General features: G+C 40.0%; 6 protein-coding genes across 21 annotated transcripts in view; 3 read left to right on the plus strand and 3 right to left on the minus strand.

Moving 5' to 3' along the window:
- The window catches only part of BCAS3 (BCAS3 microtubule associated cell migration factor), a 373,866-nt gene extending 330,556 nt beyond the window's left edge, over window positions 1-43,310 (minus strand). For 4 of the 5 annotated variants that reach the window (XM_082328353.1, XM_082328351.1, XM_082328354.1 and 1 more), the window contains exons 1-7: window positions 43,122-43,310; window positions 41,626-41,713; window positions 38,721-38,775; window positions 36,631-36,706; window positions 34,566-34,672; window positions 24,953-25,034; window positions 15,606-15,678 (exon numbers count right to left, since the gene is read on the minus strand). In XM_082328353.1, the coding sequence (XP_082184479.1) occupies window positions 15,606-15,678; window positions 24,953-25,034; window positions 34,566-34,672; window positions 36,631-36,706; window positions 38,721-38,775; window positions 41,626-41,696 (464 nt within the window). In that variant the 5' untranslated portion in view covers window positions 41,697-41,713; window positions 43,122-43,310. The remainder of the gene's footprint in view (window positions 1-15,605; window positions 15,679-24,952; window positions 25,035-34,565; window positions 34,673-36,630; window positions 36,707-38,720; window positions 38,776-41,625; window positions 41,714-43,121) is intronic. The other variant, XM_082328352.1, reaches the window with a different exon arrangement.
- Window positions 43,311-45,489: 2,179 nt separating this feature from the next.
- PPM1D (protein phosphatase, Mg2+/Mn2+ dependent 1D) lies at window positions 45,490-74,327 on the minus strand. Its single transcript, XM_082328492.1, has 6 exons — window positions 73,796-74,327; window positions 66,108-66,336; window positions 63,510-63,634; window positions 52,846-53,036; window positions 51,794-52,036; window positions 45,490-46,917 (listed from the first exon to the last, which is right to left on the minus strand). The coding sequence occupies exons 1-6, from the start codon at window positions 74,244-74,246 to the stop codon at window positions 46,363-46,365; spliced, it is 1,794 nt and encodes a 597-aa protein (XP_082184618.1). The 5' UTR covers window positions 74,247-74,327; the 3' UTR covers window positions 45,490-46,362.
- An 8,532-nt stretch (window positions 74,328-82,859) lies between these two features.
- On the plus strand, window positions 82,860-104,742 carry APPBP2 (amyloid beta precursor protein binding protein 2; the record flags this gene model as incomplete). The annotated part of the gene is made up of 13 exons (XM_082328405.1): window positions 82,860-83,019; window positions 93,255-93,343; window positions 94,505-94,656; window positions 95,383-95,506; window positions 99,804-99,972; window positions 100,784-100,873; window positions 101,361-101,428; window positions 101,508-101,613; window positions 101,999-102,123; window positions 102,314-102,399; window positions 102,823-103,013; window positions 103,446-103,611; window positions 104,489-104,742. Exons 1-13 carry the CDS (start codon window positions 82,879-82,881, stop codon window positions 104,740-104,742), a joined length of 1,761 nt encoding a protein of 586 aa, XP_082184531.1. The 5' UTR covers window positions 82,860-82,878.
- A 422-nt stretch (window positions 104,743-105,164) lies between these two features.
- USP32 (ubiquitin specific peptidase 32) lies at window positions 105,165-222,112 on the plus strand (the record flags this gene model as incomplete). Of its 12 annotated transcripts, none has more annotated exons than XM_082328395.1 (35): window positions 121,856-121,870; window positions 139,141-139,246; window positions 163,223-163,350; window positions 171,588-171,693; window positions 172,290-172,408; window positions 175,689-175,848; window positions 187,408-187,539; window positions 188,955-189,062; window positions 189,841-189,956; window positions 190,338-190,400; window positions 192,276-192,359; window positions 195,136-195,197; window positions 195,315-195,417; window positions 197,188-197,380; window positions 198,566-198,741; window positions 199,186-199,326; window positions 202,533-202,692; window positions 205,017-205,171; window positions 205,909-205,990; window positions 207,787-207,861; window positions 208,483-208,621; window positions 208,906-209,011; window positions 209,648-209,821; window positions 210,361-210,535; window positions 211,183-211,334; window positions 212,083-212,194; window positions 212,764-212,975; window positions 214,403-214,587; window positions 215,157-215,243; window positions 216,133-216,253; window positions 216,922-217,113; window positions 217,719-218,010; window positions 218,396-218,829; window positions 219,179-219,271; window positions 219,811-222,112. In XM_082328395.1, the coding sequence occupies 33 exons, from the start codon at window positions 163,288-163,290 to the stop codon at window positions 219,982-219,984; spliced, it is 4,746 nt and encodes a 1,581-aa protein (XP_082184521.1). In that variant the 3' UTR covers window positions 219,985-222,112. The 12 variants fall into 12 exon arrangements, with proteins under 12 accessions (XP_082184519.1, XP_082184523.1, XP_082184528.1 ...); XM_082328404.1 differs by lacking the exon at window positions 121,856-121,870 and adding an exon at window positions 138,991-139,039; XM_082328393.1 differs by lacking the exons at window positions 121,856-121,870; window positions 139,141-139,246 and adding an exon at window positions 105,165-105,294.
- An 18,547-nt stretch (window positions 222,113-240,659) lies between these two features.
- CA4 (carbonic anhydrase 4) lies at window positions 240,660-259,475 on the minus strand. Its single transcript, XM_082328039.1, has 8 exons — window positions 259,350-259,475; window positions 248,042-248,095; window positions 247,059-247,229; window positions 244,419-244,576; window positions 243,960-244,052; window positions 243,626-243,689; window positions 243,355-243,518; window positions 240,660-242,284 (listed from the first exon to the last, which is right to left on the minus strand). Exons 1-8 carry the CDS (start codon window positions 259,405-259,407, stop codon window positions 242,093-242,095), a joined length of 954 nt encoding a protein of 317 aa, XP_082184165.1. The 5' UTR covers window positions 259,408-259,475; the 3' UTR covers window positions 240,660-242,092.
- Window positions 259,476-270,259: 10,784 nt separating this feature from the next.
- Window positions 270,260-271,228, plus strand: LOC309598236 (lysophosphatidic acid receptor 1-like; the record flags this gene model as incomplete). The annotated part of the gene is made up of 1 exon (XM_082328602.1): window positions 270,260-271,228. The coding sequence occupies one exon, from the start codon at window positions 270,260-270,262 to the stop codon at window positions 271,226-271,228; it is 969 nt and encodes a 322-aa protein (XP_082184728.1).
- Window positions 271,229-272,387: the final 1,159 nt, after the last annotated feature.

Below are 272,387 nucleotides of genomic sequence, written 5' to 3' on the forward strand. Positions count from 1 at the left end.
TCTGCAGCGACATAAACCCCTATCCTCAGGTGAAAACAACTATCTTTTACTGCAAGGTGTGGTACTGGATAAACCTTCCCTGCTTACAGCCAAATTTATATTACCATAATTAGCTGCCCAGGTATAAATTATAGATGACAAATGTGTCAAGCAACCATGTTATGTCATACCTACTTAAGACAAAGTTATGTCCTTTTTATCTTTAGCAAAAATGATTCTTAAAGAAATTAAACTTCATTAAAAGGCAAAACTTGTACCTAAATAAATTACATTGTCATATGATTACAGGTTTTGTAACACTGTTCAAAGAATACGTAATGGTACGGCACATTTTAATAGCTATTTTGATAAGCTACAAAGCAAGCAAATTCTCTGCCTTATTCTTCATGTCTATCCTCACATATATGTTACCATTTTGTAAGCGTCTGTAAAACCTTCTACCCAGTCCTGTACACATTGTCCTTCTCAAGGGCAGTGACATATATTTTTATAACCTATTAACTTTTTATCAATTTAATTAAAGAGCTATGGCAAAAGATATCTACACCTTTAGCAAAACATTTGGCAACAGCGTACTTTTGGAAGAGATTTAAGAACTTATAATAGAAAGCCAGTTTCATGCCAGGGAACTGCTATGCTGTTTACTTCTACACTCTTGGTATGGCTACCTAAGGTAATGAATTAACTTAATATCTGGAATTCACTGATCTTGAGGAGAAAAAATAAGTTGTTCTCTGTCTACACATATTTGAGTCTCTCTTTTACTACAGAAGATTACAGGCCTCAGGTTCTTCCATCACATCCTTTTCTCTTTTTAAAAAAAAAAAAAATTACCCCATTTTCTGTTGGCTTCCAAGCCAGCTTCTTCCCCGCTGCTTTATCCTTACTTATCGGTTCACTAGCTGATGTTTGCTGTCGAGTGTTAGATACACAGACCCCTGTGAAGCTGTTCTAATTACCATCCCATGAATCAGTTGTCAAGTGCTGCTTGTAAGTGGCAAGGCCAGCACTCCCCTCCAGGAGATCAAGTGCATCCACTTATCATAACAATAGAGCCTAATGTACATACTGCACGCATGCACCACAAATGGCATTTATCCCAGTGGCACCAACATACAAAACACTTCACAAAAACACACAGCAAGAAGAGTCCTAATTCAAAAGGTTTATTATCCAAAAAGCACTAGAGGAAGAACATAGGTGGTAGTAGAAAAAAAGGAGACCGTGTTGCCTTAATAATGCAGCAAGCAAGATGCTGGAACGCAGTATTTAATACTGCCTCATCACCGGACAGGACATCGTAACGTCAGGAGACAACACAGAAGTCTCATCCTTGTGAAAAACAGTTGCCAGCCCATTATTTAAAGTTCGGATCTGAGAATTTCAGACACATTTCAAACGCTCAAAGCAAAGTACTATGGGCCAAATCTGCAGTTATGCTGAACTGTATAGTTCCAGATGTTGCTATTTCATTTTAAAAGGTGTCAAAAGAAGCCCTTACTTACAAGCAATATAAATATTTTTAAGGGAAAACTTTCTATAAGAATGTTCCACCTTGTTGATAAGTACAAAATGATCACATACGAGAAGGGGGGGGGGAGGGGAATCTATTATCAGCAAATTCATCCGGAAGAATTTCTGTAATAAAAAAAACTTTATGCTACTCTTCTGCTAGCATAACACACTGCATCTGTTTCTTTAAAGAGATCAGACTACATAAAAATTATCACCAAAGAAATAAGCTTCTAAAACAAAACAGAAAGCATATACCAGATTTTAAACTGTTCTGAGTTTAATCTAAAAGGGCAATACGGCTATACCTACTTATGCTACTAAGAGATAAATGTGGGAAAAGAGAGAAACAGGAACAAAGCTTTAATATAAAATGGGTGTCCACATAAAAGCTACTTAAAGTTTTGGGGTTTTTTGGTTTGCGTTGGGGAGGGGGGCATGTCATTGTGTCAAACAAATGAAGAAAATAACATTAAGAGCAGACCGATGGCTGTAGGGAGATCTACCACTCTATAAATATGCTTTGCACGTTCCTTTAAAAAACCCAAACTAGTACAAAGATTAATTAATTGTTCCTAACATTTTACTTAAAATTGAAAGATCAAAACAAGTATAATTATGCTTAAGACATGTTTCTGTAGACAAAGAGCATTGAGTCTCTCATCAAAAAAATATAAAAAAGTATATCACATGTTTATAGGTGATACAATACAGTTATCCGAGTTGAGTACCTGTTACGCTGAACTTTGCATTCAAGCATTTTCAAGACATCTAGTCATGCGATTTGATGATGTTTTTCTTGTACAATGAATAAAAACGCAGATACGTGGATTCCTGCCATCCCCTCCTATATGGACTCATACTTAACCACGGGTGAAGGCAAGCTATTTCCACTACATTGTTTGTACAGTATCGTACACTAAACTTGCGATTAGCGGGATATTAGCCTCTACAACAAAAATCCTCCTAGTTCCTAAAGTTTACCGTTGCTCCATCAGCAGAAAAGATGCAGCAAAATGCCTGTCATGCAGGGCACAGGAAAAGATCCAGTTATTGAGAGAGCTGACAATTCTACATTAGATAAATGAAGATCAAAACATTAATTTCAATGTAGAAAAAGCCAACCTACTGAAGGGCAATGCAGATAAATACTTCCTCACCAGTTTTGCACATTGCCATCACCTGCAACTTTGGGTGAACACTCAGATGCCATTGCTGATACAATGAAGTTACTCTCAATCACGTACCATAGTTCACAGGACAGGCAAAACCCCTGACTGAATACCGAATGAAAAGTTGTTTCCACTCTTGCGGATGTAAGGAGGAAGAATATGAAAATACAAATTTTCTTGACAATCCTGGAACAGATGTTTTGAACTGATGGAGGTCATGGATTTTTTCTGTTCTGAGTACTTTCGACAACCATTATGTTCACTTTCGTTCAATCAAATCAATAGCCCCTTTGCCTTCTACCTGTAATCGAGCTGTCAGAAAGACTGCGTTGTACATCAACAAGAGGAGGAAAATTTAAGACTAGGTTTTATCAACATATTGGTATTACTGTAACAGATACTACACGAACAGTACCATCAGTTCAAGGAGAAAAGTAAAAGGGAAGGGCAATCCTTCAAAATATTAAATGCTTAGCAACCTCCAAGTTACTCTTCAGTTTTGGCAGCAGATGGCTCTTCCCCCTTTCTGCATTACCAGCAGTACGTAACATGTTTCTTCTATTGTGTTTTCTGCCCATAACAACATTACTCATTCTTGTTATCAGAAGAGACTTTCTAGATTTGGGGTTTTTTTTTCAAATTTCAAAATGCATGAAGCTAAATAAAGCCAGACAACAGCCTACAACCTACCTTTATGTACCGCAGCACGTTGTATTACATTGCTTCATTCTGTGGCATGTGGCATGCCTGTCGCTGAAGTGTAAAATATAGCACAAGCTGGCTTTTCAGCTGTGGCATGCTTTTGCAGAGAGACTAGAGTGTGACACACTTTCCACTTCACTGAGACATACCACATGTTACAAAACATAGCTGTCCCATCATATTTCCAGTTAGTTAATATAGGAAGATTAGCGGCATCTCAAGAGATTTGTTTATCTACAAGGCTTACTTGACCATAGCTATCACCGAGGAAAAGTACATCTGGAGCTCCATTTTTCAGATCGGAATAAATTTTTCTGGTATATTCTGGACTAGATTTTCTTCTTGTGTGCAACCAAAAAGTCCTTTTATATAAACGTATGAAACTGCACTGGCTATCCTGGATCATTTTATGAACATATGCTTAACTGGAAAAATCTCTGTAAATCTTGGAGACCGTAAGCAAAGGCTAACTTCTGAGAAGAATACAACTGCATTTCTGTCATACCTCTATCAAAAATTAGTATCTCTACGATCAGCTGATTAAGCTTATAATCTGATAGATGTGTGTCCTCCAAAAATATAGAATGAAATAAATTTAAGAGTTGTCTCATCCTCCTTCTTACTGTCAAATGAAGCAGAATTCACCACTGAAATAGATTCACGCAATTTGTATTGTAATAAATCCCACACCGATCTTCAAGATCACACAAGATGGACCAAAATAAAAAATGTAGAAACTTTTTGCATATCAAGAGACAGATGCATGTCACAGCTCAATAAAAAAATATCAGATTTCTGGGAGCACAATGCTGAGAGCAAATTGATGCTGAAATATCCCAGTTACAGCCAGATTTCACCAAGAACCCAAACAGAGCATTTTGTGGAGCCACTTACAGCCTTGTAGCCCTAGATTTTACAAATTGCCAATATGTATAAAACTCCAAATCAACACCAAAGTTTTTTTTCTTTATTCTGAGGCATTATTTATTGACAGTACTTTCTGATCAATGGCGTATCAGAAGACAGCATCGTTAACATAGACAGCAGTTGATTATTGCAGCATATGTACACTAATCCCATAGATTTGAAACTTTGTTACATTTAACAAAGCCAGAATTCTACCAAAAGCAAAAAACAATCTAAACTGAGAGGCAACAGAACTCATTGTTCTGAAGCGCGCTACGAAGCTGCTTCAAAAACACAGACCAAATCTTTGCTCAGCTATTGCGAGAGTGGCGTGCTCCTCTGCAACCTGTGCAGGTCAAAGATCCCAGCCTGTGACCGAATACTCAATCATCAGTATTAAAGAGGGGTTTTTACCTAGAACTAGTAACATGGCAAAAGTATTATGAAGGTCCAAATATTTTATTCTGTTGCCTCTTGTAACAAATTTCTTTAGATTTCAGATTTTTTTTTCCTTTTCTGAGCTTTACCTTATGATTCATGGCTCTGACAGGCCTATTGGCATCTTCTCATCTCACATGTAATCACCACCACCAAAGGCCAAAGTAAGCAAGCAGCTCGGCGCCTGCCTGCCCCATCATCCCAACCCCCATGCAAAGCCACTTTTTGGATTCAACATTAAAGACAAAACTCTGTACCAACCTGTTTTATCTGAAATAGGTTTGCCATTGGTGTCATTAACAACATAAGCAGAAACTAACGGGATTGTGCAACACTCCATCACCTCTGTATTAAGTAGCCTCTACCTCAAATTGCATGACAGCAAGACATCTTTCAGTTGCTTACAAGTCTACTAAAACTTAATTGTTTATATGGCTCAAATTACAATTTTTGAGAAGCCTGAAAACAATTCCATTCCCAAGAAAGAATTAGAGGGCTTTAGAGTGCAGATGACTGAAGTTGAGCAGAGATAAGCTTAGATTTTATGGTTAAGGCACTCGAAAAGCGCTGTGAACAACAACAAAGCCTCTATGAGGGTCTGGTCACATCAGGTAGGCCAAAACTTCCACGAGTGCCCATTAATTATATGTTCTTACGTCTTACTTGATTTAATTTATGACTTGACGTAGCAGACCATGATCTTCAGACGTGCAGAGTTTTCACTGTAACTGAACTCACTGAAAGCTGGTTTGAACATGTGAAATAGTACCTGAAAGCCATTACTCTGAACAAGGAGCCCCGTGAATAGCTACACCAATAGTCTGCTTTTCTTTAACCTGGCCTTGAGGTTGAAATTCTATATGAATTGCTTAACATCAAAAAAAGCATTAGCTTACGTTATAGCCTTTCTCCCAGTGAAGCCACCACTTTTCATAAGAATTGGAGGGATTTCATAGTTAAATGCAGCTGATATTTCCAGGAGGAATTACAATTGCTACGGAAAGGCACACAGAAATACTGCATTCTCACCACAGAGATAGTCACCTAATACAGCAGATGCTGAAATGGGAGAGATGGTCCTTCAAATTGTGCAGGCAAAATTGATTAAAACTTTTAGTGTTATTTTATTAATGCCACATCTGTAAAATGAGATAATTATGCTGTACAAATATTCTATTAATAATTTAAATCACAATTTTTAAAAAAAGTTTGTGAGCAACCATCCAAAAATGCGGTAAGGGGTCTTCTCAGGTGATAGTCTGAATATATTACCTAGTCAGAATGTAAAGAAAGAATGGATTAAGCAAGATCTTTTTTTAAGAACATGCCTTACAGCTTTTTCACAAAGAAGGAGCCTTCTAAATCCCTATTTTGAATTACTGAAGAAATGTCTACTGTATTACGCATTTTAAATTATTTATAAATATAAAATTTTAAAGCTAACAGGATATATTTATTCTCTGTCAAAAATAGATCAGAACTAGAGAAAAAGAATAATTATATCAGATTTTTTTTTTAATGGATTCTACTTATTGTGTTTTAATTGTCTTTTTCCTCACTTCAGAGATTTAAAAGTATCTAATCCATATGCGAATGCTTGAGCTCAGTCAACTCCCTTGACTTTTCCTCTGTGTATGAAATATGATTGAAGGAAAGGAAAGAAAAGAAAAGAAAAAGGACAAGAAGGACTCCAGAGAGACCTCTAAGACAGAAAATGGCATTTAGTAACAGATGCAAAGTTCAAATACCGTCAAGTTGTAGTGAATTGCACAAGTGGCAGCAATTGTGTAACAATACAGACACAAGGGCTGTAAGTTAATGCAGTTTGTAATTAGCTGCTCAAACTATGAGCATGGAACGACAGTCGTTATTTAGGAAAAAACGTTAAATAGCATCTTCTTTGAACTGATTGAGAACTCAGTACCTGGTGGTGTTAGTATCCTCAGAAAAAAAAGAACTTAAATCATCCTGAAATTTCTAACTACTTTGCAATGTCCTTTAATTCCTTCTTACAGCATATAACATAGAAATAACACTAAAATATATAAGAAAAGAAAATCTAATCCTGAACTGTTCTCTGGGTCTATGTCACTTTGATTTATAACAGTTATTTCTAAGACAGACAAAAACACACAGATGCAAACAATTACTCTATTTTTGTAGGCAACAAGTGAGGTGGGTGGTAACTGAGAAATTTTGAAAAATCCTGTCACAATATTCCGTTTTTTCTTAAGTAACCCTCATCACACAACAAACGCTCGCCACATCAGAGACTTTCCAGGGCCTGAAGGGCCGCTTTGATTCCAGACCGCTGCAGGCATTAGCGGGGACGTAATTAGGGTAAAAAGTTCAACCACAGTTCCATGTCTAGAGTGCTGCCAGAAATAAATTTCCTCTCATTCACTGGTTTCTACTGTACCCTCCCTGAGAAACATATTGAAAACACATTTATCTTTGTAGAGTTTGTTCCTCTTCTAATTAACTTTATAGCGTTTACAGTATTTAATAATTTAAAGTGGAATTTAAAGTGGCCCTGGAACCAGCAGCTTTGCCTGTAATGGCGCTGTGCATTATCTTCTCCCTGTAGTGCTTCTTCTGACAAGTTCCTCACGGAAGGTATGTGCTCCAGCTGGTTTTATCTGGCTGTGCATTTAGCAAACGGCTACTTCCTTCCCTCCATCTCCTCCCCGTACCATTACATGCACGGGGGGTTGGAACAGCAGTAAAATGAAACTATGCCTCAGCTCGGAAATCTGCTCTCCCAAACCTCCACGCTATCCCAAGGACCGCTTAGAAAAGGTTTATCTTTTTACAGCTTCATAAATCAAAGCTTTAGAAGGTCAAAACTACCCATAGTTCTCACCAACTGGTCAAAGTTTGACCCCAAATACTCATTTTCTTCCTTCCAGTTTTGATCCAAGATTAAGTTTACTATAGTTCAAAGGTTATTTCTTACCATAGTGCACTCAGACAAACATTTGGTAGATCAGAAGAACACCAGATCTTTCCTACCCTTGGTATTTACAAATGGAAATACCACCTTATTCCATTAAAGCTGTATCTCCAAGCATTCTACTATGGGAGAAAATTCACAGAGTTACCAGTAAACATTACTTCAACATTGCGAAAATAGTTGAAGTGCATTAGTGTAATTATAGATACAAGTTACAAGAAAAAATTCTGGGATGTGAAGAGCTCTTTTTAAGATTAAGAACGTTGCTATCTTTAGCACATAACAGAACAATCAAATCCAACATTGCTAAAAGGAATTTAAACTACTTTATTCAGGGGGTTGCGTCTCTCAGGATCTTAAAAGCTACCACACAACCTGTTAAGACTAAACTGATTTTTCCTACAATACCAGAGAGGATAATGCTTTTCAGCTGCTAGAACGGAAGGAAATCTTTGCAAGGCAGTTGATAGGACAGCACACTTTGCAGTTAATGATGCTTTACAGTTTTTCAACAGTACAAGAGCCTTTGGGACTCAATCCCTCAAAGATAACAGAAACGAGAGAGCTTTACCCAACTTAAAAGGTTCTACTATACTTTTTAGAACAAAACCAATTAAATTAAGTTTGCTCTCTAGAAATTTAAACTTATACATCCTTGACAGTCTTCAAGAAATAAGGCTGGGGAAAAAAATATGACCGAATTTTGCATACTCTTCAATAACAGACCACAAATATTTAACTAACTTCATGAAATCTATTTCATGGTGTCCAATACAATTGAAAATCATAACCATCTGTCCAAGCCATTTTTATGTGTGATTTGAAAATAACACGCTGCATTTTATCTTGAGTGGATACACCCTCTACAGACTCAATTGCACGATTCAGTCTCTGGCATAGCCAGGTGAGTCCACGGCGTAACCACTGAATTTGCAATGGCATTCCAGTAAAAATATTCCAGGGAGAGTTACTCTGAGCAGTGTGAGAACTGGGAACAAGAACTTCATTCATCATAGCTCATTTCCTTCTCTTGGGTGATCCTTCCAGAAAGCTTTGCTGTTTATCTCTGACAAATCATTTCACAGCTAGCTAATTTTAAACATTATAAGCCACGGACACTTCGAACTGGACACTGGATTTTAGCATTAACTAGTCACTTTGCCAGATAAGGAACGGGGTCATGTGATTTTAAAATATTAATGGGAGAAAATATTAACACTTTAATTGCATTGTTTCTATTCTTACTCGTGTAAAGCTGCTTTCTACCTAAACCTTAACACTCCCATAAACACATCCCTGAGTTAAACTTGCATTCAGGTTAGTAAGTTTTCATTACAGTAGCCATGTCAATGAAGCATGCCTGCTGAAAATCTGCTGCCCATTGATTCGCCGTGTAAACTGACCAGCAGGGGAAAAAAATGCTGGCTGGCCAAAGTTATACATTTTGTTTGCTCCAACTACTCCTCCTCCTTTAACTTGCCCTTATTTCCTTTCTCCTCCCATGATTAAAAAAGATTACCTCTTGCTTCTCATGCCCTTAAATGACCTCCATCCAATTCTTCAAGTCATCCAAATTTTCCATCACTTGATGGCATTAAATTAATATATCTTTCTAAAAATATATGCTAGAAACCTAACACATGCTATGGGCTGGCTGCATAGGTTACTGACTGAGGTCCTTTACTCTCCGTAATGTGGAAGGCTGGAAAGCCTACTGGCCTCAAACTGTTACTTTTTAATCTTCTATAACTGATCTTTCACTTTGCTATACTCTTATAGTTACCTGATTATCATACGTGCCTACATAAGATTTTGGCATGAATTCCTATTCTTTTATGCATCTATATTTCGCTATTTGGACAAAGGACAAGTGCACCAAAGTGTGAAATACCTTTTATAAGGATGGCTTAGCAATCTGGGTTGCATTTCAAGGAGATCTGCAAGATTCCCCCCCCCCATATCCTGCTGAATGAGTCATTAACAGAAGATTAAATATTGCTATCCAGAAACATGGCTGTTGGGACAAATCACTTATAGGATTTCTACCTTCTTTGTTTTGCTCTGTTAAAAGAGGGATGGGCAACAGAATAAAGCATTACAGCAAGCGAGTGAGACCACAGTTCATGGCTAACCAGCTTCAGCAGCAAAGCTAACCTAAGAAATTCCTTCTTCTGTGCTCATTCCCACCTTCTTGCTACAACTGACTACATTCTCAGTTGCACCTTGCAATTTTACAAACAATTGCATGCAAACCAGGTGACTGAAATAATCCGTATCATTAAAAAATAAAATTGGAGCATTATTTTTTACTTGGATTATTTCTGTCATCTCCTTTACTGTATGGTTCTACAACCAGCTGAAATGACACAGCCCAGGGATGCAGAAAGCAGCAGCACAAGCAGGCAAGGTGAGTAGGAATTTTAAGTTGTCTTTGCTGCCAGTCAGTGAATCACAGAACTATGGTCTAAAACCTACCCTGCTGTAAGCCCACAGTTGTACTAATACAATCCTTTAGCTAGACTGCTCTGCATTTCATTACAAGAATTTTGTCCCTTATGTATGATAAACTGCTCAGCTAATAAGGACAACAAAAACCAAAGAAAAAATCTTTAGAGTAGAAACAAAGTTTGGTAACTCATAATTAAGCATCATGGGGTAAACACTGAGTCATCAGAACACCTGGTGTTTGAGGAAAGGTAGATACTAGGGTTTTAAGTATTTAAAATGTTCTGTACTCAGGAGAGGCATTGCATATGTAAGGCAGTGCAATTACTCATCTCTGTCTTGCCTGTCCCCTTCTCCCTCTCCCTGCACCTACATGCACTTTTTTTTTTCCTCCTGGCATGGTCACCTCTGTTTTGTTAGCTGTCTTCTTACCTAGATTGTCTACTGAAGGGCAGATTTGCAATCACTCTCAAACCATGATTTCTTTCTTAATAATCTAAAATAAAACAAATTATACTGGTCAATTTCCCCTTAAACATCTCCATTAGCTAAAATGAAGCATTTACTTAAATTAAAGCTATCTGTATATTTACATTTGACCAGAGCAAAAAGCATGTCTAGTGTATTTTGGACCTCTCTGATATATTTGAAGGTGTTCTACAGATCCAGTATGTTCAAAACTAGGGTTTCAACAACCCATATGGGGAAAACAGGCATATATTTCCATTTAACATAATTGGTCTCATCTAGTTTATCTTCAGAACTGAGCAGCTCCGAACAGCACACATTGACTAACTAGTTCTGCCATGCAGTTCTGCAGCCACCACTATTTTTTTTTTTAGGGGGGGGGCGGGGGGTGGGGGGATGATTGTCTGTTCACTTCACAGGTTACTAATCTTGATGTTTCACCACCTAGAAAATTCATTAATATGTACCCAAAATCATCAATTCGTTTTGTGTGTGTATAAAGATTTGTTTATCTTATCACCAAGAACAAAGTAAGCATGCCTCTACAAAACTCCACAAAAACAAAATTTATGCAGATATTCTTCCCTTTTTGGTTTTCCTTTAATTTGCAAATCTTGTAATCTAAGACTGAAGTTGACTGAACCAACATCTAAACCAGCACAGTAGTATCAGCCAAAAAACACAATCTGTTTCCCATTTATGTGTCAAGACTGCATCCTTTTTGGGGCTGCGAAAACTATTGTTTTGAAAAGATTATATAGTGAAACCATCCTAGACATTTCAGTCATTTTACTAGATGGAAAATTTGACTTCTAAAATACAAAAATGTGTGTACCAAAAGCTAGTCAGAAACTCAGATACAAGACAAAAGTTGAGAAAACAAATTTCACCTTCCCTGGTAAAATCCTCACTGTGAGGAATACAAGGATTGAGACGAGTGGCAAATCTCTCTCTACAGAATTTTTACATAAAGCAGGTGCCAGAAATTAATTTCAAAGTGCAAAGTTTAAAATTTTAGATACACTAAAATAAATCTTTTTAAAGCAGGTTCTCAACCATGACTCTCACAAAGAAATTAAGAAATACTAAACTGAAGGTTAAGACCTTAATATTCAAAGGAATGTAAGTTTTATCAGCATATATATCAATGACTACTGTATTAGGTTACATTACAAAAGAGATGCAATCCACATGCCAAGTTATCCAGAAGTCGATTTCTAAGTTAATACATTGTTAAATCTGTAGGAGACATACTAAAATTTAACAAGATATTTTTAGACCTGTCAAAAATCTGTAATTCTGTAAAATATTAGAGGATCTCCAGGGTAAACTATTGTATTTCTAAGTTACCGAAGAGATCTTTCACGGTGTGAGTGACAATGAAAAAAAGTTTCGGGAGTGAAACATAAATCTAAACATTGATTTTAGGCAAACGTTATTTTGCATAAAGTAATTTTATACCCATCTTTGTTTCATAATGAAGGAAAGAAGTCCTAGCATATTATCACAGACAAAATTATTCATTAATTTCCTTCCATTAAAGTACATGTAGTATTAGAGGGATAACAAAAAGTACTGAAGTGATATTTTTGAAGTGATTAATTCATCACTACTTGAAAATTCTTTGGATTCCAGATTGACAAATGTTCTACATTAAGAAGAATATCTTTTTATCATATTTCCCTCATTATAGTGTATTTACTTTACAGCTAAAGGAAAAGAAGAATTTCCTGATGGTAACCACTAATGCAGACTAGTGGTCAGAACCAGGAAATCCCAGCTCCTAACTTGAACGTGTCAATATCTCATTGATATAGTCTTAAAAGATAAAATACTATTAAATGACAGTGCAGTGGATCTAGATAAAAAACTATATTCTATCAGATTCGTATTACTTTAATGGTTTAGCATCTTCAACACTTAAAACTTGCTCGTGAAGCTTTCATACATGCTCTTAAAGATTGTTATGCATTTGAATATATGTACTAGTCCATAAAAACACAAAAACATATCAACACCTTTGTAAGTATGATCACTCATCTATCGTGCAGAACTCTTTACACACAGTATTAATAGCTCTTTAACACATATGTTTTCTTAAGGTCAAGAATAGCATGTGATAATTTACAGCAACTCCTAAACTGTAATGAAGAGTCGATAACCTACTGAGGTTTTATCACGTCAGGCGTAAAATTCATTTATTCTTCACCTTCCATCCAAAAAATTAACAACTTCAAAGCACTTTCCAGAAGAGCTACTGAAAATGGATTCTATATAAAGGACTGTCATGGAAAAGAATTTAAATTAGAGTATTGCCTCCAGATATAACAAGGTCCAAAAATATTCTTCAACAATAAGTCATGGTGCCAGCCACCAGCTCTTCCAAAATGTTAACCATGTCCCTTATTTATCAATAACAGATAACACCAAAAACTTATTTGGAAATGTCAGAATTACCAGAGGTGTTCCAGGAAAAGAGTAACGATAGCTGCAAATTTGAGCAGAGCAACCAGAAGTCAGAAATTTTGAAAACCTGCTAGGAAAATCCAAACAATGAGCAAGGCTGAAGTAGTCAAATTTTTTTTTCCCCCAGAATCATTCTCCTTGGTAAATGATTCTGACAGATTTTAGACAATAACCTGTGTAAAATTTGAAGGGAAGCAAGCCAGAGGACTGTTGGAATTAGCAGAATCATTACAGGAGGTCACACGTTTCTCCTTTAACAAAGTGACAACCTGGTGGCCTAGTGAAGAAGAGGGTAAGGGCAGGGGGGCTGTGCTGGCAGAATTGTTTCGGACATTGGCCCCATTGTCATAACCAGGTCCAATCTCATTCATATTAAAGGAAGACAATGTAGTTTAATGTATCAGCATCACAGATTGTGTGCTGGAAGACTTGGATTTCACTTCTGGATCTGCTTTGGACTAGTTGCCTTTGAGAAAATCATTCAGTCTTTTAGAGACTCCGTTTACCTTTCTGTTAAATGGGAAATATTTTAGTGTCAGTGCTACATCATTTCACTGATTATTTTACCTGCCATTGCAGGAGACAGAATAGGCCTCCTATTCCCTGCACAGTTTCAGTAGTGTGCTGACAGCTGCAGTATTTCATGCCATAGCCAGCATAATCTCCAAAGTAGGTGAGGAGATGACTGTAGTGAAAATATCAAGTGCTTTGGAATAAATCCTCTAGAATAAATGTAGTGTTTTCTTCAGATATATGATTAAACAAGGTGTTTTATCTGTCCACAACCATTAAGAGATACAGGAAACGATGTTAAGCACAAAACCTCAAGGTAAGAACAGAACTAAAATTGTGATTCAGGTTCAGAGGCCGTACGTGACACACCTATTTTAATGTGCTACACAAATTCTTCTTTATGCATAAAGATCATTATAGAAATGTAATCAAATGATCTATGAATGTAACAGAAGAAAAATCAAGTGCAACACTTGAGGCAATTTAAAAGGAGTGTGACTCCAGTTGAGGGCAAACTACCAAAGTCCTCTTAATCTGAAAGCTATTGACAAAATAGGTAATTTGCAAGGACTCTTACAAAAATAACTTGCAATGAACAGTAAATGTAGAAAAGTGTTTCAGAATTTTCTGTTGAAGGTTTACCACCAGGAACAAATGGGTAAACAAGAGCCTGTAGCAGTCTCCTTTTTTTAATGATGTGCTAGTCTTCTGGTCACAGCAGAAAGCTGATTTAAAATCTTCTATTTGCAGATATTTAACTACTGATAAGTAGTAACACAAAACTATCCATTCGTTTTGAAAACGTATGTGCTTTTTTTTTTTTGTAGAAAAGCAGAAACTACCAATAATCTTTGAAGTATCTCCCATTAACCAGGGAATACAACAACACAGTGAAAATAACGATCCTTATAGTTTGTTTCTCAGATATCTCAGCTTCTAAAGCAAAGGTATGAAGGAATGTTTCTTCCATCCAACATATCCTTTATGTATATAAATACACTGTTTGGATTAAGACAAAGTCCTACAAGAGCAGTATTTGCATTACCGGTTACACGGAGTCTTATTTAGAAAAAGTTACTCACGAGATGACATACACTTACGGGAGGGGGAAGGAGAAGAGGCACTATAAGCAGTTTTGCGAGTTGTAAACACATCAATAGAAAGACATTTCACTTCTCTACCTTAGGTAGTTTTTGTTTTAAACATTTCAGACAGGTAACATTAATATTGTAGTTTAACACAGTAGTAACACATACAGAGAAATTTACAGAGACTTGTCTTCCTCCACACCCACAGTGATTAAATTCTTAATTGAAAAAGGTGTGGCACAGAATTACTCTTACTACTGAAAGATTTTCTTCAACTGTTTAGCCTTTGAATCGCTGTGTAGAGGATTACCCTTGAAAAGCAAATATTTTCCTGTAGGTATAGATATAAATCCTTTGCATCGTCTGAATCAACATATCAGACAGACATAAAATATCTTAAGGCCCCCTTTTATAAGAGGGGTGATACAACAATACTGTCCAGAGAGCACAAGACAAGACTGTTAACTTATTTTTCTAACTCACAGAAGTAGATTTAATACGTATTTTGCTAATAAACAGTGAGAAGCTGTAACAATGACATTCCTTGGTGCTTATAATTCATTTGGTACATGACTGTTGCTTGAAAGCATCTTTTAATTACTTTTTAAGACAGAGATTGCTTTAGACACTTCTCAATAACAATTCTGACCAGGATTAATATCAGAAAAGGCTAATCAAAAAACTGCAATTACACTGAGGACAAAATAAACTTAAAATACCTCTTCATCTATTTTCTATCAAAAGTCTCTATTTTTTACTCCTTTTAAAAAGCTTGTCATAGGCAAATGTGTGCTGACACATTGAAAAAAACTTTAAAAGCACTTCACAGTGTTATCCCATGAGCAGAAAGGGAATAGAGCTTTAAAGATGTAATCTACTGCAGTTTTTTTAGATGACATTACAATTTATATGTAAGACTTTATTTACAAAAAATATTCTTACCCAGAAGATCCAATGCTTTTGCACACACCAAGAAGAGGCCGCTTCTCAGAAAAATTATCACATTTCTGAGCACCTAATAAAAGGGAAAACGAAAAAAGAAAAAGCAGATGACTACGTAGCGTTTGTGTTACCTTTCAAAGTACAAGGGTGCAGGTTGTGGGGGCCCAATATACTGAAAGGATATTGAATATAGAATACAAAACTCACAGCCTGTAAAAGATTACTGATAGAAATACAAATAACAGGCAGAGTCATGAATGCTGGAAGAACTGTTCTTGAAAGAGACGGCAACGAGTAACAAAACAAGTAGCAAAATCTGGCCAGGATTTTGGAGTTATTTTCTGTTCATTTCAGTTGGGGTTAAGGATTCTGTAACTGTAACAAGTAACACTTGCTCACTTTTCATTGTTTTATAAAAGTTGTCTGTAATAAGGCTGTCACCAACTCTGCGTGGGTTTCACACATTGGTTTCCGATTTATCCTACTGAGGTATAAGTGGAGTATAAGAGCGTTAACCATGAGAGCGCAGCGCAAGAGCAGCCACTCTCTTCAGCACATGACAAGCTGGGCTGCTAGTGTTTGCCCAAAGCACAGCCATGCTTGCAGCCCACGCTCCGTGCCTAAGAAAATACAAGATTAAATTCAAAACAGTCTTCAATAAGTTCTGCCACCAAGCGATTTAAGCCTTTAAGAAAGCAACCTCCAACAGCTTCCAGTGAGACTCGGGCTATGCCTGTTTTTCACTCAAAGTGAAAACACAACTCTAACAACATATCCAACCTACTTTTAGCATTGGCTTCACCAGGTAACACCAGCATAGCCCCAGCAGCAGAGCTTGGCATGGGCTCCTCCTGTGCTCTCATTCGGCTGCTGAGACAGCGCTGCCTGCCCCGGGATCCGTACATGCCGCCACCGCTGGCTCCAGAGCTCGGCAATTAAAGCCAGCCTTTCGTCTTGCCAAATTGCAGTCACACCTTGACTCCAGAACCATCAAATTGTTAAATGCGCCACACTCCTTAAAATGGGATTTTAAAAGTTTTGAAAACTTTGCCTTATTGCTACGTAAACAGAAACGAAACTAAAATTGAGTCCAAAAAAATCTCTCTTCTGCTTGTGAACAATGTTTTACTAAATTGCAGGGTATGTTTCTACTCAACTTAAAGAACTGAAGAACAACCAACACGACCGCTACTAAATTTCCTCCGTTTTCTTTCAACCTTTGCCTTTTTAATTATCTATCTATCTATATGTATGTACGTGTGTGGTGAATAATGGAATTATTTTTTTTCCTCCATTATATACCAAACCCTTTGATCTATAAAGAATATCAGTGATATAGCCTGTTCAAAATTTAATTCACAAATACTGGTGTAGCTGCACTAAATCAATTCTTCAGAAAGGCACAACAATTAACAATATACATTTTCACATAACAGTCTCTGTTAATTATTAATAACTCAGGTACATGCAATTAATTTGTAACAAAAACTGTTCAGTACTCTCATCTGTACAAGGATAAGTCTTCCCTCCTACACATTTGGGTATTTATAAAGTCAAATGGGTCACATCAATAATTTCACCATCAACAATAGCTTTACAAGTAACCTAAAACAGCCAAATGTATTTTCCTTTTATTTCTATTATTTCAAGGTCTCTTATGAGTCATACCTGTACTGTATGTACTGACCTGTAAATTGATAAATGAAACATATAGTCTTCTAAGAATCTGGCAACCAATTTGTTTTCTTCAATACGAGTAACGGATGAACTCCATTTGTTTCTGTTCACTTAGCTAGTCTCTCGGCATTAAGGGTGAAATGCTGACTACCAGGAGTTCTGACATTGATTTAAGCAGAGCCAGGATTTTACCTTAAGTATTTAACTGTATTTTTTTTCTATTTTTTTTCTTTTCTTTTTTTTTTTTTTTTTTTTTACTAGGATATATTAGAGACATGAATTCATATGTTTCTTTATGGTCTAGTTCTAAGTTTAACAACAAGGAAGGGGGAGCAAAGGGAAGAAAGGTGGTAGGGAGTACAGGGAAAAAAACTGCACAAAATCAAAAGGAATACCAGTTTTTAATATTCACGATACAGATTTGCAAAATTTGTACAATAGGTGCTTAAACTTCTGATTTCAGTCTGTAATGACTGAGGCCTTCATTTTAAAAAAAATCCATTTTCTGCTTCAAACATATACTTTCAGAATGTAAATATTAATACTGTAGAAAAGGATCATTATTTTGAGCACTCTGCAGGCCATTAAATCAGGTTAATAGCGGTCCCATTCATGAGATTGCAAAAAGCGACATGTGTTGTTCTCTGCAATGCTTAATGGAGTCAGCAACCCTTCCTACTTCTGCAGCGGGATTTAATCTTCCAAGTTACGGTGGATTAATTTTTATTTGTAAAATTGTGTTTATTTGCATGTGCGATATACTGACGTTGTACACACCTGCTCCACACACAGTGTTTAACAAAATGCAGCAGGATGATTGAAATGAAAAACAGCTAGCTAAATCCCGCAAATACAAAAAGTATTGAAATCCTGTTGCAAAGTCTTCTTCTTAAACTCCTTTTATTCTAAATCCTTTTAATTCTGTCATATAACACTACAGCATTTATAAAAAGCTGAAAATCCTGACAAATCACACAATTAAAGTAATGAAAACTGTCCTTCCTGCCAACAAGGCACCACCTTATCTACAGCTCCATTTAGCTAAATGATACATGTTTTTTTTAAAAAAAAAAAAAAAAAATCTAACTTCAGTTAGTATACTTAAAACTGAAAAAAATATCTGTGGCTAAATGAAATTTCATACAAATCAACATTTAGAACTTTAGGAAGTCAAAAGGTTATCCACACATAAGCTCAAAGCAGCTTATGTACTGTACTTCTGATGAAACTGTGAATAGATATCTCTTGGGCCTACTAAGGCCTCTCAATAATGCCAATAATAATAGGACCAACATCAACAACAGCAGCAGAACACCTTTTTGAAGAATAAAAATGAAAGCCCAGTGATTTTCACAGGAACTCAAAAGCTACTCAAAACTATGAAAAGTACCCTCATTTCCCTTGAGTAAGAAATGCACTGGATAAAGGCCAAATTCTGACCTATTTAGCAACAGCATATACACGTGAGGGAGTATATTTTTCTGGTATGTAATTCCACTGATCAAGTTCCATCACAGCCATTTAATAACGGCTCCTGTTCCACTAAAGCCCTCTCATTTCTATCTGTTACTTAAAAATTGTGTTGCGTTTGTGGTCCTGGCCCGTGTCAGTGTAGTAGCCCACCAGTATCTGGAAATGCGTTGGACCACATGGCTGGCATTCACTCCATATGGCGGGGAATCTTTCTTCTACCATTTTGTCTCTGCTTTCTTATTGAACACAAATACAAAAAAGCATATGTGCTACTTGAAACAGAAGCGAAGAGGCTCGAGTCAGTCCTAAAAATAGTGAGTGAATTCCTTCCTCAGCTTCAGGGTAGCATCTATAAATGCTCCATTTCCCGCACAGAGAAGCTCTAACTGCATTACTCAATATCGTGCCTGATCAATGGTGCTGCGCCTGCTGTCCTCATCCCAGACCTTCAGGTGCTCCTGTAGGATTAATGTTCTAGACCATAAGCATCTTATTATTCTGTCTCCCTTAACTCCCCGCATCACCCAGACATTTCAAGTTTCAAAGTCTCTCTCCAATACCTGCATCATTGTACCTGTTTAACATCCCCCAAAAGTTATTACCCTAGAACCCCTTCAACCCCAGTTGATTTCCATATCTCCTGCCTCCTCAGCCCATTCCACCCTCCCATTTCCAAGATAAGACAGCGATGTTGCAAGAAGCAACGGTGGCTGGAGAACATTATCTTGGTCGTTCTGTCAAAGAGACAGAGCTATACATGTTTACAGAAAGTTGTTTTTTCTTCTGCACAGCACCGCAGTTTTATTCTCTGATAACTATGTAGCTTCTATAAGGAAAAAAAAAACCAAAAAAAAACCAAAACAAAACAAAAAAACCAAAAAGATGACCTTGAAACCTCTGCTAGATATCAATGTTTCTAGAGTGACACATTAATGGAAGACAGAAATATTTTGTTTTGGTTGAATCTTGTTCAGAAAACTTAAAAGACACGTCAATCTAACATGGTGAAAGTTTAAGGTCTAATAGTCTAAAGCATTGACGCAATGGGGCCAGCGTTGAAACGGTGGCACACAGGTCAGTCCACACAGCTGCAAAGAAATTAGTATTTTAAAATGTCGTCCTCCAAAATTCTTCCCTATAGTATCTATAAAAGGCTTACTTGCTATGCTTGAGAATTCTGTTCTGTAATTTCTACAATCCGCACACGTTAACATTCATTATACCATAACAACCCACATAACAGCTACAAAACACCAAAACTTAAATGCACACCTGCATGACCCACTTACACCAATCCCAGTCCAGCTACCAACTGCTACTGCTTGTTCAGCTTGTAGGGCTCGTTCCTCTACTATGCATACTATGCAATTATTTTGGCCTTCAGGGACTTAAAACCACTAAGCCACCCAAGTGGTTGAATATATACAAAACTCACATCTGCCTTCCTTTAGAAAGCAACCTAAATATTATAGTTCTTTTAAGTATACCTGCACATAAAGCTGACTTAGCTTTTGAGGTTCAAATTTTATTTTACCAAAATCAAAGATGTAAGCAGTAGAGTACAGAGATAAATCTGCTGCAAAATTTAAACTTTCAACAGTTTCAGATTTTCAAATGCAAAACCACTACGTCCCAACTAATTTTAGCTTTTCATGTTAATTCTAGTTTTCAACCCATCACCCACAAGGCTCCCTTGGTTCATAGTTGTTTTAAACATAGTAGCTCTGATTTCTTTCTTTCATTTCCTTTCTTATTTGCCTTTTTTTTTTCCTTATCAGTCAATTTGGCTAAGCAGTAAAATTCGTTGAGAGATGTAGGACTACTAGATCACCTTTTCTGCAAGCAGCATAATCCAGAAAATGGCAATAAATTAATTTAGTTCACTGGAGGAATTTTTGTTCATAATGCTGAGGCACGGATCTAGGTTATACAGACAATGACTGATCTAAACATCAACACGCAAGCCTGCCACCATGCACCCTTTAACCATGAACTACCACACACAACGCTATTCCTGCGGCTTTTCCTAGTTTCTTGATCGACTTTTAAACTATGCAAGCCTACCTTAATAAACAGGATAGCACAAGGCAGAAAGCAGGTATTTGGCCAGGGTTGTGTAAAATGACCTGGGACAAGTGATGACAAATGGGAAACTGTAGCACTAACTCACTTCAGAAAGCAGCAATATTTTTATTTTGTAGGAAAAAGAATAGCAAAGCTATCTGCAGTAAATGTATTATTTCCTTAGTGCTGATTCAGAAGTATGTATGCAATGGACTTCAAAATGAAGTCAAAACACAACAAATTTTTAAAAATACTGTGAGAGTTCTGAATCTGTTTTATTAGTGACTTCACAGGTCAAAGAACATACAACTACTACAGAAAACCTAAGTAAGTAATATTTTTAATGTTTCTATAGATATCACAGAAATGCTAATCCAAAGAGAAAAAGCACAAGACAAATGTAGGAATATCTGAGACCGAATACTTAATAATATACAGAATTCAAACGTGGTATCATTTCAATTCTACAAGTACGTATTCATGCAGCCAGTTACCTCAGAAAAATGAGAAAGACATCATCTAGAGGAAGTGGTGAAAAATTAGAAAACATGTTGAATAAAGAATATGAATGATTAGGTTCATGTGGCTAAGTAAAGCCATTAGGTATTGTGTGAGAGGAAGCCCAATACAGAGTCACTTGAGTAGTAGTGAGGACACCACAAATTTGAATCACATAAAATGGAGGAGGAGGGAGTTAATACACGCTGATTTTTGCTTGGTTCTCTCCCTGTCATTGACTACAATCAAGTTAACTACTGTAGTTTCCTCTTCACAGAGAACAGTAGCTCAATTTAACTGGCAGTGTTCCAGCTTCATTTTGCATCTACCACTTAATATTTTCTCCCTTCTAATAATCATGAAGTCGCATCAATTTGTCTTCAAACACATCCTTGCATGCTTGTTTTATCTGAAGAGACAGAGAAGTCCAGAGCCCAGCAAACCAGGCACCTGAATACATATAAATAAGTACTAAACTCGATCACAGCACACAGATTTGAAAGTGAAGAAGAGCTAGGCGAGTTAAAAAGCCATGCCAAGCAGATGGCTCAGCAGACAATGCAGCATGTGGCACGCAAAGTGCCAGGACTTAGTATTCTTATTTCTAAGACTGACAGCATCCAGACAGAGATGTTCTCATATTCTGAATATTAGCTATGCAACTTTATCTCCTTTCTTAAGCCTGAAACTTGGTCACAGTGTAAACCTTTAGTCTCCAAAAAGGCCATTTATATTGCAAACTGTAGAAAATAATCAAAGCCCTATCTGCTGTTGAAGGCAACAGTAGATATTCTCTATCCACAGAGGAGAGTTAATATGCACATTTTTCGGTGTTATTTACAGAAATCTCTCAATTCTTTCTGGGCACCTTATCCAGGCTGCAGACCAACCATGCCACAGACACAGAGACATCAAAGGGCTGCAGTGCTGGGCCAGGTCAGGTATTACCTGGTTTGTTTGCTCAGACAAAACCCTGCACGGACAGTGCACTATAGCTGCCAGGTCAGAACAGTTCCAGGAGCCATTTAACTGCTCTAGCACGGCACAGAGCCTGAACTAATAAACCTCACCGGATCAGAGCTGGCAGCGTGCAAGGCCAGCTCCAGATACTGCACCACGTTCCTCCTACTAGGACCACTTATAACCTGCTAAATCAGATTTGAGGAGGTCTCCTCTGCAATAAGCCTGCATGAAATAAGCCTGTATGAAATAACTCTTTTGAAACAATGCTTTATTATGCTACGAAGCACATGATGCAGCAGAGGATCTAACATCAAAGGAGTATGGTATTTTAGCAAAATAGTTGACAAACTATTAAGTTCTGCTACTGTAAAGTCACCAAGCTAAAACCACGAGCTTTCCTTTCACACCTGGGAATGAGCTTCTTATCACAAACTAAGATCTGTTTCTAGGAACGTGCCAAATCCATCCACCGAGGGTCCTATTTTCAATAATTCCCTTTTTACAGCTTTACAGTAAAATAGTGTTTGAGCCTACTGATGGTAATCAGCTTCTCCTTTACAAATTCCTTTTATTTTGTTCAGAATCATTAAAGCTCATGTGTTAGTTATCTAAGGCCTCTTATTACAGCTTTACTTTTATCTGATTCCAGATACTGGTCAATGATACATTCATGTACTTTTAATCAAAGATTTATTTAAACCAAGCCATGTAAAAAGAGACCAAAACATGTTTTTAAAAGGCTTACTTAATTTAATGAGCTAATTTGAATAGTTTTCTAATGTAACAACTATCATTGTCAGATGCTGAATATTTGCAATTTAGAAACAAAGAGAATAACTGCTTGAAGGGGTTCATAAGCAGTGTAACTTAGTAGACTGAAAAATCAAAAAGCACTATTTTGCAATCAGAAAAAACAGAACTTATAGGTCCTTCAATTAATTTACTTCACTTTCATTTACACTGCTCTTTCTCCTCTTTTTTCCTTTGAGAAAAGAAAGGGCATAGACACCCATTACTTAGTGACACACGTAACAGCAAAAAAACATAGCTCAACAGGAATTACGCATTGTTCCCATAAACAGAATAAAAGGCACAAAATGCTTGTGAAGTAATTTGCTTGAAACTACTTTAACCTGTAACAGAGTTACAAAACCACATACACTCATACTTTGCATATTCCTCTGCCCAGGAAATCACTGAGACAATATAAAATGTGTCCATTAAGCCTTTAACTTTCTTCATTTACTTTCTTTGAAACACTCAAAATTATTATAATTTACTATTTTTGTAATTAAAATTTAAACAATTAGATTTTAGGCTATTTTTTTAGTTCACCAATTAATTCATAATATACTAGTAAAATCTGTATCCAGCAGAATCCCAAAACCCCTTGGTCATACTAGAAGTACATTCTTTTCATCCGCAAAGCAAAACATGGCAACCAATTTAAACTAGAAATACTAGTCAGCAGCTGTACAGAATACCTTGCCCCGTTGAAGTTACAGGGAGAGTGGATAAGCAAAACGTTGCCAAAACCAAAAATGAGCCAGGACACCAAGAGATCTTAGGCCTTCAAGAAGTCTACAATCAGATTTTGTGTTTAGACTGAACAGTATCATATTTTAAAGGGATTTGCTTGTTTATGCAGAGTTGCTTAAATTTTGCAGCAAGCTCTTCCACGGGGTTAACTCAGAATTTCCAAAACAATCCTGTTTAACAAACTAAGCAGCTTTTCTTAGAACTTGATAAAACAGTATTTAAGCAGTAAAAGAGAGGAGGTGCCTGTCGGTACTTAAGGGATCATGATAAAAGTTCAACCACTAAAAAGGTCAAACTTTTTGAATAAAGCTTACATAAAATAAGCAGAAGGGGAACAAATTATAAGCTAGTACCACCCCAAAAACCAAATTCCATTTTCTTGTTACTTTTATTGGAGTGGAAAAGCAGCCTATTTTAAAAACACCATAAAAAGCTGCAATTGCTAAACTTAATGCATGCACTAGTAGACTCTATAGATCATTTCACAGCTTAGAAAATATCAAATATTTTATTCATAAATATAATGTTTAAATAATCAGGAAAGGATATTTTCTCTTTGTACAAACTATCTTACTTCGATCAACGACTACTTGCATTATCTTATATTGTTTCAGTTTCAGCTCCTGAATGGGTAACAAAAAGACATACTATCCTTCTTCTAAAGATTTTAAGAGTTTAGAAGGGCATCACATTATGAATAGACTTTACAATGCACTATAAGAGGAGTTTTTAATAAACATTAATAATTTCTAGATCTACTGCTATTAGCCACTGCCTTGCTCTAAAAAAGTAATTTCAATATTATTTTATAGCAACAAAATATTGATAATAAATATTTCCAAATATAATCATTAACATCTCTGGATTGATCTCTGAGCACAGATATACCTAGACATCCTCTAAACTACAAAGGCAGCAGCATCAAAGCTAAAATCTGAGGATGAAACTGGAGAAAGCACTGGATTACACAGTAGGAGGAAAAAAGAAGTAATACTTGTAGAAAGCTATTATGAAGGTGACAGTTTAAAATGAATGGAAAAGTCTACCTATCAGGTTACAGCAATGATTTGGACAAAGATCTGTTAAAAAAAAAAAGTTATGCTTAATTATGAACCATATTAATATATACTTACTAATTTGTGGAGCTGGTAAAATCCGTGCAGCTCGAACTGGACCGTGGCGGACAGAAAAGAGCTCCTGAGCTTCACCGCTGATCTGCAAAACATACGGATTATGAACATACAATGCAAAAAATATACATACTTACAAAAATATATATTTACTAGGTAAGAAAGTAGGTAGACATTGTACGAAAGGTAGGTAAGAAAGTAAGTTGGTAAGACACTGCCTTTCTAACCAATCATCCGCAATTTCACTAAATGAGAATATGTTGGAAGTCTCGAATAACACAAATTATAGCAACAAAGATGGCCTGCCTCGTAGAAATGATGCCTTAGACTGTGCGAATGAGATACTAGCACTGTCTACTATTAATAACTACACGTTTTAAAAGAAATGAGACTTGAAAGTTGACTGCTGACCAAAATTAACAAAAATTCAAGGAATCCGAAACACAAGCATTTATTCTACACAGTGCATGTTTCAAAGAAAAACGCTAACTAGCCAATGATCAAGAGTGACAAACATCGGTGGTAAAAGACCAGAGAATTTGATATATTGGTATATTCCATATTCTCCAGGTGTGAAAATTATGTTTAAAAATAGGGGGTCAAACTAATTAAGTTTGTCACTAACGGCAATCTTGAAAAGATTAAACCAGAAGCAGTTAAGAAGAATTTCCAGACTTCCTGTACATGGTCAGTCAGAATGCATTTTCATAACTGCCTGGTAATGGATCCGATATGGAACGTCAAATTTCAGGAAAATGGCAAATATTATGAAGCTCATTTCCAAATAACCAACAACTTAAAACAGATGTAATGAGACTAAGAACATAGCCAACATGTTGGCATAAAGTTTTGCCAAACAAGCAGTTTACAATATCAGAAGTGAACACAATTTGGAACACGGTTCTTATGAATCAATAAACTATAAATCCAAGTTAGCTTTCTGAAATGTCATTTTATAGTTGCTCCCATCTCTTTCCGAACTTCAGATCGCACGATCAAGAAGTTAAAATACTACTACTGTTTGACCAACAAATCGTAAGTATAGTACTTCAGACTCTTAATTTACTTCCAGTCTTAACCCCAAGCCTCATTATTTATCATCACTGTTTTAGACAATGTGGGCAGAATGAAACCTACCCCGCTGAAGCACAAGTCTTTCATACGATTACTTTGACAACACTATTTACAACAGAGGTAGCCCATCATTCTGTAAACAGTAAGTAAACACAGAACGTCGTGAACTAGTGCTTTTCCATATTACGCCTGAATCAACACTCAAGCCACACAAATTTGGGGAAATAACATTCCTAGCCATTTTAGATTTGCAGGCAGCTAGCAGTTCCACATTGGTATGAATCAACATTACTGTCAATGATGTGATCAGAATTATTCCTGATGGACACAAGAGTTTTAAAACTGTAATCAGTATGAGAATTAATCCCTTAGTCTACCCTGCTCTCATTTTATTAGGCAGATGTTCCAACCATAGCGGATTCTCCTCTTCCAGCTAGCAGCATGATGTGAACAACATACAACACTGTAGTACTCCAGCTTTTGCAAAACAAGTTTAATTCTCCCTCCGGGACAGCTAGAGGCCTCTGCTCTGAAGAGCTTGCTGACCAGATTCCATGCAAGACAAAAGAATGAGGATCAGAAATCAACTCAGGAAAGGTTTGCTGATCGTTTTTAACAGATCATGAGTTTGGAGGCCAGTGTGTGTCAGGGGGGAAAGCACATAGATAACATCTGCATCCAGAAAAGACAGCTTGGAAAAAAGCAGAGCGCAGCTAAGCAGAAAATGAGGAAAATACATATGAGAGAGAGAGAGAGAGAGAGAGAAGAGATGAAGACAGCAGCACGTTTTCTATCCATCGGAACACACCAGCTCTATGAAAAGGGAAAGGAGGAAATGGAGAAGAAGAAAAACACAAGGCTTTGGAACTATTATTATTGGCAATTAAAGATTTTTTCCCCCAAATCATGAAAATGCTGTTTCACATGTGTATGCACATCAATGGCTATGAATGAAAACAAGAGGGAAAAGAACTACCATAACAAAAGTATGGAAGAAGTGATTCACATAAAATAATCCAACCCAATTCAGTCACCTCCTTCTACTTTTTAACTATGCCAGCACATCAGCTCTAACTCCAACATACTTCAAATAAAGTTACAGTCCCAAAAGTAAGATACACGAAGAAGGCCAAACCTTCTTAACTCAGTTTCTGCTCTTAAATATACTGAACTCCAGAGAGCGTGTTTATTTAGCCTGTGATGCCAAGACCTGGTAGAGCTTCAAGTTGAGATTTTCAAAGAAAAGCCTAAAACGTACAAATACAAACGAAGTTTATTTGTACTTCAGCACCCAACATGAAAATCCCAGCCCAGCTCTTTTCATGCATGTAATGCTTTTACTTTTTAATTAATATTCATTATTTGAAAGATAACTATTTTATACTGGGGGGAAATTACAGAAAGAAAGGTTAAATGGACTAACCAAAGCCACAGGATCAGCCAGTGACAAAGATGAGATAGGTAGTTAGCTCCTAACTGTTTTGAGACCACTATCACGTGTAATACTGCAGTGTAACATGTCCTTTCCTCTCAGTCTGTGTAGGATTCCCCCCCCCCCCCCCCCCCCAGGAAAGGGGAAACTGTGTAGAACTAAGAAAAAAGCAAGTAAATGTTCAGATAACTTCAGCCATCTGTACAGCTGATGTACTTAGCAAGTTATACGTTGCTGACTCCTGGGAGCCAAAAAGGAGCACATTTTAAGATATACCTCCACTGTAAGGAAAATACAAGATCCCACCCAACCACTGGCATCTCATTTGTAAGGAAAAAGTCAAATTCAGTAAAAAGCACCACAAAGTTTACAAAACATCTGGACATAACACTACAACATGGATCAGATTAAAACACCAATACTTAATTGATCATAGCTCCATAAAACAACAGTTCTCTCAAGGGATTTTTTTTAAGTTGTATGTCCTTAACTGTTCCATAGAAACAGAAAATCATAGAAAGCACTGGACTTTGTTGTATGCCCTGAATCAGTAAGAGCTTGGTTGTTCCTCTGGTTTGCTTGGCATTGAAAAATGCATTAGGGCTTTAGAGTTCAAGATTTTCTTCAACTTATAATTAACACTACCACCAGCAGAAGCTTCTGCTATTAGTAGTCTTATAAAATCCTGAATTAACTGTGGTTGATGCTAATGCCCTTCATTTATCTATATAAAACATAAAACTTTATTACCATTGCTGAGGGCACATGTATCAATTTTGACTGAAAGCACCATCTTCAGAGCAGGGAGATTATATAGTCTGATCTTCCTGCCAGTTCAGGCCTTATCTCACCCCTGAGACAGCCAACATAGACAGCCAATCTTTTCTGTGAATGGGACACTTATTCCACTAGGATCTAAAGTGGGACAAGGAGCTACATTTAACATAAGCCCAGCCCCATCGCTAAATGGCTAACAACTTCGTCGCTGCCAGTTTGGGTGAGATATGGGCTGGCAAGTATAAGTAAAAGGCTCCACATCCCATTACCAGTCCCTTGAGCTACACAGTCTCATAAGCATAGACAAAATATAAATAGATTTCATGAACTAAAAACAGAGCTTTAAATTCTTCAAAAAGCACCTGTGAAGAAACGAGGCCGTGGCTGCCATTTTGGATTTGATCCAGCTAAGTAGCGAGTCCCTGTGGCAGCTTTCAAAGCTCTTAAAAGTTTTTCTTTCCCATTCCAAAAGCCAAGAATATTTCCAAACAGGTTTCAAGAATTGAATATTAAGCTATAAAAGCAGCTTCAGGTACTCGTTCTATGAAAGAGTGGATCCAAAATGACGGCTCCAAGCTGGTCTGATAGAACATTTCAGCTTTCCCAGCGCCTGGTATCAAACCACAAGCCCCAGACCTACATGGAAGGCTGCGAGCAAAGAACACGCCGATTCAAAACCCGGCCCCCAGTGAAGACTTCATCGCTCTCTTCCAATAATAACAGATTGAAAGGGGAAGAAGAACTCTCTCCTCCACTTAGACGTCTCGAGCTACCGCTTAAAATATGACAGACCAGAGATCTGGAGCACTGGTTAATTTTTGATGACAGAGCTTTATTGTTTGGAGCATACCAGTTTGCACCCATAAAAAAACAGAACAAAGGAAGTTTTGTTCACACGAAGGATAACTAATAGTTTCCAACCATAGAAAATGGTTTTCACATGGTAAAAAAAAAAAAAAAAAGTCAAACATACACCAAACTGAAACAAAGTTCAAAACTCAATGTTTAAACTACTGTGCAACTATATAAAAGCAAACTGCTTGTATATTAAAAAACTGTCACAGAGCACAGGGAAGATATCAGGTTGTTTTTTTTTTTTTATATCCTGATATATGTTTTAAACAGGATCTAGACTATCCTGATACGTTATGATACAACAATAGGCAACTGACAGATACCATCACAAAATACTGTTTGATATAATCATGTTGAGTTAAAGACTACTACCAGTAATTTTGCTACTGAGAGAGTAAGGAAAGACTGTAAGCAAAGAGACAATTTTTATCATTTTAGTTTAGAAATTCAAACAGTCCACTTTTTCATTCAAAACAAATCTCTCTAATTATCGAGAGATTATAAGAATTTAGATGCTCAAAGAATGTTACAGGTGTCTACTCTAGTGACAGAATTAAGTATGAAATTGCACCTAGCATTTAAAATTATGACAATACTAACCGAATTTAAAAAACAATGGAAGTTTAGAAATGGTTTTGGTTACAGTTTCCTCAGCGTTCTCACTTTATTTGTCATATGTTTTGAGGAGTTTTAGCATGATTAGGCTGCAGGCTCCCTATAAAATTCTAATTTGGGGGACAATTCTGCATTGTTTTTCATCACTTCATTGCTACAAAGACAAGAATGGCACAGACAATATTGGAAGGAGGCAGAATATGGGTAGAAACACCCTTCATGAGTCCTCATTTCAGCTTTGACCCCATCCAAGGAGGGCCACACGGAACACCACTGGGACTCTTCCGATACCTCCCACCACATCCTTTTCAAAGGTTGTTGCACGTGGTTCTTTTTCCTACTAATGTGGAGTATCATATGAGCTTAAAAAAGCTTCCAACAGTTCTGCAGTCGCTTAATGAGTGTAAAAACAAAGCTTCTTACATACTGCTACATCTGCAGCATAAAAAACCAAAGCCTCAGAAAATGATTTGTATGTTTTGTAAAGTCCTTAGACTTTTTTCAGGGTTACTAGGTCAGGTCATTACTACCTTTTTCCAAGTGGCTAATACAAGCCGTAACAGCGGTACCCTCTATCAGGAGGAGGTCTGGACAGAGGAAGGATTGCAGCTTACTATGTGGGAAGTGACTGGTCCTTTTCCCAGTGCTAAAAGGGGAAGAATTACAAGGGACTAAGACGACCACATCGAAACCCCAGCAGACAGGGCTTTGGATGAACAGCTGAGAAAACAAAATGGAACTGGCGTGTCTGACTTCCCATATACATCCATCCATACATCCACATACACACACCATCTGCTGTACAACTGCAGTTTTAACAACTTAAAAATCATAGTATTATTGACTGCAGCATTTAAAGAAATTTAAGGTCTGTGAGTAGAAAAAGGGCAGTGCCTGATGCCATCTTTGTCCAATGAGTCCTCTGCATTCCAGGTCTCCACGTGGAAGTCACCTACATATGGGCTGACACATCCCGTCAGTCTGTGGCAGCGTCAGTATACCACAGCCTTTAAGTATTTTTTTGCTAAATATACGGCTGTGCTTGTTATTAAAAGGTCCCTTTGGTAGTTCCTACTTTATTCAACTCAAGCTTGATCGTTCTCTTTTAATTGTAATATGAACCATTAAATTAAGATGATTATTCTACTTCTGAAGCTTCCAGTATACAATGAAAAAAATTATCTGCCACAAAACCAGCCAACATGCACTTCCCTGAACAGGAACATCTAGAACAGATACTTGGAAACCACACTAGGCAGAAACCAGTTCCAATTGTATTTGAAACATGAAACGGGGAGCAAGGGAAAAACAAATTCCAAATAAAACACAAAACTACACTGCACAATTATCAAATAGGAACTTCTAGTCATACTTTTGTATATTCCCACATTTCTCCGCACTTAGCAGGGCATATTTTAAGAACACTTTTAACCTTCCCACCCCCATTTCAAAACAAAGATCAAAGAAAAGTCGTTTGGATGGACACCTTCCGCTTCTTATGCAATACAGATTTAGACACTGCACTTCAAAACCCCAGCCGTTACTTCAGCACCCAGCAGTCCAAACATTATTTCAGTCCTTTGAAGCAGCCCTAATGGTATCTTCCATTTGCAAGTAACACTTCTGTAGTCAAAGATCTTACTCCAAGGAGATGTTAATGTGAAACCACTCAGACTGCAGAGAGACACACACTCCTGGAGGCAGACTGCGAAGGTGTTTAGAAGTCAACGCAACACCATTACGGAGAGTGTCAGCTTAGAAGCTGTCATAAACACTTCATAATCACTCAGACACAAACTGGACTGCCTGCAACACATTACTTTATTAAGTGCTGAATAGAGGTTCAATTGTACGAATAAAAAGCACAACGCTACAGATAATAGCCTTACGGGGTAGATTTTCACATAAATGTCAAATTGTTGCTTTTTCAGATTGAAAGGTTTTTAAACTATAGAGATCCGGGTTTTTTTCTTAACTGGAACAACGTTGCTTAATTACAAGCTAAATAATCAGCAAGATCAAGAACAGAGGTTTGTATAATACCAAAGGACACAAAAAAGTGGTGCCAAATAAACTCTAAATATTAAGTCAGTCACCTAACTGCCAGATTTCATTTTAGTCAGACTACAGAAGCAAAAAAATGATATGGAGAAACAACAACATGGGGAAAAAAACCACATTATGTTACCTCCAAATTTGTTGGATATACAAACTCTGCTCTGAAAAGATATTTAAAATTGATGTTAAAGACTATCAATGCGAGAAACTCTCCAAGACTGTCTTACTAACAAAGGAACCATTCCAGCATTGACATTATACTAACCCATACGAATTGCACAGGTCGAAGCTGTACCTCTCTGGATGCGATCTCAGAATTTCACAAAATATACAGATGAAGGGCTGACAAAGCGATGCAATAACTCTACAGTTGACATTCTTGAGATGGATGGTAAAATATTTCCACATTTGGCATTTTTTCCATTTCAATGGACTGCTCCCACCACCCATTAAAAATACCTCTGCAAAAAATGGATGACACCAACAGAAACTGTCCTGCAATTTCATTTTTCTTATTTTTCCTAAAATATTAAATACTATCAAAATTCGGGGATTATGAAGAAGTGAAATACACTGGGGAAAAAGAGACAACCTGGCTGTATTGTCCTACTGAAAAAGAAGGTAGCATCAGGTATCCCGTGGCCTAACTTGTGGCTAATTCAGACACAAGAAGGGAACGGGGGGGGGGGGGGGGGGGGGGGAAGAAAAGAAAAAAAAAGAAAAAAATCCACAAACCCAAACAAAACCCCTCTTTTCCACTAGGAAACACAGATAAGCTACCTCATACTACCTGCCTGACAGTACCAGTAAGCACACTTACTCCACATAAGCCTGGATAAACAAAGTAGTTTAACTCGTCATTTGTTAGTAATCTCCATCAAATTATTTCATGTTTACTGCAGCGTACCATGGGGTAAGAGTTCAAACACAGACAGTTAATGCAGAACAGGTTACACCGAGGTAATCTGTTCACATACCAAAGAACTGAGACTCTCTTCTTTCATTCTTGCTTTCCTCCTACACGTTAAGATCCCACCTCAACGAATTTCTCAAGAGCATTGATACAGATAGCTCTGACAGGGACACTCGCTCGGACACAGAAAGTCACTTAAGAGGGATGCGCAGAACCCTCCCCTAACCACAAAGCAAGGGCATGTTACGTACACACACAGAGGGGAAAAAAGGCCAAAACAATCTCTGCTAGACACAAAGCTCCTCTTACCACAGAGTGGCCAGCACAAGCCCCATGTCAACACAACGTACCTCCATATATTTTTCACAACACATGCGTTCATTTGGATAAGAACATTTCAGCAGGATAAAGTAAGCTGTTTTATAAAAATTCTTTAGCTTAAGTCTATGTGACTGCTCACAGTATCTTAACTAATTGATCAACTTGTGCTATAACCGCTGGTACTGCTGCAGTTGTATTTCCTCTCTTAGCTCAGTATCTTAGTGACACCTAATGTTTGTTTTCTGTAATACACTTTGAAGAACAAAGCAAAGCCTTTCTGAACCATTTTAATAATCTGATTTGTACAGTAATATAAAACTGATCAGTCTTCAAACTAGTGTACAAAACTAATTATATACTGTAAACCCATTTTTTAGTATTCAAAGTCATTCCAGTGTAAGGCAGATTTTAAAAAAAAAGTGGACAAGCTAGCTTTGCTATGTCGTACACACTTCTGCTCTAAAAAGATAGAATACAAAAACAATCCAAAGATATGTTTTGCTCCATTAAAAATAAAGCCGTGAAAGTTCGAATTAGATGCAGTTTCTCAGGACATACAAGCAGATGAAGTTTCCTATATTTTGGTTAAAATGTTCCTAAATTTTGATTAAAGTTCCTAAATTTTAATAAGAAGTTTCTAAATACCGAAATTTAGTAAAGTATACTAGGTCATATTTCATTTCTATTAAACCTTCCTTCAAATGCGAAAGCTCAGCAGTTTTCTCCTTCCTCATCTCCAGCTAACAATACACAATCAAGAGGGTAAAAGCCAGCTCTCCCACACTCCAGTGAAACTCAATTTAACTTAAATTTTGGTGTGCAAATTAACATTATTTTCTATTATACTGTCTAAGCTACTGGTATATAAACACACATCCTACATAGCTAACTGTAAATTAAAAAAAAAAAAAACCAACATATTTCTAAAAAAGAAAAACAATGTATCTTACGAAGGGAAAGAACTCCATCCTCTCTACATTATTTTGAAGGACAAGGTGTTACAAGCAATTTTTTTTTTCAATTTAAGAATTTTATGACCGACCGTATTAAACTTTATTCTATAGTTTCAAGAAATTTGGGGGAAATTCCCCAAATTAAGACCATGTGCTCATAACCCACTCTGAAATACAAACTGCAGGATGTGTGTATGACAGCATGAAATCAAACCCATGTGCACACATAGACTTTAATAAAATTAAAATTGCAAATCATGTACATGACAAACGTGATTGTAAAATACTACTAATACTGTCATACTTGCATTCCTGTGACAAACAAATTCTTTTCATATTTTTCCACCCTTACTCATTTCTGTAGGTTCTTTTTGGCTCTGAAAATTTACTTAACAGAAATCATTTGTAAAAAGCCCTCAAATCTAAAGGTACATGAATTCAAGTGTTTGATCTATACTCAGTATTAATCTTAAGATAAGCATATTACATACAAACCATATGACAGGGATGGAAAATGTTGGATCTTTCCACTTCAATATGAAAAATTACAATATTGAAGTAATAATACAACATTACAAACAAAAAAGCCTCTGGCACAGAAGTGACCTCTGTACTTACAGGTATGCTCCAGACTTGCATTCCATCACTGTATCCGATCATTAGCAGTAACGGTGGCTCATTCCCGGTGCTATGGATTTCATGAAACTCCATATTCCTTGATGTATCTAAATTGGGTTTAAATATCAAAGCCATTATTAACAGGTTAGGATCAACTATGGCTGGTGTCAGTTATACTAGATGGTGTTTTCTCAATGCGTGTTTCCATTGTCATAAGTAAAAGCAAGCAAAGCGGTTTAAAATTTTATGCTGGAACAATACTGAAATATATTCTTTTAGGCAAACATAAGAGACTTGTTAAAGTTTCACAGAGAGGTTACAAAGCATTACAATTTAAAATGATGGAGAAAAAAATTCTGAATTACAATGTGGGTTGTCACTAAATACCCCAAAAACTTCCGTAATTCTTTCTCCAATAATTAATAAAACATGGCAAACTTTTCAAACAGAGAAAAATTTGAAAAGGACCAACAAAATAAACATTAACAAATACAAAAATTACAAATGCACAGATTGATCAAAACTATTTCTAGATACTATGTAATTATTCTTTACATCAACCTTACCAAAAGAAGAAAAACCCCAGGAAGAAAAGTGCTACAGGACATAACAATCAAAATATTAAGCTTTTTTTGAGTAAAGCCCTCTAAAACTACACTTTCAACCATGAGAGAATGAACAAAAGCTCACTGCAAGCATGTAAGCATCAAAGAAAGAGAAGAAATATTTAGGATGGTGAAAGAGGATGTATTCAGGCCCAGTCAGATTATGCTGCATAAAAGTAAATTTAAACTTAAATCCTTCAGAAGGATTCTGAAGAATATTCTAAAGAGTTCTTGCTATACTGTAGAAAAGAGCTTAAAGAAGGAATGCCTGAGATTTTTTAAAAATAAACATACGAGGAAAACAAACCCACAAGCAAGCAAACAAACCTTAACTAGCCTAAAGCTGGACATAATGCCATGTACAGGTTGATAGGTCTTTTCTAGGTCTAATAACCATGAATTTATGAACTGCCAGCCTCTGCGCCATTTCAACAGCTGGAAAACATATAATCTTCCCTATTAACCTCTTGGAAAGGCTGAAAATTCCCCATCACAGCTCTGGCTATGGTTGCTATTATTTCATCCGAGATCAGAAAAGAGCCTTTACCATAGAGCTCTAGACAGGAAAATAAGACAGCAGACAAGAAACAGCAATTTGCCAAAAGACTTAAATCCAGTGTTCTCCAGAAGGCAGATCCCTTAGTTCCCCAGCTATGAGAAGCACACATACCACACACCAAAAGCAGCTCCAAGATGTTCAATTAATTCAAGAAGTAACTACCTGATAGGAGCATTCAACCACCTCTCATTCAGTCCCTAACCTTCCTTATTCAAAGAACAGGTAACTGGGATAGACAGGTAAACCAGCTCAGATCTTAAGTGGGAATCTACTTGATACTCTTAGAAAAAGCTTGTAAAAATCACCATTTTTTCTTAAAAAGGTTGGAGATCCATTGCCTGCACTACATCAGTAGTCTTTGCCGATGATTTATTAAGATACACTGGAAGCGATAAACAAGTTACATTTTAAGAATATTTTGTGGCTTTGCTTTATTATTGCCCTGAAAGACATCATGGAATCTCCTGCTCATTTTCCCTAATAGCTCCTCCTTTCTAGGTTACTATGAATTCTACCACGCCACTGAAAATATATCTGGGACCTGGACTGGATTCACAGTTAAATAATCTGGCTTTAAAATCAAACAGTAGATGAAATAAATTCAGTTCTATGCTTTGTTTTCAACTACCTTAGGGAAAGGAAATGGATTGGGGAGGAGGGGGATGATTTGCCTCACTTCCTAAGAAAGAGGCAGTTTGCCTTTAGATGAAGTTGCAAGGCCTATTTCTTATATTTGGTAGGTATTGAAACAAAAGTGCAGTTATTCACTGAGAATTTAGTTTATCTAGAACACGGAAATGAAATACTTTGAGACAGCAATGCTTACGGATAAAGCTGACTGAAATGATTGTACACGGACCCAAAAAATCACAAAAATAAGTGAGAGAAAATAAAGCCATACCATTTAAATCTGCATTTTCAAATCTGACCCAAATGATCTTCTCCTTTTCTTCTGCTGGTGGGGTACCACTGTAGGCCTGGATAAAAAGCGAGAGAGTTAAAATAAGGAAGTTTAACACCTTTTTTTCCACCCTCCATAGATCATAAAAGGGAATGTGAGTTAAGAAAGCAAGCCAGATACACGTATCTTACTGTCACCAGTATTTCTGTGAGGTTTTGTTTCAAAAATGAATGGCTCCATGATCAATATACACCATACTAAATATAACTCAACAAGCATAGCATCGCTTACTAAGGTAGAAATGACAAAACATATATAACAAGTCTTCTGGAGCAGGTTAGAAAAGCCACGTGACTTACAGCAATTTAGTCAAGCTAAAACAGTGGCTTCCACAACCTTTAACTTTAGCAGTTGTACACTGCTTCTAAAAGCAACATTAGAGGTTCTCACGTGACGCATTTTTACTTTTAAAATTCTCTTTAATTCACTTAAAAGCTTTGTAAGCAAGACTGAGGAAAGAAAGAGACCTTTACACATAGTTTATTTTACTGACGTGTTTTAGTTATATTTGTGACATCTTTAATATAGCCATTTAAAAGAGAATAAACTCTCATTCCAGTAGAACAGATCCATGTTTCAGTTCTGTGTTCTACAGATTCCCATAAAAAGATGAGATACAAAAAGAAACGGTGAAGGAGACGTGCAGTGTTTCCAAACTGCAAGTTTTACAGTTCTCAGGAGAAACTGTGGTAGTAAGAACATGAGCTACAGTAGAAATACCACCACTTCCAAGTGAACTATAACAAAACACTGTGCAGTATTTTGGATTAAATATGAGAAGAGCTTGTATAATCACTTTATACATGCCAGAAAAGCAATAACATGAACTAAAAATACAAATTTAAAAAATAAGTATGGGTATTACTTTTCAAAACAAATCACATTCCATGCTTCCAAGGCAAACTGATTTGTAAAATAAAACACAGACTGTATCCTTTAACTACAGAAGGGAAAAAAGGCAGGGGGTGGGGTGGGTGGAATGCAGCAACCTTTTAAATGAAGTTTGACTATTTTTACTTTTGACCATGAGCCCAAAATGCGTTTCACAAATTAATATTAGTGAGGGGAAATTTTTTTATATTATTCTTGAGGAAATTCATGACTAACTAACCAAGATAATCCTTCAAATAAGAACCAAGATAGTTTCCTGGCGCTACAGACAATTAGCTGCAATGCTTCTCCACTACTGACTAATGCTTTCCCAAAGAGTAACAAAACAAAATTAGTTTCCCTCTGCTACCGAGAGGCCTATGAGCAATAGAGAAGTGACCATTCCAGTTTTGCACTGCTGCTACCTGTGAAAACTATGACCAAGAGCAGACACAAGCATCATAGCTGTTCTCCAGACAGGAATATCCCAGAAATCGGGGGGAAAAAAAAAAACAAAACAAAACAACAAACAAACTTAAAAACACAGAGCGAGGACTCCTGTTTTGCAAAACTCAGCTCACTGGAGAACAACAGGTTAGGCAGAGCCCCACAGTCCCACAGCAGCCAGGACACTCTGAGGCAAGGTTAAGGAAATGAGACAAAAAAGAGGGAGTAAAGGAGGCAAAAGAAACTTCCTCCTTTCAGCCAATGATGAAAATTAAGGTGACAAAGTTTGTCTGCCAAGCTGTTCTAACACCAATCCAGCCAGGGTTCATACATAGGTTTTCAACTACAACCCAGAAAAAACATATTTGTAAGAAGCAGAGCAAGTATCATGCCCAGTCTCTCCTCTCCCCTCCCCAACTATTCTATTGCCAAAATTATTGCAGGAAAAGGCTGCAATCTTCTTCCTGCTATTAATATTGTAATCCTTCAACTTCTGGGTAGCTAAGTTTTTTATTTAATTTATTACTTGTCAGAGGAAATCTATAGGCCCAATCTTCAGATGGTATGCAGTCTACACTTTCAAAACCCTGGTCTCAAGATTCACATTCAAAAAACTAATTTTTTTTTAGTTTTTCAGTGACATTTTGGTCCACCTGACACACACTTCAAGTGCTTTATACGCCAAAAAAATAGTTTTAAACATCTACACATACCTGTGGCACAACATCTTGAAGAAACGTAACAACGCTTTCCATATATGACTGTTCCCTTGAAAACAGAAGGAGAATTTTTAACTACCACTGAATAGTTATGAATATATTAAATAAGACATATCACCAGAGAAAAAACATGCACAATCTTTAGCGCAAAGGAAAATACTAGCGTATGCAATGCAGTTACTTAATATACTGCCCAAAACTCTGGTATTATAAATAGCAGCCTAAAAGTCTGTAAAAAGCTAAGTGATACCTGTTTATGAAATAACTGCTTGGGGAAAACATATAACAGCCAAGAAATAAACCATGTTCTCCACATCAGAGTGGCTGACTAAAGTAGAACAGGCATTTGGAAGTTATTCTTCAGTATTTCTCTACTTGGATCTGGCTATTACAACACAAAGACGAGGACTTAAGCTAAGGGCTGGAGCTCTTCTTGTGGTGCAAGTAAACTTTAAGACCGCATATGCATTACGTACCACGATGAAGTAAGTGGTAGGGCCTGGGGGCAGGAGATGGAACAAAACCCTAACTAAGAATAGTAAGGAGGTATTTTCAGATAAGATTTTATAGCCTGGGAAGCTTACTCCTTCTTGGAAGTTCATTAGGAGCAATGATTTAGAATAGTACATAGCGCAAGATACATTTGTTCTGATAGATTTAAACTAAAGCTTTTGTTAGCTTATCCCTGCATGAGCAGTGAGTCTCTTGTGTAACTGCTGAGCAACGTACAATGTGGGTTGACTCTGACAGACGGTGTTGAAACTACGCAAAAAGTTTGCGCTTTCTGTAACGAGTAATACTGAAACATGCTGGCAACAAGAACTACCTTCATAAAGTCTGAAACTTTTTTTTGTTTTTAAATTAACTCTTTAGGTAACAAGCTTTGGCAGCCATGAATTAATTTTTTTTTATTTGTAGTAATTTTTCCTGTGCTAACTCAAGATTTCTAATAGCAACAAAGAAAAATCGTAAATTAGGAAATCTAGGCTCTTAACGTCCAAAGGTACATACGCTTTCTTCGTGCTTCCTGAAACTGTGCTGTGTAAGATTCTTTTAATAGAAATTGAAGTGTTTAGTATTTAAGAATTAAGAACTCTGCCCTATACACAGCAATACAGAAGATACTTCAAGTCAAATGCTGCAACACCTGGATCAGCTTAACTGGTTGACTCCCCTCTGAAAACAAAGATAAATCTAAAACATAATTTAAAATTTTAGAAAGCTTATTCCAACTCATGACAAAACTAGATTTTGTTCAGCAATCCAAGGATTACTGTATTGAAGTTTGTCTTATTGCTTTAAGCCGAGGCCTTAAAAATGAGCTGTGGTTTCTAGCGCTGATTCTTCTTTGATTTATGTAGGTCACCAAAACTGCCTTTGTATACCTTCAGAGCCCTTTATTACCTAGCAATAATACTTGTCTACAGGTGTAGCATTAAATAGTGTTTGAAATCTCCTGTGAATGCCTACCAGCAAGAGTCATACTGTCTTCATCTTTCAGCTCATGAAATGAGTACTCCTTTTCCCCGCCCCCCCCAAGTATACCTTGAAACAAAGTTGATGCGTGGCAAATGTTTTATTCGGTATATGTACTCTAAATCTCTCCTAAGGTTGAAAAACTTCCAAGAAGATATCTTTAGAATGCTTAAAAACAACCAAAACAACAACAACAAAACCCACAAAACAAAAAACTTCTGTTAGTAAGAATCTAGGAATTTAACATGAGCAGCAGAATGCTGCTGCAGGCTGCTCAACATACATACACAAACTCTTATCAAAAAGACTGAAATTTTTGAGGTGAAAAGATATTCCTCAAGAACAAGCCACCATATTTAACAGAACACAAGAACAGATAATCTTATTCTTACAGTGTTTTTCTGTTATTATATTTTAAAAGTGTACTTTGAGAAAAGGCCATTACAAACAGAAATGCATTTGTTGAGAAATTCAGCAATGTAAAAAAAATGCTTATTCTATCACACGGCTGTAAGACAACCCTCTAACACAACTTTTTGTGTTACAATGATAGGTTTCTTGTGCTCCCTGGTAAAAATAAAGTGAACCTTGATGTTGAAATACACAGCAAACTAATAGCCGCTGAAACTGAGAGTACAAGTGAACATTTCAATACAGCGCCATTTTGCAGCAACAATTCAGCATTATAAACATCGCCAGAAAAAAAGAAAAACTGCTACGAAAAAAATCCTTTAACAGACAAAGACGAGACCATGAATCTTCTGGACTGTCTTACTAAGCTCTTTTGCCATGAAGGTATTTTCACGTGAACACAATGAAAATAAGGACGCCCAAGCAAAAAAATGGTCTTTTATGCGCTCTGACTGGAGAGAGGTAGCTTCTTCCTTTGTTCTTGGTTTTGCTCTCTTAAGCAAAAAAAATTTAGAATCCACGATTCTACTTATTGAAGGAATTTAATGACAGGCTCATATGTTTTAATACATCCACCCCTGTGACAAAGTATTAAACAGAGCAGTGAGAAAGGAACATGCTCCACATGTTCCTCCTAGCCTAAGGAAGAAGTTTGCCATCATTGATCTACAGATAGTGTAGTGTTTGTACAGCAAACAAAATTGTGTAAACAAACAACAAAACATTGCAAGATAAAGCATTCATCTTTAAAATGTACACTTTGAAGGGTTTGGTGTACTAAGCTAAAAGCATCCCATTTAGGGAGACAGTTTGACCTGCAGAGTCCTAGGAGACAGGAATGCAACATCTGTTTACTTTATCTTATTGGAAAATACTCAGTGCAACAAAACCGTGCTGTCAACACAAGCCCTCACAGCTGGCTTTGAAGGAAAATTCAGGCTAGGTTCTTCTTCTGTAAGAAGATAAAAAAAAAAAATTTCAAATAAGGGCTATTCTTCTAGAATGCGCTTACGTGACAGCTTGCGGGCGAACAACCACTCCTCCAGTACATCGACTGGGGCGGCGTGGAGATTCTGTCGCCATTGTTTCTTTGCAGGTACCTGTAAGAAACACATTTCTTTTTAATAATAATTTGTATCAGGATTATTTATTACACTAGTTCTTGAGATAGTCTTCAGGATGACAAAAACCTTTTGAAGAAGGAAATTGGACTTATACAAACCTGTAAGGCACTACGACCCTATACAACACTCTTAAAAAAAAACAAAAAAAAAAACTTCTTTTCTCAGTATCTCAATCACTACAGCTCTGCAATGTATGTGAAAACAAAAAAGAACACAAGCCTACAAGATAAAGTGCAAAAATTTCTTCAAACCGTACATTAAAGATAGAGGTGCAGGTACACAGTCATCAGCAGTTCTATTTGCTAATGAGCTGTTGTCTTAGAAAATAATCATACAAAAATCACGTACAATCACAATTGCAATGTATTGTACTCTTGAAAATCCATAATGGGTTACACTGAAGCTAAGACAAGAAGCGTAATGAAACACATTCTACTTTTTGTATGTCGGCTTTTTATGCCACCTTCAAGTTTTTCTTCACACTTCTGTTCTTCCATGTGAAAATTCAGCATAACATTCCTAAAGGCAAAAAGCACTGGAGGAGCACCACAGATCCCAGCCACCTCTCCAGTCCACCATTCATCCGCTCCACTGTGACCAAGAACCACTACATAAAGTGAGAGGAAAAGCCAAATCCCCAAGGCAATATCGGTTATCAGCATCATTTCATGTTTGGGCGTTTGTTATAAGGGCCATCTCATTAAGTGAGGCAAGGATAAACGCTTAGCCCCATAGAAATTGATAGCAAAACGTTCGGCAATACAACTGAAGTTTGACACATGTGCCAAGCAGCCTCAAAAGAAAACACGGCACGTAAAGGAAGTAATCTCCTCACGGTACGCCCTAACCCAGCGGGACACCCGTGCCAGGCGGTGCCGGCCGCCCGCCCCCGAGCCTGAGCGCTGTCACCTGCACCGCAGCTCCGAGCACCTGAGGAGAAGTTGCCAGAGCCGGGCCGCGCCGGGCGGGAGCCCTCCCACGGGCGGGAGCCCCGGCCCCAGAACGGCGGCGGCCGGCAAACCCCGGCCACCCTCAACCTCCCGCTGTTGAGCAACTCCAGAACAAAACGCTCCAGCCCCACCGGCCTCTCCCCGGACTGCCGCCCCGTGAATCAGGCCGCGGCCAGCCGGGGAGGCGCCGGGACCCGCCGGACGCCCCTCTCCGCACGCCCCGCCATCTCCCGGCCCAACCGCCCGTACCCCCTCAGGCCCCCGCCCGCCGGCCGGCACCTGCCCTGCCCGCCGGCCCCCGCCTTCCCTCAGCGTCCCGGCCCCTGCCCGGCCTCACATCCCCCCCACTCGCCGTCAGGGCCGGCCACAGCGCTCCCCCAGAGCCCGGGCCCGCCCCAGCCCTCGCCCCGCGCTCCCGGTCCCGTCCCCCTCACCCGCCGCCTCTCCCCTCCGCCCGGCTCCTCACTGACAGTGTTTGGGACCCCCACGGGGAATGACACCCAGCGCACCGCGCGCGGCTAGCCAATCAGACGGCTCCGAAGGCGGGCTGCTCCCCTCTGCCGACCAATCCCCGGCCCCGCTTCCCAGAAGTGGGCGGGGCGCGGGGGGACACGGAGGGCGGCTGCGCCCCAAGCTCGGTTGAGACGGCGAAAGGCGGCCGGCGCTGCCCCCCCCGCGGCTTTGTTTACATCGGGATCTCGCGAGAGCCGCCGCGCCTGGCGCGCGCGCGTGGGGGGAGGCGGAGCCGCGGCGGCCGGTGCGTCACGCGCCGAGCCCGCCAATTGGCGGGGAAGGCCCCGCCCGCGCGAGGCGCTGGCGAAGTGTTTACCTTCCGCGCGGCCGTGCGCGGTGACGCACGGCGGGGGCGGGGTCGGCGGCCGGCCCTGAGGCGAGCGGCGGTGCCGCCCCGCGGGCCGTTTGCCCCGGGGTTTGCCTGCGGCGAGCGGGGCGAAGGGAGAGGCCTGGGCCCCGCTCCGCGCCTGGGGCTGGGGCTGGGGGAGGCAGCGGTGGAAACGAGGGAAGGGCCGGCAGGCGGAGGGGCCGCGCCGGGTGAGGGGCCTCGGGGCGGAGGCCGCCCCGCAGCGGGCAGCGCCGGGGAGCGCTCACAGCCGCCGGCTCGCGGGAGGTGGAGCAGGTTTCCCTCAGAGTTTGGTGGTTTTTGGCAGGGCTGCCCCGAGCAGAGGGGTGTTCACAGGCGGCCGGCGCTGCACGGGTTCCCGCGGGTGGGTGATCGCCCTCCAGCCAGCTCTTCGCACCCGGTCAGGTTTCCATCGTGGGAGCCCCTGGCTCCAGGCAGCGGGCACCTAAAAGTCAGGATTGGGTGACCTGTTCTGGGAATCCACCCCGACTTCCGTCACCAAAAGCCATAATCTAAGTATCAAAAAAATTAATTACCAAAGAGCGTAGCGCAGCACGCCTCCTCACAAAGCACCTGTGACCAGAGAACAGTAACCATTCTTTGTTCCTCTCACCCTGAAGAAAATTTCAAGCGGTGGCTTCTCGCCGGTAAGTTGCCCCCCAGGAGAGCTGTCCTCTGGAAAAAAAAAGCAGCGCTACAGGGTTTTTTTGCGTTTGGGAAGTGCGGCAGGGTGATGCAAGTCATGTATGCTTTCAACTTCTTGATGCAGAACTGGGCTCTTGCACATATTGGAGCTTTATTTCACAAGGAAAAAAAAAGTTGGTTTAACTCAGACTTGAGTTTACAAAAAGGAGAGTGAGTGTTCCCATGTTAACTGTAAATTCCCACACTTCCCTCTCAGCTTTGATTATTAATTTCAGAGAAGTCAAACAATATATCATTACCATCATTCAGCAGCTTTCCCAGGGAAAAATGTAAGTTTTTGTCTAGTTTATTAAAAGGAAAAAAGCCAACGCCTGCCCCTCCAGCTGGAGGAGCCCAAGTCCTGAACTGCTGTGAGGAAACATGGGAGAACGAGGCACGCATTTAGGAATGCAGCAGAATTGGATGAAAATTTAAATTTTGCTTCTGCATAAAGCAAATATCCTGGGGAAATTGCTCTCGTCTTTTTTCTTCTGCATATTCACGTTGTAAGCAGCACTACAGATACTCCTCTAACTAACGTGTTATACTTGCATCTTTATCGCGAGCCAGTCTTCTGTGAGAGGTTGACGTCATGAGGTTAAACTGAAAACGGACAATTACTATCTTAGTTTCTTGCAAAGATTGTTGCCAGCTAAGTACACGTAGCTGCTCTCAGCCTCTATACGCTTCCCCCCAGGTAGGGTGTATAATTTCAACATCAGTTGTAGCAAAAGTTTGCTGTTAAGTGTATGTTACATCCCATACACATGGCAATGAATTCTTGAAGGATCCGATTTGGCCAGACCCTTACTTCCGTCTCGTAAGGCAGCGCTGCATTCGCAGGATGGATGAAAGGGAATTATACGTTTTCAGAAAGCGTACGATTCCCTCTAGGATTTCCGTAACCATGGTAACATATATAGATAGCAGGCCTGATTTCAACCCATGTTTTATTGTTGCAGCAGTGAAGAATTAGATCCTGTAAGTACCACCCTAGCTACTGGAATACAATACTGGCCTTTTACTTCCCCATTGAAAAAATGCAGGTTATATTGCTACAGTTTAAGAAACATTCAGCAAAAAGTGCCAAAATCAGTTCTGTAATAAAACTATGCGAGATGTCGTGCTTCACAAGCCCTGTAGCGACAGTGAAGAAGGGGAGAGTACCAGATTTCTGTGAATGCAAAGGGAATATGAATGTGCTCAACAGAACTTAAGCTGGAAATTAAAAAAAGGCACCCCCATCAAATTTTCACGTGTTTTATTTAGGTGAACATACACATGGTCCACGTACTCAATGAAAATAGTCATAAAATAATTTAAGAACTTACGTTGAAAGTATTAGCAGCACCATCAGTATTGGAATAGCAGAAAATTCATGCCTCCGTAGGGCATACATTTATGCCGGGATAAAAATGCCATCATTTATAACAGGGGATGGGAATGAATGGCTTTATAGGATGCTTTTGGGAGTCGGAGTTTTAAAACACACACTTTTTTTGCTAAATACTTTGACGATTAATGTTACAAAAAATACAACTAAATAAGATACTGCATAGTATTTTAATTAACATAAAGAAATCGACATTGAGCTCTCTAAAGCAAGACTCAACATCTCTGCTTCCACGTACATTTCATTTCTGAGTAGAGAAATCTAAAATTTAAAAACAAAATATAGACCTAGTGTATTCTCTAAAAGACACACTTTAGGTGGAACATATAGTACTACGAAAATACATATCTTCCATTCTGTTTAATAATTTACTTTAGTTAAAAAGTTGTGAAATTCTCATCACAAGAAGCGTATACAAATTCATGACTTTAGTAAATTAACAAAAAGGATTTTTTTTTTAAACAAGGTTTAGCCCCGCTGTAACAATTATACAAGGAAGAAAAGAGACTACATTTATATGAAGGAATACAAATTTACACACATTTTACAGTTACTTATACCCTACACATCTACAAAATTCACAGTTATAATACAAGCAAGTACAAGGCTGGGATAAAGCTGTTTGATACCAAAAAAAGTTTCTACTTTAAAAAAAGATAAAACAGGAAGAGTTTCAGACTTCTGCACCAACTTTAAAATTCTAATCAGACCAAAATACACTTCCTTACACAAACGCCCTTCAGCAAACGCAGACTGCTTTCCTGGGCGGGTGGAAGAGTGAATTGCTGAGCTTCTTCTGGCCCCGCAGGCTGCGGCGCATGGCCAGCTTGTTTGAGTTTTTTCGCTGCGGCGTCGTGGAGATGCCTTCTGGTTGCACGCTGATGTTTCGACTCAGGCCACGTCTTGGCTTCTTCAGAGCTGGGCCAGAGTTGGATTCTTCCAATGTCCTTTTAAAGTTTGCTGTGGGTGTCCTCTCTGCATCTTGGGCTTTTGTTTGGCCATTAGGAGACACCTTGAAGCCTTTTTGGTCCGTGCCTGAATTTGCAGAGTTGGAAGGGGAGAGACTGACTGACAAACCATTACTGTAGGATTCGTGTATCCTTAAAGCCAACGCTTTGCTGCACTTCTCCTCCTGTGGGCCTGAATCCTTCAGGGTTGCTCCCGATGAAGGTAAATTGCTTTTGGCAATCTCGTTTGGCAGCTCTAAATATTTTTCTGAGATCGCGTTGCTATGCATGAGGGGAGGAACAGCCTCAGAAGCATTCAGTCGTGGCCACGGATCATCTTCTAAAAGCTGAGGAAAAAAGAAAAAAAAAATATTGAGGCACAAATATAATTATTTCACCCGCATTATCCTTTGAGGGTGGAGACAGCACGGGACAGAACTTCTCTAAACCTTATCAGACAGAAAAATCCTACTCCAAAACAGAGAGGCAGAAACAAATTCAGACTGCGGATCTGAGGTGGGTACTTTGTGTGCACCAACTTCATAAAAGCATTTTTTTCAATCACCCGATCTGCTGGTGTCTCATAAGGGCAGACGTGTCATCTTTTCCTTCAGAGGGCTGCTCAGACTTACTCAGCCTACCTTCCTTTTCGCTGCTGTAAAACGCTGAGGAATCCGCACGCCTCTGCTGTTAATTTAGGAAGCCACGTAGAAAGCAGCGCCTGCAATCTCTGCCCTATGACTTTCATCAGTAGTGTTTTCCAACGCGCAGACGTGACTTCCCTCCAGCAGACACCGTGATATAGGCACCTATCCTGCCTTCTGACGATTTTGCACGTCATCAGATGGCCAAGCGCTATCAGGGCAAGCAGCAGAAAAAGTCTTCTGACCTTTGTCACGCGCAGAATTCTTAGTTACTGCATAACCAGATTATCAGGGAGATCGACAAGCTCTTCATCACAGGTGTCCTGACTGCACACAGAAAGGTGCAGCATCGGACAGGACAATTCTAAAAATAGATTTACTGTTTGCTATGCAAAGTAATGCATTTTATTGCCTAGTTTTATGCTCTACAACTTGAAAAGAAAGCACCTCCATTCCTCACAGCACATCTACCCACTCTCTGTAAAGCACAGTCATTCTGTGCTTTGAAGAGAGGCTGCTCAATACGATGTCCCGAGAACCAGGGACTTTCTAAACTCTAACCCTACCTTCAGCTATCGTCTCTTCTGCAGCCTTTGAGAAGGGCGTTTGCCTCATTCTCAGTTTTACCAACAGGAAAACGGGGACAATACTTGCTTTCGCTACACACAGGGGGATTATGAAAATGACTATTTATGCAGTGCCCTGAAGATACGAATTATGACCTTATTGAAGATTTAATTGTGCAGAAATCCATAGTTACTCAGCAAGTCCTTCAAAAGCAAATTTCAAGGCCACATTACCCTACATACCATCAACGCAAGGCAAGGACAATGCCTTTTAAGAAAATAACATGCCGAAAGCTCAAACGCACACGCAGCTGAATCGGAGTAAGTCACTGTAACATCTCAGATGAACAGACAGATGCTTCTGAAGTCACAACCCAGAACAACTTCAGTTCACCTTCAAGAAGAGATCCATGACTGCTCAGCACTTTCAAAAAATCTCATACTGAGGTTTAATAAAATGCACTCCGAAAGAGAAAATCAGAATTGTTTCTAGCTCTAGGCTTCATTTGCCACTCCCCTTTGCTCCCCATGTGTAGATAAAACCATTTAGATAATATTCTTTTACTACAGACAGCAACACAAGAGGGAACACCTTTATGGATGATAATTTAGAGGTTATTCAACACGGTTCTTTCAGAACCCATAAGAAAGCCAGATGACACACACAGAGCAGCTCTGGCAAGGTTACTTAATCTGCTCAATTTAATTTTTGAAATTGTATCTCTAGCCACGACTTAGGTTTTATGTTTTCATTGTGCAAGACGCTTAACACCGTGGCTTTCATTGCCAACAGCTTTTGCCTGGTACGAATAGCTGAGACTGGATAAGGCTTCGGGAAGCCAAATGAAGTCAGAGGATGGACTGCTAAAGAGTGATGTAACAAAACGAGTAAAATAAAACCTGAATCGCCAACTTCATTTCTCAACAATCTGATCAATCAAATTTTATCACTGGCCTCAGGAATACTTGAATTAATTTGGTATTAGTAATTGTTGCCAGAAGGATATGCAATTAAGAAATACTTCTGTTTAATTGAGAAACTTTGATTTGGTCTCCATCTATTTCCAAATTAATTGTTTTGGAAGGTAGCAGCTGTGAAGAGTCAAGGCTATCCGTGCTTCTTTCAGTTCTCTGAAGATAACAGGCAAATGCCCTTTCCATCACCACCTCTTGTTTTCGCTGACCTGTCCTCTCCGGGCTACAGTCATCCCACAACCGCCAGCAGTTCAGGCTGACCCGGGGAACCACCTCTCGTTTCTTTACGCAAACCGTGATGATGCTGTTTCAGTAAAATTCAACAGTAATTTTGTAAGAAGATTAATTACTGACCTAAATTAGATCATATATTCACCTGCAGCTTTAGGTATAAAGGTATTTATGTACTGTTTTGCAAATGGATATTGTCATCTATGGCCATACTTTCTTTTGTGCAATCAACAAAACGGGGCTTTTCCCTCCTGTGAGGTTGACAGTGTGACTAGGATCACAAAGCATCATGAAGTAAGGGCATCTCCTGAATCTCTCGCAAGTTATCACCATCAGAAAAAAATTCCAAAACGCATATTCTGAAATAGTTGTGTGGCTGTACTTCATAGGGAACCTGGCACCTTGTGATAAGGCTACCTGTTCATGTCTGAGGCGAGGCCTAAGAAACCATGTATTCAACCGGGTTTGGAGAGAGTCCCAAATGCCTCAATTCTGTGTCACATAATTTTAAAGAAAACATTGAGCCAACAGCGCTCCTGCATGCACTGAATTTTACCCAGAAGCCTCCCATGAAGGCTATAGAAATGCAAGGCCTACGGTCCAGCCATTACATAACTGAAGTGTATGGAAATGTTTGTCCTGCCATCGTGGCTCTTATCTGACTGACAAAGCTCTCTGCACTATGAAAAAGATAACATTACGTAGGATGGTGTAGTTACCAAATATACTTACAGATAACTACACAAAGTTCTTGTTTTGCAAAAAACCATACATGGAGACACCACTGCCAAGACATTTCATTTATTATGATCTGCCTGGAGAAATTTTTTTTTTTTCTGAAGTATTTAAAAATTATTCTGACAATCTTTTCTGGTCTTTTTCTGTCTCTTTTCTTGCCAACTTCCTTCTCACATTCCTTTTCTTCTGATAGTTACAGGTACTCTGTGAGGACAGTTGGATGGTTGTTATTAAAGCAAAAACCTATATGACATTAGTACTTTTAATAAAAAACAAGTACTGAGAAAATAGGTTCTATGTTTTTAAACTGGCAACACCGGTTCTACTTTAATCCAAGAGGAGAAAAACTTTTGCATTAAAATAGAACTCATTGATACTTGTATGATCAATGCAAACCTGTAGCCAGTCAAAGTCTTCTTCTGGGTTTTGCACCTAAAGCAAAAAAAATAAGCCCTTATCTATATGGCAACCACCAGAATTGTTAGTTGTCTGAAGTTTTCATCTCTTCACTCTGTAACCTGCTGCAGTTTCACACATCACAGTTCACTGAATCTACTTAGATGGGGAGGGGGAACATTAAGAAATATTTTCATTAAGTCCTTATCCAGAAACGCTACTTCCTGGGTATCTGCAGTCAACGTAGCTCAACATTTATTCAATGAGTACTGATAATAGATCACACACAAAACATATGGTACAACTTAAAAGTTTAGGAGTATTTAGAATTCAAATAATTTTTCTCCACTCAAGATTTTGCTAGATTTTAAGCTCTTTTCGTGTATTTTGCTACACTGGATGGAAGGGAAGGAGACAGAAAAGTTGGGCTTGCCATTTCATTAGCAGCTTGTTTCTACCAAGGGAACGTTAAAGACTCCCTTTATAATTTTTGCTTTCTTTTTACTTTGCCCAAAGGACAGTTATCCAAAGATACTGCAGAACATCAAAGGACAGTTGCTTAAATCAGGAGCAGCTGGTAATTACTGAAACAAACATCCACTCATAACTACACTCTAGTTCTTAGAGAAAGAAAAAAAAAAAAGCTTCTGAACAGCTCTGCTTTATGTTAATGGTTAAAACTTCTAAAACAAGGTCTTTCTTCAGGTTAGAATGTCTTTTCCTCTAACAAAGAGCATTAAATCAACCAGAAGATCATAAGATCTCCCAATCCAGAAAGAAAACATTCTTTACAAAAATGTGTGTTTGAATACATTAACCCATGGGTTACCTTAAAAAAAAACCCACCCAAACCAAAAAAACCCCACCAAACAAAACACAACCAAAGACAAACCAAACCAGACCAAGATTAAGAACACATCCCCAGGCAGTCCGCAATTCATCAGCTGTGCAAGCTATACAAGTACACGGCAAGGTAAGAAGAGCAACTGTAGCCCAACCTTACTCTCCACGGCGATATGTCGGGTTTTCTTCCTTTTTAAACTTCTGATCCCCACAGTCTGATTCCTGTCTTTCAATAGCCTACTTCTGATTTTTGTGGGATCTTGGAAAACTTACTTATAAGAAACAGTGCCTTTAAAGTTGTGTGAACTATATGCGTGAAGTTACAGTAATCAGTTCTTCTACATTAAGGAGGGAATACAGATCAACAACTACTAATAAATGATCAGGCTTTTACGAGTTACAAAAATATTGTATCCTTAAATTCAGCAGTTCTGAGAAGTTAATACTTTAATACTCTGCCTTGGTGTTAAAAGTTCGTCTATTTCTCCAAAGCTTTGTACATGGAAGTATTGAGGATATGGCTGTCAAGTTACTGTCCTACAACTGAAATACATTATCTACCCATACATACTGCCTAGTCCACTGCAGTTAAAAAAAAATAAACGAAACAGAGCAACATTAAATAATGTTTCAGTTGACAGGCCAGTAGTTTCTAAAAGTATTCCTTCAATCACCAGCAATGGTCTGACTACACCATTGCCCCAATCCTGCATAAAAAGCTGCATAAAAACAAATTACTACTCGGGGAAGAAAAGGGAGATTGATACGTATTTAGTGGGCTCCACACTCCGAAGTGGAACCCTTAAAACACTAAAAAGACCCCACATTACCTTGACGGGGGGGGTACAGCAGCGGGAGGGTGTCATGACATTCATATCAGGGCTGCTATAGCAGGGGCTCTCTGCCAAGTTGAGATACAATTCTTCTTCATTTTCCAAGTTGCTTTTGCTATCCTGCAATGGCGAGATGCAGATGACGATGGCACTGGTGTTATCTGCACGAAGCATGCGTTGCCTCCACCGGCCTAGCGCTCTGTTCACCAGCATTTTGGCACAAGACTGTCGGTGCTCTCCCTTTATGTTAGAAGAGAGGGACAGACAGAGAAAGCGATCAGGTCCACTTTACTTTATAAATGGAAGATGGAGAGTTTATGTGGCACAGCCTGAAATACATACATATTCCTATGTATCATGTGCTAAAGTAGCTTGATTCAGAAACACAAGAGGAAATATTAATTGAAACGTATCTTTCTTAGTGAAATATAACCTTAAAATCAGTTTATAGTAGAATCCACGTATATATGAGCGCTTTAAACCATAAAACTGATGCAATGACTTGCATAAATAGCCTGGTTGTAACACATCCTGTGGTCTTTCTTAAAGTCTCTCAAGGGGTTTACAGACTGGGGTTTACAGACTATTTACTATCTGATGCTCAGATGTGCCATTATATAAGTTCTCAACTGTTTTGTAAAATAAACCAGAGAAGAATTTATTTCAGACTTTGTACAAATCACGTAAAAACCAATAAACAATTGTCTGCATGCATCTTAATGTGAAATAATTTGCATTTTCAGACAATATTTTGTATAACTTCCGTAGAGGAGGAACACGTTATCTTCATTATTACTCACAGATACCATCCTGGTAGTCAAATTTCCCCAAAACCAAATAATTTAAACAACCTTAACATGCGTGGTATTTGACAGTATAAGGAAGCACAGTATCAGCCACATCGCAACAACTTATATGTTGTGGCAAAACTATGAATATGCCCGAACAACAGTGCCATTGTTAGGTACTTTTCATACATGTCAGACTAAGGAATTTTTAGAGGAAAAAAGTATTAAATTTCCACAATGACTTATAGCCACTGCTCTCACCATGAAGTATTTTTTCTCCTCGTGATCCTGGCACATGGAGATAGCATCTTGAGGTGGGATCATGTTCCACAGCCCATCGCTGCCAAGGATAATATATTTGTGCTTCTGGGGATCAATTGTGTGCACACTAGTGTCAGGTTCAGGAGACACAACAAATTCACCGCTGTAGAAGTCGTAGCTCCAAAGATCGCCTAGCAAAGAAGAAAATGTTTTTGAATTATTACACATGAAAATATGGATCTTGGAAACTACAGAAAAACATTCCCATGAAAACAATTACCACCAGTCTCAAGTCACCGATAGTAACACAAAGTAATTTCAGCACAATTACTGTTCTGCTGCTGTCACTTTCCAATTATAGTTGTTAATATGTAGCAATTTAAATAAAAACACATTCAAACCAACCTATGTTTACAGGAAGCCTTCTACTCTCTTAAAACTAACATTTTCAGAAAAAGGGGAAATAGATTAATACCTAGAAAACAGCGAAACCTCAATATTCAAACTAAAAGCTATCTGAACAACTAAAGTTCTGCTTAAACAGAAGTAAAGCCTTACTTTGAACCCACACCAAACTTGCAAACATCTGCCTTTCCAGTTATTGGTACAGTTTAAATACTGGAGCCAAAATCCTTACCTTACAGGGAATCATGGCACGGTTTATAGAACTAGGCTGGGGTTTGGAGGGGGGAATCATATAATACCCTTTTCTCCCCAACATCACATATAGTATATACAGCATTAGACTTCAATCTGCATCTGATGGTGCCTGCACACCCTAACAAGTCCTGCTTGTAGAAGAAGAAAAAAAAAAAAAAAAAAGAAAAGAAAAAAAAGAAAAAAACCACAACCACCCCCCACTACCACCCCCCAAACTAAAACCCCCACCTTTTCACACTCAAGGTGCTAAATTGTCCCCCCCCTTTTTTTCTTAAAACCTGAGATCCTCCACAGCCACCTGAGCCATACAGAAACACACAGTTACGTCTTGCTGTGGATGTATTTGTGCACGCAGGTGCCACAGAGAAGGAACAAAAGGAAGAGGACAACGGAAGAGAGACTGAAGCCTTTCCCCTATTAATTTCTTTTTCCCATTCCTCCTCCTTCCACAGCATTAGCATCACTTTCAAAGCCGCGCAGCGCTGCGTTAGAGCCTCCTTCCAGCTGAACACCATGTGCCAAATTTTGGCGTTGGAAAGAAGCCACAGGAACACACGTAGTGCCTGGGTTCCAGCAGGAAAGCAGAAAACGAGAGCTAAAGCCTCTCCCTTGGAAGGCCTCATGCAGTGAACCTTTCTATTTTTAAATCTTGCTATGCGAATGAGTTTGGGGTCACCTCACCAGTAACGATGGCCTGAACTGTATCTGAATAACACATTTGAATCAAAACCTCTATTGCTTCGAGTGCTTCCTCCAAACCACCCTCAAGTAAAAACCACTCCAACAGAAAAATGCATTTCCATATCCATTTATTTCCATTTCATTTATCAGGTACACTTAAAAAAGTAAAAACTTTTTCTAAGGTTGGGCCTTTAAATCAAGAATGGTATTATGTTGTACTAACACCTTCTCTTCCTTTTTTTTTTTTTTTTTAATGCTCACAAATAGCTTCCTATAGTGATAAGTAACAAAAAGTAACATTATTATTTGCCAGCGCTGGCTAGATCTTTCTGTGCAGAACACATGGCTTTAAAAGTAGAAACCAATTAAAATGTCAGAGTTGAAAAGCATACAGAAGCTTAAGAACTCCAGTTGCAAAGTAAGGTTTTGTCCGCTTTTTTCTTTGCTTTTTGCTGGCCTCAGAAAGCATGCCTGCAGCCTTCTTCCGCATCCATCACCACCCTTTTAAAGATAATAAGCAAGCTTTTTGTCTTCCTACTTCCTTCCATTAGCTTTGCCTTAAGCTATCAACCAGTTGAAAAGACTTTTCCAGAATCAGGAAAGGGAATGCTTCAACTCAATTACTCCACTTCACCATAGCAAGCATGGATGGTCCATCCTCATTAAAGCACCAATTCACCTTCACTGCAGCAGCAGCAGACAGAAACACATGCTTCTAATAAGTGCTAATTAAAAGCCAAGCCTGCTTGTATAGAAGTGCACTCTCCCTCCGCAGACTCACAACAAAGCAAGCCAGCTGGCAACAAGATCAAAATAAATACTGTGACAGAAGAGCCAAGCTCCAGCACAGCAATTATTGTATATGAATTGCCACGAAAAGTCTTCCTGCACTGAGAGTTCCTCCCATCACGTCTGGCATAGACACAGCAGGTAAAATAAACAAGAGCTCGGGATCTTACAACAACCAGGCCTTGGAATCAGTGGCAGCATCAATTTCCAACATGCGTAATATTTTCATGCTTTTATTTGCTAGTTTGTTCATACTCGTTTAGGAGAAATGACAAATGTTATTAGCTGAATCAGGTTTTTTTTTTTAATTAAAAATACTGTGCTGTATGATAAAAATAACCTGATTCTATTTAATTGTGCTTCATCTACATACATGTCATCATGCCCATCTGCTGCTCTTCCTGAGAAGACAGCTGAGTAACAATCACACTGATTTCAGAGAATCTTCCTCCAAAGGGAAGGCAGCTCCTCATGGGGATAATTGGGAATATCGCATTGGTTACACAGGCAACTCCAAGGATTATAAACTTGCTGAAGGGCACACAGAGATTCCGGGAACACACACAACGAATCCACGCCTCACAAATCACAGGCCAACCCCCTGACCAGGAGCCCAGCGTTCCTAGTTGCCACTGAAAGCCTTCCAGCCTCAGTGCCTCTCCTCCGCAATGCGCTGCCCTTCTGAAGGCCATGGTGGAACTGTACACCGAGGCGTGGGCTTGACGCAGGAATTAATAGCGGGCAGGCCATGATTTGTGTTAGAACGGCTGCCAGGCTACCTGATAATAGTAGTCCACATCTTTGGCCAAATCCAGGTGCAAACCTGCAACTAAGCCACATTTCTACACCACTATTACCATCCTTAACTGGGGAGGGGGCAAGCAGAGAGAAAATTAGATACCACAAGAGGAAAGTCATTTTTCCTGAAAGCAAACAGTGAAGAGGAGCTAGACTAGTTCAAGGACTCACAGCCTCAAAGACTAAGTTTATTAAACACACATTTTTTGGCAAAATGCATTCTTTCAAATAATATCCTGTAGCATCGCCTCTGTCAAAGCAGCATTCGAAGTTTGCTGTAAACGTACAGCGAGAACTGAATCTCCATGAGTTTTAAATTCCACTGTATTCATCTATTTAAGCTCAAGAATCTCTAGGAAATACACAATACCTTATTTACAAAGTTGTATGATGGAACAGCATTAAAGCACAATCAGGTATTAACTGACCAACTCCAGACAAGTCTGGAGCTACTGAAAGCTAAATGGAGCTCTAGATGTCACAAGCTGAAAAAAAAACGCTTTTGCTCTTTGACCCAGGAAAAACTCCACAAAGTAGATTTGAAGCTTGAGACATATAGAAAAATCCAGATTCTTCCTTCCTCAGCCTAGAAGGAAACAAGCAGTACTTGCAATTGTTTGTCCTAAAGAACAGGGAAAATTGCCTTCAGTGTCAATCTTTCATCAGTCTACTCCCATAAACCCACAAACTCAGACTGATCAAGCAGGCAAGTGATCCTTGGTAGAACAGTGCTGCATAAAGACTACTTAAAGAATAATTCTCACAGATCCTTCAACTCCAAGCCAGCAAAGGCCAACCCATGTCACTCGGGTGAGGTACTATTTTTTTAATTTTTTCCCCCTGAAGGGCAGAGCACCGCAGATGAAGTCAATGCTTTTTAGAGCGGCTGCATTGCTAGAATACTCGTGTCAGCTGTATATCTTTCTCTGGCCAGCTGGAGAGCACAGCATCCACAGCGGCTGAGGAATATACGACAAACTTAGGAAGAGCCACTTTACATCGCACACTCTGTTACAATTCTGGGAAGGAAAAAGGGAGAGAAAAGTAAGCCAGAGAGCAGAGTACACTTTTCCCTAGGCTTTTCAAAGTGCTCCGAAATCTTTAATTCTGTCCCAAAGCAAGTAGACAAGTGACCCTTTAGCAGACGGGGAAGCCAAGAAAGCAAGATGATGTGATATGCCAGAGGCTACTATTACAGAACTGGAATGCGAGGTTCTCAGACTTCACTTTGTGAGCCATACTATTTTTGTTCTGAATTAAAAACAAAACATTTACAAAACTTAACAACCTTGTTCGCTAAAAACTTATGGACCAGGAATATTTCTGTTGGCATGAGGCTTGCATATGTCTTTTCCAAACAAAAACACCAAAACAAAACAAAAAAGGTATTAAAGTAGTTCCTTCCATATTTTCCAGAAAAGTCATACCTGTTTCCTAGCCATGACTCAAACCAGAATAATATACAGAGATCTACACAAAAATTACACTGCATCTTACAAAATGAAAAATAGATGTTTGAAATCATATACTAAAGGAGCAGGAAACTAATTTAGCTACCTACGAAAATATCAAAATATGTAGTCTATCTTATCTGCTTACTATTACCTTTTAAAATACAGTGGGGGAAAAAAAAAAACCTACTTGTAACTCAGCTGCTGCCAGGAAAGTAATTGAAGTTACAAACAAAAACACCCATCGTATAAGTAGACTGGATTGGATTAAGACCAAAGCCTTCTTATAGCAAAAGTATGTCCAGAAGTCACATAAATCAAGTCTTTCATTTATGTTTCTGGAGCATGCTGTTTTGAATACAAAAATATCTTTTGGTTTTAATAGAGGAAAGAAAAGTTTACTTTTATAAGTCAGTCCAAAACAAAAACCCAGTTTGATTAATCCCAGATCTTTTTAAATCAAAGGTTTATCTAAAAAGTCTGTTAGTACAAAGAGAAGACTTGCAGAACTTTCTTTTTTCATTGTTAATGAGGCAGCGCTGCTAGGAAGTGAGACAAATCTCAGCAAGGATACAGACAGTAATCACTTAAAACCGTTCAGGCTAAGCTGGGGTGGAAAACGTTTTCACCAAAACCCACGGCAACCCAGTCCTATAGCCACAAGAGGGCATCTCTACAGCAGTCTAAAGAGGACTGCAACGCCATGTCCCGTTCCTATAACCCGGGAATGATTAAAGACAGTTCAGTCTGAGGGATGGGGACAAAATTGAAGGTAGCAGCGAGCAGAAAAGTTACACAGAGGGCACTTGAGGCTTTAAAACTTTCACTACTCTTTTAGGAGTACTTTTCAGGAGCTTCTTTTACATACTATTTCAGTCAAACCCACTGAAAGAATGCCACCCTCAACACTAGGTAGAAAAGGAAAGCACAGGCAAAAGAACAGTATTTCAACAGCAAATTAGACAATTAATTGCATTTAAAATGAATGGTGAATTAAAAGCTGCTCATAAGGCAGTCTTCCCCATGACTGCTCATCTCTGCTTGTATGTGAGCTAAATCACAGGCAAGAGAGAAAAAAAAAAGGTGTCTGTCTAGGGCACACTGCATGAGAAAGGCCTGCAAGAACTAGCGTGCAAAAGTAGAGGTGAAGAGCTACAACGGCACGCAGAAAGCTACTCACAATTTCTGGCCTTGAATTAAATCCTTCAAAGGAACACTAAGGTGGAATTTCAAGATTCAAAAGACAATCCTAGACAGCACGTTGCTTAGCTGAGGACAAGGGGTAAAACAGAACGCCCTGACCAAACCTGGAGAAAGTTCTGCCTTTAGGAGAGAAGTTTTATTGCTTTTCCACATTGTCAGAGAAGAGAGAGCTAAAGAGGCAGGCAGAGAGACCTCCCGTCTGCCACAGGTGGGGGGAGAGCCCCAAACTTTCTCATTTGAGCTACATGGATCCACACATGCCTTCACATGATCATCTGTACAACACACAGATGCGCAAAGTACTCTGCATTTTGTACAAGCATCCACATATATTTTATCTTGGGGGTGAAGAAAATTGTACAAGCTAGAGAAAGACATCCCTAGGACAAGACTAGAATGCCAAATGCACCTCAAGTTTGTCTGGTTTTATATAGATAATATATTAAAAAAAGCAATTATCAGTAAAACCTGGAAAATGCTGTGCAGTACTTCAATATAGCTTAGTAGCTGCAATTCCATGTGACTGATCTTAATGGTAGGGCCTACAAAGGAGCAGGAAAGAAGAACTAGGCAGCAGACACTGTGCAGCAACTGTGCCCATTCTATTTGGGAACTTCTTTTGTTTAAAAGTAGTTAAATGTGTGTAAAAAAAATAAACCCTTATACAGGAATCTACTTAGATCATCTGAGGTCTGCCATACCCTCTTCTCCAGGGTTTCCTGGTATGCACGTTCAGAGAGCTTCACAAAACAATTCTGGCATCCAGTAAGTTGCTCTGGAAAACAGCTTCTGTATCACTGTCAGAGCCAACATTCTTGTAGCAGCTATACACTGAGTGTTCACTGTTCTGGTACATAATTCCTTTTAGGGGTCAGCAGGAAATTCATGTTCTTATCAACAGTCAAACCTGTATGGTGGAGGCCACTCCACCTAAAATACGGGGGTGAGTCTATTATATTTCTACATAAAAAAACAGGGAAAAGATACTTCACGTTGCCACATGAATGAGTGGTTTAACTAACGGGTTCTTGGTTCACATTTCATCATTCATTAATAAACAAACAAACAAACAAAAACCCAACCACACCGAACAGCTACAATACTGCAAGGCAATCCCATACTACATAACCCTTCAGACAGCTGCAGATCTTGGCTCTATATTAGTTTCCAAGAAAAGGGGAGAAGGAGGAGGAGGGAAAAAGTCCATAGAAGATTTACTAGATTTAGACCCGAACTAATTTACCAAAAAGAGAGATCCTATGTGATTTAAAAAACAATCAAGACCCACTTCTGCCATCACACCACACATGTCAACTTCATCAGGCTGGAGGACAGCTGGGGATATGAACTTAAATAGCAACTTAAGAAAACTGCAAGGAGTTTAAGTTACAGTTAGAGTCAACCTACAAAGCTCAGTGATTAATCACACCATTTGTCTACTTGTTTCTACATTCTGTTCTTGTTTCAAGTTATACCATAAGATATTGAGAGCTTAGACTGTAGCTTTTCTCTATTTCCCCCACTTCGTATATCGTCTTTGAAAGTTACAGACACGGCCAGATTTTCCTTCAAAATTGGTTTTCAAAGATCAAAACTCTTTGTTCCATTTTTCCACAACGGGTTCAACACATGGGAACAAAACACACATCATCTTGTACACTTACAGCCTTGCACTCATCATTCCAGAAACAGGTCTAACAATGTATTTAGACAGATGTTATAGCTGAAACATAACCTTTCTGCTAGCATGCATCGGGCTGTTATGTTACACATACACCGAGTGGGTTATTTCCCCAGGACACGCACATGTAAGCATGCTCACGGGAGCCTACAACACCTTCCCGACTGCCACACGGAGTTACTGTCTCCACAGGGAGCCCATAACTAATACACGATGCAACGACACACACGGACTCTTCAAAACACACAAGCAAGTTACACAATGGCTTGGTGCCCTTGAGCATCTGCTCTATGGTATCCAGCAATTTGCACACTCATAGCCTTGCCTTACGCAAGACGATTCAAGTAATTTGAGTTACTTCACACCTGTTTTAGGGACAGGCATATAAAATAGACAGTTACCACGAAATTAGGGTGCCGGGAAACTTAGTCAAATGATTACACTCTAAGGAAACAAAATGCTCTTCTGATCAGAATGGGTAGCAAGTCCTGAGGTGAACAATTCTGAGATTGTGAGGGATTCATAAGTATCTATTACAAGGCAAACTGGTATAAAGAAAGATGTTTTCATTGCCCAGAAAAGGTTAGCAGAAGTAGCTATGCTTAAATGCAGAATACTCTGCTACAGTTTAAAATATTGCATTAGAAGACTTAAAACCTGTATACAGTAAAAGCAGCATACAGATACTTTACAGAGACAGTAGGAAGCCTAAATATTTCTGACTTGTTATTGGGCTATAAATAAATTGAACGTTACTTAAATGCAGTCACTCACTACTGCCATGAGAAGCACTGGTAATAAAAAGTGCATACCACAAATGCTTATTTTAGGGCAGAAAGACACTGTAGGCAGAGCAGCGAAGGGAATATCAACAGAATTAATCTGGCCAGAAGGACTTCTATTGCACCCGTGTCCTTTCTGCTGTCCAAATATTTGACCAATGCAATAATTTTCCACAGTGTTTTATTCCTGCTATTTCTAGTACTCCTTACCATGAGGGCTAGACTTAAGGACTGGATAAGGGATGAGACTACATCAACATATCTTAGAGTGTTGTACGAGAAAGACAAACTTAAAAAAAACCCATATATGTTCTAATATTTAGTGGTTTTTAATCAGATAATCTTCCCACTTTAAAGATAGCAAATTCACAATTCTAGGTTTCTCTCCACGGTGCACAGCAGAGTGTGGAGAGACTCTTGCTCTCCTACTAAAAATTATTGTCCAGTCTGAGATCCGTATGGGATTTCTATTAAGAACAACAACAGAGTTTGGGCTCAGCAAAAAGAATCACTGCGCTAGATCTTAGTGGGATTGACTAGAGTATTGGTAACTGTTACATGTCAACAGTGACGGTTATTACTCCGCCTGGAGATGCTCCAAGGCAGCAGTGCTGTGCCAACCAGGGTAGCAATCTGGGAGCCAGCCAAGAGGTCGAGCGGGCCTCAACAGCATGAATGCAAATGGCTTTAGTCGTGGTAGGCCTTTTGTAAGCAGCGTAAGGGGCATGCTGGCCTCAGAAAGAAGTTAAATCCTGTTTCCAAACTGTGAGCGTCTGTGCACCATCTGGGTCCTACAGAGCGAAGCAGCTGTGTTCCTTTTTCCAGGAGGTTTGTCACACCTCCTCAGAAGGGGATGCGAAGAGGCTACGGAGGCTGCTCGAGCAGGCAAACACCAAAACGTTGTCACGTTGTAAACCTGTTTCTCCATGATTTGGAGATGCCAAAGCCTTCTTTTAAGCTTTCAAATCTGCTAACTTTTGACACCAAGAATTGCTAAAAGATAGGTGTTCTCGTTTCTTGGACCTGAGGCTCTCCAGTAATCCTCTTCATCCACATAACTGGAAAGAATGCAATAGGGGGCTAACAGATGCACCGTTCCTTGAATTCCCATCTGCACACAAAACCCAGCCAAATCCTTTTGTTCAACTTGCTCAGAGGAATCAGATCAAAAGTCATCGAGCTATTTAGACAAACAACAAACTTGCAATCATAGGAATAAAAGATTCATCAAAATTAAGCATATACTTTTTCTAATCTATGAGGAACACGTACCCTTCTGCAGAAAAGGGGAAAAGAGGGACGTGTTGCTCAGTGGATGAAGATCTCCGTTTGCTAGTCATCTACTAACTCCAAAGGATTTCTGAAAGTCGCAAATCAGTTTTACTAACCATAAAATAAGCATCTATCTTGTCTAAAATATGACACATAATAAAGACTTGTAAGATACAGAGAAAAATGTCCATAAAATCAGAATTTTATTTTTATTAAAAGTTCACCATTCAGCCACCTAGCCACCTGTGACTCCTTCCCTGATACACAGCTCTCTTTTACAATGTCAGTTACCACTGCAAAATTCTTTTTAGCACTGGACAAATCCATGTAAAACAGGTATCACTGCCTTTGAAATAAGACACAGTAATGCTATGCAATTATCAAGATGACCACAGTCCCAGGAACAGACTGTCCCCATGACACACTGCCAGCTGATCTCGGAACACTGACAACACTATCACGTAACTGTCAAGCTCGCCAAGAAGAAATTAAGTCACAGGACAGTTTTCACAGGTAAAAATATGACACATTTTGATAAAATTGAACCTATACTAGGTATATCTGGATCGAGAATTCTTCACTGGGGCAAAGGGAGGAAGGAAGGAAACAAAATGAACTGCAGAAGATTGGAATTCTGCAATGAAATTTAAGGAAAAAACCTGACCAGAAAACACTAACACTCACGGGCAAGAGGTATCCAAAGATTAAGTTACGAAGTACTTCCCAAAACCATTCGTAACAAGTTTGCGAGGTACTGTAATATGCATTTTTGTCCTCCGAATAAAGTGTTCCTCCAAGATAGTTTCCCGTTGCTAATACTCTTGCAAAGGCAAGTTACAGATAAAAGACAGACTTGACTTTAGTCACTTCATCCATTCTACGCTAAGTCTTGAAACAAACAGATTCACCACAAAAGGAAGACCAAGGTAATTTGTATACTATGCAGCAAAACTTCCTCTTACCACCACCTAGTCAAAAATTACAGTCCTATTATTTCAGTAAGAAAAAGACAAATGTACTCTCCATCTTGGAGACACATACTGCTTTGTACATTTTCGTTTGCAACAGAAATGAAGTACCATCCTTGTAAGACTGACATTGAAAATCCTGCATGTTGTAGGGCGAGTCCTTCACTCACCAATGACAGCTTTTACAGCTTGATTTGCAAAATGAAATCCATATTGTATTAAAGTTACTTTAAAAAGGCCCAGACTTTCAGAAGGCCTTGTAATCAAGGCAAGCGAGTAAATCCCTCTAAACTATGTGTTTTGGCAAAACAGAGCATAATTCAGTTCTGGTGGCCTGTATGCAGTGGTGTCTCACTTTCCAAACACCAGCACAACTTACCAAGCGCTCTAGCAACTGCCAGGAACGGAATCTGGTCAATGACGGTGCTGCGGCGCACAGGGCCATTGTGAGTCAGACGAGGTCTCTTCCAAACGACGCGATTCACACCAGATTTGTTGATCACACTACAACCATCAAAAAGAGGCAGGGGTTGAAAAGGAATGGAAATGAAAGCATGAAAGTTAGTTTCAATGACACAAAACCAGTTAAATATGCAAATATGGAGTCAATAACAACAGCACCCTCAGGGAAGTCCACAGCACAATTGAATATTTCAAAACACACGGTATCATTTAGATAGTTTCATTCCATATTAAGCCAAAGGGAAAAAGTGAGAGATGAAGGGCAGAAAAAAAAGGAGGGGAATGAAGACCTGGAGGAAATCCTGGCTGGCTGCAACAACCAGATGTAAAAGTATCTTTTTAATCTGTCAGAGACAAAGGAGAACTGAATTTGCTTTCCTCAAATGAGGACCATCAACATCAACTCACTCGGGTGGAAGTATCATGTAGTTCTTCCTTCAGTTTTCTCCATCTGCCAAAGTTTGGCAATAAAGAGCAGCACAGTACAGTTGGAAAAAAACAAAAGAGAAAGGAGCAGCCTTCTGTAGGAATTTCCTTAATGATGCACCAACATGAGGCAGAAATAAAAGAGGAATTGTTCATAGTTGCTGTCTGTTGAAAGCAGGAGATCGGAAGAAACAGCTCTGCATTTGAATGGTAACACCTGCTCTAAGGCACTGAGCACTGGTTTTAGTTCTCACACATGGCATTAGAAGGGTCAAAGGAGAAGCTACAGCGTCAGTAAATGGGGCTCCGGTTATGGGGCGGGGGAGGCAGGGAAAGAAGAAAGAGAGTATGAGCCATCAAGCAAGAAAAGGTAAAGAAGCAAAGAACTAGCAAAGCTTGGTTCCAACCAAGTTAAGAACTAGATACTTAAAAGCTAACTTTTATCCAAGGAACAGCCATTGGTAATTACAAACTGAGCAGCTCTGGAACAGCCTCAAGATTCCTCATACTGAAGCTATTCAAGATGCACTTCCTGAGACTTCAAAGGCCTTAACAACAAGGGCATGTTTAGCTCCATCCTTCTGCACGCACAGCGTGGCAAAGTCACAAACACCACATCCTAAAATCAATTTCATCCATTTGTACAACTATTTGTACAACTAATGATCACACAAAGGTAACTTCAGTCATTATCTGGAAGAATACCTCATCCCACACTTGGAAACTGTTACTAGGAAAATATCATTTTTAATGAAAAATTGAATTATGCTCTCCCATTAACTTTTCCCAATTCGATCTCATGAAAGAGAAGACATTAATAAGCACAGCTGCATAGTTCCACCTCACTCCTACCATTTGCCTCACAATAGCCTGCAACAGCCAGCCTGGGAAAAACAGAAGGAACACCAGTGAAAATAAAGATTTATTTAAAAAAAAAAAAAAAAAAAAAAAAAAAAATTAACCATTCCTGTTGATACAAAGTTCCAGGGAATGCTTCTTTGAAGCTTCAGAGACTTTCAATCTCCAAGATACACAGCCTGGAAATCTATACATTTACAAGTACTAACCTAGCAAAACTGCAAGTTAGCCTTTCTGAAAAGCTACCAATACAGCTAACTGATCAACTTCCACCTGCTAGAGATACAAATATCTGAAGGTGAATGAGCTGACAGGGTTCTCGTACAAATGATGTCAACAGGAAAACCTTCAGTGGTCTCTGCCTCTGAACTGCTAAGAGAAGGAAACTGTGCCCATCCATCTGGTGCGGTACTGTAGAACGAAAGAACAGAGAGCTCCTGCGAAGCCACACCAAATGCGAGCCCTGAGGTTTGTCTCAAAACATTAGCGCCATCTGACAAACCTGCCTGCTTTCCTCCTCAGTCACAGGGAACACGCATCAACCACAATATTGGTTCTAACATCTGCCAGCTCCTGACACTGAAGAAATTACTAACGTAAAGATACGCATTAAAATGTGGTATTCTAACATTTTAAGTGTATATTTAAACACAGCATCTTGTTTCAAATCTAAGATTTTTTTTGTGTTCCTTAAACAGAAGCTTTGAAGAAGCTACTCAGCAGCTGCCATTGTCACCTCAGGAACAATGCAGAATGCATGAGAAATTATAGAGTATTTTGTGTCAAAACTGCTATGTTTCCGCTATTTGACAAAACGGATATTCCAGAACTCATATCACTATCTATATGGAAAGGCATTTTTCCCCCCCTCGGATTTTAGTGAAAAATAGGTCAAATATCAGTATCTCCACTGTCAAAGTTTTCAGTGAACATTTAGAATTGTAACCACACCTCAGCTACATGGGAATACACCAGGAAATTAAAATCTTGTTTATACCATAAACCACTAGCGAAAAGCACAACAGTGTAACAATGGATCACTATAATTTATTCCCCAAGAAGCTAGAAAGAAACCAGAGCATAGATAGGGAAGGAACAGAAATAGGCCATGAGATTTGCCAGCTTGCTTGCCCCCACCGCTAAAACAAGAAAGCTTAAGCCTGGTTTAGTCAGAAAGACACAAATAGCACCCAGAGATCAAACCTGAAGTAAAAAGCACAGAGACAGTTACCTGCCCCCAAGGCCTTCAATTCTCTCCCTTTCTTTGGGAAGTTCTGGCTTGTGGTCCTGTGTCACCTCCACAGCTCTCACAAAGTCATCTTTGGGGTCATCCTGGACTCCCAGCACCACTCCTGAATCGCCAACATGAGCAACGTACATCTTTGAGCCACGGATAATTACCACGCTGGCAGTAGTTCCTGACGTGCTTGGGAGACCTGTCATGGTCTTCGGCCACTCTGCTGCAATGAGAGAAAAAAAGCAAATAAAAACACCTTGTTTTTAATTCTGTGGAACTGGTAATGTTTTGAAGATCAAGATGAAGGGTGTGTCACAGAGGCTTGCGTAACATCGCAATACAGAGTGTACTTAACTATAGCATAGCCAGGCAAACCAGTGCCCTCCAGTCTCCCCCACTTTCATAACATCAATCCCCTAGCTACAGCTTAAATTGACACATATAGACAAAGCCAATATCAAAGCACTGAGATAGAATTCAAAAAACTGTCTCCTCTGGTTTAATATTCCAAGCATCACTAGAAGAATACGGGGAAAGATGCGCTCCTTGAGCGTTGAACAGAATTGATCAAGCGTTCCGTTAAGATCTACTGTTCACTTCCCTGTCTGAAGACGTAGAAACGTCACAAATAAGGTCATTTTGTCTGGACATTTGACTGGCAATCAGGTTGTCTGGATGTTCCTGACCCCCTCGGAAGGAAAGAAAATGCTATTTTACTTTTATATGCTTGTCGTGGTTTAACCCCAGCCAGCAACTAAGCACCACACAGCTGCTCGCTCACTCCCCCCCGGTGGGATGGGGGAGAGAATCGGAACAGTAAAAGTGAGAAAACTCATGGGTTGAGACAAAGACAGTTTAATAGGTAAAGCAAAAGCCGCGCGCACAAGCAAAGCAAAGCAAGGAATTCATTCACTACTTCCCATCGGCAGGCAGGCGCTCAGCCATCCTCAGGAAAGCAGGGCTCCATCACGCGTAACGGTTACTTGGGAAGACAAACGCCATCACGCCCAACGTCCCCCCCTTCCTTCTTTTTCCCCCAGCTTATATACTGAGCATGATGTCATATGGTATGGAATAGCCCTGTGGCCAGTCTGGGCCAGCTGTCCTAGCTATGCTCCCTCGCAGCTTCTTGTGCACCTGGCAGAGCAGGGGAAGCTGAAAAGTCCTTGACTAGTGTAAGCTCTGCTCAGCAAGAACCAAAACATCAGTGCGTTATCAACACTGTTCTCATCCTAAATCCAAAACACAGCACTCTACCAGCTACTAAGAAGAAAACTAACTCTATCCCAGCTGAAACCAGGACAATGCTGAAAAACATTTTAAGTTGAATAACATCTCAACTGTTTTATTCACGTTTCTTTTTAGAGGACTGAATAATGCAGACTATTTAAGTATGCCATTCATAACCCAATATCAAATCTTCTGCAGAAGACATCCCTTGAATTCAGAACAATAAAATACCTATACCAGCATGAACTACATACAGTTCCGGAAATCTTCTTTCAACTGCTTTGCCCTCAAAACACTCAGGTTAGTTTCCTATTACACTACTCTCCCCATTTACGCCCAATCCAAATTTCTTTCATGCCTTTTCTATTTTTGTGCCTACACAGCCAAGTTCAACTTCTTCCAAAACGCCACAAAATGACTGAGACAACATCCCAATTAAGAAAGATTACCCATACCAGTCCTCCTCCCTATTTCAGTACTCTCAGAAAACAGAATTCAAGTTCCCAGTTATCGGTTGATTTCAACTGTCAACAGTAACCTCATGTTTCTTCTTTGCTGCACCCACTCATGTCTTCAGACAAACTCAGGAGGGAGACTCATCTCCTTGTCACATTTTATCTTCTGCACTTCACAAGTCATGCTCACACAGTACAATATAAAAATTCCACTGTGATACACGTTCTGTTTGCAGGAAATACGCAAGCCAGACTGCCAAAGTACTATATTATTTACTTCCCTATGGCACAACAAACACAAGGAAAAAAAAAAAAAACAAAAACAAACAAAAAAACCAACCACAATTAGGCCTTCCCCTCTGTCAAAACAGATATTTTAAACTTCAAAAGTTTTCAGCAGAAGCAAAAGATTAGGAACTTAGTAAGTTCTAGTGCCACTGAACGATGTTCACATGCTCGAGGCAAGAACGAGAAGACACAGAAGACGTGCTGAAGGAGAAGCAGAACTACATAGACAGTCTGATGATAAAAGCTGCATTTCCTCAGTGTTAGCTACCAAGATATCCAGTGTAATTTAAACATTTAAGTTCCAAACAGAGTTCTAGCTTTGTGTTCTAAATACTAAAATACGCTTTCTCCCTAGGAGTAGCTTTATTTGAAGAACGCAAACATTCAATCAGCTTATTGGAAGTACTTTGTCTGGCAATTTTAACTGTGGATATTAAATCTAACACATTCCGAATGGAAAGCAAATGAGGGAGGAAGCCAAGTGGTAATGAGGACTTCAACCATGCACTTAACAGAAAACAAGCTGCAACTAATGAGTTTCTGTCAGCGTAACAACCCCTCAATAGCAACAAAATATATTAGAGAGTCAAATCAGTCTTTATGGGAATGAAAAGCACAGAGAATGAAATCACCCACTTATGAGAAAAAGAATGATACAGCAGCCTCAGATTTTAGGCTCCAACAGAACCAGAAATTAGATCTGCCTGTCATCAAGGGATTTTAGTTTATGCCTCGCTCCTGCTTAGAGATAAGTATTATATATAGCACAGCATAGTCCTTTCTTTAGAGATTGTGTCTCATCAGAAATGAACAAAAGTGTCAAAACTCCTGAGTTTTCTTCTGAGCTTGAGTATTAAAATTGAAGTCACTTACCCGACTCCTCCACATATCAGGAGCATGTATTTATCAATCTGTAACTTAAGTAATAGGACATCTTTCTAAAACAACTTTTCCCTCTCCTTGAAGAGCACTACCCTTCACTCCGTTTCATAACTCTGTTTGTAAACTCAACTAGCTTTGTAGCCGGCATATCAGCCGGTAAACTGAAATCGTCAACTGCTACATAGGACAGGAAGTATAAAGTGTTTTGCTTCATGAAGTTTGACTTGGTTGCATCTTTTCTTTCCCTCTATTCGTTAAAAAAAAATAGAGCAAACTCTATGGAACCCCTAAAAAACAAACATATGCAGGACGCCATCATCAAGAAAGTTTTCTTCCTTGCCAAATTCTTTTCCTACATACTACCATGACGCAGAAAAACTCGCCAAATGCTATTTTTAAAGCCTATTCTTTTCACCTCGTTCTTTTTCTTGTATTTAGATGCAAGATACAAGACAAAATATTATTCTGGCTTAAAAAAAACAAGGCATATATTTCTTTTATAAGATACCACAATAGTCCAAATGATCAGGTATAATCAAAAGGCATTTTCTCCTCTAACAAATTAAATAACTGAGTATATATGCGAATTAACAGTTAAGAGTAAACTCTTCCTTTTGTAGAAACATCAGCTCCAGTTGCCATTCTTCCTTAAATACACACATAATACTTCTTTCCTTACCTGGCCACACCAGCTCCAATAGAAACACAAGCTTTTCCTTAAGCACACAACTGGCATTAGTAACATCCCTTCAAAGTAACAACGTTAAATGCCATCCACTTTTGAGTTCAGAACTTTACAGTAAGTTCGGAGCAAATTATGGCCCATTTTTCATACCAAAACAAGTTGACAGATTAGAAGAAATCCTGAAATTAAAAGAGAGCTCTGAAAAGAAAATTCACGCTTCAAAGAGATACCTGAAGCATCCATGGATGGCATACCACTTTTACAACTTTAGCAACAGAGAAATACCTCTTGGTAGCCCTTTGGGGAAAACAAAGCTAGTCCAAGTTTCCTTGTGGGCCTGTAGCCCTAATTCTGTATCGTCATGAATTATTAAGCTATGTACTAGGAATAGCGATACATCCCAGGACAGATGGGACTCCACTACATCTAGGGGGCTTCAGATCTGAAAATCACATTGCTTATGAAACAGTGCAGTGCACTGAACCAGCTGATGAGGATTGAGAGTAGGAGATAAACCCACATCTGTGTCTAGCAGGGTACTAACAACACTGCCTGTTACAGACTCTCACAATACCTGCCCAGGAAACACCACGTGTTCCAGTTAAACAGATGCTCTTCCCACTGCTCCAAGAAAAAAAAAAAAAAAAAAAGAAAAAATATAGAAGAAAAAAAAATGCATGTTAGGTGTTCAGGCTATCTGAAGCTATCAAATGTATAATCTAGTTTGTTCCTTACAAGAGTAGACAGTTTCAAGAGACAAATCCTTGCAGCTTTCCAGGACTGTAAGTTGTTTATATGCAACTCGCAATTACTTCTTATTTTTTTCACCCTTCTGGTGGAGGGACTGGAGAGAGTGGTAGGAACTGGCTTAAAACAAAAAACCCATGCCAAAGAATATATCTGTTACACCAAAATACACCTGGATACCACATCTGTAACAAAAAAAAAAAAAAAAACAACCACTCTGCCACAGCCTAAAAAGCAAATTCACTTATGATGGTTGGCGTGTGATCTAAAACACACAGACTGCTCCAAAACGTGTTTGTGGAAGTTCTGCTCCTGTTTATTTTTGAGAATGATTCAGTATTATTCTGGGAAACAAAAATTGCTAGAGAATAGATTTCATTTTTATTTCACTGGTTTTATATACATTAAGTCAAACTATAACACCTCACTTCAAATAAGTTTGATTCTAAAATTCTTACTAAACTTTCAAAAAATAAATGCTATATGAACTTCTAATACTGCAATAGACCACAAAAATTTTACGCTATCCTGAAAATCTGCATTGCCTCAAGTGGTCTAGGTCCTTTTCAGATAAGAATACATACATAAACTCTTAAACATTTCTAAGAATAATCCTGAAATTATGACTTTGCAGTGAAAATTACAAAAAAACTCTTGCTATTACACAAGTGATGAAAATATTATTGGACTTTTATTGCTTCAATTAAATTTAATGGGAAGAGTTATAACCAAAGCAGAAGTATGCAACTCTTTCTAAATTGTACCTAGTAATGCTGAAAAACATTTTTAATAGTATCAGCCTAAACACAACATTTAAAAACAAGCTCTTGGATCTACAATGAATTACCAAAGAAACATAAACTTATGCAATCCTCAGTAAAGTCACATCAAAATCTGGGACCTCCCGAGTATGCTTCTTGTAAACACCTTTCCTACCACTGCCAGTTGTAGTAACAGGCTTCAAATAAGAACTTTTACTCCAGAAATTACTCTTTAGCATACAGATAATTTTATTACTACATAATCAACCCAAAAATTATCAGCAATGACAAAGGCGTATTTTTAATTTTTCTGGTACTCTCATCATCAATATGTTTCTTGTCTATCACAGGAGATGGCCACTGGCACGACCCCACAGCTTCTAAGAACTAACGGGGCAGCTGCGTATGAGCTTCTCTTCCAATGGCCGCCAACTGGAAGCAATAAAAAGACTCCATCCTTTACACCAAAAATCCAAACCATTCTCCCGCCCCCACTGCAAGATACCAAAATACCCAGTCTCCCTTTCACATCCACAGTGTCACCAATACAGTTAAAGATCTGCTCTACACATGACGATATGGAAAATTATTTACTATAAGTAAAATTTGCACTGGGATTCCATAACATAGTATGAGGAGTTATAAACTAGATATAGTAATACTTTTGTCCCATAAAACTCTAGCTGTTATGCACATGCAGCAGAAATCAGTACAGACCAAACATGGTACGTAAAAGTTTAATATATAGCCTACCTAAAGCTGTCATCAAATGCTCATAGCCAGAGCTATGTTGTTTCTCACAACAATTTAAATTGGTTCCACAACCCAAGTACTATTTGCTAAACAGTCATTACTAAAACAGCATTTCCTGCATTCTGTCACTTCACTCCACCTCTCTCCATTTTGTATTCACACGTAGTTACAGTGACAAACAACAGATCAGGGATACTACAACTGCAAAACTGAACTCCTTATCTTTCTCTCATACCATTGTGCCCTATTCACACATCCTCCTCCTTATCATGCAAGTCTGCAGCCCAGGAGGTCATGTGCCACTCGCCACTCCTTCCCCAGCATCAAGGCTGTGGTCAAGTTCTGGTGCTTCTACAATTCACACCCTTTCCTTTCTGTCCAGTATCAGTGTGCCCTCAACCTGGCTATTCCTTCCCTCGTATCTTTTCAAGTATCTGACATTTGCACAACTTCTCTATTTTGCTATTCAAGAAAAAGGAAAAAGAAAATGAAACTGCTTTGACAGTATAATCCCCTCTCCATGAATCACTTTGTTGAAACCCCACGGTACTCTAAGTGCAATTCTTGCTTTTTGTTTGCCTCCCAAGCCCAACTGTCAGTATCGCTTTCTGTGGTTTTGATCCAATTTTACCGTGTTCCCCTCCTGCCTGCCTGTCTTCATGTGCTGTTCACTGTTCTCATATTTTCTCTTTCTGGGGCTTCTGAATCCATAAATGCATACACAATACACACAGACTACACGTTATATATCAACAACAACCATACTCTAAGCCATAACCCTCACCTTACAAAGAAGAAAAAAAAAAAAAAATCTCTTTCAGAAACTCAATTCTGGAGTCTCATTAGATCTCAGGGAGAAGGAAGAGTACAAGAATGATTACTGTCACCTGCCTTGTCACTCCTCTCCTCCACCCTTACCTATTTAGGACCCCAACTCCTATCCTACTGCAGTTAAGCAAACAAGCTATATAATCTTCAGGATACTGAGTGTGTTTTCTATTTTGTCAGGTACACTGCATGCTCCCCCATGCTCAAACAATAAAACGAGCGAATGATTTTATGAAACAGCCACATTTCGAATCCTTCCACCAGAACTCAACAGAAACAGCTGGAATCAAGGCACAGTTCGGAAAAAACCACTGTCCCAGCCCATTTAAGTTTGTTAGAATTACTTTTTTTTTTTTCTTTTCACGATACTCTGGACAAGGGAAATCTAAGGGGGGAGTTCCGTACAATTCCCCAAGGCAACGAGATTAAGACCTCCCAAAAAATCGAATTTGGAGATCGGACTTGCAACACCCTGAAAACAAACCGCACCTCTATAAGCACACCACCTTCAGCTACATCGCACAATCGTCCTACGACGTGCCCTCACCCTCCGATTCCACCTTTTCTCCCACAGTTTGCTCTCCGGTTTTTCTTGTTCTACCGAATTACTTGATTCAACACCTCAAGTCACATCCCGCTTCTTCCCCTCCTCCCTGTTCCCTGCACACAGACGGTAGCGATGCTGGCAGCGGCGCGGGTGCCCTGCTCCGAAGCAGAGATGGAGGGAGGCTTTCAGGCACGCAACTCACAATAGTGCGGGGGAGGCGGGCGGGGGCAGAAAAAGGCGGCTAAAAGCGGGACGTCCCACGCTCAGGGGGGACCAGCGTACGGGGGAAAGGGAGCGACCGGCGCAGGGGGATCCGCCGTCCCCTTGGTTCTCACTGCAGGGCCCCGCAGAAAGGAGAAGAGGAACCCGAGGGAGAGGCACGGCCAGGCGCGGCGGCGGCTGGGCGGAAAGGCCGCGGGCTGGCAGCGTTACCTGCTCCCCCGGCGGGGACCGAGGCGGGAGGGGACGGGGGGGCGGCTGGAAGGCGCCAATCGCCTGTAACTTACGCAGCTTTTTCCACATGGCCCGGTGGCAAGCGATGAAGCCCTTGCGCAGGGCCGCGCACACCTCGGCCGGCTCCGCCGAGCCGAAGCCCTTCTGCTTCTTGATGAAGCCCCACAGGTTCTCCCGGGCGAACTGGGCCGCCTCCCGGCCGCCGTGCCCGTCGCACACGGCGAAGAAGGCCACGGAGCGGCGCGGGCACCGGCCGCAGCCGGGGCCGAGCGGCAGCGCTCTCTCCTCCGGCGCCCGCGGGCTCCCTCCCCTCCGCCGGCCGCTCTCGGCGAGGGGCTCGGCGAGGCGCGGGCCTCCGGGCGCCGCTCCGCCTTTGTGCGGGGGGCCGCGCTCCGCCTCGGCCGGCGGCTCGGGCTCCACCACGATCTGGGTCACGTCCTCCATGTATTTCCTGCCGCCCTGGTCGGAGTACACGCTCACCCCCAGCGAGTACGGCCCCTCCATGGGGGGGGGCGGGAGGCTCGGCGCGGCGGCGCTCGCCGCTCCCCGCCCGCGATGGCTCCCCGCCCGCCGCCGCCGCGGACTATTGTTGATGTCAGCGGCGCGGCTCGGGCACGTCCGCGGCACCGCGCCGCCCGCCCGCCCTCCGCAGCCGCCGCTGGAACGGCGGCGCTCGGCGTCCCGCGCCGCAGCGCCCCCTGCCGCCTCCGCGCCCGCCGCCGCGCCAGGCCCCCCGCCGCGGCGGAAGGGGCGGCCGGGCGCGGGCGCGGCCGCCACGGCGCCCCCTGCCGGCGGCCGGCGGGCACGCAGGCAGCTCCCGCCGCAGGGGCCGAGCCGGGGCGGGGGGGGGGGGGCGGGGTGCGTGCGCCCGCGACAGGCGGCCCCGCGACAGGCGGCCCCGCGACAGGCGGCCCCGCGACAGGCGGCCCCGCGACAGGCGGCCCCGCGACAGGCGGCCCCGCGACAGGCGGCCCCGCGCACACTTCACTGGCCCCGCGCACACTTCACTGGCCCCGCGCACACTTCACTGGCCCCGCGCACACTTCACTGGCCCCGCGCACACTTCACTGGCCCCGCGCAAGACGCCAGCTACGAACTGGAAGCAGGGGACTCCCCGCGTTCCTGCAGCAATCCCAGCGCTCACCCCAGCCCCCCCGCGGCTTCCCCTGCGCCCGCCCAAAGCCCCGCTTCCCGCTTGGACAATAAGGATTCCCAGCGGGGATTTCCCTGGAATTCCGCATCCTGCGGGACGTGCTGAGGCAGTGTTTACACTTATGACCGTAAGGCTTTTAAGATGTTCCCTGCGTACTGCAGGGTTCTGTACACTTCATTTTCATAGCTGAAATTCTAGACACCGTTTTATTTGTGATCTACCACCACTGTCAACTCCCAGAGCCCCTTCCCGCTACACGCTTAGGACAGCTAAAACCACTACTGAATTTTGCAAAAATACATTTTACTGACAGTAAAATGGAGATAATTGTTTGGCTCAAGTACTGCAAGCACTTTGGATTTCCTTCCATTAACCACATTAAAGTCAACAGTATTTAAAAATAAGAAATATATCAACAAAGCTTTGAATTTCTAGAGCACCTAGGGATTAGAAAACCTGTTACAACCATTAATTAATCAATCCATCCATGCTAATCCAGCAAGATAACTATCCCTTCCTATTTTCCAGGTGTTTATACCATCAGATCAATCATCAGATCATCAGCCAAATATAGAATTGAGAAATCCTGCTTTAAAAATCTGTCCATTAAGTTTCATAACAGAGTATTTTATACATTTGTGACACATATGATGAAATGTATGCTTTAAAGGTGCATAAAGGAGGCAAGGACTAATTTGAGCTTTATACAATCCAAACCACCACAACATATCCCTATTTCCCTTTTAATTAACATAAAAGCATGGCAAGGTCAGTTGCCAGGCCTGCGGAAGATCCACTGCCATCCACATCACAGCACACATAAAAGGGGGTGAACAGATTTTTTTTTTCAATTACTTTTTAATACAAAGTAGCCAGAACACAAGGAAACTGACTTAAAACTATTGAAAAAAAAAAGACAAAATAATATCGTCAGATCTATGTCTCCATCGGCACAACTAAAGTCTATTACTTCCGAGAAGTACAATATCCCTATTTCAGAGCTGAATAAATGTAGCCAGAGATGTTATTGTGTAAGGATTAGTACCACTCAATATAGGTAATACTTTCCTAAACAACTTCGAGTGGAAAATCATAGGCTACTCCAGAACAGAAACAAACAGATTGACTCCTACGCTTTACATAAAGATATTCTAGGTAGTCTGGTATTTGTAAAGAAGTTAAGGAAACAAAGGGGAAAGAAAGAATTAGTTACGATGGAAGAAACTCCTCTTCAAACTCCAAGGTATTTCTGTCTCTTCTTTTTATGCCCAAGTATTGCTTTTGCCTTTTCAAGTGGAATAAAGTGCCTCATTTGTGTCAATACTAAATTTTACAGTCAAGACAATAGCACCATACATAAATCATGCCTACATTCACAAATTTAATTAAATTAGAATACATTAAAGATGTTTTTGCACACAATAGCTACATTCCCAAAACCACCGTTGGAAAACAAAAGTGCTTCAAGATTTACAGGGCACAAAACCAGCACATCCTCCAGCAACTAAAACCATATTTCCTAATTTTCTCCTGAAGTCCTTTAGTTCACAAGAAACTTCGATTCAACTAAACCAGACGCCTGCCGAAACAGGAACATGTATATAAAAGCCGAAGATGCAGGGAGAAAAACTTTAATAAAGATGAAGTTTGATGGTGAATACCCCTGCAGTTTCCACACTCCAGAACCTAACTAATAGGCAATAACTGAAGGGCAATTTAGCATTTTTTCATGCACCTCTCACTCGTATATAAAAATGGGGAGTTCTTTTCTTGTTTTTACACTTAAAGGAACCAAACACTAAGCAGAAACTGCCCGCGGTCCCCCAGCTATTTTGGAGACAGAAGATTCTGAAGTTAGGTTAAGTGGCTCATCAAAATTAAAAGCTTTTTTTTTTTTATGAGCTATAAACATTTAATGTGAAATGTTTCTAAACCAAATACAATCAGATATTTAGTTGACGATAGCTTATTCTCATTTTGGCTAACAGTTATTGAAATAAATCCACTTCAGAGTGGCTGTACAGGCATTATTATTGCTTGGTCTGGTTCAACTAATTCAAATCATTTATCAAAATTAAAGGCCACAATTTCTTTTGTGGATGAAATTTTTTAGTTTTTCTTTTAACTGTAATTTAAAAAAAATTCTCAAATAGGCTTAAGCAAAATTAAATTAGTTACATTTTGAAAAAAGAATGACCCCATCTTTAGCCAAAATAGATTAAGCAGCTGTAGTTTAAACCCAGATGAATCTGTTAGGTTAGTTAACATCAGCAGTGACATGACATCCATTAATTACTTTACTTTCTAATGTTTGCTAACACATCAATTAGTCTGTTAGATATAACCATCAGCAATCGCACTAGGGTATCTTTGAGAATTACCTATCCACAGGCTCAAAGACTGAAAAAGCAAAAAGAAGAAAAAGAAACAAAGGGGAACAAGATGCATGAGGTCAGGCGCCCCGCGCTCAAACACTGCGGAACAGAGAGGTACGTTGTAGCAGAGAGAGAAGAACTAAGAGAAAGTGTTGTGCACCAATGCACTGCATTTCTCCTCAAATGACACCTCCTGTGAATCTGAAATTAAACATTTTATAGGTCTACACTCACCCAAGTGAATAAACGAGTCTACCTTCTCAGCAGGAGTGGCGAGGAAGAAGGCTCACAAAGGCACTAACATTTTTCACAGCAGTATTCCTTTCCCTCAGCTGCATCAGACAATAAAAAGAACTGAGTACAGGTACATTCAACTTCACCTTAATTCCACATCACAAGCCAGTGCTGGGGGGGAGAGCGACATCCTGCCACCTCTTTTCTAGTAGCATGCTTTATTTAAAGTTACACAAAGTTATATTTGTAAGAGCCATTAATTTTGCCTGACAGACGAAAACTACAAAATGATCAATAGCTCAGATACATAAAAAGCTCATAACCTGGGCACAAACTTATTAATCACAGAACAGCAGAAAGCAGCACTACCCATCTGGCTTTGGCAAACCTACGTTCTTAAAGCCTTCTTAATATGTAAAGCACCTCAGCTGACTTCGGTGACTAACCTTCATGTCTTATTGCTCACAGCCGCATAATAACCCTTCTCCTTCCTCCAGCCCCTATGTAAGCTTCAACAAGCCAAGCTGATAGTGACCAAAGGTTATCGTACCTCTTATGTCTCTTGCGTAGCCTATGCGCAATGTGTCAGTCATCTCAGCAATAGTCTCAGATAAAGCATAAGAAACCCACGTAAAAGAAGAAAAATCAAACTGAACAGTATTCCCATTTTTAAAGGTTTTTCCCTAGCCAATGAAGGAGCGCAGGACCTGACCATGCAAGGAGTTAACAACCTCTGGGTATGATGGATTATAATCTGAGTTTCTTCATGTTCCCTGAGGTACAACCGTAATGGCATTGCTTTAACATTTCATCCACAGTGTGACTACTGAACTGATGTATATGAAGAATACAAAAATGAAAATGTATTTATCTGGGTTGCAGTAAACATGAAAGAAAAAAAAAATACCAGCATTAAAAAAAGATCTGACAAGTTCATGTGAATGCTCTGCATTTAGCTCTTGTTTTAGAGCAACAGTCTGTTATGTTGGCTCCTCTACAGTTTAATGATTTCCTGTTAAGAATTTAAAATTAGAAGCCTCCAACAACTTCCCCATAAACTATTTTCAAGGTTCCTTTAATATCCACATCAAGGAGATATAGTAGGTTCATATGTTATCCATGTCAGTTCACTTCCTTCCCACTTCAAAATAAGCACATTGCAGGAAAATTCAGCAGGTTTTTTATTGTTTTCTTAGAACCTTTTTCCCCACTAAGTATGTCCAGCTATAGCAATTAAAAAAATAAAACTGTTCACATATACAAGCTCGTATTTAAACCGTGACAAAACAAAAACCACTGGTCTAATCAGAAAAGCCAAAACTATGCTAGATTATGATCCAAATTTTCCATTGATGAGTTAACTTGGATCTTCAACTACTTTCATACTGAACTTCATCTATGTTAACACATTGATTTCACAAACACATTTTTGCTCTTTGACAAGTACCTTACCTTTAATGAAAACACACAAACAAGAGTCTTGCACTGGCAGCATATGAAACAGATTCGATCTTTTTCATCCATGCTTTCTAGAACTATATTCCTGCAAACCAGACAAAGTATTTATTTAGCACTTTTCACTTATACATCTCAAACTATATAGCACTGTTTATCCTTTTGGCTCAGAAAAGATATAATAATTGTAGTAGTTATACTATTACACTGCGTTTACAAAATTATTTGAGATAGGCATATAAAAGGCAGAGCATCTGCAGGATCCCATCTCAGTTCCTCACTGGGTCAATGAAAAGACCCACAAACACTAATCACCACCTTTCTGACAAAAATCAACATCTATACCTATCCACCAAAAATGCTCATTATTTGAACACTTTCTAATTAATTTCAGTTAAAAATGAGTCAGGTGAAACTGCAGGTGACTTAGCCTGACCCAAGAATGCACCAGTGAAAAAAATGCAGCAGTAAAAGAGGCAATCCCACTGCTTCTTGCATAAGCTCTAACAAACATACAGCTCCTAATTTGGCTGAAACATAAATCTGCATGCACAACTGGAAAAAAAAAAAAAAAACACCAACAACAAAAAACCCCCCAACCTTTTCAGTTTGCAGCTCAGCCACAGAATAAAAAAAAAAAAAAAAGTGAGGCACAGACAACACTGCTACTTTCTGCAGAAATTTGCAGACCAAATTGCCTTGTTAGTCGTGAAACCATGGTTTCACATACAGGTTTGGAAAAGCTCACGTGAACAACCTCCTCTAGCAGAGACAAACTTCAGCAATTCACTGACGTCCAGAAATAGTAACTTGGTACCAATATCTGGTTTGGATTTTTTTTTTTTTTTTTAAGGGTTTCGAGGAGGTCTTTTGTGGTGCAGAACAACATCAGGCTCCAACCACATTCTATTGAAATTACACAACCATCTTTCTTTGCAGATGTAAAATCTCTTCTATATGAACTCCTTCAACAGAGCGAATTTTGACAACCAAGAGGTTGTTTGATCTCTAAGGGCATTTTTTATAATAGAAGACTATGATTAGATTTTCTTTATACATCTACCCATTATTAGGCTTGTCTGCATCCCCATCCACTCCAATGATACACAGATGTACAGAGCCATTGCACTCCATACGCTTTACATGTGAGTTGTTCAGATACCCAGATGCATCTTCAAAAGCTAAGATTACAGAAGACAGACTGACTGAATGCTTTTGCCTAAACAACATACATTACCATTTTGCTTTCAGACACAGGCAGCATTTGTAAGTGTCCTTTAAATGTTTCTCTATATAAAAAAGACAAAAGAAAAGAGAAAGATACCAACAAAGATAATATCCATCAGAACCTCTGCCAACAAGGACTGGAGTCAGAAAGATCTTCTAACATCTGCAACTATTAATGAGTAATTGCATTAAAATAATTTACCGATGTGAAAAGCACATCATTGAATGGAGCCATTTTGCTAATAAATTCCCAATACAGCTTAAGGAAAAAAATCCATTCAGCAAAGAGGATACCTCTTAAGTTTAAAGGCATTCAGAGAACTACCCAATTATTTAATAAAACAGACTTTAGTAAGTCTGTTTTGCTACTAACTATGTTACTTTGAACGGTTTCCTAGTATTTCCACATTAAACACACATACACTGAATCAAGGACTCTGCCAACTCTCTAATAATGCCTTTAAGAACAAAATATGTATCTACGATAGAAGATCACCAAGTCATTCAACACATAAATATATCGAGCCATACAGCACTAATAAATAACAAATGCTACTATATCTAAATTTTATTTCTACCTAGAGATTAAATCACTTTTGCCATAAAGATTATTCCTCAGGCTCTACCAAAATGAATTACAGACTGAATACATAACATAACATACTCCAGAGAAAGTTTATACCATGTCCTTCTTTCATAGGTATGTTTATTTCTTCTCCTTAAATATACACACTATAGTCTCATCTACAAAAAATTACAAGATGGTAAAAGGTGTAGCCTAGCTAATTTTTCAAGACATAGTAACTTATCAAGAAGATAAAGTTCATTGCCACAGCGCTATCTTGAAAAGTATATTTACCTTAACCATTATTTTCAGAAATCTTATTAGACACTTTATTTTAAAGCAAAATAAAGAACATTATAAGTATAAAAATTACCATTTTTTACATATTATCAATACTTTTTCCTTCACATGCTGGAAAGCTTCCCTCCTAATACAGGCCTCTAACTCTAACCTGAGGGAAATAGGCTCTGCCTCTTGGGGGGCTAATTGCCAATAGAAATCAGCTGTCTTTCCTCAACTGAAAAAACTCAGAAAATAAAAGAAAAACCTGAAGTCACCAATAGGCAAAAGCAAAAGGAAAAAGAGGACGAAGCAATCTTCCATGGTCTGTTTATGTCACATTCCTTTCTTCCCACCCCATAACATTTCTTTCTGCAAGTAAAGGACAAAGAATAATGTCCTCTCACAAAACGGGCGGAGGGAGGAATAGCAACAATTTAGGATTATTAAAAACAGTCCCCAAAGTGAAATGGCAGAAGCTCTGACTCCTATAATTTTTTTAAATAAAAAAGAATAAACAATAAGTCACAGTAGCAGTCCTACATTAGCTAAGAAAACCAAAGTAAGACTCGACAGAAGGAGAAATATTTCCCAGCACAGTTAGTGCATCTAGGGTTTGGGTTTTTTCTATCCATGCGTATGATAAAAAGTTTCAAAAATGCAGAATATTTAACTCTGAGTAAAAGATTTGTTCAAGACCACAGCACAGCAGTCAAACTTGAGTGATATTAACTTAATGCGACATCAAAATCTACACCAAGTAGTAATCTCGGAGTCCTTGCCTGTATTACACTGGGGTGGCTAAATCACTGGCTACGCACAGTGCGAGTCTGTTTTAGACCAAATGAACTTAATTGCCTCTGCCTAAAAATCTACCATCTGTGTCCAAGAACTATCCAATATGTTCCTAGTGGTGTGTGCGAGCCCCACATGGAAAGCAAATTAGGAAGAAAAACAGGCCTCAAACAGCTTGATACAGATAATGAGGTATTGACAAAATATAGCGCCATTTCCACGAGGGGTCACGGGGGTAATTTCCACAGGGAAAAGGGTGTTTTTGCCACATGGCAGCCGAGGAGGAACACCAGACAGGTAGGTACACTTCAGGTATGTTAGTAAACCCCCTCAAATGCCGGGCTCCCAAATAATGCTCACCTTGAGCTGCCAACACACCTGAAAGCCACAGAAGGCCCAGTATTAGCAGTTTGTTACCACAGGTGAAGCTGTAAATACCAACGTTTCCACTCATGAGAGAGGTCTGGGGCTGGCCAGGCCCTGGAGCTCCGTGTGTGAGGGGGACACACTCAAGGCCCTCCTTGAGGCCAGCGGCTGGGGGTGCTCAGCCTGCCCTCCCCGCACAAACAAAGCCCCTGAAGCCACCAAAGCCAGGCGGCCCCGAGGCCCATGTCGGCCATGGGGAGGGTGCCGTGCCTGACCATGGCGGTCACCTGAAGGCCGGGCCGCGATCCCGCCGCAAGTCGCAGTCCTACCCTACCCCAACACCTCGCTTCTCCCTGTCACTGCCAGCAGGGATTCCCCCCGCACCCTCCCCCCCCGTATTTCCTCTCACCCTCTCGATATAACCCCGTAGCCCCGCAGCTCTTCGCTGCCTCGGGCTTTCTCCTCTGCCCTACGTTCGTTCTTCCGCGCCTCCGCATGATTCTCTCCCCTTTCCTTCCCTTCTTCCCCCCTATTATTCCCACATCCCCCCCGCTCCAGCCGCCGCCGCCTCTCCCTCCCCGGGCAGGGCGGCGGGAGCCCCGGGGCGTGAGGCGCGGGAGGTGGAGCGGGCCGGGCAAGCAGGCGGGGGGGCGGTGGGTGGGGGGAAGGCGGCTCCGCACACCCAAGATGGCGGCGGTGGAGCTGGAGTGGGTGCCCGAGACGCTCTATAACACGGCGATCTCGGCCGTGGTGGATAGTTACGGGCGGGCCCGGCGCCGGGACATCCGCTCGCTGCCCGAGAACATCCAGTTCGACGTGTACTACAAGGTACGGGGAGGCGGCGGGGGGCCGAGCGAGGCTGGGCCCAGCCGGGCCTGGGGGAGATGGAAGGAGAAGCGGGCCGGGGGAGGAGGAGGGAGGGAAGGTCCGCTCCCGGCCTGCCCCGGGCCTCTCCCCGGGGGCTCGGAGGTGAGGGGGCGCAGGGCCTCGCCCCCCCGCCGGTGCCTCTTGGCCGCCGGTGTGGGGTAGGGCCCGAAGGACGGGCTGGGGGAGCGAGGGCCTGTGTGGGGCCGCCCGGGCTGCGGCTGAAGGAGAGGAGGCTCCGGGGGCCTGCGGCTTCCCGCCTCCGCCCGTGGGCGCCTGGCCTAGGTGAAACGCCCGGGGGCGGCGGGGAGGGCGGCTGGGGGAGCCCCGTCGCGGAGGACACGGAGAAGGGGCCTGTCCTTGGGGACCGTGGGGTGCGGGCCCGGGGGCGGGGGAAGATGCCTCCTCGCTTTTGGAGCCGGAGAACGGGTAGGGGCAGGATGAGACCAAGCTATCTGTAATGGAATATATGTTTTTGGTTTTTTTTCTCCTTTTCCCGCCCCCCCCTTTTTTTTTAATGTATTGGAGAAGGTGATGTCAGTGGTAGAAGGAGCAGAGTTTGCCATGGTTTTGTATCTTCAGTGATCTGGTAGGAACCAGATGAAAAGAATTGAGACTCTGAATGATACAGTTTATTAGCCTTAAATCATTCTTTCATGAAAGGGCTGTTTCTCATTCAGCTGCCTCTAAAATATCCACAGTTAGAGTAAAAGGTACACTGAGCTGGTCCATTAACTTCTATTGTCCGCTAAATAGGCATTTCATCCATGTACAGGAACGGCTGGAAATGACCATTCATCGGGGGAGAAACAATACCTAAAAAAAAACCTAAGATGGGGGATAACCCTTCTTTCCTCTGCCAGTAAATTTCTAAAAATCTAGGATGTGCTAAATGAAGTAACTCTTTAGACAAATCTTTATGAAACAGGAGTAGCAGCCCATCACTATAAAGAGAGTAATAGTATTTTTAAGGAAGGCTGATCTTCACTAGAGGCAGGGAAGCTGCTTCTACAGCGTTGAAACAGGCATGTACGTCTTCTGTATACTACCCATTACTTGTCTGCCTTATGTGTTGAGAAATATGGAAACCCCTTTTACCACATAGGAGCATGCTCACAGGTAATGATGTGGTTGACTCATGGCAATTGTTGGATGAAGACTAAAGATATGGAACTAACAATGTGGAAGAATATTTTGGGGTTTCTTTTCAACTGTTAATAGGTATGACCATTGACAAATAAGCTTGCTTGGCACTACCTGTCCTGATGTTCATTCAGAGGATGGTACTCTGTGGCTTTTAAAAGTACAAAACCAAAACCTCCTTCTAACGATGGAAATATTCAAGTATGTATTATTCCCAGCTTGTTTAAAAAGTCATCTGTAGGTGAGCTTCATAGATAATTGACGACTTATCCTTTTATTAGCACTCTTCAGTGGTTGCATTGAATCAGATTCATGTGGAGTTGTTCCATAATGAAAAAACAACCAGCCGTATATCTGACTTCTAAAGAGACTTTCTAATCTGTTTGTTCTGCTTGTGTACATTGGTATGTTGTCTTGTTGGGCAGATGATAATAAACATGTTAAGTACCTGTCCTCAAAATAATGTTTCTGTTGTTCTAATCATTAGCCAGTATACCTTTTGTTAATGACAGTATTTTGCGTTGCTTTTCCTGTTATTTCTGTGTTTTGCAGCAGGACAATCTTTGATAATCTGAAATGTGTAAGGTGCACCTACATTCCTCTTACAAATGCACGTCTAGGAGATGTCCATGTACGGAATAAATAAAACTAGGCTGCACAGCGCAGCGAGTGTTTTCCCATTGCTGCCAATGGTAGCCTAGGCTTCCATGTCTTCGCTACTTGTTTTTTTTTTAATCTCTTCTGTGTAGGAGAACCTATCCTCTTTAATAGTCACATTCAAATTAGCTCGTACATAAATGTAACTAAACCTTGGATGGGATGCTGAAGGGAAATCTGCAGCCCTTACTAAATGGTGTTCTATATGCAGAGATGTCTGCCTGCAATGAGTTCCTTGAAGCCTAGCCCAGATTACAAGTCTTTTGGAACAGTGCTTGCATTTTTCTATGCACCTATACAACACTTAGTAACTGGTTCTTGATTTCTGTATTTGGATGGCTACAGCAATACAAATGGCATAGCTGAATTAGGTTAGAATGAGGACAGCATCGCGCCTTTGGACAGTCCTGTGATGTTGTGTGTGGTGCTTGTTTTACTGTTTTGGTTCTGGATACAGTTATTTTCAAAATCATGTGGATATTAAGTACCATTTCAGGTTGGTGAGCTATGTTTAGTACATCCTGAGCATCAAGTTCTTTAAAGCAGAACTAGAATTTCCAAAGTCACTAACAGTCTTTAAAGTAAGACAAACTAGAAGACTTTTAAGTCTTTGTTCTGACTACATGGTGGTGGTTGTTGCTGCTGTGTCGAGGGGGTGTCAGTTAGCTCTAAGTATCATATGGAATAGTACTTTTTAAATACAGCTGAGGAAGTGATGTGTAATTGAGGATTTGCATGAATATACTTGCATTTAGACCTTGAAAAAGGTAGAGAATCACTTTCTTTCTGTGATTATTGAAAGCAATAAAAATGTTTCCAGTCTTTCACATATAACTTGTAAGTAATGCTTTGTTATCCAGGTATTAATCATGATTTGTGATATCGGAGAAACTGCCGCTGATTTTGCAAAAAATATAAGGTAGTATCAGATTTTATTTTGATACACAGATGTTAATTGTCTGTGGCCATACAAAACTTTTTTTATCATATTCATTGGTATGAACACTCGAACTTAACATTTGCCAGTCTTGCACAGTTTACCAACCTGTCCACGTTGATTAAGATACAGGTAGGATACAGTACTATTGCAACAGCGGAGACAGTCAATGTGCTATTATTCAAAAGGGTGGAAAATGCTAGCAGAGCGTCTTGGTCTTTGTTTTTCCCCAGGGTACCCTCTAACCCAGTGTTTGGCTCTGATTATTATCATAATATATTGCCTTTATTTCCCATTCCTTAACAAATCCAATTGCTTTTAATTCTACATATTCCAGAGTTGTTAACTTCTAGGACATGCCTTATCGCCCTGTGCATTTGCAGTTACAAATGAGGAATCAAACCTGGGATAGTTGCAGAATGTTTTTGTTGTGGACTCAGTAAGAAATGGGTTCTGCTGCAAGGCGACAGGTAAATAATGCTTAGTATTAGGAACCTGCCTGCTTGTTTCTGTAGCATTCTTAAACCATGACTAAAGCTTAAAAAATGGCGATATCAGATAATCATGATTGTAGTAAAACAACAAACCTGTACTGGTCCAGCAGGGTGTTACTGGATTTTTTTTTTTTTTCCAAGTGGCATTTGACTTTTCTTTGACACCATTAGAAAAATAATAGAGGCAGAGGATAATGCTTGTAAGGATATCCTGGAAATTTTCAAGTCTACATTTGTGCTAAAAAGTATTTAAATGCCTTATTAATCACAGCTGTATTTTGAAGAGCTTAATAACTGGTATTGTTGCAAGTAACACCTGCATGGGGGGGGGGGGGGGGGGAATATGTGCAAACGTATGATATTTTGTTTCCTTTGTGTATTTGTCAGGTTTATGTATATCCTGGTTGTGTTTTTTCCTAGTAAAACTAGTTAGGTTCTTTTTTGGTTGGGGGGGGGAGGGGGAGAAGAGGGTGTCTAGCTTTTAGAAGCCAAAGAAAGAAATATGCTGGATCTCAGTTAAAATAGGATGTGCCTGGCAGGTAGGCAGCATTTGCAAATGCCAAAATTCTGTGTTAAAAAGTAAATGACAACTGGAATAAACTGTAAGTCCTCAAAAAAAAAAAAAACAACAACAAAAAAAAAAAAACCACCAACCACAAAATGAGGAAAATCAGATTATTATATTTGGTAGTTTGCTGGGGAGAGGATAGTGTTTTGAGGGAGGGAGTTCGTGTAAAGAATCTAGTTTCTGTTGACAGAAATAAGATACTGAACTATCTAGTCTGATGACTGTTCAGTTAGTATCTTATATAGAATTCGGTTCCTTCCCCTGTGCCTCAGCTTTATATTCTATTACGTGTAATTATCTCATTTCTTTGGTTCTCGTGGTGCTTTTGAAGAGGTATTGCTTCATTAGTTTTAGTGTTCTCTATCATAGGTATTGCAGTTACGCACTAGCAAGCTGATCTTGGACATGTATTGGCTCACAAGGAGTTTCATCCAATGTTTATTTTCCTTTTGGAATGTCTTCTGGATTGTGTGTTTTTCTTTTTTTGAATTGATTTTTCTTGAAAATCATTTGGGTCTAATAATGTTCTTTGAATGTTTTCTGATGAGATCATTAACCACATGAACAATTGGAGACGGCATTAATTTATTTTAGTTATTTAGTGCAGACCTGTAACCTTTAGTAATTGCACTATGCTAACTTGTTTTGCATTAAAATTTTTAGGCAAAATCCAGAAGGTTATAATCATGCTTTCTCTTTGAAGTGGTAGATAAGACTTCTGAAGTGCTCCTACCTTGATGTGAATCAAAATACCAGATTTTGACTTTAGATCCTGATAGCTCCAACTTCTACAATAATGAGTGTAGCTGCGATATCAGGTGTCTTCGTTGTATTCTGCTAATCCAAAAAAGACCAAGCACGGCTAATAAAAGCTCTTGTATTGCATCTAGGTATTCTTTGAACCAAACAAAATGAATAAACAGGAATTTGCTGACTGTTCACAACAAGCAATAGAACGTCAATTCTCTGCATTGCAGTAGAGATTGTTTTTACTGATGGAGAATGATTATAAGCATAACTTCTATAAGGTTACAATAAAACTAGCTTGTCCCAAGACTTCAGTCTCCTGGGTATTTGACGAGAGTGAAGAGGATAAACTACCCATGAAATGAAGTGTGGCTGTGCTGCTTTAGTTTTTAGGTTTTCTGACCAGAGGAGTACAAACAAGGTCATAAGCAAGCAATGTATGAGGGAGGCTAAAAAATCCCAGAGCGAATGGGTTATATTTTGTAGGATTTCTGCTGTGACCGACCAGTGTGACTTCAGAAAGACTTAAGTACATTCATGCCGCTCTATTTTGGGGCGTCAGAAATTAAATGTATATGTGGGAAACAACCACGATTTCTGCATGTGTGCACGCACACACGTACAACCATTGTGATCATCTGGTTTGACTTCCAGTAGGACTGGAAGTAGTAGGACTTCACTGAATACTGTTTGAATTAAATCACATCCTTGTATCGCCCCCTTTTTAAATTAAAGCCTCACAGTGAAGGAGAATCATCACGTCATGAGGGTTTTTTCCAATTATTATTACTCTTTATTTTAACATGTGCCTTATTTCTAGAGTCTAAATTTAGACTAGAACTGAACCATCCTTCCTTGTTATGTCTTCACTGGTTTGAAACTTCTTGCTTTTGCTTCTAACTTGTATTACTCAGTTTGCTGCTGCTTTTTTTTTTTTTAACCTCTTAACTATGGGCATGTTTTCTAATCCTGATATGCTCTAGCTTCCGTATTTTTTTCAGTATCCTTGTTTAGTCTTAGACACTAGAACCCATCATAATTCAGATAATGAGGTCACATCATGAACAGAGGTGTTCAGGTCCTGCTGAAACAATAATTCCTATTTCCACCTCATTTCCTTTGTACTGGTTTACCTTCAAAGCAAACTGGTTTTCCCCATTTACTGCTGCGCAGAATCATACGTGTGTGTGACTGTAAGGCTCAGATTTTGTATCCCTTGTGCTGGACTCTGTGTAGATGTGAAACAAAAAACTTGCTGATGTGGTACAGAAAGAGGAGTGAGTGGGAAGATGTGGAGAAGTGTGCTGTGTGTGGAAAGCAGTAAGCTCCAAAAGTTGTCTCTGAAGTTAGGCTTATTCAATAAGGTTGGGGTTTTTTTTCTTTATTATTTATTTATTTGATTGAGGTTCATAAAGATCAGCCTCATAATTGGCAGTATGTTTTCAAAGAAGAGCTGCAAAGTTTGCCATTTTTATGCCCTAAACAATATCCAATAGAACTAGTGCTTGTCCGGAGGCTTTGTAGATGGTTTTGAAATTGATTGAAAAGAATTGAATGTACCTACACTTCTAACTGAGTATTTTCTAGATTGATTCAGTGCAATGTTGACTCTCAAGAAACTTTTACCGTCCTTGTTAAGTGGGTTGTGGTTACAGCCAACCTTTTTTCCCAGATACTGATGTCTGTTGATTAAATATACAGTCCTTCCCAAATTTGGCATAATATTCCACACTACATTATTAGACATTACTAAACATGCCCGGGAGCTCCTTAGAATTCCTTGTATTTTTAATTGTTACTGAAATATCCATATTTTTCAGTTCTCTTCCAAACTGAAGCAATAGGAGCATATTTTTCAAATTGCGTATGCTACAGTTCTTCTAGAGGGTCCTTTTACAACTGGTTAGAATTAATACTCAGCTGCTTTAAAATGTGATTTTTTTTAATTTTTTTTTTTACATTTTAATTATTTTTTCATTAAGTTTAGAAAAATCTTTTCTCTTGTGCTTGTATGTAGTGAAACAGCCCAGAGTGTTGGTGACACAAATACCGTATAGCTTTTTCTCTTACGGCTTTGCTTTTGCTAGCGGTTTAACATTGTCTTTATTTTCAGGGTTTGCTAGGAAGCAGTTAGAGCTCAGCTTAATCTATCCAGAGAGAAATCTGACAAGAACTTTAATAGAATTACATGTGCATGATGATATGATAATAGATAAGTTACAAGTTAATGTTATTAATACGTTTAGTTGAGGACATGACTATAGGCAGCTTTTGAATGTTTAGGTGGATGTGTTAAGAGTTAAATATTAAGCCTTAGATCGTGAACGAGGATCATGGTGATTGTCTCACAGCTATGCAAACCAGTTTGATTGTGCATGTGTGTAATAATACATCTATATATTAAACTTATACCTCGGTTCCTGTCTTCAGTGCCGGAATTAATGTGTCAATGTGAGCTGATGAAGTTGGAGGTCATATTGTAGGCTTTTATTCATTTTTCTACAGTTAAAGAAAAATAAATCTCTGTTAAGCTCCAAATAGGTTAAGTTTGTGTCTAAGACATTTGTTTCTTGAGAAAAGAATAGTTCTTCAGAAGTCCAAACCTCTGCCATTCTTGTCAGGGCATGTTTTTCTTGAATCACTATTTTGTTTTGTTTTTTATGTTATGTAGCAAGGCTTGTGGTCAGGAATTTTGTCTCTCTGGAGCTTTAACAAGAGAACCGTTTCTTCAGTGCTTGCAACTGCTTCTCAATGGGCAAATGAGTGTTACTGAATCTCCTGGAATTGCTTCACAGTTTGACATATACTCACTCACTATTTCCATGTCAAATTTTGTTTGAAAATATTGCTGTAACAGCTACAACAGTTTCGAGAGACTTCAAGCTGAGTTAGTTCCTTAAAAATGTTTCCCAGTATGTTGAGGGAAGGGGTGAATAGTGTGGTAAACGTTCCGAGGATACTGTATTTCTGGTTATACCAGTGAAAAATAGGTTGTTTTTTTCTGCATGCCAGAATGGTACAAGTGTTTACCTTTGACTTGGGTTGAGAGATGCGCAGACAGCAGGCTTGGACCTTTTGGGCTGCAAGCCAAAACTTACGTGTGCCTGAACTAATTGATGTATCAAAACTGAGGGTGTAGTTTGGGACCTCCTCTCTCCCCCCCAACCGGGGCATTTATTTAGTAGGAATTTAAGAATCAGATGTAACAGCAGGCATACTACAACATATGTTTATGTAACTTCATAAATATATTAATTTTTAAAACTCTTACTACAGTTAGTATTTGGTAAACTAGTGTCAGAGTAATCTCTGGGATTTTTAGTTAGCACTGCAAGGTGATAAGGGGAAATGATAATGTACGTAGTTGAAAGCCTAAATGTTGAACATGTGATAGTAATTTTGATTAAGTCCTGGTAAAACAGCTTGGGTATGTGTCTTAGTTTTGTCTAGAAATTTTCTTATCAATTATTGATAAGATGTCCACCTTCAGTTTTGGGCCTAGAATACTAGGCAAGATTTAATCCTCTTTTTTGATTGCGGAAAATATGTTTTAGGTTTTATAGAACAGTTACCATGAGACAGCTGTGTCGAAGAAAATGAGAACGCTTCACCATGACTGTAGTTTTTAAATACACCAGACTGGATGTTCTTTCACTGCCAGGGAGAATATAGCTTCAGAACAAACTCTGATCTCTTTGAAGTGCAGAGACAAGGCACTGTTTGCATGCAAACTTACACTGCTTTTTAAAGGAGTTCCTTTTTTTTTTTTTTTTTTCCCCCATCAGCAAAATAGATGACTAAAAGGAAAACATTCATTTCTGGCAATTGACATTATTAGGTCAAAGTATTTTTGAAGTTTTTTTTGTAGGTTCTGTTGTTAAAATAACAAACTTGCTGTGCTGTAGAATCTCTGTCATGTGCATTTATAATAAGAGTTGACTAAAACTAAATTTCTGGCTGGAGGAGCTGTTCTCACATGCTTTGTTTTGAATACTAATTCATCTGCTTCAAGCGTTTGTGGAGAAAAAGGTGAATCAGACACAAGACACTTATCAATAAAAGTATTTTAAGAAATTATTAAAACTAAGAGGAATATTAAAATTTTCATTAAATCTGTGTTTGTAATTGAGCATCTCTAAATAATGTGTCCTCTTAGCCTTACTTTTGTGTACATGGTGGGGGTAGCTGTGCTCCTCATGTCCAAGTTCCTCATAGCTGTAAAACCTGCTTAGATAGCAGGGAGGACCTTGCTGTAGGTATGAATATGCCCATCTTGGACAGTGTACGTTGGAATGTCTTAACATACGGACTACAAATTAGGGTCTTCTGAATAACTGCTAAGAGTGCGACGTAGCAGTGCTTTGCCTGCGTGCTCATGATGGCGTGAAACTCGAGTATGGCCTGGTTTGCGTCTACTGGTAAACCGTAGTTTTCCGATCCCTGCGTCGCATAGCACAGATACCACAGAAGAACGGTAATGGATCTTGAATGGCCTGCCTTGAAAGATGCAGCTTCTAGAGAGAAGTGCCTGTGAGACACGAGTTACTGGCTTCTCCCTTTTTCCCTATGGAGTTACTGCCTCACAGAAAGATTTTCTTTTTTATTTTCCTTTAAATAAAAAAGGGTGTGTGTGTGTTTTTTCTAGAACACCTAAGATAACAAACAGTTGTACTGCAACAGTCCTGTGTGATCCAGTACTGTGCCTCCAGCAGCGGCTGGTGACGGTACATCTGACTCTGGCAAGTGTACAGTGGTGCTTCCTTCGGTTACGTACCCTGCTTTCCGTCATTTGTGGTTCAGGGGCTTCAAGAGATCAGGAATTAATAGGCTGCGATGGAGTCTTCTGCCGTATATTTTACAGTCACTTTTGTACCTATGTAAATTCTTAGTATTTATAGCATAATGCGGCAGAAAGCTCTGCAACTTAACTATGCATTGCATAAAGAACTGTCTCCGTGGTTTGTTTTTTATGAAGCAGCCAACTGATATATTTGCTTATCTGCGGACACAAATCAGTTTGGGCATAAAACTAGCCATTGCTTTTAATAAATGCATGAACAGATTCACTTGAGTTTTCCCATTTACTCATGCAGGAATTACTTGTGTAAGCTCAGGTATTAATGGGGTCAGGGCTCATGCCTGTCTTGAGCTCTGGGTATTGGTGAGTCACCCGTTGCAGAACTTGTGGGTTTGGCACGCGTTTATATGTATTTATTTATATGTAACATAAAATCTATTTGCATGGCTGTATACTAGATTCTGTGTCATTTAAAAAAAATGTTTTCGAAGCGTTCGGTGTCAAAGCAGCTATTAATTGTATTTTTCGCTGGCTTTAGTTTTTTTTTTGTTTTGCCTTGGCTTTATAGCTTAGGTGTTGCAGTGTTTTGATGATGCAGGTGGGCATAGTAGACACTTGAAAATAAATTTGTGGATAAAAAAAACCTTGAAACCGCCTATGGAGCTCTCATAGCTTGTTTTGAAACACTTAAGTTGTGCTCCTGTGTGGAGATAGTGGAACTATTACTTTTTAGTCTGCTGTATTTCAATACTTTGAAGACTAGATTCCATCATAAATCATCTTTACTATTAAGCTACATTTCCCAGAAGAGCTCCCAGTCTTAAATTTTTAACTATATTTATATTTTTCTTTCAGCTTTACCAACAGGGCCGCTTATGCCAGCTGGGTAGTGAATTTTGTGAATTAGAAGTTTTTGCAAAGGTGCTACGAGCTTTAGATAAAAGGTAAGTATCTTAATATATTGATAATTCTCATTTCAGCTCTTGCCTCTTGATACGGGTTTTGAATTTGGAAGATGTCTCTAATTTTCTTGGTCTTAGTAGCCCATCTATTAACCATAAGAATATTTCTTTAGATTTACAGATGAACTTTTAAGTTACGAAATCTTTCTCTCTCTTTGTCTCAAAAAATAAAACAATCGGAACTTCTGTGTAAATTTATGAAGTCATGTGTGGTACTTGGTCCCCAAAGTGCTTTCTTTGTTCTTGCTGTGCAGTCTGCTGTTGTGGTTTAACCCCGGTAGGCAGTTAAGCACCACGCAGCCGCTCGCTCACTCCCCCACCCAGTGGGATGGAGGAGAGAATTGGAAGGGTAAAAGTGTGAAAACCCGTGGGTTGACATAAAGACAATGTAATCATTAAAAAAAAAAAAAAAAAAAGGGAAAAAGAAAACAACAGAGAGAGGAAAAAAAACACAAACAAGAAAAAGAAGTGATGCAGAACCCCCCAGTTGCTCAGCACCAACTGATCAATGCCTAGCCAGGCCCTGAGTGATGGCAAAGTATCTGTTTCTTGCTCTTGTAGCAAAACGTAAGTGAAGGGCTATCAAACTGATAGGATTGCCCCAGTTTAAAGAGTTTTCCTGTCATTAAATATTCCAATTTGTGGTGTTTTGCTCAGAACTCGGACTTCTTTAGATCAGATTCTTTGTAACCAGAACAAGCTTTGAGTCTTTAGACATAGCTCCCTCCCCTTGTTTGCATGTGTGTGATGTTAATGGGTTTGTCACTGCTCGTTTATCCACAGTTTCTATGGGAGTTGTGGGGTAAGGGTGGATTTGAGCCTTCCTCCCCCTAAGTTTTAGCTGAAAATGTTGTTTTCCAGTTTAAATATTGTGTGGGTAGCTTGTGTTTAGCTTACACTGGAGGGTGTCCTTGTGAAGAACTTTGTGTACACTCACTTTATTTGTTGGATAATCCAACAACTGTAATCCATTAGCCTTGAGATTGACAATTGTGCTTGTATTCATCTGGTTTTAGTTTGAGAGAGGGCTGGAGTTATTTCTCTGAATCACTGCTCATTTGAATTCATGGCACTCAAGAGCCGGCTGACTGCAGTGTTTTAAAAACTTCATGTGTAATCAAATTCTGTTTTCTTTTGTTTCAGACATCTGCTTCATCACTGTTTTCAGGCTTTGATGGACCATGGAGTAAAAGTTGCTTCTGTACTGGCCTATTCTTTCAGTAGACGGTGCTCCTACATAGCAGAATCGGATTCTGCTGTAAAAGAAAAAGCAATCCAGATTGGTTTTGTTTTAGGTAACTGGTGATGATAGGCTGTTTAAAATATGATACTTTCTTTCATGCGAGCTTCAGTTTAGCTAATGCTAATTGTTTTTCATGTTAGTGTCTGTGATTTCTTTTTAAAGAAAGTGTGTGTTTGGGATGTAAATTTTAGAAAACTACTTGATGTCTTAAGAAAAATATATCGGATTTTAATATCTGAGAATATATAGGCTTATCTTTGCTATTTCAAATGTTTTAGGTTTAAGTTTTTTTTGCAGCTGTGATGCTTAATGTTAATGCTGCATAATTTTAATATTGGTAAGTATTTCTTGACAGAAAACTGTAGGAAAACTATGTAATACCAAAAGTAATCCTCAGCTGAAGAAGAATTCTTTTACTCTTATTTCATCCTTTTCAATTCAGGACCGGAGGGTTTAACCTTGACAGGATTCCTGTACGTAGTACGCAGTTCTATGAAATTTTGTCAGAACTGTTTTGTGAAACAGAAAAAGGCTGCCTTTGCTCTCACTTTTTCCTCTTTTTTTTTTTTTTTTTTTTCCCTAAGTTGTTTAGCAATGACTCTCTGTATTTTGGCAGGGGGAATACTGAACTAATGTATTCCTGTCTTTATTTTTATTTGTAGTGAAATACGAGATAAGTAGTTGTCTTACAAGACTTGAGCAAACCCTTTTTCTCTTAAAAAGGTGTTTTGCTGTTCAAATTCTGTTCTTGATTTTTTTTTTTTTTTCCCCTTCCCAGGGGGGTTCCTGTCAGATGCAGGCTGGTACAGTGATGCTGAGAAGGTATTTCTTTCCTGCCTTCAGTTATGCACCCTTCATGATGAAATCCTTCATTGGTTTCGTGCCGTAGAATGTTGTGTAAGGTGAGCTCACCTTTAATTCCTATGTCTTACTGTGAAATACACATTAATGTGTTACCAACTGCCTTGGAGCCATCAAGCTTCAGATGCTCCCTTTAGTATTCTGCTGCACCAAAATACTTTCCTGGCCGGAGCTGAAGATCAGAAGGTGCTTGTTTTTCACAAATTTGCCAAATCCAAACACAAATGATATAAATACAGTTGAGCAGAAATAAAAGGAAGCCATACCTTTCCTGATTCCAGATCCAGTGGGTTCTCTTGCTCCATGCTGAGCTATGTAACTATGTGATTAGGTAAATATCTACATGTCTAATTCTTCTGGACACTTTCAGCCACAGCTTAAACATTCGGAGAAGAACTTTTTCTTTTAGGGCATTTGGGTTTTGTACCTGCCTTGTTTCTCAAGGCCTGTAGTGGGGTCCATTGGGATTCAAATTCCATTCACAGAGGCCTCCAAGATTATGACTTTTAGTTTTTAGTTGTTCTGCTTTTACATCTGTATGTAGATGTGCGCTATGCTGATGTAGTCTGCAGCAAGTAGCCAGGTTGTTTTCATTGGTAACGCCTTGACTGACCTCTTTTGTGTGCTACAGGTATAAACTCGAATATCTGTGTGCTAGTGAGCAGCGTTAAAATGGGGTTTGGTTTTTTTAGCTGTAGTAGTGAACAACAAAGTATGTACTGTATTTATCTGAATATAGGGCAAAACTTGTTTTGGAAAACTGCTCCAAAAAAAACCCTGCATCTTGTTCATGGTTGGACAAATATGAAGAGTAAATAGGCTTTGCCAGTAGCTGCTTATTTTGTGTGCCAACCAGAGGGCCATGGCAACGGCTGCTGCTCTGCCTTGTTCTGCCCTGCTAGCTACCACTGGCTTTCATTCCAGAAATAAGATGATGCCAGGAGAAGACTGGGCACACATACACACCTTCCTAGAACTGGGGAATAATAGATGTAGTACCACTGTTAGTACTTGGTCCTTTCCTTCTAACGAATCTAAAAAAAGTTTCCTAGTTGTATCGGGCTGTTTGGCAAGCTGGAGAAATTGCCTTAAAAATAAACTCCCTCCCCGTCTCCAAATAGAAAAAAAGGTAAAGGAAGGAAAAAAGCTAACTCTTTCTCTGGTGGACAACAGCATACAGCCCACACAGCTGTGGAAAGCAGATTTTCATTTTGTGCTGGAAAAAACCATCCTACGTTAGGATGAACTCTTCTGAACTGGAGATGTTAATTCTGTTTGGGTGGAGACAGCCATCGTTCTTGTAACGAAAGCTGGTGGACATGAAGTGTGTGACATGTGACATGAAGTCCCTCTGGGCAACAGTGAATGAGGAGACACTGCTTTATGTTCAGGCATCTCCCACACAATCAAATAACAGCATCGTTCCGTTGGAAATGTATCAAATAGAAAGCATTTAAAACACTTTCAGAAGTGCTAAGTATGTAAAATCTGAAAACCTTTTTGTGGGAGAGAGCAGTAATTATATTTGGCTTCAAAGTCGTGAGGCAGTAAGATACACTTTTTGTTGTTGCTCTCTAATCCCTACTGTAGAAATCGTTCCTACTGCTGCGCTTGCGCTGGAGTTAGGCGGAGTTTTAAGAGAACAACGTTTAAGTCCAGCTTTTGAAAATATGACACCTTATAAAAAAGTGCCTGCTCTTATTCTAAAAGCTAAAAAATCTAATTTCTGGGAGTTTAATACATTGCATTATTAATAGACTACAGTTTAAAAAAAATGAAGTTTTGTGTTGTTTAGACATAATTTGGTGTTTCTTTGTACTAGCAGTAGTAAATTATATGGAGAAACTTGAGAAAGTTGGAAGACTTGAGATTTCTACAAGCTTGTGTACTACTTTCCTGCATGTGTTGTGCTCCTTTTTGGTTTGCTTTCTCTCACTATTATATGTTAACCAATGCGGCAGAAATACGTATTGCAAATACATGGTTCTCCCACGTCATTGTTTCACATCTTGCTGATTCTTGTTGTTTTTTCTGATGTTTTCAGACTTCCTAAGCTGCTGTGTAACATTGCGTTTGCTACGTGTGTATGCTCTTAGAGAATGATTTTATTTGGTCGGGTGGGGGCAAGTTATTCCCAAGAGCTATTATTGCAGACATCAAAGAAAATTCGTAGCTATTAGCATAAATGTCCTAAGGCATTTATTCTTCCTCTTGGCTTTATCTTCTAAAATTCCTTTGGATTAATAAAGGATTTGTTGTTACTCAAAACTGGATCACACAAACTCCACTTATCCCAGAGGATTGAGTTAGGTTTAGCTTGGGTTTTTGGTTGATTTCTTTGGTTTTGGACACTATCACTGAAGCATCCAGATACTGGATATTATCTTTCCCGGGCGCTTATCTGAATTGCAGTACTATCCCTGCTGGGTTATACCATTACATGGGATTTGAGCTTCCTATTTTTGATGTTGCATAGCAGCTCCCAATTGAATGGTGTAGGCAAAATAGTCTCTTTCTTTAGAGAAACTGTAATTGCTTAGTTTTTCTCTCTAGTTTCTTTAACATTCCTGTCTCTTGCTTCTTGAATGTGAGATAGCTTTCTGCTGCCTGTGACCAAGAACGTGATGCACTTCTACATCATGTTTAGTTCTCAGACCTTATTTAAGGAAAAATGTGGTCATGGCTTTTTTCTTTCTGTTCTTGAGCCATGTTGCTGTGTGTCTCATTGGAAAGCTGCTGTTTGTTTATGTAGCTCATTTCAGGGGTTTTTTGAAGGTTTTTTCTTTTGATCTTCTCTCTGTGTGGCTAATTCACATCTGCTGTGTGCTTGCCTGCCACTCCCTTCTTGTGAAAATGTGAACTTTATTTCTATTCTTGTTTGAGTTTCATGATACGTTTCAATAGGAAAGTACAGGAGGAGGCTGTGTTAGAGGCAGGCTGAATTCATGGGACAAACTTAGATGCATTCCTTTGCTGTTGCGGGAGGCATGGCTACGATAACTTTTCTAAATCTCTGCTCAGATTTAGAGAAGAGAAACATTTGATCAAAAACCTCCCTGTTCCTTCCTCCCCCCTCAACAGTCTATTGGAAGATCTATCATAATGTATCATAAAAGGTATAAAGTGCTGTGCCTATACATTAGCTCACATTTTCAGAGTTTTAGCCTCTCTGCAATACAGCCTTACGTTCTGCTTCGCTTCTCTCCGTATTTCTCTTCCTGTGTTATGTTGTCCTCCTGGTTTGCAAAGGCTTGCCTGATGTTTTTCAGTCTCTATTGCTCATTGTCTACTAACAGATTTCCAGGAGGGACAATGGAAGTTCATTTACCAACATTTCATGTGTGCTAAATGGCAGGCATTTGCAGTAGAGAAGGAACAGCTGTCTTGTCTTAGCCTGCTATGGGTAGGAATATGATTCTGCCCTTTAGGCTTGGAATGTGGTAACACACACATTTCTAATAGATCTCTTTAAAGTAAATAAGCATCAGCTTACACTTACAAAAAAACTTCTTTACTTTTGTTTTAAATAGATGCCAGAAGCCAAAATTCTTGTTTCTCTAGAGAAACAAGAGTGTGTTTCAGTAGCGCTGTGTTCTATAGTTTGTGTTTGGCTGTCGTTTCATGAAGCTCCTGTTAATCCTTCAGACGGAAAGGCAGCGGGTTAGGAGATGGGGCAGGGTGGGGGGAGAGGGGTTTTGGAGTTGTTGTGAACTGGGTCAACAAAGCGGTCTTTGCTGGCGGTGCTAAGTCAGTGCTGGATATCGTAGTCAATGGATGTGATTTGAACCTCTTGTGAAGACACTCCCCTTCTCTACCTGCTTCCCCCAAACAAAAATGCCCACTTGTGAAGCACTGTGCTACTTAAGGTTTGAGGAAAAAGTGCAGAGGAGCATGAAAATCAGCTGTGTCTGTCCTTATTCAGTGTCTATTTCAGTCTACTGTACTTTGGAAAGGAGGTGGAAGGGATTTAATACTGTATATTGCAGGGTTTTGGAATTTTATCAGCGTTGAGAAGAATGGATTTTATGAAAAATAAAACAAAGCCACCACACCAAAGTGGTTCAAGCATTGGATATGTAAAACAGCATCAGTATGTAAAATCATTTGACATCTCCAGCAGTAAAAATTCTTGCCATACAAGAGACAAAGCATGGTGTACTGAAACAGTATTCTGTAAATAGTTCTTCTGTATTACTGAATTCAGACAGTGCAGTGTTGCTGGGATGACAGCCCGGCTCTGTTGTAAGTATAATACCGAATTGTAGATCTGTGGTACTGCTGTATATTGAAATGGTTTGTTCAGACACCGTTTAGAAGAGCTCTTTACATCTTCCTAAGGTTGCTGCACGTTCGAAACGGTAACTGTAAATATCACTTGGGAGAAGAAACATTCAAACTCGCTCAGTCTTACATGGACAAACTTGCAAAACACGGTCAGCAGGCAAACAAAGCAGCGCTCTACGGGGAGCTGTGTGCGCTGCTCTTTGCCAAGAGCCACTATGATGAGGTGAGTGGGATTTTGGTTCTGTTTTTCTTCAGAAAGCTGGTTGTGAAGTCTGCTAGGGCATTCCGTGGCTGGCTCGTTATTCACATTATCTTTTAAGCAAGAGTTGCTGATCTCTTTTGGTACCCATGTGACAGTACCAGAGGAATACTTGATTTATTGACTTTTCTTTCTATGCATTGTTCTGAGTTAGTCTGCAAGCTCGTAATGGTGCTTTGACGAATATTAAGAAATGATGCGTGATAGATAACCAACACATACTACCAATCTGTAAATGGAATATTATAAAAAGCTTATTTTAATAGGTAAAAATGAATAGCAGAAGATAGGTAACACTTCTTTGCACCTGTTTTATAAAAACCTGTGACTTAAGTGTAACCACTGTATAAACTGTTGTTTTCCTTTAGCTCCTAAGTACACTGATCAGGAAGCTGTCCTACACAATACGAATTTTGGGGATTAGAGACTATAAAATACCCTTTTTTGTCTGTAAAAGATAATAGTCATTATAAGTATACATAACTTAGGCCAGTATAAAATACTTACTTTACAGTATTACTTTACAGTATACTGTATATATGTACACACATGTAATATACTTAGTTTACAGTATTAAGCTTAAGAGGGCTTTTTAAGTCTGTCTTTTAAGACTTGGCTGAACAAGTTTCATTACACATAAGCGATTGAACAGAATTTTTAAAATTTTGTAATGTAAATGACCAGTTTATTTTTCAGAGCCAAGTAATATTTTTCTTAATGTTGCAACATAGCGAAGTTCCAGCTTCATTACATTGGCAACTCCTTTCTTCAACAGGCTTATAAATGGTGTATAGAAGCTATGAAGGAGATCACAGTTGGCCTGCCTGTAAAAGTAGTAGTGGATGTTTTACGACAAGCTTCAAAGGTGAATTTAAAATCTTCCATGTTTCTTTTGTAACTAAATTACTACCAACAATGGGTGAGGGTTGGTAGCACCTCCAGAATAACCAGGTCTGTTTCATCAGCCTGATGGCTTCTTGTTTGTGTTTAATTGGTCCACCTCAGTCTCAGACCTGTGGGGATTTTGGTTTTTTCCTTCTTCCCGATGCTGAGTTATAGCCGTTCAAACGAACATCGTGACAAAGTTAGCCTGCGAGCATTCCATAAAGAGGTGGTCTGTTCCCCTGCCTGATCTAGGCTAGGTACAGTACCAGCCCTTCAGGCACTTACGGCAGAATAAAATACAAGTTTATTAATGTTACCTGTGAACCTTTTCTTAAATAACGAGAAGTCCTTTAGTAACCATAATGATATTTTGAAATTAAAAATAGGAGTTAGCAATTGGGCCAGTATCTGGAGGAGAGGAGTTCTGAGTATGCACCTGCTCACATGCTTCATTTCAACCTGTTTAGGCTTGTGTTGTAAAACGTGAATTTAAGAAGGCTGAACAGCTGATAAAACACGCAGTATACCTTGCCCGGTAAGTAGCATTCCAAAAAAACCCCTTGTAAAATTATGCTTAACTTGCCTTGGTTTGTAATGTAAGTATGTTTTTACAGGGAGCATTTCGGAGCCAAGCACCCCAAATATTCTGATACGCTACTAGACTATGGATTTTATTTGCTCAACGTAGACAATATATGCCAGTCTGTTGCAATCTATCAGGTATGCAGCAGGGCTAAATGTCTGCCTTTGGTTTCTCTTGATATTCATAATCTCTCGAATGTTTCTGCTGAAACTCACATACAGTTAACTTGTAGAGATAGATAATAGTTGATTTAATTACTGCAATGTTTGTTGGGGTTTTTTTGTTGTTTTTTAAGAACAAACTAACTATGGGGTTTTGCCCCCCCCCCCCCCTTTTTTTTTTTTTCCCCCCTCCCCCTGACTCTTAACTGGCTTTTATGTATTTACTACCTCAAGCATGTAGGCATAGGCCTACAGCATTTTGGAGATGGTAGATTTACCCCCCCCCTTTTAACAGTGAGAGAGATTCATTAGGGTTTTTTCTGTATTAACTGATGAAATGGTATTCTTGTAACTCTTTCAGACAGCTCTTGATATCCGGCAGTCAGTATTTGGAGGTAAAAACATACATGTAGCTACAGCTCATGAAGACTTGGCTTACTCTTCGTATGTTCACCAGTACAGCTCTGGAAAATTTGATAATGCACTGTAAGTACAATTGTTGGAGGTACTGGCAGCAAGTTCAGTACTGTAAATGGAGAAAAATGTTCTTTAAATGATACGGACTTTCCAATTAGAATTTAAACGCGTCTGTTTATTGCATTAATGTTTCTAATATTTTGTCAGTCAGCTGCTAACTTAAATGTTGATCTTGAATCTTCTATTTAAACTCTTTCAGATTCCATGCTGAACGTGCTATTGGCATTATAACTCATATTCTCCCAGAAGACCATCTTCTCTTGGCATCTTCAAAGAGAGTTAAAGGTAGCACCCTTAATTGCATTACTGGGACAGTGTGAAATCAGCCATTCGGATATGTTTATCTTCTTCCCTAACACAGGCAATGTAACTTGAGGTTTTTTTAAAATGGAGATCGCTCCAATACTCTTTGGAGTCCTCAGTGTTCTCTGTCAACACGCTTGTAAAATAGAAAAAAACTTATTTAAAACCTAGCTGTAAGACTTCTTTTGGGGGGGCAGGAGGGGGGTAGTAAAAATACAGACTATAAAAATATGTGTTGGGAGCTTGACATCTGGTCATACCTGTTTGAAAACAGTTTGTAGTAAACACAAAGCCTGATTAGATGTCTCCCGAGATATCTCGGATAGATGGCTTTCTGCTACCCAGAGTTAACATCTCTTTGCGTTTGGAACACAGTCACGTTGTGTTTTTCTCTCCTATGCTCAGCACTTATCCTGGAGGAGATTGCAATAGACTGTCACAACAAGGAAACTGAGCAGAGGTTACTTCAAGAAGCTCACGACTTACATCTGTCCTCACTCCAGTTAGCGAAAAAAGCCTTCGGGGAGTTCAATGTACAAACAGCAAAACACTATGGCAACCTTGGAAGACTGTATCAGTCCATGAGAAAGTTTAAGGTAAGGTGATATTGATGTAAAGGTCTTGACGTAAAATCAGCAAATCATCTATAAATCTGCCACAACAAATGATGATTTTCAATGTCCACAATTCATAACTTCAGTTGGTAGCTTTATGGTTGGAAAACTTGTGCTTCATAATTCATGTCTCCAAAGCTGTGTGCAAAAACAATCCCTTAAGATGCACGGTGCCTTCAGAGACAGGGTGGCAGCAATTTTGATGACAGAAGAAGTGATACTATTTGCTGATCCACTTAACTAAGAATTTGGAGAACTTGATTTGGTTTTGGCTTTCTTACTTTTTGCCTTTTCTAAAATACTACAGACTACTTAGTCACTACATGGGTATGCTTCTTTAAACCTTCCTTTTTTTTGTCTTTTATGGCATGGTGAATGGTGTCTGACTGACCTATGTGAATTTGATCCTCGTAGGAAGCAGAAGAAATGCACATCAAGGCAATTCAGATTAAGGAGCAGCTTCTGGGTCAAGAAGATTATGAAGTTGCCCTGTCAGTGGGTCATCTAGCTTCTCTCTATAACTATGATATGAATCAATATGAAAATGCCGAAAAGCTTTATTTGAGATCCATAGCAATTGGTAGGTGATTCGTACAACGTGTGACTTTATAGCAGTTTCAATACTACAGGAAACGTTATTAAAAAGCATATTAAAGTTTTTAGTGAAGGACTTAATGGAATGCAAGATGTTTATTGTGCATGTGCTTTCTGTCTACATATAATGCTTTTTCTTGAATGTTCTCCCGGGGACTGAATTCTGCAATTGTATCATTTTCCGTGCTCTATCAGAACTCGCTCTTGAAAGCATCTGGAATCTGACGAATTAAAAGCTGGAGTGTTAGTCTATAGACTACGTTTTGGAGTTGTGGCTACAACTTAAGTGCAGAATGTAGTTAAATTTTGAAAGAAATGGAAAACTATTGTGGCTGTCAGCCTAACTATGCCCTCATTAAATATTTTTCTTGCCCATTATAATCTGCAGTGAACTTATAATTCCAAATCGAATGCCTCTTTGGGAGATGCTATAGCTCAATTTTGAGACAGACAATCTTACGTCATACAGTTATGTACAGTGTGTTAATACGATTTTGAAGTAGAAAACTGAAAAACAACATCACTGTTCAAGTTGAATTTGGAGTGAAATTGCGACACAAAATGACTGCCTTCTTTATACGACTGGTAGATTTTTACGCGTGTAAAGCTATCGTACCGTCAGTGATCTGACTGCGGAGTCCCTGAGGAGGAGTTACAAAACCCTTAAGGGAAAAGGTAGATAGAATTCAAACCATCATCCAGGAAGCTTGCGTGTCGCTTGTGTTCTTGGTTTACCGTAGCAAAAACGTGATGATTTCTCATAACAAAAAGGTTCGTGGTGTTGGTAAAAATGCCACGAGAAGCAAGATGCAACATACGGGTGGGTTACCTTTTTAATTTTGTTTTCTTTTGGATTTCTGTAGGAAAGAAGCTTTTTGGCGAAGGATACAGTGGACTTGAATATGATTACAGAGGTCTCATTAAACTGTACAATTCCATTGGCAATTATGAGAAAGTTTTTGAATACCACAATATTTTGGCCAATTGGAACCGGTTGCGGGATCGGCAGTTCTCGGTTACGGATGCTCTGGAGGACGTAAGCACCAGCCCTCAATCCACTGAAGAAGTGGTCCAGTCTTTTCTGATGTCTCAGAACGTTGACGGACAGAGTAGCTAAGAACTTGGTCAATTAACCAGTTAAGGTTTTTTCCCCCAGGTTACAGGGGGAAAAGTCATACTGTGAAATCTAAACCATGTAGTTCTCTGGGGGCTGGAATTTGCATTGAAACACTGGTCCAGTCTACTGAAGAGTGCCCATACGGACGAATGTGTGTTAAATTCTTATCAGCATGTGTATGGCATGTTTAGTTCAGCTCACATTTTTAACTTGGTATTCCCGAAAACCCCTTCTTTCTCTCTTCTTTCAAAAGAAGCTACTTTGCAGAAAGTCTGCAAGAAAACATTAAATAAAACTGTTTGAGTTCTAAAGAGTTGCATTCTTATTGCGAATGGAAGGTTTCATCAAGAGCTTTCTTCTGAGATATAGAAAGAATAAATGCTGTACTGCAAGAAGTTATACGAGAAAGGTCTTTCTGCTGTATGCATTGTAGCAAAGTTAATCGTAAATACCAAGAAAAGGGAGGAGGCCCTAGCCTTGGCTGCTGCCTTATGAAGAAAAGTGGCAAGGACCCACTTTGGAGAGCAACATACTCTTTGGGAACCACGACAGGTTGTTAAGCAAGTAACCACCGTGTGTTGTTTGTAATATCCTGAACTGGACCAGTGTTCGTCTGTAAGCGATACAAGATCCAGTAGACCAGCAATCTTAGTTTTCTTTGGTACCAACCAAGAGTGCTAATCTTCTGAACAGGACCAGGAAAAGCAAAAGTGGACCAGCCTGCTAGAAACAGTTTTTGGACCAGTGGCTTTAATTTAATATTTCTGCCCCTGCATTCACTTTTACAGTAGAGTTATTTCATTTAGATGTATGATCAGTGCAAAATTATATTCATGTAATAGATACAAAACTAGGAAGTGAACGTTCTTTAGCGGTTGCGATGGCATGTCTTTACCTAGTAAGCTTATACAAATATTAATGTCAATGCCACAAGCAAAAACTAGAAACGCTTAACTATTTGCTGCAGCCATTTTTATTTTTTTTTTTCCTTTTTGAATGGGCTTACTCTAATAATTGAGGCAGTACCTTGTTTATACCAGTTAATAGTTTTGTATTACAATCCAGTTCAATTTTATGTTTCTGGAGAACACAACTCATTGTATAGTTTGCAGGGGTCAGCGGAAAATGCCAAAAAGCACAACAGGTCTTTTTTGTGATGCTTCATTTCTACATTAAACAATAGTACAACCAGAAACCGATTCCTTTATATTAATTTAAAAAGCAGAAGTCAGCTGTAAAGATCCTTTAACAATGCCTATCTCACTAGCTTGTCTTAATTTTTCTTCTGTTGTGGGGGCTGCTTGGTTGTGTGGTTCTTTGGTTTGGGTGGTGTTTTTGGTTTTGTGGGTTTGTTTGGGGTTTTTTGTTTGTTTTTTGTTTTTTTTTTATTTTAATGTTGAGCTAATACTCATTTGAAAGTCTGTGTAACATAGCAAACTAGAAACAACTCACTGCTGTTACCTCAGTTCTTGCAGCGGCACACGCAGTGCCCCTGGCGTTGGGATTCTGTCAGTTCTGGGTTTTCTCCCTCCTCCCCTATTTTCAGGGGTTTGTGGCTCGGCTGGGGAAGGCCGGTCCGAGCGGAGGCTCAGCGAGCACGGTTCCTGCAGGGCTTGGGCTGGATGTTTTGTTCGGGGTCTGGGATTTAATTTATGAAGTTTGGGGCAGGGAAAGCTGCTTGTTGGCCTTCAAGAAAGAGCGCAGAGAAGAAATAGAGAGTTCAGACACGACTGAGCTTACTGGCTCTTCTAAGAACTGAAATTTTACAGGCCAATAGTTCATATACTGGTGCCTTCAAGTATATTTTTGGGGGAAAGGCTGAAGAATACCAACTTTAAAATGCGGTTATGTAATTAGTGAATGCAGATTTAATGATTGCATACTTAAAATATCCTCACTGACGTGGAAAGAAGTATTTGCATAAAAAACCCCTGTGGTATTAAGACTTAAACTGCAGTATATCCTCAACAGTTGTTCAATGAAAATCCAACTTAAAATTACACGTGGATTTAAAGTTTAATTTATTTATAGCAATTTTTGTTTATGACCGCTTTAGGTGCTACAAGCAAATTTAGCTATCTACAAGGCAAAACATTTTTATCCCTGAATGCCCATACAGCAGGGCACTGATGAATTAAAAGTTCTCATTAATTCTTAAGTCCTGTTAAAACTATTTAAATGAAGTATGTAATACTAGTGTCAGAACTTAGGCGGGGAAGGTGTGCTTAACGTTGCCCTAAAGAAGCTGTGTAATTTCTGTACTGCAGAAGTGTTGAAAAGCTTCAAAGTGGGTACGTGGATTTACACTCACGTGATCTGGAGACCATTTATTTGCTCAGGGTTCCCAGTCTTGGGTCTCCATTTCCAGCTTTTGACCGAGGAATCTGGAAGATCTCAAGGCTTTGTGTTTGGGATGAGGAGCATTCTTGGACTGATGCCAGTGAAGGTGGTCTGCGTGAACCGCCGCTGTTACTTCAGCTCTGGTGCGTGTACGTGTTTCGTGGTTTGCCTTCACGTTAGGGCAACCAGGAGAGCTTCCACCGTGGGGCAGGTTAGGGAGGTGTTACGCTTCTGTCTGATGACCAGGTGCGTTAGTTCAGTTTGTTTAATTGGTAGCTTTATTCTCAAATCTTGCTGGGTGGGTGTACTTCCCCTTATTTCCTAAAGCTCCTTCACCAGCATGTTATACACTTTGGTGCATTGCCTTGTCTGGAAGGGATTAAGGTCCTAGATGTCACCCAGAATTCTCCTTCCTGAGGGACTTTGGCCAAGAAACATGACTTGGCCCAGAGTGGCTGCAGTGATCCTTGCGGGACTGCTAGCATGCTTTTCATGTGACAGAATTAAATCCGGACTTGACTCTTGGGTTGAACCTCTCGTTGTAGCGTCTCCGCAGCTCCAGTCGTGCCGAGGCATGTAAATTCTGGAGAAAGGTAGCTGTGGCTGATTGCTGAAGTTGTTAAAGCACAGGAGGTTTGCAGAACAACTTGCAGCTGTCTACAAAATGCTCTGTTGCCTGCTCTGCATGCCGTAGCTTGGAACCTTCGCCTCATGCTGTCCTTGCTGCCGATGTAATATTTATTCTCTGTGTAATAACGTAAAACTGACCTTTCTGGTTTTTGGTTCCGAATCTCCTAAATCGAGTTCTCAGACGATGTCTGTATCGGCGTCTGGAGACTGTTTGAAATGTCATGGTGTTCGTCGTTAATTCCTGTTACTGTCTCTGCTGTTACAGTTTGATATTTTTGAGAAAGTAGGAGTCCAGTTGGATGACTTCAGAGGAAGGTAAATCACTTGTCCCTCCCTGCCAGCGTGGTTGGAGTAGGTCGCGTAGCGTTGCTTCAATATTTCATGAGTTCTGCGGCAGGCAGAGCTAAAGGAGCCGAGGGTGTAGTCCCCCGCGTCCTCCATACGGTGCGGTTTTCCAGTGCAGAACGTGCCAACGCGAGGCCCGCGCCTCCCTCTCCCCCGCAGAGGCAGAACTGGGGAATTCCCCTCCTGTCGCACCCCCAGAGCAGGTTTTCCATACGCATCCGAATGTAAGTACTGGGGGCGGGGGCTGGACCTGAGCCTTGTGCCTCGGGAGGGCTCGCGCCCCCGTGCCTCAGGTAGCCGACTGCGGAACGCTAGATAAGGTTAATTAGTTATTGGCATTTTATAGACGCGCAGCGCACCCAGCGCTCGCTGAGCAGGTGCTGCTTGGTGCTGGCGTTACAGGGGGAGACCTCTGAGTGGCAATCCACTGAAATGCATCTTCGGATTTTTTTTTTTTTTCTTGAAGGTAAGTAATTGAGTCACACCAGAGTAACTGGACACAAGTGGTGAGGACAGGCGTCACCTTAAGGAAAATTATTTTAACTATTGTTTAAATTAAACCCTTAGTATTTTATTTTCAGCATAATGGTGTTTGAATCGGTAATTTCTGTGTCCTGTTTTATGCGAACGCTGCAGTTTTAAAGAGAGGGAGGAAGGTGATGGCAGGCTTCCTCCGCTGTTCCCAGGGCTGGGGCTGTTGGCGTGACTCCTTATGGAAGGGGAAAAGTGCACGGAGATTTTAAGAGCTGACAAAAGGGGAAAGTTGCAGACAGATATTTTAAAATAAACGTATCCCTCAGCTACTTGAGGTACAACCAGTAGTGACTGTTTGGCCCCAAACAGGTGTTGGGTCACTTCTGTAGCATGGTATTAACTCCAGCCAGCGTCTGCCTTGGTATCCTGGGCTTCACGCGCGCTCTCTGCTCCGTATCGATACCGGTTGTTTAAGACTTTTTTTTTCTTTTTGCACACAGTTTTTGTTAAATAATTTTGAAGGGGTTTTGTTGTTGAATTCTAACTTATTAGGACAACGATGTTCTCTTGTAACTTTAAAAATCAAGTTTTTCTTTAAATGTGCTGCAGTCTGAAATTTGCTAAAGGTGCCGTTGTGCTGCTTCTCATGGTACAAAAAAATTCACATTTAACTTGATTTCCTTTTTATAGTCCTATGGTAGAGTACTGAAAGGAAAATGCAGCGTGCCTAAAACATGATTGAAGCTATTGACAGAAACTTTACTGGATTCGTGGGGATGGGATTTGACTCCACAGGCTCGCAGCAAATAGCGGGGGGGAGATGCTGCCATTACCGGTGTTTAAACGGAGATCCTTCCCTCTGCTGCCTGTGCAGAAACCTTATCGCCTCTAAAGGTCATCGTTTCCCTTTTTTCCTGATGTTTTACAATAAGAAAATTACTGGCCAGGCGTTAGTCGCGCATCTGCCTCTTCTTGTGGGCGTTCCCGCCCTCGGCGCGGCTGGCCCGGCGCGCGGTGCGTTTCTTGGCCTTGCGAGGATTTCTGTGAGAAGCGGGGAAGAAATTTCCTTTACCCAGAAATAAATTAACTCCGTACGCAAAATCGGCGGCACTGGTCATGCTTTTGTCCCTACATCTCAGGAATGTTGTAGGCAGCGAGAGAGGTCTCCCTTCGGTGATACACAGGTGCGTGCTCTAGGGTCTTGTTAACAATATTTCCTTGCAATCCTAGGTATCTATAGCATGAGTGGCCTTAGTGGGTTTGTTGAAGTGCACATTTTTTTTTTTTTTTTCCTTCAAAAGTAAATTTTAAGATTAAAAAAATATATACTATATAAATATATAGAGATATTTAGAAACTTGGTTTGTGGTGCACAAGTTCAGTGTTGGATCGCTAAATAATTGTCGCAGGTACCATACGTGTAACTTTTTCTTTTATGTATATTCCTCTATGGGAAGCGATGTTGCCATGGTAACTACAACTTTACAATTTCTTTACTACTTCATGATGTGAATGAACTCTACATTTTATTGAATATTACCAGGTTCAGTACTATTTTTATACTTTATTGAACTACAGGGGATTTTAATTTAATAGCATTTTAAAAAAGATGTTGCTTGAACTGTATAACTGTATAAATCGAACTACTTATACAAAAACCACCTCTAAACCAGAATCTCTGCCTGTAGTGCCACCTTCATTTATATGAGAGTATCTCGAGCATTACTAGACTTGGAAGGCCACCCTACTTGTCGTGTCGACTCACGTTTCGTATCCTACTTCTCACAGACTGCAGCGCCCGACATTATTTGTAACCATCAAACCATACTATGTTTGTAACCAGCATTGTGATATTCTGTAATTGTATTGCTAAAATGAAATATTGACCGAATAAATATAGTGTTCCCGCATTTTCAAGTATCGGCATTGAATTTGGTTAAAACTTTGCTTTCAACAGCCACCCACCTTCTCGTTCCCCCTTGCCTCCCCTTAGCGTCACTGCGTAAAAGGGGGTGTTTGGCTGCGTTTGCTTTTTTTAACGGCGCGTTAGAGCAAGGCTGGAAGTTGAGCGGATCTGAAAGCAGCTTCTGGGGCGCTGAGGCCGGCTCGCAGCGGGTCTGCGTTCGTCCTTTCCTCTGGGCTGCTTTGCTGACGTTGCCTTTATTCTGGCGCGTCGGGGCTGGCTCCCCAGCGGTGGAAGAGACTCGCACGCCTCGGAGCCGGTTAGGGCCCCTTGCTGTCAGCTCGCCCCTCTTCGCCGCTGGCTGCGGTGTGGCCCCCCGGGAGGCGAGGCCAGTCTGTAGTGCTCTTGGTTTAATTAATTAGCGGTAGGGAGAGCAGGTCGTGCAGTCAGTCTGCAGCGTCCGGTTTATCCAGCTAACTTCCAAACCAGAATAAATGTTGCTCGGGTAACTTCTGATACCATTACTGCCATTGGAAGCTGTACAAGGCTGGCCAGCTTGCCTTGAGCGAGGTGCTTTGGTTTCCATACATCTCTGATCCTAGCGCTTTGGGGGTGCTGTCATCGTAGCTGGCCCCTTCCTTTCGTGTTTGATACTCTTTACCGCGTCCCGAGTTGTAAATGTGGCTGCCTTTTCACCGAGGATCTTCTGATACTCCAGCAGTTGAATTAAAAAGCAAAAGCACTTAATGAAACTGGGCTATAGGTTTTGATGGCTTTAGTTTTTCTATTCTATTTATTTAAAGGAGAATCTTTAGACAACGCACTCCCAAAACAGATGAAGTGGTATTTATAGTTCGGTAATTCAGGCTCCACTAATGCCTGTGTGCGGATACCTTTAGCTGTTGGTAGTTGACTGTAATGAGATTTTAAAGCAAACAGAAGAACCCCAGCCCCGCAGGCACCCAGGAGGCAGAATGTGCCCCCCTCCTGAGGGGGGGGTTGTGCTCGGCAGCCATGTGAGCCCACCACCCGTTTTAAGCTGCGGTGTCCTGAGTTGCAAAGAGAGGGCGGTCCTGCCCGCTGCCACGGACCAGACCCAATTGCCAGGCGCGCGCTCTCTAAGAAGAGCGGCTGCGTGGGGAGAGGTGCCATCCTTCATTTTCGGTCTGGTTTTTCCCCTTCTCAACTTGTCTTGTTGATAATTTGATTGACCATTCATGCAGATTTATCTGGAAACTTCCCTAAAAGCTCGCAGCCGATGAAGAGCCGTGCGGCTCCCTCCAATCTCCAGCTACATAAAAGCTGCTGGAAGCGGGCTGTATCCCCGCCGCCGGCGCAGCCTCGGGAGGAGGAGCAGGCGGGGTTGTTCCCTGCGTTCGGGGGGGGGGGGGGATGGTCTTCTGGTCTGTGGAGCGGGTCTGTAACGAGGCTTCAGGTGCGGTGGTGGTTCTTGTGTCTTGTACTGGTGTCCAGGGAAACCCCTTTTTCTCCCAAGCCTCCGCGTTTCACGGGAATGGGGCGGCCTGAGAGCGTTATCAGGAGAAAGCGAAACGGCGTGACGAAGTTGGTTCTGGTTCTTAATGGCGCTCTGAGGGCTTTTACCTCTGATCCCTACCCGTGCCGGTTGCTCCACGTTCCCCTGGGCACTTGCTGTAGTCCTTCATACTCGGGTGCTCTTGTGGGCGCCAAGTGAAGACGTTAATCCCGGCCTCTACGGGCAAATCGCTACAGCTGCTGGTTGTGAGCTGCCGCGGTGAGGGACCGAGCCTGTCGGGTACCTGTGAAGCCTGAACCGCGGGAGGGCGGGAGCCCTCCTTAGCTGTCAGCCGTGGGTCCTCCCCTGCTTGCTGGTCTTTTTTCCCCCTAAAGTAGCCACAGGAACACAAAGTCTCTCATGCAAGTGAGCAGCCACGGCACAAAAGCATCTTGTGTGGCTGCCCTGCGCGTAGGAAAGGCTGGAAATCAGCATTTCTAGGAGCTTTTCTTTTTAAACCCTCAGGTTTCCGAGTCACTTGAGTTTGTCTTCAGTTTGCCTGTAAATGACCTGCAAAGCTGCCGTTGCGCGCTGGGCTCGGGCGGAGGTCTCTCCTCGTTTCACAGGTCTGCGATTTCAGTTTTCAAAGGAAAAACGCCTCCAACCGCTGGGCCGGCTGTTGGGAGGCCGAGTGCCACCGCGAGGTGCCGCACCCTGAGGAGCCCAGGTAAGGTCTCTGTGCCAGGTTCACCTTCTGTAAAACAAGGATGACTGCAGCGGTGCTGAGGCTGAAGTCGTCAGGGCTGTGGCAGCGCCCGTTGCGGTTGTGTACCCGATATGTCATATCCATGCAAATTTAAATGGGGGAAAGATGCAAATGAAATGGGTGAAAGATGCAAGTCCCCGGGTGTCTGCCTGTGTTCCTGCAACTTTCTCAATTCTTTTCCTTCTCCTCAGGGAAACATTGACATTTTGGGCGTGCTGAAGCCAAACTACCAAGCACAAACCAACAACAGGGGACTCAGTAAGAAGTCTGTTCGCTTCAGCTGGTACGAAGGAAGAATTAACAACAATGAAACCTCAAACTGCTCCTGCCCAGGTCAAGGTAACCTGGTGTTGAAAACAGAGGTGTGAGGCTGTATTGCTGATGTTGGGGGAGGTGACAAATCAAGCTGGGTAAAAGCTGCCTCCCAGTAATGACTTTCTTCCCCTGCTGAGCCTGAGCAAAGTCCAAAACCCTGACACCAGCAAGGATGGCACTCTTCCTCGTGCTGGCAAAATGGGAGCACAATTCCCCTAGGACCGGCTTGAGGCGAGCTGCTGGGGGCAGGCTGGCTTGTTTGCGGGTGGTCTGGGGTTTTTTTAAGCATTAAGAGAAATGCTCCCTTGGACGTCCTGAAGCACGGGGAGCTCTTCCTGGCTGGCAGAAGGCGTAGTGGATCTCTGACGGGGGCGGCTCCTGTCCTGGGGGCGTCCGTCCCAGGGTGACTGCCTGCCCGCAGGCATCGCTGCTGCCGAGCCACGGGCAGCGCAACTTCTGCTTATTCCTGACATCTTTTGTTTCCCACTGAACAAAGTTTCTGCTTTGTATGGCACAAAATGTGCGCTTTACTATCCTGAACTTAACTGGCGATAGTGGCCTCTGCTTGCATCTCTTCAGGTTTGTGGGTTTGGGGGTAAATGGGTTTTTGTGTCTTGTCTTTTTTTTTTTTTTTTTTTTTTTTTTTCCTTCTTCTTCGGTTCTACATTATGCACTGACACTTTATAAAATGCATGAAAACCTTACTTTCCTTAAGAGCCCAAGCCAAGGTTGTGCAACACCTCCCTGAATTCCCTGACGCTCCATTTAAATTGAAAAGAGCAAACAGCCCGAGTTAGGAAACGCGCGCAGAGCGCTGCAAGCCGTGCAGTTGTGCAAGTCTGCTGCGGTAGCACCGCTGCCCGCCAGCTTCCACAACTAAACAGCAGGAAAAAGCAATCCCTGTAACGCTGCGTGAGGGGCGCTGATGCACCCCGGAGTTTGTACCAAAGGTTTTCTCATTGTACCTTTAGAGCAGGGACCTCCGAAGGTGAAATCTTTTCTCTTTGCCCACGTCATCTGGTCAGGAAACCGGGAGGTTATTTCTGGCAGAGCTCAGTTTTCCTTGAGAGCTTTCCTGTCACTTCTAAGTCACCTCAAGTCCTACTGGAAAAATTGTAGAATAATCCAAGTCTTGAGCAGGCTTTAATCTTGCTCAGTTCTGTCTTAAACAAGTGTGACATTTTGAGGGCATGCAGTATTTTTCTGATGCAGCTACATGTGCTACTACATTTCGTGTATAGAGCGTGCGCTACGGAGCAAGCTCAAAACCTTTAGCTGAAAGAAATATTCTATTATTCTAAGAAAATTCCTCATGTTCTGCTGCTGAAGCAGGCCTGCACCACGCGAGCCTCTGCTCTTATGCACAATGAAACCCAGTGCGAGAAGCTGAATCTGTTGCCCGGTGCGGGCAACGCGCGACATGCTCCTTCGCAGCCTCTCACCAACAACTTTCGGCGTGCGATTGGCAGCGATGCCCCCGCGGGCAGCACAGCCAGGGACTTTAGTCGCTTGCCAAGGTCTGTGGATGTGATCCAAGATGCCGTTTACAAAAAATCTGTTGTCTTGATTCTAAAAATGGCCTGTGTTATCTGCCCTTCCAAAGGGATCTAGGAGGGATTTTTCTTGCTGGGGTTCAGGTCTGAAGACAATAACTAAGCCCCCTACCCAATCATCTGATTTTTAGCATGTAGGAAGGAAGGATCTTTAGGTTTTTACTGCTCAGACTAGAAGCTTTCCATGCCAAGCTATTGATGTTTCTGATGTTTTCTTAAAACCTGGATTCCACCATAAATCAAATCTAGCCAAGCCTAAAGCACAAACCAGCCGGTTTCGTTGCTATTTTCTCTTCTCTCTATTTCTGTCCTGAAGCATTACATCTCAGATGAGCCTCTTCCTGCAGCAGCAGTCGAACAGGGCTGCAGCCGTCTCGGTCTGGATCGATGGACGGCAGCTGCTGCATCTGCCGAGACCACTGATGTGTGTATGGGCTCACGGCCATTATTTGCCTAAAACAGTTAGAAATGGCAAGTGTATGTGTAAAAGTTATGAAACTTTTTTTTACCAGAATATATTCCGTACACCGGTCTCTCCTCCCCGGTGGGTACGGCTGCTGACCGTGTGGAGGGATTGCGTGTGTGTGTGTGTGTTTGAGTAGAAATGAATGGGCAACAGACCCTGCTCTCGGCAGAAGAGGGTTTCTGCCATAGCGAGGAAAGGAGCAGCTGCCCCTTTCCTTACAGACGCTGCTCCTCCATTATTGGGGCTTATGAAAAAAAGAATGATGTAGTAAAGGTAGGTCTGATACTTACACATCCTTGATCAAGTCTTGCTGCTGGTGCACAGCTGTTAGGAAACTCCAGGATAGTAATAAATAAGGTCACATGGGTTAAAATATAATTTTCATTTTGCTTGGATCGAAGCTTGTTGCTACGATGCTGCAAGTATTTCAGTATTTTGTGGTTTTGGGAAACCATGAAGACTGTCTTTTTATTCCCTGCTTTTTGTTCAGGTGATGATACTGTATTAAGTGATTTCTGTCTTTCTGTTGACCTCTGAAGCTGTCTGTGAGAACCTTTAAAAAAAGAAAAAAACCACACACAAAGTAAATAGAAGGCATCATTCCGCTGAGAAGCTGTATCTGCTACAGGAGCTGATACTGGTATGCCCAAGCTGTCCTCTGGGGGCTTTACTGGGTGGATTCTGCATATGGTTCAATTCCACAAATACACTGTCACCAGAGAGATGGGAACGCCAGGCTGCTCGTGATGGCTTGTCACGCAGGCTCTCAAGCAACCAGCCACCCCAAAGCCTTGCTATGTTCATTATGTTTCGGTTGCACTAATTTTTAGTGGTTCGTGTACTTTGTGTCTCTGGTGCATTTCTCTACGTAAGAATTGGTTGGGTGATATTTTCCCCATCCTTACAGGGCAACAGACAAGCGGAGGAGGACTGCCTGGAGCCGCACAGCCGGCAGGTTAGTGTGGGACTCCTACTCAGCCTCCCAGATCACACTGTCTAGCTAGCTCTTGTTTTTTGACTTTCAGTTTATCCATTTGGATTTTAAGTGCTCCCTCGGAGCTGTTACATACCAGATTGGACTTTTTTAGAGGTAAATAGAGAGGCTGGGGAGAACAGAGATGAAAAGCAAGATGGTTATGAGTGTATGAGAACTCCCACAGGACATGTGATTGCATTTTAGCAGCTTGAAAATAGGCTTATGTGGGACAAATCCTCCTTCCGCAGGCAGACTGTGGCACCTGTCTGTGGCAAAGCCGATCTCATCAGCAACTGCTTCTCACGTCCCTTTTCCATACCTCCTTCGGGGTTTGCGTATGCCAGAGTTCTGGCTGGAGTAAACAGGCTGCCAGTCGCTCTGGTTAGCAAACACGCCTGCTACAGGTTGGTCTGCATTTTTGCTGCAGAAGACAAGTGTGTGTGGCTCTGCGAGGGTGGGCCCAAAGGCAAACCACAAGTATGGTTTGAGCATCCAGATTGCTATGTAAAGACACACTAATTAACGCCAGCTGACGTGGGCCAACAAAGGGTTGTCTTCTCCTTCCTTACTACTGCCTTATGCTATAGTAACTTCTCTTGCTGCTGTTTTTCCTACTCCTATGTCTCTTCCGAGACAGCAGTTCAACCTGCCCAACCCCTCTAGCTCCACCACTGATCACATCTTCACCTGCTGATCCTTTTGCAAAAATACCAAATGTAGACGGCTCTACTTGAGCAAGAAGATGCTTTTCCTGCTTGCTGCCAATATGACGCTGGCTATGCAAGTACCTCTCATGTGTCATTCTTGCTGCTGGGTGGTGACTGTCTCTCTGACCTGGGTGTTCCTGCAGGTCTCTTGGTACCTCTGCAGAGACCCCAACTGATGTAGAGCTGCTTCAGTTTCTTGTCTTCGAGTCCTGGAACTGAATCTGGCTTTTCTGAAGGACAGCATAATTGCTTTAAAAAACAAACAAACAAACAACAACAACAACAAAACTTTTAAAGATATTTATATGAGCAAACAGCACACATTGACTCATGCTTGGGCAATAACTCTTGCTTAACCATGGTCCTGTTGGGTGGCAGCAGCAGTGAGCTGAGAAATGACTGTACCATCTGCACAAATCCTCGCCCTGCGAAGTGTTTGTTCCTCGCAGTTGAGATCCGAGGCTTCATCCCACCCAGTCCTGCTGGCCTCTGCGAAGCCCTGGTTTCTGTGCTGTTTCTGTTCCCCTGCGCTGACGCCCAGCTCGGCTCTTTGTGCAGCCTGGCTCCCCCAGCCCAGTCTACCCAAGCACCCACAGTCTGTGTTTTAAAGCAAGAACCCTTCTCAGCGTGCTCGTGAGAGGACTGTTGTTTTTCAGGTGCTGCGGGGAGATGGTCAGTAGCTGACGGTGCCATTTCGTGGCCACTTGTGAACCAGGGCTCAGGCGTGTGTAATGGGACGTGGGTGCCGCTCAGCCCCACTGCCACGGGTGAGGGGGTGCTGTGGACGGGTGTGCGCTGCCACTGGATGTCACTGTCGCTTTATGGCACTCTGTGCGCTGGGAGGATGGCTGGGGGTGGCGATGGGTCCCTGCGCCGAACACCCGAAGGGCGGTGGGATGGTGTCGCGGAGCCGGATGGAGAGCGGCCGCCTGCGCTGCGCAGCCTTCTAGGCAATCCCAGAGAAAATAACTTTTGTGTTGCCAGTGATCATGATGTTTGACCTTTTTTTTTTTTTTTTCTTTTCTTTTTTTTCCATTTCCAGAGCCTCGGCTAGCCCAGAAAACTTATTTCTTTACTCTCTGACTGAGACGCAGGGCTGCTTTCTACAGCTTTCGGCAGTGTACGGGAGACAGCAGATTGAAAGGAAAATGATGCTCTGTTCTAGCTCTAAGCTGAGCAGTGGCTCTGGTCTGGTATTTTCAGTAAGTCTAACAACAGAGAATTGGGACCAGTGTTTAAATTCAAATGTGGTTGTGTTTGTTTTTTTTTTTTTATAATAATAAAAAAAAAGCCTAAAAGCCCAAATGTGAGAGAAGGGGACACAGATCCCTAATTTTAAGATGACTGGTGAACAAGGCTAGCGGATGGCTGCTCGCTAGCCTCTCTCCTTTAACAAAACTCACAAAATTATCAAATTACCATGCTGACAACCTCAATCGCTTACTAATTACATATTGATTCTGTATTTTTATGCTCGCTCATCTAAACAATGAGGCGTTTCCAAATAATCTATTTCTGTTGTGTGGAGCACGCCGGTCCCCCGTCCCCCCCGGATCCACAGCCTGTTGTTTATGCTCTAGCAGGGAGCCGACTGCTGTTCCCTTCCCACAAAGGGCAAAGATGCTTATTTTTCTCCCACTTGTCTTGCATAACAAAAGGCATTTATCAACCGTTACGTAACAGCAGAATTTGTCGCTGCTTCTGCCGGCCTTTTTGGAGGCAGCCTGGTCCCCAGCGCCGCGCAGCCAAAACCGGCAGGCTCTTGCTGGCTGCAGGCTGGTGCGCGCTCCTCGGCACATGCCGGAGCATCCCCATAGCGCACGACGCAGCGTGACTAATGCTTGTCACCCACCATTCAGGTTTTTTCCTTTTTTTTTTTTTTTCCCCCCTCCTTGGAAAGGAAGATATGGAATTGCGTGCCTTGGTTGTGGTTTTTATGTAGGGGAGCAAGAGGATGGGAAGGTGTTTGGGGGGGTTATTTGCTTTTTAATACTTGTTCCGAGGTGGCAATGGGGAGCTGCCCTTGGCCATGCGCCCTGCAGGAGCAGCGGGGCTTGTCCTTAGCTGGGTCATGTCCTGGGCTCAGCGGAGCCCCTGAGAAGGGCCGTGCTGGAAATGGAGCTCAACTCGCCCTCCGCAGCGCTCGTGAGTTTAAGGGAGCAAGAACGCCTGTCGCCGCCTGCCTCCCGGAGCTGCCAGTTGCTTTTTTTAATGTCTCCCAATTAATCTCGGGTGTCTTATGCCAGCAACAGGAATTTGGTTTGGTTTTTTTTTTCTCTTTTCTTTACAATAACTTTGTTTTCCTCATTGTTGGCGTATCTTTTCAGAGCCTTAAAAATAAATCTTTTGCTTCCCTGTAAACTAAAGCAAAAGCTGCATGGCCAGCTTCCCCCTTTCTCTCTAACTGGAGGAGACAGCTGTTTACCTGTGGCCTCAAACTTATTTATGGCCTTATCACTGCCAGCTATCAGATGACCACAGCTCCCTTTTTAACGAGAAGCAAGCAGCGCTCCAGTAACCCAATGAGGTCTCGCCTGCTGCAGTTTTCTAATTTACTCAAAACATTTTCCTAGTTGACTCCCTTTTTTTTTTTTTTTTTAATTGTAGATCTGGCTTTAATTTCTTCCTAATAAACTTCTTCAAGTATGTGTTTCTTGTGGACTTTTGAACTTCCTGGTGTACTCAGCCTTTGCTCAGGAGATATGTTTATGGTTGGCTATGAGTGTGCCTAAATGGGTTAACCCTTCGGAGTCGGTGTTCTTGGGAAACTGTTCATTACAGTTCCCTTGTGTAGCTGATGCTCAGGCACAGAAATGAGCTTTGGCAAGCACAGGCTTTACCTGAACTCGTTGCTTATTTGAAAGTTTAACTTTTCTATCGTCAGATAAAACTATGGATCAGATTTAGTTTGTAAAGCACGGCTGGAAACATGAGATCAGTGAAGAGCTCTGAAAATTGTAAACTGCAGGGCTGGGGACATCAGCTCAGCATCCCAGAGCCAGCCAGGGAAAGCTACTGGCTGTTGTGACAGCTCAGTGCCTGCGTTATGGTAGGAACTGGCAGTATCTGCAGGATTCATGGCCTTTGGATAAACAGGCTTCTCAGTAGCAGGTTTCTCCTTTGGTATGGATCAGCCTATGTAAGCTGCATGGTATAGTTATACGCTTAAAGTTAGCACAGCAGGAACACCTTGTGGGGTATTAACTTTCCTGTATGCTTACCAGAAACTTATCCATTTGATTGGTCTTGATGTACTCGTACAGCTTCTGCAGCTGCTTTGCATCCATCTCTGAGAAGAGGGAGACGAACTGCCAGAACATCCTTGGGAAAAGAAAGACACGCGGATTGTGCATGTGAGTACGAACTTCATCGTCTTCCTCATTCTGCCCCCTAGTTCTGGCGTGGCGAGCGTAACCACTGATATACCCCTGGCACAGCTTTCTCCCCTGCCCCCCCTTTTTTTCTCCCCAAAGCTTATAAACTTCTAAAGAACTGTTCTTCCCTAAGCATGAGAAGGATTATCTGTTAACTCAGGTGCCCACATAAGAGCCCCTTTACTTGCAAAGGGATGTTGCTGATGAGCAGTACATCAAAAGTGGCCTCACGCTGGGCAGGAGTAAGTGCCGCACGGCCTCTGCTAAAATTACCTGCAAAATCTGTGAGCGTTCAGCAGTTAGAGCAAGCTATACAAGCCTCCTGTTGACACCCAATCTCCTTGCCACTGCCTGGAAATGTAAGGCCAAAGCAGGTGGCTAAATGCCCGCTGGGAGCAGCAGGGGCAGAGCCCATCTCGCTGGGAGCATCGCCGGTGTGGTACCACCGGTGCTGGGTAAGAGGAGACCCTTACTTCTGCCAGTGCTTGACTTCGGAGGCTCTGCAGTACCTCTGGAGAAACAGATCGATGCGGTCCCCGATGACGGTCAAGCTTTCCTTTGTGTACTTCAGTTTTTTCTCTGTGGGGAGGTGCTGGGGCAAATGCAGTTTCCTAAGTGACTTCTTAAAGGGTCTCAAAAGTTCCTTGCACTGTAAAGAAAAAGGGTTGGCATAGGTATTGGCATAGCACTCTAAATCCACATCTCAGGCATTCCTTTTCACTACATAAACTGATTAAATACATGGCTGGGAAAGCACTGAAGGAGCATTGTGTTTTGATGTCTCTGTGTGGACATGGGGGAGCTGGGTCTTCAGCAGGACCTCTGTCGCTCTGCAGGAGTCGCTCCTGCACGTCCCAAGGTTGGTGACACCCTGGGCGAAGCATGTTGAAGGTGACATGAAAAGGGAATTGAGGGGTTTCCAAGACTGGGAATTCCTTTTTAATGTTGTAGGGTGAAAGAGAAAAATTTCAGGCTACAGAAGAGCTGTTGTTGTGCAGGGAGGGGGGAAGGGAACTACTTTACTGCTTTTCTCACCCTGCTTCTTCCTGTGGCCAAACCTGGGATGTGTTGCAAATGTTTGCACATGACGCAGGAGCAAATGCTGCGTCTGGGTTTTTTTGGTCTGTTACATGCACTGGGCCATGACTGGGGCTGTGTGTGGTTATGCCATGATGCACCAGGAACGGGCAGGTCATGTCCCACGGTGGGGAGGATGGTACGAGATGGAGGTTTGTGGCTGTGGCGTAAGTGATTCAGGGGAACCAAACCACTGTAGCCAGGGAGCACGGGGCATCATGTGAAAGGATAACGTAGCAGTACTTGTTTCGAAAACCTGAACAGTGTATGTGAAACGTGATTATTTTGTTGTTGTTGTTTTGGGGTTTTTTTTGTGGTGGTGTTGTGGGTTTGGGTTTTTTGGTTTTTTGGTTTTTTTGTTTTTGTTTTTTTTTAAACTAGAAGTGTGATGTCCAGATGACTTGAAACCAATGATGAGGTAAAAACTTTCAGACGTGCAAGAAAGCTACAGAACAAAGTGTCTTGTCCTGCTTTTTTGCTCCCTCTGCCGAACTCCTAGGTTTTATTTGCTCCCTCTCTCTCAAGACCCTGAGATGCCACTGACTTTTCTATTGCTAATTTCTATTTAATATCTCACAATTTTAAAGGTGTCCTGATCAAGGCCGTCTGCGCAGCAGATGAGTGGGGTCTTGCACGGTGGAGCACTCTCACTGCCCGTCACAAAGGCTGCCTCCTTTGCTGTGCCAGCCAGATCCTTCTCTGTGGTCTACAAATTGCCAAAGCCACAGGTTAGTCTTCCACTTCATTCAAATCTTGCATCCTTTCTTTAAAAAACTGCCAAGGACAAACCCTGTCGTAAGGCTCAGAAACATTTCTCTTCCTGCCAAATCATTTCAGATCGGGTTTTCAGAGGTGCTTAATGAAGCCAGGTATTCAATTATAATTAAAAGTCCGTAAGAATTAGGTGCCTACTTGAAGTCCCTTCTGGAAAGCCTGCCTCTAATAAATTACAAGGTAAACAATGGCCACTCGTTCCTAATGGCATTAATCAAATAAGGGCTGGCAGTCACTTGTTAAGTGGAAATATGTGGTTACACCGGGCTCCTTGTAATGCCACGCTGCTCCATCCGCAGCTTTTATTGATGGCAAAGGTACCATGGCTGACCTACTGCAAAGCCAGATTGAAAACAAAACAAAATCCTCAGGCACTGCACTTGCATCTCTCTGGTCCGGGGAAGGGGATATTTTTCTCTTGCAAAGGGCAATGGCTGTTTTACGTGTCAACATTTGTGTAGGTAACTCCTCCACTCATCTTTTGGAAAGCAACGCTTATATAACTGACTTAAACACAAGCTTATGTTGCCTTTTAAAACATGCTGAAGTGTGTAGGAAGAGAAGTCCTCTCCTCTCTGACATGCTCTGCTCCCTTGGAAGATTACTTCTCTGCAAATTTGATCCCAAACCACATTTCAGAGGTGAAATTGAAGCTCGACTCTGCTTTGTTCTTGCTATGGGCTGATCTCCCTGCCCGTGCTCACCTGGCCGTCTGTGCCGTCCCTTGCCCCAGCTCTGTCCGCTTCATCCTTAAAGCCCATCTCCTCCATAGCACACAGACCCCCTTCCCCTTCCTCGGGGCCTCACTCGCACCAGGTAGGAAGGGAAAACTGCCACAGAGCCGTGTTTGGACCAAAACGTGCTGGGGTGACCAAGGTGACCGGGGGTGCCTGGACACCGGTTCTGAGTTCCGTCAACCACGGAGACTGCTGGGGCCCTCCGGCCCCACAACACTGTGGCCCTCTGGAGCAGAGTCACCTCTCCCCATCAGTTTTGCCATTCATTTGTGGTCCTAAAGAAATAGGCAGAAACCCCTGGACTTTCCCCTTGCTGGTAGTGGTCAAGATGTTCAATGCTGTCAATGGCTCCTGTGGGCAATGGGAGGGAAGGGTCCCTTGCTTTGCTTTGTTTGCACCTGTGGGAGCTTGGTGTGGGGCTCTTGGTTGGTGCTAGGTTTGCACCTGCAGCAATTCCAGCACCTGTAACTGTGCATCAGTCTGGATTATTTTGGCCTCTGAAGGTGGTGCAAAGTGCAGCTCTTCCCAAGTCAGATGTGTGGCTCTGTGCTGCATTGGCTATCTGCAAGCGCGGGTGCAGCAATTGTGATTTTCCTCCACGGCTTGTGCACTGGCAAGTTCAAGACAGGCCTTTCTCCAGCTCTCCCACCACAGCTGCTGAGCCGTGCTGTGGGGAAGCACCGGCCCCGAGGCAGGGGCCAGAGAGCCCGGCTCACATGGGGCCAGGGATGATGTCTGTAACGGAGGCAGTCCCATTTGATGGGAAACAGAGGTGCCACCAGGAAAAGAGACCTTGGGCTGCACCCTAGGTGTTTTTCAGGGAGCTGGTTGGAGTTGAGACCTCAGTTCCGATCACAGTGTGATGGAAATTCAGGGTTACCTCCTTCACAGATGGCGGTGAAAGCCAACAGCAGCGAGATCTCACTCTCCTGGGAAACACCTCTTTTAAAGCTCTCCTTTTTAGAAAGAATAAATTTTGCTTGCCAGGAAGAAGTCTGGAAAGGCTTGGAGTTAAAGGGACTTTATTTTGGAAATTTCCTTCAAGGCAAAACGCTTTCACAAAGAAAAATGTGTCGGGCTCCCGCCATGCCATGACCAGTCAGACAAGTGCAATTGTTTTGTCCCTTGGACAATTAGTGTAATTGCCGCAGCTGTGATTCAGCTGTGCTCCTGTGCCAGGTCGCTTCTGGCACCGGGAGTCATCTCGAGGGCTGTACAAAGGCCCCCTCTCTCTGAGGTTCCCCCGGGCACGGCTGTGCGGAGGGACTGGCACTGCTCTTGGCAGAAGTTCGGATAGTTTTGGTCAAGCATTTCTCTGTGCATCCGGCGATGCTGAGCACCCGCTGAGCCAAATGCCTGGTGCAGGTAGTAGCCTTGGAAAGTACCCATTGATGGGTCTTGAATCAGAGACAGGTTCTTATTTTCAGGCTGTCTTAGGGAAGTTTGGCCTTTACCTATGATTGAATTCAATGGTGACAAAAATCCATTAAGACAACACGTCTCCTTAAGATGTTTGTGGCATTTTCCCTCCTGTGTCTGCGTTCTGCCTCCTCCATGTCTAAAATTCTGCTGTCAGCTCTCTGACACAGGAGCCTTGCACAGGCTGGTGCTGAGCAGACACAAAGACAATTACCTTCTAACACTTTGCAGTTAGGTTTGCTTATGACCATCTGAGGTATGTTACAACTTGTTTAGCCTGCACTACGATTTTACAGTATGTTATATGTTACTTAACACAAGGTAAGCTATGCAGAGTGAAGCAGTGGTGGTAGCGCAGGTAAGTGTACCTATGCTAGCTTCAGCCTGGTTTTTGCAAGGACTATGTTAGAGGTGGTTTGGTTGAAGGGGATGTTGAAAATGCAGCTGGTTTCTCAATGCCTGTTACCAACTGCCCTCTTGCTGTGTTTGCTGCCTGCAGTCATGACATCTGTCCCCAGTGTGGCAGGCAGCTCCTCTCCTTTTCACCTCCAGAGGTTTAAACCAAGCAGTAGCCAGCTTATGCTCTTACCTCTCAAGTCAGGGTATCGAAGGGTAGCATGTTCCTGGCTAACAGGAGCACAAGAGAAATGAAGCTGGTTCAGCACAAGCTTTCACACACATTAGCAGCTAGATTAAAAGCCATTTAGGAGCTCTAGGGACATACGCTGGTTGTTAGCATAGGCATAACCCGTATTTGCATGGCCATATCTGTGTCCTTGTGAGATTACAGCTTCCACAGAGCATGTGACTTACAGCATGGAGCGGCCCTCTTGGCTTATCACGTGTACACTTCACTGTTTCAGAGGATGGAGAAGGCCTTGAGTTCACCTTGAAAATCCTAGTCTTTGTTCTTCTACCTTTCAACATACGCTGCACCCAGAGCTCAGCCAAAGTGATAAATATACAAGCAGGAGGTACCGGTGGACTTCCCTGGCCTGTCTTCATCTGAGGATCTTGCTCTGTTTAGTTGCTGTCCATTAACCTGGTATGCAGGGGAGCAGTCTTGGTAGTCTTCTCTGGCGCTACTCGGTACAGTAGCAGAGCAGGAGACCGGACAGCCGAGGTTGCAAAATGCCTTTTTTCATTGCTGAACCATATAGTAATGTTCAAAGCTGTGCTCTGACCACTGAAGCTATAAACCTTCCCTCTTTTGAATTTTTTTGGTAGCACTGAGTCAGATTTCAGTTCATTTTGTTCATCATGTAAGGTCTTGTGGACAAGTCCGCTCCTGCGAGATCAGGCATGAGACATGCCTTTGAGTCCTCAGAAGTCTGTGGCTGTATCCCTTCCCCCTGCCCCCCTGGAAGACAACATTACTTCTACTTTGAAGCCTGTCACGTTGGAAGATGGCATAACCCAGACCACATTTATGTAAATCTGTCGGATTATATTGCTTACTTAAGGGAAAGAGTCCTTTCAAACAATGTTCTAATTGGATGGAGAAAAGTCAGGAGTACAAACAGATTATGCATCTCGTATTTCTCCCTGTGAAGGAAAAGGAGCCTAAGTGCCAGTCAAACACACTGACTGTAACAGTGCACCTTAGGGAAAACTTTTCCTTTTCCCCGACAGCTCTTTTGTGAATATTAATTTCTACTATTTGAGTGTCTTAGTCTTCCAGGAGCTGTGGAAGTGCAAACATTAACCAACTTCTCTAGTACAGCAGCTCTTCCAGTGCAAGAGTAAGCACGTAGCCAAAAAGGAAACAGCTGTGAAGATGCTCTGTTTATGCTGCTGTTTGCTGTTTTAGGCAGATTTAGCATGAATACCACGTGTGATGTGATGAGTCAGGCTGCATATAACATACGCAGGCATCTGATGCAATATTTATTTACTGGTAGGTCACAGGGAAGGAGAGCTGATAAACGCAGATATGCATATAGGTACTTTACATTATACTTAAACCAACTGCGTGTACACGTGGTTTAGTTAAACATAAAAACCAAACATCGTTGTCAGATGTATTGCAATGTAATACTAAATAGGAATTGTAATGAGGAATGTTTTTCAGTAACTTGTTCCTACCAGGAGGGTGGTGAACGCTTCATTTGATAGAGTGATTAATGATACTTGGCGCAACTGCTCAGACTGTAGGGGCGGAGGCTTTGCTAATTGGATCTGGAAATTCCTGGTGCTTAAGGATGATGAAAACTTTCATAGTCAACTGGAGACCTGTCTTCTCCCTGCAGCTGGATGCCAATAAATACAGCTCAAGTTAATAAATCTTGTATTGGGAGAAGAGATCTGAAAGAGAATTTGGACATAGTTATGTGGCATTATTAAGGCATCTTAATATACCATAGGAGTCCCTGTTTGCTAAGTGTTCGGAGTTGCTCATTTAATCACTTGTTTGAACTAATGTGGTAAAGAACACAAACACAATTTGTGACCAGCGGTGTGTAGAGGCCACAGGTACATCTGCATCAATTTTATCCACTTAATCTCTTCTTGCAAGATCTGATGAGTTGTGGGCCAAGTATTCCCCTACTGGAAGACACAGCTAGCCAAACCTTCCATGGTGCCCAAAGCTGCTAGTGACTAACCTCGCATGCTGGACACCTCCTTGTCAATAGATGTATCTTCAGGTGTTTCTACATTACTTAACACTTCAACAGTTCTGTAGATGTTTGTCTTTACCTTTTCAGCCAGATGTTAGTGAGCTTATTAATGATGTTTGCTAATGTCATATAACTATTTTTTAAGCTGTTTGAAGTCCTCAGGAACTGAAAGAGCATTATCAGCTTCCTCCATACTTTGCAACTTGCAGCCTGTAAGAAACAGGATAGTTAAAGTCTTTCCTTCTTATTGTGCTTCGGAAGTTTTCAAGTTTTTATGTAAACTGAAATAGGCATTGTTAATGAGATGTTAATAAGCCCATCCCTTTGCTGCTGCTTATAAAATCAAATCTGCACAGCCGCAAGCTGCACCAACGGCCTCAAGCTGTGCCAGGGGAAGTTTACGTTGGATATTAGGAAAAACTTCTTCACCGAAAGGGCTGTCAGGCACTGGCACAGGCTGCCCAGGGAAGTGGCTGAGTCTCCATTCCTGGAGGTATTTAAAAGATGGGTAGATGTGGTGCTTGAGGACATGGTTTAGTGGTGGACTTGGCAGTGATAGGTTAACGGTTGGACTTGATGATCTTAAGGGTCTTTTCCAACCTTAATGATTCTGTGATCCTATGATTCTATAAATTGAGTATCTCTTAATATGGAAAATAATTTAACTACTTTTGTTAATCTTTTGGATCGTGTAATAGAAACTGCGGTAGGTGAAATCTGCCTTGTTCCCTTCCCCCTCCCTAACAAATTTACCCACCATCTTAGTAACTAATAGAAGCAGCCTGGAAAATGATGAGACTGGTATGCCTGTGCCAAAAGGTCAGCTCTGCCTGGGGAATGCGGCAGGGGTTTGCATGGGATTAGCAAGATGTGCAGAGAGGCACTGAATGCATAAGCCAAATAGGAGCCGCGATGTAGAGGCAGGGAGTAAAAGAAAGAAATGAGGGAGAAGTGGGAGAACTAAGTACTGCTTGGGAGGGAAGAGAGGCCTTGAAATCGACAGCAAGGGAGAAAGGTGGGCATAACCAGGTGGGAAGCCCAGTTGCTCTGGGAGCCAAGGAAAGAGCTCTCCTAGCCTCAAAATGGAAGAAAACAACCTGAAGCAGAGAGAGAGGGAGACAACCTGGTAGAGAAATGCCCATCAAGACAAGGATGCCTTCAGGGAGGCTGTACAGAACTTGGTGATGCTTTTTTTTCAATTAGATATAAAGAAAATTAACTCTGGGGAAAAACCCCTGCTGGTTCAGAGGGCAAAGTGCCAGCCCCCTCGTGCACAGCTCTGTGCCGGGGAGATGAAGTGAGGAGCTTGCAGATCTCCCTCTGTGCGTGCCCCGTGCCCTATGTTCACAGCTCTGCCCTGGGCATGCCGCGAGCCCTCCTCAGCAAACAGCTGCTCTCCCATGAGATTTCTTCCTCTCTTTGCAATGGAGAGGAATAAAGTAATAAAATAAATCATAAAATAATAAAAACTGGAGAGGAATAAAAAGGGATTTTCCTCTCTCTGCAGTAGAGAAATAAAATGTCAGGCCACCAGGAGGGGTTTTCCTGTCCTGTTTTTTGTTCCCAGTCTTGAGGCTTTTCTCTGAACAACTCAGTGGGGAAAAACTTTTGCCATGTTGTATCTGTGCTTATAAAGAGCATGAAAAATAACAACTAGTCGGAGCAATTGGGGCTCAGAGCCAGGAGACTGTCTGCATTAAGTCTCTCCCCTCTCAGAGTCATGGCACCCTCAATTTCAAAGCCTCCCTTTATGGCAGAGGCTCTCGAATCTGTATCTTCTTTCCCTGCTCCTTTAGAAGATTTTGCTATCTGCCTCCAGTGATCTTGGTCTTTGCACAGGAGTGTCAGGCTGGCTACGATTCCCAGGGCAATCGGTGCCGCTGGGCTGGCTGCCCGCTGGCACGCGGTGTGATGAGGCTTCTGGGCACGTGATGTGTGCCAGGGTTGCAAGGGGTAACGAAGTTCAGTCTCCTGGTAGTGTTCATGTCTCAGCCCTCTGTTGTCACTGCTGCCCTTTTCGGGCACATCCCACCTCACGGATCCTGTCTTTCTCCTGCTCCCATACCTGTGCCTCACATCACGCTGCCCCGTGCCTGACCCTGTATGCAAGAAGGGTGGCCAGTGCTTGGAGTATTCTTAAATTTCCACTTAACACTTGCTTCAGTTCATGGATTTTCCAGAGGAAGTCAGGTTTTGGGGGTATTTTTTTTTTTATTTTGGTTTTATTAAAAAGAAAAAAACAAGGAAATTCCCCTCCAGCCTACAGAATGTAGCTATCAAGAGAAGTGGCTTCATTTCTCTTTCTTAAAGCATTGAGCACTCTGTCCTGCTCAAAATAATAAAACCAAAAAAGGCCAGCCTTCTTTATGTGATGGGTTTCAGTCTCTTGTATTGATAGTGCAGTGGGGTAGCTGTAGTGAAACACAGGCTCTGCTGAGACAGGCAGAAGGAAGAAAAAAATAAGCAGTGTGTGCCATTTAATTTCTGCAATGTTCTGATTCCCTCCTACCAGCCTGAAAATGCTAAACGTGATCCTTTGTCTGGCATATGGGGATTTGGAGAATTGTTGCTAATTAGTGCAGTTGTGCTATCTAGCTTAACTGGCTTAAATAATATATTAAGTGCTTTTATGATCTTCCACAACAAGCTGGAATGCAAAGAGGTGCATTTTATGCTGTTTATACTTTATGGCAGGCATAACTTACGTAACATTAATCTGCAGAAAAAAATTGGTTTTGATGATTTATTGCTTGTATAATCCACAGCCGGGGCTCTAGATAAGATCCTGTTGTGCTAGGTGCTATGCAGATGCAGGGCATGCATCTCTGTCTTAAGAAGGTGGAGTCTAATTGCAGGGAGGGAGGCGATGGGTGGCTACAGGGAATGGTGGGGCAGAACTATCGGACACCGCTGGTCAAAGCACTGCTGAGCTCGTGTAGGTCTGATGGCAAAAGCAAAAAGTGGGGGATCTGGAAGAGGGTCACAGGAACTCGTGATCGAACTTATTTAGGGGACACTCCCATTATTATAATTAAAATTTAAGATGAAATTAGGAATGGGTTACTAAGCATCATATCTAGAAGTGGGAGTATTCTAGGGTCTAGATTAGTGCTTATCCAGAAAAAGGCAGGCATTATGTCTGCTCAAGAATCTTTTTTTACCCCCCTTTTTTTATAGCAATAATTCTGTTACTCATCTGATTCCACCCAAATTCCAGTGTCTCTTGCCTCAAAATCTAAATTTTCTATTATCTGCTGTTGTACCTAAAGTTTAAACAAAATGTGAGAAGATCATGCTGTGAATGTCTTGTTGCTGGATCTAGTGTGATGAATAATTACGGAGCGGCTGAGCAATGCTAGCCAGAGGCTCAGAGAACCTGGTAGAGACACATGTTGCGGGGGGGCATAAACCACAAAGGAAACTAGTGATAATGATGAAAAGATGGGCACATTCTGACCTATAATTTGGTTTAGTTTGACATAGCTCTCTGTAAAATCACAAGGACTGTTAGAATATGCTAGTAATTAGCAGTATTTCACCTATTTGAAATTAAAGCATTGTGCAGGCTCTGCAGATTAGAAAAAAAAGTAGTTTTTTTGTCTGGTTTTGCTTGCTAGTAGCTTGAAAACAGGGAGGTGAGAGACTTGTGTCAAATCTTGAAGTATAATTTTGCAATTAAAAGACTAAGGAGAAACCGAAGGTCTTCAGATCACACTTTCCTAGCTGTGACATAAAATTAACAGCTATCTTCATTCTCATTCTGTTTCAATATTCCTGCAGAGGAGCAAGCAACAAGAACTCCCTAGGCTGGCTTCAGTGAAATGGAGGCACTGTTACTTAAACATAACAAGGTATGGGCTGGGAGAGGAGAGATTTTTGTTGGTATTAGCTAGCTAACGTTTGCACACCACTTTGGATGTTATAAAGTGATATATATCTAATGCTAAAAATTGAGAGATGCTCTCTGGGAGATAGGAAACACTGTTTAAAGGCATTTTCTGATTGGCTAAATGGAAAATTTCAAGGTCATACATGCACCGGCTTGCAGGGCTGCACAGCTGGTCCCTCATCACTAAAAACAGCAGAATCTCAACTAGAAGGCTGTTAGTTAACTGTGTGGGTAAAAATGGAAGGATAAATTGAAAGTGGAAGACACAGCCGGGAAGTGATAAGAGAAAGAGAAATGAGAGGAGAAACTTGCCCGTCATCGTGGCTTCCATGTGCTTTATAACAACTTCAAATTGCTCCCTTCCTTGAATGTACCAATTTTCTTTTTCAAGCTGCAACAATTTGGCAACCTCCAGCTACTCTGACCTTGTCTTCTATTGCTAAGAATCTGCTCAAGAGTCTACTCAATATTCCAGGCCTAATTTTTATTATATTAGCTGAAAGGAGCTGCTAGGCCAAAAGCTCTTCTAGGAGTAGCTGGGCTTCTAACCAAACAGAGAGTGAGTGCCAAAGGCTTTTATGGATCATTTAACAGTATGCTTTATATAATAAAAACACATGCAAATGCTTAATATAGTAGGCAAAATTTTGGTTAACTCCTAATGCTTTACCTTGCTGCATGGGTACAATCAATCCACAAAAATGGCAAGGCATAACGTTGAAGGAGCTATTTGTCCAGCAGCGATATGTCATGTTTGGTTTTGAGAGTCCGCTGTAACACATCACCAGCTGCGGCGTGTTCAGTTGAAATGACAACTAAACAATCTGGTCATCTGCATCCTGTTGTGGCTTCTTGCCGTATTTAGGGGGATGAGGTGTGATGTAGTGGTTTGAGCAGATGGCAAGCCATTGGACTTTTTTTGCTGCTTTGTTGCCTTGATCAGCTGTTCTTCATTGACCTGTTCTCCATTACCTGTTTCACACCATAAGATAGAGGTCTGTTATTTTAATGTCTCTTTTTTTTTAATCCCTGTCTGTAGGGTGTCTGGAGTGTTCTTAACTCAAACAGGGAAGTGTAACTTTTGGATCACGATCAGTGGTAGTGTCTGCGTATCAGCATAAAAATGCGTGTGTGTGCGTGCATACACATTTGTATGTGCAGTGGTCCAGAGTTCTTTTACTATCTGTGTTGTGAAAGCACTGAACTGAGACCTCAGTCTGTTGGCAAGGTCACGAAGGCTGGCAGCTTTCTCTATTCGGGGATGTCCTTTGTTTGTTCAGTGTTTGAATTGTGTGAAACCTTAATTAGCAAATAAGATGCTTTGGCCTTCCCTTCCAAGATCTGAAACGGAATTAAGGGAAGTGCAAGGATGTGCCAAATGACATGACAGTACTGGCTCCGTGGTTTTTCTTTTACTCCGCTGTCCTGCTGTTTTGAGATGTGCTTTCCATTGTATCAGCTGCTGGCAAAACGTTCATGAAGTTGTTACGTGTTTTATGCTTTGGTATTGCTTTTTCTATATACAACAATCAAACCGCTAAGATGTTGGAGACCCTGTGTGCAGCAGCTGTTGAGCTGAGAAGAAAGAAGCTTGCTCTTTGAAAGGGAAAGTTGCCCTGTTGTGCCACAGTGGTAAGCCAGTGCCTGCTGCGCACCGGGTTTGCTGTTGCACTCTGGGGGCGATGCAAGCATCCTCTTTCTACAAGGCAATTTGGACTTTTCTGAAACAGAGTAAACAGTAGTCACTTCTTGCAAAGCCACTCCTTTCATTTGATCTTCTGTTATTAATTATTTGCACTTCCTCTTGTTACAACGCTCTTTTTTGCTGCTGAGGATGGAACTGCAGAGAAATCCTTTACTTCCATTCCAACAACGCAGTGGTTTTCTGTCTACAAGAGAGTACAGAATTGCTTTTATCAAACATATTTCTTTTCCCATTGTTTCCTGGTGACAGATACTACTCTTAATCTACACAGAGACAACACTTTGAAATGGGAGATCTATGTTCCCATCAATTTTGGTTACGTTGATAAATCATAGCATGTCTCACTTTCTGAATGACATGCTTCTGGATCTAGGTTTGCTTTTTTTTTTTTGTCACAGTTTTTCTTTTTCAATGCTAGCGACAGCCTTTCCAAAGCTCATCTGTTCCTTTAGCATTCACTCCAGCAGGCTGATTAATTCTGTCACACTTTTCCCCATATACAGCACAATCAAACAGGTTGATAGAAAATCAGGAAGGATGTGGTATTTATAAAAGTTTCTAATGCATTACACATAGCTTGTGACTTTTGTTAGTTGTGGCACCTTGTTTCTTCTGGGTTGGAGGAACGTCAGCAAAGTCTGCCAGGAAAAAAAGGTTTTTTATTGTTCTTTGTGGGCCTCAAGTGTGATTGTGTCACCCTTCTACGCACGGGGAAGCTTTACTTAAGAGAACATCAAGAATGGAGGGTGCCTTATGGTGTTTTCTTCTGTGTGTTTCAAAGGCAGCTGCAGTAAAAGTAGGGGATCACTTACCCACAAATCTTAAAATAGCTAAGAACGTGTGTGACATACCTCATTTTCTTTGGTTGTGTAGATAACACTATTAATAACATGAGCTGAAATTACGTATTGAGTAGTAATATGAGCAGCAATTCTGAGTGGCTTTAAACCTGTCATGAACTCTCCGAACAAAAACATCCAGAGGGAAGTGGCTCAGCAAAAATATTAAGTCTCTTATAAAGGGGTGGCAAAATTAAACAGAGATTGCCCACAGCCCAAATAAGGCCTGTGGGATGCTTCCACTTCCCTCGCTGTCTTATCCTGTAGAGGACTGGGAACTGCTGTCCAAACCCCTCTTCCCATGTCTGCTGCAACCTGAAATACATGGTTTTTGCTGCCTGTGGGTGTGCGTAGCAGGTCTCCCGTCACTATTGCCTGCGTAGCAGTAGCCGTCGCCTCCATGCTGTACTGTCACTAAACTCAGCCCTTTGGGGCAGAGGGACACCCATTCTCTCCTGCCTCCCCACCCTGCTTATGTGGTAGTGACTCATTAGGAAAGAGGAAGGTATGAAGTGCCTGCTGCTGCTGGGAAGCAGCAGGGGACAATTGCCAGCCCAGGCGTAAAGGGCCTGGCTGTTATGGCAGAGGCAGCAGTGTCCGGGTGGCTGGGGAAGGGCAACTGCTTGAACAAGTGCTGGGAATGGGGATCCATACGGCAGGTGTAGAAAGAGAAGTGCCCTCCTACTGAAAATCAGGGGGAAAAGTCCAAATCTTCTCGCTCTGAGAAGCCCCCTGGCTACACCATGCCGCAACCCTGGTGAGCACCGTGTTCATTAACACATCCCTTCAACAAGGGGGGTGATCGCTGGGTTTGCAGAAATCCTGGCTGAGTATTTGTGGTTAAAAAATAAACACAACATTTATTAAGAATAGGGTGGGGCTTCCTGAGAAAAGAAAATGAAGTCTTAATGTAATCTTCTATCTGCTACTGCTAGTTACAGTGAGCTTATTAAAACTGAGTTCTATAAGTATTACATTTATTTTCTTCTCCTTTTTTTTTTTTTTTTTTTATTCAGCTTTGACCATAAAAGCCATGGCCATTTCCCCTGCAATATTCTGCTACAAAGTTCATGCTGGCAATAGGGTGGGAGTACAGCTTACATGATAACAGTGTGACATAGGAGAGTCCTGGTAAGAATCTGTTCGTTTTCTTTCCCCCCACCCCCCAGTTCATATAAATCTGTAGCAAATGTCACCCTCTGACTACTATTCTAAACCACTTGTTTCCTAGAAAATGTGGGATGTGATAAAAGTTGCAATTTGCATATGTAGTTCTTTGAGGAAGCCTTTTGTATTTTCCCCTCTCCCTCTGATAACATCAGAATTAGATTGGCAGATAATGATTCGAGGTATTTCTCTCATTCATCAGTTCCTTATAATTAGAAAGATATGAAACCATTTAGCTATGAACACTGCAGGCCTACGGTGAACAAATACTCTTACTGCGCCTTGATATCTCTCCCACCTTCTGCTCTTTTCAAATATTTGAGATGTGCTCTGCTGCACTCCATTCAGGACTGTCTGTGAAGCAGCAAGGGGTAAAAGTTGTCTCATGTTTGTACAGTGTGTCTCGAATCCTCACTGGTGGCAATAAACACAAATTACAGATGATAATCAGCTCTTACAGTCCTTTACCAAGTTTCCTTCCAGACTGAGAGGTGAAGATCGTTCTGTTAGCTGTGTCTGTGTTGGAGATTTGGGATCTACATTTCAAAAGCACATAAATGTCTTAAAAAAATAAATCCTAGTGCAGTGAATAGGACTTGTCTGACCAGAATCCATTAAACACAATTACAAATTCTACTCTTGCATTTCTGCCCTGTGACCACTTGAGAAAATGAAGTTTTCTACATGCTTCTAGTGTGGGACTGTGGTTTTGTTCAGGTTTAGGTTTTTTTTCTTAAAAACAAAAACAAACAAACAAAAATATATCAAGTTTAAATGCCTGGGATGGACTTGCCCTCCCTGCCTCCAGTTGCTTGGAGCAGATCAGGACAGACAAGGAATGGTTTCTTAAATAGAGGACATACTGAAATGCTGACCTTTGACATGTAAAAATTTAAGCCCTAAATGATTGTTTGAGCATTCACATGCTCACCTATTTTCCTAGTCACAAATTTGATTTTGATGACCAGAGGTTCGCTTGCTGGAGTAACAAAAACCTAGAAGACTCCCTTACCGGGTTCCTAATATCCAAATTCCTAAAGATGACCCATAGCATGCTTTAGCAGAATTCTGCTTTTTGTAAATAATCCATAAAAATAATACAAAGCTACTTAAAAAAAATTACAACTAAGTAATAATTATAGGGAAATATTAATGAGATATGGAGAGTCAGAGAATCTTTGGTGGTACGGGCTATTAATCTGTGGAAGTAGAAAATCTGAGATCCCTTCTGCTCCATTTGACCTAGGCCTTTGACATGAGTTTTCCTATTAATCTCTCAATTCCTTGTCCCCTCATGCTATTTTGTGGGGTTTTTTGTCTGGTGTTTCTACACAACACTTCTGGCAGTTTTGGCTTTAGTTTTAGCTCTCTGGATGCTTTTTCATCTTTGGGCTGAAAACTTCCTGACCTTGGATTAAGTACAAATACTAAAGAATAGCCTAATGTTTTGTATTTTTTTTATATCATCCTCAACATAAAGATTGCAACTATTCAGGAGAATAGAGTGCAGCATTTACATAGAATAGCATAATACATTTACATATTTCGAAGTAGTTTGCAAAAATCAACTGATCCTTAAAAAAATTAATAGTATTCCGGGATGGGGGGGGGGACAGCTACTGGGGAGAGAGAGGCAGAGATTTAGAGGCAAAAAAATAGAGCAGGGCCTAGAACTTGCATTTTTAGTTCCTGTTTTTAGTGAATTTTAAATCAGAAAATCCTAGGGACTCATCCCGCTCTTCTCAGAATTGTTTTTGATTCACTGCAGCAGTTCCACAATTACTTGGCTTATCTCTTTTGAGTTCAGGCTTCTTCAATGCGACCTGAAACACCTTCTCCTTAGCAGATGTCCACTTCAGCCTCGGCTGAAGTCTGTGTGACTTTTTTTCCTGGTAGCCTTGTGGACTGCAGCCACCCTCCTGGGGACCGACAGCTGCTCTGCCAAGAAGGCAACGGTGCTGCAAGCCTTCTGCAGCTTCTGTGCAGCAGTCAATGTCTGTTTTTCCACAGATACTTGACAATGATGCAAAGACACTTAAAGATACTTGCTAAGTGCTTATGAATTAATTTGTGATTAGCGGCTAATTAAATAAATCACAGCAATCAAAAGGACACGTGGCCAGTTACAGTTAGGTTTGCATATATAGACTTTTCCACCAGAAGAGAGGAGCTCAATTCATCTAATACAAGTCTAAATTCACTGTATCTTAATTTGATTTACCTTTGACATTACATTTAAATAGTAGCAACATCTAGAATCTTGCTCTCCCCAATAAGGCTTCATTAAAAACTTACTGCCAGATCTAATCCATGGTTAGCATACAAAGTCTTATCTCTAGGTTCCTGCTTCAATGCCTTTGAGAACATGCTTAATTTAATCTGAACAAAGACACTGCCATTGTAAGCCTCCAGTCTGATTTTCCAATCTAGAATATCTCTTTGTTATTAAATTTGGTGCAAGCCATGGTGCATACAATGGATCAAGTAAATTATTTTAAAGCACTCTTCAAACAAAATTCTACTGCTTGTTAGACATCATTTGTATCTGTGGGACATAAGAGATGTCACTTTAGTTTGGATTTTTTTAAAATGTCATACAAAAATGCAGTATAAGTCTAAACAACTTAGCTAGCTGTGAAAAGCAGCGAGCTTTAATGTAATACATATTTTTAACCGCTTTCGGTAGGAGCATTTTTTTTAAAATATGAGTTGTTAACCATCATCATTAACCATCATTCCAATCCATTTTCCTTCCTCTTAGAGGAAGGACCTCCTCACTAGAGGTTTCTGCTTCCTCATTTGCATCAAATACCAAGTCAGCTGTTTGTGCCTATACTTTAAGGTGGGATGGTGGCAGGATCTGACTTGTAATTATAATTTTAGACATTCTTTTTTTTAATGATTTAGCAAGTAAACCACTTGTCCTTAAAAACCCTATACTGCCTAATAATCTCTGCTGCCTGAGAACAAGGTTTGTTTATGCTACAAGTCCTGGTTCTGTCAAGACACAACAGATAAAAACAGAATAGTTTTGCAAAGTGCTGGTGAGGTCTCTGCTGAAAATGGAATAAAAGTCTGGTTATCCGTACTGGAAAGGTGATCTGAAACTGGCATAGAGGGAGTCTGCTAAGAGTTGGCGGAATGATGTACTTCTTGAGAGAGGGGCAACTAGAAGAGCTTAATCCGTTGAGTTTTTTTGAAAGCTGAAAAGAGATAAATCGGTTTCTGTAAATATACAGAAGGGGATGTTGGTAATTCATCCATGTTGCAACATGGAATTGAGTAGATGCAGCACGGCAGTTATAAACTGTATTGGCTGCAATTGCATCAGATGGGAGTCGTTGCCCCGGCAGGTTTCTTCGCTCCTATATGTCTAGATGAAACAGGCCTGGGTGTGTACTGTCAGCTCTGTGGTGTGCCGCCTTACTTGGGGTTTTGTTGTTGCTATTTAATAATATAAATTACTGAAAGTAAGAGACTTAAGGGAGGTGAGGCAAGGATGAATAGTCATGGAGAAATCGGTGTGAAAACTAGAAGAAATTGGTGTGAAGCTGTCTTACGCCATTGTACTTGCTTCCTGCTCTTAACTGCTTTCTGTAACTGCTCTGCCAGTTTGGGTCTGGCTGTATCCCAGTGCAGCTTGTTCCAAGCAAAAGGGGACTCTCCATGTATCGTTATCTTTGTAATTCAGATGAGCAACCAAAACATTACAAGATTATTACTGGACGTAAGGTCACAGAGGAATACCACAGCGAAGTCAGGAATTAAACCGTGTCTCCTCAGCTGCGAGTTAATACTTTAAAGAAGTGATCCGCTGCAAACAGCATGGCACAAGGAATGCCATCGTTAGGGGTTCGAATACTTCATTTAATCACAAGATAAACTGACTTCTCCAGCTGTTTCTAATATTGCCAACTTATGCTTTTGATTGACATGTTGCCATGTTTGTTGAATTCATTCTCTCAAATATTTGAAAGTTTATATTGTATCTAAATTGAAAGCTGCTTGGGTGAGGCACTATATTGAGAAGAGGTATGTAAAGGTAACATAAGAATAAGAGGATATAAGGGAGCTTATATCCTCTTTAAAAGGTAAGCGTGTAACAAGTGACTGGTGGGTGAACTATGTTCCAAACAATTTCCTTTACATTTTTATAAAGCACTTAAGCCTCCCTCCTACCCCCACAGTCTATATTCCAGAGAGCCAAAAGGTCCTCTGTGGAAGGTTTTATGCTTGAGTGTAATAATTGTATTCTTTGTCACAAATCTAAGATAATAAACAATTCAGATGATGGCAGAAAAAAAATGTAAGGAGGCTTTATGAAGCTTAATTAATTTGTAGTGTCTTTGCATCCGAGTAGTGTTACATGAGGAGAAATTTGGCCTTCAAGCTACCTTCTCTGTAAGCAGCATTCCTGGCTTTGCATATCAGATATGAAATTTGTTTGGAATGTTTGCTATAAAAATACCTATGCGTTAACTTACATCAGCAAGAAAGTAACTTCGGCTTGACCTTTCTTCAGCTCTGATGTGGTAAAATCATTCCGTACGGAAACTGTAACTTAGGGAATGGCTTGCAACTGGTGTTTTCACAGGCTTTGTTTCTGTGCAGGAACAATCCTTGGAATGAGCTACCCTTGGAAATCAATGTTTTCTTTCAAACTCCTTATTTTCTGCTCGGGAGTGACCCAGGGTATGTTACCAGGCTTAATGTTGTAACAAAGCCATTTGGGAAATCCTCCCATTCTGTGTAAGTATTGGACTGAATACTAAAAGCAAACATGCTGAAGAACAGCAAAGGACAGAGGTATTTTTGATCCTTTTACAATTCAGTCCGTGTTTCTGTTTCAGGCGCTGAAAGGCCATTTTAATGGAACAGGAACTTCCTCCCGTCACCCCATGCTTGCAGTACTTCTCCCTAGAGGACTTTCTGAGGAGAGCTGCGGTGCCCTCTGAGGTATGGGGGGGGGGGGCTGAAGGGCCGAGGCACAGGGTGCAGACCCAGGGCCACGACCCTCGCACTGCCGTAGGGGCCCCGTTGCACTGCGGCCTTGCGCCTCGCCCTTCGTGCGTGTGTGCGCACCTGCGGAAAGCGTTGACAATTTCCCAAGTGCCAAATTTCGAAGCGTGTGTGCGGAGGGCGAGCTCTTCCTCATAAGCCCTTCCCCACTGTACCCTGCGCGGCGCGGCTGGGCGCCTAACGGCTCCGAGACAGGCCCCGAGAGGCCGGCCCCGCTGCACATGCCCAGCCGGCCTCGCCCCTCGCCTATCCCAAGGGACGGGCCCCCGGTTCGCCCGGGTCGGGGCCGCTCCCGCCGGCCGCCCTCATCCCCGGCGACGGCTGAGAGAAAGCGGGAGCCGCGCGCCGGCGCCTTTGGCGGGCAGCGAGGGGGAGGCGGGTGCTGCCGCGTCACGTGACGCGGGGCGCTCCCCTGTGGCGGGAGGGGAGCGAGAGCGGCGCGCGCGCGCTGTCCGTTAGGAGGCGCCACGGCGTGAGGGCGGACGGTAACAGCCCTCCCCGTCACGTGACGCGGTGCGGCGGGCGGGCTCCTTCACGTAACCCGCCATGGAGGCGGCGGCGGGGAGGGCGCGCGGCCGCCTCCTCCCCCCGGCCGCCCCGGCCCGCCCCGCCCCCCCCCGCCCGCGCCCTGTGCTCCGGAGTCGTTAGCGGCGCAGCCCGGGCTCCGCGGCGCCGAGCCGGCCGGCGGGGGAGGCCATGGACTGAGGGGCACCATGGGCGCCAAGGAGTCCCGCATCGGCTTCCTCAGCTACGATGAGGCCCTGCGAAGGGGTGAGGGCGGAGGGGGGGGGGGGTTGCGGAGCGAGCGGCGGGGGGGCGGGGAGGGGGCGCGGCGGGCCTGCGGGGCGGGGGGGGGGGGGGCGGCGGGAGGGGGCCCCGCTCTGCCCCTGTCAGCGGGCGGCGCGGCCGGGCGGCGTCTGGTGGCTCCTCGCACCACCATGACAGACCCCGGCGCGGAGGCACTTGCGCCGTTCCTCTCCCTCAGGCTCCTTCCCCGCCCCCTTCCTCCCCCCCTTCCTCCCCCCCCCCCCCTTTATTTATTTATCTCCCCTATCTTAATAATGGGGCCTGGGCAGCGGCCGCGGGGAGGATCTCCTCTCCTCGCCGCCTCCGCGCCTCGGCAGCGGCCGCCGGTGCCGTCCCGCCGGTCCGCCGGCAGCCGGGCGGGGAGCAGAGGCAGCCGGCGGGCGCTGATGCCGCCAGACCCTCCCGCTGTCTCCCAGCCCTCGGCCTCGCTTTTTGCCCGTCGCTTGCCGGCTCTCCTGGCTGCCCTGGAAAAAGGCATGGGGAAATGCTGCCATCCCGATGTGACAGGACTTGCCGTGCCGCTCCTCTCACCGCGCCGCCTGTCAGCTCTCGGCTGTCTCATACCGACTGGCTCCTCATGTTTACTTGCTGCTGTCCCTGCTAGGGAGCACGCAGCTGCATCTCTAGGCTGAAAGATGGATGTAGCTTTTATGGTTTATTATATATGTTGCTGTCTTAGTCCGTTTCTAGATTCCTCCTGGAGAATTTAAAGAGGAAGGGAAAACATAAACAAGCTCAATGCCGAATACTCGCAGCCGCAGGGTTCCAAGGCGACAGGCAAGCTACACCCTGTCAGCTATCTTGCTCTAGAACTGATATCCAAGTCCAAGGACAAAGAGGGACAGTAATTTTCAATGGTAAAGGGTTTGCAGAGAGGATAGTTTTTGATAATTGTTAGTCTGTTGTGGATTCATGTGATGTAGTACAGACAGTTAAAGCAGTTCACCTGTTTGATATTTAAAGCATTGATAAAATTCATAAGCTCAAACCAATACATGGCTGCCCTTTTTATTTCTGCTTACATCTGAGAAGCATGTAACAATTGATCACAGAAAGCTGGGAGGAAACATTGAGCGTTAATTGAAGGAGAAACAGCAAATTAGTGTGAAATGGGATTTTTATTAAATATTTTAATTTTTTTTTATGGTGGAGCCTCTGAGGGATGCCATGTCAAATAGGAAATGGAGCAACATACTGTTAAGCAGAAGAAACAAATATGTGATTCAAACTCACTTTCGTTACAGATTTTAAACGTAACAGCCTTGAAGAATTTCACTTCTAGTGAAAGTATAAGAAGTCTTTAAAAGCATTGGTGTATGTATTTTTAGAGGAGCTGGAGTCATAAATGTAGCTTGGTAGAGGTGTGAAGTTGAATATAACAGGAAGTGTTTGAAATAAGCTCTTTGGTGGAAAATACATTCATTTGGTCAAGATGTATGTTCCAAAGTTCATAAATAAGAGAAACCAAATGTTTTGAATTTTAAAGTTAGATTTAAACTCATATACTGCTTCAAAATCAAGGAAGTTGATATGGATGTTTCATCATTAAAAGTTTACTTGACGTAAAAATAAGATTTTTTTTTTTTTTTTAAGTTATTTAAAATTACTTCTGCACAGTGAATGTAATATTTTTCTTTGATGTTTTTCTATCTGTATGAGGCATTTAATACTGTTTTTCTGTAGGGGAACAGAAAGGTTGTTTTAGGCTCTCTAATATAAATCGATGTTTTGCTAAATAACTATGTTGTTTACTTAACCAGTGAATCATTGTATGTATAAAACAGGCTGGTTATCAAAATGTTATTTGTTAGGCCATTCTTACTTGCACAAAACCATGCTGGTACTTGTGACATTTCTGTGGACACCAGCACCAAACAGCTATAATGGATAAACATAAACATCAAAAAAAGAAAGCCAAATATATTTATGTCCGATTAGATCTTTCTTCTCCAACATTGTGTCCTGATCATTAAATGCCGAGAAAGGCATTTAACATATTAGGTGATATTGTATAAATTCTTCAACTGTGAATTCTTCATAGGTAATCAATAGCGGTTAACTATACTTGTAGAAGTAGTAATCATTCCAAATGTTGTGATCATATTTTTGAGACGCTAATTTTAATTTCAGTTGTTCAGAATATCTGGAAAAATGCAATGAGGGCTGCTGGTTCTGCAAGCTTCGGAAAATAAGGCTGACTTTTAAGTTGTGAATGGCCGCAATTTTATTTATTGCAATTCCATTTTGGGAGTAACCAAAGGTTGTGAAGGTGAGGAGAGTTTTTGTGGTTAAACACTCACAATATAAATAACTGTAGCTAAACTGTAACTTCTATTCGAGGAGATGAAAATGTGAGAGCAGTCTAGTGTTAATGGCCTTTTTCACCCTTGAGCATGAGATAGTACTGCAATTTCTTACCCCCCCCCCCCCCCCCCGCTTGTTGGCACAGACAGCTGACTGTGCTGTGGATGACGTGGCCATGTGGCATGATGAAGTTGTCTTGTGTCCACCGGTGCAGGTCACACTGAGTCTTGTTAGTCACCCTTCTTCCCTCATGGCCTGTAAAATCTGTGTCCCGTTGTGTAGTTTGGGAGTGAAAAGTAAGGGATTCTATTTTAGACAACTCTTCTCTTGTTATGAATATTGCCAAATTATGGTCATCTTATTTATAGTAGCCAGAGGCACTACGTTGCCTGTTGCAGTGGAAGAGGTATGGGCTCTGAACTTGCGGTGAGGGCTCTTCCTGACCCCGTAGACCTCCTTCTGAGGATGACTTCTTTGTAATGAGGTGAAATTCATGGACAGGTCATTACAGGTGAAGTAAAAGGAGTGCTTCATTCCAAACTTTGCATAAGATTATTGGTTATTTTATCAAAGTAAGTTTGTGATGGCATAAACTGGTAATGTGGCTCTTGGGTTTGTTGCTTTTTTTTTTTCCTTAACGCTAAGCTCCAACAGCAATTTTCTTCCTAGGGCAGTGCCGGAAGTATCCCTTTTGTTGGTATCCCTTTTTGGTTTGGTGCCTTTTCCAATGCGTGCCTCTGATTTCTGACTCCTTTACTACCATTCTGTTTGTCAGGCTGGCTGGCTGCTCGCTCTTTCTGAGAATTGCCCAGTGTTAGGCCTTGCCTTATGCCAAGGAGGTAGCACTCTAAACTCTGCCTTATCTTTTACTTGTTCTGCTGGCAGCCTTGACACCCGATTCCTTAAAGGGCTGTCTTTGGGCCAGTAAAACTTTCTAAAAGGAAGAACTTTCTATTACTATTGTATTAGCTCCAGCATGGCAGCTCCTGCACTATGCTGTGTTATATATAGGGTATTTTAATAAGGATTCCCCAGGAAAGAGATGGCTATGTGGTATTGATGGCCAATTTATTTCAGATCCCTAAGGACTGTATTTTCCAGTGTCTGTTAATGTGTTCTGCTTAAGTAACTTTCAGAATATAATCGTAGACTGACCATAAATTTATGAAGGTACTTGAAAATTATGAGATTATAGAATCTATAGTCAAAGTTTCTGTGAATGCTACTTAGAGCAGGTCTTACTAGCTCAGGCCATTTTCAGCTTATGTATGCTAAATATTCAGTCAGGTAACCACTTAAACAAAATAAATGTTAGTGAATAATCACGGATCTGTTAAATTTGTGCCAGAGAAGAAGGTGGGGTTTTCTTTCTGCTTAAAGTAAAGTAAAATTTTTGTTCCATGTATGCTGGGTTGGCAGAAGGGGGAATTGCCACAACGTCAGTGTGGTCAGTGAGTATACTGTTTGGAGAAATGAGTGGCTGCTGATAGATCCGTTTCATTGTGTTCTGTTTGTGCACAATGATCTCTGAGAAAAAGAGCAAAAAGAAAGAACAAAAACAGTGCTGTCTTTCAAAAATGTGCATGCAATTAAAACGCCAGCTAATATTGAGGCAAAACTTGCAGGTGTATCAATTTCACAGGATTTGCCTCTGGAGCGGTCATGAAATAGTAGTTTTTGAAGACAATTTTCTTTCCTGCTTGTGTATCTCAAAGATGCTACTAACTGGAGAACAAGCAGCCCGTCAAAGCAATTGAAAACCCGCTTTAATCCACAAACAGGTTAGTTAGTATGCTTTCCAATAATGACTAATGTTATGCGATGGGCAGAGGATAAATCTTGCTAATGACCTTTTGTCTTGATTGAATTTGAAAAATAGCTACATTTGTTTTATTTAAATCAAGGCATATATGTCTGGTGTCTGATCATTCATTAACATCCTCAAGCGTACAGATGTAGTAAATCTGACAAACGGATGATGGAAAACTTGTGCAAATATGTAATCATCTATTTGAGGTTGTCTTGATCTCAACCTGGTGACAAAATCCATGGACTCAGCCCTTGAGCCTATAGAAGACTACTTTGTATTACTCCAGACTGTGAAATTAACTTTTTAAGTTTTAGGAGTTTTACTTTTTAAGTAAAAGTTTTACTTTTTAACGTTTTTAGGAGAAATGATCAGGGAACCATTTTAGTGGTTTCTTCTTTCTACATCCCACAAAAGCAACTATTCTAGTTTCTTTTCTCTCATATCTGAAAAACAGTGCTCGAACACCGTAGGTAGGTGAATGTTCTTCAGGATATGTCGTTTTCTAGGGGTATAAACCTGTGTCCTTCTGTTTAAGGAGCTTTGAGTTTTCAGAGGCATGTGATGAAAATGCCTAGATCTCTCTCAGCCCCCTATCTTTTTTTTTTTTTTTTTTTAGCTATCAGAATGAATAGGATCCACTGTTGAGACAGTCTAGATTATACAGCGAGACTTGTTATGTCAGCCAGTATTTGATGGCTTTAGGGCTCTGTCATATGATTAAAGCAGGTATGAACGCATAGCTTCACACTTCCTGTTTATAAATCTGTAGAGCTGCAAGTAGCCTCTCAAATTCACAGAGCGGTAATTATTTCACAACTTTGGCATTCAGTTCTGATGCTTGTTTTGGGAGGATACCTCAGTAGTCTCTGCTGAACATGTACTACAGTGCACAAGTGACTTGGGGAATTCTACTTAAACTTCCACGAACTGATGAGAAGAGGCTACTGTTAGAAAATAGTTATTTATCTGTAATTCTTCATCTGCTAAGTTGCAGCGACTGCTTTCTCGTCTTTTACTTCAGGGTCCAAGTTTAGAGAAGTGTACTCAGTGGTTTTCAACCTCTTCTTACTTATGACTGCCCAAGTTATTTCCTATTGGAAATGAGGAACATTTGTATAGTGAACTTAAGTCATCTAACAGTTAGTTTCCTTTCCTGAGATGCCTTTTGTGGTCGTTAGAAGTTCTTTATGAAATACCAGTTGAAAACTTACAAATTAGAGGAAAACGTTGCCTTCTGCTTAGGCTTCTGTGAGTGCTGTGGTTCTGAGGGACCTGATCACATACCTTTTAGTAGGTTTTTAGTAATTCTTAGGTGGTTCCCAAGTCCAGCTGTACCAAGCATGGCAGTAACTTGGGGAGTAAGTGCTCAGATGTTGGATGTGCACACAGTGATTTAAGTCTGATAAAAGAGGATGTAAGACTGTAGGGATTTCATAAACAAGAAATGGTTGAACATCTTAAAGCAAAAAGCCCTCAAAACCTTGAAATACGATTCGGTAAATGTTGGGAGTCCTCTGGTTTCTCACTTCAACAGGTGAATCGTGTCTCTAAATAACAGCAGTCTCATAATATTAGATGCATTTTTGTCCTGTCAGCACGTTACTAGAGATTCAAGTCAAAGCGGTCAGGAAAGCTGCCAAATGAGCGTAAATAGATAATATCATTCCAGCCATGGTGGCTGGAAGTTAAAGGGTAAGCTGAACAAATCTTCATTTTGAGTGTTAAACATCTTGATATAAGCTAAAAGTACAGTATCAGGCTATGATAGATGTAATATATTTTTTTATGTTGATGTAGACTAAAATTCAGTACTCAAAACGTTTATTTGTTTTATAGATTATATGCCTATATATCTCATAGCTCATGTAACTGTTGCTTGTTCTGCTTTATTTCTTGTATTTTAATCAATGAAATCAGTTATTTTCATGGTCACCTCTTTCTAATCAGTTTCTAGTTTTTGCTCCTGTAAAAGCAGGCTTTTTTTTTTTTTTTTTAATATATATGCCCAGAGAAAGTTGTTGAACTTTCATCCTTAGAGGTTTTCAAGACCTGCCTGGGCAAAGCCCTCTGCAATCTGGTCTGAGTTCAGTATTGACCCAGTTTCAAGCACAAGGTTGAACTAGTTGACCTCCTGAGATACTTTCCAAGCTGGTAGATTCTATGAAATATTTGTGTTCATCTTGAATTTTGTAAAGCCTTGTTTTTATAAAAACTGTAACATCAGGGTCCTAAATCTACCTGACAGTGTCCTACAGAGAAAATAAAATAAGACAAAAATAGAAACTAGGAAGCTTTCAAAATGATATGAAGCATCTCTAATGAAATGTGAAAGGGAAAAAAAACAAGGGGGGCTACTCGAGTCCTGTTGTACTTGACCTGTAACAGTATCAGGCTTTCTGGCTGCTGGCATTGTGGGAGAAATGAGTAAAACAACCCTTACCCCCTTTCTTTTGCTCAAAGGGAAGCCAGCTTACTGTCTCATTTCATAAAATAAGTAAGGCATTCACTTCTTTAGTACTCAAAAAATGAAATGGCATTCAAAAAATGGGGTTGTGAAGGGATGACAAGCTTTGTGAGAATAAAAAAGAACATAGCATTAGCAAGTTATGTGATTAGGTGAGGCATGATATGTCTATTTAATTCTATAAATTAAGATTATTGTACAGCTGCTGCTCTGTGATAGGACTGATCATGATTTTTCTGTATTTAAAAAAACCAGATGTTACTAATGTCTGTCATTTTAAAAATGCCAGAATATCTTCTGAAAATTGAGTATATTTTTGGTTATGTTGTAAATTTGTACATTCATTCTAAAAAATTTGGTATATGGGGAGTGCCAGGTAGGTCTAATGAGTTGCATGTCCTTGAGCTGTTATCATGGCATCTGTATGACTTAGTGACTAATTATTTTTAGAATAATCCTGCTGTTTTTTGGTCCAAGAAGATATTCAAAATACAGTGAGCATACAGAAAAGAAATGGAGGAGGGGTAGAACAAGTGTTGCATTTTCAAATATCAGAATTCTTTCTGTCCACTAAGTTATTTCAAGGACTGTTGTAAACCAGACCTACCCAGCTGGGTTTTTTTCGGGCCTCCTGGGTTATTTAACCGTAGTCTGTTAATTGTAAAGATTTGCTCAGTGTGGGGCTTTGCATCTACTTGGGTCCCTATTGGGCCAAGTCGGTGCCGTGTTCCTCCTTGGGTTGGGAGCTGCAATGTTGTTTTACTGCTGCTGACTGAGGGACTGGGAATGCACCAAGAAATGTCTGGTGTCTCACCGTGGAACCTTACAGAGTGAGGTACTTACAGACACCTATGACGTGGTGTTCTTAATGAGTAGAAGCAGCGTGAGAGTTTTTTCTGCCTGTCCTTGACTGATAAGTCTTTGCCTTTGCAATCAGCGTCGTGTTTGTTATCCACTTTGTTACTGCATCCTAGGTGCCTAGCAGTACTAAACTGTTTGGTGGGAACTTACAGAATTACTTTGAATAACATGTGGGACTTGGTGTTCCGTGGAGGCTACTCAGCAGCACGCAGCGTTTGGTTTGGACTGCCCAGCCTCTCTTCAGGTGAGCTCCAGCTGGGTGCTGACTGCTCGCTGGGTTCTACAAGGAACATCCAATGAGGTGGAAAGTGTACTGAAGGTATATGTGCAGGTCTCCAAGTTCTGCATATGTGTTTTCAGAACTGCATTTTACAATATAGTCTTTGATATTGTTCATAATAAAACTGATGATTTCCTAGTTTAAGTTTCTGTATAGGAAAGAAAATTCTGGAGGTTAATTCTAAGTAAGACTTTCAATTTTTAAGTATTTTAAAAACCAGTTATTTCTTAATTTGTTATATTGCTCGAAGCAGTTGCTTTTTCTTTAAGTTATACTTAGTCTGAATTACTGTCAATGTCCATGTGATATTTGCAGTATTGAAGAACTACCAAAAGCATCTTTAACATTTAATTTTCATATGAAAAGGTCATTTACATAATGAGACAATGAAGCCTTTGGGCAAAAATGAATGTAGAAGGAAAATCCATTAATGTAGATTCTGCCTAAGAGTTTGAAAGGGTCTAATTCACAAAACTTTGAATACTATATTATTGCTAGCACTTACTGGAATAAAAATACCCTGCTTGCCTAAAGAGTGGCAAAATGCTAATGTACATTCTCTTTTGTGATTTCTTCAGGGACATCTTACTTTTGTTAGTGATGACTGTGTCTGTATAGCTTTAGTGCTTTCAGCTTAGCTGTGTAATAATACTTAGCATTTCTTTTTTTACGTAATGAATTTTAACACCTCTGAGAAGTGGGCTTGTGTTTACAATTGAGCAGGGTTGGCGTAGTCCTTAGAGGTGGGGACATGGTTGGAAAGAATGCATCTCTCTTAACTGCAGTTTTATTAAACTGGTGTAAAAGCTCTTCTGGGTTTCTGATTCTTAGTGGGTATAAGCTGGGTTCAGATCTTGGTTTGAAACAAAATGCGTCTGCATATAGTTTTTGTAGTAGTTCACCAAATCTGTTTAAAAAACGATGCAAGTTGTAATCAATCACAGTATTTTTCTGTGTAGACCATTGTCATTCATCATAATGACAATAAAAAAATTCCTTCATTATGTTAGTGTAGTACTGACATGCGACTGAGTTCTAGGAGAGAGAGATGTGTGTTTCTTGGTTAAGTAATCTAGTAGTTTAACAAAATTACTTTTAAAAATATGCTAACATTTGCAGCAAGGCCTTTATTTGGTTTTGAGGCAAAATAGGATATGCTTGAGAAAGGTTTGGACAAATGATAGTCACGGCAGTTTGTAATGACCAGGGTTTATTTCCCATTGTATACATTACTTAATGTAAAAATGGCAAAAGCGTTGGAATTGTTGCTTACCTGAATCATTACCTCCGCTAAAGTGATTAGCCATCACAGGTAGAGTGACTTGGCGTATCGAGTGACATGCCATGATCTCCAAGGTGTTCAAATCCTCCTCTCCCTTCTCCTTTTAGCCTATCACAACACATAACAAGCCTCTCCTATCACATGGAAATGTGCTGGTGAGGCTAACAACTCATTGTGCTTACTGTGTGGTGTATTTGGGACAAAATCACGATCTCTTTTCTGGAATGGTATTCACAGGCTGCATAGGTTGATGTGTTCACCAATGCGTTAAGGCGGAATGCACTGCAAACCATCCGGTTTCTGGGACAAGGATGCCATTGCAACTAACAGGACAGTCCCTTACTCATAATGGGTAACTTTGGACAAACTGAGATGGGCAGAAATATCATCTGTCTTTACACATTGCCATACGCTTCAATTTTGACTTTTAGAATGGTTTTGAACAGTCACTGAGACATTCTGTACCTTAAAAAGGGATTTGACTTCTCTTCTGGTCAGGTTCTCTGCAGGTGTGTGTCATGAGCTGCAGAGAAAGGCAGTGTAGAACTGGTCTGGAGCGAGGCAGCCAAGTCAGTCATCAGAGTGCCATGCATGCTTCTAACCATCAACTACAAAGGGAAAACAAAGCTATACTTTCCAGTGTCTTGTATAACATTTATTTGGATGATTTTTTTTTTTTAATGTCCAAATCCTTTGAAGCTGTTTCGCTTAGTTTAGAGTCTGAATTGGACCCAGAAGTTATGAGAGTCAGTGTCACCAGGGCAAAATAAGAGATAATTGCATTCTGCACAAAAATGTATTCTTTGTTCTTTAAAAATAAAACCTATTACAAGCCCTTTTGAATTCTTCCTTACAAGTTGTGGTTTTTATTTACATGGTATCTGTCTTTTTGTTAGCTGGTCTTTCAGTTGTCATCCACTCATACAATTTAGTTTCATGTTAAGTATTTAATATAGAATGTATGCTTACATTTCTTTTGTGTTTTGAATTGATATTCCTTATCTTAATTTATAGTGATGATGGAGACGCTCAGGTTTTGTCCTGTGGCAGACTGCTTTGGCAGCAAGTTGTGAACTGAAATACTTTAACAGGTATATGCTGCTGTCTCAGTGGAACTCTACAAATGATCATAGGACTGATTTAGTTGGATTTTCTGACAGCTGTTTTAAATGATCAGTTTTACTGCATTAGTTTGCAAAATTGTTCTTTTAAAATTCTGAAACCTTGAATGAAAAAAATGTGGAAGAAACTGAGAAACCTAAGCAGAACAGGAAGTGCCAGATTTAATAAGTCTGGATATAGAGAAAAAGAACTGAAAGTATTGGGATAGTAATTATGAGAACTTCAGTTTTGCAGATTAAATTTGTTCTAAAAATGAACTTGAATATGGCATCATGAATCTATTTTGGGCTGAAGAAGCACTTCCTTTCAATCCATGTTTCTAGTTGTTAGGTGTTATCCAGAAACAAAATCTTATTCTGCACTGGAAATTTCCTAGTCTTGTAAAGAAGATTTTTACCACATTTTCGCTAACAGTGTGATACAGTTAGATCTTGGATTTTAGTTTAAAAATTAGAAAAGTGGATTTGCACTTTGCAGAGCTGAAGCAGCATTGCTTTAAGAAAAAACATCAACAGCAGTTAGTGCAGTCAGTATAGCCTGCTCTGTATTCTGTGAGGATGTTAACGAAGGTTGTTATCAGTGGAAAAGTAATGTAAGAACTTTTTGATCTCTGTTTTCCAATCTTGCAGCTAACGACATGATTTTTCTTTTCCTAAAGAATTATAATTGATCTTTTGCCACTAACAACTTCCCAACTTTTTTGTGTTACCCGCAATTTAGTGTTGTCTTCTAATCACCTTGCTTAAAGAATAGTTGTGTAAATGTCTTGTGTGAACTAATGTTATTCCTTAAATAATGAGTAGATTGCAATGTAGATGGGTTAAAGGAGGAAGGAACCATACCATACACTTAATTCTAATATAGAACACTGGCTAAATATCTGCAGAAGCCAGAGTATTACAAGAATAGAGGTTAAAAAGCAGAATATAAAAGACGTGATAAATATCTCTTCATATAAAACATTCATAATTTATTATGTAAATGTACTCTTCTAATAGAGACAATAGCGTCCTTGGGGATACGTTGTGAGTCTCTTCAGGGATTCGGGGAGAGATTCCAGCTGCTGACGCTATTCAGGGCATTGTAGCTCTTTGGTGTTAAGTCATTCTAATACCGTTTCTGTTTCTATACTTCTTTTCTGTGAAACAATGGACAGTGTGTTTATATGAAACTCTGAAATTTGAGTCGTCACATCAATCTAAACTGGTCAGTGACAGTAAAATCACTGGAAGGCCGTTTCCCATACAGCTGTTATATGGTGTATCTAAATACTCTGTTTCATTCTTCTGAATGTAGGACCTTAGGAATAGTATACATCTAGTGATGAATATTTTTAGAGATAAATTTTGTAATAGAGCATGCACATAGTTAAGACTAGTATGCTGTCTTTCAGCGTAGTTCTTCAAAATATCAGTCCTCGGATGTCTATGGAGAATTCTCTTAACAGGAGACGCAGCAGTGGAAATGGGAGTTTGGAAATAGTGACACTAATTGTTTGCTATTGTCAAAAAACGTCTCTGATTCAGTTCTCGGTGTTTTACCAAACATGTCATAGGGTCCCAGAACTAACCACATGTTAGTTTTTATTTTATTTCTTGACTGTATAGGCTAGTGTCTCTATTTGTGAATCTGCTTTTATTTTTCAGCCATTCACAGATTGCGTAGCAAACTTGTTACCATGTGTTTATAACAGTGTAACAGAAGACGTAAATTTGTGACCTGACACTAAAATAGTTCGCTTTGCATCTCAGTTTAAGATTGTATTTTAGACAGATGTATCACCAAGAGCTCAAAATACAGAGCCTTTTATTGTCCGTCAGCTGTACGTATATAGAGGTGTGTAATGTGTTTGTGCCAAAACACTTGACTTCTAAGCGAGTAATATTTTTCTTTTAACTTTAGAAATTAGAATTTAGCAGTGTACAAATACTGTCTGAATCTTTTATTATTCTTTACTTGTCATAGTATTTAAGTACTACGCTTAACTAGAGTTGGCTCTTTTAGCTGCCAGAGACTAACACTTGAGTAAATACTTGATCAAAACTGTACCAGCAATCGCAAATTAGAACTCCTTGCCTTTAGTCCTCACTAAAGGCTATAGGAAACCCTGCCTTCCTATGCAGAAGTTGCAGATTATGTTTAACTTTCAGGCTTAGAAGATATTTTTAAAATTAATGAACAATTCATAGTATAGCTGCATTTGGTACCTTTGACACTGTTGGAAGAGAAGATACGAAATATTTGTTATATTACAGTTTATTTTGTAGCAAAGTCCTTATGTGGTATTTGCATTTACATAGTTGGCATTTGCCTTTGCCTTTCATTTTAATAGGCTGTTTATTTACTGGAAATGAGTTATATAATGTAATTTTATATATCTTAACAAGCATAAATGTCTAGATGATTTTCATGGTGGTAATAAAATGGAAGCAGCTTTTCTGAGTTGTGACAGAAGCTGTTCTGCTTACCTGTGACAATATAAACTTTCAGTGTATTTGCCAGGAAAACTGATGAAGGGACAGCTCAGAAGAGCAGTTTTGTTTCTAATCTAAATCGGACCGAATAACCATTCCAAATACTGAAAAGACTGAGACCTAAAACCATCATCCTAGGAAATCCTGTACAAACTACGTAAACTATGAAGAAGAATCAGAAGAAAATAGTAGTGGAAAAGGAAATTAAAATGAGGAATGAAGAGGTTGGAAACTGGGCAATGAGTGATGACTATGCTCAGGTGAATACCGGCATCCCAGACAGGGTTGCTTACTTTTTGGACTTCCCTATGTTGCATTTTTGTCCATGCTTCTGTCTTTTGGAGGGGAGTTCAGCGTTCTTGTTGCTGTTGCTGCAAGATGGCTTATGCTCTGTATTTAAAACCACTTAAAACTTGTACCTCTGTCTCCTTTCCTTTTACTTTTCTGTACTGTTTCCATGCCTGGCTGTGCTGCTCAGCTAGCTGAGTGTGTTTTCTCTTCTCCGGGGTCAGCAATAATTTATTCAGAGCATCTAGAGCAGTAACAGCACCTCATCTTGGAAGAAGCAATAAGTGCTGTGACAGGGGCCTGTGGCCAGGAAAGGTGGCATCCTGTGATTAATCAGGGCTAGGAATCGCTTTGTTCAGTCACTGAGAATGAGTTTACCAGTTCTTGAATTGATAACAGTAATTAGTTCTGTCCCTAATATTGCAGTATATCGCATTTAAATTTGCGGTGGTACGTATGGTAAAAGTGATTTTAATGATTTGCAGAGGTTTCTGAATGTTCAGGTTCTTTCAGGTTTGTTCTGTAGCTTACAGGGTTGGACTGGTAAGCATATAAAACTAGGCTCCTTTAATTCCTGAGGATATAAAATATAGCCAATAAGATTTAAGTGCTCAGATGGTGGGAGGATTATTTCACTGTTGGGACTATTATGTAGCAATTCCTATCCACACTAGTCTTATGGGGAGGGTTGTCACAGAACCTGTACCGATTAGCTTTGCTTGAAGCAAACATAATCCAAATAGCAATGTGACAGTGTGTGCCCTGATGGAGATACTTTACAGATGGATAAAACAGGCTAATAATACTTAATGGCTTTCTTTTTGAGGATGGTAACTGTGAGAAGTAAGCTCTTTGAAGATTAAAAGCGTCACATAAATGCTAAGTCTTCATGTTACAGAAAATTGGCAAATCCTATTGTAATAACTAAATCTTCTTCCGCTCTCCGCACACAAGATGTTAAACCTTTGATATGCATTATGGTTAGGTCTAATAGAGCCAAGAAAAGCTTGATCCCCAGGATGAGCCCCTACTACTAAAAACCAAAGAATTGGTAGGAGGAAAAAAATACAAATTGATTGAATGATTTGATTTTTTTTTTTTTTTTTTTAATACTAAAACTGGGTTGCTGTTATCCTTAAGTTCCTGTTATTGGTAAATGTCATGTTGAGACTGTTACGTCTTTAGTGAGATGCACTGTGTAATATGAATGGTGCCATTTTTAATATTCTGTTTATGAAAGATTCCTTAAGAGTAGATTAATTTTTTCATTAGGGGAGGCAAGATTTTTTTTGTCTGTGTTTTCGCCCAAAATGTTCTCAAGTGGGTTCCTTTTTGGCAGGGACAGGTGAGTGTGGAGGTTGTCTTTTTAGTCATAGCTGGTTCATTTATCTCAGTTGTATTTTGCAGTTTGTTCTTCCTATTTGGGGTTGTTCCCAAACATGCTTTACGTTCACTTGTACATTTTACCTCTTTGAAGCTTTTTAGTAATTGCTTTGGTTCTTGACAACTTCATAACTGCAGCCATTAAGTCACAATAAAGACTAATGAAAAAAGTAATAAAATTTCCATGTATAACTAGGATGAAGATTCCTGGGGGAAATATTGAGCAAGTGATTACAGGGAAGATAATTGTCTCGTTAGAGAATTATATGCCCTGTGAGTTTGATATTGAACCTGTAAAATTGTCACTTAAAAATCAAAATATTAGAATTATTAAAACCCGAGCTGGAAGTCAGGAAGAGCTTGAGATAGGTGAATTTTGCTTGCTTTCTGAAGGATGATCAAGTTGTCTGTTTTATTAAAATTCAGGTTTGGTTATTTTTAGTAAAGAACAAATGCAATGTTATGCTGATGGTTGCAAATTATTGCTTGCTCTGTATACTTGAGATCTGCAGGGCTGATGTGTGGGGTTTTTTTTAAGACACTGACATAGCAAGCTTTTTCCATCTAGTAGTGACATTAGAAATTCAGATTTTATGTGTGTGTGCGTTTGTAGGGTATTGTGGGCATTTTGATGCTTGCAGTTCTGGGAAAAAGTACCAGCCCTACTAGATATATTGTAAGATACTTTAGTCAGATGAACTCAAAGTTTCTTGCCCCTTCACCTTAACTGAACTTTTTATCCTCTCCATTTTTTCCTGCCTGCTTATGCAGTAATTTGTTTCCTGTTTTGATTTTCAGCATTGTTGATACATTGTGGTCTTCTGCCTTGATTCGGCTTTTTTTTTTTTTTTTTTTTTTTTTTTTTTTTTGCTGGTCACCTGTAAAATAGAATAAACAATTTCTTTTCATGTAGCCAAATGAAATATTTTAGGCTTTTGAGACGTAACAATTTCATCAGCTTTTTGGTGCTGTTACTGCTACTCATACTAATGGAAGTGGTGATTTGCATGTTAGTTTTGTGATCCTGGTGTAAATAGAGGTTGCCAAATCACTGATTTGTTTTCAACAGTCACTACTTTTCTCTAATAAGATGAAAGGAAAGAAAACAGATATGTGCGTTGTTTCTCTGTCCGGTTAGTTACAGATTACGTTAATTGGCTGTTGGTTTATAGTAGACGTGGCAGATTAACTGCACCTACCCTCAGCTAAACTATTGGGATTCTGTCCTTTTCACTGATTAAAGCAACTCCTTAATAGTAGCTTATAGTACTTTTACAGAGTGCCTTAGATCATTTATCAAACATCTGCCTGATGTAGACTAGACTAGTGTTGAGACAGCGAAGGCATGGAGAGGTTAAGCGTCTTTTGCCTGAATGTCTCGGGCAGTATTAAGAGTTCAAACGCTATGCTTTTATTCTTATCCTTTACTACAACAGCCAACTGTATGCTTTTGAAAGCTGTGGTTTGTATCTCATTCTGTATCACCACAGCATTTTACATAATTGTGCTCGGATTTTGAAAGGTAGGGGAAGAAGCCTTGTAAAAGAAGGTAATTTTATGGCTGGTCTGACTTTCCTAGTAAATATTAAATAGGAATTTAAAATGCATTTATTGTGCGCACTCTCATTGCACATGTCATAGGCAAGGTATATATTAATTATGTTATATAAGCTGTGATAAATCCATTAAGCCTGACTAACTGCTTCTTTTAACCTTCAGAGAAGCTCCCTTCAAAATGAATATTTGTTTCTTATAGTGCTTCACATTCATGTGTGAACTGTTGCATCTTAAGCAGCAGTGATTGATCGTAAATTTTGGTGTTGCTCCTCTTCAGTGCATGTGTAAATCTTTAAACTTTGTCGCATGAGCATTGGAGAGCAGCCATCTGCTGAAAGATGGGAAGAGAAGTTACTCTGTTGGTTCGTGCTTTAGGTGCAAGTTAGTTACTGGTGTCAAGCAGAGGCGGTGGTGTATGGCAGCTCTTATTTTCTTCACCTCAACAGTGTTCCTAGTGTTGCATCTCTCAAGAAATTGCAGAATATATATATATAAAATTAAGGCAGATTTTAACTACTTTCTTGCAGTATTTGAATAAAACATAGTATTGAGGTAACTTGTACAAACCTTAGCTTAGATTCATTAGTCTCTAAGGAAGTATGAAGCGTATGCACTGAAGGCACTTCTGTTCGTGAGGAATTGGCTTTGATGTAACCATTTTCTTCTCTCTCTTTTTCCAAAACAGGAAGTGAAGAAGCAAAAGTATCAATATTAGGTGTATTTAGTTATGTAGTCATATGTTTATGATGACTCTTAAAAAATTTCACTAGCAGTCTTGTAATAGCAGGGTAACTTTTGCTGAGACAGGTATTTGCTTCCCAGCTTGCTGAGTTTTGCACAGGTGTTTGTTGTATAAAGTTGTCCTGTGCTTTTCAGTACAACCTTTGTCTTGACGTGACAGAGATTGTGCTGTACATTGAACTATACATTATTCACAATGCATTTTAAAACTTTCCAAGATAAAGACAAGAAGGTGGGGGTGGGATCAGTGCTACAGGATGTGGAAAGAAAAAAGTTTCTAAAATGAATAGAGAATGTGTCTGCAAAACTTGCCAAAGCTCCACTGTACGGGTTGATTTCCTCCACCTTAGTTTAGTTAAACAGAACGTAAGGTACTTCTAAAGATGTACAGAATAGGTAAGCAAAAGGAATAGTATCTGCTGCCTGAAGAGAAATTGCGATACATAAATTATTTTTTATGTATGCTATTTGGACTACAATTTTTATACAAAACAGACTTTACATTTGAGAGTAGTTGATTCAGCACATGTAAATATTACAGAATTTCAGTATTAGACAGTAAATACTTCAGATAATTAACCTTGCTTTTACACACCCCTTTGAGTTTTAAGTAGGATGAGGAGGAGGGGAGTAACTTCAGCTGTGTTTTCTGCCTTCCTTTTCCAAATGGAACGTTAGATATAATGTCCAGAATGTGGGCATCTAACATAAGGCTTCTACATAAATGTAGCATGTTTTTTTCTGAGACAGATTCCCTGCAGCTCCCGTTTGTATCAGTGACAGACCTGGTGGGGATCCCCTCTGAAATTCAGGTCAGTTTTATGTGGGTGGCAAAATAACGTTTAAGTCTGGAGTTGGGCATCTAGGCTTGCATAGTTTGAGCTTCAGATACAGTTTTATTCTAAAAGGAAAACTCCAGGATGACTTGGTTATAAATACGTGGAGTGAAAGCCGTGGAAAGAGGGTGATTTCCAGCACAGGATTGTTTTGGAAGGCACTACGCAAATCGTTACCTGGACAGATGTGAGTTTAAAAAAAATAGTAGAGTCGTAAATCCATATAAACAGCATTAAGTTTAAGTAACACTATTAAACTAAAAATATTGTCGGCAGTTGAATGAGCTGAAGGTTTGTTAAATTACTGTAAGTTGCAGTGACATTTTTAGCTGAGGTTGCATGGTTTCATTTAAACTTTATTAAACAAACTGGAGCTCGAATATTCCCTGGAGAGTTTTGGAAGCAGCACTAATCTTCTGTTAAACTGTCTTTAACTTTATCAGAAACCGTCCAGCCAAGGTAGCATCGAGGAGGTTTGTAATAGTAATAAGTTGCCTAGACAGAATGACATAGTCTGTCTTTCCTTTTGTGGAAAAGACCATTTGTTTCAATGGTGGGTTTTGGAAGTAGGCAGATGTAATTTTAAGAATTAGAATACAGTATCTAACTACTGAAAATTGTTTTTATTATTTTGAATTAGAACCTCACAATAAAAAGTTAGCTTCTGTAGTCTTGAGGGGTAAAGAATTAGGTGCGCAGTCCCAATTGCATTGCTTTCTCTGCCGTAATATTGAGGTTGTGCCACCTGTTATTGGTAGGAGCACTGTGGAGATGGTTTTTGCTGTGTCGGCTACCATAAACTTATTTTGGGAAGTCTTACGTGTTCTGTTTTTCACAGTCAGGTTATGAATGCAGCAACAGTGTACCCGATAGTGTAGTGTCTGTCTGTCTAATGAAAGCAGCTTGTGAATGGTCGTCTTAGGTGTTTGCAGACAACTGTCTCCTGAAGGTGTTTGGTAAGACTGTGCTTTTGGAAAAAGTGAATATACTTAATGAAGGAACTTAAGTCAGTGTAGGAAACAGGTTTGTTAACTACATGTACGTTTTAAGGTGGGATTAAAAATATCTCCATGGTCTGTGATGCTTGCTGCATAGGACTTGTGGAATTGAGAGAAAAAAGGTAGCTTGTGGGTATGTAAGTGTTCTAGTTTTTAATGTTATTATAGTAATAGATATATTTCTTCTGGAAATGTTACTTTCATAATTTAAAACTTAGTTTTATTTCCTCTCAACATGCCATCATGTTCTATCTCTATGTTGAATAATTGCTACTTTGGTGTTAGTATTTTGTAGTCAAATATTTTATTTGTCTTCCAGACTCATAGTAGACATTGATAACATCTTTGATTTATACTCTGCTCATTTCAGTAGTACTTTCATGTACCTGGATCTAAATGTATAATGAACTTATTTTTACAAAGCTTTGCAGATGATTTTAAATGGCCAGCATCTGTCATTTTAATGTGTCCTGGGGAAGGAATGGAAGTAATTACCTTTCCTGTAATTCCATGACCTGCTTTATAGTTTCTGTGTGCAAACAATGATATTACGTGGTCTCTAGCACTAATAACTTGCTTTTGAAAACTAACATGGATTAGCAGTATCAATTTATCATCTACTATTAGATGATATACTGACAGTTCTTTTTGAAGGTGTTCGTGGTACTGGTTGACTAGTTTTCTTCCCAATCTTCTCCTCGCCAACCCATCCTTTGGTAGGACCCCAGTCACTTCTGCCTTTCATGGTAGATATATATGTATGGGATTTTCTTGTTCCTGAACGCTGCCTGAAATACACTCTTGGCAGTCGCAGGTGCTCAAGGAAGTACCAATACCTGCTGTATGCCATGCTCTTGGGCGTCCTGGGTATCTCCAGGATATAGTTGGCCTAAGTTTCATTGCTGTGCTTGTTGTCTTAACTTGTGATACAGTGAGACCTGTTTGCTTAGAGTAGAGGCCTTCTCTGTCCTGTGAAACTGCAAAACAGCAACTCTGCCGGGGTTAAATTAATTCACTGCTCTCTGTTACATCAGAGTTTCGCACAAGAAATACCACTCTGTCACCAGAGAGGTGGTTGCGTTTTGGTGACTCCTAGAAACATGTAACTTGTTTAGTGCACTGTGGGATGTAAGGTGATACATAAAATATCTCTGGAGTACTAATATGGTCTGCAGTTAAGATTGTCAGATTACAAATTGCTTTAATTTCTGTTAATACAGGTAAATCTCATAAAGGAATGGCCAGTAAATTTTATGATTATGAAAGTACTTGACTGACTAAAATAACTTTATGTTCTAGCCTATTACATACAGTCAGTTCACATTTATTAAATTAATAAAATTTTCTATTAAAACAGTAATTGGAAGTTTTACATGGCTATGGGCTGTTGTATTTAATTAATCCTAGCAAGAAAATAATGCACAAGCATAACTCGGTGAGATTGTACCTGCGTTCCTATTGAGAAGTGCTTTTGCAGTAAGTGGGCTCAGCAGGGACAGCAGCTGGAAGGTCACTGGAGTTGTGCGAAACTGCTCTGCCCAGAAATTGCAGGGGTTGTCAGTGCGGCAGGAAGGCAGCACTGTGCCGGTCTGCATCCGAGTCCATCCGGAGCCTCCTTCGCTCCTCCTCACCGTGCTGCCATGCTGGGGAGAAACTTGAACACACTGCAACAAGGGACACAAAATCAGTAGTTATAAAGGAATGCTGGGGGAAAAAAAAAATATTTCCATCATAATTTCTTATGAAAATTATTTGAATTTTCTATGCAGCCAGGAAACTAAACCTGAAAACATGGATAATGACACAGTGCTATATTAGGTATACCATAGTGTATATGTTCTGTATGTTTTGACCTTATTTTTGCAGTAAGAAATAATTATGTTTCCTGCAAGTCCATTATAACATGTGTAAAGCCGTAAGCATCTGGTTAGTTAATGCTTTGTTTGTATACAAACTTTTTTGCCAAATGACCACAAACCAAAATGGATTAACTGGTGAGGAGTTAAAAGAATTCACAGGAGGGGAGAAAAAACCAGAATGCAGAGTCTATTTTTGTTAAAAGTGTATGTGTGTGCATGCATATAAAAAATACAATAAATTAAAGTATTTTCATCAAAGAACTGTTGCTAGATTTTGACTAGGAGCTAGGTTGTTTGCTCTACCTTGCCAAAATAATGAAGCCAGCAGCTTCCCCTTCTTATGTTCCCTAGCGATCCCAAGCTTTTACTCATTAAACATGTGGTGGGGAGTTGTCCCTGTTGGCTGAAAATTTGCTATAGTTACGTTGTGTGTAAGAGGTGTGGAGGAGACGAGGTGCAGCATCCCTCTGATGTGAAGCACTTCTGTTAATTTCTTGCACATGTTTGGAGGAAAGGCTGCGGCGTGAGGCTTGGTTTCTTTGCAGAATCTTGATTTTCCTTCCTGTTTCTGTAATTCAGAAGAGCTGGGGAGTGTGGAGAATGTCGCTTCAGGTTGTGAATATCGTATCGGAGAGTCTGTTTCCAGTTAGCTAGGGAAAATCTTGGAATAAAGCTTTAATTGGTGTACCTAACAGTGTTTGAGCATTCATTAAAACATCACACGTAAAGACACAAAGAAAGAAAATTACTCTATGGACAGATGTTAGTATGAAATAGTGAAATTTAAACACCATATAAGGCAAGTAACAGTATTATACCAACATTCTTCTGCCATATAATTAAAGTATACTTGTTTTATTAAAACAAGATATATGATGTTGTGGTTTAACACCTGCCAGCAGCCAAGCACCACCGCTTGCTCACTCCTCCTGGTGGGATGGGGGAGAAAGTCAGAAGAGTAAAAGTGAGAAAACTCGTGGGTTGAGATAAAGACAGTTTAATAAGTAAAGCAAAAGCTGTGCAAACAAGCAAAGCAAAACAAGGAATTCATTCACCGCTTCCCCTGGGCAGGCAGGTGCTCAGCCATCCCCAGGAAAGCAGGGCTCCATCACGTGTAACGGTGACTTGGGAAGACAAACGCCATTGCTCCCAATGTTCCCCCCCTTCCTCCTCCTTCCCCCAGCTTTCTGTGCTGAGCGTGACGCCGTGTGGTGTGGGACAGCCCTTTGGGCAGCTGGGGTCAGCTGTCCCAGCCGTGTCCCCTCCCAGCCTCTTGTGCCCCCCAGCCTGCTCGCCGGTGGGGCGGGTGGGAGGCAGAAAAGGCCTTGGCTCTGCGTAAGCCCTGCTCAGCAGGAGCTAGAGCATCCCTGTGTTACCAGCACTGTTTTCAGCACAAATCCAAATCATGGCCCCATAGCAGCTACTGTGAAGAAAGTTAACTCTACCCCAGCCAAAACCAGTACAGTGATGTTGATAACATGAGTGTCTTTTGCCAAATCCATGTTAATTGATAGCACCAGTGCTGTGTGGGTCACACTTTAGATTTATTTCTTAGATCCTTTGATTTTTTTCTCTGGTCAAAAGTACCCAGAATCTGTAATAAAATTTGAAAAGAAACGTGACCCAAATTCTGTTTTTACACACAATCGTTAAATGAAGTCACTAGTCCGATTCAATGTTGACTAGGATTAAAGTTAGGGAGGATTGTTACAATGTGATTTACTTTTAAGGAGTGATTCTTCTTTTGATGAATGAATTAATTGAAATGTAGAAGTTTTAAGGAGAGTGCTGGATTAAGCTATCAAGTGTTCTGTTTTATTTTGGCTGACAAAAAGCTTGACAAGCTTTTGGCCATGTCAGTGTTGTTTTTGTCTGGCTTGTTATATTAGGGGAAGGAAAATGCCTTACTATAAATACAGTGAAATAGCTATCACGTACAGCGTAATTTCTTTTGGCTTCTAGATGATAAATAGCTCTTTCTGCACTACATAGTAACGTACATGTGATCGAGGTCATGGTATGTTATTCTCTGCAACTTGGTTTTTGACAAAGGACTTTTTTTGTTCAGTGAGATACTTCACTTCTTAAACACTTTGTTATAAAGTTGCTGTATGCTTGTAAAATCTGAATGCAGGGACTGCTTTTCAGGAAGCTCATGTGCAAATATAAACAGGATGTCATCAAACTTTTCACATTTACAGATCGTGAACAAGTTTGAACAAGTTTTAGCTGGTAATCAGATTTTGACTGTGCAAGAGAATCTTAGGTGAAGAATTACAGTTAGTCCAAAGTTTAACTGTAGTATTCCTGTTAAATTTGTGCTTCACTGCACTGTCTTATGAGCATGTAAGTGGTGACTAAATGTTTTTTTTCATATACAGAAAAGTAGACTGGTTGCTAGATGAAACTGCTTGAAGCATGCTGCTGGAGCTGCTCTTAATAATATTCACCACTGTTGGTTACACATCATTTCTCTGGCTTACATGCAATGTAAAATTGGTCATAAAGCTAGCTTATTTTCCTTTTGTGTGACAATAACGGTGCTTAATTTAGAATGAATTATAATAGGCTATTGTAGTCAGAGACAACTTAGTGAACTGTTGTAATCATTGATGTTAACTTTAGGTTTACTTCACTTTTGGGGGGAAGATTAGGTTATTAGATCTCATTTTCTAGTAGTCAGATTTTCCCACTATTTAGGTGAAATCATGCATTTAATTTCTTCCTTTCTTTTTATGGTAAAGGTAAATGTAAGTATAGTATTTTGAGAGTCCTTAAGCTATTACATTTCTGCGATACCTTTATTGACCAAATCTTTTTTTTCTCCTCTCTTCTCACTCAACACAGTTACAGATATAGAGCTAAAGCGACTGAAAGATGCTTTCAAGAGAACTTGTGGACTCTCATATTATATGACTCAACAGTGCTTCATCAGGGAAGTTCTTGGTGATGGAGTCCCTCCAAAAGTTGCTGAGGTAATCTATGAACTTGCTGTTTTTCTGGGGAGGCATATGAGGTTGATAATGTGCACTTATAGATGTGCACACACAAATATGCCTGTACAGGTGCACATGCTAATTTAATTTCTTTCCATTTTTCATACTATATCACAATGTACGTTCTCTATCTGGAGATAATGTTCCAGTCTTGCATCATGGGTTGTCACTGATGTGTGCTTGACTGAGCTACTGATTCCAACCCAACTACTAGGTGGGGTAGGTGACCTGGAAATAAACGTGAATATCCAAATGAAGACTGGGGGAAGTAAAAGGTCGGGAAGTTTTAACAATATACGTAGCCATTATAACAGAGGATTTTATTTACTCTGGAGATGCACTTGCTGTTGGTTTCTCTGAGATTCCGTTGGCTTTTACTTTGTTTTCTAAAGTGCAGATTAATCTTTACAAGCTCTTAAAAATAATTTTATGTATAATAAATATATAAATGAACTGTAAAATAGCCAGAATCAAAATATGCTACGTGGATATAAATATTGTGTGTGTATATATCTAAAAAATAGTAACACCATCCTGCACACGTGCATGTTTAAAAAAATTATTTTCTTTCATAGTGTTGCCTCTGTCTTGAGAGAGAAATTAAAATATTGTTGGTAGAGAAGAAAAAGATTAGCCAGACCTTTCAAATGATACCTTGCTCCATGTAGTTTCTAATCGCAGCTTCTATTTCTGGTATCTTCAGTGTTATTGACCTCACAGGCAGCGTGCAAGTCTTCCAGTTTTATTTAGATAATGTGAGTAGTGAAGTGTGCATTGCAAAAGGTTTAACGCTGTGGTAGAGTTACTTTTTTCCTAAGCTTAATCTTTTGTGCGTTCTTTTTTCTGTTTTTCCTAAATGTTGACAAAGAAGATGATATTACTTGTCTCTTTAATATAGTTAGCAGTTTGATTTTTATGTGGGTGTTCAAGCGCTTAACACGAAAAATTGCAATGTGTGTTAGCACTATCAAATTAAAAGGAAATATATGATTTGCCCGTAGCTTAAAGCATGTCTTCAGTATTAATTTCTGTATGTGTTGTCTGGATGCTTTGACTGTTAGCAGCCCATAAGATTAAACAAAAAACATATCCTACACTGTATACAATTGGTTTGAAATAATATCAAATGTTGAGAATTTTACATTATGAGTTAACTTGTACTTTTTTATCCCTTTTATGGCAGTATTAAGGATTAAATTACTGATTTGCATGAAGTAAACTTTTGGTCACAAATAGAGACAGGTTTTCAAATGTCTTTCAAATGGCTACCTTCTACTTTATTTTTTAAAAATCTGTCCTTAAAGACACAGATTTGGTGATGATTCTCTCTTTTAACACTCATTATAGTTATACTGCAGTTCTTGGTTTCCAGTTGGTGAAATAAAGTTAATGGAAGAATCATAATTGTTTTTTGATGTCACCTCATCAAATCTGGCACATCGACATCTCAAAATTCTGGTACAAATTACTGTGTACTTCTAGCCTTCATATTCAGGCAATGCAGTAGTCATAGCTGTAAGCTTGAATACTGTAAATTTGGACAAAATTTGGATTTGATTCTTCTCATGCTGTGACGGGATGCTTTGTAATTCCTGGCTTCAGGATGTGGAAAGGCAGGCAAAGTCATTAGGCAGCTTAAAGCCTTGTTCTTAGTTTTCAGCCTTTCGATCATTAAAATTGATCATTTTGAGCCTCAGATTGCTGGACTGTCTTCTCTGCGTGTTTTGAATAATAGTTTTTCATATCTGAGTAGTGATAGGCCTTCAGGAATTCATTACATTAAAAACACAGAGTTTTAGAGCAGGGTCATAACACAGATCTGAAACCAGTGGAACTTTGGTCAAACAATTTGCATGATTGTCGTGCACACGAAACATTTTTTAAATGGTCAGGATGGTAATGTTCTGAAAGGATCTCTTGGAAAAATGAAGTTGAAGATATTAATAAAATGAAATCAAGAGATGTGCTGTGTCTGCGTTGTTTTAACTGCAGGAAAGCTCGTCAAGTGGTGGGAAGTATGAACACAGCATTTACTTTTAAATCTAAGGTAATAATGCAATTACTGTATGCAGTTGTGGGTACCTTGATAGAAAAAGTAGTGTTCAGAGGAGGTGGAAGGATGGGATGCTGATAATATTTGAAGCAAGCATTTTTGGTAGCTTTGTGTTTTAGACTGAGGAGGGGAAGAATGTTGAGAAAGGAACTCCTAACTTCAGCCCGTGCAGTCATTTCAATGACTAATGAGATTATACCTTTTATATATACATACATATATTATGATTGTGAGATGGTTTATACACAGCGTTCTGTGATACTTAGTAAGTAGTTAAGTGTCAGTGCATCTTTTTCGCCAAATGTGACTAATTGGTTAACAAGCTGCAGTCCACACAATGCAAAGAGAAGAGGGATGATGCTACCAGAGACATGAAGGACATGTTGAGGGGACTGCCAAAAGAAGAAGAACACAGACTGCTCGGGGAGAGGGAGAAGAGGGGTCATAAGGATAAAATCAGGAAAGAAGCCAGGGAACTGTTTCTATAGACTGCGACTTTTTTTGAACAGAAGAGGAACCATATTGTTATACTCTTCAGTTATCCATGAAACATAACATGTCAGACTTAAATTTTATAAAAAAATATGACTATGTACCATATAATTATACTAAATTTTACATTCTGAAATGTAAATTGCCATGATACTGTCTGGGTGTGGCTATTTTAAGTAAAGCTGCAACAGTATTAAGTAATTTTGGAAAATACAAAATTGCATCATATTTTGATGGTGCATCTTATTAGAAGAAGTTTTGCAAATAGCACATTAATGTGAAAAATTGTGGCGCTCCTTCCTTAGAAATGCAAACTAATCTCTGTTATATATTGTTATATAACTATTCAGTGTTTATAAACTCTTCCCAAAGAATGATTAAGCAGCTAAACTCAAAGTAATGCCAGCTGCTGATGGTTGTAATTACATATATTAAATACTAATACATTGGACATTATCCATAGAATTCCTTTTCTGTGTTTATATCATGAACAGTCAATGTGTTATGTTGAAATAATATATACATGTAATATTTGGCATTCAATAGTTATCATAACTGAGATGTACAAAGTTCAACAGAAGTGAGTGGAAAAACTCAGAAATGGGTGTGAATTAGAAATATGCTTTCAGATGGATGAAGAGAGGAAACAGCTTTATTTGAGGTAACTTATAAAATAGCTGTTCTTAAAAGTCTCAAAGCACAGAAAAGTTAAATTTGAGTGATGGAGAATCTAGTGTAAAGAAAAGATCATATTTTATTAAAATTTGTGAAAGAAAACCAGTGATTTCTCATTTGTTTATTCATATATATGTATATATATATATTTTGTCTTGGAAGTCCTGTTAATCTGAAATGTAAGAATTCTTTTTTGTGCTCTTCATGGGTTTTTTTGATAAAAAATAGTTATATTAAGGCTTAAACTATAGTGTTCAGCAGAGCTAATTGCATATTTTCAAAAAAGTAATGATTCCAATGTAATATAAAGGTAAATTGCTTATATATGCTGTGTAGCCTTGAAGGCATCTTGTGAAACCAGAATGATTAGACGTAGAAAGTGTGGAGTTCAAATCTCTGCCATGACATTGTCGATGAAGCGTATACAATCATTGTGTCCAAATAGAGCACAAATTTAGTTTTAATAATTTAGCCCTTCAAGCATTGGTAAATGGATTAAACTTTAGTAATAGAAGAGGATGAGCTGAGCACCCCGTGGGAAGTTGATGTATTTAGGTAGCGCTGTGTCGTATAGTAGAATGAAACTGCAGGTTCTACATAATGTTTTTTGTAGAATTAGATCCTTCTATGTTATCAGCCTCATTTACATTTACTTGCCTTCAGACATCTTTTAATAGTCCTAAGTGGATAGCAATGAAAGCGATAGCTTGGTGGGTGGACAAGGAGAGGATTTACCGCAGGTAACGCACAGAACTATATTGAGGTAAGTGTCTTCAGGGAATCTGTCTGCTTCAGCGTGATGTCTGTTAATAACTGTGATAGTAGAGAGACGAACAAAAATGAGAATTTTTTACTACCTTGTTGCCCACTACTGCTTTGGAGGTGGTCTAGAACACATCCTGCAAATTAATTCCGCTGGTTTGGTTCCTGTTGCTGGAAAGGCAACAGTGGTAGGTTTTCCACACCTTGTTGTACACAAAGCATAAAGGGCAGTTGCTGCTGTACCGCTAGCGAAGCTGGTCCGTCTTAGGTCTTTCCTTTTCTTCTTTTTGCCACTCCAGCACTATGTGGCTTAGCCAGATCTGTCCAGTGCCCTTGACAGGCCCATGGCTGGTTTTGTTTAGTCACTCCCAGTCCTGGCTTAATTTTCACTTGAGATGGAAGCCACACCTGAGATAGTAAGGGCAGTGACTCATTCCCATGGCTCGGGTATTCAGCTCTCCCACCCTTCACTGGTGCTTGAGGATTCTGGCTGCAGCACTGCAATTGCTGTTACTGGAGGGGGAGGAGGGGATAGAAAGGGGGATTTTGGTTCCAGTAACTTCCTTCTTGTTCCACTTAACCTTGTGAACCTCCTGTAGAATCCCAACTCATTTAGGCTGAGGTACCTGAGGAAACACAGATCTATCTGAGCTTTGTCATTAGACATTTCTGAAGCTCATTTTTTGAGCCCCACACCATTATCCTCAAGAGAATCAAAGGAGACATATGCCAGCCTCTGCAGATGTGGGAGTTAGTAGGCACGTAATATATTCTTTGGGAATTTTCAGCTGATTTCTTCTGCCTTTTTTTTTTTTTTAATGGGAAAAACTACAGGTCCAGAGCCTCACAGTGATCTTATTGCACCTGTTTACAGCAGTTTCTTCTAACTGCTGTCAGTTTGTTTCCATCTTTACTCACAAATGTCTCTGAAAAGTGTCAGATTACTGTCACTTTGTGTTTTACAACTAATTTATTATGAAACATTATTGTAAGTGATTAAACTACTAAGGAAGCTAAATTTTCTTTTATTAATAAAAAATAGTGGTCAGCAGATGGCCTCAAAAGCTGTTCTCTTTAACAATGCAGGACGATTTTATTTTCTCTCGTGTCTGTTTCCAGTGTTTGTTTTGTTTTTTATTTGTTTTAAGGTAGATAAACCTTTTGGCAACAAGTTTTGTTATATTTTGCTTTATCAGTGTAACAGGTGCAAATTCTTCCGAAGTGCTTTACTGATTTCTTAGCTTACAGTTAGAGTAACAAATATTGATGGCTGTCAGTTCTTGGGTAAACAATTTCCTGGCATATAGACCTGTGTCAGTGAGATGCTAACTGTTTTCAGTCTTGTTTTGGGAGACATGGCACTCACATTTTGCAGAGGGATTTCAGCCTGTTGAAAATTGGTTTCCTCCTTATTACACGTCATTGTAATGTTGTGCCGTCTGACTCCTTTGACGGAGTCAGTCACGACTGGTAGGAGACCGCATGTGATTACACAGAATGTCCTACGTGGTTACGGTAGTATGTAGAAGTTCTTTTGTAATATTTGAAATGTCATTTATGTAGTTATTTTGTACCAGTTTCACAGTCAGCTTAATCCTGGCTGCTTATTCTCACTCTGAGGTCACCCACTTTAAGCTGCATTAGTGAAACCTGGTAAGAAAAATGGTTAATTCCACTCCAAGTTGGTTCCCTGATTTCATTCATAGTCCTGCTACATGGGTGCTTGTTTTGGCATAGGTGTAGGAAGTGGAGTGGGAGCGGGAATGAGTTGTTGGGGGCAGGGGAACGGCTAGCCCTGGTTTACACCAGCAATGAAACTACAGCAGTAAGACAGGCAGAAGATGGAAAGTACTTTAAAAATAAATAATTAACTGTAGGCAGTATGTGTCTGCAGAGAGACAGGCAAAATTCTAATCCTACTTCAATGTAGTTTTGATTTATGTTTTAAAATCCAGTTTAGAATTATTCCTGTGTTTTTTCAAAGATAAATTTATTATACTAGAGTGTTCACTGGATGCATCTAGTAGGTTTATGATCCTAATTCTGCTGTTTGTGGGAGGTCGTCATACAGTGGTAGATTTTGTGCTGTAACAACTTCTATACTTCAAAACTGAAGTCTTAATTAATAGGAGAATTTGTACACCCTGTAGTGATTTTGTTTTATGATGGTTTAAAAGTGGATTGTTTTGATGTGTTTAAAACTGTAACTTGTTGGGTAGATTCACAGGATGTCACACACTTAAGATAATGTTAGTAACATGCATTTTTTCCAGAACTGCTGATAGTCTAGAAGACAAGTGTCACTCCAATTGCACATACCATCTCTCACTGTTGTTTTCTAATCATCTGTGAGTGTAAATGTTTCCTGATGGTTACGGTGGAAGTTTTAAAAAATTTAAAAGTGTTTTAATTCTGTAGATTGGTGGATTTTTGTCTGTGGGCCCCAAGGTGTCATGGCTTCTTTGGTAGGCTTGCAAAAAAGGCTAAAATTCATTATGCAAGCATTTGTAGTTTCAAAGGGAAAAAAAACCCAAACAAACAGAGCTTAGGAGGTCAAAAAAAGTAAAAAACGTTGCTTTTGCTGTTTAGAATTGTGTCTGGTTGTAGTTCATATGTTTAAAAACAAACAAAAGGCAGGGGGAAGGGATACAGGTGTTGCAGTTAAGATCTGTGGGTTTCATCCCACGGTTTACTAATGATTCACTCTGTGGGTAATACATGAAATAGTGAATCTGTCCACAATAATTCTGAAGCTCTGCTGACCTCTGAAGTCTGCTATTGCTATTTGGCTGAATTCTCATATAAAGAATATACTCAAGGCTTTACTGGAGAAAAATGAAAAAGGAGTACAGACCTGTGTGTACCCATCCTGGTTTTAATATTGTTTATTTAGAATGTAATTCAGATGCAAGCAAAGAAAATAGTATTTAAAATGTGCACAACACTTAATAGAAATTGATCTCTGTTCCTTTATCTTTCCCTCTGAAAAAGTTGTATTTAAAAACAAGTTCAGCAAATAAGTCTGCTATCCAAAGCATGATCAGTGAGAAATCACTTTGCTCTGGTCTTTCACAGTAATAGTACCCCATCAGGTAGACTTAATACTTTCTCTTTATGGTTAGATGGTCAGTGTGATACCTATAAGAAAATAAAATTAAAAGACAGACACTGAAATAATTCTTCTATGTAAGACTAATTTATAAGTCCTGACTGCTTTAAATTCTAATACTTAATGCAGATTTCTGTCTTGTGATACTGATAAAGTACTGGTGCTTGTAGGAATAGATGTGGGATAACAGGAGGAGTCCATGTTTGAAGAGCAGTACAGCATACCTATTTTAATTTGTGCTCTGTAGTATTAGAGGCAATGTGAAGTCATATATTGCAATAAGTGAGTTGGTAATTCTTGTTTACTAAAAGTAGTTGCTGTTTGTCCTAAAATGACTGACTGAGTGCCTATCTCATGTATCAGTGCTGAATCACTGTTAAGATGCTGTTGGGTAAGTTAAGCTGCAGTGTACAGACCTCTCATGTGGAAGGTAAATGCTCCAGCCCTTCCACTGACTGCGTTGTTCCTGGTGGCTGCTCTGTGGATCTTCGAGTAACTTCTCAATAGAAGTCTTGATTTCTATTGCTTCTTATTGGAAGAAAGATTTAAATACTGTTGTTAGAGTGAGTACTAAACTGGAATGGTCATTCTAGCAACAGTTGCAGTATTAAGATAGTTAAGATATAGTTGATGGAAGGGGTTTTTTTATTGTGTGTCACATCTTTTCAAACCAGTAGTTTTTGATGGCTTACTGGAAGTGCATCTCCTGTGATTGGTGAAACACTTGATGCTCCAACAACCTGTTGGTGGCTTTGAGACTGTCAAAGCCTAGTCTGGAGGAGATTTCATCTTCAGTACCTTGATAAGGAAACCTGGGGAAATGGTACCAGTGAGCAAGCAAGAAGCTGTCTTCATCGGAGGATTCTAACAATTTTTTTTATATTGCTGTTTATGAAAACTGCCTGCGTTTCACTAAATAAAAGACCCTGGAAAGGCTATCTTATAGGTATTGGAAGAGCTACAGAAGTGTAACAGAATTAATATTAGAAGTGTGTTTAGCTGAATGTGAGGTGGCTAGCCTAAAAACCACGTAAGATGGCGCCTCAGTATAGGTTGTTGCTTTTAGGTCTGACATCTCTGTTCTCCCTGTTAGCTTTGGTTAACTTCTTTGTTTTGTTCTTCTAGGTTATCTACTGTTCATTTGGAGGAATATCCAAAGGGCTGCACTTCAATAACTTGATAGTCGGATTAGTTCTACTTACAAGAGGCAGAGAGGAAGAGAAAGCAAAATGTAAGTAATATAACTTACAACAGTACCAACAGGATTGTGGATAGTGAGTGTAAAATACACTTATGTAAAGCAAACATAAACTGGGTTGTACTAAGTCCCTATTTTTATATGTAACCAGGGCATACATTTGCCAATAAAGATAGTATTTTTTTAGACATTTTTAGCTGTATATTTTGAAATTCAGTGCATTTTAGTTTTCTATACTCACCAAAATTAAATATTTGATAAGTCATTATGAATGTAAATGTTGGGATTGAAAGAAAGATTGTTGATCATTGTATGTGGGCAGAGGAAGGAAGCCGGCATTGATATTTTTCAAAACAAATGAAAGCATCTGCCTACTGACTTCTGTTGTTTTGTCTTCCTTGTTAATCTGACTTGATAGTATTTATTTGCCTTTTGATTAGTGGACAATGGTAAAAGAAAAAGGAGATACTTCTTGACCTGAACCTTGCTGAACTATATTGAAATTGAATCAATCTAATTTTATAGTCCTTTAGTTGTTGCACAGCTTTTGGCATTCTCAGCCAGTTGTAAACTTAATGTTTGAAAAATGTAACTACTGTAGTTGCTTAAACATATCTCTACTTCCTCAGACATTTTCAGTCTCTTTTCTAATGAATCTGGGAGTTATGTTGTCCGTGACGAGATGGAGAAGATGCTGCATGTGGTTGATGGGAAAGTCCCAGAGTCACTCAAGAAATGTTTCTCTGAGGTATTTCATACAGGTTTTATCCTATTGCATTTACAAAAAAGTGAGAATTACATTGAGTAGTTTGTTTTTCTCTGACATATACATGCTCGTCCATGTATGGGAACAAATTGACCTTGTTTAAATTGGGTAAAAGCTTGTAGTTTTTTTATGTTGTAATATTGCATGTAATTTGTATTGATGTAAATAGCAGCTCGGTATATAAATGTAGGCATTCTCCATGCTGCTTTACATACTGTGCTCGTTTGAAGGATATAATTTCCCAAGGGTAATCATGTTATCAAGTAGATTTAAATACTAATATTGCTAGTGGAATGTTATTCATTACTGTGGACATTTTATTGCAATTGAGGAAGAAATCTACAACACAGATCCGAGAGGGGAAAGAAAATCTGCATCCTGGATTTAAAAATGCCTGCCAGCAGTGGTTGCTTAAAAATAATAGTTTTATAGAATTACTTCTGTCTCACTGTGCTACAACATTTATTTATCCTTTAGGTTGTTTAAGAGATGTAATCTTTATGAAGCTTGCTGAAGTCCTCCTCTAAAACAGACCACTGTTACTTTTAAATATTCGGATACTTCTTTGGCACTAGTGATCCTGATGAATTGTCAGGTTTTTGTGCTTTGGTTGCTTCATTTATTATCAGAGGACTATAGATCAGCAAAATCTAGTTGTCATTATACATTCCACTGAAAAACTGATTGACTAGAAGCTTTATTTGTGAATATCAGATTACTTAATTACCTTAAATTTTATTGTACTGTATTGAAGATAACTTTGGTTAGGGCGTTGGCTGAGGCAGACTCCTTTAATGCGGCAGTGGTATCATGTTGGCTTTGTAGGCAATGATTACATTCTTCATTCTTGGCTGGAATCATAAATCCTATGTATACTGCAGTCCAGTTTCTAGAGCTGACCCACTTTCGTATTTCCTATTTATAATTTCCCATCAATATGCTGTGATGAATTATACCCTAAAAGTTAATTGCACACTGTCCAAGAAATCCAGAAATACTTTATGAAGACTTGCAGGAAGAGAAGTATCAATCTGGCTTTATACCATTTTCCTGTTCAAGAAAATGCTGTATATTGATTTTTCTTTTAAAATAAAAATAGTGTAATAACCCACTCAGCAGGATTTACTGGCCTGTTAATCATACTAGGTCATTGCTGGAGAGTGAGAAAGTTTAATGTTCCTGCTGTGGGCCTTCCTTTCTGCCGTATGGTGGATGAGTTTATGCTTTCAAGGATGATGTTTGTAGGTACTTCTATTCTTTCCGTCGGAATTATTGCATGTACTCATCTAGAAATATGAGCTTTAAAATATATCTGAGTTTTCCTCACTCTTGTTTCTGAAATACAGGAAACAAACTCAGTGATTGCTCTAGTTGCTGAAGTTCCATCACGGCTCAGCTGTAAACATTACTGGATTCAAATGCCTTTTCCCCCCTCTGTCCAAAGCTTTCCTGTCCCTCTTCTTCCTTGTCCTTCCTCTAATCAGCTGGAACAATGCAGAGTCTTAGTGAAACGTGGCACAGCTCTTGCTGCATTTACAGAAAGCAGTGAAAAAAGTAGAGGGAAAGTAGAGTGGAACAGGTGGTAAGAAAATAATCTTGTCTCTGATCCAAACTGTTAGAGAAATTAAGAAAAAAAATGTGGGCTGCTTTTTTCTTCTCTGTTAATTTGGCAGTAGAGGTTTTTTTGCTTAAGCAAGTGGTTCCATAACGGGCTAAATCCTGTAAAGTCCACGTTGTTGAGTTACCCTTTTCCTGACTGTCATTCTTTCTCCTACCTTTGTGCTGGCTCCAGTATTTATACGATTCCTTGATGAACTGGATTGGGAAACTGATCTGGCTGAGAAGTAAACCCCTTTTCTGTAGCTCCTAATCCTGTAGGTTCTTTTTCAGCTAGATCTGTTTTGCCACATGACTGCACTAATGTGATTGCTGTCACAAAAAAGAAGGGATGAAGGATCAGAAACAGTGTTGGTAAGAGGAAGGTTAGGACCATGCTGTCAGTCAGTAGTGTGGATATATACAGATTAAACTGGTGATGGAACAGCAATGTAGCATGTTGACTTCCGTGAATTATAACCATGTGGCAGTCTATGACAGTAGCTGTAAGTATTGGGGTGTTTCTGCATGTATTTGTTGGAGAAAAATGTAACGCTTTAGTCTAGGAAAAAGAGGCATAAAAAGAATGAGTATCTGGAACCTGAAATAATCCATTACAATCGGAATATGAAGCAAATGAAGCAGTGACGGTGATTAACCATTTGAGCAACCTGGCAAAGGAAGCAGTGTATTTTCAATTTTCTGCAGTTGGCAGTTGCAGGTAATCTGTTGCCAAATGCAAATCGTTGGATTCTGTAGAGGTGTCGTTCAGTGAGGTTTAATGGTCTGTCATATTAGGGAAGTTTAAATAATCAGTGACTTGAAACCTCTTTCACTTCACAGACCCTGTTTATTTCCCGTGGAGATTAGGATCTCCATATAATGATTTTGTCTACTGATAACAGGTTTGCTTTTATTTTAGTTAGTTTTGTAGGTCCTGCAGAAATTAGTCTGCTGATCCCTGTGGTTTCATGGCCGCAGCTTGGAAACCATTCAACTAAATGGTTTAAACAGCATCTCCAGCATTTAAACTCTGAATCTATATTTTTTATGTATTCCTGAACAAGCAGTTCCATGAGACATCCAGCAAGAGAGACTGAGTTAGGAGACAGAGTGAATGCCATGTTTACATGTGTGCTCCAAAGTGAGTTTTGGTCAACAGAGGCAAAAAAATGACATGCTACTGCAGTGATTAATCATACTATTAGTTATTCACAAATCTAATTTTTCTATGTTAAGTGTTTGTATACTTACGCAGATATAACAGAATGTTTATGATTTTATAGCACCTGTTATTTGGCACATAAGAGCTTTTATCTACCATAATAAATTTAAATTAAAAAATAACCTCTGTTATTTTGAGTTGTAAGTAACCATTTTTCTTCTAATCCCCTTAACCTGAGGTTCAGAGTAAATTGACTTTCCAAAGGCCACATTGAGTAGGTGGTGGAAATGCAGAGAGAGCTGAGGAGTCTGATTTCCCTCTCTGTGCTGTATTTCAGAATGAAATGAAAAAAACAGGCATAGCTCCAAAGACAAAAGTTATTTTAGTACATATTTTTTTAGGAGATTGTCCCAATTCTTGTTCGTACAGCTGGATGGTTCCTGTTTACCGGTACTGAGAAAGCAGAGAAAAACAGCTTACATTTTCTTATTTTTCTTACAGGGTGAAAAGGTAAACTATGAGAAGTTCAGGGTTTGGCTACTGCACAACAAAGATGCGTTCACGTTTTCTCGTTGGCTGCTGTCTGGAGGTGTGTATGTGACACTCACCGATGATAGTGATACCCCTACCTTCTATCAAACCCTGGCTGGAGTCACGCACTGTAAGTAGATGATGCTTGTTATTATGCGCATTTTTTAAAACTGTTTCAGAGTTCACAGACATAAACTGTTGCCTTGCTGTAGTTGTTCATTAAATCTCACTACTCTGATGAGATACGTGCAGTTCTGTTCAGTGAGATAAATTTCTTCTCTGTGCTAATTTGTTCTTTGCTTTTTGTGCTGTGACATGTAAAACCTTGTTATGTACAAGGGCACAGTGGGTCATTATTTTTAAGAGATAACAATACTGAGATTACAACACTTCTTATAATAGAAGTTTGTTACCAAGCAAATTTAAAAAAAAATAAAAAAGAAAATATCTTCTCTTTGACAAATACATTTATCTAAAGTGACTTGACATTAATACCGGTTTTATAGTTGGTCTTTCAGATTGTGAAGCTATTGAGACAGTTCTGAAAATAATGCTCATTTCAAAAATAAGTATTACCTCTTAATTTGCTTTCTGCAGTGAAATAAATAATATTCGTGGCGTGTGATGTAGTCAGGGAACTAAATTAACCAAGGAGAAGCCTCCTCAGGATTTACATTTAGGAATAATCTCCAAAGAACAAACGCTTCCTTATGTCTATATTAATGTAAAAGAAAGAGCAGCTGTTTTTCAAATTAAATGTAAAAACAAAATACTGGTAAATTATACTTGATGTGCAAGTATAATGTAAGGATACATTACAGTAAAGCATCTAAGGGACTCTGGTGTCCCTAGGAGAAGGGTGTTTGCTATTGAGATGTCAGGGATTTGAGCAATCTGGTTGTGTTTTGTGTACCCTCACAGATTTTCTTTGTCGGTGTGAGCATGGCACTTAATCTCTTTAATGTGTGGGTTACTTGAATAAAGCAACATACAGCTTTTTCTCTTTGTTTTAAATATGAGCATTAAAATTCTGTTCTGACCATCTGCAATGAAAATGCATAATAAAATTAGAAGTTTATAGACAGGTAATTTATTTGCATTACATGAGAGACTGCAGTAGACATTGAGGTTACAGAAGACCACTAAATGCTCTGAGATCTAGTAGACAAGGTAGAGAAAGAGGTATGCTAAAAAAGAAAGGAAAAAACAAACAAACAAACAAAACCCCAAAAAACCCAAACCCTCTTTGAATTTGCTAGACTTCAGCTCTGGGAAAAAAAAAAAAATCTCTCAAGCTGTTTCAAATTGAGTTCTGCCATGCCTCCAACCTTGTCAAGTCTCCTTTGCCCTAACTGTGGTTTAACCCCAGCCAGCAGCCAAGCACCAGGCACTCGCTCACTCCTCCCGGTGGGATGGGGGAGAGAATCAGAAGAGTAAAAGTGAGAAAACTCATGGGTTGAGATAAAGACAGTTTAAAAGGAAAAGCAAAAGTCACACATGCAAGCAAAGCAAAACAAGGAATTCATTCACCGCTTCCCCTGGGCAGGCAGGTGCTCAGCCATCCCCAGGAAAGCAGGGCTCCATCACGTGTAACGGTGACTTGGGAAGACAAACGCCATTGCTCCCAATGTTCCCCCCCTTCCTCCTCCTTCCCCCAGCTTTCTGTGCTGAGCGTGACGCGGAGTGGTGTGGGACAGCCCTTTGGGCAGCTGGGGTCAGCTGTCCCAGCCGTGTCCCCTCCCAGCCTCTTGTGCCCCCCAGCCTGCTCGCCGGTGGGGCGGGTGGGAGGCAGAAAAGGCCTTGGCTCTGCGTAAGCCCTGCTCAGCAGGAGCTAGAGCATCCCTGTGTTACCAGCACTGTTTTCAGCACAAATCCAAATCATGGCCCCATACCAGCTACTGTGAAGAAAGTTAACTCTACCCCAGCCAAAACCAGCACAAAAGCTTTACCCCAGGCCTCTTGGATGTTACCTGAGAGCTTACTTTGATTTTTTTCATGCTTTGAAATTGAAACTTTTTTGGAACAATTTTTACTGTGCTTTTTGCGGAAAGTTTATTTATACTGAAAATGAGGTTTATAATAAAAAAAAAAAAACCCAACCCTGCTGTTTTAATAGATTGTATTTTGTATTTTATATTGTTCTTATTTCTTCTGTTTGTTTTTGATATACCTGTCACTGTTACCATCTGCAGCCAGGCCCTCAACTCTATTCCCATCTATTTCAGATGTGCAAAACAAATGATTGAAGAAAGAAATGGTCTTTAGACTGAAGACCATAATATTCTACTTTACCCAATCCACGCCTATGTTCTTGTATCAAGAAGAATGCCTTCCTTTCTTCAACCTATATGCTAAGAGATTTTTTCAGTTTTAAACAAAAAATTAGAGAAATTAAGACTGAAGTGCTATAGTTAAAAATAAAATTAAGGAGACTGGATGAGAAGCATGTTAGAAAAAAATGAATGGGGACAAAATCTGTTCTGATTCTTGGAAAATATTTGTTACAGGTGATTCCATGTTCTATTTGTTTTGACTGTAGTAGTTGCTTTTTTTTTTCCTTTTCATTTTGTAGAGAGAGTATTTTCATCTTATCTCAAAATTTTCAGCTTTTGGCTTAACAGAATCCCAGTTACTTAATCAGTCTCTATCAAATCAAATTGCCTCAAGTACCTCAGTTTACATTTGAGCCTTTTTGATTTCAAGGACTCGTCAACTAATCAGGGTGTCTCTGCTACCATTTCAGCCCTATAGTCCTCTCCCGAGCATGCCTTCTGCAGGATCGTAGTCTGTTTTCCATTTAATGACTATTGTCCCCTCTAACTTCCAGTTACCTCTTCGACATCTTCAACTGCACAGTCTCAAGTCTTGGCTTGATTGCTATTACGTATACCGGCTCCTTCATGAAGCAACTGTCTTGCTCTCTGTTTAAATTTACATAGTAGACTCAGTGATCCTACCTCAGCATAGCCATCGTCTTTGCTGAAATTTCAGTCTTGAAATCAGCCTCTTAGAAATGTGTTATCTTGTAGTTCCATTACGTTTTAAGGCTAGAAGTTCAAATAATATTCCTGTATTTGGTTTTGCTCTCTGTATGATCAAATTGGTTTATCATAATTTCATAACACTCCTGTGTATTGCGGCATGTGATACCGTAAACCAAATTACAGAAGGAAGTGTTTAGTCTTCTTTCTTTTCTAGGAAACATGCACGCGTGGTTGCTCTTCTACGCGTGCTAGTTTGTATGGCTGCATGTTCTGTTGGAGAAGTTAACAGATTTTTTTTTTTAAGCCTCGTGAAGTAACGTCTGCAGAGTTTTGGGTCTCTGCTGGGTGTTTCAACACAATCTATGTTCTCAAGGGAAAAATTTAACTTCTGAAAAAAAATTAATTTCTGTTGCTATGTATTGCATCAGACTACTGAGAAATTCGGTGTTTTCTAGTAGTTGCTGGTGGTCTCGGTTTCTTTACTGGCAGCTTACTTTTATAAGCTGTTGGCTGAGTGTAATGAAGGTACAACTGAGTGAAAAATTAAGTTTTCCATTGTCTTTAATCCTTAAAAAGCTGAAATAAATTATTTGAGAGTGTTTGAAGTGATTATTGAATCTTCAAGTACATGTCAGATCTGGGGTCAAGCTTTTCATTATATTCCAGAAAACTGTAGCTTACATGTATATCTGAATCAGTAAAATGTTTCATACTGTCCACAGGCTCAGTGGACTTAACCAAATTTGGAAAGCTCATATGACAGTTATGTTTGGACCTCTAGATAAAATTAAATTTTACTGTATTTTTGTTGTTTTCCAGTTAAATGTCATAATAAGAAAAAACAAAGTAGTTGTGCTGCGTTACGATGTCTGCACCGGGTATCTTTTAAGTGACAGATGTGGAAAACTGTCAGGAATTTAAGATAGTAGGAAGATGAACTGGTGAACTAACCTGCTGGTGAACTAACCAGCCTCCCCCAGGTCTGGACAAATACTTTCTTTATAATGTATCCGATGATTTCCCTTGTGATTTGAGACGGTACAGGAATCTCATACAACAGATGGAAAAGTAAGGAAAATATAAGTGCTTGAACACTTGGAAGTAATTGCAGTAAAGCATGAATACTTGGGGCCTTGTTTTGTTTTTAAGTTTAATAATTGCAGGTCAATCTAAAGAATAAGAAATTTAGTACAGAAGTATTCTTAACACAGCTGAATGTGTAAAACAAGAGCTGTTACAACAGTTCCCTTTTCTCTTTCTCTTGTTTTGAATGCTTTTATCTAGCATAATGGTTGCCTTTTGGGAGAACAAGTAACTCAGTGTTTAGTAAACCTAGGCAACCACTGTTAGCAGAATACGGTGAAAGAGTGAAAGGTTTTAAAATGTCTTCTACTGTAAAATGAAAATAATTTGTGGAACTTGCCGGTGCAATTATGCATTTCTCACCTGGCTGCAGGGCTGTGGCTGGGTTGCGGCGCGCCCTCTCCTGGCTCAAGCTTCAGACCCTCCTACCAAGCCTTACCTCCCCGCGCAGTGTGCTTCCCATTAAACGTCTTGAATAATATGTCAGAGACATGAAAAATTGCAGTGATAAAAATAGTGAAAGTTATTAGCATTGATTTAGAAACAGATAGCGAGCATTTTATTGCAAAGCATCAGTGATTCCATTTAAATTTGTTTAATGAGCCAAGCTATCAGGGAAACAAAGGAATTCTAATTTTTCATTTGTAAATAACATTTATTTTGGTATGCAGATGACTTTAATTATATTTCTCAACACATAATTAGAAATGAAATTTTAAAGTTACAGGAAGTTGCGCACACTTGCTGTTTTTAATCAAATTTTGTTCCATTTCACTTAAATCATAAATATGAATCATTTCATTTGAAAGCTACCAAAATAACTCAAGTTTCTCTTGGACCTTTGTTCCCAAAAAACAGTTTGAGGGATACCTGAGTACTGACCAACTAGCAGTAGTTTGGATTTTCTCAGTTTCATGGTATGATTTGGTACCTTTTGATTTTTTTTTTTTTTTTCCAATTTTTTTTTTAAACAATCATATTGAATAGCCCTGTAGTGGAGCATGTAAATCAAAGATAAATCCTGTCAGGGACTACTGCTAACACTAAAATTGTCTGTAGGGGAATGTTCCTCTAAATCATTATACTTCCTTAATAATTACACATTAAACACCTAATCTTCTCTGGTGCCCTAAGTCCAAATGCAGTATTTCAATACACAACAGTTCTTGGCCACTGGAGGTTCCCACTTTGCTGCCTGCCCTGGCTGGTTTGCACTCTTGTAAGCATTAGAATGGAACTGACTCCATCCTGCTGCAAAGTACGGCGTTCTGTGCCTTAGTCGGCAGACGGACGTACGGGAACATGAGACACATGGAGGAGTCCCCTCTCCCACCAAGGGCAGACCCTGGGGGTCACTGGATCATTCCTTTTGTAAGATAGTGATGCTTATTGGTTGTGGTTTTTTTTTTTTTTTCCCCTCCAGTTGGGGAAAATTATTCCAGAACATCTTCTACATGTGTTTGTGAGCAGTTTATGTCTTCATTTTCTGTCATTGTCCTTGGTTTCAGACAGTCTCTGCTCTCCTTCCTTTTTACCGTTCAGTATAAGTGCAAGTGACTTTTGTTTCTTCTTGACCTTTTTGTCAAAGTAAAACGAGCTCAGTTCAGGTCTGTTTCAGACCAGGTGCCTCCATCCCCTGTTCTGTCTCAGATTTGGGTGATACATTGCTGTCGTACTGACTCCAGGTGGGACCTCATTGGTTTCCTTCATTTGGCTGGGAATATTTCTTCTGGTGGTTGCCTTTTTTATGACTGTGTCATTTTGGTGTGTCTCAGTGTCGTGTGATGGGCTTACATACTCAGGTTTTCAGTCTTTTTCCATGGGGAGAACGCTCCCATTTATCAGAGGGGCTGCTGGTTTCAAACTGACAGACCATATAATTTGTACTTCTTTGTTACCCGGTTCTTGTGTCACTGAGTTCTTACTAAATAGCGTCCTAATTCTCCTTTGAATTGAAGAGACTCTCTTCTGTCGTCAGAAAAATTCATCAAAATGCTCCTGCTTTTTCTGACAGCTCTTACGTACCGAGATGCGGTAAGACAGTGTGTAATCGGTATAATAATTGTGTTTTAGAACATACAGTTATTGCTAATTTAACATCATAAATGAGAGAAGCCCTGGATAACCTGACAGCATGGTTGAAATGGAAGAGCGAGTTTTTGAAACAGTATAAAATTGAAACTGAATGTTGTGGAAGTAACTTCTTCTGTCAGAGATGGATTTATAAACCTATAGGGCTTTATGGTAAGATGAAGATGGGAGTCTGTAAAAGGAAAGTGAAATGAAGTGATCACTTAACTTTGCTCACATTAAAAGGCTGTCTGGATGTTAAATACATGTTCTCTAGCTTGCCCACTTGAGTTGTGGTACCCACTCTCGAAACACCATCTCTTAATGATGTATGGAAGGCCACTAGAAGACAATTCTGAAGATTTTGGATTTATTAAAGGTGCCTTTAAGAGCATATTTCATTCTGTGCTATTTGCTTCCAAGTGTGTGAACACTTGTGCTTTGAGAGGAACTGTAGCCTTTAATACCTCTTCTATATGGGTTCCCATCTTAAGGCAGTGATACACTTTATTCTGCTAGATAAACGCCTGGATAGTCATGTCTGACACACACACGGATCTTGGTTCAAGTTATACTATTCCCTTCTCTGTGTGTCCGTTTTTCAATTAGGGGAAAAAAAAAATGAAAGTATTACAGCAGACTAGGCCAATAAGAAAAAGCCTCAGTGTCACGTAATCTGCAGCTTGCCACTTTGTTATCCTCTTAGTTCCCAGGCTATTTTATGACTTGCAAAGCAGCTCTCTGTGCCCAGGTCCCTGAGTCTTCTGTGTGTTAATTTGAGAGCGACAAACAAGCGTGTTTAGTCAGAAATGCTGTCTGGTGGTCAGTCATTCGGTCTCTCCTTCTGACTCAGCCGTTGCGCGATGAAGAGCTCTCTCTGTGGCTGGGGACTGGGGTTTGTGTGGAGGATATCATGGTAAACAGTACAACAAACCAAGTTTCAGTTAAAATGTTGGGAATATGGTATGCTTCTACTGCTGTGAACCAGAGAGGATTGTACCAATAGGTGGGTAAAAATGAGTTTTAAAATATATTGAAATACTTAGTTAATTCTGGTCGTATAAAGAATTGTAGTAAATAGTGCCTGAAATGAAAACATGTTTTGAAATTTTTTTTTTCTAAGACAGAAGATTATTCATGGCTGGCCACATATGTAATATTTAAGAAGGCTGTACATTTCATGGAAATGGCATTAAAATGAAGGATGCTTTTTTTAAGTGTTTATCACTGTCATGCAACTTGACTGTCAATCATAGTGTGGCAGCTGGTTTTAAATTAACTAATTTTTCACTGATTTACAGTTTCTCAGATGCATATGTTTGCTGAAAATGTTTACCTGTTCTTCCTTTACAATATGAAGACTGTAGCTTGAGGCGTACTTGACATTAGCATTCCTCTGATTATACTTGTCTAATTCTTAGAGAATTGAACTAAGAATCAGTCTTCATAATTTTACAGATCTGAAAGTTTTTCATATGTTTAATGGGCAAGTGATGAGGGAGATATAACATCTGGTAGTAAACTGGTAGTATATGGTTAAATTTCATAGGTGCATAATGTCTCCCTGTGACCTCAGATAATCATATCATGTATTTAATTGACAAAAATGAATGCTTACTTGGCCTAGAAAGCCAGTCTGTTCTGATGTTTTGGACTATATTGTGTGTATAAGATACATTTTTAAAAATAATCATAAGTTATTTAAAATATGGACTACTGAATGAAAGCCCAGTTCACACTTCCTGATGTGATTTGAACAGGCATTAGGAAAAAAAAAATACTTTGAAAAGGTAAAATCCTTTATCTATATCAAACCTCTTTAGAATATGGCATTTCTTTCATACACATTAGTATGTTTGGGTGATAAGTGCAGTCTGCTTTTATCATGCTTCATTTCAACTTCAGTAACAAATATGATTATATGTATATATCATAAATTGCGAGAGATTTCTCTTAGTTTACATTTATGGAGGAATAGGTGGTGCAGTACATATCCTGAGACTGATTTACAAGATTATGTGCAAAAAATCCCTCTGGAGAAATCAAATTATGTAACAGCTGGCTTTTCAACTGCAGAGTTAAACTTTCACGTGCGCTATAATCCAGTAAATCTTTCTGTATTTTATGTAAGTGAAACTATTGCAGTGGGCTACAGTTCATTGTTACTATGAATAAATAATATTCTTTTGTCATATTTTTACCTGTATTCAACCTAAGTTGTGTAAGTCTAATCAGTACAAAGAATGTTATTTGCTACTTTGTCAGTTTTACTTTCTGAGATGTTTGGCTCTTCTGCAGAAAGGCAATACACTGGACCTGCCTTGGCTATAATATCAGTTTAGCACTTAATGCTTATCAGCTATTTGTTTGAAGATGATTATTTGAAAATTTTTTGTCTTTTAAAAGGCCATGTCATTTCAACCACTGCTTGACAGGAATGCCGATAAGGTGCTTTCTGATAACCTTTCTTTTCTGAGATTAAAATAATAAAGCAATAAATTTAGCACTGTAGAAATGATCTGTGAAGTACAATTTAAAAAATGGAGTACAGCTAGCTTCTGCAATAGATATTTGAGAGTGTTTTATTTTGCCAGAGAACCTAGCTTTCAATTCTTAATCACTAAATATAAATAATGCACCTGCCAGTGAGAGTGGGTTTCTGCCGATTTGCTCTTCAGTAAAGACAATGTGAGCTTCCTTATGTTTTTTGAATATTCTTAGTGTTACATCATTTCAAGAATGAAGTGCAGCTAGCACATTTGTTGTTCTTCCTAGTCACAAAGGTAGATTAAAAGGAAACAAAGTGATTTACGTGCTCATGCTGGAGAGAGTTAGCATAATGCTTTTGTATTTGCTAATGAGAGCAGTAACGCATATGTGCAGTTCTTCTAAATGACAGTACAAACTTGCCCTTTATGTGCAGGTGTTTAGGTAGTACAATAGTACCGTGATTCTCTTCATGTTCTTAAGGTTCTGTCTCATAAAGTGGCTTTTACCTTTCATTTGTTATTTTACTTTTTGTTCATTTCTGTTCTGGAAACTCCATTAATACACTTTTTCTCACGTTCCCTGCAGAATACTGGTACTCTAGTCCTAACGTCATGTCTTTGTTATTAGTACTGTAGCACCCTGATACCTGTAGAGGCAACAAGATTGAGGGAAAGTGTATTTTATTTGGTAGATTTTCTCTCATCTCTTGATACGCTGAGTGTTGTGGGGCAGGTATGTTGTTAAATCACCAAGATATCCCTGTATTTCTTGGAACGTACCAGGTGCAGTTCTACATCACTTGACTGTTCTTCTGCTTAGGATCATGAAGCTGCTTACATCTGTGGCAGTCCTAAGCACCTATGATATTTCTATATGTTGATCTTCAAAGAAATAACTGCTCTATTTCTCTTCCTTGATTTCTAGTAGAATAATGTTCCTTTATGTGTTTAGATTACTGCTTCCTTATATATTGGGGTCAGACTTTTTAGTAGGGCCTGTAGCGATAGGACAAGGGGTAATGGTTTTAAACCAAAAGAGGGGAGATTCAGACTAGATGTAAGGAAGACATTTTTTACGATGAGGGTGATGAAACACTGGCACAGGTTGCCCAGAGAGGTGGTAGATGCCTCATCCCTGGAAACATTCAAGGTCAGGTTGGACGGGGCTCTGAGCAACCTGATCTGGTTGAAGATGTCCCTGCTCGTTGCAGGGGGGTTGGACTGGATGACCTAAAGGTCCCTTCCAACCCAAATGACTCTATGATTACAACACAACCAAGAGTCAGGAGATGGTAAGCCAGATAAGGGAATTGATCCATCTAGGAAGGAGGGGGGGAGGAGAAAGGAAATCAGGTTAGGTTTTTTTCTGGATCAGTTCTCTTATCTTACTTACTATGTAAATGCACGATAGCTGATGATGATGCAAGTGAGGATGCTGCAGCATGTGCCTGGGGTTAAGGGGGAAGGTAAACTTCTCTGTTCAGCCTGAAGTTATGTTAGCTTAACGTGACCCTAGAACTGCAGCTTTGGTGTGGGGGTTCTGCGTGCTAGTGTATGGTCTGTCTAGTGATTGTACGGAATGTACAGAGGAAAAGGAGGACGTGTTTTCACCGATGCTACTTTTCTAGTTAGACTGTCTAAAATATTTTACAGGAAGATGGAAACCCCTTCCATTCCTCCAACTCTACTTCAGATATTAATCCTTTGGTAAAATTTTTCTGAACTGTCTGCTGATGAGGGTAAGGTATTGTGTAGTTTTTGATGTATTATATGATGTGCCTGCTGGGTAGTTACAACTGGTTCATGCTTATTGTAGGTTACTTAAGTTACTATTCTGATTACATTACTACACCTAATGATGGAAATAGGAGGAGAAATCAATAAAATTTCAACTTCACATATAACTTTTTTTGGGACTTTTCTGCTCTTAAGCCTTACAGGATTATTATTGTTTCTGTAGACTAAACCAGGCCAAATAGCTCAAGTTAAACCTATTAGAAAGCTGGTGTGGATTTAAAGACTCAGAGCCATCTGGGAATGGGATCACATGGAGTGGTTCTTAATATAGACAGCTTTGTCATTACATATCTGTTTGAGAACCAATTAATTTGCACTGACCTAAAGCAATGTTGTGACACACTTGCATATGTAAAAAGGTTAAAAGTATTGTTGAGCAGAATCTTCATTTTTTTTTTATAGATATATTTAATTTCAAGGATAAAATGTAAGGAGACCAGCATTTGTATATAATGTTTTGAAAGAAAACACAAGTTCTTCCTCTAGCTATTTTTATTCACCTTTGCCTAGCACCTTGTTTTACTCATCGTTGGTTTGGGGGTTTTGGTTTTTTCCCCTTCTTTAAATTAGCTTCTAAGTTCCTCTGTATAAAGTGTCTTCTAGGTTTGCATAATCACTCCTCAATGTTGATGGGGTTTCTAAGTGCATCTATAGTATAAATAATACAGTGAAACAAACTATTTTATATTTGGAAAAAATTAATGCTGAGATACAGTGTTTAAATGTCACATTAAAATTTAACCTTATTACTGTATAAGAAGGCTAAAAATTTCAAATAGGAATTTTTCAACAGCAGCCAAGTATGAAATTATTTTTTTTTCCATAAAAGTTCTGGGATTTTTTTAAATGCTACTTCACGTCCTTTTAGAGGATTTAAATACTAGATACCTTGGGAAAATAAGATATTGCACATGTAATCTACCTGTTCAATTCACCAAGAAGAAATATGTGAAAATGAAGAGACTGCTGGAGCCTTTAGCAGTGGTAAAAGTCCATTTCTGTATTTCTAAACACTTGTGATGTGTTATTGATGTTGAACTCCTAGATGGTGAATAGGTAAGATGATTCTGTGGATAAAGAAGGTAAAATTGGACCTTTATTTCTCTACTGCCTGTATTTTTACTTTTTCATATGCAGGAGTCAGGCATAAAAAAATTAACATCATTTCTCTTTGTGACAAAATAATGCTGCGTTTTTATTTGGTGCTGAATTCTAACGTGGTCTAGATATTACAAAAAATTTCTTTTGTTTTTGTTGATTATACAGTGGAAGAATCCGACATCATTGATCTCGAAAAACGATACTGGCTGCTAAAAGCTCAATCCAGAACTGGACGTTTTGATTTAGAAACATTTGCCCCTTTAGTTTCCCCTCCTATTCATCCATCTCTGAGTGAAGGTACGGAACTTCGATCAAACGTGCGAGGAAGTGATGTTACTGCGGTGTTCAGTACCTGATGTTGCTGTGGTGATGTTGCTGTGGTGTTCAGTACCTATTTGTTGGGAAATCTGGAATGACAAAGGAAGTGATGCTTCTGCGTGTTTCATTCTTACTAGTTGTCAGGAAATATGTCAAACTTTATGTATAATTTCCCCTGTAGTTGCTTAAAATTTTTCATTGGGTTCCTTAAGATGCTGTAATGACAAAATACACTGCTGTTCCTCAATGAGATAAAATAGAAGACCATTTTTTAAACAGACAAATGTGAGTTTCATCTGTTAAATGACAATTCAGCATGCAAGTCAGAAGTTGTATCATGCAGCCAATGAAACAGTCTTCCCTAATAGTGTAAGTTAAGGAGGATTTTGCTCAGACTTGGTCAGGAGATTTGCATGTTGCAATGCAGACATAGTAATAACCAAGCTGGTCTTTCAAGTTGAAGCTACTCTGGTAATAACTGGAGGTTGCAGTTGTCTAATTGCCATTTACTGCACAACATAAGGACATTAAGTAACATTATACTTACATGCTAGTTTTTGTCTGCAGTCCTAGAGTGACAGTTTTTTGTCACCAAATGGTCAGCTTTACTGACAAGTGGCAGCAGTAAGCAGAAAATGGGAAATTCATCTGCAGTGGATGCAAGCTGTTAAAACACCAGAACTTGTGTTCAATTCAGTAGGGATTTATCCCCACATCCTTTTGCCCATAAGTGCGTTTTATGTACTTAGTGATATAAATTTACACAGCTGCTATGGGGAAACTTGAATGGTTTCTGGTGATTCTGTATGTCTTCTGTGGATAGTGCAACTGAGTCATTGTCACTAAAAAAAAATTTTATGCGATAAAAAAAAGTTATATCTGCTGAACGAATAGAACTCTTAAATCCTTTGAAGGCCAGGAACTAAAACTCGTAACTCACTTAGGGCTGGATTTGCAATGGTATTCAGTGATTTTCTTACGAGTTTCTATCAGGCGCTTTGGAAAAGCCAAAGCATTTGGCATCTGAGTACCTACCTTTACTATTTTGGTCCTTTAGCTTTTGTGAAAATGCTTGTCTTGACCATACTGGTTTAGATGTACACTGTTCTAATCAGTCATTACAAGGAAGGTGTGAGAATAAGGCTACTGTTCAGAATTCTTGATGCCTCCCCACCCCTGGCTTTGTCTAGCCATACATGAGTGATCTAATTCACCTTTAAAATGGTCTTAGTAGTGCTTAATTATCTTTATTACGCTTAGTAAGAATTAGTTATAATCATAAGTGTTTTCACTTCTCTTTGCAAATGTTAACCATTAACCTTCCATGTAAATGTTAAGTATTGTCAGCTATTTCAGCCAGGTGCTGTAACAGGAGATGCTTTTGTGGTTTGCAGGTTTGTTTAATGCTTTTGATGAAAACCGAGACAATCACATAGATTTTAAAGAAATTTCCTGTGGGCTCTCAGCATGTTGCAGGGGACCCTTGGCAGAAAGACAGAAGTGTAAGTATGCAAAATGTTAACTATTAATTTTAGAGAAGTTTTTCGGTTTGAGCAATGAAGCTTAGTTGTTTCCACCTTTTTAGAAAATTTTTCCACTGAACAAGTGTGTGTCTGTGAAACGTGACAGACTTTAGAAGTTAAAAAATTAAAGGAATTTTAAATATCAAGGCTTCCTTTTATAAAGGATGATTAAACCTAATTCTGTATATTTTATAACTTATCCATAGCTTCATCTAAATTATCAGCCTCTTTGAGGGGAAAAAACCATATTTCAGAAGTTATTTTGCAATGTTCTGCATTATGATGCAGAAGCGTGTATCTCAGTATAGAAAGTGCAAACAGTTTTCTGTTCATTTTATATAATGTAAAACGAATGTCCTGTTTGATTTTCTTGTGGTAAATAGCATGTTCTGGCTTGTTTACTGTCCAGTTTTCAGCTGGCTCCCTCCAAGGTTCTTGTGTTTTGAAATACCTTTGTTCCATACTTTTCCAAAGCCATATTGCTGCAACTTAAAGCTATCATTCACTGGAAATTTCTGGATGTACATATGTTCCCTGCTATGTCACATCAGAAAACACAGCACAGAATTGCAGGAATCCAGATTTCAGTTTATTAAACACAGCTGCTCCACTTCCTCACTACCACACATGCATCCTGCCTCATCAAAACTGTCAGCACTAAATCATGTTCTTGTGACTCTGCAGACTTACATTCTGCAAGAAAAAAAATAGTTGTCGAGTAGTTCTAATGTAGAAAAGTAATTTCCTTTTTTCTCAGTTTGCTTCAAGGTTTTTGACGTTGACCGGGATGGCGTGTTGTCTCGCACTGAACTTAAAGAAATGGTGGTTGCACTTTTAGAGGTCTGGAAAGATAACCGTACTGATAAATTACCTGTAAGTTATAATCGGTTTTTTATTCATTTGCATCTGTTTCTTAAAGTCATCCTTCAAAAGTAGGAATGTGAATGTTGTTTGAACATGGTTTCAGTGAAATACAGGCTTCCTTGAACTACCTTAGCTGAGGGGTATTGATAACTTACCTTGCATAACTTTGACCTGCCATTAACCAAAGCAGAATGATTTGACTGTAATGTATGCTGTTTCATATAAAGAAACCGTAGGTACAAAAGTACAACTCTCTGGAAGCACTCAGTTGCGAGTTATGTAGAGGTGTCATCAACATTTCTTACAGTTATATTTTTATTCTGAACACATGCAGCTCCAAAGAGTGCTGTGAGAATTTAACTTTGTTTTCTAATCCTTTTGTTTGTTAAGGAATTGGAGATGGATTTGTCTGAAATTGTAGAAGACATATTGAATATGCATGATACCACAAAGGTAGGAATTTGCTGCTCTTTCTTTGTCATTTTTATACCCTAGTATCTTCAGTTTATTTGTAAGAAAGAAAGTAAAATCTTGTGCTTTCTGTAAAGCAGAGATGTGTCAATAAAAGAATCTCTTTCAAGAAATGTCAGTTTTCCATTAAAATTTTCCACATTGTTCTGTGAGAGAGAGAACATGTTTGGATTTTATAAGCCATTTTTATATATGAAATGAAACCAAAAATACATAACCCGATGAAATTAATTTGAAGCATATACTCTTTGCAAGGCTTTTCTATGCATAATTAATACCAGTTTTAAGTCTGATGCTTGACTTTTGTTCTGCAGAAACTGTTCTTTTGTTTCATGTTAAAAATGATCTTATGGAAAAAGAGGTAGTGCATTAGTGTATCTTATATTTTATGCTACGTAAGGACACATTATCCTTCTGTGCTGGAACAGAACTGTATTAATTCAATAATAACTTGTGCATTATCATTATTAAACTACTTAGCAATAATATTGTATACAACCAGTGAATTATATCTGACTATATTGTTTCAGAGCTAAGTATCCGTGAAACTATGGAGGTATCTGTCCTGACTGTCGTGACACACAGCAAAAGTCTTAGTGGTTTATATAGTGCTTTATAGTTAGCTGTGTGTAAATCTTTGATTATGTTCATGCTTTTTTGAGATAGGCACTATCAGCTGCAAACGATACAGGGGAAGTTGTTTCCATTATTTCATCCTTTGCTTCACTAATTAGGAGGAGTGTCTGGAAACTATAAATGACTTAAGAAAAACTATAAAGAATGTCTGGAAATGCTTAATTACTTCTTTGAATAGTTGTCTTGCCTGCTTGTAGTCCAACAAAGTGGTGGACAAATATTTTATTGTAATTCTTTCATTACCAAAGCAGTAGAAAATAAAGCTTCAGTGAGCTCTTTCTTTTGTCCTTTCAGGTTTTTATTGCTTGCTTTTTTAAAAAGGGTAGTTCATAAGCAAGCGTATAGCAGTCTTGTTTCCACAAAGAGTTAAAAAAGAAGACTAAGTCTTCAGAATATCTTTCATAGTTGCATCATGAATATAGTGCTGGAAAGAGCTGATGGTGCAGTAATTACATAATTACTTAACCTCTCTTCCTATGTTAGCTTTGACCTGTGTGAGCTCTGGAGAAAATGGTCTGTAAGAAGAGGTAGAGTAACTGCCACTGCTGTAAAAAATGGCTATGAATTATATTACAATATAAAAAATGCAGATTGATCCTATCACTGAATTGTTGAAAATCAGAAGATCCTCTGACATTGGTCAGTGTTATGCTACTATAATTTTGCAAGTGAATAAGAATAGGACTTGTGTTGTAAGGGAAGATCATAAGGACTTGATGATCCAAAATAGTTTTTCCCAACCCACAGAGGAGGATGGTGGGTTTCTGAATGGATGCAAGTATCTATATGTGCAGAGCTTATTTGGACAATCAAAGTCTTAGATGTCGTAGTCTTGTTTTGTTTCCTACAAAGCGATTGCCCTGACCAGTCACATACTGCTTCTGCTGGTTTCATGGTTTGAGAAAGTATGACTGCCGCAGTTGAGCATGAATACTAAATCTGAACGATGGAGAGCAGGAGCAAAGGTTACATGCTGTGCATAGTTCGTCCTCTGTAGTCTCAAAGCTTTTTGGTTCTCTAGGTTGCATGTGTTACGCTAACACTACATTTTTCTTCTTTCATTGGATCAGATTTTATTATCAGAGTGATAGACGCTAATTTTTATCAAATCATTGGCTTTGCCATGCCTTGTATGACACACTTAATGAGCATTTTAATAGAAATAGGTTAATGGTGTGATGTTTTTTTCCTTCACCTTTCCTTCTCCTCCCTTTAACTAAGCTTGGACACCTCACTCTGGAGGACTACCAGATATGGAGTGTGAAGAGTGCACTTGCCAATGAATTTTTAAATCTACTTTTTCAGGTATGTTTAGAGGAAATTTAAACTTGAAAATGATAGTAATTAACTTATGAGCTTTTTGCACAGCCACAAAGTGCAGCATCAGCATTTGTGTCAACATGATTACGGTTTGGTCCATTGCAATAAGTTATTTGTTTTTGCAGTTGTGCGTTACCTTGATGGAATGATTATTTACTTGATTGTTATTCTTTTCAGTGTATGGAGATGCCTAAAGCATAATTTGTTAAAGTGAATGTAGTGTAGTGTTTATAAAATGAAAAGAAATTTCAAGTGTATCAGCAGTTACATTTTCCATTAGAAAAAGGCTGTGTTTTTAAACAGTTGTTCTTGCAAATCTTTGCCAAGAAAGTGACACAGGAAATGAGAGAGGTATTGCTGACTCTTTACAACCACTTTCCCCTTACATTTTCTGTTAAGGCCGTCTAAGGAAGCTTTCATTGCGTTCTTAATGGAGCAGTCCTTGAAAGCTGTGATATCATATCACTTTTGTGTTGCAGAAGCAGAGGATTAAGTGTATACTGAATTTGTTTTTAATTGAGCTTGAATTGGATTTTTATAAATCCTTAAATCAGTCATATTTTAGTGCTGGCTGACTTCATGCAGCAAATAACCCCCTAAGACTATTTTCATTCAGTGCAGTTTGTTCCTTACCCATTTTCTGTAGAGTTTTATACTTTGAATTTAAATAATAATAATAATCCTAATGAAGCCTTGAAGATTTTTCCTAATTTAGTATTCACCTCCAGTACTGTATGACAGTCTTAGTTCTTCCAGGGAGGGGCAGGGAGAACCAGTGGACTCTGTTCTGATCTTACGAGTGAAGCTTAATCGGCTACGGGGTCAGATTGTAGCAGAAAGATATTTCATCAGAAAGAAGCGGTGTGGTTTTTTAAAAAAATAAATAATTGTTGTGAGAGGCTACCTGAACAGCATACTATTGATTCTCCTGTTTATGACCCTAGACTGCTTTATAAATTGTGTTTTGAACTATACTTTCCCAAGAACTTCATGGGGACTGAGTGAGAGTATTCTGGGGCCATCAGCTACACCACAGCTGAGAAGAATAAAGTCAGAAAGTTCTGCAAATTCTTTTTATCTCCAATTGCATCAGGTTTTGCTTACATTGGGGCCTTCTCAAGAAGGGCTGTCTTTATTTTTGGACAGTGTAGCATCAAATATCATAACTTAATATTGATTAATTAATACCTATGCAATATTGAGGTAGAATGAATGAACATTTAATAAATTTGTCTTGATGATGATTGCACATTGCAATTGTTACACATCGCTTGTTGGAGGTCTCATTTACAATATTTTTTTCTCCTGGCAGACTTGGTACGTTTTTGTTTTAGGTTTTTACTTTTATTTCCTTTGGTAACTTTATCATATGAGGCACCCTCATCTCACGCTGCAGGCTCAACAGCGTACTCGCACAGGACAGAGTCTGCCATTGATTTGTCCGGGCGTTTATTTGAACTGCCACGAGCTTGTGTGTCTCATCTGCAGACAGAAAAGCTAAGCAGTCTGAGTGGAGCGCCTTGGAAAGCTTGACAACAAATTGGTTTGTTTGCAGCGGGGTTAGTTTATATGAAGAATCTGATACTAGCACAGTGTTACATGAGTTTAAAAAGAAACATCAGAGGCAGCTGTGTTGTGTGTGCTGGAAAAGCTGTTGCTTCCCAGCAGCTAATGGCCTTTGTTTTATTCAGAATGTGAAATGGTCTCTCACACTGTAATATAAATTTAAATAAGATATCTCACCAGTCATTAGAAATCTCCAGCTGAGATGCAAATTGATAGCCTCAAAAGAGACATAAGGAAAAGACTATAAATCATGTTATGAGTAGCAACCAATTTGAAAACCGTCTGGGAGAGGAGACAGCTGACCCTCCTCCCTGCAATGGGAGACAAAGACTCCTGCAGAGTCTGCTTCCCTCTGCTCATCGCTCCCTGCCGCACGCCCCGTGGCTGGGCAGCTGCTGGGAGAAGCCAGCCCGAGATGTCACTGCAGTCGAGGCCAGGATGGTTTTACTGGGAAGAGAGGAGTGAAATATTAGCCATCTGGGACTGCTGTCTTGTACTCAGAATCAAACCCCACCCAAATAGAGTAGCCATCTAGGGGATGGTGCCTTTTTCTTCTGTGTTTGTTTCAAAAAAAAAAAGAAGGGGGGGGGGGGCAAAAGAAAAAAAAAAAAAGCAGGCATTCAGAGAACATTCTACAGTTTTGAGAGCATTTTCAGTGGTGGGAGGTTGGTTAGACTGCTTTAAACTTCTCCCTCGATCTCTTCATGTGCTTGTTTTCCTTTCAGTCCCTTATATAACCACTTCTCCCCATTTTTCCCCTTTCCCCTTTTTTTTTTTTTTTTTTAACCTTTGGCTTATCCTCTTCCAGCAGCTTGCATTCTCCCAGTTCCCCATTCCCTCTCCAGTACATATAGACATCTTAACTTTTTGTATATCCGATCCATGTCAGTTACTGAGATCTTTCATAGTGTGTGCTTCAGACATGAAAATAATGACATTAATTTTCTGTTCACCTTAAATTGTCTTGGGGCATTTGACATTCTTGGTATTTTTGTCTTAACAGTCAGAAAAGGTTGTGAATCTCATAGCTCAAAATACTTCTTTTTTTAGTGATTTGTTCAATTTTAGGTGAACTTGCTACATAATTAAAAAGAATTTTCTAAAGAGTCTCATTAGACGACTTCTTGTCTTTCATTTACCTAAAGCTTGTTTCATAGTGGTGTAGTTCTTAATATGAATTACTTTCTTTTTCCAGGTGTGTCATATAGTTTTGGGGCTACGACCTGCCACTCCAGAAGAGGAAGGACAGATTATTAGGTACATGTTTTGCTCCGAATCTTAAATGGGTTTCAGAATCACCTTTTAATTTCAAAAGAAGGACTTTAATTTCCGTGTTTCAACTAACACTTCATGTTGTTCATTCTTTATGTGCAGAGGCTGGTTAGAAAGAGAAAGCAGGTATGGCCTTCAGCCAGGGCACAACTGGTTTCTTATTGCAATGCCATGGTGGCACCAGTGGAAAGAATATGTCAAATACGTAAGTATAATAATAATGTGTACTGAATAAGTGATTTCTTTGTGAATGTGTTGATGAAAAAAAGTGGAGAGCAAATGACTGCTTAACCAATAATGCTTGAAATGAAGCATCTCCTGTCTCTTAGTGGAAAATAATTGTTGCATGGTGAGCTTTTCACTACAATTTCATTAAACTGTCACCTCTTTCTGTACTTCGCTTCATCATTCCTGTGTGTCAAAATACTTTTCTGAATAAAAACGTACTCTCACAATTGTATTTCCCTTAAGTCTTTTGATCCATTTGGTAATAAAGCTACCCATTTTGGTTTTGACTTTGCTTGGGCCACAAATACATGCTGTGCATTTTCTGGACAAATAAAGGAGGGAATTGGTATAATTTGGTTTATAGGCAATGATGAAAAGTAGCCCAGTACCTGATGGTGATCAAAGGAGTCCTAGTAAAATCTTATGGTTACAGGGTGTTCTTTTATGTCCTCCAACTAAAATATTCAAGTTAAAGCATCACTATGAATTTTACAAAAGAAAGCATATTTAATAAAATTTAAGTGCGGTGGAGATAAATATTCTTGCAGGTTAGACAACCAAGAATGTAGAATAAGTGAAATAAACTATTTCTCAAAAGAGTTTTATATAATGATAAGTAATCATATAAGTATTTGAGTTGTTTTATAAATAGAAATAACTAAAAATATTTAGAAAACTGCAATGTATGCATTAACTAACCATGGAATTGCAGTTGCTCTTTGTGCACAATGAATTGGACAAATGATGGCTTAAATGCCTGAAATACTAGGTAATTTGATCCTTGTCATAGTGTAAGTACTCAGATGTGCACATGATTTCATACCTAATCCTTTGCATAATAGCACAATGCTTTTAGTCACTCTGTCTAGCTCTTGAGCAAAGAGAACACTGGGAATTTCTGTGAAACTCTGTAAATGATTACTGTAATTCCAACATACATTTTAGTCTTATTTTTATACTTTTAGCTTTACTGCACAGTTTTGTTATTTGACAAGATATTATGTTTAGTGATGTGATAAATGGGGGGCTACATAAAACACTTTTTCCAGTGTTGTTACAGTGATGTCCGTTGCATGGATTTTCTTTCTTCCTCTCTAAGTCTCAGTTAATTCCCTTTTTCTTCTGTTTTCTCATTTATTGACATTTCTTGTTGTGACTGGTGCTCTAAATTGGGTAGGATTCTTTTTACATCTTGTCTGTAGTGGACTGGCAAGTTGAGCTTTTGGGGGATGCAGATTTCTTTTCCCACCTTTATTATGCCCGAGAACAAGCCAGATTGCCTTTGCACTGCTGTTTGTCCAAAGGAAACAAAGGAACTTTGTTTTAAAACAAAGTTAGGGAAGACTAAAATGTTGCAGGTTTGAGGAAAGAATGTATTTTTTTGTTCTTGTGCTGCTGTTCTCATTTAACCATACGAAATTCAACAAGGACGAATCTTCAAATATTTGCAGTCGGTAATTATAGCTGTCTAAAATGGTTGTCTTTATGTATCTAGATAAAGAAAATAATTCTGGTATTTCACAATTTTTATATTGTGCAGAAGAGTTTATTCGATTGGTTTAACAATTTTGGCTGTTCATTTCTGCAGATTTTTCATCAGTAGATCTGGAAAGTATTTTTTTTCTATAAAACTCGTGATATGCGAAAGTGGTCACACAGCTGTGAATGATGGTGATTGATTTGGCTGATGCTAGATGTCTTTGATATTGGCTTGTAATTAACTTTTCTACTTACCTACCAATTTTAGGATGCAAACCCTGTTGTGATAGAGCCTTCATCTGTCTTGAGTGGAGGTAAGAATTCACTCATAGCTGCTGCAGCCAATACTTCAGAACAGGGAGAAGACAAAATGGGAGGTCTTAATTACTTCAGTGCAACAGAAGAAAAGTTTTCAGATAATATTTCTACTGCATCAGAAGCCTCAGAGACTACTAGCAGCAGTAAGCATAACATCTTATTTCCTTGGAGGTTTAATGTAGAACAGGTTTTGAGAAAACTAGATACTGCATGGATTCCTCCAGGCGAAAAGATAACACAGTTTAGATTGCAGAAGTGGCCTACATGTGGACGTCGGTGAATTACTGGGATTTTTTAGTCTGTGGTGGATAAACAAGAAACAATCTTGTTTAAACAGCAGTTCATCTTTTATGCTGTGATTGGTTTCCAGTATTGTTTCCAAGATAGTTTTCGTCCTATCATTTATTTTCTGAGTGGATTTCCCCCTCCCCCCTTCACATTAAGTTGTTTCTAGCTCATACCTAGTTTATATTGTACTATGTCTTGCAATGAGATGACCTCAGCTACTACAAAGAGGAAAGAAGCAGAAAAAAAATTAGGAAAAATGTACTTAGAGTTTTACAGGGCATGTGATTTAAGTGAGTTTGTGCAGATTCTAGGAGTCATCTTTGTGAAAGAAGAAGAGATTTTTAGTTCAGTCAGTTCTTGTGAGAATTTGCAATGATGGTTTTTTCCTTATAAGACAGCTGAATGTTGCATCTGGTATTTTAAAATCCGTATCTTCAAACTGTAACTTCAGTTTAAAGTAGATAAAATACTGTGATCATTTTTGGGGTGAGGGTTAGGGAATAGAGGAAGGACAGGAAAGGAGACAAGTTTTACATGAAAGGTTCTTTTTCTTTTTTCTAACTTGGAATTTAGATTTAGCGTTCTGTATAACAAAAGGAGGTTCTATAAGAATAAAAATGCTTGCTGTTTCAAGAGGAAAAAATAAAAATAATGCATTATTGCATATATGTTCAGTTTTGTATATAAGATTTTTAAGAGTTTGATATTCAAACATCCAGACAACAAGCAAATGCGAAACACATTTGCTCACGCAAACCTAGTTAGGCTGTTCTCAAATGAGTATTTGTGTAAGTATCTGCTTTGGTATTTGGATCTCATATATCCACTTCTTTACCTTTTCTGAGAGTATTAGTATATTTGTCACTGTAGTTTGGAAGAGTTGCGTGTTTTCCTGAAGTGTGATGGATAGCAAACTTCTTCAACAGCCTTTTTTTAAAATAAATAAAACAATACAACATTTTGATTTATTTCTGTTATGGACTCCTGAACTGAAATAGAGATCTTTTTTTTTTTTTTTTTCTTCTTGTGTTCTGTTACAGATACTCTTTACCCTAGCACACCAGGGACTGATGTATGTTTTGCTAGGCAGCATAATACTTCAGACAATAATAACCAGTGTTTCCTTGGAACCAATGGGAATGCTTTGCTACAGCTTAATCCTCAGAAACCAGGAGCTATTGATAACCAACCCCTGGTAACGCAAGAACCAGTGAAGGTAAATGCATCCGAGTCATGTGAATATAGGAAAAGTATCTTTTAGCATACTTTCATCACAGCTTTTTATGTGTTGTTTTTTCAGCTAGTGGCTTAATTCTAAATTAGCACTGCTTTGTCATATAACAAAGTTTGGGTTTCTTACTCTTGTTTTAAGAGAAAACATTGTGTTCTGTTTCTGAGGCTACTACTGAGTGTTTTGTGAGAAGAGAAACATTCAAAATGTTCTTAAACAGCTTCACAGAACTTACAAATGAAAAAGGCATTTATGAAAACACAACTTTCACCATTAACTGTAAAATATTTAGTATGAAAAGCAGTTGCTAATGGCTACTTAAAAGTTTTTTAACAATTCAAAAGTGTTCTGTGTTCATGAACTAAAATTGTTGTAGCTGTATACTGTTTTTTGCACTTAAGATTTGACAAAATCCCTTTTTGTTTAAAGGCTGCATCATTAACAATGGAGGGTGGAAGATTAAAGCGATCTCCACAGCTGATTGAAGGAAAGGACTACATAATGGTACCAGAACCAGTTTGGAGAGCACTTTACCATTGGTATGGAGCAAATCTGTCCTTGCCCAGGCCGGTAAGTTGTGATTATAGATGCTGTTTACTTGCCATAACCACCGAGATAATATAAACAACCTAATGTGTCCAAGCGTCTGCCAGTTGCACAAGGTAGTCTTTTATGGTCATCTCCCACTTCATCCAAAATGGATAGTCTAAATGAAAAATTTTGAAGAGCAAGCTGCGAGAAAGCAGTCTCAGAAAAGGACATGGGTAGAAAGTTGTGGATATTTGCTAGGAGGTTTGTAGCACAAACCCCAGGAGATATTGCAACAGGGCAGAAGTGCTGCTCAACTGATTGTGATTGCTAAAGCAGACAAAAGTAAACTTGAGACCAGTTTAAAAGAGTTGGCATCAAAACACTCATCTTTAAAAGCTAAGATAAATTTTCAACTGGTCTGCAAAACCAATGAAATTAAACCTGGGACACCTGCAGCTTTGAAAATGCATTTTTTCTCTCTTACAATTTCATGCAGTGGGGGAAGGGTAGCAATTGCTGTCCTTCAAGTTCAGTGTCATAGAAAACACAATGCACAAGATTTGGTGAAGATGTAAAAAGCAGCAGGAGTAGATATTCCTAAAAAGAATTTGCGTATGAGCATATCAGCTTCTGAGTACTGCACAGACTGGTTAAGTTGTTCAGCTTCTAGTCAAAGGTTTTTCAATACGGCATTTATCATAAGCAATTCCTCTTGCTAAAACTGAGTTGGCATCTACTGTCTAAGGCTGAATCAGCATGATTCTGGTTAACCATGTTCAGTGCTAAAAGCAAAGACCAGTAATCTCACCTGATACACTCATCCAGTCAGGCTGCTCCTCATGTTTTAATTCTTCAGTTTTGATTTTTGTTGCAAGTATTATCTACCGTGGCAGTGTGAATACCAATTGTTATTTTGAGCAGATCACATATTCAAAATAAATAGTTCTTTTGTGTCATTCTTCTTCTAGTATTATGATAATTGCCTTTATTTTTTTCTAATGAGTAACTAAAAATCTTACTGGCGAGGCAAGCGGTGATCATTCTCATTCTTCAGCACAAAATCAGTAACGCTCCTCCAAACTTATGGAATACTCATTTGTCAGCAAATAATTCCTATGTAGTGAATTTTTTCATTCCTTACATTTTACAGTAAGCAGAAAAGCCAATGAATCACAATAAAATTGTGGAATAGTTTTACAAACAATTAACATGTTTCCATTGTGTAATAAAAAAATGTATTTGCAAATTGGTAATGCTGTGGTTTTATATCAACAATTATCCGGTTGCCTGTAGTCACTTAAAACCTTGCCGTGACATTAACTAAATAGAAAGAGCCTGTCAAAGGTAAGGTGATATTTGTACTTGCTTGCATAAAAGTTTTGTTAAAAGAAAAAAAAACTTGAAGAACCGAAATTCACTTTCTGTAACTAACGCTAGTATTTTCTATATTAAAGCTGTAATATCTTTTAATTAAAAATTAATTCTGGGCACAGTGCAGAATGTATTGAAGAATATAATTTTCAAATGTGAAAGTGCTATATATTAAATGGAATTGACTAAGTGGGCTAATAATTAGTCTGTGTTATCCCAATGAGATTTTTTTGGTTGCAGTTAAAACAGCAACAGTATTTCTGAAAGAGAAGCAGTAATTATATAGCAATAGTCATTGTTAAATCATATAATTTACTCACAATTTATTGAGTTATCTCTCTGTTTCTCTATGTATAATATTGCAAAATGATTAACAGGTCATAATCATTTGGAGCTAAAGCTGGCATGCCTTGAATTATTAATTTTGAATTTATAAAAAAGTAGGCTGATGTTAGAGGAAAGACAAATTGAAGCAATTTGCTCTCTTCACTTACAGGCATTGGAAACTTTCTTTAATTTCTATTGAGTGTATTTATTCCATATAAGGGATGGTTTATTCTGTGTCAGGTAGTCTCTTACAGGAGCTACACTTTAAAAAAGGAAGTGAGGGGATTTTTTTTGATGGCAAATAGAGATTAGGTGGCTGGTGTCGCAAATATTCGGTGTCGCAAATATTCAGTGTCACAAATGGGAGAGAGGTAGCTGTATGATTTTTGACTATTTGGTCTGTTAGCTGTAGTACTGGCAATTATTTTACAGTGAAAAATCACTGCCTTCTGTTACCCTCCTCCCACACATTCTCCATGGAAACAAACACCTTTCATGATCCAGAAAAGGTCACATCTCCTTGTACACAGCACAAACTAATGTGCTTGAGATTTTTGCAATAGGGTCATTAGAAAAGAGACTTCTATTCAGAATGAGAGAATTGTAGTTTGGGTATCCTGTCTGCAAAAAAGTATAAATAATGCCTGTATAAACTTTAGCTTTTCAGTCCATAATAAAGGAATATTTTATCTGAACACTTGAATACTTGAAGACCATTTGATTACTTGCAACCAAGTATACAGGCACTCACAGTCCCAGTCTCCCACCCCGCAGTAGGGACTATTATGCTGTTTCTTTCCAGAAAACGTCATCACTGTTGTTTTTGTTGGAACTGAAGTTTAATACCATGGCACTTCAGTGCATTATATTGCTTCTCACAATTTAAGCTGAGTGTTTTGTTCTGCTTCAAATGGTCACAAAGATAGTGAACATTCCTGCCATTTACGTATGTCTGCTTTTGGGCGGATCTAGATAGCAAAATCTTTGTAGAAATGATGACTGAAAAGCTGCAAGTCATGTTGTGGGGTAATTTCGGCTTTTTCTGTCAACATATCAAAATGCAACAGAAGTAAGTTTCGGTCTGTTCTTACAATATGAAGGTTTTGATTCAATCCTATAGTTCAAAAAGTTCAGAACAAATGTCTTATTCAGCATGCGTGATTTTTTTTCAACAGTTGTGAAACTTTTATATTGAAGTATACACTGAGGAGAATTAATGAGGTTCATTGTAAATTCATGGGCATTTCAGGAATTAAGAAAGTTCTTTCCATGGTGGTGTAGAGGAAGCTATGCTCCACTAAATAAGGTGTTTGCTTTTGACAATCTGCAACTAATAAGCTTCAAAAAGTGCTTAGAAATCAGTAAATTGTTATTCCTGTGGATATTTGCCTCAGACCCCATAAGAAGTTCAGAGGATTTCTTGTCTCCTAGTAAAACATAGTTTATTTTTTTAACCATCTGCTTTAATCATTCCTTCCTGTCCTATAGGGATTTCCTACATGTTTGGAACAGCAGTCTCTAAAATGTATTCTAAACATCTTTACTAGGTGATCAAAAACAGCAAAACAAATGTGCCTGAACTAGAGTTATTTCCTCGCTATCTGCTCTTCCTGAGACAGCAGCCTGCCACTCGAACGCAGCAGTCAAACATCTGGGTGAATATGGGTATGATGAGCCTGAGAATGTTTCCTCAGCATTTACCTAGAGGTAACTTAAGAATGCAGCAAGAATACAAGTGCGCAGTTTCTAAGAAAGCGAGACCCGCAGCTGTAGAAGCTTGCTGCCACTGTGCTTGTACACCAGCTAATCAACTGTAAGGCACAATCAGCATTTGGTAAAGATTTAAAGGCTTTCCTCCTATCTTCTCTTGAAAGAAAGAGGCATGAGGGAGCATTTTCAGTTAAGTCAGTTTGAGTCGCATAGTTACTGCAAATAGATTGGTGAGTTGAAAGTGAGAAATGAGCACTGCATAAGCTAAACAGCTGAGAAGGGCAGATCTGATTAATCCTGTTGGTAGTTAATTTTGTAGCCATAGAATAGATGCATCTGTGCATTGGGGTGGTTGCGTGTATCTGATAATACAGTGGTGTAATAAATTACATCATTGTTCAGCCAACTGGTTCTGAGTTACTTGGGCAGCTAGGCTTTAATGCCCAAAATTATTTAATGCTCTCTAAAAAGGGATTGAATTAACGCAATATGAAGACTGTGATTTGATGTAGTTCGGAAAGACAATTCAGTAGAAAGTGTAAACATCCAACTAAAATATATGTGCCATAATTGTGGTGGTAATGCTCACCAAAAGATTGTACAAGTAGTGGGCTAAAAGAATAATCTTTAGATTGCAGCTTCACATTTCAGCTGAGAAGTGTTACAGGATTTGTTTTCAGTTAGCAGTTTGTGTGCACAGTTGCATACTTGCCTTGCACAATTGAAGAAATACCTGATGTTCACGTGCATGTGCGTTTGGATACACACAGATACACATATGCATCCACAGTAACCTGTATGTCCTGAAATGGGCTCACCTGACTACTGAAAATTAAATCCTTCAGCCTTGCTAGTGTTAGCCTGTGTTTAAAAATCTCATGCAGATGCTCAGTTTTTCACTGCTTTGGTAGAATCTCAAACTTACCGATAGTGGCTGCCTGCTTGATCAAGTTCCGCTACAGAAACTGCCTGCTACCCAAACTTTTCCTACTAGACCTAATAAAATGGAAACTGCTTTGTTTGGACATCCTAAAATGCACAAATTCAAATAAAGAGAATCTTCTGATGTGCCAAATTTGATCTTGATTTGGAATTATTTTGCTCTGCACTAATTTATGTGTCCAATCAATCATTAATCTTTTTGAGTTTTCAAATATGCTTTCTTGCTGTAATCTTACAACTAATCCTCTGATCCCTAATCTCAGAAAATGCTTTTTTGTGTCCGTTAAAAAAAAAAAAAAAAAAAAAAAAAAAAAAAAAAAAAAAGAGTACTTTGCTTGGTATACTGAAGCAAAACTGATGCTTTGCTGACTTATGATTACAGTGTAGTTTTACATCCTTGTCAAATTGCATGTAACATTGCATCTTTTCATACGGTACTATTTATTTTGTTTTAATCTTTTGACAGTGAAAGTAGAGTGATGTCACTTCTCTGGTTACTTAAGTAATGCAGTTGTCTGGTTGGGTTTGGCTGTATAATAAAAGCTTTCCATGAATATGTTACAGACCTGTCTCTGCGAGGAGTCAGGAACTTCCTAAGTTTAAACTAAAGAGGCTCAAAAAATAAAGCATGTAAAGTTGGTCTCATCTCTTTCAAACTGAGCTTGTACAAATGTTTTATTTAAAGATGAGCTCGTATTATAGAAAACGGCAACAATCTCGACTGATTGAATTAGTTTGTGTTGCAAACGTGAGATAGTTGAGAAATTCTGGTGAAAATCCTAGGCATCTTCGCAGAATATGTTTTGAGGAATTTAGTTATTAAGAATACTTTTATTGTGAAACTGCCAGGCTGATTTAATCTTCACAGATCAGCATTCATCTCCATAGAAGAGCTGGAGCAAAGTTATGCTACTTCCAAGAAGAGTCAGACTGATTTTTTTGACCTTATTTTTTACTTACAATGTGCTCTCAAAAAGAAAATTCTCATGAAATTTGGAAGTCCTTTATTTTGAAAATTACCATTGTCTCTGATACTCTTTCTTTAAGAGAAAAAAAGAATAGTCCAGTCTTATAAAACTACTTTTAAATTATTTATTTCCTATGAGAATCTTAGGGGAGCAATTTTCTAATAGGTTTTGGTAAGAAGGGGGGTAAATTTATCTGCTTTTTGATAGCAAGTTTGTTGTCCCAAAGGGTTAGTAACAACTAGCTTTCAAGCTAACTCATTATTTTATCCATAAACAAAAGGAGTAGAATTGTGTACTACTTTTTCAGAAAAAGTACTTATATGTAGTGTATAAGTTATTATTGATCTGATTTCAGTTGGCCTGTGGGTATATACATTATCTTTTACCCTTTTCTTATGATTGTGAATCCAGGGAATGTACCTTCACCGAATGCTCCTTTAAAAAGAGTGTTGGCTTACACCGGCTGCTTTAGTCGAATGCAAACAATTAAAGAGATACATGAATATCTCTCCCAGAGGCTACGTATAAAAGAAGAAGATATGCGCCTCTGGTTATACAATAGTGAGGTAATGTAGATCTTTTTTCTTTTTTTTTTAATCAGCTATTAGATATTGTATGTCTTACTCTTTTCTAGAAACTATTAAATACACATGCACAGAAAAAAAAAATAGTCGACATAAGTTTCCTTTGCAATTTAACCGTCCAGGTTGGAAAATTCCTGCCACTTATTTTCTAGAGTTTTTTGTGCACTCCAAGTGGTGAAATTTAGATTTTGGTGCTAATGATGACCAAGAAAACTTATCTTTTGTTTTCCTAGTAGCCTGGTAAACATTAAATTATCCTGTGGTGTATTTAAACATTGGCAGTTGGTTGACCTATTAAAGGACTTGATATGAAGTTTCATAGAAACTGTTTTAAATGGAAATAAAAATATATTCCTTCATTGACACTCATGATGCTGTAGGCTTCCATTGGCACAGAAGCCAACAGCCATCCAGGATCTTTTTCAAATGTGTATGTGAATAAATGACAATGAACAAGCAGAATGTGTTCCTCCAAATCATTACATGCGTGTAATTCTCTCATTCTAAAGAAATACCACATAAAATTAAAGCATTGAACTAGATGCTTCTGGAGATCAGTGAACTACTGTGTTTATTTAACATAGGTAGGAAACTGGTGCTCTCATTTTTGTGAAGAAATTGTTAATACTGTTTTAATTTCATTGCTTCGAGATTAAAATATCCTCAGAGAATTTTAAATCTAGAAGTAATAACTATATGAAGTATTTTTTGTCCTGCAGAACTATCTTACGTTGCTGGATGATGAAGATCACAGACTGGAGTATCTTAAAATCCAAGATGAGCAGCATTTAGTAATAGAAGGTATAAAAAGGGCCTATAATTGGTTTACACTCTAAAAACGAATGGTTTTATATGAGTATATATATGGTTAATAAATTGTGTGTAGTACCTATTTCTGTAATTGCCCAAACTACACAAATATATAGGCCTACCGCTCAAGGAGTTCATTTTTGGAAATGTTTTGAGAGTGAAGAGTATGTGTAAATAGATGTCTATCTCTTTATATGTGTGTATTGAAAGAAATAGAGGAAGAAATACCAAAGCTTCAAATAATGCACTGCCCCTACAATAATAACTAAAATACCAGAGATTTAACAGAAGTGGTGTGAGGCATCTGAGGCTTTTTTGTTATCTGAAGTTCATTATTTTTCTTCCACTAATTTTACAAGAGTTCAGGTTACGATATTTGCATGAACACATTCTTACTCACAAAGCAAAAGGTGAAGAAAATGGCATGTTTCAGTCCATGTCAGGTTCATTTTGAAGATTTTCATTAAAAGCTGCTTTTATTTTCACATCTGGAGAGAACCTGATGCATTTGGACTTGACTGCTTGACCGACTCGTCGTGGTGAAAAGGCGTCATAACCAATCTCAACCTTTCTTGTTTCAAGTTATGTCCGTTGTGTCTCATCCTCCTGCCATGCTACGCTAGGCAGTGCTATCAGTCACAAAGACATCAAACCTTTGTCAAAGGTATCGGGGTGCACCGATCAGCTGAGTTTTCAGCTAGTTTGACACGACTTTTTGTCTAATCTTTTAGTGTGAGAAACAAAAGCGTACATACTTAATCCCCTCTACTGTTGTCCTTACATCGCAGAGGCTATAGAGAAATCTGGGTCTTGCCTTGTTTCTGTACAACTTTCACTTAGCATAGCTTTATATTACACCTCAGGTTGGTGTGCTAGAGGGAGTCATCCTTTTTGCCACTTGGCTCAGCTCATATTTAATCAATTTAAAGTTGACAGAGTGGCCGATGCAGTTTGCTGTGTATCTGCATTAGTCGCTAGACACAAGAGAAAAAATGGGAATTTATATGTAGAAAGAGGGGAGAGGGACTGCACCTTGCAGTATCAGGTGAAACAGAACCCTGAGTCTGTAGTTCAATAAATAAATCGGCATTAAGTCAACACCGCCACTGAAAGAAGCAGTCCGCCCTTCCTCTGTATATTATGCCACCTGCCTTACCTGTGGACAACTACTTGACACCTATCTGATGAACTGACTGTAGAAGTGATCTAGTGAAAAATAACTCCCTCTTTTCAGCTCGCTCGGTTCCTTAAGGCGGTTTGCTGTATGGCTTGTGTCAATGCAAGATAGAGGTTTACAGAGGGATCCTGCGGGGAGGCGGTGGTAAAGCTAGTTTAGGAAAGCTTGCATTTTTTTGTCCCGCTTTATCTTGAAACACATATAATTTGTCCCTATTTTGAAATGCACTTGAATCTTTTGTTGGTTTGTAACAGCAACAAATATTAGTGATCGCTCACGAAGTGAACAGATTTGTTCAAATCTGGGGGATCCTTATTAAGTATTAGAATAAGTACTGTAAAATTTGTTAACCAACAGGAAAGAAATCTCAAAGCTGCTTTCTAAAGATGTTGCTGGCATGGTTGGAATGATGGCAGTATTAGAATGATTTCCAGTAATGACTGGAAATGTTGAAATGAAAACTAGTAAAAATAAAAACTAAAAATAAGCAAAATATTTCTAATCTCAATTAAATATTAGAAAATTTTAATTAAACCTCTTCAGCTGTATAAGCTCTCTGGAGTAAGTAACAAACAATTTTAAAGAATCCTTATACCGTATCTCTTTCTAGTTCGAAACAAAGACATGAGCTGGCCAGAAGAGATGTCTTTTATAGCAAACAGCAGTAAAATAGACAGACATAAAGGTAAGTGTTTCAGCATAGTAATTGAATTATGATGAGAAGAAAAAATCCGAGACGCTATATTATGTTGAAACAATTCTTTTTAATATAAGTGCTCTTAACATTGGAAGAGGTCTTTTATGCCTGTGCTGCTTTGCTTGTTCTTTCTGTTTTATTAACTTAGATGCTGGAAATGTGGGAGGGCTGAATGTAGAGACAGATAAATTTGTATATGTCCAGATGCAGCAGTAGCAAATGGTACATAGCAAAGTCTGGGTTTTGGTTTTATTACCTTGGATTTTTTTAAGGTATGGAATGGTAACGATTTTAACAAATTAATCAAGACATTTCAGTACCATAATTATTTACCTGAAAATAGTTTGTATGGATTGTACTGATGTCCGTGGTGGATCAGATCCAACAAAATACTTCAATTTCTGTTAACTTAAATAGAGTTGAGAGAGCAGATGGTTGAGAGAACAGGCTGGTCCCCTCTTGCATTTGTGCTAGCTGTAGTGTTGTAATTGGGAGCAGGTTAAATTGAATTGGTTACTGTGAAAAGGTCATCTTCTTAACTTTACTGATATAACATTCTGAATTTTTCACATCAGCACAACTGGTATAATTATGTTTTCTTTTTCTCAGTTCCTACTGAAAAGGGTGCTACTGGATTAAGCAATCTGGGTAACACATGTTTCATGAACTCCAGTATCCAGTGTGTCAGTAATACACAACCTCTAACACGGTATTTCATCTCAGGAAGACATCTTTACGAACTTAACAGGTAATTTTCTATTTGAGACCATTGGCATTTTAGATACTGTAACATTTCTTTGAAATGAGTTTCAGCTTTCAGAAGTAGACAGTATGAATAAATCCTTTTAAGTTCAGTGTTATCAACCATCAGCTATACAGCAGATACTAGATTAGATACATGCAAGTATAACCTCTTTTGTTTCTGGCAGAGTTAAAACAGTTCAGCAAGAAGCACTTGCACTTCTTTGTTTATCCCCATGCTTGAACTTTGTTTAAATTCTAGTATGGTATTAATTACTTTACGATTTCTAGGACAAATCCAATAGGAATGAAAGGACACATGGCCAAGTGCTATGGGGATTTGGTTCAGGAGTTGTGGAGTGGAACTCAGAAGAATATAGCACCGTTAAAGCTGCGGGTAAGTCTGTGATATGTGTTATTTAAAGGTGGAAAGCAAGAATTTCTTTGGATAACAGAAATCTTTTAATGTACGTTTTCCTGATGTTACCTGTATTGTAATGGTTCTGGGACTCAAATCACTATCTCCCCTAGAGAAAGGGAAGGAAACTTAGACGTGTATTTCAAGTGTTAGAAGTTGGCTGCAAAGGCAGTCGGTCGTCACATATGTTACTCCAAACTGGTCACAGAATTTGCTTTCTTGCCTCTAAGGAATGTAGGGGAGGTGTTCAGGAGAGGGTTGTGCAGGGACAAGATGCACACCTGGAAGAGGCCAGGGTTCATCAGTCCTGGTGCTCAGGGCTTAAGCAACTTTCTGTGGAATATAATCATGGTTCAGAGGTTGTAAGGTGAAAGGAGTTACCTGATATGAATCAGAGGTTGTGGTATAAGATGTGGCTTTTATAGCCCTTGTTAGGGACAAAAGGTTATGCATTTGCCTGTTAATGGTCTTTTGTTCTGAAAGCATAGGGGCTTACCTTTAACTCTTGGCGATTGAATTTGTGCTTGTTGACAGCATGCATCTTGTCTACAATATTTTGATTTATTGTTACACCTTTTGTAACATGTTAAATAACTTTCTGGCCCTTTTTTATAGTGGACAATAGCAAAATATGCTCCAAGATTTAATGGCTTTCAACAGCAAGACTCACAGGAGCTTCTGGCTTTTCTTTTGGATGGTCTTCATGAGGATTTGAACAGAGTTCATGATAAGCCATATGTTGAACTGAAAGACAGTGATGGTCGACCAGACTGGGAAGTAGCAGCAGAGGTATGGGTTAAAGCTTTTGGGTTTGGGGTTTGTTTGTTTGCTGGGGTTGGGTTTTTTTTTCCTTATAATGCTAAGCTGCTAAGTTGTTAATGAGACTCTGTGGCAATACTCTTTCAGGACCGTACGGTCTTTTGGAACTTCTTAGATCTGTGATTTAAGGAGTCAATTTCACCTTTGAACTGAAAATGAGTTTTAAGTATTATAATAAAGGTATAAAGATGATACTTCACAATCCTTTTGAACAACAACTTAGAATTATGGAGTACCAAAATTTTTCAAGCTACCTGATGATCCTTTCAGAAATACTTTAAATGATGTCATACCTTGATTATTGTGTTAATTGAAATAACTTTTCTTTACTCATGTTGAACTAAATACTTCCTATTTATTAGAAATTGGTAAACAACTTCTATGGAAATAATTTGACTTCCATAGGCCAATGAAACTTTGGAGGTCTTGCAGTATATCATCCTTCCTGTAGTTCAAGCAAGCAGTCTTCAGTTTCTAACTTTGTATTGTTTTTTTGTACATCATTTTAGGCCTGGGAAAACCATCTGAGAAGAAATAGATCCATTGTTGTAGATTTATTTCATGGGCAGCTGAAGTCACAAGTGAAATGTAAAACTTGTGGGCATATAAGTGTTAGATTTGACCCTTTTAATTTTTTATCCTTGCCTCTGCCAATGGATAGCTACATGCACCTAGAAATTACAGGTGAGTAGAAGTGTTTAACTCCCTATAAACTTGTCATTGCTAAAATAAAAATTGTATATGTAGAACAGCTATAAAACAGCCAAATTTTGTTTGTTAGCACTTACACTTAAAAATAGTATAACCATTTTAATATAATAGAGTACAAGAATTTTCATTGGAATACATTTAAGGTAGAATAAAACCTTTAAAAACAGAGCATAGATGGCCCATTTTCAGTCGTGACTAAAGGATTTAATACGGAAACATGTAAAATGGAGATTCTGAGAACTTTCCTTCTGCTCCCTGTGCTGTGGAGGTTGTCCTAAATCTGCCTAGAGTGAAAAAGAAAGGCTGGAGGGAGTGTACAAACAAAAAATGCTTTATGGGTCATGAACTGTAGTATGAAGAACCCATGTATTGTTGGAAAAGAGGCAAAAAGAAAGACGATAAAAAAGTGAAACAAATTTTGAAATCATTTTCTACTGCCTATGCAGCAAGGGGTTTTCTGACATTTGTCTGCAGACCTTGAAAATTGGCTGATAAGAAAAAAACTAATCATATCTTAAAGTTGGGAAAAATATTTTCTACTAAGTAAGTAGCTGTAATGTATTATTCTCATTAAAACTTTCCTGGTTTGCTAACCAGTGTGTTTCTTTTCCCCTTTGAAGTAATTAAATTAGATGGTACTACTCCTTTTCGATATGGCCTGAGATTGAACATGGATGAAAAGTATACAGGTTTGAAAAAACAGTTAAGTGAACTCTGTGGGCTAAAACCAGAACAGATTCTACTTGCAGAAGTGCATAGCTCCAATATAAAGGTAGGAAGACAATAAAAACTAACCAAACTAACAAAATACTTTTGGTATTTTTGTTTGTTATTTGCATACATTGGCACACTTCTTCATTCTTTTTAACATTAAGCTTTGCTTACAAGAACTGTGAAATAATTTAACTAAAAGTGTGATAAAAAACTCAACTTAGTTATATCTCTGTATGAACTTTTATTTTGTTCTTAAACAGTAATTTGGCTTGCTTTAAATAGATTTAAAATCAAGTAAACTGATCCAAAATAAACCACTTGTAAGCAAAATTAATAGTGATGTAGAAGCTTGCAGAAGTTTAATTGAATTGATTACTAATGATATTTTTAGGAAAAAAAAGGATAAAATCATCTTGAGGTAATAAATCTCAAGTTAGAGTGCTGTCATGAGTTTAAACACTGTCAAGAAGCTGGAGGCATAAGTAATGACTGGCTGAGTTCTATATAGTGTGTATGTGTACGTGTATATATATATAATTTTTTTTGTTGTCATTGAATAGGATTAAAACTGCTTGAAACTAGGTGCTCTCAGTCTGTTTAGAGAACTGTTAACAACTCAGGTCTTTCTGCAGAGATCTGCAAAGGGGTGTGCTTAGTGACTTCCTTTTTTTCCTTCTGGAAAGGTATAAGAAAGCAGATGGGAGGGGAGAGCTGAGCTGATAGACTGTTTTCAAAAGAAAAACCATGTTTGGAGTCACAGATGGAAGTATATACGTAGCTGACTAACTTTCTCTTTTTTACCGAAGAACTTTCCTCAAGACAACCAGAAGGTCCGGTTATCAGTGAGTGGGTTTTTGTGTGCATTTGAAATACCAATTCCAGGATCCCCTACATCAGCATCAAGTCCTGTGCAGACAGGTAAAAGAAAACATATTGTATTTTCCTGTTCTTTTAAAATGCACAGTGCTTAGGTACTGGAGAAATTCAGGAGAAAACCTGACTTCTTAGTAATAAGTAAACAGTGAGGAATAAAGAAAAGACAAATAAGTTAGAGTTCTGATCCACAAAGAAGCTGTGAGCAGTCTCAGTATCTACTGACGGTCTGTGATCCTTTTTAGGATCGTGCCCAGGATAGCACTCTGAAGATCGCTGTGTACTTACTTTACTTAAAGACACAAGAAACAAGCAAAATATTTTATTACTTGTGGATTGGCTCTGAGGCAGGACATGTAAAAAGTTGGAAGCATGGTGTTCAGTTTTGGTTTTGTTGTTTGTGGTTTCATATATGGGTTGTAAACATCTCTGTTATTCTTCGCTCTTGCATGCTCTGATTTTGCAAAGTTGTAGGCAAATAAGAGGTTAGATGTTGGTCTTAAGAAGAGTTGAAGATAGTTCATGAAATGCGTTGAACAGAATGGAAAGGATAACCGTCTTGTGATCAGTTCTGGTTTCTGTAGATAATTGAGAATGTAATTGTCTATCTACAGATGTCTCAACTGGGCCATCAGCTAATGGAGCACCCAACATAATGATGAATGGGGACCTTCCTAAACCAACCCTAATTCCAAACGGAATGCCAAATACTGTAGTGCCATGTGGAACAGAGCGCAACCTTGCCAACTGGACTCTCAACGGTCATGTGCCCTTGCTTTCTGATAGTCCGTGTACAGGGTATATAATTGCAGTCCACAGAAAAATGGTTAGTAGATTTTGCATTTGTTATAAATTGTTTGCGTAACACACTTTGAGAGAAAGTCAGCGAGGATTTTTTTTGATGTCTATATGATAAATTAATCTTTATTTCTTAAGAGGGAGCACGTGAATACCTTTCCCTCTTAAGCGAGTGCCAAGTTCTGCAGAAACACAACTCTTGTAAATTTACATCGTAATGTCTAATGTTGGTGTATTTTTCTTTCCTTAGTACTGGCATGCTTCCCAGTTCGTTAATGCTGCGATGCATACTTGGGCGTTTGCTAACTCCCTGATTAAATGTTCCAGATTCTTTGAGCAGAAAAAAATCTAATTAGAGGAACTACTAGAAATGCATTTCTTTCCTATTATGTGGAAAAGCCTTATTTCTCATACGGAAGCAGGGTGAAGGTATATAGTACATTCCTGGGTCATTCTGTTAGCATGAACTCTGTGTAAAAGCATCTGTAGTTAAGGTGAACTCCAAATGTCAAAGCTGGATGACTGAACACCTCAGATAGCCACACATTCTCTGTGCGCTGTGCCCAGACTTTAGAGGCTGTTGATGTTTAGAGCCTGGGGGACATGGGCCAGGAGGCCATTTAACTTCCCTCTTTACTCTGTGTTTGCATGAGGCTTTTTTGCTTTATTCTCTCAGGTGGTGGCCACTAACCACTGTTATCACTGTTATCTTGATTCAAATTTTGCAGAATCTCTTAGGTGATTGGTATAATGCTTTTAAGCCATTACAGGCTGCTGGTTATACAGCTTAAAAACCAGTAAAAGTTGTTTGTGGAAGCTATTCCAGGAATCCACGCTTGTCATTGTCAAAAATCTGATCAATGGAAAGGGTTAATTGTATAAAACTTATGCAGGGTGGTAGCTGTTTGCTGTACCTCGGTGTCATTAAGTCAGGATGTTAAATCTTTCTTACAAATGGGAGAAAAAGCATGAAGGTTAGCTTGTCTGCTTGGAATAAGTTGTGTACAAGTCTGTAGTGCCTCCTTTAGACATAAAGGTTTTCTTTCTCTAGCAAACATAAGCTTGCGTGGTGTAGAGGTCATTTTGGGACAGGAATTAGCATCGTTAGGTGCATGTCTGCGTTACAATATTACCATGTGGTGGGAAAAGAAAGAAGTATGCATCATATGAAATATAAAATATTGTACGTGGCTGAAATACAGATTTATGTTGACGTGGTCTAATGCGTAAAATCACAAAACACAAAGTTTTCAGGCAGTTTCAAGTCAATGATCAAAATTTACAGTATTTAATATTGGAAAAAAAGTGCTGAAATGGAGTACTTTTCATAGAATTAATGGTTTATTTTAATTGCCGAGGCCTGAAATAAGGAACAAGGTCAGCATCCTAGTAATTATGGTAACATGAGTTAATGCATACTTATATCTGAGTCATTCTTTTATTTCACATATGCAGATGCGAACAGAATTGTATTTTCTTTCATCTCAGAAGAATCGTCCTAGTCTCTTTGGAATGCCACTAATTGTTCCTTGTACAGTTCATACACGGAAAAAGGACCTGTATGATGCAGTGTGGATTCAGGTTTCCAGGCTTGCTAGCCCTCTCCCGCCTCAGGAAGCTAGTAATCATGCACAAGACTGGTGAGTTTGGCATACAGCGGTGTAGACTTGCTTACAAGATTTAAAATTATATTCATTCTTCTTCTTTATCCATTTTGACTTCTCATAATACCTCTGTTGAATGAACATAAGTTTTTTAATGTATAATTAAGCTTTAAATGTCAACAGCTTTAGGAACAATGGTGTGCGCTTTTACCCCAGATGCTTTTTGCCTGCAGATTCCATTTAGCGGGTTATTTTTGTAAGAAGCCATTTTGAGGTCCTGCAATTTAATAATGTCAATAATTAAAAATAACTTTTAATCCCTTTTAATACAGTTAAATGTGGTATACCTTCTAGCTGCACTTAAAGGCTGACTTTACACAAATTGGTTGGTTCATTCTCATCCAGTGATAATTCATTGTATCTGACAAATTTAGGCGATGCAAAGGCCAGTCTTGTTTTAATAGCTTAATCTAATAAAAATTATAGTTTTGAGGAGGGGTTTTTTTTGTGTTTTTCTTAAAGGAAGCATAGGAAGCATAGTGAAGGAAGGTAATTGGCAGTCTGAACGAGTGCTCATGTTCGTGTTGCGTTCTCTTCTGTTTCAGTGATGATAGCATGGGATATCAGTATCCATTCACCCTAAGGGTAGTTCAGAAGGATGGAAATTCTTGTGCTTGGTGTCCATGGTACAGGTAAATTGTCCTTTTTAGATTTAAGGAAGAGAGTCACTCCAGCAGAAATTTAATTTATGGTAATGGGTTTTTGATATGTTTCAGACTTCAGAGGTAATAGCAAACTATAAGAATCTAGAATCTAATTTAACCGAAGCCCTCACATGGCAGCCTTTCACTGTAGAATAGCTTTTATGACTTGGAGAGCTGAAAGCTCTGCTGACACAGAAACTTTAAATTAGGAGACAGACATGAGATTATTGAAAACCTCTTAACCCCTTACAGTGTTCTGTGTGCATGTGTGTATATGTGCAGGCACGTGTGTGTACATATTTGGATGATTTGTGGGGGTTTCATACAAACCCAAACTTTTAGATGTAAATCATTTACCCTCACTAGTTCTTGTGCCATTTGAAGAGTAAGAACTAAAACAGTCAATAAGAAATTCACCCTGGAAGCACGTTTGCAATTTTCCCTAAACAAAGACATGCTAATGAAAATTTCAGAGCCTTGCTGGAACGTATTCAGACCATATACTCATTTAAAAAAAAAAAAAGTCTCTTACAGCTAGATAAATAAAGTACATTAGCTATCATGTTGTAAAATATTTATGGAGACAAAGCATTCTCGTTTTTTGGTGTTGTAGGTAGGCTTGGTCAGCATTATACGCAGGTAGATGGTTGAGCTCACCCAACTGCTTCAACTTCTCATCTCTATTAAAGTTTTGTAGTAAAATAGAAAACTGACACTGATTATTGTTTTATAAAAATGCCTCTCTTTTACGCTGAAGGCAAGGCCTGAAACTTTGGGGGTGCATGTGTTGCAAAATAAGGAGCAGAACTGGAGTGTGAAGTAATTTAAAACTTAGTTATTGGACAGTTTACTTACCACATCTAACTTTATGATTTAGATTTTGCCGTGGCTGTAAAATTGAGTGCACAGAAGACAGAGCTTGTGTTGGGAATGCTTACATTGCTGTAGACTGGGATCCGACAGCACTCCACCTGCGCTACCAGACATCGCAAGAACGGGTAAAGTTTCAACGCAAACCCTTTTTTGTTTGTGAATAGCTCTGAAGCACAACCCATTTCACCAATTTTTTTTTTCCAATTGATGTTTCTTTTGTCCATTTAATGTTAAAATAAAGTCAGTAAGCATTGAACAGTATATTCTGGATAAATTAATGTCTTCATGTTAGACCTCTTACGTGACCATAATGTGGAAGGGAAACTTTAAAGAAACCACAGCAGTATATTTTCTGTCTGTTGTGAGTTGGTTTTGATCTAGTCTCCAGAATATATTACAAAATATGTTAATTTGATACATTTTCTAAACCAGTGCTATAAACAGTTATGCATGTGAGTAAACCCATTTCCTCATTGAGTCAACAAAACATATCTAAAGGTAAGCCTGTAGCTGAGTTAATGTAGAATAGCTGTTCAAACTTGTGAGTTGTATCTATAAACTTGTGCTTTAAGGATAATTTTGTAAGCAGAACCCAAGAATAAGGACAGTGCATTATTTGTATGTCTGCCTCTTCATAATTGAAAGAAAGTTTCTGCTAAAACTGAGGGCACCTAGTTTTTATCTTTAATCCTAAATAACTGTATGTTATTATTTGTATGATGCTGTGAATAGAGCCTTCCTCTGAGCAGTTTGTGTATGTTTCCAAGTCAGAGGTAGTTTTATCGCACTTTAGATTGTAGAAGAACATGAAAGTGTTGAACAAAGCCGACGAGCTCAAGCAGAGCCCATCAATCTGGATAGTTGTCTTAGAGCCTTCACCAGCGAGGAAGAACTGGGGGAGGATGAGATGTACTACTGTTCCAAATGCAAGACCCATTGCTTGGCCACCAAAAAACTGGATCTTTGGAGACTTCCCCCTATTTTGGTATGATCTTGTGTAATTTTCCTCTACAGCAACAAAACCAAAGTACATTGATCACAAATTTGAATTGCTAGGTATGTCTCCTTGTTCTGAATAAGAAGATTTGCTGTTGTTCATGGTCTCAGGAGGGGCATTGACTTAGTTTGTTTCATGCATTTCTGTAACGCAGGCAAATAAAACAAAACCTCAAATCCTTTTTTGAATCTTTTTAGCTGACACGTTGCAGGAAATGGTGGCATTTTGCATTCAGTGTCATCTGTTCTGGCAGAGAATTCACGCTTAGGCAATCTTTCCAGTAACATGATCTTTTGTCTAGTTGTGTAACACCTGCATTTGTTGCTTTCCATGTTTGATAGGTTATTCAAAACACACAGTGCTGATGACTGAATTGAAGCAACCTTTTCCGTCATTTCCCCATGAAAATATTAGTTCCATATTTTACCAGCTTGATCCTAAAATCAAAATTGCCACACTACAGCATTGTTACTGTTTTTTATTAGCATATGATAAAATGTGTATGTTTCGGGGAAAATTATTTTTAAACAGTGAAATTACTCCCTGTGATTTAACTGTCCTCCTTTAATTTTCTCTAACACATTTCTCCTTAGATCATTCACCTGAAAAGATTTCAGTTCGTAAATGGCCGCTGGATAAAATCTCAGAAAATTGTTAAATTTCCCAGAGAAAATTTTGACCCAAGTGCCTTTTTGGTACAAAGGGATCCAAGTCATTTTCAAAGAAAGCAGCTAACGCTCCAGGTTGACAGCCTTCCTGAACCACGGACTCTCCAAGGGGAGTCCAGAAAAATAGATCTGCAAATCACTTACACGCCAGGAGAAGGAGATATACTGAACAGAAGTCCATCCTCCCTCAACACTACTGTCTTGAATAATATCAAAGGTAGGTAATAATTAGGGAAAATCCCAGTCAATACTGATATTTGGGGGGGGTGGGGGGGTGGATGGGATTATATTATGAACAAAATTTTAATGTTTCTTTGGCCAGAGCACTACACTTGTTTTGAAACACTCATTTGTGGTGGTGTTTGCCCTGGAAAGCTTAGTGAAGCTTTACCATTAAAAAAAGAAGAGAAAAAAAGAAAAAAAGTTACTCAGTGACAACAGATATTGACACTGTCTGCTTGTGTAAGTGGGCTGGACTAAGAGTGAGGAATGTGCTCCTTCATAAAAGAGTTAAATTTCAGTTTATAGGTGTATGTATGTGTGTGTGCAAAGATAGACTATGTGTTTACTTATCTTAGTAGTCCGCATATTTTCTGTTTTAGCATCTCCGTCTTTGGGGAGGAAAACTGGAACCAGCTGTCCGTCAAGTAAAAACAGTAGCCCAAATAGTAGCCCAAGGACTTTAGGAAGAGGTAAAGGGCGTCTTCGGCTACCACAACTGGGTAAAAACAAACTGTCAAGTAGCAAAGAAAATTTGGATGCAAGTAAAGAGAATGGTACTGACCAGGAACAGAGATTTACTTCTGATCAAGGTGATGCTCTTGCCAGAGGGCAGAATTTGGGCGATAGCCAGAGTGAACTATATACTGCTCAGGACAGTGAGATGACTCTAGCCAACGGATATATCTGTGAGCAGAATGCATATAGTAATGGCAGTATCAACGGTCAAATTGATAACCACAGCGAGGATGACATTACAGATGACCAAAGAGAAGAAGTATGTGTTAACCCTATTTACAATCTATATGCAATTTCGGTAAGTTGCCTTTTTTTTATCCAAGTAAACTATCTTTATGTGGCATTGTTTTGACTAAGTGCATTTACTCTACTGTTTTCATTACAAAAAGTAGGGATCTATTGAGAAGGAGACCAAAGTAGAGCCATTGTCAGCAAAATAAATTTGCCATAAAACTGAGTACAACTGAAAAGTATATCTCTGCATAATGTTTTGTCCGCTTGAGTATGTAAGCTTAGTCAGCTCCAGATGTATAGATTGTCATGAACCATTGTCATTCACTGAAAGATCATGAATTTGTGAATCGTTTATTCTGTCAATTCTGAGTTTTGATGTTTGATCTGGAATTTATTTTCTTCATTTTCTTCAGTGCCATTCAGGAATTATGGGAGGGGGTCATTATGTCACTTATGCCAAAAACCCGAACAACAAGTGGTACTGCTACAATGACAGTAGCTGTAAGGTAAATAATTTATTTTTGTAGCAAATCATTTTTGTCTTGGTTACCTAGAGCCCGAGAAATTTACATCTTGCGAGAACTGTTCTTTGAAATCATGAGCATCTCGAAAGTTGCATTGGATAAATATTAAAATTGTTAACTAAAATTGTACCAGAGATTTTTTTTTTTTACATTAACATCTGTTCATCAGCTGCTACCATGGGTAAGGAAAGATGCTTATTTTGTACAAAGATGGAAGCATTACTAAAAATGGATGTCCAAGATTATTTTTCATGATGCTAGCAGTTTTGTGTTCAATTACTGAATAATTAAGTTCCAACATTTCTAAGCATTTGCATTTATCACTATAAAATTTGTCATACTTTTCAAGTAAATAACAGAGCCTTATAACTATAATAAGGGAGACAGAAAATGGGATTTTTCTTGTTGTAAACAGCCAGTTAAAAATACTGTTTCTAGGGCAACTGCGTGTATTTTAAGTTCAATAACAGCAACACAATTGTCCCATTGCGTATTTCGGAACATGTTTTTCTCTTTTGCAGGAATTGCATCCCGATGAAATCGACACCGACTCTGCCTACATTCTTTTCTATGAGCAGCAGGGGGTAGACTATGCACAATTTCTGCCAAAGATAGACGGCAAAAAGATGGCAGACACAAGCAGCATGGATGAGGATTTTGAGTCAGATTATAAGAAGTACTGTGTTTTACAGTAAGCAGATGATCTTCCATGGACTGTTTTGAGAATGTGAGGGATAACATCCTGAAACTTTTATTTGGCAAAAATGCTATTGAAACAGATAACCTAAGTGTAGTTATTGTACCCTGTGATCTGAAAGCACAAAAAGAAAACCCTAATTGAATAGCAGTTAATATAAAGATAGTATTGTTTTGTTCTGTTATCTCACTACATGCTCTAAACATTTCTGATGTTAGACATCAGGCTGAGACTGCCATTGGCCTTTAAATAAAATGGTTTGAGAAAAGCCGACTAGGACCAAATAAGAGCTAAATTAAATAGTCCAAATAAGAGCTAAACAAAGTAGTGTAGAGTTTACCACCTGTTCTAACAAACCCCTAAGGCTCTCTCTAGGTTTAAGAAAATGGGGAAAATATTGTAGTGTTGTCTTTGGACAACATGATATTGCTACCTCCTTTTTCCTGCAGTTTTATTGCATTTTATTGGCAAAACAGGGAAAGCAAGAGAATGAAAAGTGCACAAATTTAAAGAATGAACATCAAGAGTAGGAGACGTTTCCAGTTTTGCCACCACCAGTGTGTGTCAGTTGCTTTCTTTCTGTATGTTGGGAGCACAACCCAATCATAAGTTGAGAAGAGATTTATTTCTGCACTTGAATGGTTTATTATAATTGTGTTTTCTCCACGTGTTGGCTGTGCAGATCAACATGTTTCAGGAATGGCTTTTCTGCCTGAAGAGTGCGATCTCAAACTTTGAGATGCCTCGAGAAGAAACTTCAGGTTGAAGAGAGTAGTTGTGATTACACGCATGGTGTCTTAAAATGTGCACATTGCACAAAATGTTCCCAGCTTTTGGAAGGAAGGATGCTTGAGCTTATGTTTCATGACTGGTGTTGCTTTTAAATTTGCACTTTTAAAATTCGTATAATTACATTCAAAAACATAGTTTGTTTTTGTTGTTGTAAGGGCTCTGGAGTGAATGGCTGTGAATTATCCACTGTGTATTTCAAACAAATAAGAAGCTGTGGCTGTCAGGTAGCTATCGTAGCATTCATGGATGGTTTTTTTAATTGGTTTCATAATTTAATGGAGTTTCTTTTTTTCAAAATTTGGTTGCCTTTTCAAATTTTCTTTTTTGCAACAGGTTAATCATATACTTGCAATTAAACCAGAATTGCTTTCCATGCCCTTGCAACATGCTCTTTTAAGTGAACGGGCTTATTGCACGAAGGAAAGCATGACTGAGTCGTACCAGAGACTGGAAAAAAGATGGTTATTTTTTGAGTAGGCATTTCCTTAAACGTTTTCAGTGTTAAATTGTTTGCATATCTGAATGAAGATAAAAGTTTCACTCTTTCGGCCTTTTGTTCTTCAGCTGAGTCTAAGCAGCTTACTAATTTCGTCATATGTCATCTTCCAAATTCTTTAGGTTTTCTTTCTTCGCTAACAAAATTGATACTTACACGGTTGGTCTCTGAAATAAATGTTTGGATTCATTTTAATGTGTTTTACAGGAATGCCAAACGTACCAATAAGTTTCTAATTTCCAGAAAGATCTGAGTTTTATCCATTTAAGAAACGTCTGTCAGCTGATCTTGCTGTCTTTATTCAGGCAAAAACCTCCCTGCCTTTGTTGGAGGCCGTGCCTCTTTGAGGACAGCAGATCGGTTCCAAAAGAAGTATTGTCTTACTTGTAAAGTGTTGCTCCCTCTCCTGTATGGTCTTTTATCTTTAAAGTGGTCTAAACATTGAGACTGAAGAAAAGCAAACATGACTTGTGAATTTCTAGGTTAGAAGCTTTTTCCTTTTTCAGTACCCATTTGTCTATTCCTCCCTCCACAAACTCCATGAAAAGTGAAAGATTTTCAACTGATTTACTTTAAAATGTTTTATTTAAGCAGGTAGCACAATCTACTAATGTTATTTGATCTTCTGTGTTTGTTACATTGGTTGTAATTAATTTTTTAAATTAAATTAATTCATGAATTAGTAGTAAATATATTAAGTTAACTATTAACTACATTCACTTTGTAAATTATTGTATAAAACTTATTGACAATGCACTGACTTTAGAAAGATGTTAATGTACATAAATACCTTGTAAATAAAATAGTGTTGATGTACTGGAATATGAACTGTATTAAAAAAAAAGGTATCGGTAATTGTATATGGAGTGAACTTGTTTATCTGTAACTATATTATTCAAACAAATTAAATACTGTGGATGCAGATGAAGTGTCACTTCTTGTCAGATAATTTTTAATAGCTGTTTTCCTGCTTTGAAGTTTCTGTACTGTTTCCATTAAGCTTAAATGGATTTGTCAATCCAGGAGATTGGAACGTGCGAGTAAGCATACAGCAGTTCTTTGCAGTTTGTCCGGCGTAGCACTTAGTTCTAAGTACCAAGATATTTCAGCTCTTCTAAGTTTTGCTTTTAAGTCACTTTAGTTTTCCTTTTAAGAACACTCTGTTCAGTTTTTTAGAATTAGTCCATTTAATCCAATTTAAAATGTGTGCCTGTGTACATGAGAGAGTGAGACTTTTCCTTCTCACAAGTAAGTCTGAGGAACTAGTGCACTGAACCACATTAATTCAGCGGTTCTCACATTTTTCCGTGGTGTCGTTTTGATAGACCTGAAGTGCGATCAGTGATGACTTAGAAACACAGTAGCTGCACATGGGATCCCTCCTTAACTCCCCGTGAGAATCCTCCTGCAGGTTATTAAAGTGGGGAAAAAATTAAATGTCTTTTGAAATATTCAATTGCTTAATTTTTGTATGTGTACTTGGACAATTAAAATGTGAGCTGTAATAATTTTATTCCAGGTTCTCATGCTGTGGTAATAAGGGTCATTTTGAATTTAACAGAAAAGTAGGTAAAAAAAGGCTTTGCTTCAAAATGTCCCAGAAATAATGGGATTTTAAGAAAATCATGGAAGGATTCCATCACTGGAAGGTTTGATAGGAAGTTACAAGACAAATCTTGTAACGGCTTGTGCTGGGTTTTTGCTTTCAGCTGGGCCTGGGGCAGTGCAAGGGTGCTCACAGCCACGCGGCGGCAGCGCTGCCCGCCTTATCTGCTCTGCGTCACAGGCCCCAGTTCGCGAAAATCTTATTTTTAACCTTTTAAAATGCGAAAATAAAACGAAGTTGATCTGCAGTGGGAGTCACCTGCATATCGCTTATTAGCACAGGGTTTTGCCTCACCAGGAGGAACAATTTGTGAAGTTAAAATTTTTCGCCTTGCAATAGAATCTGAAGGAAATGGCACTTAGTAATTCTGTGCGTAAGCATTGTTTAATTGTTCTTGGATAATTGATCAATAGGTATCTTAGGTCAAGCAGAATATCGTTTCCATCAGACAGAAACAGCTCTCTCAACATATGATTCATACAAAAGACACAGAAGCAGAGGGAAAGATGCAAGTTAAAAGATAAATACAGTGCATAATAACAGGCCAAGAAGCCACGTGTCTGTACTGCTCAGCGTAGATGCCCGCTCTTCTCCAGACAGCAGTTTGCTTACGTGGGGAATGAAACTACCACCTTCGCCAGCAAAGGAAACTCTTTCCTGTAGCTAACGGAAGGGTCATGTGCCGTAGCACAGGCGGTCGTCGCTTCCTCTGAGGTTGTTTTGTAACCTGTTAAGTCTGTAAAATCACAGAATAACTCGGGCTGGAAAAAAGGAGGTCATCTGCTCCATCTAAGTGTTGAAAGTACGCCTGGGTTTGCGCATTGTAACAGCTCCCTGTATTGTGGCTGTGTACGGAGGGTGATGTCTTCGGTTACGTTTTATTTTTCTTTACAAGTTGAGGCAAATGTGCCACTAGGTTTCTTTTCTTTAAGAAGGAAAAAAAACTTGAAGCCATCCTGAAGCCCACTTTCTGGCCCTACCTGCAGAAATAAGATGGAGTTTTATGTAAACAGAGGCTAAGAATGGCTTTTTAGGAAGATACACTTCTTCATGAATCCCAGTAACTGTGAGGCTAATGCTAATGGTAAAAAGTCCTCGGGACAATTTTGCACAGGATACAAACTGAGTTTAGCAAGGTCAATTCTACCGGAGCTCTCGCTCGTTCGATACATTACTGCTCGAGGAAGCACTCCCTGCATGGGTCAGACTTTAAAAGGAAAGAGATTTAAAAAGGAAAGGAAGAAAGAATACTCTATTTGAGAAAATACCTGGGCTTTTTACTCAGAGCTGAATATGAGATTTCTTCTAGAATATTTCCATTCGTGATGCACGTGTTTGTTGATATTATTTTAATGTATGCCAGTGTATTTTAGATGTATCCTGCTGCTAGGTTTTAGTTGATGCAAGACTTAAGGCTAACAAAGTGGAAAGTCAAAGGTGACGATCTTTCGCTTGGTCACTGGAGGGGTATCAACTCCGAGACACATACAGGAGTAGGAGGTCAACATTGATCGTGCTGTTGCTTGGACGCGTGCGCTTGCAAATGGATCGCGGTTTAGAAGTAAAATAAAACTTGAGAAGGTGAATCCTGTTGTTGGTTCATGGAATTTCTGAGGAGAAAGGAAACCGTAACTCCGATATCTCTGATGAGCAGACTGTGCCTGAACCGTATTTTCATCTGAAACTCTTCTGTTGTTTACAAAAGGTAAGTGTGATATTTTCTCGGTCAAATCTCTTGTTCAGTACTGCTGTTAATAGTAGTGACACTTTTAGAAAACAATCCATTTCAGCAGTAAGTGAAATGATTCCTACATCCATGAAGGTTTTGCTCTTGGAAGCAGTGTCTTTGAAACAAGGATCGGAAGGTACGTTGTGTACAGTCTTGGCGTACTGATACGTTCCCGCTGCTGCTTCTGCATCTATGAGTGTTTGCTCACGTATTTTCTTCTTGATTGTATATAGTGTTGAGACATTTCCTCTGAGCAGACACTGACTATATGAGACTACAATTACAATCGCGTTTTTTTCCAAAAGGAAGTAAATCTGGTTGAGTTGGCAACTGGACCAAAGTCCACAGTAAGCTGGTCTATCAGGAGTCACATATCGCTTGGGATTGTTTGTTTTTTGAATGTTTCCAAAAACAGTGTGGTTATGTTTAGCTGGAAATGAACTATTGTTCCTATTTTATGGCCCTTGAAGACACTAAATGGCTGTTTAACCAAGGACTAGCACACATCAGTGTCACCAAGGATGATGCCAGAGAAGGTGGTGTCTCTGGAAATGAAGCCATCTCTTGCTGCGTTTATCAGTTGCAATTAGAGCATTTGTGCAGCATTAAATGACGACACTTGCTCAATGTGGTCGCCTTTACTGCCCAGTGATAAATTTTCAGAGCATTCGCAGTGGTCGTTCTTCACAAGTGTGATAATTCCACAGTGTCGTTTGAGTCATTTGTGCATTTTCAATATTGAAAATTTAATTTGAATCAAGGAATATGATCTATAGTTGCTCCTATCATGAATTGGCTCTGTTAAGGCTTTCAGATATTGAAGATACAATTTTAAAAAATTAAAAGTTCTTATTACTGAAGAGGGTCATACGTGCTGTTTTCAGTAGTAAAGCTTTAAGCAATTCGGCTGCATACCAAAGGCCATGAAATAGATGAAGGGATCGTATCGCTGCCAAAAATCCGCAGCCGTTTTCTGCCGTTGAATGCCTTTTACTTCCCTGATCCAAACTGTACAAGTTTCAGATGAGAACTGTCTTGAAACGAGCAGAGCCCATTTTGTCAGATAGCAGCAACTATGAAATGAGCTGTGCTGGAATTTTGCCCACATACCTGGATGCGTGTGTGAAGCGCTAAAAACACAGGGCCTGCACTGGAAGGTAGGTAGGTAGCCTTCCTTTAAACCTTGAGTAAAGTCCATCAACTCAATTGCTTTTGGTCTTTCTCCTGGGAGAAGGAAAGACGCAGCAGGGAAAGTACCTTCTTATGCAAAAAACTTTCCCCAGCGTGATGGGAAGCACGGATGCACCAACTCCTGCCAGTGCCCTGCTAGCAAAAGGAGTTAACCACCGTCGCTTCCCCTTAAACCTTAAAAGCCCAACTCCAAAATGATTTTTCATCTTTCTCCTATTGTTTGCATCTGTTCTGGAGTTGCTGGTTGTGGCCAGGGTGTATCCTGTTCCCTGCGCTCCCTGTGGTTGCCACAGGAGATTGTGTCACTGCTTTTCTCTATATCATAGATTTATCTGTTATCTCCAGATTGGGGCCATTAAGTGTCCTGAGAAAGCGCACGGGCTGCGGGCACAGCTGCCCCGGCTGGCTGAGGGCCCGTAGGATCAGCGTATGTATTCATTGCAGCTTTTGTTACGCTTTTTCCCTTAGGTCCAGTAAATTGAAGCAAGAAGTTAGTAAAATGCAGTCATCCATGCTTGCTGATTTATCGTTTCAGGAAAATAAAAACCTGATAGAAGCTTGGAAGATTGTGCCTTTTGTTTGGGACAAGCCTCCAACTTCCTTGTTCATGTGTAAAAGATTTCCTGTTTGTGAAAATTAAAAGCAATGTTTGATAAGGTCCCTTTAGCAAAATCAGCCAGAAATGAGAAAATATATTAAGGATGCTTCTGGATTTAATATAAATCAAAATTTTCTGAGCATATTTGTAGAATCTGGAAATGCTGCTCTCGCTGGTGGTTGCTCACTTCACGAGTCTCAGTAGCTCACAGAAACTAAAACAGATGGGTGACATCCCGGCTTTTTTATCATTAGACACACAAACTCAAGATTCTTGGGTTTGGGGGATTAAATTGTGTTTATCATTGAGACAGACTTTATCAGTTTTCCTAGTTTTTGCAATTTAGTCCTTTTGTCTGGGCAAATGAAAGCGGTAGGCTCTGAGGAGAGATAACGGAGCAGGACATCGGGGGGTCCGTAGGACGCGCCATGGGCTCAGGTAATTGTTCATCTAAAGGCAGAGCTGAAAGGTACTAGAAAATCACGTTTAGTCTTTTATATAGATTTCATGAAAAGTGACTTCAAGACGGAAAATCACAAGGAAAATTTATATTAATTTGTTAAGCTGGAGTTGTGCTTTAATGCAATTGCTTGCTGGCAGGATTTGCATCTTGCGTGGCGGTGATGCCCCTAAAACAGGCGTTGGGGATGAAACCAGCCCGAGCTGCTTTCCTGTGTTCATTGAAGTCTGTGACAAGTGCAGAGACAACAAAAGCATGTATGGATACTCATTTTAAGACTAAAAAAAGGTAAACAAACAAGTATGAAAAGAGCATCCATTTGTACAAAAGCACATCCAGCAGGCTCTCTCTGTTCATTGTTAGAGTAGAAAACAAACGAGGAAAAATAATGGCAAACTACAACTTTAATTTGCATTTGGGGTCATTCCAGGCAGATCTCTAACACTTAAATGCTTCCTTTGGATGGCTTAGAAGCTGCCATCCTACTGCGTGTTCCCAGCGCGATACCACGGCGTGGGCTGCCGTCGCAGTCGTTACTTCCCTCCCCGGCAGCGGTTGGGGCCAGACGAAGGGATGCAGGGTTTCAAGGAAGGGCACGTGTTTTTTCCAGCTAGTGGCACTGTGCGTGACACCTAACAGCAGTTCTTGAAAACTCTCCGGTTCTGATGTTCTCCTTAGTCTTTAGATATAAACTGTATCACGGCAGTGCTGGTTCTGGCCATTCATGTCTCTTGTCTATATAAAATTGTAAAACCAGAGCTAAGGCAGCTGAATCTCCTGTCCCCCCTTACCTGACTTACTGAACCTCGCCTCCTAACACTGTGTTTAAACACCATGACTGCAGAGCAAACAGATGTCCTCAGGTGGGTCGCATGCTGCTTTTGTTTGTCAGAGTCCAGGGAGTGCCATCCCCTGCAAAAAAAAAACCAAATATAGCAGCAGATGCTTCACAGCCTTTGTTAAAGTGTTTGTCTGATCTCTGAAAATACAGGACTCCTCGTACTCGGTTAAGCAATATTATTGCTCTTAAGCACTGCTGAAATTTTTTTTCAGCGTTAGATTTTTATTGGGTGCAAAGTACAAATGAGTTAGCGTTGATGACTGTGCTTTCTGGATTTTGGAAAGAGCATATCCAAACTGCTCTCACCGTTTCTCAGTGAGCTGTTTCTCAGCTCTGTGTAACCCGCTAAAATAACGTGCTTCTCCCTTTTCCAGAAAGTGGGAAGCACGGGGAGCTCTGGGGGGCCTTCCCAAGGCAGGTTTCATTTTCTCTCATGAAAGAAACGGATACGTTTCCCTTTTACTCAAACTGAAGGGATCAGGGCTGGTTTATACCATCTGTCTTTTCCACAGCGTGTTACACAGACTTAATACAAATCAAATAACAGCAGGGTGTATAATTTTGCATAGAACTATTGAATCCTAAAATGATTCAGGTTGGAAGGAACTTCAAGAGTTGATCCAGTCCAGCCTTCTGCTCAAAGCAGTGTCGGCACTGGTTTTGGGCATGCCCTGATGCTTGCAGATACAGTTGATTTAAAAAAAATAAAATAAAACAAGTTTTTTAAAAAGTGAAATGAAGATACTTTATTTTCTGAAATACCTTCTTTTTACTTTGATTTGTCAGTATTCTGTAACAGCCAGGTCATCTTATGTAGACTCTCAGATTTGTCTGCAAATACTTATCTTCTTCTTACTGATTCTTCTATAGCTTTTTATTTCCTCAAATTATCTTGCAACTTCAATTGTCTTTAACCATCCATTTGAGGGTTTTTTGGTCAAACTGAGGTAGAAGAAAGGAGCTGAACTGACAAATAAACTGGAAAGGTGGTGGATTATGTGCTGGCTACGCTTGGAGTCAAAGAAATAGGCAACAGGCTTAACTCAATCTTCACAGCAGGGAGAAGTTTGGCCAGGTATTTCGGTAGCTCTGGGTACATGGCTAATCTTGTTTAAAATTTGCTGAAACATGATATAGAAAGCACAGTATTCATCTAAACCTTCTTTATGTTTCGCATACAATGGCTGAGATGGTTTGCAGATTAAAAACTGTCCCTTCACTTAATGCAGCATTTTGATGGAGAAAATATTTATATGTGTTATAAATAAACCTTGGCCTCCCAATGAGAAACTGCAGGAAAAGCGAAGAGTGCATGTTAGTTAAGAACTGGATAACAACAAAGGAAAGCTGCTGCTTTCAGAGCCAGAAACAGGATCCAACACCACCAGTGGCAAATTAAGAAAGCCTTACAAATGATGTTTGCGTTACGATGTTTGGAGTACCGAGACAATGCAAGGAACAACGTGATTACAGAGATCTGGCCCTTACATTGTTAGGCAGATCCCTCCTCCAAAGCGCTCCATTGACATTTTGATAATTGCCCCCGCGTACCGCTCTCGGTGCCAGTGCCGCACAGGAGCGCACCACGGGGCGAACAAAGTGTACAGGATTTGTGCGTGAAGGCTTGCCCGAGGTCGGGAGGAAGAGTAGGGAGGAAGAGCTCAGCAATGGGGATTGGATGAACCTATACTGATGCGATGCAGCCTCAAAGTAAACTAAAAGTTTAGGTGGCCACACCTCGAGTCCTGTGTTCAGTTTTGGGCCCCTCACTACAAGAAGGACATCAAGGTGCTGGAGCGTGGCCAGAGAAGGGCAATGAAGCTGGTCTGGTGAAGGGTGTGGAGCACAAGTCTTACGAGGAGCAGCTGAGGGAGCTGGGGGTGCTCAGCCTGGAGAAGAGGAGGCTGAGGGGAGACCTTATTGCTCTCTACAACGGCCTGAAAGGAGGCTGGAGCTGGGGGGGTCGGTCTCTTCTCCCTAGTAACAAGCGATAGGACGAGAGGAAATGGCCTCAAGCTGTGCCAGGGGAAGTTTAGGTTGGATATTAGGAAAAACTTCACCAAAAGGGTGGTCAAGCATTGGAACAGGCTGCCCAGGGCAGTCGTGGAGTCCCCATCCCTGGAGGTATTTAAAGAACAGATAGATGTGGTGCTCAAGGACATGGTTTAGTGATGGACTTGGCAGTGCTAGGTTAACAGTTAGACTCGATGATCTTAAGGGTCTTTTCCAACCTTGACGATTCTATGATTCTATACAGATTAGGACAGCAAGCTCGGCAGGAGCCAGCAGTGTCCTTCCAGTAAGGCAGGCAAAGAGCACCCGGAGCCTCTGAGCCCGTAGATCAAGGGAAGTAGTTACCCCTCTCTGCTCAGCGCTCATCAGGCCACATCTGGAATTCAGCATCTGCTTCCCCGAGCCCCCTCCGGTCCAAGCCAGACAAGGAGGTAACGGCAACGATGCCGCCAGCCTCTTCGGTGGCGCCAGGCGTTTGAGTGAGGGTGGTTCTGAGCTGATATGAGGAGAAACTTGTTCACCAAGAGGGCAGGGCAACAGTGGGCCAGGCTGGCACAGCAGCTGTGAATTTCTGTCCCTGGAGGTTTCCAAGAACCACCTGGATAAAACCCTCCGCTGCCGGTCTGACGGCACACCGTCCCTGCTCTGAGCGGGAGGCTGGAGTAGAGACCTCCGAGGGCCCTTCCAGCCTGAATTCCCCTACGATCTGAACTCATTTCCAAACTCACAAGGGTAGAACTGGCTGAAATTTTAAGCTCTGATGTTTGGATGTTCATGCAGCAATTTAAATTGTGGCTCAACGCTTCATCTAGATGCTGGAGGTTTTCTTTTGCGATCCACCAGCAAACAGACCAGAAAGATTAATTTTTGTTAGATGATATTTTCCTTTTGATATGGAATAAAACCCCTTTGGAGACTTCTTAATCGAAACCATTCACGTTGTATCAGCGTGCTTCTTCAAGGGGCAGGAAAGGATTCTCCACAGGAAGGCCCAAACGATGCACATTGACCATTAGCGCACGCTCGTGTTTATGCCCTTGCTCACAAGCAAGTAAACTATAAATGTTTGCTTGCCGTGTGGTCTTGCCTTTTTATCTTCAGTTTTGATTATAAAAATGTTCCTGTTTAAAAGACGTATGCAAGGGAATAAATCTTTGGGCCCACAGCCTCTTTGAGCATAGGCAGCTCCAGTACTTAACTTGTAACAAAGAGAATTTTAGTGGAAGCTTTTTGATAAAAAGTTGGCAGCATATCAGAGGACCAGCTTGACCATGAGATGTGAACAAAGATGTCACGCTGGGTGTTTAAACTTCTTACCTTTCCCTCTAATTATATTTCTTTAAATGATTATGAATGAAATGTAAGCTAGAATACGATTGCCTTTAGAGTATATGATATTTTCAAATAGTGACTCGATTAAAGAAGTTATTAAATTTTACTTTTAGCATAATCCAGAGATTTGACTGCTTAACGAGGCACGAGGCAAGCTAGCAGCAGTTCAAAGTAGTAAGAATTAAGAGCGACCTGAAGAATAATTAGCTTTTAGCACAAAATCTGTAGGAATAAGAAGCTTGGACTGTTGTTTAACCTATTTGATTTAACTGGGACAAAACCGCTAGCTGTATTTTAAAGTTGTCATCTCATGTGAGTGGCAGGCAGTCTAATACAGCAAAAGGCAGGCTGAGTATGAAGGGTAGAGTTCACATAAATAAATAGAAAATATTAAGACTTGATTGAAGGAAGGTAAGGGATAGAACACAGATGTGAATATCCCCTCCTAACGTATTTCACTCTTAGCTGGGTTTGGCCTTGCTTCCTTTAAGTGCTGGGCTTTGATGTGTCGGGGTAGAAAGCAGACGCCTGCTTTACCCGGGCTTTTGTGTTCCAGGCAGCACTGACCCTTTGTCTAAGGAGTGCTCAGGCAGGTTATAAATCTGTAACATTGCACTTCACCTTTTGTATCTTGCTTAATGACCTTTTAAAAATAAATGCAGAATAGCTGAAGAAAACAGTATCGGCGATGGAAAAGCTGACACGTACGCAACCTGAGCTCTGATTTTTCAGATTGCTCCAGTCTGTTAAACAAAACTTCTTTTTCTTTGCTCTGTGGCTAAAAAAAAAAAAAAAAAAAAAAAAAGAGGAAAAAGGGGGACAGGAGAATGTTTTCTTAGCTGGGTTCTCTGTCTTATAATTCAGCTATAAACTGCTTACTGGAACAATGCTGCACAGTTACTAGCCTATAGAAAGAGGCTACAGTCACTCAAATATGAAAATAGATTCTTTGCCCAAATATCTGCTGCTTTGTTTTCAGGAGTCTGTGGAAAGCTGTTGTTTTAAGGGGCTCCTGCAAGAGCCACTGGAAATGGCACTGTTTATTTCACTTGCATAAAAATAATCATTTAAGAGATCATCAGGCTCTTTTTCTGTTTCCCACAGTACTAAATTTAATGTATGTAGCCTTGATATGAAAAAATATATGATAACTTCTCTCTGAATCCATGAAAATACATACTATTCCAGAGGAATGTTTTACTATAAAATGTTCTCCATCTGCATGAAAGGAAAACTGAAGTTTCCCACCGTCCCAAACCGGTACAATCATTTATTTTGGTGATGATTATAACGGGTATTTGGATTCGTGTGTACAATAGTAAAACACTGACATTGTTTTCTTTTGTTTATGTATTTTACTTAAAATAAAAGATTGCTCCAAAGGAAGGTATTTGAGGAAGGATACTTGCAGAGAGAGGTCAGACTGATTTTGGCTGGCTGTTCCGGCCTATCGGCTAGAGAGCGACCTGCACAATTTACGGAGACCTTCAGCCTGCTCACAGGTGCCTTTACCACAATTACTTTTAATGTAGAATACCTACCCTAACTGAACCGCCTTATGCTGACAACCCCTTGCACGCTGTACCAGATATCTTCCAGTAATTTTACTACTTAAATCCCCCAAATAATGGGAATACCAAAAATAGAGTGTGTTTTGGGCAGGTCACTTGTACTATTTGTAGTTTTTCCACGTCCACGGTTGTACGCCCTGGCTCAGAGTGAATAGATTCCCAGTGAACCAGTTTTCAAGTGTCCTCACTGCCTGTATTCCTGCCAGGGTTCTTTAAATGGTTGGTGTTATCTATTCTCACGGTTTAACTGAAAGCCTCGCGATTCGCCTGTGTTTTTCCTCAAAGCCACAGCACTCTGACAAATGTTATAAGGTCGGTCTGAAAAATGTATTAGATACTTTTGTCACAGCACATGGTGCAATTGCTAGCAGGGGGCTGTAAAGCTCCGCTCCCTGCTTTGCAGCAGTTCATACCCTTCACATGCCACACAGCTGTGTTAACTTCTGGGAGCGGTGCTGTACCCTATATGGGACTTTATTTCTGTTGTTAGGGCCCTAATTGAATTTTTATTTTAGAATATTAGTATTTTCATCTAGTCTTTGCAGTTATCTGCTGGAGAGACCCTCATGTGGCAGGTTATTCCCTGGCTATTTGCAGTTTGCGTCTAGTAAATGCTGTTACAAAAAGTTTATTTATATGTGATTGAGTCTTTCAGCTATAGGTGAAGGTAGCTACCTACTCCTAAAACTTAACCTTTCCTTCTGGTGTACAATGTAGCTGCATATTACAATATCCTCCCTATATCTTGTGTCCTTCTACATTTTAGAAATGTACTTGCCATTTCCTTTTATTTCACGTGTTACTGCTTCCACTGATGTATATATCTGTGTGCGTATGCCTACGTATAGGTACATACAGAAGTCTGGAGTCTTACACTTGTCTTCTGTCCATTTAATCTGAGTTCCCGTAACTTCTCCAGTCTGTCAGGAAAGGCATAACTCGAAGAGTCAAGGGTTGTATTGCGTAGCTGGTTTGCTCATGTGAAAGACTGCTAATGGTGCATTTTGCTGGGTGCCATTTATGATGCTGGGATGGCTTTTAAAAAAGGGGGGGGAAAGGAGAAAGGGGTGGGAGGAGAGGAAACTACTGCCCTTGCAGTATTAGAAATAATGTTACTGATGGTGGAGTACTCTTAGAAGCCATCAGTGACAATCAAATTCCTCTTAATAAGAACAAACGGCGCTGTTGATCGAGAACATGCTGCAAGGAGCCTCTTATAAAAATTACTGAATACAAATTCTAACCCAGGAGTGTTAACAGCGTTGGTATAACAGCACTGCCTTTTCTTAAATTCCCTTCCAGGTAAGTTTGAAGACAAGAAAAACAAACAAGCAGAGCCCCAGGATTAGGATCAGGTGCAGAAAAGCAGACCGCTGCTGGCCAGGCTTTGAGAGAGCGTGCGGTGCAGAGAGCGTGGCACGGCGTTGGGTTGAAAATGATCCATTTGCCACGGAGGATCCTGGGATAATTGAACGCTCCGTGCTGAGGGCGCAGGAGGTGTTCATCATTCCACTTCAGCTTCCTTGACAGGAACTTGGCAGTAAGTTACAGCCAAGTAGGCACTGATACTGAAGTTTTTATTATCGCTGCCCATGCGACCAGCAGATTTTATTATTGTATTGTTCTTCCTGATCTTCTAAATGGAGAAGCAAGTTACGCTATTGCTTCTATAGGCTCTGCTGGGGCAAATTTTGCAAAGTAACTTTCATAAAGTAAACTTTTACCTTCTCCTGTGTTGGGTTTTTTTTACCCTTCTCTCAGTCTCTATAATTTTTTTTTTTTTTTTAAGCCTCTCTTTAGTCTGTTTAGCCAGAAAGCTGAAAACTCTAGGCAGCTCTATCTTCTGGAGAAGTTCAGACTTACTTAGCCATGTATATCATAGTCAAAGAGGGGGAAATGAGCTATAGGAAGAGTTAATTCCATTTTATATACCTTACTGTGCGTGCTCTTTTTTCTTTTGTAAATGAATTTTATCTGTCAGAGGTGCTTCTGTGTATATACTTCTGTTGTACAGCCCTTTTATAAACTTCCTACGTGTGTTGCCTCATGTTAGCACAACAAGCCACCAGGTTTCACCAAGCTGACATCTCTTTCTTGCGGCTGACTGTTACTGAGGTCATTCAGTACTTGCTGAGAAATGGTCAGGCGTGATTTTTCTTTTTAATAAGCTTTATATGAAGCCTTTGTAAATCACGAACTGTGGATGGCCTGTTGTCCTACCAAGTCTTCTCTGCCACAATCTCGAAACATTCTTATGGTTGCAGTAGAAATTGCATTGACTTTTAAAATTATTTCCATGTAATCTGAATGTTTGTGTTTTATGAGCTTTAATAGCTGTTTTTCCAAACAAATCAATCTTGTTCCGTAACATGTGCATTCCTATCAGTGGGATCATAAACCCCAACTTCCCGTTTATGATCTGGCACTGCAATATTAACAATCAGGACAATAGAAACCCATTTCAGGTTTTTTATGAGTGACACGGGAGTCCTTTTTGCAGTGCTTGATAAGACACTGTGTTCTCTGTCAATCAAACTGTTGTAAAACCACTGAAGTAAATGGAGCTTTGGCAATTTTTCTGCTTACAACCTGATTCATAGGCTTCGCCTGAGCTCTCTACACGCAGGGACACTCCTTGGGCTGGGACTCTCCCAACACCCAGTTCCCAAAGTACTTGAGCTATATCAATGATTTGGAGCACTGAAATTCTCTGAGGACGTGGAAATTCATGGTGAATCCTCCCTTTTACTTATATGTGTTTGGAATGAAGTGCAGAGCAAGCCGAGTAGCCATCAGCTGCAGTGAATTTCAGCCGAAGGGGCTGGAGGAAGACCTCAGCACCTCGGTGGTTGACTTTCCGTCTTTATCCTGCTCTTGTGAGCAGCAGCTTTCCTTTACCTTAGGGAGCTTACTGTTTTTCCCCCGGTATTATTCATAGGTTCAGCAGTGACTGTTGGGTTCCAGGACATAAAACATTGTTTTACTGCATGTAAGAAAGCATTTTGTGTAATGCTGAGAGTTTCATGTACAACAAACTCGAATGATTCTAGGTTTTCAAAGATATAGCATTCTTGATAGAAAATGACTAGGATTTATTTAGGGTTTAATCTCAACATCAGCACAATCAGCAAACTGTGAAACTTCTGCCTTCCTTTCTCTCTCATAAATTCTTCCTAACCACACATATCTGGGAACTAATCAATCACGATCTTTCTCCTACGTGCTGGGAACAACGAGTAGTCTTAGTAATGTGGGAAGTGAATGGGTGTTGACGCTACGAAGGTAATTGCAGTAGATGGAAACTAATAGATTTTTGTGAGGTTCTCTTCATATCATAAAATGAAAGGGCATGGAAAAGTTTAGCTAGGAGGAGATACATTATAAGAAAACAAAACCCGTAGTTATTAAAAGAGTGTCAGCTGTTTGGACTTTTTTTAATCAGAACTGTGTTTGAGTACTAGATGTCTAAATCATTTCAGAAGATATTAATAGGTAAAAGATAATAAAATAACCCAAATTTATTACAATCTTATACCTTTCATAATATAACTTTAAATGCAAATTGCATTCAACTACAAGATGGGAAATAATGTCCCAAAGGCATTTCAATTAATTGCTGTAGTTAATTACACTCATAATTTTACTTGTGTGACTAATTATAATCAGGTTTTATGGGTGTATATGGATTTATTTCTGATACTAAAAGCCCCAAACAGCAGGTTATTTTTAGGAAATACATTTAAACTTCATAATGAAAACTGCATGTTCCCATTCTCGACAGTTGGCTTGAATGAGTTGCGTCCGTGTTCAGAAAGAGTTTGGAGGGCATCAAGACGACAAATTGCCCCGGCTTGATCCAGCCTGGCTGAGGCGGTCGCCATGGCCCTGGTGATACCGCTCCATTGCTCATGCTCCCAAATTCTTTGATTGCTTTTTATCCTGCGATGGACACTGAGTCCACATCAGCAGCCCCAAGGTGTGGGCCAGCTCCACCAGCACCGTCTGGAAACGCGCTGGAAATGTTGCCCCTGTTCCCTGCAGCCGCCGGTGCGGCACTTTGCAGCAGGCTCCTCGACCAGCCCGAAGTAACGCTACTTTTGGGGGGTTTTCTTGCGGTGTGATGTTTGCTGCTGTGTCTCTGCCACCCGAAGCCCCAGGGCTACCTGAAACGTGGTGGGGAAGGGTTTTATTCCCTGCGACGAGCCCCCGGCAGGTGCCTGCAGCAAGGGGGTTGCCAGGTTGTTGGGCTCCCCTCAGCCTGACTGAAAGGGACCCTCAGAAGATGGCGGCCAGCAGCAGACGAGGTCTGGGTGCCCGGCCCCTAGCCTGCCACCCCTGCTGTGCTAAGAAGGTCTTTTTCTCTTTTCTCCCCTTTTTTTCCTCCCCTCTCCCCCTTTTTCCTTTCAGTTCAATTTTTAAGCGGCAGGACGGCCCTGCCTGGCATTTGAACCCGACTTTGGTGACAGCGGGTGCTGCAGCCTGCCCTCCCGCCATGCTGCCATGCCCACCTCAGAGGGGCCCCAGCCCGGCCACGCTGCCGCTTCCCACAGCCTCTGAACGGCAAAGCGGTGAGTCTGTCCTGTCCGCGAGGGAGATTACAGATGGGGAAATAACGCAGAGAAAAACAAGGTGCAGGAAGACTTGCCATGCTGAGCACTGCCCCGGGGTATGGGACACCTCGGATGGGCGTCCTGGGTGCCTTGGCTGCTTCCTCACAGGTGCATCTCCTTGTGTTGAAACAGATGCTTTCGTAAGGCTCTGTAAGCAGCAAGCGAGAGATGCCGCATACAAGCAAGGTGGGTTTCAGGTGTTTCTTGTGGTGCATTTCCACAGGGGATGCTGCTCCCCGCAGGATCGTGGTCGGCCGCGTCGGCCCCCGTGTCTGCGGGGAGCGAGCAGCCCGCCGGGCTGGGCAGCGTGGCCGGAGGCTGCCAGTCTGGGTTTCCTCATGTGTACTTCTGCAGTGCATCTCAGCTCGAGTTTTCTTGGCTTTTCCACAGGTACACATTAATTTAGTAAATCCTGCATTTCCTTTTTTTTTTTTAAATTCGTATATGATTTTTCTCCTATATGAAACATTTTCCACAGCCGCCTCTGGCTGCGCAGAGCTACCATGACATTTTTTTCGCTGTCATTGAAACTTCTCTAAATCCCATGTCATTTGTAGTGCTTATTGGAAGAAAATCACCATGTCAACTTTTAACTCTATTGAAAAGAGCCTCACATCTCCAAGCGTAATCATTTTTGTGGTGGAGTGTTGTCTCTTGTGCAAGGTACAGATGTACCTCGTGCTAACACATTTATTAGACTTCAAAACCAGCCTGGGAAGCCAGGTAGGCTTCTCTGTGTCCTTTTTTGGCTGCAGGTGGATGGAGGATATTTTACATGGATTTGCTATATGACATCTTTTTTAACAGGAAAGCTGCTGGCTGTACCAGCAAATGCTGTCTTCCCTGTGAAATCCACTTCTGGATGGGCAAGGGAGGAAAGGAAAAAGCAAAAAGCTTTATCCTTTTCTCCAAGCAGTCATGGAAAAATAATTCTCTACAGAAAAAAAGTGCATTTTGAGCTCGTGTTTGTCAGCAGGAGAAGCTGTTAAAATTCTCTGCGGATAATGTAAATATATTTCTTGTGAGTAATGGCTAGGTTTCCTTGTCTCTTTCTGCTTCCTGAGAAAATGTTTTGCTGAAAACATATTGTATTAGGAATTTTTTTTTGTGCCTGCCGGCTCCTGTCGTCCCCCCCAGTCCCAGCTGATTGTCAGATGATTGTGACAGGAGTTAGGCTGGGCCTGTTTTCATATGGCAGATCTGCTCCCTCACCTCTCAGACTTCTGAAGCCTTGCACCCAAATCAAGGTCTGATCCAAAACTGGAAAAGGATTGTTTTTTGGGTGCATTGCACAACACCATGTAATCTCAGCTCAGTATATTTTTAGAGATGGGGAGGACCTACTGACGTCTGTTGAGTCCTTAGCTGCTGTTCAGCCTTGTGGTGAATGGACTCTACCACGACAGCCGTTCCAGGCAAATCCTAAACCAAAATACAAGCTGCCTCCAAAGGACAGAGTTCCCTTAAGCAAAGCTACATCCAAACTTTGATAATCTCCAAAAATGTTTTGGTCTTTGCGCTCTTGAACACGATCAGTTCATACGTCTGGTTTTCTGCGATTCAAATGCTAGTCTACCTCTGACTTGATTCAGACTGATAAAGCCCCTGCTGGTTTTTGTTTTAAACCTAAAACATATATCTCTAGTGAATTTTAGTTTCCAGTATTGTTTCATTTTCTATTGTACTCCAGCTTTCAGTCACAGAAGCTAAGCAGTCTTCAACTCTGGCTCCAACATATGTGAAATGTATTAGCAAAGTTCTGTGTTAACTTTTCTGTACGTGGGAAAATACTGTTCTTTCTGGGTCTTTCTAAATACCTCTGTTCCTTCCCCCGCCCTTTCCTGCATTATCATGGCTTGGCTATTAGTTCTTCAGGAGTTACTGTTGTTTCCTAGTGTCTTCGCAATATAAGAAGTTTCATGCCAAATGTAGCGTAGACACAATTCTTGAAAATCTGCGCCTGAAGCTACCTGTGGAACAGCAAATTACTTTTCCATAACCATCTTCACAAAAGAAAACCAAATGTCCCACTTCAAGCCTTCCTGTCTTTTACGTTGGTTTTTTTTTTTTTTTAATTGAATAGCTTTTGCTGTAGATTTGTATTGATTTACTGCATTAATACTAGTTCTGTAAATGTCATGTCCTGCACTAGAACAGAATGTATCTGCCTGGTTGCAAATAGTGACAAAGAACAAATTGAACTAGATCATTGACACAGACGCAGATTGTAGCATTTCCCTTTTCCTCATTGGCATAAAATTCAGATTCACTCGGTAAAAATGGTCCTACTTGTCTATTCAGATTTTATTCATGCTGAGGTTTGTCCAGAAGAGTACTTACAGAAGACAAACCATCTTTTCGGCAGATTTTTGTTTCTTCCTCTTAGTTATGTTTTAATATATTTCATAGTAAATAAGATCCTCCCTCATCATAACCAATTGCTGCAAATGCTCCTCTCTATCGACATGGTAAACTGAGGCACAACCTAGTGAAACATTGCCCCTGTGAATCAGTAACAAAAAATGACTGTAGACCCAGATCCTCCATAGTTTCTTCCAATCATCCTTAAGAGAGCTGCCTATGAAATGCGAATCACTTCATGAATTTAGTAAATGATCTGAACGGAGAGGGGTGGTGGGCTCTTACACATAGTCCCAGCAGATGCAGGGGGCTTGTTTAGTGCAAAAGACATTATTCTCAGTGGAGGCATCCTGAGGAGTATTCACATTGCTGGCCTTTAAAACAGGAGCTCCCAGGCCTACGGGACTTTTGTATGTGATTGTGCTCTTTACCATGTTGCTCGTAAATCTTGAAAGAGAAATAAAATGTGAGCCTTTCAGAATACTTCCATTTATTACATCTTGTAAAACAGCCTGGAAACAAAGCATCTTTCCTCTTAATTTCTTGATGCATTCTCTACTTGTGGGATGTTGAGGGATGTAATGGACATAGCTAACGCAGAGATGTTCAACAGATGAGTAAGTAGGCAACTGTTTGTCCTGCTTAACTAACTAGCCGAGGTGAAGTTATACTGGGTAAATCCATGGTGCCCTTTTCTTCATTGTGAGAAGCCTGTCCTCCACCTGATGGGCTGGCTGTGTGCACCAGCTCTGCTGAGCAAGGTGCCGCACTCAAAGCAATTTTGCTATGTGCGGACAATACTCGGATGACCCATGTGAAGTAAGATCTCCAGAAGCCTGTTGACATCAGAAACATCCCAATGTATTGCAAATCCCTCCCTCTTCCCCACCCCGACCCCAAATGCAAACCCAACCCTAAATGTTGTGAAGAAAATAGGGGAAAAAAGTCACATTCCTTTTCTGAATGAGTGTTGTGTGGATTCCCCTTCACCAAGGACAAAAGAAATAAAAACTCAAGGCAATGAAAATAGAGGTTTCTGTTCAACTTTAATCCTTCATTTATGCTTGCTTCTCAAAAGTTTTTCAGTTAGCTAAAAATACAGTTAAAGTCTTAATCATTCCTCTAAACTTAAAAAGGTGAATTTGCTTTCCCATGTGGCTTTTTTAAGCTTATATTATTGATTGTTAAATATGAAAATAATTTTTCACCCTGCTTTTTCTCCTTTGGTGAGCTGCGGTTAGTCTCACTGCCATGATTTTTCTGAAAATGGCTGTATAGCTGTAGCATAAAGTCACTTCTGCAAACATTGCCCTAAAGAAAAAAATATAAGTCTGCTAATATGAAATCCTATTTTGGTGTGGCCAAAATCTAAAATTCTAAAAGAAGCTGTAACATGTTATATGGCAATAGCCAAAGAAAACAGTTATGTCTGTCTTCAGAGACAGAACTGGACTAATAGAAGGAAATCCCATTTCCCAATATATTGAGCTTTTCTGTAAGTAATTTTGCTTTTCTGTAAGTAATCTGAAGAAATCAGTTCAAATCACAGTCGTCTTGGAAAAACTATGAATCTTAATCATATGTGAATATTTTGCAGGTATGTTATTATACAAAAAAAAAAAAAAAGAAAGAAAAATCATATAGAAATGTTCACACTGAAATGTTCACACTGAAATTTAAAACCTTCTAAGATGTGATACTGGAAAGAGCCATTTCTTGAGCTGTCCCATTTTATTATGCGAAGTCTCGTGCTTCAAATGCAGCCCTCCAAAGTGAGGGCATTTCCACACATGTGCAACGGGTATATGTGGTTGAGCTTCCCTTTTTCTTTCTAGCACATCCTATTGGCCATGGGCATCCCAGAGCAGGATGCTGTACTAGGCTGAATAAATAGGCTTAATAGAGAAACCTGAAATCCAGAATCAGTAGATCAGATTAAAAGAATCCAGTATCCTTATCTAAAAATTAACTTCAGATATTCTGAAGGAAGAAGGGGGGGGGGGAAACTGTGTCAGTAGAGATGAAATTTGTCACATATCCTTCACTAGATTGGATGACCCAGATGTTGCTCAATTGTATGTGAGCATTTTTTGTTTGCTCTGTATTGTACCTTCGTGTAGGACAATGTAGGGACGGTAAGAATTTGTCCACGTGTTACTGTCTTCCTGATTTGCAGTGTTGAATGTAAACATGCTCCAAACAAAACCCTTCATAGGCACTTAAGAACAGATTCCTCTCGGAGGTCCTCTATATAGCTTGTAAAGTGTCCGTCCAGTGTTGTGTTAAAACTACAGGCTCGCAGATAATTAATCCTATTTTCTTTAAGTGTTTTTTTAAATTTGAATCTTCATAGTTTTACCTCACAGTTCCTTCAAATTCTTGTGATTTAGTGCAATGGGTTTCATTTTAAATAAGAGCAGCAACAGAAGTCATTGGTTAGCGTCTGGAGGAGGAGAAAACAAAAAAACTCCAAAAAGCCCAGAACTTCAAATGAGGTGAGAAGTGTTCATTGGAAAAGAGAATTCAGGATGTACGTAGGGATCAGGACCAACATTAAAACCTTAGCAGAAGGCAGGAGGATGCTGGTGGCACTGGACCGGTACACCTTTCGTTCGTTCAGAAACTGAACAGGCCGGAAATTTTCAACCATGTGTGTTGAGTTCTTCCCATCAAAGTAAACTGTTGAGAATTGAGAAATCTGCAGACGTTGATAAGAAAGTAGATCATTAAATTATTTTTCCATGGAACACTGGAAATTGTGATATTCTAAATCTGCAGTGCCTTACTCTGTGGCATTGTTTTGAACTGTATGGATGCAGTAAACTTAGCAGGAAACGATGTGATGGAGGCTACTGCCAGAGGTCACCAACAGATGACTTCTTTTAGCCCTGGAAATCATGAGGACTTCCTTTCTGTGTGAGCCAAATGCTTTGTCCAGCTCAAGGTCCTGGTTACACCAGTCCTCTTGACGCACACAGTCCTGTCCTTGTCCATCACGTCACAGTGACACAAAGTAAGAGGACTAGGATTTCTTTCTTCACTTAAATTTCTAACTGCTTCAGCAAGAAGCTGTCCCAGAGCGAGCAGATGCTCATGCTTGTGTACTGGGCTATGCTGACTTGTGTGTGGCTGAGCATTGCCCTGTGACTGAACTGATTATGGGTACACTGCAGGTAAGGAACTAAAATACAGATGCTGGCTCTCAGCCAGGCTGGCAATATTGCTGAGAGTCCACTGCGGAACATCTGAATTTTTTAATCATGTACTCTGTCAGCTGAACAATCTGCATTTCAGAGGCAGTCACGATTCAGTCTCCTGTTCCTCTCTGTAGGACAGAAATGGGTTGCTTAAAGCTGATGCCGACAGACTCAAAGTTTGGATTTTGAAGTATTCTGTTCTGGTATCCTAATACTTACGACAATAGGAGAAAAGCAGTGAAATTTGGGGGTGAGCAGATGACTACAGTGGAAGTGCTGCTGACGAAGTGCTGACCTAGGTGTTTACCTGTGGGTTTTTGGCTTTCTTTTCACACCGTCATTTCCCCTTCCTTCCCCTTTCCTGCCATTTTTTGAGAGATGATTTAATAGGGTCAAAAAACTGGCACTAGGGACTCTGTTTAGGCTAATGCCAAGCAAGTGTGTGTGTGTGTCATAGGAACAAAGCAGTGGAGCAGCTAACGAGTCTGTGTTAAATTGCGTGAGTGAGCAGGCAGCTGAAGGGGCACAATAACCGCAAGCAAACCTTCCAGGCTATCCCTCTGCGACTTACCTGAGAAATACTGAGTTCAACTGGCTTCTCAAATACCGTCCAGATGACACCCTCATGGCAGTCGGGAGTGGTGAGGGAGCCCTCATACCGATAGTACCTTTCAAGGTTTTCCTTGGGTGGGAGTAGAGAACTCAGTGGCAAAGGCTCCATCTGTGCTGTTTGCCCTAGACAAACCATGTGGAATTAGAACAGGATTGGACCATGAACTACTTGGTAGTATATGTGCTTGAAATAAATGTACGTTGCGTTTTGACCAATACAAGTGTCTTACCTTTGTATTTAATATTCTCTAATTCATTTATTAGAGTTGCATAGTTTTTATTTTCTTCTTCAATCTGAAAGGGAAATATTTTTATTCCAAATCATACATTTCTCAACAACTGGTTGCTTTAAATTAATTGTGAATAAACCAGAAAAGAACGACAAGGCTAAAAGGTACCAGCAAGCAGAATATAAAAAAGGGTAAAGGAACTGAGTGCTGGCACTGAATGCCTGCCGAAGATAGGGTGGATTAGGTCTTGGACTACTGTAACATTAACACAATTGATCACTCAGCCAAATTGCTGGTAGATTTGAGATGAGCAATTAAAAATTTGGCTACCTACCTTTATAAAGAATGCTAACACAGCCACACCATCTGTATGCTTCTTTGCTTCTGTTATATCCGAAACGTCTTCTCTTATGTGGACAATATGAAGCTGTAACACAACAGTAAGGCCAATTATTTGTTCATTTTCCTCCACTGCTCGTTGTTGTAAGTGCTGCCTCTCTGCACCTGCACTGCAGCGGGGCCGGAGCCGCTGCGCTGCTCCCAGGCTGGGGACAGACAGCTCAAGGCCCTTGACCTGAGGCAGGAACTGTGCAATAAGTGGACTATAATTTGAAACTTCATTCATCAACAATGGTATCATTTCATACATCTCCCCAGAAGGTGAAGTGCTTTGTGGACTGCTGCAGCCCTCAATTTTCAGCCTGTGCAGGGGAACAGGCAGATTTTTATGTCATGGTTTGAAAGGGGGCTGGTTTCCCTCCACCAGTCCATGTGTACAGACAGCCTCACCTACCTCCATGGCTTGTTTTTCTCCATCTATGCTGTGCTCTGACCCGGGAAGGTATTGCTGCACGCCTTGGACTCCCCAGTGCAAATGAAATTCTATCGCCTTGTATTTTCTTCCCAGACCTCCACCTCCAATTTTAGGGGATGTGCTTAATGTTACTTTAACTGGGGGGAAAAAAAAAGTAGTTTAAAAAAAAAAAAAAATCAGCTCATTCATTAATAGTGTTTGTGAGTAGAGATGCATGTTCTTGAGATTCAAATTTATCCCAAAGTTCTGGCTTGGTTTTTCATACCGAGTGTTCCAGAAGTTCAACTCTGCAGAAACTGAACTCTTAGAAAATGCTAGCTGAGATTAATTTGAGATGAAAGGGAGAAATACGATAGCCCACTTCCCAGTAATATGCAACAGCATTTGGGCATCCCTCTACGGCACAGCACTTGGGGCTTCTGTTCCCATTTCTACCTAGGATTTGCTCCGTGAACTTGAATGACTTGTGCAGATCCTCACTTGCTGGAGAGCAGAGCTACGCTTACTTCAGTTGAATAAGTAATAATAAATAAAATAAATGTGATGATACTTGTTTCCCTTTGTAAAATGGAGGAAAAGGACAGAGCCCTACTTTGGATTGTTCTGGGGTAAGGGTTTTATAGACTTTTATGGCATCCATTGAGATATCCTTTGGAGTACCATCAGTTAATTGCGTTTGGGAGAGAACAGGGTAATAGACTGTCTTTCCTTGATTGCACCGAGGGGATTTGTAGGGATTTGTTCACTGCCATTACAACCCCAGGAGTCAGAGCTACTTATACCTTTCAGAAGACCCTATATTCCTTCATTTTTTGTCTAGGAGAACACCTTCTATCAAAGTATTCTTAAAAGTAAATTTGATCACAGGTTATTTGTTTTTTAAGCATAGTTTTTAATCTCCTGTTGTCTGCACTGTAACATTTGGTTTTGGCAGGGTTTAAAGATATTCTGTTTTAATTTAGAGTAGTGTTGCAACTTAAGCCTAAGCATCTAAGTCATTATATCTATTTAATGTGATGCTTGATTTGTTGTTAACAGCAAAACAAAATTTTCTTAGGAGATATTTTTCTAGCTATAAATCACCATCAATTCCTGTGCTTGAGCCATTTGGGATATATTTTTAAAATTTACTTATTAAGATCTCTGCATTAAGCACAGTACTTTTCTTTCCATAGGAAAGATTGTTTTGACCTGGATTGAAGCCCCAGAGATTTAATTTCTGTTCTGAATTTCAAATGAACTGGAAGCTTGCGTGAGTCACTTAGTTACTTTACTTTTTTTATCTGTAAATGGATGAGTAACATATCTTTGTTTATTTAGATTGTAGGACCTTTGAGACCCTGACCTTTGCTATCTGCACATCATCGAACATAATGGTAGTCTAATCTCACGCAGAGCTTCTAATTGCAGCTGTAATTTAAGCAATAACAGTTCCAGTGTTATACTCATTGTAGCACAGGAATTGGTTGCCCTCTGAAGGAAGAAATTTAAAAAGCCCAGATTAAAACCTAATCCTTTTGCATGTCTGGAAAAGACAAAAATTCTGACCAATCCTTATGAATATTAATTTTTATGTAAAAGATATTTCTATGCACAGTGGCTGTAATATGGAGATTCTAGAACATCATTGCGTAATGAGAAAGTCATTAACCCATATACTAGTGAAAAGTCAAAAGATGTCTTTTTCTTATGATCTGTCAAAATGCCGATATTTTAAACTAGAATCTCTGGCTGTGAAAATTGACCCAGCTGTTTACCTTCCTACCGTTCCATTTTAAGTTAGGAAAATATTATTTGCCACATTCCACTTTCCATTTTAGGGATTTGGCGGTTAAAACAATTAATCTAAGATTTTAAGAACAGCTATAGATAATTAAAAAAAAAAGGGCAACAGATTTATTTTTAAAGTTAATTTAGCATAATATTTGTGAACCATCATCATTAGTATTGCTTTTAGTGAAGAAAAGTGGAGGAAGTGAAACAGTGCTAAATTACTATTCACTGATTCACTGTTTACTGAATCAGTCAGTAGCTGATCAACAAGCTCACATTAGATTACTTCTGTGTGCAGAGAAAACAGGTTGAAAGCTGAGATTTCGGCTCATTATTTAAAGAACTAGTACAACACACACTGCACACACGGTGGTTGAACGACTTTCCCAAATTCTGTTCTTCTGCAGCAGAATTCTTCTTTGTGCAGAAGCAAGAGTGAGAAAGGGCAAGCCCAGAAACGAAGGGTATAGAAGCATTCAGCAGAAGTGATACACCTCTGCCAAAACTGTTGCCTTAAACCCTTATACTCCCCTGCCTCCTCGTCCTAGAGGTTCCCTAGACATCTCGAGTTCTGTTTCTGCATATGCACAGAACCAATTTCTGCTGAGATACTCAAGGACCATGTCCCGGATCCAAAAACCAGATAATTCCCACAAAGTTCCCAGAAGACCTTGGTTCAGACAGTTTCACTTCTGAAATATAGGGGTGCTATCTTATTTTGCTTGCTTTTAAGTAGCAGTAGTGATATCTAACACCTTGCCTAGGACATGGAAGAAGCGAATGGATGGTTCCACGTGAAGGCACAAGTGAATCCCATAACAACAGTAATAATTAGACAGCACTTGCCTGTATGTCCATTATTTTCTATCTTCCATTTTGAAGATCCCTTCACATCGTATCCTTCAAAATTCAGTGGCTTAAGGTTCTTGTCATAAACAACATCTTTGGTGACAATATTGATAGGTGACTGTTTGTTTCCTTTGCAGGTGACGTCTATTAGATGCCATTGTCGAGGACCTATTTAAGGATGAAGAAAATATTTTTTTTCTGTAGACTGCAAATCCTTGATAAAGCCAAACCACCAAACAGTCAATAGATTCTTGCTTGGGAAATTGGAGACATCTTTGAAGAAGAGGTCTTTGGGTGTTGGAATTTAATACAGGAACTTTCTTAGCATATCATTTTTTGTAGTTTTAAAAATATTAATGGGCCAAGAATGTTCTGTTAAGCTTAATAGGATAATATGCACGTGTAAATGGCTGTAAAATAGAAAGTGAACTACCACTGAGGTTGGCTGAACTATAGAAACTATAGAAACTTGGAAACTATAACAAAAAACAAAAGAAAGTGGTGGTGGTGGTGCTGGCTGTGAAATGCTGCTCCCAGCAGAGTCAGTTCCAGGGAGGGCTGGGCAGGACACGGGGATGAGCAAGGGAGCAGGCAGCCTAGGTGGATACTGCTGGTAAAACAAAAGGTGCAGTTGTAGGTAGAACATTAGGATTTTTCATAACTGTCCTTAAGAATTGAAATAGCTGTCTATACCCAGCTTGCTGGGATGATTACCTCTGGAGCACATTTAGAGTTATTTTTCTATTATTTCTAGCATTATCCTTGGTTGAAACAAAATGAAGAGTTAGAACAAACACTGGTACCTTCAAAATACCCTTCTTTAGGTATACAGTTTAGCACTTCTGTTTGCATATAACATGATCATGCAGCATTAAATGCTGGGTTTGTGAATTTTTGCATTATTTCTATAAAGAGGCCCTTTGCAAAACAGAAGAATCCAAACACTAACATGATTGGAAAAATAAATTTTTTATCAGTACCTTCACAGTGTGGCTGTTCATACTTCTGCGACTGATAGCACCAATGGCCTCCAACTAAAAACAAACAAACAAACAAACAAACAAACAAAAAAACAGATATTGAAAATTATATTAATGAAAAGCTGTACAAATTGTCCCTTCAAAAAGCAGACGTGAAATGGATTCACAACTTATGATCCTCAAAGAGCGATAACTGGGCACACAGTTTTGACAACTTCTTGGTTTTTTTCTGCCTGATTTTATTAGAGTAAGATGTTTCATTTCTTAAATATGTAAACAATAGAGGCTGGTAAGAGGTGAGTGTTTTGGCTGTAAAGTGTGGAGCAACCATCCAGCGAGTCTCGCTGGGTTCTAATATCAAATAATTCAGTAGAGAGCATAAAAACCCTGCAGTAGGCAGCTCTGTCTCTCTCTAGATCTCCTCCTGGTCTTGAATGAATCAGTTTACACCGGTTAACATTCCTTCCCAAAACTGTGCTAGCATGAAATAGTAGAACTCTGGATGGGTTGCAGTTCTAAATAATTTGGTTTTGAAACTTTGGCTTCAGCAACTTCTTGAGGCAGAAGTTCCATATCTGAGCATAGGTAGTGTTAAAACAAATTTCCTTTTATCAGTTCTGTACTTGCTGTCCTTTCATATACTTGTAAATTTACTTATGCAAGATGACTTATCTCACTCCGTTCCAGGAACTATTTTAAAGATTACTTGGTGCAATAAGGAATTTTAAGAAATGAAGGATCTCATTTCCCAAAAGACATAAAGCATCTTTATTCTAACTCAGCCGTGATGCTACACAGACGGTTGCAAAATTTTTCAGTAGAACGTCTTAATCTTGCTTTTTCATTGTCAGAAGAAATGTGAAATTCAGAGGAAGAGAGCTGATTTAACTTAAGTATATGTTGATCTAGTCAGGAAAGTACACACTATTTTGTTTATCGCAGCATGCTTCAATGGCTGTTTATGACAGTTATAAAGTTTAAATGGACATTAACAAGAATAGTTCTCTGGCTATTTAACTTTAATCAATAACAATTTAAAACCTCTTATAATCACGATTAATACTATCATTTCTGTTTGCCTATGATTAGTAAATTATAGACATTTTAATAAATGGCTAATCAATTTTTACAGATTATTATGGACGAGTCCTGTCATTAGATTGCTAATTACCACAATTTGTGGTCCTTTATAACACGTCTGCTGGAAGGCTCATAACTGCTTTTAACACCTTTATCTTCTTACCAGTAGTACAGCAATACCATCCATACCACGTGTTTGGAATAAGTTACAAACAGAACCTCGATACAACATGTGGCTAGCTATAACAACAGAGGGAGACTTGGATGGGCTTGTGGCAATTAATATAATCTTGAAAAAAATATACTGTTTTAGTTCATCTCTCACAAAAACTAAATTCATGCTGAAAACTGTAAATAATGCTGACTCACTTTCTAGTTTAGCAAATGTTTCGTAATATTGAGAAGAAAAGTAAACAACATCGTTGCTACATTTGTATTGCAAGACCTGTAGTGATTTCCACATTGTTGTTCCACTAATATTTTGTAATTACAAAAAAAATTGGTTTCAACAAAGTTTTATTTTGACACACTTCTAAACCTCCACAAACCTTAGCTTTAGGACTTGTCATTTCTAAAATTGATTGATTGCTGCATTTTTTCAGGCCTGTGTACACAAGACAGTAGCCAGACCTCCAGCAGCACCAAGCGATTTCTCATCTCCACTGGGAAACCGCAGAACCAGAAGTTCCAAGCACAGAATGTCACCAAGTGCCTTAATCGATATTTTAATCGATAAATGCCTAGCAAAAACCAGGTAAGCCCATCTTCACAATGCTTGTTTGTGTTTCATATGTGTTAGCGTTGGCATGGATGAATGACTGCAGGCATATTTTTGGCAACTGCTCTAGCCCAGTGGTCAGTATATGCTTTAATAATGGCTGCAGCAGCACCCTGTGACTGGGAGTGGCCTTTCTTGGCAAGTTTTGTGTGCATGAACCTTCAGGAGAAAAAATGCTGCACTGCGGGAATACCCTGGACACAAATGTTTAACGGTGGTAGCATCTGTGCGGCATGAGAAGATAGTTACCTGCAAAGATTTGGGCTCAAGCTCTTTGGAATGTGAGTTAAACCAGAGAGGAAAGTTGTCAGGTGAGAGATTGAGGTCGGTTGAGGTATTTCGGTCTGTTTACTGTAAATTCTTGGAACAAGGTCTGCTATTCTGGGTTTGTATAGTGCCTTGCACAATGGGAGTTTGATCATGGTTTGGACATCAAAGCATTACTGTAATGCAAATCAAATTTTACAGTCAATATGATTCACAATTAGGAGTAAATGCAGCAAGTTCATTGTTCACTGGGTGCAAGGTTCTGGAGCTTTTAGACCATGACCACAGAACCATGAAAATCAAAGACGACCACAGGACACACTGAGGGGAACGTAAATATCACCAAATCGTATTGTCAGTGGTCCTGATACAGAGTGTCTCTACCAGAGGAGTGAAAGGGAACTGGGTTATGGAGCCTTTCATTGCTGAGTCTGAGCCCAGCTCTTCTCAAGCAAAGCAACCACTGACTTTTTACCAGCTGATAGGTGTTTGGCAGGTTCTCTCAAATAGGCTTGTGGGTTTCAATCACATCTTAGTAGACTGACACGTGAGCACACTAAAAATCTTTCAGCCTGCACATCAAGACGATGGGGAGAAAAAGTTTAAAAAATTAAAATAAAAAAAAAAAATCCAGCCCTCCGGTGGCTACTGCCGCCTAACATCCAGCACTCATGAGTATTCTTCCCTTCTTCTGTTGAATGCAACGTACACCAAATAATTAGCATCTAATTTTTGCAAGCTTTCTGCAAAATTCCTAATGTCTACAAACTAACAAAGAATTAGTGTTTTTTTATCAAGTACTTATCACAGTAGTGGTTTGGAAAGTTGGATGGTAGCAATAAAGTAGAACAGGATATACATTCAGTGATTCATAAGAAAAAGGTCCTTAAAGCTGTTAAACCTTAAACAATGAGCTAATTAAACATTGCAGAACGCCTGAGCAAACAATGAATTAATGTTTATTGTGAATTAGATTTTTTTTTTTTTGGTTGGCAGTAACGTAACATTAGAGAACAGGATATTTTGCGTAGATACTGCTCAAGAGGAACAAAACTGCCGTACCCTCTGTCACTTACAAGGAAAATTTGCATGTGGATTTTATTTGAGTGAGGTGTGATTCTCCCTACGTATAGCGACCTTGCATTTACAATGGTCCTTTTTTCCCCCTGGGCTTTACGGCTTTATTTCTGAAGCAAGAAGGAAAGATACTTGTCACAACCAGTCAGTTGTCTGTGGTCCTAGGCACGATTATGCCCTAAGGTATGTTGTCTAGTCTAGTTTTAATCGTCTGAGCGGCTCCTGCCACTTCCCTTAGGAGACTTTTCCACAGTCTATTAGCCTTCACTGTCAGGAAATGTTTCCTGTTTAATAGCTTACATTTTCCACTTGCTTATCTGCATCCCATCACTCCTAGAAATATCACTGAACCACCCTAAACAATTCTTTTCCCTCCCTGGTGTTTACAGCATTCACATAGTTCCTCCATAATCTGTAATTCCTGTTCTTGCTTCATCCATCCTTTGTCCCCATCTCTTGACAACGTGCCCTTCACCTTTCCACCATTTCCACTTCAAAATCTTTCGTCTCTCTTTCTCTGAAGCCCCTTTCTTACAGGGACTCAGTACATATCAGATCCCATCCTGCAGGCCTCTCACCTGACTGCTCTTTCGATCAAAACTCAGCTCCCCCGTTCTCTTTCCTGTTATTTATTTTATAGCCTAGAAAAATGCAGCAGAACATGGGTGTTTTGGGGTTTTTTGTTTGTTTTTGTAGTTGAGGTGCTGAAGCCATTGCTGTGATACAAGTTGCCCTGGAGGCTTTCATAGCTTCCTCCCATACCTTGCTGGTACACGTGAGTTAAGCCATGAGCATCCACACTTTGCTCAGGACAGTATTAGATACTAGCCAGGTTCTCCCAAGGCTCCTTGCCTAATTGGCACTAAATAAATAGAGACGTTTGCATTGTTGTCATCACTGCAAGTAATATAAGTCAGTATACATATACATTCAGTATACAAATACACCTCGACTTAGAATTGCTGTATTATCAACTATATCTGGCTCTTATATTGTATTATGGATTCTTGATTTAAGTGGCGATGCACCGTATCATAGGTGTCCCCTTGACTTTACTGGGTTTTAATTTAGAGTAGGGCTGAACTGGGCTGAAGGCCTCCTCTTCCTTCACAAAGTTCAAGACAGTTAAATTTAGGGAGTCTCTCTTGGCAAGTAAGCAGTCCTACTTATCTCTGTTTCTTCCTTGTCAAATTTACAACTGGTTTCCTGACCAAAGCAGTTTCTTGGCACCAGAATACCTGGAAAACAATACAATTACATATTGTTTTCATTTTATTGTAAATGTTTTCAATTGTTTTAGCTATCAAGCCTAGCTTGGAAACTTGAGGTAAAAAATTCCTTCAGTTGAGAACTCCCTCTTCTGTTCACTTACGCAGCTGGATGGAGGACAGTGCTTCTGGCTGGAAGCCAGGGTGTTAGCAGCTTGCCAGCGTGCTATTGTGTGATCTAGGAAAAGACCCTTAAGCTCTTTGGACCATGGTCAGATTGCCTGAATTCCGTAAAAGTTCCTAAATCTACTTTGTTCTACCTGTTCCCTGCTTACTGCCCTACTTGGAGCTGCTGAGCTGCTGCTTGGAAGCCCGCATCTCCTCTGACTCAGTGCCGTGAGATAGGTGGTGGTCAGGCTAGCTGACAAGTGCCCTTTTAATTTGTCCATCCGCACAAAAGAGTTACTAAAACAGGTTTTATCCTTCCGGATAAAGTGGTTGGAAATCTATTAATTTTATATGTTGACAGTTAGCTATTTTTATTAACTATATTTAATCTCTGGAAGTGTGAATGACCTTTACGCCACGAACAGCCTGAAGTACTGAGACAGTAAGAATATCCTCTGTTGCTTTATAGTTAAAATCCCTTCTCTCTCTTTCACTGACTGACTCCTTTGTTTGTCCCTTTAGATCTCGTCACCCTCTTTCAGCCATGTCCTCGCTGACAATTCGTTGTTTTCTGAGACACACAGCTGATTGATAGTGCTCCCACCGCACTGCTGCTTTTCAGAAAGCCCAGGCTGCCCTAAATGTCATAGTTCTCGTTACTGCTCTATTGTCCATTGGTTTCAAATCCATCCCGAAAATCTCTTGTAACGGCCAGCTTTGCAGCAGAGTGAAGGCCGTCCTTTTCTAGGAAAATGGCAAAAGCTAGTTTTGCATGCGGTATATTTTTAGCTTTGGTTTGTGTTGGGCTTGTTCTATTTTTAGCTTGCTTTGTGAAACTTATTATCTTTAGTACAAAAGACAAAGCAACTTAAAAGCAAGTGGAATCTAAGTCTGTCTTTCTAATTAATGAGATTACTGAACACAAACTGAGCCTATATACATAAGTCTGTTTATACATTCTTAGGTATTACACATCCTCAGGATGTCCTGATCAACTACTTTGACAGGCAAAAATCTGTTCCAAATGTTTACTTCTAGATTTGTGTATATCTAATGATGTAAAAACAAATGTTTGTGATCATTCATCTCTCTTCTATTCACTTTTACCTGGAAATCTTATTTTTCATAATGATATACATCTGTATGTATGTACATTCCAAGATATTATGGGGAGTTAGCCTTGAAAATAAGTTTTATTGTAGTAGTGAAGCACTACAAGTAACCACATCTGATTTGAGCAGTGTTTATAATTTGCACATGTATACATAAATCACATGCTCAATGAGCTCTTTGTCTGCAACACATACAAACTAAAGGAAAAATCCAAAGAGACTGGAGGGTTCTAGATATGCCCTATAAACACTTGCAAACTACTTCCTTTGTGTCAGAGTGAGGAAAATGTTTTTAGCTGTGACCTGTGATACTGTTGTAGCCTCTGTCATATACATGTGTCCTCATAAATTTGCTGTATCAGAGAAGGAAGCTGGCCTTCAACAAAAAATGCGTATCCAGGGCTAAGGTGATTTGCTTCTGTGGGGTATTTTGCTTTGCTTTGTTTACAACAGAAGCAGTGTCAAATAAAATTCAGAAATCCTTTTTTTAGTATTTTTAAAATTTAATTCAAACAAATTACTTTGTGACTTTACTGTTCTTTTGTAGTCTTTTGTGCTGGGTTTATGAAGACTGATCCTATGGTTAGAAATGTGACTAAAAATCTAATAACAGACCATTAGGTCATTCTGCAGCATAACAAAACATCTCCTGTAACACCACAAACAGGGAAGAAAGCCTGTTTGCATGGAGACAGACACCTAGCTGAGGAACTGGACCTTGCAGCATGTCTGGAAGACCTAAAGATTTGTGCTGGTTATTTGGACAGCTAAGAGAAAGGTGTTTCACAGCAGTGACTGCCTCTGAAACTGCTTTTCTGCTTCCAGTCTGCAAAATCTAAATGTAAGGGCTAGGAGAAATCGTAACTCCAGTTTTCTTAAGTATCACAGTGCACAACTTGCAGCAGAGAAGGGATATTCCAATTCTTATGCTGATACCTTTTGCTATAGGAGAAAGGAGAGTAATTCTTAAGCTGCAGTAATGTCACTTGTCACCTGCATGTGGCTCCTACGTATGGCTTCTACCACGCTCCTTTCCTTCCCCCAGAGCTGAAGTGAAGAGCAGCAGGAAAGCAGCCTGGCTTGGATGCTGGAGAAGGACGAGGTGATGCAGCACATTGCAGTTCTGCATGAGGTCAGCTAAACAGTGAGTTAATACAAATTGACGGCAATGTAGTGTACTCACGTTAGTCAGGCTGATCCTTAAATGGAGCATTAATAACGTGATTGGGTTCACTGTGTACATGGAAAATTGCCCACTCATTGCATGTCACCAGAAACAGGCTGCAAGCTAGTGAACAAAGATTTTTGAACTTGGAGCTGTGATGCCCTTGGATGCATGAGCCTAGTTAAAAACCTGTCTGCTCAAGAACCTCGATGCCTAACAAGGCATCACATAGATGTATGCTGCCTTAGGCGCAGCACAGGGAAAACAAAGCAGGATTCACCTCATCTGTGATATCAGTCATTCATCACTACATGCTATGTGCAATCACTCTTCAGCAGTTCAGAAGTCATGCACGGGGATGCGGGGCAGTTGTTGGATTCGTACGTGGTGGAGGCAGCAGAGGTGATCTTATAACGCTTACATGTGTAATTCTTTAAGAGGAAGTCAGGATCTACAGAGGATGTAGATTACAGCAAGGTGTGACTGCACAGTACGTATTCTTGAATAGCTTCACACATAGACTAATGTGAAGAGAATCGAGGCATTCCTGTTCTGACACAAATTTATCCATTTGTGCAACACAGATGTATCTGGATACCACGCCTGGCAGGCTATAGAAATGTCAGAAGTTAAAAACATTTTGAAGTTTATTCCACATATGACTCTAATACTGTCTTGTAGCTGCCTTTCAGGAGTCTTCCAGTGATACACAGTGTTGTTTCTTTGCCTGCTGGGCTTGGTTCTCTGCCCCGCAAAATGAAACAGGCTGTTACAGCTAACCGAAGAGCTGCTTTCTCGCTCCACTGTCTCACCTGCTGCTCTGCCACAAGCGCTTTTCTGTCTTTTGCTGAGTTTTAGTGTCAAAGCAAGAGTGAGAATGAAATTGTTACAATGCCTTACCACTTTGTGCCTTTATCACAAGCTGTGGAAAGAAATAAGTGTGCTCTGAGATTACAGGATTTGCATCCTTAGATATCCTGGTCAAGCAGTCTGTGTTCACTCTTCTCTCAGCCATAAACCCCCTCCAATTGTAAGCCAAATATGACAGTGAATATGAGAGTGGCTAAGCCTCTGTTCACCGTAACGGTCCCTCTTACAGAGTTCATTTGCTAAAATTTAATTGCAGGATCCATATTTAATGGGACAGTTCATTAGTAAAAAAATTTCAGCGTTTCAAAGATATTAAGTACTAAGTGCTGCTACTGGTTCAGCACAGATGATAAAGCTAGAAAGCTCTCTGCTGCCTGAAGCCTGCTCGTGCAGTTTACCCAGCTATACAGAGAGGGGAGAGCTCAAGCAGTATCCGTGGGTATCTCTTGCTCTCAGTGCACAGTCAGCACCTGACAAATGTGAGCTCTTGGTTCTTCTTGCATACGGTGGATCGGACAACGATGGCATACACTGATACGTATGGATGATGGTAGGCAGACTCAGATAAGCCTTTAAATCTATTTTGGCAGCTTGAATGATTACAAGGAAGAAAGAGAAGGAAGCCCTAAGCAATGTATCCTGCATAAAGATCATAACTTGACATCAAAAGTCTGTCTGCACTGAGATACTCAAGGTAACTACTTTGAGATAGTGTCAGTGATAGGTTGTCAGCTATATTTACGCATTTGTTGGATTAGGTGGGTGGAGAGAGGAAAATTCAGGTAATCCATGTTTCCTAAAGCACCTGTGGATTACTGCCCAAAGCAGCTATGTCTCACTGCCTTTTCTATGTGCTCTAGGTCTTATATTGCACCTATTACTCTTCTTTCTTCAACAACTGAAAATGCAACTTTTCATCCCAGAGTGTATGTAAGTGCACCAGTATCCCAATTTTGCCAACCCTAAAATGGATTTGAAATACAAATATAAGTATGTGTGCAGTCTATACCATTAGAATTGGAAATGGAAGAAGTTAAAGCATCTCTTTTTATGCTATTTATAGAGATATCAGGTATACTTTGTATTTGAAAGGCCTTGAGGAAACATCAGACTGAGAATTAATGCTGACAACATCAGTGCCAGCATGGTTATGTAAATTTTATGTTTGTGAAAGTTAAAAGTATGTAAGTAGAAATATAGAAAATTGGAGGAATCATGTTCTATCATGCATCAATCTTTTGGAGCACTAGAGCACGGACTGTGGGAGAATGTCTTCTCATGGCTGAGTCCTGGTCTGTGATAAAGAAAAAGGCTAAAACATGCTGGGGTTCATTCCATTCCTCTTAAAGAAAGTTATTTTTCAGTAACACTTGGAGCTTGCTGTAACCCCACCACAAAGCTTCTAGATGGGAGCATATTTTGGTCCTCCACAACTGTTGTTCTCTGGATGGCACTAGACTGAATCTACCATTACTAAAACCTCTCTCTCAAAAGGTTTGGAACATTCTTGTTGGAACATTGCAGACATTTTGCCTCTCTTCTGCCTGTCTAATAGCAGTACCAGAGGGCCATTGATCTCTCAAAGGAATCAAGCAAGCCATTTGAGGTGCATCAGTGCAGCTATTAATGGAATATGCTAACCGAGATCCACGCAAGTCAGTGGGTGAGGTGCTGGACACAGATTCAAGCTAGATGGTTTCTCTTCCTGCAGCTGGTTGATCTCTGGGCAGGTGGCTGCACCAATGTGCCTCAGTTTCCCTTTTGTAGAATAGGGATAATGAAGCTTGCTTCTTTATAAAGCCCTGTAAGGACTATTCGTAATAATTTTAAAACAGAGGTGTTACAATATTAAGGCAGGTCAAGGCTGAAAGCAATTTGAAAGATTAGCAATCAATCAGTCATATTGACTGTTTAAGTATGGTGAATCATGAGGCTGCCCAGATTAGAAAAACAGCGCTGGTAGAGGCATGTGAAATGAGCTGATAAGGGGATATCACTTAAGCTAGTTCTGAGAAGTGGTCAGATAGAAATTAAATCCTTGTTTTTTAAAAAAGATACCTTCCAAATATAACAAAAAATAATTTAGGCTGATTCTCAAATATTGAGGTTTCTTGAAATGTTTAGCCTTTAACTTAGCATAATGCACCCTGTGAAGCTTCTGCCTCAGGAAAAGGTTTGGAAAAGAAGGTAGGGGGGAGAGCAGGTTTCTTGTGCATTAATGACTGTGTAGTTTTCCTCTACACTTGGGGAAGAAAGTGGAAATAATCATGGTTGGGGAAAAAAGCAACAAAAAAATTATATGCATTCCCTATTTTACTTCTGTTCGCTAAAGTGCTAATTACTAACACTAATCTAATAAGCCCATAAGGGTTTCTAAATAGTCTTTTCAGATTCTGTAATAAATCCCTTAAGAGAGCAGTAAATTTAGCAAAGTGTTAATCAGTCAGTAATCAATATATCAGGCAAACACTAGTTGTAGACTTTGGAAGAGCAAAGGTTCTTTGTGTTTCTCTTTACCTGTACCACATGTGGAAGCCTCCGGAGACAGAATACCTACAAAATACAGACTAAAGAAGAGGGAAGGTATTTGAACTGTCGGGTAAGAACCTGGAAAAAGCAAGCTACTGAGGCATGGATATGGAGAATTAATTAAGAACAGAGAAATAAAATGTGGGAAACACCCCCATTTCCCCAGTGCTCAGGCTGTGCTCCTTAAGGCACTTTCTGAGCACCTCAGACCTCTGTTACTTTAAGTCTGGCACCTGAATCTTGGTCTGCTTTAAAACCTTGTCCCTTTAATAGGCTCTTGGTGCAGAGCTTCCCTCTGATACCTCTGATAATATTGTATCTCTTCCTTAATGCAGTCCAGTCTATTTCAGTGCAAACACTAGACCTAGCATTACTATTAAGAACTGCAGTGTTTAATTTTGAGGCTGTGTGCTGATATTTACATAGGAAAGGTGATTTGTTCAATGTTATAGCATTGCTGATCTAATAGAAGCATAAAAATACCTTCTGCATTTTTCAATACTAATTATAGATCGCTGTTTAATCTAGTCATCGTAAGTGCATAGTGTACTTATGTATATAGTGCACAGAGTGCAAAAATAGATGGATCTGCTGGGCTAATGCAGCAAAGACATATTGTTCTTTCTTTCTCAGCAGGCAACCATAAGAATTTCATCTCATATCATAAATGGCAAAGCAATATGAGTAGAAAAGTAAAACAAGCTATTTGAAGTATTAAGAAGTTTCCAGATAAAGAAATCATGTTTTGACTTTTTAAATTTACATATATCATTAACTATAGAGATCAATTGTTTTTTCTTGGATGAGGAAGGCAACTAGAATCTTTAAAGGTGGGGAAAAAAAAAAAAGCCAACAACATTCATTCATGAGAAAAGTCTATACCTGATATTTTACCACAAATAATAAAAGGCAGAGAAATAAATAAAACATTCTCCATTTGCCATATAGAAGAATTAGAGAGTCTGTACTGTATGTACTGACTGGTACTCAGAAACAAATCATAAATAAAAGTAACCTTGGTACACGGGGTTAGAAAGAGCAGGCAAGGACTTACCTACTGCTTCTGTCTTGAGAATGTGCAGAGAGAACAGAACAAGGAACAGCAATTCCATTATCTATTTTAAATAGGCTCAGTGTTGAAACCAGAATTGATTAGACTTCTTAGTATGTGATCATATTTCTGCTCTCAGTTTTATACTGGAGTAAGTAGTCCTGGACAGACCTGAAAGCCATAGCCAGGAAGGTGAACTCCTCCCCTTTGTAATTTCTCCTGATTTGCCTAAATTTATTCATTTCTCAAAAATGAATGGCAAAAGGAATAAGGCTCTCTAGCACTAAGCAAGTAGCCTGTAGTGAATAACTGATACTTTACAACCTATGCATGTTTAGTAACCTATTACTAAAATGCTACATTTTTATTTACTGGTAGCTTTTTTTTTCTGACAGCCCACATGACATTCGATTAACTGTGAATGTGTGCGTTAAGGTTAGTGTTTTGTTTCAAAAAACCCCAACGAAACAAACAAAACCCCAGTCCCCTCACCCCCCCCGTCCCTACCCTGCAGCCCTCCAAACAGCTACTCAGGACTGGAGTAGATTTGTGAGGCTGGAAAACGGGACTTCTGTGTGCAGTAACAGGAAACGTTTATTAGGTGGCATACCAACACCTTACTTATATATGCTTTTGCACTTAGTGAATTAACTGAGAGCACACCTTTTGTTTGGTTGGGGTTTTGGTTTTTTGTTTGTTTGGGTTTTTTTTTTTTTTATATAATACTTTTTCTTAACTTTCCTGCTTCTAGTACTATAGTATAATATATGCAGATTTTTTTTCTGCCCCCCTTTGCTTTCCTATCTATCTGAATGCTTTAATTCCATGTGTCTGATTCAGTGGCAATTCAGGGTTTATGCTCAATGAACAGAGGTGTGTACAGAAAAGTGGCACTACTACTTTTTGCTCTATAGTCTCTATTATAGATGCATTTTCACCTTTTCGTTTGGGGTTGGATTTTGATACAGCTGAGGAAAACAGAAGAGGGAGTGCAAGTTGTTCTTCCCCAAATGCCTCTCAGTCCATGGGGATGCAACCCACATGCTGGGTTGGGTGCAAGAAGAGGAGCAGGATGCTTGACCCAGTGCATCTCCATGAAGGGGTGGTCAGAGTGAAGTGGCGTTATACTGGCTGCGCTGAGCAAGCCCAGTCATCCCTCAAGGGCTGAATTAAAAAAAGGAGCCAAGAAAGTGCATCTTGCCTTTACCAACAGCTGCGGGCTCCCAGGTGAAGAGTATGGCCATTCCGCTGTTAGTAGTAGGGTCGCACAAGATCAGGACCTCTAATAACAATGGGAAATCTGACAGCTGACTTATGAGCAGGTCTTTTATTCATAAAAAGGATGGCTATAAATAACATTCCAACAATGAAGATTTGCTGGGTAGTGTTTTTCCATCCTGGATTAGGTAGATTAAAGCATGAACAGAGGATGATTTGCCTAGCACATGGTGCTAAGATAAAGAGTTACTGCAGTGACGAGAACAATAAGGGAATTTGTTGCATTTTTTAACTTCCTAGTCTGGCAGTCTCGGTGGAGCTATCTAAGCAAGGTGCATGCTGAGCACGTAGGGAGAACCGGGGCGTGAACGTGGCGGTGTCAGGTGGTGTCAGCCTTCAAGGGCATCTACAAGACATTTTACTCCTGGGCTTTTCTCTTTTTCTTTTCTGGGGGCGGTCTTCAGTGGGGGAGCTGAACCAAAGCTCTTGGATTAATTTATTTTTTTAGCTCTATTTGTGTTTAGTTCTCTGAAAGCTAAGAGCCTGCTGGAAACCCTCTGTTTAGGACTGAAAAATCTGAAGGTTAGAAATTTTGATCTTGAAATTCAGGATTCTTAGTTTTGAGTTTGTGGTTTGTTTTTTTTTTTTCCATTTGTCAAACTTCCAGACTGTCATTATTAAAGTAGTAATAATTTGCACTGCGGTCATGTTAACTAAGTCTGTATTTGTGCTAGAAAGGGAAGGCAGACTCAGGGAAAGACATTCCCTTTCCTTATAAAGTCTGTAAGCTAAATAAGCAGGGCAGACATCATGTGATCTCTATTTTTTTTTCTAAAGAAACTTACCTGCCAGGTGCTTGGTTATCAATTCTCAATGTCATCTTTGCACCTCGGAATATTTTTTAAAGGAAATGCACTGTAGGTGAGTTTTACATAAAGGCCTTTGGACATTGAACCTAAATACATATGAGGATCTCGGAGAAAGAAGCTAAGGGACAAAGTTGTGCAGGGACTCTATTGCAGCTCACTGAACTCCAGGCTAGTTTTTTCTGACATAGTGATTGCAGTTGTGTCCATAGCTACAGGACAGGCAAGAACAGGAGGGAATATCAAAACCAGTGATAACTGCATTTTGTGGTTTTGAGAGCCACAGCAGCAAAGATTTTGGAGATGTCCTCCCCAGCCTGGGTTCTGAAATGCGTGAGATCTGGCGTTAACCTGCTGCTACCAAAAGGGCTTCACGGGAAGTTTGGAGGGGCTGACGTGACGGCTCATGAAACTTGCATGCATCTGAGCCAAATGATCCTACCATGTGCTGAAGGGAGGAAGTCCAGAGCTGTTCCTAACCTTCCAGCTGAACGGCTGCAGTGCCTCCGTGTCCCAGCAGTGCAGGCAGGAGGGGATGAGAGCAGGCTGGGTCTGACTCCATGGTACAAATGCATAAGGGTCCCAGTCAAAGTCAAGGCGGTGGCACAGCTCTTTGTGCTGGGAGGCTGAGTTGTTGCTCTTAGGAAGAAGATCTGAGGCTTGTGAGGGTGAGACTGACTTGAGTCCAAATCCTGTTCATAGATGAGCTGACCTGGGAGAGGAATTGTCCCTGCAGTGGGAGAGGGGAGCACTTCCAAGAAACTTAAAACACAGATGAATTTCATGATTAGTGACTGGCTGAGTGGGAAACCTATGCTTCAGAGTGAGAGAACACACTCAGTGCTCTTCATTTAGTTGTGTATTGTAATTTTCTTCATTGGAGTTCCCTCACCACTGAACAGGAAATCTGGAATTTCGTAGCTGTTGGTGAATCAGAAACATTAAGTCTTCATCCTTCACATGAAAATGTGGGCTGGCTATTATTCTCCCTGAGTCTGCTCTGTTTGGAACTTTGTTCTAATACACGGTCACTTCCACAGAATAGTTAGAAGCATTTCCAATGGCTTTGTTTGGCCTGCGGCTCAGCTCTGGTGCATTAACTGCTTACTATCTACTTCAGGCTGTACCTGAGGATTAGACCCTGTATGATGTGATGTCATCATTAGTAAAGCTGAACTTCTCTCTTTTTCCTAGTATTTACGTAAAGCACTAGTCTTCATGTGGATGAATAGTCTTCATTGGGTGAGTGATGAAACACTAGCAGTGTGTAACCCCACATTTCCCAGGATTACAAAGATGTATTCTGAAGGCTGTCTGCCTCTCAGCTGTATATTTAGCTCTGTGTTTACAGCCTGTCTCGTTGCTTTGCCTGGTTTTGAAGCGCACACATTTCTGACCATTGCTTTCTTGTAACAAGAGTCCTCACTATGCCTCTGTAGTTGTTCAGTTCAGAAGGAAGATGCCCTTTACATGGACTGTTTCATGTCTAAAGGGATAAAATGCTTTCTGGCTTCTTCACATTATAAATTATCGGTGGAAGGCTTTGTTTTCCATACAACCTTGTTTTCAAGTATTTATCGATGTTTGTCTCCCTATAGACAGCATAATACAAGTCCCTCAAAGGTGAAAATACCAGTTCTGGCATTCCAGAGAAGTGTTCAGGCTCTGCAGAGATGGGGAGAGGGCCTGGTTTGGGGGGGTGTTCCTGCCACAAGCTGTCCTTGACGTTATTTTGTGGCTTGTAGCTAACATAGTGCTAAACAGCAGTCGGAGACATTCAAGCCTGATGATTGTCTTCGCTTTACGTTCCTGGTGAGGGCCATGAAAGCATAGCTGGGACGTCAGATAACTCAAAACCTGTCAAGCAAAAATTCCTCAAAGAGAGTGGGTGGAGGAGGAGCAGAGCGCTCTCTTTTTCAAAAACATTTCAGAAAAATCTTGGAAGGAGATCACACATCCCATTTGTGTCTTCCTCTCCAAAGAGGAAGACTTTAATCTGCATAAATTAAAACATAAATTGGATAAATAGGCTCCTTATTTGTATCACTCCCTTTCCTGAATGTTTATTTGCAGGCCTCATGATGCCCATTGAAAGACTGAGCAGATGGATATTCTCATCTCAAGGCTTTGCTGAAGGTCATGGCAAGCAGGAATTAATCTTCCTCAATACTTAGCCAAGCTGCATGTCACTTGACATTTTTTGGCTCAGGTTGTGTGCTGTCGGGAGCTTGGTAAAGTGTATAGTTGGACTGCAGGGGCAACTGAGGAGAAAGTGGAACCGTTGCATTTCACAGCAAACAAGGTCTAGTGGTTCAAGAACGGGAGTAGGAATTGGACGTGAGCTCAGGGAGAATGTGATAGGAAAGCAACCAGAACTGTAAAATCCCTTATCCTTTCAGTGCCTTGTTTTTCTCGTGTGTGTCATGTGTGTACATTACTTTGAAAGTAACACCAAATCATCTGTAGCTTAATTGTGCTGTGGAGTTCTTATTTTCATTACACAGATGCAGCTTTTTCTTCTGTAGTTTCAGGCGTAACTCAAGGTTCTTGGTGTATTATCAGCATAAAGGACACAGAGAATTGCTGTTGCATCACCCGAAGGTAAAAGTGTATGTTGTCCAAGGGTTACTGCTCCGAACTAAGACTCTCAGCTCCTGAACTGAATTTCCTGTTTTGAAATCAGCTTTGGCATGTCACAGCTGGGGCCTGTTACTCCGAGAGCTGCTGAGCACTTGTGATTCCTGTGGAAGCCTGAGAGCTGCAGGTTATGGGCATTTCTGAAACGGCAAGCTCAGTTGCGTGAAGTTAGATTTTCCACAACAGCCACTTGAAATGGAAGGTCATTAAAAATTCAGCCCGAAGCTTCTCATGTCTCTTTCTCAGTCTCTTCAACATGTTCAGTGATTATTGTCTTCTCCACAGGCATAATTGTCAGATAATTGTTATTGAACTTGGAGATTCTATACAAAATAATGCCCTTTCTTACGCGTGACAAATATCAAAACAATAGCAATTTGGGCATTCAGATAAAGGAATAGAAAAACAATTATAGAACTAAAAAGTGTTGTAGAAAGCGAAATCTAGATAAATATCAATCAAAGGCTTGCCAACAGCAAGGTGCAGCCAGTGTTTAAAGTGTTAGCCTGAGATACAGATTAGACTCAGTTCCCTCCGTACTGGACTTCTGTGGGATCTTAAGCAAATAATGTGATTGTTCGTTTGTGTCGTGGTTTAACCCCAGCCAGCAACTAAGCACCACACAGCCGCTCGCTCACTCCCCCCCGGTGGGATGGGGGAGAGAATCGGAAGAGTAAAGGTGAGAAAACTCATGGGTTGAGATAAAGACAGTTTAATAGGTAAAGCAAAAGCCACACGCACAAGCAAAGCAAAGCAAGGAATTCATTCACTACTTCCCAGCGGCAGGCAGGTGTTCAGCCATCTCCAGGAAAGCAGGGCTCCATCACGCGTAACGGTTACTTGGGAAGACAAACGCCATCACTCCGAATGTCCCCCCCTTCCTTCTTCTTCCCCCAGCTTATATACTGAGCATGATGTCATATGGTATGGAATAGCCCTTTGGCCAGTCTGGGTCAGCTGTCCTAGCTATGCTCCCTCCCAGCTTCTTATGCACCTGGCAGAGCACAAGAAGCTAAAAAGTCCTTGACTAGTGTAAACTCTACTCAGCAAGAACCAAAACATCAGTGTCTTATCAACATTATTCTCATCCTAAATCCAAAACACAGCACTCTACCAGCTACTAAGAAGAAAATTAACTCTATCCCAGCTGAAACCAGGACAGTATCCACCCCTTATTCCATACCATTTACGTCATGCTCAGGTCCCACATTATCCAATACATCCTCATTAACCACCACCCCACTTATTCTATGGACCACTCCTGTAAAATGTCTGTAAAATGTCCATAAACATCCACAAATGTCCACATAATGTCCATTGGGTTCATTTAGTCCGTGACTGGGCTCCATCGGTGATGGTGATCACTCAGGACAGGAGAGGTGGTGTGTTGCGTGGAGTTATTGGGCACCAAAGCCAGCTCAGGTCGGGTTACTGCTGCACTTGCACTGCTTCTTGTAAGGCTTCTCCTCCATTTGTTCAGGTGGTTCCTGCTATGGTAATTCCTATAACATGCAACTCAGATCATGGGTTACAACAATTTAAAGGTATTTCCATTACAATCTCCACCCCTGGCCACTTTGGACCAGACCATTGGGTTTAACACTGCAATGGACTCCTCCCCTTGCCCCTGCTTCGGCTTGGACTTATCCACAGACTGTAGTCCCTTAGGGGTTTACCTGCTCCAAGCGGAGCCTTGTCTATGAGCCACAGTCTCTCCAGGGGTATACCTGCTGTGGCATGGATTTATCCACAGCCACAGTCACTTAGAGGTGCACCTGTTCCCACATGACCTTCTCCATGGGCCACAATGCTTTCAGAGATATACCTGCTCCAGCGTGGCCTTGCCCGCAGCCACAGTCTCTTCAGAAGTAAACTTGCTCCACCATGGCCTTACCCGCAGCCACAGTCTCTTCAGAAGTAAACTTGCTCCACCATGGCCTTACCCATGGCCACACGCTTTGAGGTGCTCCAGCATGACCTCATGCACAGCCACTGATGCTTCAAGGTGTACCTGCTGCAGCACGGACTTATCCACAGCCACAGATGCTTCGAGGTGTACCCTCTCCAGCGTGGACTTATCCTTGGGCCACAATCCCTTCAAGAAGTATACCTGCTGTGGCACAGACATAACCATGGCCACAGACTCTTCGAGACATACCTGCTCTGGTATGGGCTTATCCACGTCCACAGGCGCTTCGGGGTGTCCTGCTCCCACATGGACTCATCCACAGGTCACAGTCCCTTTGACTCGAGTTCACACTGGAGTTCCAGCCTGTCCAGTACAGCAGTGCAGAAACAGCAGCGATGCCCTGGCCATCTGCCAGCCCAGGGCATGGCCGTTGTTGTTATCAAAATGTTCCCAGGCACAGCACAGTAAGATGATAAGCAGTTCAGCAAGTAGCAAAAGCAAAAAGCAGCCACTAACGAGCACTATACTCTAATATACAGTAAGGCAAGCAAGCCCCATGGCAAGTACAGAAGCCTGCTGATTAATACCTAAACAGCAGTAACAACTATAAATTCAATCATCTAGCACATTCCAATTAAATCTGTCATTATCTCGAACCCTTCGAGCCCCACGTTGGGCGCCAAAAAGGACTGTCGTGGTTTAACCCCAGCCAGCAACTAAGCACCACACAGCCGCTCGCTCACTCCCCCCCGGTGGGATGGGGGAGAGAATCGGAAGAGTAAAGGTGAGAAAACTCATGGGTTGAGATAAAGACAGTTTAATAGGTAAAGCAAAAGCCACACGCACAAGCAAAGCAAAGCAAGGAATTCATTCACTACTTCCCAGCGGCAGGCAGGTGTTCAGCCATCTCCAGGAAAGCAGGGCTCCATCACGCGTAACGGTTACTTGGGAAGACAAACGCCATCACTCCGAATGTCCCCCCCTTCCTTCTTCTTCCCCCAGCTTATATACTGAGCATGATGTCATATGGTATGGAATAGCCCTTTGGCCAGTCTGGGTCAGCTGTCCTAGCTATGCTCCCTCCCAGCTTCTTATGCACCTGGCAGAGCACAAGAAGCTAAAAAGTCCTTGACTAGTGTAAACTCTACTCAGCAAGAACCAAAACATCAGTGTCTTATCAACATTATTCTCATCCTAAATCCAAAACACAGCACTCTACCAGCTACTAAGAAGAAAATTAACTCTATCCCAGCTGAAACCAGGACAGTTTGCCACTTGTAAAACGTAGATAACACTCTTTCCTCGCGGGTCTGTTGTGAGCATAAGTACAAGAAAGATCGCAAAGTTCCCAGAATATGGAGTATAAGAATACCCTTGAACCAAGATTGTTATACATAGAGATCTGATTGTGGAGCAGCCCTCTGTCTCACACGGTGTTTTCAATTCAAACTACTTTTCATCTGGTTTTGAGAGCTCAAACTTTATTACGGAGGGTTGGAATATACAAATCTGGGGTTTTCTCTATATTGAAGGCCACTAAAAAAGCAGTTTCCATAATAATATTGTCTCCTTTAATCTAGCAACATTATGCTAATTTTTATGCCATTATATTAGGTAAATAAGATTACAAAGCTTTTGTGAAGAGCTATTTATGCCACTTGATATTATTTTTAATTACATTCTGATCTCATATTGTTTAGTGTTCCATGCTCGACCACCAAATTTTCGCATTAGAGAAATTTCAAGTAGCATTTTCAGGAGTATCTAGGGCACTTTGGAGTCCAAGTTCATGGATATACTCTTCTTAGTAACCAGGCTATTTTTAAAGATGTTTTACTTTGTGGATAGCCTGCTGTGCACCACAGCGCTCAGCCCCTCCCTGAGTTTGCAAAGCCATGGAAAACACAACCAGAAGAGCTCAGGAGTGCATGTGGCTTGGGCTGGTGTCCTCTGCCATTCCTCACCGATGCTCACCGGCGCTGTACGATACCTGCTGACGTACTCGCTGGTATTAAAAGAACTTGCTGACTTGTGGCGCTGGCATTGACAAGGTGACAGAAATAGTAGAGCGCTTGTTCAGCAGCAACCTCACACCAAAGGCGTGGTTGACAAGTCTGTATGAGGTGGATTATAGGGTGCACAAAGAATGGTTTATCTGTGACACTTTGAAAAGAATATTTTACAGGATATGAATACATCAGCAGACCTGATTAATCAGCCCTTATTTCTACATAATCATTCTTTGCGCTTCCTTGTGACCATCTGAAATACCTATTACTTATTTGCATAAAGTATTTCTAGTATATAATAAGTGTGTACTACTAATTGCACACTAACCTGAATATACTATCATACACTTCAGCTTCAATAGAAAAAAAAGAAGCTATGGAATTTTCCTTTTTAAGCTCAACATTTTAGCACAAATTTCTTATGTTGTAGATTCTGGCAGAGCTATCATATAGTTCACAGATTTACAGTTCTAGAGCTGGAATTGCTGCTGTAATGATCAGATGTCAGCACTGAATGTGGAAAGCTCCTAAACTTAGCTGAGCTGCTTTGCAATATCATGGCATAAAGTTGTTACTAACGCAAATTAATCCTTTGTTAGGATAACAGTAAAACATAAATTAAATCAGAATAACTTTATCAGTAACACGGCTTTACCTGGTTAATTCTGCTAAAGGAAAGTTGCTCATTTGCAGATAGATGCCAGGTAGCAGCCAGAGCACACTGCGATTTCTCCTTGTGCGTGGGCATTCTGAATAAAACGGGGGCTGACACACAGGCGACCCACACTCAGCATTAGCAAACAAAAGCAGACACTTCTGCGTAGAAAAAAATATCCATGGTGCTGTTCATATTGAAATACGGAGGTACAGCTCACCTCAACTGCTCCGCTGTTCAAAATCCCCATATTCCCCCATATACCCTATTGTTTGTTCCAGCAGTGCCCTCTGCTGCCTGATAGCACTGACTGTATGTCCAAAGAGCTTTTTCCCCCGAGTCTCAAGTATTTTATCTAGTTCTCAAAAATCGTTTCCCTTTAAAAGGACCGAGAAAGAAAAGATAACGATATTATGTTGTTTTATTAATGTACAAACTAAGCAAACACAAAATATCCTGTAACAAAGGTATGAGTATGGATGTCTGTCGTTTTCTAGCTACATTCTCATCCAAGAATTAAGGTGGGAAAAAATGGCATTTTCAGAACTGCTTAGGCATCTTAAGTCTCCAATACAATTAATCTACTAAAGGGTTAACTCATTCTCCTGCGTTTCCTTGTTTGAAAACTAAGTTAATTCAACAACACATTAAATGCATCTCTTTTTTTTTTTTAGCTTGTAAAGCATCAGTACCTCTGATTTACAGAAGAGAAAGAAAGGCCATACAATTTCAGGTGTATTCTGACAACCTCTGAGTACTCCAGTACTCAGTACAGAGATATTTCTGTGGGCCCAAGCACAAGAGCATCCGTGGAGACAAAGGCTCTTACCTTTTAGGATCCCCTTTGAAGTGCTGCGGTTCATCGTACGGTTTTGCTTACAAGTTTGGGGTTTGTTCTGTAGATATGATCTGGCTGTGCTTAAACAGCCACTGTTGGCTGCATCAATTTGTAATTGTAAGCAAGAGACGGTGAACAACTAGGTTCTGTTGGATCTTGCCAGTCTTGAGCACTTTAGAAGTTTTGTGATGTCACTAGAGTTGATCTGAAATTAGGACTTAGCTCCTCGCTGAACTGGGGTCCGGGTCAGTGACACAACAGTGATGTTCTTCTTTGAGCTCCATCAGTCACATACTCCCCCCTCCAAAACCAAAAAATTAACTGCTCTCCATTTTCTGACTCTCTAATCCCTTATCCATCTAATTTATTTGTGAATTAAAGCTGAATTCACATTCATTCCATTTTAGAATATCCTTAAAGATTTTTAAACTACTGATGTGATCATTCACCTTCACAAGAACCGGCCAGATTTTGCTCTTGATAAAGGTTGCTTTAGGCAGATCGTCTGTATAGTAGTAAATATGTTTTTCACTTTTGGCTATCCTAGCAACTTAAAGGTAATTGGCTATGCCCTGCGTTGCTAACCCAAATATTTAAAAACACGAGTGGTTAAAGTTTAATCCACTGTCATGGTGATGATGTGGTAACAGAAGCTGTGTGTCAGGATTCATTCTTCGCCTGGAGAACAAGGTGGCAGTAACACTCATGTAGTATGGTCTCTTACGGAATATGGGATGAGTAAAGCAGACCTCGTTCACAGTTGAAAGTAGGATTTTCCACCATGAATGGATACCCAAACTGCTCTACTAACCACACTAAAATTTGGAGTCAATATTTAGTACTTGCCCTGGGCATCCCTCAACTGACCATTAACATAGCATCTGTGATCTTCAACTGCACAGTCATCTTCACCAGACTGGCGACAAAGGATCTGCACAAGCCTATCTCTGTACTCTTCTGTAATTTGGCTTTTTCTGATCTCTTCACCAGCTTTTCTGGCTTTTGGATTTCAATGCTGTTCATCACCAATCCTGACATTACCATCTTTGGATCCAAGGATATGCTTGCACCTTATGCCTTATATACTATGTCTATTTTATCCACCATCTATAACTTGGTAAGCATTGGAATTGAACGCTATCTGGCTGTGGCTGCAAGCATGAGGACAAGATTCAGGGTTGCTAGAAAACATTCCATAGCTGCAGTTTTAATTAACTGGGTCCTTGCTTTCTTTTTGGGCTGCTTGCCATTGATGGGGTGGAACTGCTTGAGCACGGAAAAAAATCTCTCTGTCCTCTACAGTCCATTTTGCGTCGACTACCTCATCTTCATCGCCATTCCCAATGTTGTGGTGGCTTTTATTATACCTCTGTTCACTTACCTTAGAATCATTATCATCTTGAGGAAAAGAAAGCTAAGAATGAAAGCATGTGGACAAGCTACTGGCACCTACAAATCAGCTGAAATCCAGGTTGCCAGAACCAGTATTTTTATTTGGCTCCTGGCGTTGATCTCCTACGCTCCTTTTTTCGCAGGAGTCATATTCGATGCAACTAACCATCAGTGCCCCATTGATCTCTACCCAGGCGTCTACATCTTTCGAAACTGCACGGCTATGCTGATAACCATGAACTGTCTGGGAAACCCCATAATATATACCCTGAAAGCCAAAACTCTGGGGGCTAAACTCAAGGCTCTGAAATGCCTCTCCACCAACCGCGTCCGAGCCTGCACCATCGAGAACATCTAGCCGGGACTGCCCTTGGTTCGGGACTGCTGGCTTGCCTGACCTAGTCAATGTAGTCAGAGAGAGATCTGAAGTAAGGCCGGATTCCCCGGCGCCCAGCGAGGGGACAGCTCCGGGGCGCGGAAAGCACCGCGGGGCGCGGAAAATTGCGGGGGCCGGGCGGGTGCCTGTGCGGGCAGCCGCGGAAGGGGGGCTGGAGCTTTGTGGCCTCTCTCAGCAGCTTTCGTAGTCTTGGGTAGCGAGTGAATCGGGTGCAGCGTTGCGGCGGTTTGCAGCTTTCCTTCGCGAAGCGGTCTGGTGCGTGTGCCTGGTTTGTCCAGCTTCGAAATGGCAAGAGAGCTGGTTTGCTCGGAGATGAAAATAACTCCATTAGCCGTGTTTACTTTGCATTTGGAAATAGGCTTCTGTTGTGCTCGCTTTGCTGCTGGGATTCACAGCCTTTTTGGTTTTGCTTTTATGTTTTTGAAGACAGTTAAATGGCTAGAAAATATTCAGTAGTGTGGGGGAAATGTAATCTTACTTTCTCATTTACAGGCAGTCAGATTGTATCTTTGAATATTTGATGAATCTCTTTGTTAATGGGGGCACTCAGCTCTGTTTTACTGTTGTAATTTTAACTGCAGTACGTAGCTGGATTGCATGTTTTTGTGCGATATTTGTGACTACACTTTTCATATTTCTGCTTACAAATAGAGGCACACTGGAGTCCGTGGCTTTTGAAATTTGCACTGTTCTGGGAGAAAACCCCACTTGAATTGTTCAGGATCAGAATTGCAGTCAAGTTGCCTGTATGAAACAAAACAAAATAAAAACATCAAGACCAAGTATTTTGTAAAAGGAAAATGTCTTACCCCCTTCCTCTCCAAAAAAGAAACTGGCTACTGCATAGTTAATCTGCCAGGTCCTAGTAGAGACGACTGGTTCTTCCTAGTTATGCAGGGATATGGTCTAGAAGAATCTCAGTGCTTAAATTTCTTCTCTCTTGCACAGTTACCAGCCGAGAAGCCTTGATCGAATAGATCCTGGTGACATCAGCTCATCGGTCTGGTTTTAAAGTACGCTCAAATAGTGCTCGGTGGTATTACAGCAATGGGATAATCCATACTGCGATCATGGTCTCACGTTCACGAAACACACGCGCACGGGCCGACCCAAATCAGCC

Source organism: Platalea leucorodia (assembly GCF_965183815.1).
Source record: "Platalea leucorodia genome assembly, chromosome: 16".
In the NCBI taxonomy this organism is placed as follows: domain Eukaryota; kingdom Metazoa; phylum Chordata; class Aves; order Pelecaniformes; family Threskiornithidae; genus Platalea; species Platalea leucorodia.

Bases quoted from the DNA above. Each gene is read 5' to 3' on its own strand.
- CA4 (XM_082328039.1), bottom strand. From the start codon at position 259,407: ATGGAATTGCTGTTCCTTGTTCTGTTCTCTCTGCACATTCTCAAGACA. The intron at 244,053-244,418 runs GTAGGTGAGGCT...GTTGTGTTACAG, and splicing joins GAGAAAAACAAGCCATGGAG to CTTCATATTGTCCACATAAG. The intron at 242,285-243,354 runs GTAAGTCGCAGA...CAACGTCTGCAG, and splicing joins TTGAACTCAGTATTTCTCAG to ATTTCTCAATTCTCAACAGT.
- PPM1D (XM_082328492.1), bottom strand. From the start codon at position 74,246: ATGGAGGGGCCGTACTCGCTGGGGGTGAGCGTGTACTCCGACCAGGGC. The intron at 63,635-66,107 runs GTAACTGTCTCT...TGATGGTTGTAG, and splicing joins ATTGAAGGCCTTGGGGGCAG to TGTGATCAACAAATCTGGTG. The intron at 53,037-63,509 runs GTAAGTTGTGCT...CTTCTTTGCTAG, and splicing joins GGCAGTTGCTAGAGCGCTTG to GCGATCTTTGGAGCTACGAC.